Source organism: Meles meles, chromosome 2 (assembly GCF_922984935.1).
Source record: "Meles meles chromosome 2, mMelMel3.1 paternal haplotype, whole genome shotgun sequence".
NCBI lineage: Eukaryota > Metazoa > Chordata > Mammalia > Carnivora > Mustelidae > Meles > Meles meles.
In genome coordinates, this window is record NC_060067.1 from 105014594 (window position 1) to 105302951 (window position 288358).

At 37.2% G+C, this 288358-nt stretch overlaps 1 protein-coding gene across 2 annotated transcripts; it reads right to left on the reverse strand.

Moving 5' to 3' along the window:
* Nucleotides 1-47946: 47946 nt before the first annotated feature.
* TET2 (tet methylcytosine dioxygenase 2) lies at nt 47947-194250 on the reverse strand. 2 transcript variants are annotated; one of them, XM_045991740.1, is made up of 11 exons: nt 193825-194230; nt 153567-153711; nt 98361-101824; nt 96578-96668; nt 95099-95192; nt 94261-94469; nt 64924-65074; nt 62962-63051; nt 57675-57812; nt 54729-55089; nt 47947-52735 (listed from the first exon to the last, which is right to left on the reverse strand). In XM_045991740.1, exons 3-11 carry the CDS (start codon nt 101776-101778, stop codon nt 51261-51263), a joined length of 6027 nt encoding a protein of 2008 aa, XP_045847696.1. In that variant the 5' UTR covers nt 101779-101824; nt 153567-153711; nt 193825-194230; the 3' UTR covers nt 47947-51260. The 2 variants fall into 2 exon arrangements, with proteins under 2 accessions (XP_045847696.1, XP_045847701.1); XM_045991745.1 differs by lacking the exons at nt 47947-52735; nt 54729-55089; nt 57675-57812; ... (1 more) ...; nt 64924-65074; nt 96578-96668 and having other exon boundaries at nt 94264-94469; nt 193825-194250.
* Nucleotides 194251-288358: the final 94108 nt, after the last annotated feature.

Here is a 288358-nt window from a genome sequence, read left to right on the forward strand (position 1 = left end):
GGGTTTTCTATATATAATATGTCATCTGTAAACAGTTTTACTTGTCCTTCCCAAATTGGGTAACTTTTTATTTTTAGTCTTTCTCTTCCTCCTTCCCTTCTACCTCCCCCCCCTTCTCCCACTTATCTCTCCTTTTAAAAAAATTTAATTTATTTATTCATTTTGCCTTATTGCTTTGGCTAGGACTTCTAATACTATGTTGAAGAAAAGTAGTGAGTGGACATCCTCATCTTGTTCATGATCTTAGAAAAAAAGCTTTGAAATTTTCACTGTTAGAGTATGATGTTAGCTGTGAACTTGTCATATATGGCCTCTATTGTGTTGGAGTGTGTTCCTTCTATTCTTGGCTTATTGAGAGTTTTTATCAGGGATGTTGAAATTTGTCAAGTGCTTTTTCTGCATTTGTTGAAATGATCATATAATTTTCATCCTTTGTTTTATTTTTTAATCAAAGTATAATTAACATACAGTATTAGTTTCAGGTGTATAATTTGATGATTGGCAATTCTATATATTACCCTGTGCTCATCACAATGAGTGCATTCTTAATCCCCTTTATCTATTTCATCCATCCCCTCATCTACCTTCTCTTTGGCAACCACCAGTTTGTTCTCTGTATTTAAGGATCTATTTTTCTGTTTCTCTCTCTCTCTTTGGTTTGGTTTCTTAAATTCCACATATGAGTAAAATCATATGCTATTTGCTTTTCTTCATCTGACTTATTTCACTTGGCATTATGCCCCCCAGGTCCATCCATGTTATTACAAATGACAAAATCTCATTCATTTTATGGCTGAATGGTATTCCATTGTATATATTTACCATGTCTTTAACCATCCATCTATGAATGGACACTGGGTTGCTTCCATATCTTGGCTATGGTAAATAATGCTGCAGTAAACAAAGGGGTGCATATATCTTTTCAAATTAGTGTTTTCACTTTCTTTGGGTGAATGTCCAGTAGCAGAATTACTAGATCATATGGTATTGCCATGTTCAACTTTTTAAGGAACCTCCATAATATTTTCCACAGTGGCTGTACCAATTTACATTCCCACCAACACTGCATAAGCATTCCTCTTTTTTTCCCCCCACATCCTCATCAACATTTGTTATTTCTTGTCTTTTTGATTTTAGCCATTGTGACAGGTGTGAGGTGCTTTCTCATTGTGATTTTGATTTCTATTTTCTTGATGATTAAAGATGTTGAGCAGCTTTTCTTATGTCTGTTTGCCATTGTATGTCTTCTTTGGGAAAATATCTATTAAGGTTTTCTGCTCATTTGTAATTGGATTATTTTATTATTTTTGTGGTGTTGAATTGTACAAGTTCCTTATACACTCTGGATACTAAGTCCTTATCAGATACATCATCTGCAAATATCTTCTCCTATTTGGTGGGTTGCCTTTTTATTTTGTTGATGGATTTCTTCACTATGCAAAGCTTTTCATTTAGCTAAACATCGAATAGTTTAATTTTGCTTTTGTTTCCCTTGCTTGAGGAGACACCTAGAAAAATGTTTCTACAGCCAATGGCAAATTGCTGCCTATGTTTTCTTCTAGGAGTTTTATGATTTCAGGTCTCATATTTATGGATTTTCTCTAGTATGCTTAGACTGCTTACTCATTATCTTTTGTGTATCTACCATAAATTTTTGCTTTGTGGTTACCATGAAGCTTACATAAAACAAATTTATATGTCCATTTTAAGTTAATAACAGCCTAAGTTTGAACATATTCTCAACTTCTACATTTTTATTCTCTTCTCCCACCTTTTATGTTTTTGATGTTACCATTACCTCTTTATCTTGTATGTCCATTAATAATTGTTATTCTTACTGCTTTTGTCTTTTAACCTTCATATTAAATTTATAAGCAGTTGACTCACCACCATTAGAGTATTCTAAATTTAACTATATATTTACTTTTATTATAAAGATTTATACTTTCATATATTTTCCTGTTACTAATTAGCATTCTATTGTTTCAGCTTATGGAAGTCTCTTTCATAATTCTTGTAAGACTGGTCTAATGGTGATGAATTTCCTTAGCTTTTGTTTGTCTGGAAAACCGTTTATCCAGTTTTAAAGAACAATTTTCCAGATGGAGTATTCTTGGTTGGCAGTGGTTTTCTTTCAGTATTTTTCCTGCTGAAACAATTTTTCTGCTGAAAAAAATCTGCTGATAGTCTTGTGAGGATTGCCTTGTACATTATAAGTTTTTGGGTTTTTTTTTCTTTTCTTGCTGCTTTTAAGACTCTCTTGTCTTTAACGTTTGACAATTTAATTTTTTGTCTTGGTGTGGGTCTCTGTGGGTTTACCTTATTTAGTACTCTGGACTCTCTGGATCTGGTATCTTTGCCTTCTACAGGTTAGGGAAGTTTTCTTCTTCTGTTTTTAGCTCAAATGAGTTTTCTGCCTCTTTCTTCTTTTGGAGGGGCCTCCATAAAGTACATTTTGGTTGTTTTGATGGTATCCCATGAGTCCCTTAAGATATCTTCAATTATTTTTTCATTATTTTTCCTTTTTGCTCCTCTGATTGTGTAAATTCCACTGCCCAGTCTTTGATTTCACCCATCTTTTCTTCTACTTCATCTAGTCTGTTATAGAACTCCTCCAACATATTTTTCAGTTTAGTTTTTATATTCTTAGATCTTTGATTTTTGTTTGGCACTTTATTATGTTTTCTCTTTGTTGAAATTCTCACTTTATTCATGCACTGTTCTCCTGACTTCCGTGTTCTGTTCATTCTTATGAACATTGTTTTGAACTCCTTTTTAGATAAATCACTTGTCTCCATTTTATTAAGGTCTTTTTCTGTGGTTTTATCTTGTTATTTTATTAGAAGCCTATTCCTCTATTTCTTCATTTTCCTCAAACTCTTTTGGTTTCTATGCATTTCATAAAGCAACTGCCTCTCCTAGCCTTGAAATCATTTTGTGTAGGTGAAACTTACTGTTCAACCCTGCCCTAGCTCTTAGCTGTCTCCCAAATCTTTTGACTGAGCAGGCTTTACTTGTAGTGGCTTCCAGTAGTTGAGGGTGTGCCAAGACCTGTCAGTACCCCAAGGTGGAGGATCTCAGTCAGTGCCTAGATTCACACTGACTGGAAGCCAGATTCCCAGGCAGCACTTTTAAAATATGCAAATAGACCTCTTTCAGAGGAGACTGGGAGATGAGTGTTTCTGTCTGTTCCTTCTGCACTGAGCTCTGGGGGGAATAGTTAAAAACTGTTGTTTGTTTGCTACTTTCTTGTTGAAACTTTGAACTTAAGCCCCACTGGCCATCAAATCCAGGCAATCAAGGGATTCATTTCCTTGATGGCAGTCACAAAAGTCAGGATGTCAGTCATGTGCACAATTTCATTCCCAGGAGATACTGGCACATGGAATAAGGCAGAATGAGAGCATGAAAATGACAACTGCCAGCCTCTGTGGTCTCTGGAGATTATTAAAGTTGCCCCTAAATGTGTCTTCAATTAGATGCGTTCCCCTCAGGCCAAAGCTTATAAGATAAGCAAATAGGCCTCTTTCACAGGATGGCTGGGCCCATTTTCACCTGCTACCTCTGCACTGTGCCCTGCGGAGATAGTGTCAGTGAGTCCACGGGAGCCTTTTAAGGACCGTTTCATAGTCCACTGTAGCCTTGTGGACCTCATGGACTCAAGCCCCACTTACTTTCAGAACTAAATATTTTGGGGGTCCTTCTCTAAGTGTGAAGTCTGAAGTGCTGGGATACCAGATGTAAAGTCTAAACCCTTCACTCCTCATGGAGCATCTGGGAGTTGTGAGTTTCTTTCTGGCCATGTGTTGCTGCATTAGAGGTGAGGTTTTTTGGAAAGTTTGTGTCGCTTCCTCTCCTAACTGTTTTAATGTAGGTGTTTGCTTGCTTATCCAATGTGTAGGAGTCTTTCATTCAGTTTCTGGTTTTCTTCCAGAGGGATTTGTTCTATATGTAGCTGTAGATTCAGTGTGTTCATAGGAGGAGGTAAGTTCAGAAGCCTCCTCTGTCACCATCTTGATCCAGAGTGCCTTAAATTAGCAGTGAACAATGAAAAAATAAAGATCAAGTTATCAAGATATATATAGGATAATATGGAGAAAATTGTAAAATGTAAAGGGCATGAAAGGATTCTTGGGGAAAAAAGTATAACCAGATACAATATGTTCAGAAGTCATATTTTCTTAAAGTAGTATATTTAATGTAATCATAATTAAAGTCTTAGTAGTGTTAGGGGTAGGAAGTGAAACGGAGATGTTTGAAAAGTGAAATCTAAAATATTCTGGACAAGTAAAAGTAAGAGAATAGCTTTATTCTCTGAAAGGGGATTAAACGGGATGAAGATATGGCTAAACTGAATTTTGGTGCAAGAGATTTGGGTCTTGGTAAGTGTAATTAAGTTCAGGAATTATTTATGTAAGTCTTCTGAAATGGGATGTAACTTCAAGTATAAGAGAATTAGGCTTAGTGTGGTAGCCCCAGCATAGAGAGAATAGTGTCACTGGGCACCCTGTAATTAGCATATTGTGATGTGGGTGGAGATAAGCTGTACTGAGATATGAACGTTCACCAAACTGGATGAATAAATCAGGAAGTATGTATGTGTGTGTGTGTTGTGCACTCTTTCTGCTAATCTGTGGCCCACTTGAATTTCTAGAGAGGCATAAATCAATGTGCATGTATTTTGTGAAGTAGAGGACATGACACATAGATGAAAATCCACAAGACAAAACATGCTTAAATTTGATTAAAAAATAAAACACACATTTAAATACTTACAAGTTAGTTTCTTTCAGCCTATCAGAAAAAAGGCCAATATTCCTCATGTACCAAGAACTCTTCCACTTTTATACAAAAAAGTGACACAGTAGAAAACTTAATATTTACCAAAATGATAGAAATGCCCAGTAAACCTATAAAAATCACAAATAAATAAAACAAGATTCTACTCTTCTAAAACTCTTAGCCATTTGAGGCTTGAGGTAGAGAATGCTCTACATTAGCAAGGGTAATGGATGCTGTCATAAATTGTGGTAAAAATGTGTCAAGCGTAGGGAAGCATCTGAGATTCTACACTCCTGGCAAAACCAACCAGTTAGGCCGTCATAGTTCACGAGTACCTGGGTCAGAAACAGAAGACTGTATTACCCACATCAGTGACAACAGCCAGAACAACTACGTCTTTGGTATCAATTTCCCAAGCCTCATTTCCCACAGGAACACTTGGGAATTTATCATAAGAAAATTGTTGGAAAGAGTGTAAACATACATATATATACAATACATGTGTTTTCATTGCAGCAATTTTTACAGTAGCAAGATAAACAATACAATTGTGTAATTGTTTAAATGATAATGCTTCCATACAAGGGAATAGTAGGAAAACCTTAAAATGATCATATAGATCTATATTTATTGATGTGAATTTAAATATCTTTAAAATTTTTATAGGGTATGTTATAGACTGAAATGTGTCTTCCCGAAATTCATATGTTGAAGGCTTCATCCCCTATGTGATTTATTTGCAGATAAGGCCTTTACAGGGGTAATTAAAATTAAGTAAGGTAACTAGGGTTGGTCCCTAATCTCATAGGTCTAGTATCCCTGTAAGAAGAGAAAGAGATGCCAGAGCTTTCTCTTGGCATGCATAGAGGAAAAGCCATGTGAGGGCACAGTGAGAAGTTAGTAGTCTACAAGCCAGAAGGAAGAATCTCACTAGAAGCTGGCCTTGCTCTCCTCTTGGATCTTGGACTTCTAGTAGCCTCCATACTCGTGAGAAAATAAATTTCTCTGTGATATTTTGTTATAGCAGCCTAAACAGACAAATAAAGGGATAAAGTAGCTCACATGAATTGTGAACTTATTTATATATAATTTTATAATGATGTCTTTGCATAAAGAGATGTTTAAAGGATATTCACCCATGATACTCACAGTGGTCATCTTTGGTAGATTTGGGTTGACATTTAACCTTTTTACTGATTCTCTTCTATATTGCTTAACTTTCTATAATAAATATGTTATCTTTAATGTTCTAGGGGAAAAATTTAAAAGCTAACTTCAGCATAACTCCATTTAAAAAAAAATTCTGGCTTGTCACCTCCCAGCCACTTATATGATTTTTACCCTTTCAAGTTAATGATTTCACTGATAAGTCAAGTGCATCCTGAGATGGACAATCTTAGATGTTATGATTAATGGTCCTGATTAAAAAAAATGGTTAGAATGGGGCACCTGGGTGGCTCAGTGGGTTAAAGCCTCTGCCTTCGGCTCAGGTCATGATCCCAGGGTCCTGGGATCGAGCCCCACATCAGGCTTTCTGCTCAGTGGGGAGCCTGCTTCCCCCTCTCTCTTTGCCTGCCTCTCTGCCTACTTGTGATCTCTGTCGGTCAAATAAATAAATAAAATCTTTAAAAAAAAAGAAAAAAAAGAAAAAAGTGATTAGAAGTGTGGGGCTGATTCTACACGGAATTATGTTAGATCTACCTTTGAAGTTAACTTGAGCAGGCTGAAAACTGCCCAGTAATTAGATGGATGAACATCTTTTGCTTCGATCTCTCTGCTCCTCAAAATAATGTTGACCTATTTAAGTGGTTCTTTTATGGTTTTCTCGTATTGATAGCTTTGATTCAGATGTTATTGGTATGGTAAAAATTTAAAAGGCAGAGATCTGGAGTTAATTTTTTAAAATTTTAGTTAGTATTTTTGGCTAGGCATAAAAGCAAGTGCAGGGGGAGCCTGGGTGGCTTAGTTGGTTAAGCATTGCCTTTGGCTCAGGTCATGATCCCAGGGGCCTGGGATGGAGCCCCATGTCAGGCTTCCGCTCAGCTAGGAGCTTGCTTCTTCTCCTCCCTGCTCTTGTTCTCTTTCACTATCTTTGTCTCTCTCTCAAATGAAAAAAGAAAAAAAAAAAAAAAAGCAAATACAGTTTCATCTATCAAGGTAAGGCAACTTCTTTTTTGTTTGTTTCCAAGTTTTAATTTAAATTAAGTTAGTTAACTTATAGTGTAATGTTGGTTTCAGGAGTAGAATTTAGTGATTCATCACTTATATATAATACCCAGTGCTCATCACAAGAGCCCTCCTTAATGCCTTTTACCCATTTAGCCCATCCTCCTGCCACCTCCCCTCCAGCAACCCTCAGTTTTTTCTCTATAGTTAAGAGTCCCTCATGGCTTACCTCCCTTTGTTTTCATCTTATTTTATTTTCCTTCCTTTCCACTACGTTAATCTGTTTTGTTTTGTAAATGCCACATGTGAATGAAATCATGTGGTATTTGTGTTTCTCTGACTGACTTATTTCACTTAGCATAATACCCTCTAGTTCCATTCACATTGTTGCAAATGGCAAGGGTTCACTCTTTTTGATGACTGAGTAATATCCTCTGTGTGTGTGTGTGTACGTACATGTACACATGCCACATCTTTATCCATTCAACAACTGAAGGACACTTTGGCTCTTTTTTTTCAGTATGTAGAAGAGACTTGTTTTCTTTCTTTCTTTTTTTTTTCCCCAGTATGTAGAAGAGTCCTGTTTTTATCAGTTGTATCATTAGGCATTCTGCCTTATTCAGTGGAACTATTTCCATTATAATTGGTTTTGGTCTAATTATAACATCCTGCCTTTTGTATATAATTTTGATGTATTAGCTCCTTATAATTAATCACACTTTAAAAATAATAGTCAAGAGATGTATTTGTGCCTATTATTGAAAGTGAAATTAATGTATAACCCAGATTTCAGTTGGGGCTTCTGGTTCCTGAAGATTTAGGTAAATTTGGTTCAAACCCTCAATCTCAGTTATTTTGTATACAGAATTCACCACAAAATGTCTGTGACTTCTTATACTTCTTCCTTCCTCCCTTCCTTCCTTCCAAGATTTATTTCAGAGAGAGAGTGTGCAGGTGGGTGGGAGGGGCACAAGGATAGGGAGAGAGAGTCTCAAACAGACTCCATGCTGAGTGTGGAGTCCAACACCGGGCTTGATCCCATGATCCCAATCCCGATATCACAAGCTGAAATGAAGAGTAGGACGTTCAACTGAGTGTGCCACCCAGGCACCCCTTCCCATACTTATTTCTAATGGTCACTCCTATTTATCATCCACCCTAGCATATTTTCCCATTATAATCTAGCCTACACCAGCCAGTAGGAGCACCTTCATTTCATTTTATTTTCCATGATAAAATTCAATCAGTTATGATTTTGTGAATTAAGTAGCATTACTGAAAACTTGAAGGGCTGTGAGGAGAGATCACATCACACAATCTTTGATCAGTTTCCTTGCCCACTTGTCAGGCTCTGCCTCCTAAATCCCCATGCCTTTAACAAAGACTTTTCTTATGATATGCAGACCTCTGAAAAGTATAATCTATTCCTATCATTTTTACTCCTTCTTTAATGGGAAACATTCTCTTCAGTTTATTCTGCCTGCCTCTGACACCTGGAATTATGGAAAATTTATACTTTCTATTTTGTAATATTTCACTTTTTCTATTTCACCACAATGATGACATTAAAATGTAATGTTGCTGACACTTATGCCACTCATCAGTGGCTGGGGAGATACTCTCATTCAACAAACAAGTATTAGACAACCTCGAAGGACTGAATACTGTGCTAAGCACTGGGGATACAAAGACATAGTAATGAGAAAAATACTTTTTAAAACCTTTTGCAGTTGAAGAAAATATAAAATTATGGGAAGCTATGGGATGTTTCCATAGAAAATAGGAAGTTTTAGAACTAAGAAGGTGCTTGGTGGTCATCTGTTCGAACTCTTTGTCCTTATCCAGATTAGAAAATTAAGGAATAGATTGCAGAACTTATTGATGGCAGATCTGGGGCTGGTAGCTGTGTCTCCTGTTTCTTGGTCTGGTTATTTTTCCTAGACATCTTATATTATGGGGGATTTTGACCAAGTGAGGATATAGGTGAGATGTGTTGGGGAAACACCAAGGGAAAAAATGTAGTAACTACACAGGGAAAAAAGAGTAAAACAAATAAAACAAACTGGGCCTCATGATGAGAAAAAGTGAGAGAGGATATGCCAAGTGACAAGGCAGCACTGGGTTCATTCAAGTAGGAGTGGTTCATCAGCAAAGTGAGGTGTGTTGAAAAGGGAATGAACTTAGGTGTATGCATTAGTAGGTGGGAAAGAAGAGAGAAATGTAAAAGTGTTTCCCGAAGCTTGCTAATGTTTCATATCATTTACTTGACTGTCTGATGGTACCCAAAATTTCCTCTGATGTCACTTTTTTTATGTGGAGTATCAGAGTAGGAGTTGGCAAATTTTTGAAAAATCAGGCCACCTTTGTGGGATTCTCAAAGGGTTGAAAGATAAACTGAATAATTTTTTTCAAAGTTTTATTTAGGGGTGCCTGGGTGACTCAGTGGGTTAGAGCCTCTGCCTTCAGCTTAGGTCATGATCTCAGGGTTCTGGGATTGAGCCTCACATCAGGCTCTCTGCTCAGCAGGGACCCTGCTTCCCCTTCTCTCTCTGCCTGCCTCTCTGCCTACTTGTGATCTCTCTCTGTCAAATAAATAAATAAAATCTTAAAAAAAGTAAAGTTTTATTTATTTATTTGAGTGATAGAGGTAGAGCATGAGAGAGAGCACAAGCAGGGAGAGTAGTAGAGGGAGAGGGAGGAGGAGCCTCCCAGCTGAGCAGGGAACTTGACGTGGAGCTCAATCCCAGTACCTGGGATCATGACCTGAGCCAAAGGCAGACATTCAACTGACTAAATCACCCAGGTGCCCCAAACTGAATGTTTGAAAAGAAATTCTCTTCTCTTAAAAGATTTATTGGTATCCCTGGTGTAGACCAAATAGTTCCAAATAATAAAATTAAATGTGATGGTGTTAACCAAAGAACCTAGATACAGACACAGATACATGATTTCTGTGGTCCAGAAGCTACACAACACCAGACTGCTTAGAAGCAGTGATAGGGAGAGGATGGAAATACTGCTGAAGACCTGGTTTGTTTCTGAGTACAGCAAAAAGGGGGAGCACCCATCATGCTCAGGAATGATTTTCTTTGACCTCTCTGTTGTACGGCATTTTCATTCTCAATCAGCACACAATTTGACCTTGCATTTGAATTGGTGAACTAGGCCAGTTAGAACCTTTTTAATTTTTTTAAAGTTTACTGTTTATAAGACTAAATATCCACTTAAATTAGGATAGAACATAAACATTTAGGAATAGAAAACCAAGCAGAGCAAGGCCATGCTGGAACTAGACCTGAAAATTCAACAAGTGATGTACTTCCTCTGTAATTTCAGTCTGCACATTCTTTTTATCCCTGTTTCTGAATGTCTCTTTGCAAACTTAAATGGTTTTTATAGACACCTGGCCCAGTGTGGCTTCCTTGGCCCAATTCTACGTGATCATTCTTATAATTCTTCTAGCCATGATCGTACTATTGATGTATTACATGTGTTTCCTAGCTCAAATTTATTTTTTAAAGTATAGCTGACCTACAATATTCTATTAGCTGCAGGTGTACAACACAGGGACTTGACATTTATTTACATTATGAAATTCTCACCACTGTAAGTCTAGTTACCATCAATCAGCATATAAAGTTATTATAATAATGACTATTCACTGTGCTATACTTTGTATTCCTGTGAGTTATTTTACAACTAGAAATTTGTACCTCTTAATCCCCTTCACCTGTTTCACCCATCCACCTACCCTCCCACCATCAGTTTGTCTTTTGTATTTATGAGTCTATTTGTTTTGTTTTGTTCATTTTCTTTTTTTTAGATTCCACGTACAAGTGAAATTTTTTGGTATTTGTCTTTCTTTCTAATTCATTTCACTTCTATAATGCCTCTGGGTCCATCCAATGTTGTCACAAATGACAAGAGTTCATTCCTTTTTTCTGGCTATGTAATATTCCATTGTATACATACTATATTTCTTTATCCATTTATCTACTGATGGATGCTTATGCTGCTTCTATATCTTGGCTTACAGATAATTCTGGAGTGAACATAAGGGAACATATATCTTTTCAAACTAGTGTTTTTATTTACCTTGGATAAATATCTATAGTGGAATTTCTGAATTCCATGGTATTTCTATTTTTAATTTTGTTGAAGAATATCTATACTGTTTTCCATAGTGACTACACCAGTTTATATTCCCATTGACAGTGCATGGGGGTTCTCTTCTCACATCCTCAGTGCATGGAGGTTCTTCTCACATCCTCACCAATACTTCTTATTTCTTGTCTGTTTGATTCTTGCTATTCTGTGAGATAGTATCTCCTTGTGATATTGCAAAACCTTATTATGACAGCTTGATTTGCATTTTCCTGATGATTAGTGATTTTGAGCATCTTTTCACGTATCTGTTATACCATCTATATGTCTTCTTTTGAAAAAAAAGTCTATTCGGGTCTTCCACCCATTTTTAAAAAATTGGATTATTGTTTTTTTAAATTTTTGTTTTTGGTATTGAATTGTATAATTCCATTATATATTTTTGACATTAACCCCTTATGGATGTATCATTTGCAAATATCTTTTCCTATTTGGTAGGTTGCTTTTTCATTTTGTTGATGATTTTCTTCACTGTGTAAAAACTTTTTAATTTGATGTAGTCCCAGTTGTTTGGTTTTGCTTTTATTTCCCTTGCCTGAGGAGACAGATCCATAGAAATATTACTAGGACTGATACCCAAAAAAATACTGCCTCTATTTTCTTCTAGAAGTTCTGTGGCTTCAGAACTAAACATCTAAATCTTTAACCCATTTTGAGTTTCTTTTTTGTGTGTAGTGTAAGAAAGTGGCCTATTGGGGCGCCTGGGTGGCTCAGTGGATTAAGCCGCTGCCTTCGGCTCAGGTCATGATCTCAGGGTCCTGGGATCGAGCCCCGCATCAGGCTCTCTGCTCCGCAGGGAGCCTGCTTCCTCCTCTCTCTCTGCCTGCCTCTCTGCCTACTTGTGATCTCTCTCTGTCAAATAAATAAATAAAATCTTTAAAAAAAAAAAAAAAAGAAAGTGGCCTATTTTCATTCTTTTGCAGCTTGTCCAGTTTTCCCGACACTATTTATTGAAGAAAATCTTTTCCCCATTCTATATTGTTGCCTCCTCTTGATTAATTGCTTCCTTGTAGATTAATAGACCATATAAACCTAGTTTTGAAAAAAAAAAAAAAGCAAACCTAGGTTTGTTTCTGGGCCCTGTATTCTCTTATATTAATGTGTGTCTGTTTTCATCCCAGTGCCGTACTATGTTTTTTTTTTTTTTTAAGATTTTTTATTTAATTATTTGACAGAGAGAGAGAGATCACAAGCAGGCAGACAGGCAAGCAGAGAGAGGGAGGGAAGCAGGCTCCCCACTGAGCAGAGAGCTCGATGCCGGGCTCAATTCCAGGACCCTGAGACCATGACCTGAGCTGAAGGCAGAAGCCTAACCCACTGAGCCACCCAGGCACCCCTGCCATACCGTTTTGATTACTATGATTGGTAGTGTAGTTTGAAATCTGGGAGCATGATACCTTCAACTTTGTTCTTTCCCATGTCTATTGGCTATTTGGGGTCTTTTATGGTTCTGTACAAATTTTTGTGGTTTTTACAAATTTTTATGTTCTAGTTCTGTGAAAAATACCATTGGTATTTTGATAGAGCTTGAACTGAATCTGTATATTGCTTTAGGTAGTGTGGCCATTTTTAATGGCGTATTTCTTCCAGTTCATGAGCATGATATATCTTTCCATTATTTGTATCACCCTCAGTTTCTAACATCAGTTTCTTATAGTTTTTAGAGTACAGCTCTTTCACTTCCTTGGTTAAATTTATTTCTAGGTTTGTTTTTTTTTTTTAAATTAACATATAATGTATTATTAGCCCCAGGGGTACAGGTCTGTGAATTGCCAGGTTTACACACATCACAGCACTCACCATAGCACATACCCTCCCCAATGTCCATAACCCAACCACATTTTCCCTACTCCCCTCCCCCCTATTTCTAGGTTTTTTTTTAAATGCTGTTGTAAATAAGACTGTCAATGTCTCTTTCAGATAGTTCATTATTAGTATGTAGAAATGCAATTGATGTTGAATGAAAGTGGCAAGAGTGGCATCCTTGTCTTGTTCCTGATCTTAGAGGAAAAGCCGAAAGCCTTTCACCATTAAATTGGATGTTCGCTGTGAGTTTTGTCATATATAGCCTTTATTATACTGAGGTATATTCACTTCATACTTTTGTTCACTCTATACCAACTTTGTTGAAAGTTTGCACAATATGGATATTGTTTTTGTCAAATATTTTTTTCTGCATCTATTGAGATGATCATTAGATTTTTATCCTTGATTTTGTTAATTTGATATATCAAATTATTGATTAGTGAATGTTGAACCTTCTTGCATCCCTGAATAAATCCCAGTTGATCATGGTGTATGATACTTTTAATGTGTTTTTTAACTTGGTTGTTAATATTTTGTTGAGAATTTTTCTATCTGTATTCATCCCAGATACTAGGCTGTAATTTTATTTTTGTAGTGTCTTTGTCTAACTTTGGTTCAGGATAATGCTGGCTTCATAGAATGAATTTGGAATGATTTCTTCTTCTTCAGGTTTTTGAAATAGTTTGAAAAGGCTAGGTATTAATCCTTTTTTAAATGTCTGGTAGAATTCAGTGAAGCCATATTATCCTGAATTTTTGTTTGTTGGGAATTTTTTGATTAAAGGTTCAGTTTCATGACCTGTAATCAGTCTATTCAGATTTCCCATTTCCTCCTTATTTAGTCTTAGAAGATTATATGTTTCTAGGAAATTACCCATTTCTTCCAGGTTATGCCATTTGTTGGTTTATATTTGTTTATAGTAATGTTTTATAATGCTTTATATTTCTGTGGTGTCAGTTGTGACTTCTCTTTTCATTTTTGATTTATTTGGTTTATCTCTCTTCTTGATGAGTCTACCTAAAGGTTCATCAATTTTGATTATCTTTTAAAAAAAACCAGCTTTTGGTTTTATTAATGTCTTCTTTTTTTTTTCCTTTTTTAGTCTTTATTTATTTCCATAGTGATTTTATTATTTCCTTCTTTATTAATTTTGGGGTTTATTTATTCTTTTTTTGGGTTTCTTTGGGTATAAAGTTAGATTGTTAGAGATTTTTCTTCTTTTTTTTTGAGATAGGCCTATAGTGCTACAGAACTATATCTCTTCTTCAATTCTGAATGATACCCTCACTGGGTAGAGTATTCTTAGTTGTTTCCTTTCAGCACTTTAAGTATATTGTGCCCTTGCCTTTTGGGCTGCAAAGTTTTTGCTGAAAAAACAGTTGATAGCCTTATGCATATTTCCTTATATATAAGTAGTTGCTTTTCTCTTGCTGCTTTTAAGATTCTCTCATCTTTAAATTTTGACATTTTAATTATTACATGTCTTGGTGTGGACTTTTTTGAGTTCATATTATTTGGGGTTCTCTCTGGACATGGATTTGATTTCTGTTTCCTTTCCCAGGTTAGGGAAGTTTATAGCTATTATTTCTTCAAATAAGTTTTCTTTTCACTTTCTCTCTCTCTCCTCCTGGGACCACCTGTAGTGTGAATATTGGTATCCTTGATGTTGTCCCTTAAACTGTTCTCATTTTTAAAAATTTGCCTTTTCTTTTTGCTATTCAGCTTGGGTGATTTCCACTACCCCTTCAGATTGCTGATCTGTCCTTTTGCATCATCTAATCTGCTACTGATTCCCTATAATGTATTTTTTTTCTAATGTATTTTTTATTTCAATTATTGAATTCTTCCACTCTAAGTGGTTCTTTTTTATATTTTCTGTCTTTTTGGTAAAATGTTCACTGTGTTTATCCATTCTTCTGCCAACTTTGGTGGGCATCTTTGTGACCATTACTTTGAACTCCGAACAGGTCGATTACTTATCTTCATTTCATTTTTTCTTATATTTTGTCTTAGGTTTGGAACATATTCCTCTGTCTTCTCATTTACCAGATTCTCTATTTTTGTAATAAGTAGATCAGCTATATCTCCCAGTCTTGTAGGAGTGGCCTTATGTAGAAGAAAAGTCCATTTCCATCCCCCCAGTCACCAGAGCTAAGCACTCCATAGGTGTCCCCTTGTGGGTGTATGAACTCTCCTATTGTGACTGGACCATGATTACTATAGGAATCATGGCCCAGGAATGCTGGTGGACAGGGCTAACCCTCTGTGTGCCAGCTTTGTGGTGGGAGTGATGGTCCTAGCTGAGGCTTCCTGCTGGGTATGACAGTATGGGAGCTTCTTTGATGGGGCAACCCCTGGAGCAAATAGGTTGGGCAAAAATGTGCCTGCTCATAGCTCAAATTCTTGAGAGAGAATCTGGTTCATTGTGCTCAGCTTATATCTTGGTTTCCTTTTGAAAAGTGTCCACTGTGGGTCAACTCAGCTATGGCTAAAGAGGAAGGAAGGAATGATGAAAGCCCCTTTCTTCAGCAAGGGAATGTGGTTTCCTGTTTTTAGAGAAAGTCCATATGCTTGGTCCTGTGATCTATTTTTTTTTTTTTCCAGGCTCATGGTTTTGAAAAGTGTGATTTATTTGTTCTTCAACTCATTAAGCATTTCTCAATGGTATTTGGTCTGGGATTCAGGTTTTCTTAAGGAGTACTTAGGAAGTTTAGAATTATGATTTGAGATCTCATCAGGAAAGGTGAGAAAAAGTTAAAATTATGGTAAATGTGGGGCTTTGCTTCTTTAGGCTGTAAATGGCAATAGTTACAATGGAGTATAATTTTCTCCATGTTCTTGATTCTTTCACATGGCCTAAGTTTAAAACAAAATCAGGGTAGGTTTTTAAAGAAATATATATTTGATATGGTGGCCCAACACTCCTTCAAAAATAAAAGTCAATTTGAGAGATTCAATAAAATTGGATTGTAGTGGGAAGATTGGGGTAGGGTGGATTTTTTTTTTTCTTTTTCTTGTCCATAGATTTTGATCAGTGGTGAAATCATAGAATTCCATTTGCTCTTTTGTAAAGATCTGAGACCCCAATGCAAAGCATCATTCATATCTCCTAGTAATGTCTGCAGGATTTGGTGGGTCACAATGAAGCATTTTATTGATTACATTATGAGAAATCCATTCAAAACTCACCAAGAACTTTAGTTTCAGGATGCATTCTGTGCATGCAATGGCAGAGGCTGGTTATTTATCATTGTGGCTAAAACTGAGTACCATAGGGTGCTCAATTACAGCCCTGGCAAGAGGATCTTCGGGGAAGTAATTGTGGTTTTTTCATTGCCTTCATGCGGCCTCTGAGTGAGGAGCCTCATGACTCTTTTCCAGTCTGGGGCAGCAAGAGAACTAATATGACTGTAATTTTGACTTCCCCATCCACTAGATCAAATCAATATTCCCCCATCCCTTTAATAGAACCATTTCCCACAGATGTTGAGCAGCTGTCCTTGTCTGAAGATGCTTTGAGAAAGAAAAGCAAGGGCTAGAAACCCTTAATTTCCTGTGTTGATAATAAGCAGACTTGTTTATTGAAAATAAAACTTTCCCCATAGTAAGGAGGAGAGCAAGAAGACATGAGTAGAAGAGTGAGCTAAAGAGGACGGAGGAGTGTAAAGGAGGAGTTTTTCAGAAGCCCTCTTATGAAGGTTATATTCTTAAGGTCTTCTGCATTTGTTCTGCATCCTATAATTGAAAATGGTTAATAAAGTGCTTTGGATCAAGTAAGTTACTTAAAGATAATATAGGACATAGAAATTATGTCTGTTAGGATTGAAGTCACCTTCCAAAAAGAAAAAACAAAAACAAACAAACAAACAAAAAACCAGAGCAGTTTGGGCAGTTTACGACATGTCTTACCTACCATATTTTGACTTACTTTGATAACTTTTTATTTGGCTTCACATGTATAGAAGTACCATGAGTGTATGAAAAAAGGGAACCATGTTATTCTGTCTTTCAAGAAAAGATTTAGTTTTCTCTCGTTTCCCCATAATCTCCCTTAATCTGGAATGAAACCTAGCAAGAAGAGAACAATAGACAATAATGTCAAGGAGTTGGGCCTGGGTGGGGATAGAAGACTCAGAGTCAAGGATGGGCTGCTCAATCCACTCCTAAACTATAGTGGATTGGTAGGTCTGTTCCTTTGCAAATTTGATAGGCAAACTCTAATATTGTCTGTTATTGGATTTTTATAATTTTTTCCAGTTGTAGCTAATCTTTTGAATTTTCATGATGAAAGAGATATCCTCAATGACTAAGTCCTGAATGTTTTTATCCTTCTCAGAAGAATTAGCGATTCTGCGTGGGAATCATTCCTGTAATGCAATCAACACATCTTCTGCATCAAAATAAACCACCATCCAAGTTCCTAACAGTGGCAATAGAGAACAGCTGATGAAAACAGGTGGTATGCACAAGTCAGCTATGAGGAATTATTTGTCTCTGTTGTCAAAAGCAAACCATTCTAGACTCACTTTTCTTTTATTGAAAGATAGCAAAAAATAATGTTTGGGGAAAGGCTGCTATCTTAAAAGTAGGAAAATATTTAAGCCACATTATCTTAGCTGTGTTGGGTTTTGGTGGTGACTGATGGGTACAATTCTGTCAGCTTTGTTTTCTCAAGAAAAATTGTCAATCTAAACTGTGGAAGAAAAAATTGTCAGCTATGTCTGGATGAGCAAAATTATTGGTTGCGTCTCTGGAAGGTGAAAGTTCTGGGGAGTAAGAGAAAATTGTCAGATGCATATTTTCAAGACAGAATTGTTGGTCATGTCAGTTAAATAACAGGTTACTATTATTTTACTGCTGAACTGTGAAATTTACCATTTTTATCCCCTTTGGCATTTGAATTGATGAAGTGAACTCCACCCAAATTGTCATGTGCATCAGTACTTAGTAAGGACAGATAAGCCACACACACGTGCCTTTGTGCTATGGCTGGAAAGATAGATATGTATAGGCAGCCAACCAGATAGTATATGATAAAATGCTGCCTGTATGAATGGAGAAAGAGCCATTCTGGATTCCTTTAATGGATACTTCAATTCAAAATGAAAGGCAGCTAGGTCAGTGGGAGGTGGGACAAAGGCGCAGGGAGTGGGCAGTCATTATGAGAGCACTATATTTAATAACATGGCTGGTGACAGGTTTGTACTAAGTCAATAATTCTTTTCTGAGTCACAGTTGGTTCTGGGGGGGTGTGTGCTGGGGGGGATGAAGAGAGAGAGGCACAGAAACAGAGGCAGAGAGAGAGTGAGGGACGGAGATGGGGAGACAGACTGAAACTGACTATTATTTCTAAGGTGGCTTCCATTCAACTGGCAAGAGGTATTTCTGACAGAGGAAGGTAACCTTAAGATTAAGGAGCAAAGACATGAGAATATCTTGTGTACACCTGTATAACACGTTACATAATAAGACTTGTTTATTTAAGATTTACTTATTTTATTTAGAGAAAGTGAGTGCAAGTAGGGGAGGGGCAGAGGTAGGGGGAGAGAGAGAAGCAGACCTCTGCTGACAGGAAAGTTTAAAGCAGGGCTTGATCCTAGGACCCTGAGATCATGACCTGAGCTGAAATCAAGAGTCTGACTCTTAACCAACTGAACCACCTAGGCGCCCCTAATAAGTGTTACAAGAGTTTTCAAACTCATGTTTGAAAAACTAGCCTGAATGACACTGAAAAAATGAGGTTGATTAAATTTCATTACCGGAAGAATTGTAATTCCCTTCCCAATTACTGAAATGCTAATACTGGGCATGTTTTATTTTTTTAGACCTAAATGGTTGGCTTCAATTCTGAAGGAATCTCTGGGATAGCCCCAGAAATTTGTTGTCTGTTTTATTTTTATTCTGTGGGTTTGTGATAGTGGTTTTGGAAGGCAGGTCCGGTTTTGAGTCTAAATTAAGGAATTTGAAAATGTTGAGTTTTAGGATTCCTAAGGTTTGTTCTTTAGCAAAAGTAATTTGCTTACCTGTTTTATCATATACTCTGGCTCACAACTTTTAATGGCTTCCTGATGCCTGCAGGATAAAGTAAATATGCCCTGGACTAGACCTGAAGACCTTTATAATGTGGTCCCCTTGGTCTTTTCAGTTCTGTTCCAAGTCCTTATGTACACCCTGTAGACAAACTGCTCCAAACATTATATATTTCCTGAACCCCATCCTGTTGTTAATCTAATCCTAACCTTAACTCTCATCCTGACCTTGACTCTTCTTATGGGAGTTCTTTGGGACCTAAAGCAGATATATCTTTAGTAATGTCTAATGCATCTGAAGAGCACTCTTACTCCTTTGTACCTTAGGCAGTTATTGTTACTCTGTACTACTAATTTGGCACTGATTATATACTGTTTTTACTTAAATATTTTTAAGGATTAACTGCGTGTATTATACCTGATGTGAGAGATAGGCACGTCTTGTCTTCCATTCCATCTCTTTGGCTATTGTAGTTCAGCAGGGAATCCGAGAAGAAAATAGGTGGTTCTAAGAGGATGCAGAAAGTGTTATGAAGGGGAAGCCCAGTGCACAATGAGAACAGACAGGAAGAACTCCTTACCTAGACTTAGAGTTCTGAAGGGGAAATCTTCACTGTGGCAGTGGCATTTTGACTGTTACCTGAAGGAAGGGGAAGAGTCAGAGAGGCGCACAGGTGTGAGATCTTAGCTCTTGCAAGGAAATCACGGCAGGGTCCTTTATTGAACTAATAAATAGAGTTAATGTTCTTTATCCCTTTTCCTTTCTCCTTATTCCAAGCAAGTGGACTGACTCCATGTGAGATGAGGATGATGAATGATGAGGGAGATGCATATCCTGAAAGACACTGTGGGCTATCCCAAGGGGTTTAACATCATCCTATAAAGAGCCATTGAAGAGAAAGATACAAGGGGAGAGACAAGGTCAGATTTGCATTTCAGAAACATGACTCTGGCTTTAGTGGAAGACGATTGTCAAGTTGGATAACCATACAGTCTGGTCTGCCTGTTGTAGTGTCCTGTTCATTTTAGCATTTGTCTTAGATTTTTCATTTTTTAAAATAATTAGGAACTCTCTACTTCTAGCTTCTGGCATTGACTCTTCTTCTAATATTTGAAATATATGTCAGGGAACAGAATTCTCATCTTAGCATGTGATTAAGTCTAAAATACACCTCCCTTTCAAGGACAGCACGCAAAGCAGTCATGATAAAAGAGCCAATGGATAACTAGATTCTAAGTCCTTTAGGTCTTCACTAGAGGTGGGAGTAGTATATGAAACTACTTTTCTACTTCTGTCCCAGCCAGTTGTGTCAGCCTGTGATATGCTGGAAACTATAATGCTCAGCAGAAAATGAGGGACAGAAAAGGTGAAATGTACGTGAAACAACGAGCAGAAAACAAATTGGGTGTTCTTGTAGCATATAAAAGGAGAAGTCCCACTATAGTAGTTTTGTTATTTATCGTATGTTATACATCCACAACTATTTGCTTGGTTTTATTATTTGATAACCCTTTATTTACCAATAAAAGCTTTCACCAGCTATGAGTTCAAAAAAATCAAAAGCACATGTTCAGTGAAAAATTAGGTGCTGAGTTATTGTTTCTTGAGAAAGTTGATGTTCATCAACAAAATAATTAAACAAGATAGCATCACTCACCAAATGAAAAGCAGTAGACAGAAATCACTGAGAGCCAATCTATTAAAAAAATTAGTATTTATAATAAAGCTGTGTATGATTACAACAATTTAGTATGTACAGTTGCAGAAAGTATGTTTTCTTACCACTCTGTAAGCATGACTTTTCAATAGATCAAATAATGCTCTGTTTATCTTCAATTCCTAGTCTTCTAGTGCATCTGTGAAAGGTGAAGGATAACCATTGTCTCCATTAGCAGGAGAGAAATTCTCGATCACTGATGCCGGTAAAGTATCAGTATTGTCAAATGTTTCAATTAGAAAATCCATTATTTCCAATAATGGCCCTTTTCCTAAACAAGTATCATACATGGAACCAAAGTAAGCCTTTTGGAAGTTTATTTGATTGTCACCGTGACTGTTATTGCAAGTTTAGTTTAAAGAGAAGTTAAACTTTGAGTAAGAAATTATTTTGTGATGATATAGATTTTGGTGAAGCACAGACATGAAGTTATGAATGTTGCTTTTATACTGAATTAAGAAACTTATGGAGCTGAAATGTACTTGGATTTTGTCCTACACACTTTATAACACCAGAACCATTCTTGGGAGGGGGCATGAGCCAAGCTCCAAGTTCCCAGCACACTTTCCATTGTCTCACCAGGCTTCATTTACAAAAAGAAAAAGAAAAGAAGAAACTTCTAAAGGAATTTCAAGGGCTTCACTTTCTAGAAAGTAACAGCAAGAGCATTAAACCCTAAGCATGGGGCCTTCTGCTCATGGGGCCCTGATTGTATGCATGCCTGTGAAGCTGGCTTGGTATATAATCAACTTACCAGAAAATGAAAGCAGTTGTTGGGTTTATGTGGCTTTGTGCATTCCAGGCCCTTGACTCCATCCTACCTTTTTCAGAGAACCAGGAGTATGATCTCCCTCACTTTGACGGTGAACATAAACATGCATGGTCCCATCTGGGAGAAAGTCCAGTTGAAATGAGAAGGGGTTATTCTAAACTGAAAATGAATGCCCCTCCTCAGTCAAGTCTTTCCAGGCCCCTTACTGAGAAGAAAACTCCTGGCAGCATCAGAGCCTGATGCAGAACCCCACAGGAGGTTGAACCTACACAGTGGAACAGATGCGTGTTCACACCCACATGTCTCTTTTTCCCTTTATTACTTTTTATTTTTTTCCTAGTGGGGAAAATATAAATAAACCAGAAACACACACACACACAAATGTGAATGTGTTTAGTCTAGACTAAGCTTTGTTTTTGGTTCTGGTTTTCCTTTGGGTGGAATGCAGGGCTGGGGAAAGAATATGAAGGCTTCATTTGGCTTAGGAAAAGAAAATTCTGGAATAAGAACTACTTTATTTGTTTTTTAAATTTTTTAAAAGATTTTTGTTTAGGGGCACCTGGGTGGCTCAGTGGGTTAAAGCCTCTGCCTTCGGCTCAGGTCATGATCCCAGCGTCCTGGGATCGAGCCCCACATCGGGCTCTCTGCTCAGTGGAGAGCCTGCTTCCCTTCCTCTCTCTCTCTGCCTGCCTCTCTGCCTACTTGTGATCTCTGTCAAATAAATAAATAAAATCTTTAAAAAAAAAGATTTTTATTTATTTGGCACACACAGAGAGAAATCACAAGTAGGCAGAGAGAGAGAGCTGAGCAGAGAGCCCAATGCGGGACTTGGTCCCAGGACCCTGAGATCATGACCTGAGGTGGAGGGAGAGGCTTAACCCACTGAGCCACCCAGGCGCCCTGGAATAAGAACTACTTTAATATGTAGTGAACTTCACATTATCTTGTTTACTTCTGTTAACCGATGCGCAAGATAGCCATCATTATTCTTATTCTTTGGGCTGAAGACAATAAGGTTCAGAAAAGTTAAATAACGTGTTCAAGGTCAGACATGGTAAAATCAGAGTTTGAATTCATGTCTGTCAGACTGAAAAGCTATGGTCTTTCTTTGGAGATTAGATTCTTGTCCTCATGCAGCAGACTAACCTTTTTCCCCAACAGGGTGTGCTTAACTTCCTGGCTTTCTAGTGGGGAAAGGATGCTATTCCTCCCTTCTCAGTTCCCTCAGTAATCCTGGTAGTGGGGCGCCTGGGTGGCTCAGTGGGTTAAAGTCTCTGCCTTCCGCTCAGGTCATGATCCCAGGGTCCGGGGATCGAGCCCCACATCGGGCTCTCTGCTCCGCAGGGAGCCCTCTTCCTCCTCTCTCTCTGCCTGCCTCTCTGCCTAGTGTGATTTCTCTCTGTCAAATAAATAAAATATTTTAAAAAAAATAATCCTGGTAGCCACACTGGTACACTGAGCCCATGTCTATGAGGGGGGAGAGAAAAAGGGGGGAGGAGTTTTCCTTGCCCAGTTAATTTTCCTCTCTCCAGTGTTCAGATGTAGATGCTGTACCCACTGGATTGTGAAGGCAAGTTCTTTCCTTTCTGGGCTCTCTGAAACTCTGAGGTAGGTGGCAATCTGCCACTTTTGCGTCTCTGACCTTTTGAAAGCACTGGTGTCATGATTAAATGTTTGAAAAGAGCACTAACTTTGAGGAAATGTGCTTTTCATGTCCCCTCCTTCAAACTTACCCTTAGCCCTTGCTCTACCTTCCATTCTTTGACCCCATTTCCAGGACAGGTAGTGCTCTCTTGAGTCATTCTTTCTGTTTCCGGATGGCTCACATTAATAGTGACTCAGAAACGCTCAACAGCTCTCTCTTCTCTGAAAGATTGCATGGTTAGATTCAGTCAGTGGCTTCTGGGTGTCTTTCTGTCCTTCCCTTGTCATTCTGCGCAGCCTTTGGGGTTTTCCCTCTTTAAACATTCTGGTTATGAATGGTTATCATGAGAGCGAGTGACTCACCACTATTTAATATATCAAGGGGTAGGCGAGGTGCTGTGACATCAGCTGCTGGCGTGTCCTTGGAACCAGACACATGCCCACCCACACCCACACTACTTTGCTTTTGTCATTTAGAGCTAGAAGTGCTAAATAGGGCAGGATCCCAGTTGTAACACCACCGTATAATGTTTTCCACTGACGCTTTTCAGAGTCAGGTGCACGACCCAGCTGGAATGGGGGAGTGGAGGCAGGGGATGGACTTGTGTAGGGGATGCGCATCACCACCCTAAGCTGTTTTGGATCTGAGGTCATTTTTGTCCCTTTCACTCATCTTTTCCCACTGACCACCCAGACCACTTTGCCAGGGAACAAAGAAATAGTGGGGCAGTGCATCTTAGCCAGTTCATCATCAGTGGGGTGCCCAGACACAATCCACAGGACTCCATTGACAGTCCTAGATGAGGATAATATATATGTGGTCACCTGGAAATTCTTTTAAAAATTGGACAGCTGGGTCAAAGGCTAACCTCCTGGGCCTCTGACTGGTCAGCCAAAGATCTGCTACCCAGATAAAACAGAATTTCTCACATCAGCCTTACTTGCTGCCAGACTCCACAGACACTTAATAAGTAGCTCTGTGACCTTGAGAAAATTACTTTAATTCTGTATCTCAGTTTTGTCAACTCTAAAGTGCAGATAATAGCATTACCTCCCTTAAAGGGTGGTTAGCAAGGGTTGAGAGAGTTAATCCATGTAAAGTACTTAGATCAAAGTTTGGCGCCTAGTAAAATTCTCTAAGGGTTAGTAATTATTATTATCCTTATTAAGCCTCCAGTTTGGGAACTTCTTAAGCTACAAATGTATAAGTAATATCATAGCCTACCTGGGAGATGAAAGCATAGTTTTTGGAAGGTTCTGTGCCTCAGCCAGAAAGTACCTCGACTGGCTGTAAGAATCTTCCCGATCCATAAGTACCTGATGCCCCATGCATAGGATGCTCTCTGCTTGCACTTACCGTAAAAGGAAGCATGTAGGGACTTGGGACTGAGTCGGATGTATCCTTATTTCCAGCCCTCTTTGTGGTTCTTCATACCGGCTGATGTGTTGGAGATGCTCAGTGGAATCGGCACTGAGGGCTCTGCCCAGGACCCTTTATCATGAAAATGCTACTCTTGCTCATGCAGAACTGGCTGATCAGTGGCAGAGAGGAGGATGGTTTCAGGTACTGCAAACTCTAGAATTCCCAAGTACTATGATGTAAGTGTCCCTGGGAACACAGAGATTTGTTTCAAGTATGGTATTGCCCGCCTCTAGAACAGTGCTTGGCTCATGGGCCATGAATAAATATTTGTTGGAGGTAAAACTAAATGAAAAACATTGGAAGAGCTTTGGGAGGTGATGTGTTTAGAAGAGGCCACAAAGGGACTGACTTAAAGTCTGTGCTTGTAGAGCTACCGTTTTCAACTTAGGTTTTATTTTTTAATTCTTTTTTTTTTTTGGTGATAAAATATGCAGAAAATGAAATTCACTATTTTAAACATTTTTAGGTGTATGATCTAGTGATGTTAAGTACATTCACATCATTATCTACCTTGCAGCTCCAGGAATTTTTCAACTTTACGAACTGAAGTTCTGTACCCATTAAACACTAGTTCTTCATTCTCTCTTACTCCCAGCTCTGGCAACAACTACTCCGTTTTCTGTTTCTATGAAGTGGACTATGCTGGGCACCTCAAACCAGTGAAATCATGCAGTATTTGTCCTTTTGTGTCTGGCTTACTTCGCTTAGCACAATGCCCTTGAGGTTTATTTACATTAGAGCATGCATTAGAATTTCATTTCTTTTTGTGGCTGAATAATATTATGATTGATTGATCTATCTATCTATCTATCTCTCCCACATTTTCCTTATCTGTTTGTCTTAGTAACTTTGGGCTGCTGGGACAGGTTACCATAGACTGGGGTTAAAACAACAAACTTTCTCATGCTTTTTGAATCTGGGGAGTCAGAGATAAAGGTACCAGCAGATCCTAGGTCTTTGGAGGGTCTGCTTCCTAGTATGCAGATGGCTGTTTTCTCCTTGTATCCCCACATGGTGGTGAGTAGAGAGCAGGAGCAAACTCTAGTGTCTCTTCCTATAACTAGTCTCATTCATGAGGGTTCTATCTTCATGACCTAATTACTTCCCAAGGGTCTCACCTAATATAATGGCTTCTGGGTTAGGATTTCAACATATGAATTTAGTTGGGGGGCACAAATATTCAATTTTTAAATACTAGTCCTCCATCTATGGGCATTTGGACTCCTTCCACCTATTGCAAATAATGCTTTTAGGAACATGGATGTGTATATACCTGAGTCCCTGCTTTTAGTTACTTTGGGTGTGTACCCGGAATTGGAGCTCCTAGATCTTATGGTACCTCAATGTTTGATTTTTTTTTTCTTTTGAGGAACCACTGTACTGTTTTCCGTAGTGATTACACCATTTTACAGTCCCACCAGCAATGCTCAAGAGTTCCAGTTTCTTCACATCCTAACTAACCTTGTCACTGCTATCCCATTGGGTGTGAAGTGGTATCTGGTTGTGGTTTGATTTGCATTTCTGTAATGGCTAGTGGTGTTGAGCATGTTTTCATATACTTCTGGGTCATTTGTATATTTTCTTTGTAGAAATATCTGTTCAGGTCCTTTACCCATTTTTAAATTGGGTTGTATATGGTTTTGTTGTAGAGTAAGATAGTTATTTTAAATTCTTTGTGTAGTAAATGTGATGTCTGTATTTTTTAAGGGACACTTTATGCCAGTTTATTTTCTTTTAAAATGGGCATGTTTTCCTCTTTCTTTGTCTACCTTATCATGTTGTTGTTGTTGTTGAAAATTGGGAATTTGGGAAAGGAGCAATCTCTCCCAGTCTGTGTAGACTGGCTTTGTGCTAGAGTAGTAATCTCTTGCCCCATGCATGCACTTGTCTTACTTGTCAGGCAGCTTTCTTGAGGTGCTCCCACTCTTTTTCCCCACTTGAGCTCCAAGTTAAGTGAGATGGAGACCAGATAGATGTTCAGGCAGACCTGAGACAGATCAGAACATTGCATGACCCTCTGACTCTCTGGTTCATGGGAGAGAATTGAAAGCTAACATGCTGCCTTTTCTAGACCAAGAATGTGCCTCACCCAAGAGGTGGTGATTAAGGACAAATAGAAACAGCACAGAATTCCTAACATTTTGAAAGTAGCTTTTTCTTGGTTGGATGTTCCCTTGGTTGCTGGTAGACTTTTGACTTTGACTTTGTCCAGGGCTAAGGTTATTTTGACCAATGTGTGTGTGTGTGTGTGTGTGTGTGTGTGTGTGTGTGTGTGTGTGTATTTAATGTTTTCATGGGACTTAGAGACTCCTGGTCCACCACTATGTTGATATCTCTCATCTTTGGGGGAGTATTGATGGAAATTGATATTTCTTGAGTGACCTCTCCACTAAAGTTACTCATCTTTTTAATTTTTAATTTTTTAAAGTTAGTTTCAGGGATAGAATTTAGTGATTCATCAACTACATATAACATCCAGTGCTCATTACAGCAAGTGTCCTCCTTAATTCCCATCACTCAGTTACCCCATCCTCCCACCAGCAACCCTCAGCTTGTTTCCTATAGTTAAGAGTTTTATGGTTTGCCTCCCTCTCTGTTTTTAACTCATTTTATTTTTCCTTCCTTTCCTCTATGTTCCTCTGTTTTGTTTCTTAAATTCCACATATGGGTGAAATTATATGGTATTTGTCTTTCTCTGACTGACTTATTTTGCTTAGCATAATACTCTCTAGTTCCATCCACATCATTGCAAATGGCAAGATTTCATTCTTTTTTATGACTGAGTAATATTCCATTATGTATTTTATTCCATTATATATACAGAATTATATATCCATAAAATTTATAATTCCATTATGTACAATGTAATATGTAATATAACTCCATTTTATATACACACACATACACACCACATCTTTATCCATCTGTCAGTGGGCACCTGGGCTCTTCCCATATTTTGTCTGTTGTGGACATTGTTGCTATAAACATTGGGATGAATGTGCCCCTTCAAATCACAGTTTGTATCCTTTGGATAATACCTAGTAGTGCAATTCCTAGCTTGTAGGTTAGCTCTATTTTAATTTTTGTGAGGAACCTCCATTCTAGGCATATGGATTGGAAGAACAAATACTGTTAAAATGTCTATGATACCCAAAGCAACCTACAAATTTAAAGCAATCCCTTTCAAAATACCATCAGCATTTTTCATAGAGCTGGAACAAACAATCCTAAAATATGTATGGAACCAGAAAAGACCCCAAATAGCCAAAGTAATGTTGAAAAAGAAAAACAAAGCTGGAAGTATCACAATTCCAGAGTTAAGCTGTATCACATAGCTGCAATGATCAAGACAGTATGGTTCTGGTACAAAGATAGACATAGATTAATGGAACAGAATAGAGAACCCAGAAATGGACCGCCAAATCTATGGTCAGCTAATATTTGACAAAGCAGGAAAGAACATCCAAAGGGAAAAAGACAATCTCTTCAACAAACAGTATTAGGAAAATTGGACAGCCACAGGCAGAAGAACCAAACTAGACCATACACGATACACGAAAACAAACTCAAAATGGATGAAAGACCTAAATGTGAGACAGGAATCCATCAAAATCCTAGAGGAGAACTCAGACAGCAACCTCTTTGAGCTTAGTCACAGCAACTTCTTGCTAGACACATCTCCAAAGGCAAGGGAAACAAAGGGAAAAAGGAACCATCAAAGGACTTCATCAAGATCAAATCTTTTGCACAGCAAAAGAAATAGTCAACAAAACTAAAAGGTGCCCTACAGAATGGGAGAAGATATTTACAAATGTCTTGTTAGTTAAAGGGCTAGGTATCTAAAAATCTATAAAGAACTTACCAAACTCAACACCCAAAAACCCCCAAAAAATCCAGTCAAGAAATGGGCAGAAGACATGAAAAGACACTTCTCCAAAGAAGACATCCAGATGGCCAACAGACACATGGAAAGAAGTGCTCAATGTCACTCAGCATCAGGAAAATACATATCAAAACCACAATGAGATACCACCTCACACTGGTCAGAATGGCTAAAATTAACAACTCCGGAAACAACTGATGTTGGCAAGGATGTGGAGAAAGAGGAACCCACTAAAGTTACTCTTAGGCACCATTCCAGATTTCTGGATTTTGAAACCATGAGGGTAAGTAGAAGCTCTTATGAGAAAGCAGAATAAAGAGGATATGGACAGTCATGTGTGGAGTGTAAAGAAAGCCTTTCTAACCTCTGCTATGAGGATGCAGTTGAGGGCATTATTCACACAATTAGTGTGTGTTCTTTATGAGATCCCAGGGGAGAAGTTTTTCTTTTTCCTGATAGGTTATGAAATATGTAAATATTCCCTGAAAAGTAGGCAAGAAATTTATCATGCTTACTTGCTTTATGAAGAAACTAAACATTAATAGGAATTTTAGCCAGAATTTTCCTTCCTACTCTACTAATCTGTCTCCCCATCCTCTCTGAATATTGAAGATTCCTTTGTAGTTGAAAGCAAGATCTCTGTCTTATTTAATGATGTATCCTATCCATCTAGAATGGTGCTTGGCATTTAGCAAGTGTTTAATAAATATATGTGGAATGAATGAATGAATGGGAGGAGCCAGTTTTCTATAGAAAATGAGAGGAAAAATGAGGACTTTATCTTTTCAAAACTTTGTTTAGTGAGCTTTATCAGGAAGTATAACATACATACAGAAAAGGGTGCCTATGTTAAATATATAGGTTAGTGAGTTCTCACATGAACACATTTGGGTAACCAGCTCCCAGTTGCAGAAACTGTATGCCCTCTGCTTGCTGGTTGCCACCAACCCCTATCTTCTCTCTAAACAGTAACAACTACTCTGATTTTCCTAACCCCAAAGGATTTGTTTTGCCCATTTTTGAACTTCCCATAAATTAAGTAATGTAATCTGTACTCTTTATGTTTGGCCTATTTTTTTCATCATTTCATGAGATTTATCCATGTTGTTGAATGAAATTGTAGTTGAACTGTGTTACTTTTTGAAACTTTAGAAACATTTAATTCAAACATTTAGTTTGAAATCAATGTCAGGTAAAACTCGGATTTATGGAACAGTAGCCTTTAGTAGCCACCATTTATTGAGAACCTAGTAACAGACACTGTGCTGAGAACGGGAATTCATGAATGATCTTACTTAATTACCTCTCTTGACAGGTTTCCTGATGTGTAGGCATCATTCTCTCTTGGTAAAGAAACTTAGGCATGAAGAAGTTTACTAGCTTGCCAGTAAAAAACAGGCTTGTAATTGATGAAGCCCTCATCTAAACCCTGACCCAGCATCAACCATGCCCATGCTTTTATTAACTACTACTCTGATTTGCCTCCCCTTTTAGACTCCTTTAAGACATCACTTTAAATGAATATACATTTAGGTAAAACTAGGTGGAAGAGTGGGCTGGTCCTAATTCGGAGATGGCTGTCTTTTAGTCATCTGCTCAGTGTGATAGGATAGTTTCCCAGGCCTCTTTGTTGTCCTGAATGGTATATATGTTGACCCTTGGGTCCTTTGCCTTCTGGTCACCAAGGCTGGCTCAGGTGCCTTGGGATAAAGTCAGCAAGGACCATCTCTAGCCATGTCTTGTTTCTTTGGGCCGCAATAGTCATGGGTCACAGACCCAGCTAGAGGTCAACTCCATACCAGCTGTTCTCAATTTCTGTGTAAGAGGTGGTGACCTTGGCTTAAATCAGCCCCGGTTGAGAACTGGATTTCTCTCAAGTGAACTGTATCTGTGGAACTTGTCCCCAGAGGCTAACTCTCCCAGCCTGGGATTTACTGTGTTTACTTCCTAGCTGGTCTTAACACACCATTCAGAATGATGCAAGTTTTTTCTCGTTAGATCTTCCTTGGGCCAACATTTGAGTGTCTTTATTTTCACAGCCTTAAATACTCCAGGCTCACTTTGACTGTTGCTTTTGCATTTGTTTGTAGAAATTATCCACGTGCAAGGACAGACTCATCCACTTGGCACCAGGAAAGGCTGTACTCATACGTTACATCCTGTCTCACCATGACCTGTCATTTCGTGAGGCAGCAACACACCCTAACTGTCCATTCTCCTTTAATGTTGGATTTTTTTTTTTTTTTTAAGATCTCTATTTGCTGATTTTGTAGACTTAGCTAGCGTTTAACTCTTGGTTTAGAGTTTTCACTTCCCCAGTCTATGAAGAATGTACATGGCTCTCTTTTAGTCCCTTTCCTTAATTCTTATATTTCAAGCTCCCCCCTTTGTGGGGAGTCTTCCTAGTGCCATCAGCTCCCTTTGGTAGCTCAGCATGTCATCTCTGTGCTGCTTTTGAAGTCCTCTACTCTCTGGGGTTCTGTGATGGTGGCCTTTACTTATTTCGTCTGCTGATCCAAGTCTTTAAAAGGCATCTTTCTCTGGGCTCTCCCTTTTCTGTTCTACTTTATCTGGTCTCAGAGAGTGATGTTTTAAGGTGGTAAGTACAAATGCATACTCCTGAGGCCTCTCTGAATTGTCTGGAAGAGCCAGCTTGCTTTTTATGCTAGGCACCATACTGGACACAATCCCAGGCATAGCCCATGGGATCCTCATGGCCACCTTTGCGAGAGAGAGAATGAGAGAGAGAGAGAGAGAGATGCTATTGCCATTTAATAGAGATGAGGAAATTGTGCCTAAAAGCACAGGGCTGGGAATCAAACTCAGGTTTATTCAAGCTAAAATGTTGTTTGCTTTACCCTAGTGGCTCCAAGTCCTTTTCCTTTTGGTGACTATAAAAGAATACTGTCCAGAAGAGAAGGATGACCACATAATATAGTCTGTGGAGTAGCTTCCTAAAATAGAAGTCCAATCTGGCAGTATTTCTCTGCCCATTCACCACTGTTCTTCGAAGCCCAGCTCAGATCTGCCCTGTTCTGCCCTGCCTTCCCCGGGAATGCTTCCTCTCGGTGCCTTCTCCTTCCTCCGAATAACTCTGAAGCCTTTTCGCTCTTGTACTTGGCACCCTCTTCTTTCACCCTTTCCTGGCCTTCTTTGCACTGTGATCCATCCACATTCCCCATCATCAACCTCGTATGGGGGACAGTTCTTTTGTATATTTTGTTTTGTCTTCCAAACTGCCCTGAACGGTTTATACCCCCCAAATATATTTGTATGAACTGAGTAGACCACATCTCTGGATTATCTTGTAGAGTCTGGCTATTGTTTCAGTTCATATTTTGTCTTTTCTTTTTTTCCCCCTCAAGTCCAAGGACTTTCTCTTGTTTCTCCCCCTCCTTGCTACTCACAAAAGTGCTTGCGTGTTTCCAGGCCACTTGTGTCACCTTCCCAGGCTGCTTTAGTCTCTGGTGGTGGCTCCCTCCTTTAGACTCCATATCATCCCACAGCAGCCTTCCTTGTGCGTGGAGCCTATGCAGCCTTGTATTAATATACTTTCCTAATTTATTTCAGGGGACCGTTCAATATCATTTGAATTCCTTTTATTTGCCAGGCATAGATCGCGTGGGAAGGAGTAAAACAGGGTCCAAGGAGACCCCAGTCCCTGTTCTTGAGGAGCTGAGCAAGCTGTTGTAGTGGTGTGAGAGGGGAGACAGGGCCCTGGGGGAGGAGTTGGAGTATGTTCCCTCCCGTGAAGGGGGCTGCAGTGGGGGAACTAAAATCAGTTCAGTCTGAAGAGCCTGGGTGGCTCAGTCAGTTATGCATCTGCCCTCAGCTCAGGTGATGATTTCAGGGTCCTGGGATCAAGCCCCACACTAGGTGTCTTGGCTCAGCAGGGAATCTGCTTCTCCCTCTCCCTCTGCCCACACCTCCCACCCCGCTTGTGCTTTCTCTCTCTCAAATAAATATCTTTTTTTTTTCATTTTTTTAAATTTATTTTCAGCGTAACAGTGTTCATTGTTTTTGCACCACACCCAGTGCTCCATGCAGTACGTGCCCTCCCTATTACCCACCACCTGGTTCCTCAACCTCCCACTCCCCCCCTCCCCCCGCCCCTTCAAAACCCTCTGGTTGTTTTTCAGAGTCCATAGTCTCTCATGGTTCATCTCCCCTTCCAGTTTCCCTCAACTCCCTCTCCTCTCCATCTCCCCATGTCCTCCATGTTATTTGTTATGCTCCACAAATAAGTGAGACCATATGATACTTGACTCTCTCTGCTTGACTTATTTCGCTCAGCATAATCTCTTCCAGTCCCGTCCATGTTGCTACAAAAGTTGGGTATTCATCCTTTCTGATGGAGGCATAATACTCCATCGTGTATATGTACCACATCTTCCTTATCCATTCGTCTGTTGAAGGGCATCTTGGTTCTTTCCACAGTTTGGCGACCGTGGCCATTGCTGCAATAAACATTGGGGTAAAGATGGCTGTTCTTTTCACTACATCTGTATCTTTGGGGTAAATACCCAGCAGTGCAATTGCAGGGTCATAGGGAAGCTCTATTCTTAATTTCTTGAGGAATCTCCACACTGTTCTCCAAAGTGGCTGCACCAACTTGCATTCCCACCAACAGTGTAAGAGGGTTCCCCTTTCTCCACATCCTCTCCAACACACGTTGTTTCCTGTCTTGCTAATTTTGGCCATTCTAACTGGTGTCAGGTGGTATCTCAATGTAGTTTTAATTTGAATCTCCCTGATGGCTAGTGATGATGAGCATTTTTTCATGTGTCTGATAGCCATTTGTATGTCTTCATTGGAGAAGTGTCTGTTCATATCTTCTGCCCATTTTTTGATATGATTATCTGTTTTGTGTGTGTTGAGTTTGAGAAGTTCTTTATAGATCCTGGATATCAACCTTTTGTCTGTACTGTCATTTGCAAATATCTTCTCCCATTCCGTGGGTTGCCTCTTTGTTCAAATAAATATCTTTTAAAAAATAAAGAGTTCAGTCTGATGAGACCCTGAAGTGGGACTGGAGATGGGGGAGTGGCAAGAGATGTGGCCAGAACCTCCTGGAAGCCCTGGCCAGAAGGTTGAGCTTGAGTCTGAGAACAGTGAGAAGCTCCTGTAAGAATTGGGTCAAAGGTGGGGCTTCTCTCCAAGCCTGTCTCCCCGAACGTGTGGGTGAAGTCTGTGAAGGCAGACCCTCGTGCTGCTTTCTGTCACTGGAGATCACTCAGCACATCCTTGCTTAGCTGATGAAAGTTGATAGGGCTGGTGTTCCTCCACTCAGCTCTATTGCCTGACCCAGAATTGAAGGAGGAGGAAAGTGGGGACAGGCCACACTCGAGTGCTCACTCTGTTCTGGTCATTGGCTGCACACTGTGTAGGTAAATAATTTTATTTAATCTCTACCAATGTGTTATCCTCATTTATCAGATGTGTAAATAAAGCTGATTTGATCAATAATAATATCTAATAATAACTACCAGATAAACTAAGTACTGCAATTGAATTGGCCAAGAAGCCAAACAGTCCCATCACAGTGTACACTTAATGCTTGGTTAAACCTCATTTCATGGGAGGTCTTTATTGAAAAAGCCCCGAATAAAATATTCTCCCTCAAATGTGTGTCTTCCTAAAGTTCACGATGGCATCCTACTAGGAAAAAAAAAAAAAAAGAAACAGAAATAAAGCGCTGCAAAGCTACCCTTACCCAGGTTCTTTGATAACGAACTAGATGGTGTTGTGACTGTGTTGGACATAACGGGCCTGCTAAAAAGAGCAGGTACTTCTTTGAGGTAAGATTGGTAGGCATTTGCCTACTTGTGATTCACAAATTATCTTTTTAGCATTTGGGGCATGAACTGTCAACTACATAAAACTTTGTAACAATTATGAATGAACTTTATATATGAAAGAACTACCAGCACCTCTGTTTGAGAAAAATCCCCACTTCAGTTAGAAATGGGATGTGATTATAATAAAATGGCATTTATCTAAAGCAGCAGTGGAATTTCTCAAGTCAGGGGGTTTTACCTACTACTTTTTTCTGCCTTTAGTTATGGGACCTGCCGCTGTGATCGGTGGGACGAGCCTTACAGGAAATGGAGGGAGGCCTGGGCCACCCCTTACTGCTCTGTGATCTCAGCCAAGTTGCTTTACCTCCCTAGGCCTCAATTTCTTCATCTGTTTCTTAACTTAAAGAAGCCTCTTGCGTGCTCAAGTACACCATGCCAGAGAATTTCCCCTCATGCTTTCTCCAGCATGATCAGGTCCCCATCCCGGTTGGATCACTGTATCTGCGTGTAGAGATTTTTGATGGTATCTCACCTTAGGAAGCATTTTCCTTGCCTCCTTGTGCCCTCCAGATGTCAACTTATTTCTCTTTTCTCATCCTAGTGAAATTTTGACAAAACCACCTGTGCTCACTGACTGAAATTCCCCTTCTCCGCTTCTTGAACTCTCTCCAGTCAGGGCGTAACCTTTGCCTCTCCAGCAAAACCACTCCTGGGGAGCTCAGAGTTGCCCTCATGTGTCTAACACCAGCTGTCCACATTCAGGCCTCCTTTAACACAGTTGATCATGACTCTCTTCTCAAAGCCTTTTCTTCACTTGGTTTCTAGAAAACCTCTCCTCCCCACCCCCACCTGCTTCATTGCTTGCTCTTCCTCGGCGGGTCGTCTTTGTGGTTTCTTTTTCGCCTCTCAGTCCCTGCAAATTGGAATGGCCCAGAGTTCAGGCTCAGTTCTTGGGCATCTATTCTCTATGTATACTCCTCCTTAGGTAATTTCTTCTAGTCTAATGGTGTTAATACCATCTGACACTGAGGATGCCCACGTGTGTATCTCCAGCCACGTTTCTTCCCCGAAATCAGATTTTGTTTCCAATTAACTGGTCAGTCCTCCACTTGGATGTCGAGTAGGCATTTCAAATTCAGCATCTCAGAAACTGAACTCCTAACTCTTCCCACCTCAGTCCCCCCAAGCCTCCTCTTTCTACAGTCTCTTCATTTGAATTTCATGCTTCTCCCTGAGTAGATGGCCGTTTCAATCTTCCACATCCTCGGGACAGCCAGTCATTATGTCTACCACTCTCGTCTCTTACTTGCCTCAGTACCGTGGCCTCCGATCTAGTCTTCTTATTTCCATCTTTGCCTTTATTTTCCAGCTTTAATGAGACAAAACAAAACTTACAACAGTGTGTTGATTTGATATTTGTATATGGAAAAATGATGACCACCATAGCATTAGCTAACACCCCCATCCTGGCATTCTGTTAACATTTCTTTTTGTGGTGAAACACTTAAGATCTACTCTCCTGGCAGCATTCAAGTATATGATAGAGTATTGTTAGCTAAAATCACCATGCTGTACATGAGATCCCCAGACTTGTTAAACTTGTAAAGTGTGTATCCTTCAACCAGTTTCCATGACTCCCTAAGCCCCTGGTAGCCACCACTCTCCTCTTTGTTTCTGAGTCTGACTTTTATAGCGTCCACAGGGAAGTGTTATCATACCGTGTCTTAGGATCTTCCTCTGTCTGACTTACTTCTCTTGGCATGATGCCTTCAAGGTTCATCCAAGTTAGTGGAATGGCAGGATTTCCTTTCTTCTCATGGCAGAATATTAGTCATTACACACACACACACACACACACACACATATATATATATATGATAAAGATTATAAAGATATATTGGGGTGCCTGGGTGGCTCAGTGGGTTAAAGATTATAAAGATATATATCCTCTTCTTTATCAGTTCATCTGTTGATGGACACTTAGGTATTTTCCATAGCTTGGTTATTGTGAGTACTTTTTTTTTTTTTAAACATTTATTTGATAGAGACAGATCACAAGTAGATAGAGAGGCAGGCAGAGAGAGAGAGAGAGGGAAACAGGCTCCCTGCTGAGCAGAAAGCCCCATGCGGGACTTGATCCCAGGACCCCGAGATCAATACCTGAGCCGAAGGCAGCGGCTTAACCCACTGAGCCACCCAGGCGCCCCTGTGAGTACTTTTGTAATGAACATGGGAATGCAAACATCTCTAAGAGATCCTGATTTCAGCTCCTTTGGATATATACCCAGAAGTGGAGTTGCTAGATTGTAAGGTGGTTCTATTTTTAATTTTTTGAGGAAACTCTACATACTGTTTTACACAGTGGCTGCACCAATTTAGTCCTCCCAACAGTACACAAGGCTTCCCTTTTCTCCACGTCCTCACCAACACTCATCATTTCTTGTCTTTTTGATACTAGCCATTCTGACTAATGTGAGGTGGTATCTCATTGTGGTTTTGATTTGCATTTCTCTGATGGTTAGTGATATCAAGCACATTCTCACATACCTGTTGGCTGTTTGTATTTCTTCTTTGGAAAGCTGTTTATTCTTTTTTTTTTTTTTTTTTAAAGATTTATTTATTTGACAGAGAGAAATCACAAGAGAGGCAGGCAGAGAGAGAGGAAGGGAAGCAGGCTCTCCGCTGAGCAGAGAGCCCGATGCGGGACTCGATCCCAGGACCCCGAGATCATGACCTGAGCCGAAGGCAGCGGCTTAACCCACTGAGCCACCCAGGCGCCCCAGAAAGCTGTTTATTCAATTCTTCTGCCCTTTTATGCTGTTGAGTTCTATTAGTTTGTCATATATTTTGTATATTAACCCCTTACCACATACATGACTTACAAGTATTTTCTTCCATTCCATAGATTGCCTTTTCATTTGCAGAAGTTTTTAGTTTGATGTAATCACACTGGTTTGTTTTTGCTTTATTGATTGTGCTTTTGCTGTCTTATCTAGGAAGTCACTGTTAAGACTAATGTCAAGGAACTTTATGTTTTCTGCTAGCAGTATTACAGTTTCAGGTCTTACATTTAAGTCTTTATTTTGAGTTAACTTTTGAGTGGTCTAAGGTAAGCATCCAGTCTGATTTTTCTGTCTGTGATTATCTGCTTTTTGCAACATAATTTATTGAAGAGATTATCTTTTCCCCATTGAGTATTCTTGGTGCCCTTGTCAAATACTAGTTTGCTATATAATATATTTAAGGGTTTATCTCTGGTTCTTGATTCTGTGTCATTGGTCTTTGTGTCTGTGTTTACGGTAGTACCATACTGTTTTGATAACTATAGTTTTGTAAGTATAGCTTGAAATCAGGAAATGTGAAGTCGCTGGCTTTTTCCTCGGGATTGCTTTGGCTGTTCAGAAACTTTTGTGGCACCACACAAATTTTAGGATTGTTTTCCCCATTTCTGTGAAAATGCCATTGGAATTTTGATAATGATTGCATTGACTCTATTGATGGCTTTGGGTAATATGGATATTTTAAAAATTTTTATTTTTAAATTTCTTTTCAGTGTTCCAGAGTTCACTGTGTATGCACCACACCCAGTGCTCCATGCAGTCCGTGCCCTCCTTAACACCCACCACCAGGCTCACCCAAGCCCCCACCCCACTCCCCTCCAAAACCCTCAGTTTGTTTCTCAGAGTCCACAGTCTCTCATGGTTTGTCTCCCCCTGCAATTTCCCCCAACTCAGTTCTCCTCTCCATCTCCCGGTGTCCTCCGCATTATTCCTTATGCTCCGCAAGTAAGTGAAACCATAAGATAATTGACTCTCTCTGCTTGACTTATTTCACTTAGCATAAGTGAAATCCTCCAGTCCCATCCATGTTAATACAAAAGTTGGGTATTCATCCTTTCTGATGGAGGCATAATACTCCATTGCATATATGGACCATATCTTCTTTATCCATTCGTCTATTGAAGGGCATCTTGGTTCTTTCCACAGTTTGGCGACTGTGGCCATTGCTGCTATGAACATTGGGGTACAGATGGTCCTTCTTTTCACTATGTCTGTATCTTTGGGGTAAATACCCAGTAGTGCAATTGCAGGATCATAAGGTAGCTCTATTTTTAATATCTTAAGGAATCTCCACACTGTTTTCCAAAGTGGCTGCACCAACCAGCATTCCCACCAACAGTGTAAGAGGGTTCGTTCCCCTTTCTCCACATCCTCCCCAACACTTGTTGTTGGACATTTTAACAATAGTCTTCTGATATACAAATATACAATATCTTTCCAATTGTTTGTGTCTTCTTCAATTTTTTCATCATAGTCTTGTAGTTTTCATTGTATAGATCTTCAGCTCCTTGGTTAAATTTATTTCTAAGTATTTTATGTTTTTGCTGCTGCTGTTAATGAGGTTTTTTTTTTTTTTTCCAGGTATTTTATTTTTAGTGTATAGAAATGCAGCTGTTTTCTACATGTTGATTTTGTATCCAGCTTGATTGAATTCCTCAATCAGGGCTAGCAGATTTTGGTGGAGTCTTTAGGATTTTCTCTATATAAGATTATATTATCCATAAGCAAAAATAATTTTATATCTTCCTTTTCTATTTGGATGCCTTTTTCAAAAACTTGAGATACAAATGTCATAGAGCATTATATTAGTTTGAGATGTACAACATAATGATCTGATATTTATATATATCACAAATGACCACAACAGTCTAGTTAACATCTGTCACCACACATTAGTTATACATTTTTTTTACCCTTGTGATGAGCATTTTAAGATGCACTCTTAGTAACCTTCAAACATACAATACTGTATTATTACCAAGAGTCACCATGCTGTACACTACATCCCCAGGACTTACTTATTTTATAAATGGAAGTTTTTACCTTTTGTGTACCTGTACTCCTTTCACCCATCCTCCACACCTGCCTCTGGCCATCACCAATCTGTTATCTGTATCTTTTGGTTTTGTTTTTGCTTTTATATTTCATGTATAAATGAGATCATATGATATTTGTCTTCTCTGTCTCACTTATTTCACTTAGCATAATGCGCCAAAGTTTCATCCACGTTGTCATAAATGATGGGATTTTCTTATATGTTCAGGATTGAATAATATTTCATCACACACACACACACAGACACATTTTATCCATTTGTCCATTGATAGACACTTTGGTTGCTTCCATGTTTTGGCTATTGTGGGTTATACTGTAGTGAACATAGGTGTACAGGTATCTTTTATTAGTTAGTAAATACCTGGAATTAGAATTTCTAGATCATATGGTGGTTCTATTTTTAATTTTTTGAGGAATCTCCATATAGTTTTCCATAGTGATTGCACCAAATTGCATTCCTATCAATAGTACAAAAGCATGTCTTTTCTCCACATCTTCATCAACACTTGTTATCTCTTTTTGATGTTTGATACCATTCTAATAGGTATGAAGTGATACCTCATTGTGGTTTGATTTCCATTTCTCTGATGATTAAGGATATTGAGAACTTTTCATGTACCTGTTGTCTGTCTGTATGTCCTTGTTGAAAAAATGTCTATTAAGGTCCTCTGCCCATTTTGTAATCATATTTATTTTTCATAATCAAATCATCTATAATCCTTCATATATTTTTGGATATTAACTCCTTATTAGTTACATGGTTAGCAGTTATTTCCTTCCATTGGCTGCCTTTCATTTTGTTGATGGGTTCCTTTGCTGTGCAGAAGCTTTCTGATTGATGTAGGCCCACTTGTTTATGTTGATTTTGTTGCATCTACCATTGGTGTCAAATCCAAAAAATCGTTTCCAAGACTGATGTCAAGGAAACTACCACCTATATTTTTTTCGTAGAACTTTTATGGCTTCAAGTCTTGTGTTCAAGTTTTTATTCCATTTTTAGTTAAGTTTTGTGTATGGTGTAAGATAGTGGTTCAATATCTTTATTTTGCATGTGGATATCCTGTTTTCTTACTGTTATTTGAAGATACTGTCTTTTCCCCATTGTATATTCTTGGCTTCTTTATCATGAATGAATTGACCATATATGCATGTGTTTATTTTCTGGTCCCTTTATTCTGTTCTATTAATCAATGTGTCTTTTAACGTCAACACCATATTTTTTGATTACTATAGCTTTGCAGTGTAGTTTGAAATTAGGAATATTTTGCCTCCAACTTTCTTATTGCTCAAGGCTTAGCTATTTGGAGTCTTTTGTGGTTCCATACAAGTTTTAAAATTCTTTTCTGTTTTTGTGAAAAATGCCCTTGGAATTTCGATAGGGATAGCATTGAATATGTTGATTGCTTTGGGTGGCATGGATATATTTTTTTTTAATTTATTTATTTTTATTTGTTTATTTACAGCATAACAGTGTTCATTGTTTTGGCATCACACCCAGTGCTCCATGCAGTACGTGCCCTCCCTATTACCCACCACCTGGTTCCTCAACCTCCCAACCCCCCCACCCCCCCACCGCCCCTTCATAACCCTCTAGTTGTTTTTCAGAGTCCATAGTCTCTCATGGTTCATCTCCCCTTCCAGTTTCCCTCAACTCCCTCTCCTTTCCATCTCCCCATGTCCTCCATGTTATTTGTTATGCTCCACAAATAAGTGAGACCATATGATACTTGACTCTCTCTGCTTGACTTATTTCGCTCAGCATAATTTCTTCCAGTCCCGTCCATGTTGCTACAAAAGTTGGGTATTCGTCCTTTCTGATGGAGGCATAATACTCCATTGTGTATATGGACCACATCTTCCTTATCCATTCATCCGTTGAAGGGCATCTTGGTTCTTTCCACAGTTTGGCGACCGTAGCCATTGCTGCAATAAACATTGGGGTACAAATGGCCCTTCTTTTCACTACATCTGTATCTTTGGGGTAAATACCCAGCAGTGCAATTGCAGGGTCATAGGGAAGCTCTATTTTTAATTTCTTCAGGAATCTCCACACTGTTCTCCAAAGTGGCTGCACCAACTTGCATTCCCACCAACAGTGTAAGAGGGTTCCCCTTTCTCCACATCCTCTCCAACACACGTTGTTTCCTGTCTTGCTAATTTTGGCCATTCTAACTGGTGTTAGGTGGTATCTCAATGTTGTTTTAATTTGAATCTCCCTGATGGCTAGTGATGATGAGCATTTTTTCATGTGTCTGATAGCCATTTGTATGTCTTCATTGGAGAAGTGTCTGTTCATATCTTCTGCCCATTTTTTGAAATGATTATCTGTTTTGTGTGTGTTGAGTTTGAGAAGTTCTTTATAGATCCTGGATATCAACCTTTTGTCTGTACTGTCATTTGCAAATATCTTCTCCCATTCCGTGGGTTGCCTCTTTGTTTTGTTGACTGTTTCCTTTGCTGTGCAGAAGCTTTTGATCTTGATGAAGTCCCAAAAGTTCATTTTTGCTTTTGTTTCCTTGGGGGTGGCATGGATATTTTAACAATATTCTTCCAATCCATGAGCACAGAATATCTTTTCATTTTTTTTTTTCATTTCATTTTTATTTCATTTTTTCATTTCATTTCATTTTCATTTCATTCATTTATTTATTTCTTTCATCCTGCCTTATATTTTCAAAGTACAGATCTTTCACCTCCTTGGTTAAACTTACTCCTAGATACTGTATTCTTACTTTTTTAAATTAAGTTTTTTAAATTAAATTTAATTAACATATACTGTATTATTAGTTTCAGAGATAGAATTTAGTGATTCATTCATCAGTTTCATACAATACCCAGTGCTCACTACATCAAGTGCCTTCCTTAATGGCCATCACACAGTTACCCCATCCTCCCACCAGCAGCCATCAGCTTGTTTCCTATAGTTAAGAGTCTCTTATGGTTTGCCTCCCTCTCTGTTTTTGTTTTATTTGTCCTTCCCTTCCTCTATGTTCCTCTGTTTTGTTTCTTAAATTCCACATATGGGTGAAATCATATGGTATGTCTTTCTGTATTTGACTTATTTTGCTTAGCATAATACTCTCTAGTTCCATCCACATCATTGCAAATGGCAAGATTTCACTCTTTTTGATGGCTGAGTATATAAGTATATATATATATATATATATATATATATATATATATATATACCACATCTTTTTTTTTTTTAAGATTTTATTTATTTTTTTGACAGAGAGAGAGAGGGAACACAAGCAGGGGGAGTGGGAGAGGGAAAAGCAGGCTACCTGCTGAGTAGGCATCCTGATGCCGGTCCTGGGATCATGACCTGAGCTGAAGGCAGACGCTTAATGACTGAGCCACCCAGGTGCCGGTATATACCACATCTTCATCCATTCATCTGTTGATGGACATCTAAGCTCTTTCCAGATTTTTACGATTGTTACTAGATACTGTATTCTTTCTGATGCAGTTGTAAATGGAACTGATTTCTTAATTTCTCTTTCTGATAGTTTATTGTTAGTGTATAGAACACAACTGATTTTTCCATATTGATTTTTGTATCCTGAAACTTTACTGAATTTTTAAATCAGTTTTAACATTTATGGTAGTCTTTAGGGTTTTTTTATATCTAATGTGTCATCTGTGATAGTAATAGCTTTCCTTTTTTCTTTTTGATTTGAATGCTTTTTCTTCCCTTGCCTAATTGTCCTGGTTAGAATTTTCAAAATTTCAAAAATTACTATATTGAATGGAAGTGGTGAGAATGGGCATCCTTATCTTCTTCCCGATCTTAGAGGAAAATCTTTGAGGTTTTCATCATTGAGTATGATGATAGCTGTGGGCTTATCTTATATGGCCTTTATTATGTTGAGATACATTCCTTCTTCACTCACTTTATTGTAAAATTTTAATCATAACTGGATCTTGAAATTTGTTGTAAGCTTTTTCTTCATCTATGGAAATGATCATAATTTTTATCATTCATTTTGTTGCTGTGGTATATCACATTGATGATTAGCAGATTTTGAACCACTCTGTTTCCCTCAATAAATCCCACTCTGATCATGGTGTATGATCCTTTTATTGTACTTTTGAATGAGGTTTGCTATTATTTTGTTGAGTGTTTTTAAAAGTTATGTCCATCAGGAATATTGGCCAGTAATTGTCTTGGAGTGTCCTTGTTTATCTTCAGGGCTGTGCTGACCTTGTTAAAATGAATTTGGAGGTGTTCTACCCTCTTTAATTTTTTGTAAATGTTTGAGAAGAACCATTTAATTCTTCTTTAAATGCTTGGTGGAATTCACCAAAGTGAGGCTGTCTGGTGCTAGACTTTTGTTTATTGGGAAGTTTGATTACTGATTCATTATACTTACTCATTACTGGATTGTTCAGATTTTCTCCTTTTTAATACACTAGTCTTAGCCAATTATGTATTTCTAGGAATTTATCCATTCCTTCTAAGTTATCTAGTTTTTTGGTATAAAGTGTTTTTAGTAATATCTCATGGTACTTTGTATTTCTGTGGTATCATTTGTAATTTCTCCTTCTTCACTTGTGATTGGGTCCTCAGCCCTCTTTCTCTTCTTCTGAGTTAGTCTCTAGCTAAAGGTTTGTCAGTTTTGTTTATCTTTTTAAAAAAATCTGCTCTTGGTTTTTATCAATCTCTTTTATTGTTTTTCTGGTCTCTTATTTATTTCTGTCCTGATCTTTGTTATTGCCTTCCATTCTGCTAACTTGGGTTTAATTATTTTCTTCCTTTTTTAGTTCTTTGAGTTGCAATGCTAGGTTGTTTGAGATCTTTCCATTTTCTTAATGTGCATTTAACACTATGAATTTCCCTATTATTACTGCTCTTGCAACATCTCACAGGTTTGATATGTTGTACCTCCATTTTCATTTCTTTCAATGTATTTTTTATTTTCCCTCTTGAATTTTTAGTTTGATCTGTTGGATGTTCAGGAGCATATTGTTGAATTTGTACATATTTGTGAATTTTCCAGCTTTCCTCTTATTACTGATTTCTAGTTTCATACCACTGTGGCTGGAAAAGACATTTGTTATGATTGAATTTCAGTATTCTTAAATTTGTTAAATCTTGTTGATATACTTGGCTGCTGGCTTAAGAAGACATGCCAGGGGTGTCTGGGTGGCTCAGTGGTTTAAGCCGCTGCCTTCGGCTCAGGTCATGATCTCAGGGTCCTGGGATCGAGTCCCACATCGGGCTCTGTGCTCAGCGGGGAGCCTGCTTCCTCCTCTCTCTCTCTCTGCCTACTTGTGATCTCTCTCTGTCAAATAAATAAATAAAATCTTTAAAAAAAATAAAAAAAATAAAGTTAGTGAAATACAATATTTAAAACAGCCATTGTCTCCCTTCCATTTTAACATACTCTGCCTTAAAAATATTTTGCAGTATGCGTATTTGAAACATGGATATTATAACCATTGATTTCATGGAACATAAATAATAGAAATTAAAATACTATAGTTTCCTTAATTTATTTTTTTCTCTGGTTGGTTTTTCTTTTCTTCTCTCTTAACTCTTTTTTTTTTAAGGTTTTAAAAATTTATTTGAGAGAGAGGGAGCATGAACAGGGGGAGGACAGAAGCAGAGGCAGACTCCCTGCTGAGCAAGGAGCCCAACTGGGTCTCAATCCCAGAACCCTGGGATCATGACCCGAGCCCAAGGCAGATGCTAAACTGACTGAGCGTGACTGAGGGACCCAGGTGCCCCTCTTTTCTCTTAACGCTTAAGTTGTTCGGAGGTTTTTTTTTTAGTCTTTATGTATTTGGTGTATTAGAAATTGTGACATCATTTCAACTATAGGAGTTTTTACACAATAACTAGAAGATCGTTAATTTATATGAAAAGCAGTGTGAGGCTTTATGAGATTACCAGATAGGGGATTATTTCCTCATTTTGCCACTCTCTCTAGCTTTGAGGTTCTAGTGATGCTTCATCAAGAAGCTTTATACCGTTACCTAAACCCATTTTGTCAGGTGAGGTAATTTGTGCTCCGGCCCTGAAGGAGAAAGGAGTGAGGCAGCAGGAGTCAGCTAGGTGAGCACTGACATATGCTTAGTGGACTGAATCTTCTAGCAGTAAGCAAAGGAGAGGGAGGGAGATGCAAAAGTTTGTGAGAATAGCTGTTTATTCTAGTTTGTGCTTACAGCTTTACATTCTCATTAATCCTCGTCACATTTCTGCGAGGGATGCATTATTTTACTCATTTTTACAGATGAGGCTTGATGGCATACAACTAGTGAAAATGCAAGGCCGAATCCCAAACCAGGTCCTTTCTACTATGCTGTTACTTGTACTTCACTGTGTTCTTCAGAGCCATATCAAAAGCTACCCATAAGGGAAGGGTTAGGGCACCACAGACATCTTAAGTTTCAAGCAACAATACCCAGATTTCTATTAATGTAACTATTCTGTGTAAGGAATAAAAGCAAGTGCTCAGTGATTATGCCCACAAATTCTTAAATTAGTGGTTTAAATTCTCTGAATTCGTTCTTATGGGGGTAAGGAAGAAATCGAGTGTCTTTATGTAACTATTTTATTCTTACTACCCAAGTAGAAATCTCATTTCAGTTTGAATTAAGAATTGGTTAGAGAGTAAAATGTCAAATTGGGTAGAGAAATTCCTTTTGAAACAGTATAAAAGGAAGTCCCAAAGAAAGCATATTTGTTGAGTGTGTATCTGGGAAAAATAACTGATCCTTTCAGGAGTGTGTTGGACTAGACAAACACAGGATTTGTGAGAAATTTCTGGGTAAGAGAGGGAAATGTAGGCAGGTGGCCGCCAATATATGGAAACAAAAGTATCTTTGTTCTTTGAAACTGAAGAGTGCTGGTAACACTGAAACAATCTCTGATTGCAGCTAATTCTTTTCTAAGCCGCTTTTGTGAACTCTAACAGCTAGAGAGTGTGCTCCCAGAGGAAGGAGGAAGGCAGGGAGAGAGCACCTCGAGCCCTCAGTGGTGAGCCAGTGACTGGTTCGTGAGCAAGTGTCTTCACCCAGCAAGTACTCTCCCCTCGTATTGATTGTGGGAGGAAAAGATGCTTCCCCGGCCTTCCTTTTTTTCTGTATCCTCTACTCCAGATGCCCTCCAGCCCAACAAAACCAATTTAAAATTCTCAGCAGCTTGAGGTGAAGGTCCATGATAAATAAGGCCTTTCCTCAAAGAGTCTAGTTGTCACACAGCTGATGGAGTCCAGAGTCTGAGAGTCAGAAAGGGGTCAAAGCTAAGCTAGAATTACCCCAAACAGGGGAAGGGCAACGACAAACCCACTGAAGAGACTGGGGCCAGGAAGAAGTGCCCCAGTGGGGACATCCTGTGTGCCTGTCTGCCTGCCGGTAGAGGTTCATTCTTGACAGTATTTCCAGAGGAGGCAAGGGGCAGGGAGAGCTTCACGAGTGCTGGCTCATTGTTATGTCCAGCTTTCTCTCCCATTCAAGTTCACCTGCAGGCTCCGAAGCAGCAAGTCTGCCTCCACCTTCATTTTACAGTGTCACCAGCCCCTGCCAGCCCGGGGCGGGATGGCGCCCTAGCAGGAGAAGCTTTTGAGCCATAGATTCTCAAATTTCCCTCACCCTGGGAAATGACTAACAAAATTTGAAATGTGTAAGGTTCTCAAGGTTCATTCAGAGGATAGATGGTAAAATGAAGGTTGACAATATCCCCAGAGAGTTGAAATTATTAAAAAAAAAAAAAAAAATCCAGTCACTAGATTACTGCTTTTTAACAGCGACATTGCTTCTTTTCTTAATATCCTGGCTTTGAGCTGAATGCTGGAGGAATCACCCAAACTCAAAGGTTACATCATAGGGCAGTCATTTCTTGGGCTCAGGAATAACTACTTAAATCAAATCGTGGTGGGGCAGAGGGTGGTTCCTGGCTGGCTTAGTCAGGGAGCATGTGACTCTTGATCTCAGGGTTGTAAATTCCAGCCCCTTGTTGCGGGGAGAGATTCCTTAAAAACAAAATCTTAAAAAAAAAACAACAAAAAAAAACAAAGTTGGCCCAAGTTGAAGAGAGAGAGAAATATGGGGAAAGAATTCCCTTGAGTTCTCTGCCAGTTTAGGAAGGACTGGCGGGGAGTGGGGAGGAATGTGGTGGTGGCTCTGGGTGGGAGGGAAGTGGCAGGGGGCAGGTTTGAAGGCTCCTGTAATTGTAGGAAGACTCATGTAACTGTGATCAGTGTTTAGTATCTCATGTTTCTAAAAAGTGTTTCCCATTGGTGCTGTGTGAGGGCTGACTAAGGGGAGGAGAGGAGGACAATCTAACTTGTGGGTCCCTGAAGCCACGTGGCAGGATGAGGACTGGCCCATTTGTCTGGTGCCTCCTGGGCCACCTCTCCCCACTCCTCTTGCCTAACACCTCCTGCCTTTCAGGCATAGGAAGAGGAATCTTCCTCGAAAAGAGTGGATGCGAAGAGGGAGAGGAGTCTGAGAACTGGGCTGGCCTCAGATCAAAGCCATTGTGAGCTTAGCTCCGTGAATCTGCTGCAACTCGAGCAGGACTCACAGGCCACGCACCAGAAGAGACAACCATTTAAGGTTGGTATAAGTGCTGTTGCTCCAATCCCTAGTACTGGCTACACACACACAAAGTGCGCAAGCTCAAGTGGGCTGGGGGGAAAAAGTTGAATATATATAGGCTATTCCACTAGAGGTAAATTTTGGCTTTAGTTATCCAGATATTATTTTAGGTACAGTTTAACAAATAACCATCTAAAAAGTATCTTTAAAAAGCAATTTCTTTTCATTCCCGTTGGCCTCATTGAAGTAACAATAGTTCAGGCAGTAAACAGAAACTTCAACAAGACAGTACTTAGAGTGCATTAAATAAATATAAATTTTATTAAAAACACTCACATAGCGTTATCAGGAATGATATAATAATAAACGCTTTCAAATAACCTGCATTCATAACATTACAATACTTACAGTATTTATAACCATCCTCAGGTTTTATAGACAAACCAAACATGAAAATGAAATGAAACTAAGTTTTAAAAAAAGCACAGAAAAATGCACACAGAGTTCATTATCTTAGTGTCAAACTGCAAAAATTTCCTACACAAGTTAACCACTAGCTTTAGAAGTGAACTGTACACCACTGTGCGTCAATCAAGATGAAAAATTCATTCAAGTAAAGTTGACACCACTCAGAAGCATTTTCAAGTATGGCTATATAGTTAACCTGATATTCCTATATAAGCAAATTGGAGATCTGCTTCCATTCATTCTAACTGAGGCAGGTTTGATATTTACAATTATAGATCTGATATTTACAATATGCCACTCGATTTCCTCTCCTCCTCCCTCCCTCCCTCCCTCCCTCCCTACCTCTCTCCAAAGCAAACCCCAAACTATACTTCTTGCTCTTCTTGGCCAGCAGTTTGACAAATGACAGTGGGTGACACAGAAACCAAATATTCATAGAGGGATGGCTGACTCAAAACCAACAGATGTGCATGTAGTAGCCAAATATCTGGGGTTACATACATGGTATATGCAAAATATTTAAATCCTGTGGTTTGACATACGCAAAGCAGACTTTTTGAAATGTCTGTAAATTGGTCACAGCCAAAAACTGTGGGGCGATTTTTTAAAAAATTGAAAGTCACGTTATAAAGACTTGGCCAGTAAAACTCAAAGGCCTCATTGAAGAATTTATTTGAAATGTCAGTAAGCACAAATGTACTCAGATCAAAATGTAACTGTACAGTCGATTGCACGCCACACCCTTATGTGTTCTGCCTGTGGCGGGAAGTCACTGTGGCCCTCTACTTTATTGGCTACGGGATCAAAAACTCTGAAGAGTGTCAAGAGACTCTAGCCAACGGCCACTTGCCAAACTCCTGCCTTACAATCTTCCCTTTATCAACTCAGTGCATTCTGTTTTCATGTAATTTTTTTTTTCTGCTTAAAACAGTCAAAAGATTTCCCCAAACTTTTAAAATGCTTTTCTTTACAATAAAAAGAGCCAACAGATTTTTACAAAATTAGTTTTAGTTACATCAGGACATATACAAGTAAAATAGGAGGGATTCAAAATAAAAGGGTTAAATCCCTGAAAAAAGAATATATTTATTAACCTACAACAATTTTACATAAACACAGGTGACATGTTGGCATAAGGAGAACATGAGCTGAAATATCCCTGAATTTTTAGAACAAAAAGGTTGAAGTTCAAGTTATACTTGCTAAGAAATCAAGTATTGAAAAACAGGTATGCTTTTTTAATAATAATAATAACAATAAAAAGACTTGGAAAAAAATGATGGTACATGATGCTCTAAGCTTTCACTCTCAGTTCAATATCCTATTGCCAAACTAGTGTTGAGGTATATGACAAGTAGGAACATCACTCAAACCTTTAATGAATTCTTAGCTCACATTATGCTATATTTGTAGCAGGCTGAGTAGCACCATCATGATGTGAATTCTGCTTCAAATCCATATATATATATATATATAATATACACACATATATATGTATATATTTAAATTTTTTACAGTACTAAAATACTAAAGCATTGCATTAAAAAAGTTTTGTTTACAATTTAATTTACTTACTATACATCTCTTTCACTTCTTCTTTATACAAATTAATGATTTAAAACCACCACAGCAAACCAGCTGCCTGTTTTTTTCTTTTTAATTAACAGATTCACATGGAACTAACCCTGTTTATTCATCTTATGCAGGCATCAGTCTGCTCAATCTTCCTGGAAAAGAGGACACTTAAGCTAGGAAATGACAACATCACAATATATAATTATCAACACAAAAGCAGACTGCCATTCGGTTTGCTGAAGAGCGTACAGATCCATAAAATAACATCAGCTTAAGTGAACTAGCTTTGTTAAATCTGTAGCATGTCATTAATAATTACCTGCAGTTAAGAGAAAATTCCTAAAACTACATATTTGAGCAATGACTTGTCATACAATGTTTTATAAAACTGTTTTACAGTATAGCATGTGAGATGAGCACCAGAAAACACGTGTTGTGGATTAATGTATTCCCTTGAATCCAGTAAGCCCCATTGAGGATTTAACTGGCTGTATTAAAAATGGACACATTGCTCATCAGCAGATGCATGGCTAAAAGCAAAAATATTTTAAAAGCTTTCCTTGTTTCCTTAAAAAAAAAAAATCAACTTTGCATTCTAAAATGAAAGTAAACTTTTTTTTTTTTAAACGTCTCAGTACCTTAGCATTGTTCAAGTTGTCAAAGCTTAGGTAGACAAAGTGCTTCTAAAACACCATTTAAAATATTTATACATATACGTGTGTGCACATATACATATGTGTATACATATATGTACATATATATGTTTATTGTCCTACAAGGACTTCACTGGATGAGCAAAATCCAGAGGCCTTTAAATGTCCACATTAAAAAAAAAAAACAACTTCGTGTAAGAATAGGTAATTATGCTAAAAACTTGAATGAAAAGGTACCCCTATTATTCAAGGGCATTGGAGTACACTGATAGCATCTTGATGATATAAAGGCATTAAATTTTCAGTTGTTAAAGACACCATTTTCTTAGCACCATTTCTTAGAACATCCGAACAAATTCAGTGTTTTGCTCTCTATTCATTTATGCTTCCTGTAGCTATTCTGATAAATAAAAGTTAATATTAAGATTACAGTAAAAACTGCATGTTAAAAAGCCGTTAATTCCAGTATTTCAGTACATTGTATATTCAGCACCAGATGGTAATTTAAAATTCCTGCCACTGTAATACTACAGTACTTGTTTGACTTGTGTTCCATGACTATGCAAACTTGGTATTATTAAAAGTGGTCACAGATGCGTAGAGTTGTAAGGGGGAAAAAAATCACATTTACATATCATCTCGTCCAATAATAGAACCAGTGTTTAAAAATGTAAATTGTGGAACACTTTCTTCCCCACCTTCTTTTTGCATAGAATGCTTTGGTCTTTTTGCCTAGATGCCATCTGCGACCACTTAGGAGTCAGTGGAAATTAAGTGCTATGGTAGGATGACCTCTTCTTTTGCTGGTGAGCTGAGGTTCCTCCCACCACATTTGTCATGAGTCCTGTATCCTTTCCCCACTGCCCCCGTCATGAGAACTATACTACAGACAGGTTGGTTGTGGTCTTTTCAAATGAGGTACCCACCACAAGGGGTGACATCATATGTATCTGTTGTAAGGCCCTGTGACCCGAGTGAAGGCATATGGAGATGTAGTTACTGTGGAGTCTGTGGTCACGGACATGGTCCTTTCGGCAAGGGACTTGATAAAGCGCAGGTAAGTGGGCTCGGAAGGTTCATGTGGCTCAGTGGGCTCCCGTTTCACTTTTTTGCCGTGGGTTTTCTGAGGCACATAGTCCGGGCCATACTTCTCACACTCTTCCTCTTTCTCTCGGGCTTTTTCAGCCATTTTGGCTTCCCAGAGCGCCAAGCCATGTTTTGGCTCATTCATGCTCTTATGCTGGTAAAAGACAAGCGAGATCCTGGTGGGGTGATTCCTATTGGGATTCTTTAAAGGGGTGGTGGCGTGAAGCTCGCGCTTGGCACACTCAATGAGAATTGACCCGTGAGTTGGAGCCACAGCCACTCCCCCAATGTCAGGATCTAGAAAGCTCTGCTCACTGTCTGACCAGACTTCATCATTGTCCTCGGTAGCAGATGGCTGCTTTTCCTGGTTACCAGCCTCCTGTAATTTGTGTAAGCCTTCTTGGACAGAAGCGGTTCTATCATGGCTAAGACCTGGAAGTATCTTAGAGAACCCATTAGCTGTGTGGACAAGCCTGTCATTTTCCTTGTTTTGGAGGTGCAGGGCATGAAGAGAGCTGTTGAACATGCCTGGAGCGGCACCGTAGTTATGGATTATATGAGAAGATGGGGGATGTTCACCATTCTTATAGTCTATGTTTGGATTGCTCAGATTGGGTGGTAATCTAGAGGTGGCTCCCATGAAGTGGCCATCCATCTCATGAGTGGAATAAGAAGGGAATGTCCCTACGTGGTGTACATTTGTTTTAAGGGTACAACTGCTGAAGGCATCTCCCTGCATAGTTTGGTTTCCATAACCTAAGTACTTAGAAGAAAAATTTTGGCTATTTCCGAACCTCGGCTGGTAAAGTGTATGGATGGGCGGTAAATTTAGCTTAGAGAGAGGGTCTTGGTTTGGATACCTGTATAGATCCATGGGCTGAGACTGGGGAGAATAGGAACCCAGATATGGGGAGCAGTTATCCACCGATACATTTCCATTGCACTGATAGGATGGATATTGGTTATTCTGGTTGAGAAGCCCAGTGTAGGGATTCATGGGATTAGAAGAATTCAAATATGAACCTGTAGCTTGGGATGGTGTGGAATAGAGGTTCATAGGGCTGGCACCCCCATAAACATCTGAAGTGTGTGAAGAGCTCGGGTAAGCCTGGATCACTGAATTGGGCCGTCTCATGTACAGGTTGGCAGATCCAGAGGAAGAGTAGGAGTTGACAGGCTCTGACTGAGGGTTATTCGTCACCGGGTGATGCTGGGGCAGGTGCTGGGGTGGCTGCTTCTGTGGCTGTGGAGGTTGCTTTTGCAGCGGTGGGGGCGGAGGCGGGGGCTGCTGGGGCTGCTGCATGACTGGTCCTGAAAGTCGCAAAAGCTCTGTGGACAGGAGAGGAGAAAGCACACACATGTGTCCAGTTACTATTTTACAGAAGCTAGCAAGGATGCTTAAATGGTTCGGAGAACCCCGCTAAGATTATGCAATACCCATTAAACAAGGATAAGAGCGAAGTCAGGGTTCTGGTCATTGTCTGGTGTAATTTTTTGTCTAAAGCATTAGATAAAGCAGCAGATCTCTACACCAGTACAATTTGGTAAGTGAAGAAAAACGTCACAAACATCCACAAGCTGTTTCACTGAGAGCATCATGTTTTCTGGAGCTTCTGTGCACCTGACGAAGCCACACTCTCCCTGAAGTGCCCATCTCCCTCCACCCCACCTCCCTGCCCTTCCTGGGCATAGTCCTCCCTTCCTCAAGGAAGCCTGCTCTGACCTCATCTCCTAGTGCATGGATAATGCCCACTGCAGACATCAGTGAGATAGAAAAATGCATCATAATATATGGTAATTATGCATTTTTAGCCCTCTTCTCCCGCTGCTGCAAAGGAGTTCCTTGAAGGAAGGGCCCAGGTCTTATTTTACTTTATTTCTCCATCGCCTGGTGTGCAATAAAACTTGTTAAATAGTTGGAAGTAGCATAAAATTTGTTACAGAAGACAAATTTCTTCAGCAACGCTATTAGAAAAAGAATGACATTCATTTAAATACCCCAAGCATATCTTATATAATTGGCAAACCCTATCTACAGAGTTGTCAATAAAACTTTAAAGTAATTTTCAGCTTTGTAAGTGAAAATTTTGTCATACATCTGTTTCATGACCTCACTTAAGAATCTGTATGTGAGAAAAGAACAAATAAATGGAGCTGTAATGGCAGTCCTAAGCATTGAAATGATTATTACAGAGACCAGTTAGTTCTGATTATACTTTGCAGCTAACTTAAAGGAGAGATTAAGGAGTGAATAGGATTTACTTCTCTTAGTGTAAGTCAGCCAATCAACAAATTTTTGTTGAGCATCTATAGCATGTTATTCTAAATTACTTAGTTTCTCTAGGTTTTGAGATGAATTGGTAGGGGAATTTGACTTGGTGAAGATGGTTGGCTCTAAACAAACTAGTAGACTAAACTTAAAAAATAAGCCTTTTTCTTTTGTTAGTGGCCAGGCCAATGCCATCTGTAAGATGTGGATATAGACATTACATTGTATGGCTTTTTTTTTTTTTTTTTTTTAAGATTTTATTTATTTACTTGACAGAAAGAGGTCACAAGTAGGCAGAGAGGCAGGCAGAGAGAGAGAGAGGGAAGCAGGCCCCCTGCTGAGCAGAGAGCCCGATGCGGGACTCGATCCCAGGACCCTGAGATCATGACCTGAGCCGAAGGCAGTGGCTTAACCCACTGAGCCACCCAGGCGCCCCCATTGTATGGCTTTTTATAGAAATTAACTGAAGACAAAAGCAAGGGGCTTTGACAATCTTCTCCTGCCCCTCTCCCATGATTCCTACTTTCAAACTTCTTCTTTCAACAAATAGTACTGTTTTAGTTACCTAGGCTGAAACTGTTGAAATCAATCTTAAATTTTTCTTTTGTCTTTGTTCCAGTGTTTGGTCATCCATGAATTGAGAATCATTTTAGGAGCATTTGCTTCCATCATTTTTGCTATATCTTCATTGCTACCACCCAAATTCAAGCTTTTCTCTTGGTTTATTGCATCAATCTCCAAACTCATAGCTCCTCAGTCTCTAATCTGCCCTCCTGTCACTGCTGGGTTAACCCTAATTTCACCATATTACCTGCCTATCATAAAACTGCCATCTATTATAGAACAGAATCCAAACTTCTCCATTAAGCTGGGGTTAAGGGTGCCATATCTCATTACCATCTCCAAGAGCAAAGCCTGGTCCTTGGGACTTCAGAGAAGATTTTGGTACAAAACTAAGACCACGATTGAATATAATCATCTGAAATCACCGATACTCATTTTTAACATAAGTTTCAGATGACACAGATGTACAATGCTTTACATTAAATTTACCTGCCAACTGTTTAGCCTGGCTTGCATTTTCGGTCTGTTTTGTACGAGATGAAGCTGAAGCTGACTTTTCCTTTTCATTCTTATTTGCACTGTTCTCCAGAGAGGAAAGCTTTTCAGCTGCAGCTTTCTTGGCTTCTAGTTTCCTTTGTCGGCATGTCTTGACTGGTTCTGCTAACATCCTGACTTTCCGCCGAAAAGAACTCAGCACCTGAATCGCACCATTTTGTTTCTTCTTCTCTTGAGCTTCCACGCTCCCAAACTCATCCACATCAGAGACTTTGTAGAGGGGCAGAACATGCAGCTGCTCATCCTCAGGTTTTCCTCCAATTTCTCGATTGTCTTCTCTAGTGAGGGTGCATACCTGTAGGGAAATAAGACAGTACTGTCTCAGTTTCAGTCCAAAAGAAGTGTGTGTGTGTGTAACTTTCTCCCTGTCGGTATTTAGATTTGTGATGGTGGTCTCCTGGACCAGATCAGTGACAGGCATATTACCATGAATCATGTCTATCTGTTCTTAAGGGAGGTGGCATTAAAATGGTACAGGGAAAAGACAGTCCACGTTAACTTTTTTTCCCCCTTTTCTTTTTTTGAGTCTATCAGGAACTGTTACCCACGGTGACTTTCTTCTTCACGTATATTTCTGATTCTAAGGGAAGAACCAAAATGAAGCAATCTCCCACCTTTCATACTTGAAACAGAAATGCAAGAGATGTGAAACCTCTTCAAGAAGAGGCTATAAGTTTCTTCCACCAAATGATTTCCTGTTTTGCTAGTTATCAGTCACCTAATCTCATACTTTTGTACACAAAGATATTTCACATCTTCCCCCACACCAGACTTTTAACTCTCCTTCATTGTGCTTAAGAAATTTCCACAAAATACCAAAGGGAAATCTAAATAATGTAAACTTGGGGCCCCTGGGTGGATCAGTTGGTTAAGCAACTGCCTCCAGCTCAGGTCATGATCCTGGAGTCTTGGTATCAAGTCCCACATCAGGCTCCCTGTTTGGTGGGGAGTCTGCTTCTCCCTCGGACCTCTCCCCTCTCATGCTGTCAATCTCTCATTCTCTCTCAAATAAGTAAGTAAAATCTTTAAAAAGATAAATAATGTGAAATTGAAGATGTGGTTGCTATAGGGAATATATAACTCAACACTGTGTCTATCTTCCTCTTCTTCCCATCTCTGTACTCATTAAGACTAACTTACTATTGTTCCTCTCTTGTTTCTCTTCTAAGCTGTTGTACCATACGAGGGGCTGTTCCAAAAAGGGGAAAAGTCTACTTCTCTTGCTTTGCTAATTTAATGGTACTTTTCCTCTTTTGTTAGCCACAATCCTATTGGTGTTGATGAGAGATTATTTGTTGGCTGTAACATACTAGCTTGTAGTAGTTCATGTTTTTGGCTGATGCAGAAAACCGTGTGATCATAGTTATTTAAAGTGCAGGTAAAATAAAATTACTGGAAGATACTCTTCAAAGGAATGTGAACATAACAGACTTACCTTGACAGATAAATTTAACATGAGATGGGACTAAAATGAGGTTTTCACTTTCGGTACATGAGTCTTCCAAATCCACGTCTTTTGAGCACCTATCACCTTTTCTCACATGTTTGTCCCTACTCCATTCTTCTTACCTAGTGTTGCTTTCCTTTCCACCTCGTGAAACCCATGACCTATTAGATGCAAAGTCCCCTTTACACAGAACCCTTATCATCTCTGTCTTCTCTCCATCATCTTGCTAGAGTGAAACATGGCTATGTTTAGACCTACTATGGCTCTGATTATCATTTATTTCTTCCCCAAATCTAGCCTAGCCTTCTAATAGTGAGCACGTGTTCAACACATGATTAATGATGATTTTAGATACTGTGGATGATAAGCCTCATTGTTGGCCCTCCTGGGTCAGAAGTCTGCAAATCAAACTGTCTCACAGTCAGTTTCTGCATGGCCAGTGAACTAAGAGTGTTTTTTGCATTTTTAATGTAAAAAAACCCCAAAATAAAGAATGTGGTCTAAGATATTATGTAAGCCTAAAATATTTACTATCTTTCCTTTAATAATAATAAAAAACCCCTTCTGACCTCTGCTTTAAACCATTAAACCAATACCTTTTTTGCCTCTTAAAAACTTCATACCAGGTTCCGTGAATTACTTCCACTATTGCTTACCACCTCCCTGGGTTCTTCTCTACCCTAGACTATGACTTTGGTCTCTGTATTCTATTTTTCAACTTTAGTCTCATTGGTTGTCTTTCTCAACTACACTAGTATATCCATGTTGATGACTCACTAGGTGGATTAATTTATAATTTCTTCACTTGAACTTTTTCATTCTTTATCTCTACTCTGGTTTCTCTCTCTCCATGCAAGGCCACACCATGGACTCTATCAGTGTTGAACACTGTTCTACCCTCAGCCCATATTCATTTTCTCCACTTACCAAAACCTCCAATTATATAGCCCAATCCACTTCACCCACGATACTATGTAGTTAGAGTGGGCTCTTTTGTACTTTGAATTTTCTACAGTAGTTACTGTGCCGCATATGATGCATGTTTCATTTGCACTTCTCTTTGCAAGGTGGACTGGTGCCTTGGCTTGTACACGGCTTTTTACTATACTATACTATAACTTCCAGATACCTGACACTGAATTTTGAAGGAACTTTGGTAGCTAATGGTAGCTGGCAATGCACAGTCACTGGTTTAGTTAGCATCAACATTTCCATGATTTTCCTGTGCTTGTCAACAGACTTCCAGTAATATGCCAACCCATTATGAGAGTACTAGATATGCCAAGTATGGTCACCTTTGCAACAGCAACTCATTCATGAAAACACTTGTGCAATGACACCTGCAGAGAACATACTACTCCAATCACATGCTACTAACTTCCAGCTTTCCACTATTTCACAGGATGTGCTAACCTGTTCTGTGCCCCACTTACCAATGTGCTGCCATTCTGCATGTTGTGTAAGTCCCTGTGGGCGTGAGCACAGAAGTCCAAACATGCAGTGACCCCTGAGAATGGCCGGCCTTCCTTCAGACCCAGTCGGCACTCTGGTGCTCTGTGTTCATATTCAATCTGAAAAATAAAAGTGTGTGTGTGAATGGGGATGTACTTAGGCATCTGAAATTCTCAGGCATACATTTGACAAAAAAGTATAAGACCTGTGCACTGAAAAGGTCAAAAAGACTCCTTAGTATTTAGGCTATTAAGAACTTTAAAAAAATGTTGCATATTTTATATCCAGAAATACAATGGAATAACACAAAACTCTGATCTTTTGGTATATAATGGTGTGTTGGGAGGTATGTGTGTATATGCCAGTATCACTATCTTGATTACTAGTAAATATGGATCTTTAGTAATCTTAAAATCAGGGAGTAGAAATCATCAAATTCTGATCTTTTTGAAAATTCTCTATTCTAGATCCTTTGCATTTCTCTCTCTGTATTTTAGAATGTCAATTCCTTCAAAACACTTGGCAACGTTTTGACAGATAAGGTACTGAATCCATTGATTGACTTGGGGAAAACTGGTATCTTAAAAATATTTAGTGCTGTGATCCATAAACACAGTATATCTTTCCAGTTTGGGTCTTTTTAAATTTCAGCAATGGTTTGTAGTTTTCACTGCACAGGTCTTGTACATTTTTGTCAAATGTCAAATTTTTATGCCCAAGAATTTCATATACTTGATTTTGCCTTTACTTTTCGGAGTTGTTTTTACTGGGGAGAGATTTCTAGGTTGACAGTTTTTTTTTCTCTTTTAAAGATGTTTCTCCTCCTTTCTTCTTACATTTTTCTCTGATGAGAAGTTTAACTCTAGAAATGAGACTTTACAAAATCAAGGAACAAAGCCAGGGAAGAGCATTTAGAGATCAGAAATGAGGATAATATATTCAGTTGGGGGAGGAGATAAAAATCAAATGGTCGGTTTTGACAGCATCCATAACTTTAACAGGTCTTCCCCTGTACTGTGTGGAAAGATCACAAGGCTATTTTTTTGATCTCTAAACCATATTAAAACATATGGATGAACATTACTAATAGGAGCTACCATGCAATACAGAAAACACCTTATCCATTCACAGCTACTGACTGATTTAATTTAGGTAGATCTTACATCTATTTTTTACTTTTTTTTTAATGTACGAGTATAAGTTTGTATGTATTTAAATTTTTAGTTTCTTTTCCTTTTCAATTTTTTATTTAAATTGTAGTTAACATAGATGGTAAAATTGGTTTCAGGAGTAGAATTTAGTGATTCATCACTTACATATAACATATGTTACACATAACATCCAGTGCTCATCGCAAGTGCCCTCCTTAATACCCATCAACCATTTAGTACCCTGCCCACCCATCTCCTTCCATCAACCCTCAGTTTGTTCTCTGTAGTTAAGAGTCTCTTATGGTTTGCTTCTCTTTTTTTTTCCTTCCCATATGTTTATCCATTTTGTTTTTTAAACTCCACATATGAGTGAAATCATAAGGTATTTGTCTTCCTCTGACTTATTTTGCTTAGTCTAATACACTCCAGCTCCATTCACATCACTGCAAATGGCAAGATTTCATTCTTTTTGATGGCTGAGTAATATCCCATTATGTGCACACATTTATATTTTATGGTAAGAATGCATTGCATTCTTAAAACAAAGTTTTAAGTGTCCAATACTGTTCTGTTTAAGTGTCCAATACTGTTGTCCAATACTGTTTTAAGTGTCCAATACTGTTCTGTTGACTATAGGTACACATGTTGCAAAGCAGATCTCTAGAGCTTATTCATCTTGCTTGAATGAAACTTTGCCCACTTATCAGTACATTTACTCATATACAAAGACTGAAACACACCTAAAGAATCATACCTAATCATCTTGTTATAACTAAAATTTGGGGTACTGTTGTATTTTGGATATTCTAGGTTTAGGTAACGCATAAAATACTCCAAACATAATGTAACTGGGTGGAATATCAATGCTTAGAAAATCACATGTGTATGACACCACCTATGATAAAAATCAAAGGAGTAGAGTGAAAAGAACATTAATGCTTTGTTATTCTGTCCTCTTTCCCCACTAAAGCCATTTGATTAATAGCCCCTATAAAAAAATTTATTCAACAGAAAATGGTCAAACTTGAAATCTAGCAACACAGACTTTACTCATTTTCTTTTTATAGCTTGATACATTGTGTTTCTCACTCAGAATTATTTTACAACAGTACCAAAGCATCCCATATATTTTTCTGTGATACTTACCGAAGTATAAGGTTGTAAAATAACAGTATTAATCCAACTACTATTAACAGCATTTAAAATATTTTTCATAGACAACATATACATTTCTAAAAACCTAAGTCGTGACAATGAAACAACTTTATAAACAGATCATCATTATTTAATTTGCCTCTTTTGCTCCCACTTAAAAAAGAAAGAATTGAGGTTTGAGGAAAGTGTTAAAAGTCCATAATTGAAACAAGAGTAGCTAAATCATTAAATTAGTATTGGTCTCCCCATCTGTTTCTGCTGTGTAAGCTAATCTAATCCCATTAGTCTTTAATGTCATTAAATGACAACTGTTTGCTAAACACACTCTTCCTCATACTTCCCTATACCCACTGCTGCTGTGTACTCCTCTCTGGCTACCTTCCTCACTTCCAGCTTTCCTCCGTCTATCAGTCTCTCTCTTTCCCTTAAATCTTTAACCTCTCTTACTATATTGTGCCTACCCCCAGCATTTACTTTACTGGTTTCTCACCTTCCACTCCTAAAATGTCCATGTGTTCCAGAATGGCATCAGTAGCTCCTTCTCCTCTTTATAATCTCCACTTTGAAAAACTGTATTCACTCCTATGTATTCAGTTTCAACTACTTGCATTTTGACAAGTCTCAAATCTACAGTGCTAGTTTGGATTTTTCTCCTGATTTTCCATCTAATTATTCCAGAATTATGTCAAACATAGTTGTCCAAAATGAAACGTATCATTTCCCCTTTTTGCCCCAAACTTACTTTTCCTCATTGACTCCAAATACTAAATAGAACCATCTGTCCAAGCCAGAAATTTGCTGAATCCTGAAACTCTCCCTTTTGCTTATCCTCAAATCTAACTGGTCACTAAGTTCTGTAAGTTCTACCTCAAATATTTCACACATTTTCTTTATTTTATCACTACTGCCATCTCTTTAATTTAGGACTTTAACATCTCTTGCTCAATGACTACACTAGCTTACTTCTCCAATTTAATCTTATGCTAACGTACATTGTATTTTAATTTGGCTTGTTGAGTGAACTATACTTATTTATTTTATGCTTTTTTGTATTATGTTATGTCACCACATAGTACTTCATTAGTTCTTTTTTTATTGTGTCATGTTAGTCACCATACAATACATCATTTGTTTTTGTTTTTGTTTTTTTTTAACTACAAAGCTGTGATCACCAAGACAGCATGGTACTGGGACAAAAACAAACACATATACAGTGGAGAAAAGACAGTCTCTTCAGTAAATGGTGCTGCAAAAATTGGACAGCTATGTGTAAAAGAATGAAACTCAACCATTCTCACACCATACACAAAGATAAACTCAAAATGGATAAAAGACCTCAACATGAGGCAGGAATCCATCAGAATCCTAGAGAAGAACATAGGCAGTAACCTCTTCGAAATAGGCCACAGCAACTTCTTTCAAGATAATGTCTCCAAAGACAAAGGAGATAAAAGTGAAAATGAACTTTTGGGACTTCATCAAGATCAAAAGCTTCTGCACAGCAAAGGAAACAGTCAAGAAAACAAAGAGACAATCCACAGAATGGGAGAAGATATTTGCAAATGACAGTACAGACAAAGGGCTTGATATCCAAGATCTATAAAGAACTCCTCAAAGTCAACACACACAAAACATAACCATGTCAAAAATGGGCAGAAGACATGAACAGACACTTCTCCAATGAAGACATACAAATGGCTAACAGACACATGAAAAAAATGTTCATCATCACTAGCCATCAGGGAGATTCAAATCAAAACCATACTGAGATACCACCTTACACCAGTTAGAATGGCTAAAATTAACAAGACTGTAAACAACATGTGTTGGAGAGGATGTGGAGAAAGGGGAACCCTCTTACACTGTTGGTGGGAATGCAAGTTGGTGTAGCCACTTTAGAAAACAGTGTGGAGAGTCCTCAAGAAATTAAATATAGAGCTACCCTATGACCCTGCAAATGCACATCATTAGTTTTTGATGCATTGTTCTTTATAAATTAAATCACCCTCCTCTGCCCCCAACACACACTTAAAATGCCCCAATGGTAGCCTTCTGAAGTACAGGATCAAGTTCAAAGATTTTTATATGGTCTCCAAGGCCATTTGTGACCTTAATTCTTAATTCTGTACTTTCAGGGAGAACTTTTCTGTTCCTTCAGAAATGTGCATACCTCTATTTCAGTTAACATATTATTCTATAATTGCTATTTTACATATCTCTGTCTCCTCTAAAGAAGGAATTGCTTAAAGACAGAAACCCTACATTGCTCACCTTTATGTCCACAGTGACTAAATAGTTTATAATATATAACATATACTAAATATGATATCTAGCTTATATCCATTTAATGCTCCTGTTGTTGATGTTATAATGACAGGGAAGACTTCAGTTTTTTTTTTCCCCCTTCATGAGCATTTCTGAACAAATCACCTAGCCTTCCAAATAGGTACAGTCTACAACACACCCATAAAATAGGAAAAAGATGTTTTTGCTTCGTTCATGGAGCCAAGGCCAATTAAAAAGAAGAGAATCCAGCAAAATCTGACATATCTGGACATTTCTATGTACACTTACAAAGCAGTACACTCACAGCTTAATATATATAGACATATATGTGAAAACAGTTAATAGGTGGTTAGAACTGTAGTTTGCACCACATAATTTTAACCACCAAAGTCTGATTACAGAAGAGATATGAAAACAAGATTAGTGGATAGAACAGCTTGTGAGACTTAAAAGCTCATTATCTCTACAGATTAAAAGACCAAAAATATGCTCTTTTGGATGATATAATTCTTATGTACCAGAAACAGAACACTGTGGGTTCTCTAATTGGGAAGAGGAAAAATCAGAAAAATAAAGGAAAATCATGGCTTCAAAAATAATTTTGGAAGTAGGTAGGTCATCAATAATAAGTAAACTGTTCCAGTCATTGTCAATGATTTTCTTTTTATAAACTTACCTGATTATTATATGCATCAGGTGCAAGTTTCTTGTATGTTGGTGCCATAAGAGTGGACAGGTTTTGTAAATGAGACTCCAGTTTCTCTTCCTGTATAAAATTAATAATTGTATGTATTAAATCCTAAATCCTTTCCATATGTAAGAGAGGCTATCAGTTAAATTTTTCTCACTACATCTTAGATCAAAATGACAATACATAGTGTCTTTCTTATTAAATAAAGTTCCTTAACACAACTATGTCTAAGTAAAAAGTATAAACCATACATCATCTATTTTTGTATGTGTTATTAGAATGTCTAGCTCGTTGGTGTTTTTGTATTATCAATTTTGTACTCCCCATGTGGATATTTGGCATTTTATAAATACAAGACTATGCTAGTAGTAGGATAAGGAGAATGAAGCCATATGGTTTTAAAGAGGTCACATTCTCCAGTCAGCTGCCATGGAAGATGAGCTATTGAAAGGATTTGTTTGGTTCATCTATTTTCAATCTTTATATTTTTAAATGTTTATAAAAATAGCATTCAAAACTTGAGAAGATCTTTCCACTGAACTAAAAGTTAGTAGATGCTTCACATATGGATAAAACTCTCAGAACTAGAAATGTGGGAGTTTATATGCAGAACTTTGTAAAGTTTACTTTAAAGGAGAAATGTTCAGTTACACTCCTTCCTTCCTCCCTACAAAAAACAGATTTTCTAGGTAAGATGCTTGTAAAATGGTAGGTGATAATACCTAGTTATTCCATTCATATTTAGAAGTTCTCATTTCACAGTAACATTTTTTTTCCCTCCAAAACCTTAAAGGTTTTCTCCAAAAACCTTAAAGATGTAATTAACTGGAAGAGTTATACTTATTTGTAATTTAGAAAGTGAGGGGTTTCTAAGCCAACCTCTCCTACCTACCTGAGGGAGGATGTTCCTAGCAAATTCCCTTGGATTTGCTTTATGTTAAATCTAGTGAAAGTGATAAACATTTATAAAATGGTAGTAAAAAAGCTCTCCAGTGTGGAAAATTAAAGTGGCTCATCAACTATGTAAAATTGCTATACTTCATTAGGCATATTGTTTGTATTTTTTTCTTATGAAGAGGGATATGTAGCCCATTTACTATAGTTTATTAAAAATACAATCCTGTGAAAAAAATTGTATCATCATTTCAAGAGTTTTTGTACTTTACTAAATTTCCACTTACTATTATAGTCACAAATAATAACACTAGCACATTTTTCATTTAGAGGGACATATCAATAATATATATAGTATAACTGTGTATTTCAATTGCACTTAAAGTTTGAAAAGATAATTACAAGGTTCACAGAGTCACTAAAAATTTGGTCATATCTAAGTGGTAAGCATTCAGGGGATTTTTGATTATTCAATTAACATACACTAGAAGCTATACCCAAAAGTTGTTAAAATTGATATCCATTTGTAAGTTATATTTTGAGAAATATATAATATTAAAATTTTATACTAATATCTAAATATGTTTTAGTTACTTGAATGCATTTGTTATGATAACTTTAATAAATACCATGGTATGACAGTGTGATGAGAAATGGTCTTTATTGAATGGGACAGTGATGAAAATGACTTCTGCAACTCAGGTTTGAGAAAAATGAAAGTTTTAACAATAAAATGTTAACACTTGGTTTTAATACCAAAGTGATGGCTGCTTAAAACTCTGCAGTTAACATAAAAGGTTAAGTACAAAAGGCCATAGGTACGAATAGTTTATGTTCAGATTTTACTACTTTGGTTATCACATAGTTATTATTATGCTAATTTTATCAAATATATAATGTATACCTACAGTTCTGCTAAAATTTTGATGTACCTCTGAGATGAAATTCTCTATGTTAATGAGAATTTGACAGTATGTTACACTGTTTACTTCATCTGTACTCATCAATTCTCCATGAAAACCAAAGAGATTATATATCAAGAAGTAAACAAACCTCTTTTGGGTCATCCCCAAGCAGCTTAAATTTTCTTGGGATCTTGCTTCTGGCAAACTTACATCCATTGTAGTACATGCTCCATGAACAACCAAAAGAAAAGGAGGCACCACAGGTCTCAGGATCCAGCCCTTGACAGGCACAGGTTCTCCTGAGGAATCAAAGGACCAAGTTCATAGATATCGATATTGAACATTTCTCTAGGCTACCAGTCTTGTATTCTGGATGTCTGCATGCAAAAATGAGGGCAAATTAGTTTTTTTTTTTTTTAAAGATTATTTATTTATTTATTTGACAGAGAGAGAGATCACAAGTAGATAGGCAGGCAGAGAGAGAGGGAAACAGGCCCCCACTGAGCAGAGAGCCCGATGCGGGACTCGATCCCAGGACCCGGAGATCATGACCCGAGCCGAAGGCAGCGGCCCAACCCACCGAGCCACCCAGGCGCCCCTGCAAATTAGTTTTAACAGAAGTTTATTTTAAGCTTGCCATAACCACATCAGAAAAGAACTATTTTAACTCATTTTAAAACAAACCAATTTAAACAAACTTTTTTATAGCATAATACATTGAAATTTTACAGCTTACAAATGCTCAGCAAAAAAAAAAACAAACCCCAAAACACAAATAAGTAACACCCAGAGTAAGAAATAAATACATACTATCAACTATAGTCTCCATGTTATATATTAAATCCATAGACCTTATTCATTTTATTTATTAAAGATTTTTATTTATTTATTTGACACAGAGGGACTACAAGCGGGGGAGGGGGAGAGGGAGAGGGAGAAGCAGGCTTCCCACTGAGCAGGGAGCCCAATGCGGGACTCTATCCCAGGACCCTGGGATCATGACCTGAGCTTAAGGGAGAGGCTTAATGACTGAGCCACCCAGGCATCCTCCTTATTCATTTTATTTTATTTTATTTTTTTAAAAACGATTTTATTTATTTATTTGACAGACGGAAACCACAAGTAGGCAGAGAAGCAGGCAGAGAGAGAGAGGAGCAAGCAGGCTCCCTGCTGAGCAGAGAGCCCAATGCAGGGCTTGATCCCAGAACCCTGGGATCATGACCTGAGCTGAAAGCAGAGGCTTTTACCCACTGAGCCACCCAGGCGCCCCCTCCTTATTCATTTTATAATGAAAGATTGTACACTTTTTTAAAAATTTTTTTATTAACATACAATGCATTAACCCCAGGGGTACGGGTCTGTGAATTGCCAGGTTTACACACTTCACAGCACTCACCACAGCACATACAAGATTGTACACTTCTATAAACCTTTCCCGATTTCCCTTACCCCTAACCTCACAACCACCTTATTTTTTAAATTATTTTTTAAAGATTTATTTATTGGAGAGGGAGAGCAAGAGAGAGAGAGCACACAAGTTCGGGGAGGGGCAGGAGGTAGGGAGAGGAAGAGGGAAACAATCCCAAGCAGACTTTATGGTGAGTGTGCAGAGCTCCATGTGGGGTTCAATTTCATGACCCATGAGATCATGACCTGACAGAAACCAAGAGTCAGATGCTCAATGGACTGACCACTCAGGCGCCCTCACAATCCCTTCTCTGCTGTTTCAGAGTTCAACTTTTTTGTTTCTTTTTTTGATTCCACATAAAAGTGGAGTCATGTAGTATTTGTCTTTCTCTGTCTGGCTTATTTCACTTAGGGCAGTGTCCTCCAGGTTCATCCATGTTGTTACAAATGACAAGATTCCACCTCCCTTTCTAGGCTGAATAACAATTCCCCCTCTCCCTCCATAACACATTTTCTTTATCCACTTACCACTGGTGGACACGTAGGTTGTCTTTACACCTTGGTTATTATGAATAATGCTGCAAAGAACGCTGAAGAGCAAAAATCTCTGAAATAATGATTTCATTTCCTTTGGATATATACTCAGAAGTGGGATTGCTGGGTCATATGGAAGTTCTATTACTATCTTTTTGAGGAATCTCTATACTACTTTCCATCGCAGCTGTAACAGTTTATGCTCTAATAGGACTTTTCTCTGCTTTCATGTTAACATTCTTGTCTTTTTGGTAATAGACAACCTAACAGGGTCAGGTGACAGGAGATATCTCAACTGTGGTTTTGATTTATATTTCCTCAATGATTAGTGGTGTTGAACATCTTTTCATGTACCTGTTTGCCATTTGCATGCACTCTCTATAAAAATGTCTACTTAGGCTCTTTACCCGATTTTTTTTTCTATTGAGTTTTATAGATTTCTTGTGTATTTGGGATATTGACCTCTTTTAGATACATTATTTGCAAATATTTTCTCCCATTCAGTAGATTGCCTCTTCATTTTGTTGGTTTCCTCTACTGTTCAGTTTTTGGTTTGATGTAGTCCTACTTATTTGGCTTTTGGTGACTTTGCTTTGGAATGCAAAAAAAAAGATTGTTAAGATCAATTCCAAGAAGTTTACCCCTATGTTTTTTCTGGGAGTTTTAGTTTCAGGTTTTGTGTTCAAAACTTTAGTCAACTTTGAGTTGATTTTTGTGTATCATTTAAGAGAGGTCTGGTTTCATTCTTTTAGGTGTGATCCCTCCTTTTCTCAATACCATTTATTGAAGAAATGATCCTTCCCCCATTGTATAGTTTTGGTTCCATTAAAAAAATTTTTTTTAGGGTGCCTGGGTGGCTCAGTGGGTTAAAGCCTCTGCCTTTGGCTCAGGTCACGATCCCAGGGTCCTGGGATCGAGCCCCACATCAGGCTCTCTGCTCAGCGGAGAGCCTGCTTCCCTCCCTCTCTCTCTGCTTGCCTAATTGTGATCTGTCAAATAAATAAAATCTTCAAAAAAAATTTTTTTTTTACCATATTTGCATACATGTATTTGTTGGTTCTGCATTTTGCTCCATTAATCTGTCTGTGTTGTTGTCAGTACCATATTGTTTTAATTACTATAGCTTTGTGATATAGTTTGAAATTGGGAAATACGATGACTCTAACTTTTTCATTCTCAAGACTGCTTGACTATTTGGGGTCATTTGTGACTCCATATAAATTTAGGATTATTTTTTTCTATTAGCATGAAAAATGCCATTGGAATTTTGATAGGGATTGCACTGAATTTGCAGATTGCTTTGGGTACTGTGGGAATGTTAACAATATTGATTCTTCCAGTCCATGAACGTAGACCATCTTTACATTTATTTGTCTTTCTTTATTTCTTTAATCAGTCTTTTTTTGAGACATCAATCTTTTGTGGTTTTCAGTATACGGATTTTTCATCTCCTTGCTTAAATTTATTCCTAGGTATTTTGTTTCTTTTGTAAATGGGATTATTTCCTTACTTTCTCTGTTAGTTCACTCTTAGTATATAGAAACACAACCAATGATTTTTGTATATGGATGTATCCTGCAACTTTACTGAATTTGTTTATTAGTTCTAACACTTTTTGGAGTCTTTAGAATTTTTTGTATATAAGTTATCTGCAAATAGTGATAGCTCTTCTTTTTTCCTTTCTGATTCAGATCCCCTTTACTTTATTTTCTTGCCCTATTGTTCTATCTAGTATTTCGAAGAACATATTGAATGAAAGTCTTGAGAGTAGGCCTTCTTTGTATTGTTCTTGATCTCAGAGAGCTGTTCATCACTGAGTATGATGTTAGCTGTGGCTTACTCATATATGGCCTTCATTATGTTGAGGTACTTTCCTTCTATACTCAGTTTTTATTATGGAAGGATGTTGAACTTTGTCCTATACATTTTTCTGGACTTCTTGAATGATCATACCATTTTTATGCTTAATTTTGTTCATGTGGAATATTGCATTGATTGGGAATATTGAACTATTCTTACAACCGTGGAGTAAATCCCACTTGATCATAGTACATGATCCTTTTAAAGTACTATTGAACTTGGTTTGCTAATACTATGTTGAAAGTTTGTGCATTTAATTTTTCATCAGGGATATTGGCAAATAATTTTCTTTTTTTGTAGTGTCTGTCTGGTTTTGATATCATTGTAATGCTGGCCTTGTAAAATGAGTGGGAATAATTCCTTTTCTTCAAGTTTTTCGAAAGAGTTTGAGAAGGATTGCTAACCCATCTTCAAATATTTGGTAGAAATAACCACTAAAGCCATCTGATCCCAGGCTTTTCCTTGATGTGAGATTTTTGATTACTGACTCAATCTCCTTACTAGTAATTGGTCTATTCAGATTTTCCATTTCTTCATGATTCAGTCTTGGTAAGTTATATGTGTCTAGGAATTTAGCCACTTCCTCTAGGTTGTTCAACCTGTGGATGTACAATCGTTCATAGTATTTGCTTATAACATTTTGTATTCGTGTGTTATCTGTTGAAATGCCTTCTCTCTCATTTGTAGTTGTATTTCTTTGAGTCCTCCTTTTTTCTTGGTAAAAAGGTTTACTATTTTGTTTATATTTTTAAAAAAGTAGCTTAGTTTCATTCATCTTTTCTATTGTGTTTTTAGTCTCTATTTCATTTATTTCCACTCTGATTCTTGTTATTTCCTTCCTTCTGCTAACCTTGGGCTTTGTTCATTCATTAGGTTCCTTAAGGTGCAAAGTTAGGTTGTTTATTTGAAAATTTTCTTTCTTTCTTTTAATGTTGATATTTATTATTATGAAGTCTTTTAAAACTGCTTTTGCTATAGTCCACAAATTTTGGTATATTTGTTTCAAGATTTTTTTTGTTGTTGTTGTTGTTATTTCTTGAATAAGCTTTCTGCCCCTCTCTCTTTTGTTTCCTTCTAGGACCTTTATATTGTGTATATTGGTCCTCTTAGGGTGTCCCATAAATTCCTTAAGCTAGTTTCACTCTTTTTCATTCACTTGAACCCCTCTAGTAGATTTTGTAGTTTAGTTATTCTTCAGCTCTGTGACTTATGTTTAGTACTTTAAAAATATTTTCTCTTTGTTAAAATTGTTTTGTTTATATATTGCTGTTCTGACATTAGTGAACATCACAATCTTAGTAGTATTTTGAAATTATTTATGTATATTGTGACATGAAGAAGTTATTGTTAATGTCAAAAAAATTTCAATGTAAGGTAAGTGTAAAAGATAAGTGGATATCCTGTAACCTTAGTTACAAGTAGGAAATAACAATATAAACTCATGATTTAATAGCCCCAAATCACTCTTTGTAAAAAATAATTACTGTATCTGCCACTGAAAATGTCATAAAGTTACAATATCTCAGTGGTAATGAATATATCTGGGCACAAAGTGTGACCTCTAAATACCACTTTTCATCAAAAGGAAATACGTTAAAACCCACAGGTTAATAATGATACCAAAAAGAACGAACTGATGAATTGGTCATTTTGGGTAATTACTAAGACACCAAATCCCCATTCTCAAATTTTACAACTAAAGATATGTACCATATGTTTTTCTATTAATTTGCTTACAAACTATGTTTAATGGCAATCAGTTTATAAGAAAAAATTCTTTAAAGAACTCTAGCTAATAAATGCAGAAGGAATGTTATAATTAGAAATTATCATTTTAGAGATGTCAGCAAAAATGGCAGAATAAGGATCTCTGAAATTTCACTCCTCCATGAAAGCACTGAGAATACTGACTGGTAAATACCGTCATATTTAGAACTTTTCAGAAACTTGCAAATTAACAATGATTTGCAGCATTCCAGGGAATATTTATTCAAGAAAAGCAATGGAATTTCAATAAGAATAGTAAGCTTTATAGTGTTTTCATCTGCCCTATTCCCACTGTTCCCAGAACTCCATGACAGCTTTCAAAACCAACGACCCACATTTATAGTAACAATCAGCAACCTGGGGACCACTAGAAGGGAAAGAAGTAGGCTAGATATCCTTAAATGCTCCATTCCCAGGAAAGTATCATTATTTTACCTATTTGATAGTTCTCTACAAGACCCTACTAACAAAGCTGTCTTCATTAACCTGACTTGGAGTCAGGAGGTGTTAACTGTTAACCACTGTGGCTGCCTGAGGTGGCAGATAGCAGGTGGCTATTAAAAAAAAAAAAAAGGCTATTCAAAAGCTTAAAATTAAAAGATGGGAAATAAGATGTCTGTAGGAAGCTTTAAAAAGTTCTGACATGTTCCTGGGAATCCAGAAAGCCATGTACATACTTAAGGCTGTATGCTCACTCACAAAAGACATAAGCTCTAAACTGACTAACTTTGAAGCTCTGCACAAGCAGGGAGTAGCTGACTGTTGAAGGCATGCTCTAATACACATACAGAGCTCCTTTGCCCAAGACTGGGAGACTTACTGATTTTAAATAAGGATCTATGTATACTCATTAGATGACCACTAAGCTTACCAAGCACAGACTTCCACAACTGCTCATGAGAAAAATATAGATTTTATTGAAATAGTTTAGAAGAGTCACTAAACTAACAAACAGTACCAGCAACAATAACAAATCCTGGGTAGGGCAGAGAATCTAGCCTTGTAACTAATATATAATTCTAACAATTATAAAACATACAACAAAACAAAGTATGGTTAATACACAGGAAGAAAGCTTCAGTGAGGAAGTCCAGGTGTCAGACTACTAAACAAAGACTTTGAGTTATGATTTCAAGAATGTTTAAAGAACTGAAGGAAGTCATGCTTAAAGAACTAAAAGTATGAAAACAATGCCTTCTCAAATAGATGAGATAAAAGAAGTAGAAACCATAATAATAAAACAAGTGGCAATTCTGGAACTAACAAGTAAAAATCACAGAAATAAAAAAAACCTCAATTACAAGGATTCAATGGTAGATGTGAGGAAGAGACAGAAAAAGCAGCGGAGAGAGAAGATGAAGTCAATTGAGATCATCTGTTCCAAGAAACAGAAAGAAAAAAGAAGAAAAAAATAACACAATCTCAGAGACCTGTGGGGATAATGTCAAACACACCATCATGTTCATAATGAGCATCCCCAAAGTAAAGGAGGGAGAGTAAGAGAGTATGTAGCCCAAACTCCTCAAATTTGACGAACAACATTCAAGAATCTCAGATAACTCCTAGTAGCATAAAAAGGTGCTCCACATCTAGAGTAATTATAATGGTTGACAGCCAAAGAGAAAGAATCTTGAAAGCAGCAAAGAACTCTTTTCAGTAAGATTAACAGCTGAGGATGCCTAAGACACAATGGAGGCCAGAAGGTATTAGTATGGCATACTTAAATGTTGGAAGAATAAGACTGTCAACTAAGAAATTCTGTATTTAGTAAAACTATACTTTAAGAGTGAATAATAAACGAAGGTATGTCCTGATAAATAATCTGAGAGTGTTTATTGCTATTGGGCCTGCTCTATAAGAAATACTAAAATGAAGTCCTTCAGACTGAGAGAAAAGGATGCTGGACAGTAACTCAAATCCATATGAAAAGATGAACACCAGTAAAAGTAAATACATAGTTAAACAAAAAGACCTTATATGTGTATTGTTTTTAACTCTTTATATCTGATTTAAAGGCAACTGTAGATTGACACTTGAAGGAGGAGTCAAGACGGTGGAGGAGCAGCAGACTGAGATGACATCAGTTCGCAGGAGTTCAGTTAGTTATCAAACCAAACAATTCTGAACACCTACAAATTCAACAGGAGATTGAAGAGAAGGAGAGCAGCAATTCTAGAAACAGAAAATCAACCACTTTCTGAAAGGTAGGATATGGGGAGAAGTGAATCTGAAGCCACGGGACGATAGACTGTGGGGGGAGGGGTTGGCTCCTGGCAAGCGGCAGAGCAGCAGAGCAGAAAATCAGAACTTTTTAAAGTCTGCTCCACTGAGGGACATTGCTCTAGCGGCTCAGCGGGGGTGGAGCTCTCACAGGAACAGTGTGGTCTCAGGTCCTATGGGGTCAAAGAAGGATTGGGGGTGTCTGAGTGTAGCAGAGCTTCCTGGTATTAGAGCGATGAAGCCGGCTACAGAGACGGAGCCGAGGAGTGAGCTCTCAGCTCGGGGTTACCTTAAACTGTGATCTGAGGCACAGTCAGGCCACTGCTCTTTGAGCAGGTACCACACAAGTGGCAGATCCAGGGAGACCCACTGGAAGAGCGGAAGGAATCTGCCGGGTTTGGAGACTCCAAAAGGGGCTGTGTGCCAGAGACAGAAATGTTTGGTCACAGACTGGGTGATCTCAGGATGCGATTGGAGACCAGGGAGACAGGAATGACTGAGCGCTTTTCTCCGATGGCGCAGTAAGGAGTGGGGCCCTGAGCTCTCGGCTCCTACAGGCTGGAGATTGGAAGGGCACCATTTTCATTCCCATCCTCTAGAGCTCTATGGAAAGCGTTCAGGGAACAAAAGCTCTGGAGAGCAAACCTGAGCAGATTACATGGCTTGGCCCCTGGCAAGAGCAGTGCAATTCTGCCTCCGGCAAAGACACCTGAGAATCACTATAACAGGCCCCTCCCCCAGAAGATCAGCAAGAACATCCAGCCAAGACCACGCTCACTGATCAAGAACAGTGGAATTCTTTAGTCTTGCAAATTAATTAAAAAAATTTTTTTCTTAATTTTTTGACTTTTACTCTTTCCTCTTTTTTTAATGTTCTTTTAACTAGTTTATCTTAAAAATACCTTAAAAAATCTTTTTAAACCATCATTATTATAGTCATATTTTATCCTTCATTGTATCTAATTTTATTTTTTGTATACATATAAGGTTTTTTCTTCTAAAAAAGGTTGGGAACAACTTCTTTTAATAGATCAAAATATACCCTAAATCTAGCACAGGGCTTTGTTCTAGTCTACAGCCTGAGCAAATTCCCTCCACTTTCTTTTTCTTTATTTTCCCACCTTTATTTTCCCAACCAACTTATCAGCTCCTTTTTTTTTTTTTTTTTTTTAAATTAGAGAGATAGAGACCACAAGTAGGCAGAGTAGCAGACAGTGGAAGAGGGAGAAGCAGGTTTTCCACTGAGCAGGGAGCCCGATGTGGGGCTCAATCCCAGGACTCTGGGATCGTGACCTGAGCCAAGACAGCCGCTTAACCAACTGAGCCACCCAGGTGCCCCTTATCAGCTCCTTTTTAAGAAATTTTAAAAAATTTTCATCTTTAGGGGCGCCTGGGTGGCTCAGTGGGTTAAGCCACTGCCTTTGGCTCAGGTCATGATCTCAGGGTCCTGGGATCGAGTCCCGCATCGGGCTTTCTGCTCAGCAGGGAGCCTGCTTCCTCCTCTCTCTCTGCCTGCCTCTCTGCCTAATTGTGATTTCTCTCTGTCAAATAAATAAATAAAATCTTTAAAAAAAATTTTCATCTTTACAGTCATATTCCATCCCTTCATCATGTTTACCCGTATTTTTGTGTATATATACGTTTTTCTTTCTTTAAAATTTTGGGAGGTAGTTTCTTCTAAGAGACTAAAATACCCCCAAAATCAAGTGGGTGGCTCTGTTCTATTTACCAGTCTAATATATATATATATATAATTTTAAATTTTTTAAAATAATTCTTGTTTGAACTTCTTTTTACCCTCTTTCTTCTCCCCCCAATTTGGGGTCTCTTCTGATTTGATTAACACACAGGTTTCTGGGGTCTTTGTCACCCTTCCAGTATTTTATTCTCTCGTTCATATATTCTTTTTTTTTTTAAAGATTTTATTTATTTATTTGACACAGAGAGTGAGATCACAAGCAGGCAGAGAGGCAAGCAGAGAGAGAGGGGGAAGCAGGTGACCTGCTGAGCAGAAAGCCTGATGTGGGACTCAATCCCAGGACCCTGAGTTCATGACCTGAGCAGAAGGCAGAGACTTAACCCACTGAACCATGCAAGCGCCCCATCTCTCGTTCCATTTATTCTTATCTGGATAAATTACAAGGTGGAAAAACTCACCACAAAGAAACAACAACAATGACAACAAAACCCAAAAAATAAACAAACAAAAAAACCCAAGAGGCAGTACTAAAGGCTAGGGACCTAATCAATAAGGACATTGGTAATATATCAGATCTAGAGTTTAGAACGACAATTTTCAAGGTGCTAGCTGGGCTCAAAAAAGGCATGGAAGATACCAGAGAAACCCTGTCTGAAGAAATAAAAGGCCTTTGTGGAGAAATAAAAGAACTAAAATCTAACCAAGATGAAATTTAAAAAAGCTATCAATGAGGTGAAGTAAAAAAAGGAGGCTCTTACGGCTAGGATAAATGAGGCAGAAGAGAGAATTAGTGATACATAAGACCAAATGATGAAATAAAGAAGCTGAGCAAAGGAGAAGCAAACAACTATTGGACCATGAGGGGCAAATTCAAGAGATAAATGACACCGTAAGATGAAACAATATTAGACTAATTGGGATTCCAGAAGAAGAAAGAGAGAGGGGGGCAAAAGGTATATTGTAGAGAATTACTGTAGAGAATTTGCCTCATATGGCAAAGGGAACAAGCATCAAAATACAGGAGGCACAGAGAATCCACCTCAAAATCAATGATAGGTCCACACCCTGTCATCTAATAGTTAAACTTACAAGTCTTAGTGACAAAGAGAAAATCCTGAAAGAAGCCCAGGACAGGAAGTCTGCAACATACAATGGTAAAAAAATATTGGTTTGGCAGCAGACTTATCCACAGAGACCTGGCAGGCCAGAAAGAACTGGCATGATATATTCAGAGCAGGAAATGAGAAAACCATGCAGCCAAGAATACTATATTCAGCTAGGTTATCATTGAAAATAGAAGGAGAGATAAAAAGCTCCCAGGACAAACAAAAACTAAAAGAATTTGTAAACGCCAAACGAGCTCTACAGGAAATACTGAAAGGGGTCCTCTAAGCAAAGAGAGAGCCTAAAAGTAGTAGACCAGAAAGGAACAAAGACAATATACAGTAACAGTCACCTTACAGGCAATACAATGGCATTAAATTCATATCTCTCAATACGTACCCTGAATGTAAAAGCGCTAAATGCCCCAATCAAAAGACACAGGGTATCAGAATGGATACAAAAAACCCCAAAAAACCAAAAAAACAACCCCCCCAAAAAACCATCAATATACTGTCTACAAGACTCATTATAGACCCAAAGACACCTCCAGATTTAAAGTAAGGGGGAGGAAAATAATTTACCACGCTAACAGACATCAAAAGAAAGCTGGGGTGGCAATCCCTATATCAGATCAATTAGATTTGAAGCCGAAGACTATAATAAGAGATGAGGAAGGACACTATATCATACTCAAAGGGTCTGTCCAACAAGAAGAGCTAACAATTTTCAATATCTATGACCCTAACATGGGAACAGCCAACTATATAAACCAATTAATAAAAAAATCAGAGAAACACATCAACAATAATACAATAATAATAGAGGACTTTAACACCCCCTCGCTGAAATGGACAGATCATCCAAGCAAAAGATCAACAAGGAAATAAAGGACTTAAATGACACACTGGACCAGATGGACATCACGGATATATTCAGAACATTCCATCCCAAAGCAAAAGAATACACATTCTTCTCTAGTGCACATGGAACCTTCTCCAGAATAGATCACATCCTGGGTCACAAATCAGGTTTCAACCAGTACCAAAAGATTAGGATCATTCCCTGCATATTTTCAGACCACAATGCTATGAAGCTAGAACTCAAGCACAAAGGAAAGTTGGAAAGAACCCAAATACATGGAGGCTAAAGAGCATCCTACTAAAGAATGAATGGGTCAAATAGGAAATTAAAGAAGAATTCAAAAAATTCATGGAAACAAATGATAATGAAAACACAACTGTTCAAAATCTGTGGGACATAGCAAAGGCAGTCCTGAGAGGAAAATATATAGTGATATACAGCAAAGAAAACCTAAGCCCAGCAAGAGAAGAGAAATAATAAAGATCTGAGCAGAAATCAATGAAATGAAAACCAAACCAAACCAAAACAAAACAAAACAAATCCCCAAAAAACAAAAACGAAAAAACAGTAGAACAAATCAATGAAACTAGGAGCTGGTTTTCTGAAAGAATTAATAACTGATAAACCCCTTGCCAGACTTACCAGAAAGAAAAGAGAAAGGACCCAAATAAATAAAATCATGAATGAAAGAGGAGAGATCACAACCAACACCAAAGAAATACAAACAATTATAAGAACGTATTATAAGCAACTATACACCAGCAAATTTGACAATCTGGAAGAAATGGATGCATTCCTAGAGATGTATAAACTACTAAAACTGAATCAGGAAGAAATAGAAAACCTGAACAGACTCATAACCAGTAAGGAGATTGAAACAGTCATCAAAAATCTCCCAACAAACAAGAGCCCAGGGCCAGATGGCTTCCCAGGGGAATTCTACCAAGCATTTAAAGAAGAATTAATTCCAATTCTCCTGAAACTGTTTCAAAAATTAGGAATGGAAGGAAAACGTCCAAACTCATTTTATAAGGTCAGCATTACCTTCATCTCCAAACCAGAAAAAGATCACATCAGAAAACAGAATTACGGACCAATATCCTTATGAACACAGATGCGAAAATTCTCACCAAAATACTAGCCAGTAGGATCCAACAGTACATTAAAAGGATTATTCATCATGACCAAGTGGGATTTATTCATGGGCTGCAAGGTTGGTTCAACATCCACAAATCAATCAATGTGATACAATACATTAATAAAAGAAAGAACAAGAACCATACAATACTCTCAACAGATGCTGGAAAAGCATTTGACACTGTACAGCATCCTTTCTTGATCAAAACTCTTCACAGTGTTGGGATAAAGGGTACATACCTCAATACCATCAAAGCCATCTATGAAAAACCCACAGTGAATATTACTCTCAATGGAGAAAAACTAAGAGCTTTTCCCCTAAGTTCAGGAACATGGCAGGATGTCCACTATCACCACTGCTATTCAACATAGTACCTAGCCTCAGCAATCAGACAACAAAAAAGAAATAAAAGGCATTCAAATCGGCAAAGACGAAGTCAAAGTCTCACTCTTTGCAGATGATATGATACTTTATGTGGAAAACCCAAAAGACTCCACTCCATATCTGCTTGAACTTGTACAGGAATTCAGTAAAGTGTCAGGATATAAAATCAATGCACAGACATCAGTTGCATTTCTATACACCAACAACAAGACAGAAGAAAGAGAAATTAAGGAATCCCATTTGCAATAGCACCCAAAACTGTAAGATACCTAGGAATAAACCTAACCAAAGAAGCAAAGAATTTGTACTCAGAAAACTGGAAAGTACTCATGAAAAAAATGGAGGAAGACACAAAGAAATGGAAAACGTTCCATGCTCATGGATTGGAAGAACAAATATTGTGAAAATGTCTATGCTACCTAAAGCAATCTACATGTTTAATGCAATCTCTATCAAAGTAGTATCAATTTTTTTCAAGGAAATGGTAGAAATAATCCTAAAATTTATATGGAACCAGAAAAGACCTTGAATAGCCAGAGGAATGTTGAAAAAGAAAGCAAGAGTTGGTGGCATCACAATTCCAGACTTCAAGCTCTATTACAAAGCTGTCATCATCAAGACAGTATGGGACTGGCACACAAACAGACATGTAGATCAATGGAACAGAACGGAGAGCTCAGAAATAGACCCTCAACTCTATGGTCATCTAATCTTTGACAAAGCAGAAAGGAATGTTCAATCGAAAAAAGACAGTCTCTTCAACAAATGGTGTTGGGAAAATTGGGACAGCCACATGCAGAAAAATGAAACTGGACCATTTCCTTACACCACATACAAAAATAGACTCCAAATGGATGAAGGACCTCATTGTGAGAAAGGAATCCATCAAAATCCTTGAGGAGAACACAGGCAGCAACCTCTCCGACATCAGCCATAGCAACTTCTTCCTAGAAACATCACCAAAGGCAACAGAAGCAAGGGCAAAAATGAACTATTGGGACTTCATCAAGAACAAAAGCTTTTGAACAGCAAAGGAAGCAGTCAACAAAACCAAAAGACAACTGACAGAATGGGAGAAGATATTTGCAAATGACATATCAGAAAAAGGGCTAGTATCCAAAATCTATAAAGAACTTATCAAACTCCCAAAGAACAAATAATCCAATCAAGAAATGGGCAGAGGACATGAACAGACATTTCTGCAAAGAAGACATCCAGATGGCCAACAGACACATGAAAAAGTGCTCCACATCTCTTGGCATCAGGGAAATACAAATCAAAACCACAATGAGATACTACCTCACACCAGTCAGAATGGTTAAAATTAACAAGTCAGGAAACAACAGATGGTGGCAAGGATGTGGAGAAAGGGGAACCCTCCTACACTGTTGGTGGGAATGCAAGCTGGTGTAGCCACTCTGGAAAACAGCATGGAGGTTCCTCAAAAAGTTGAAAATAAAGCTACCCTATGACCCAGCAATCGCACTACTGGGTATTTACCCTAAAGATACAAAGGAAGTGATCCAAAGAGGCATGTGCACCTGAGTGTTTATAGTAGCAATGTCCACAATAGCCAAACTATGGAAAGAACCTAGATGTCTGTTACCAGATGAATGGATAAAGAAGATGTGGTATATATATACAATGGAATACCATGTAGTCATCAAAAGAAATGAAATCTTGCCTTTTGCAATGATGTGGATGGAACTAGAGGGTATTATGCTGAGCAAAATAAGTCAATCGGAGAAAGACATATCAAATGATCTCCCTGATATGAGAATTTGAGAGGCAACGTGTGGGCTTGGGTGGTAGGGAAGGAAAAAATGAAACAAGATAGGGTTAGGAGGGAGACAAACCATAAGAGACTCTTAATCTCACAGAACAAACGAGGGTTGCTGGGAGGAGGGGGGTAGGGAAAGGGTGGTTGGGTTATGGACATTGGGGAGGGTATGTGCTGTGGTGAGTGCTGTGGAGTGTTTAAGCCTGATGATTCACAGACCTGTACCCCTGGGGCTATTAATACATTATATGTTAATAATAAAAATTTTTTAAAAAGCATAGAAAAGGTAAAAGGTAACTGTAAAGCAGTAATTATAAATCCGTTAATGTACATACAATGCATAAAACTGTATGACAATAAAAGCCCAAAGGAAAAGGAGTGAATGGAACTATATAGTAATAATGTTTCTGTACAGTAGTATAATTAAATTGGTATTACTCTAATTTAGATTGTTATAACTCCAAGAAATATTGTAAGAGTGACAAGGGAGTCAAAATGGTACACTAGAAAACATCTACTGAACACAAAATAATGTCTTAAGGGAAGAATAGTGAAATGAAGTACATACAGAAACCAATAATAAATTGACAGATATAAATTCTACTTCAACAGTAATTACATCTACTGTATATGGTTTAACTAATACAACTAAAAGGCAAAAACTGGAAAATGGATTAAAATTTCAACTATGCATCATCTTTAAGAGACATGACTTAGTTTTAAAGATATAAATAGGCTGAAACTAAGTGGACAGAAAAATATGTATCATGCAAACAGTGATCAGAAGAGAACTGGAATGCCTATACTAATATCAGAGTAGGATTTAAGACAATATTATTACAAGAAACAAGTACATTTTTTTTTAACTAGTGCATTTTTATAAAAGGGTCATTCTTTAAGATGTAACAATTATAAATACATATGAGCCTAAAAATAGAGCACCAAAATACATAAAGTAAAAAATGACAGAAGTAAAGCAGATTATTTAATAATCCACTTTCAATAATGGATATATAACAACTAGAAACAATTAAGGAAGAAAAACACTGGAAATCAACTGAGCTAAACAGTATCTAGAGAACACTCTGCCAAACAACAGAATATATTCTCAAATGTGCATGGAATATTCTCCAGGACAGATTGTTTATTATCATAAACAAGCCTATCTGAATTTAAATGTTTAAAATCAATGGGATGAAATTATAAATGGGGAAGAAGCAAGTTTGGGTAATTAATAAATATGTATATGCAACACACTGCTAAATAGTGGGTGAAATAAAGTTGTAAGGGATGTTAGAAAATATTTTCTGATAAATGAAAATGAAAAGTCAAAATATTAAGACTTTATGTGATGCATCTAAAGCAGGATTAGAAGAAAATTTATAGCTTTACAGACCTATATTTAGAAGGTCCTCAAACCAATAAAATAATCTTCTGTCTTAAAAATCTCGAAAAAGAGAAAACTAAACACAACACAAATGAAGGAAATACTAAAGATTAGAGTGGAAATTAATGAACTAAAGAATAGAAAAACAATAGAGTAAATTAAAGGAATCCAAAGTTCTTTGGAAGGATCCAAGCTTGAGAAAACTACATACACGGAATCAGAGAAAAGAGAAGACCCAAACTGTTAAAATTAGGCATTAAAAAAGAAAACATACCTTAGAAATGACAAGGGAATAAAATAAAAATGATATATCAGCTAAGTAGATAACCTAGAAGAAATGGACAAATGCTTACACACAAACTACTGAAACTGACTCAAAAAGAAATAGAGATTAACAGAACTATAACTAATAAAATGTTGAGTTAATAATCAAACTGCCAGTAAAGATAAGCCCAGAAGTACATGACTTGACTGCCAAATTCCACCAAACATTCAAAGAATTAGTGCTGGGGTGCCTAGTTGGCTCAGTTGGTTAAGTGTCTGCTTTCAGCTCAGGTCATGATCCCAGGTCCTGGGATTGAGCCCCACTTCTTCCTCTCCCCACTGCTCATCCTTTCTCAAATAAATATATAAAGTATTTTTAAAAAAATAAAGAATTAACCCCTATCCATTAAAAATTTTTCCAAAAAAATAGAAGGGAAAATTTTCAATGGATTCTATGAAGGTGGTATGAATCTACCACCAAAAACAAAGAGATCACAAGAATGCAATATACCAATATACTTTATTAACATAAATGCTGGAATCCTCAATAAAATCTAACAAACAGATTTGCACATACAAAAGATCTGTACATTACAGCCAAGGGTGATTTATCTCAGAAATGCAATGTTGGGCCAACATGCAAAAATCTAAGTAATATACTACATAATCATCTCATTAGAAGCAGAAAAAGTATTAGCAAAAATTCCAACATCTTTTCATGACAAAAATATTGCTAGAATAGGGAAAAAGAAAAAAAAAAAAAAACCAAAACACCTCAACCTGATAAAGAGCATCTATAAAATCTACAGGTAGCATCATACTTAATGGTGAAAAACTGAGTTCCTAAAATCGGGAACAAGACAAAAATGTTTGCTTTGTCAACTTTATTCAATAGCTGCTACAAGGTCTAGCAAGGAAAATTAAGCAAGAAAAAGGAAGAAAGGCACCGAGATTCAAAAAGAAGAAATTAAACTATCACTATTGTAGATGACATAGTCTTGTATGTAGTAAATCCAAAGGAATCTACCAAAAGAGGAAAAAAAAAAATAACACTAATAAACTAGTTCAGTAAGTTTGCAGAATACAAGATGAATACATAAAAATCAATTGTTCAATGAAGACTAATGAGGAGCTAAATGAAACATAAGCAATATGCCTTATAAAAAATTCAAAGTAATGGTCATACATATTGGACTTGAAAAAAGGATGTATGAAGTCAGTAAGAACACCAAAGAGAAAGCAAATATAAAAAATCATGTCATGGGGCACCTGGGTGACTCATTGGGTTAAGCCTCTGCCTTTGATTCAGGTCATGATCTCAGGGTCCTGGAATCGAGCCCCACATTGGGCTCTCTGCTCAGCAGGGAGCCTACTTCCCCCCTCTCTCTGCCTGCCTCTCTGCCTACTTGTGATCCCTTTCTCTCTGTCAAATAAATAAAATCTTAAAAAAAAAAAAATAACCAGTCATACCGAATCATACTGAATACTGAAGTATTCAGTAGCTGAAATGAAAAATATCCTAGAGGGAATGCACGGCAGACTAAAGGCTGCAGAAGAACAGATCAGTGATCTGGAAGGCAGGAGATGGAAAGCAAACAAGCTGAATAGCAAAAAGGAGAAAGCATTTTAAAAAGGAGAATAACTTAAGAGACTTTGCAACATCATCAAGCGCGGTAACATTCATGTTGTAGGGAATCCCAGAGGGAGAATAAAGAAGGGGGCAGAAAATGTATTTGAAAAAAATAAGAGCTATAAACGTCCCTAAATCTGGGGAAGGAGACAGAATCCAGGTCAGAAAGCACAGAGAGTGCCTAAAAGGTGAACCCCAAAAGATCTATACTAGGTACATAAAAACTAAAAAGGCAAAAGTAATTATAATAAGAAAGATTTAAAAGTAGCAAGAGAAAAGTTACATACAAAGAAAACCCCATAAGGCTATGAGAGGATATTTTAGCAGAAACTTTGCAGGCAAGAACAGAGTGGCATGATATATTCTAAGTGCTGAAAGGATAAAGCCTACAATCAAGAATATTCTACCTACTCTACCCAGCAAGATTATCACTCAGAATTGAAGAGACAGAGTTTCCCAAACAATAAAGTAGTTCATCACCACTACACCAGCCTTACAAAAGAGGTTAAAGGGAATTCTTTAAGTGGAAAGAAAAGGCCATAATTAGAAGAAAATTATGAAAGGCAAAATTTCACAAGTAAAAGCAAACGTATAGTAAAGGTAGTAAAGGAATCGCTCATAAAGTCAGTGTGGCGGTTAAAACAAAACTAGTAAAATCAACTGTATCTACAAAAATTAGTCAAGTGATAAAAAGATGTAAAATATGACATCATATAATAAAATATGGAAGGGGAACAAGAATTTAGTGTGTGTTTTTTTTAAGATTTTATTTATTTATTTATTTGACAGACAGAGATCACAAGTAGGCAGAGAGGCAGGCAGAGAGAGAGAGAGGAGGAAGCAGGCTCCCCGCTGAGCAGAGAGCCCGATGCGGGGCTCGATCCCAGGACCCTGAGATCATGACCTGAGCCGAAGGCAGAGGCTTTAACCCACTGAGCCAGCCAGGCGCCCCAAGAATTTAGTGTTTTTATGTGTTCAAATTTAAGTGACATCAACCTAATATAGACTGCTATACACACAAGATGTTCTGTATGAACCCAATGGTAACCACAAATGAAAAACCTGTAATAGATATACAAAAAAACAAAGTGAAACTAATCCAAGCATAACATTAAAGAAAGCCATCAAACCACATGGGAAGAAAGCAAAAGAAGAAAAAAGGAACAGAGAAGAACTAGGAAAACACCAGGAAACATTAACAAAGTGGCATTAAGTACATACCTATTAACAATCACTTTAAATGTAAATAGACTAAATGCTCTACTCAAAAGACACAGGGTAACTGAATGGCAAAAAAACAAGACCCACCTACATACTGCCCATGGAAAACTTAGACCTAAAGACACACACAGACTGAAAGTGAAGGGATGGAAAAAGATATTCCATGGAAATGGAAGTGGAAAAAAAGAAAAAAAACCAAAACTGGGGTAGCACTACTTAGGTAGACAAAACAGACTTTAAAGCAAAGACTGTAGCAAGACACAAGGAAGGGCACTACATAATGATAAAGGTCAATCCTTTGACCTATGGGTCAATCCCATAAAAGGTATAACAATTATAAATATCTATGCACCCAACACACAGGAGCACCAAAATATAGGAAGCCAATACTAATACACATAAAGGGAGAAACTGACAGTTATACAGTAATAGTAACTCTACTTGCATAAATGGATAGATCAAGGAAACAGTGGCTTTGAATGACACATTAGACCAGATAGACCTAACAGATATATACAGAACATTTCATCCAAAACTACAGAACAATTCTTTTTTCAAGTGTGGATATTATCCACAGAACATTTTCCAGGATAAATCACATGTGAGGCCAGAAAACAAATCTAAATACATTTAAGAAGGCTGAAATCGTATTAAGCACCTTTTGACCACAACGGTATGAAACGAAATCTACTGTAAGAAAAAATACAAACCTCACAAACAGGTGGAAACTAAATAACATACTATTAAATAACTGATGGTGTGGCACCTGGGTTGCTCAACTGGTTAAATGACTGACTTTCTTGGTTTTGGCTCAGGTCATAATCTTGGGGTTATGAGATCAAGTCTCACACTGTGCTCTACACTCAGTGGGGAGTCTGCTTGAGATTCTCTCTCTCCTTCTGTCCCTCCCCCCACTCATGTGTGCACATGCTATCTCTCTCTCAAATAGATATTAAAAGAAAATCTAATGGATTAACAAGAAAATCAAAGGGAAGATTAAAAAATACATGGAGACAAATGAAAATTAATACACAATAGTCCAAAATCATTGGGACACAGTTAAAGCAGTTCTTAGAGGGACGTTTTGACATTACAAGCTTACCTCAAAAAATAAAAATCTCAATTTACGCTCACACCTAAATGAATTAGAAAAAGAAAAAAGTCCAAAGCTAGTAGAAGGAAGAAATAAGGAGGTTAGAGCTGAAATGGATGAAACAGAGACTAAAGAATAATTGAAAATATCAATGAAACAAGGGGCTGATTCTTTGAAAAGAGAAATTAAATTGATAAACCATTAGCTAGGCTCATGAGTAAAAGGAGAGTGAGGACTCAAAACATAAATGAAGGAGAAATAACTGAAATAAATAAAGAATTATGATAATTTTACAAAAATTATATGCAAATAAACTGGACAACCTTGAAGAAATGGACAAATACCTAGAAATATACAATTCTTCCCAAACTGCATCAGTAAGGAATAGAAAATATGAAGAAACCAATGACTAGTGACAAAACTGAATCAGTAATAAACTCCCATCAAAAATCTAGGACCAGGTGGCTTCATACATGAATTCTAGCAAACATTTAAAAAAGAGTTAATACTTATCCTTCTCAAACTATTCCAAAGAAATAGCAGAGGAAGAAAAGGTTCCAAATTCATTCTATGAGACCTACATTATTCTGATACTAAAACAAAGACAGTATTAAAAAAAAAGAAAAATATAGGTCAATATCTCTGATGATCACAGATGTAAAAATCCTCAACAAAACATTAGCAAACCAATTTCAACAATACATTAAAAGGTTCATTCAGCATGATCAAGGGGGACTTACTCCAGGGATTCAAGGGTAGTTCAATCTTCACAAATCAATAAATGTTATATATCATATTAATAAGAGAGAGAATAAAAGTCATATGATCATCTCAATACATGCAGAAAAATAATTTGACAGACTACAATATCCATTCATGATAACAACTCAACTTAAGTGAGTTAATGGGAATACACCTCAACATAATAAAGGCCATATATATCAAACCCTATTGGGAAAACTGAAGCTTTTTCCCTTCAGATCAGGAACAAGACAAGGACGTTCACTTTCACAACTTTTATTCAACATAGTACTGAAAGTCCTACCCGCAGCAATCAGACAAGGAAAAAAATTAAAAAAAAAAATCCAAGTTTTAAGGAAGAAGTGAAACGGTCACTATTTGCAGATATGATACTATATAGAGAAAATCCTAGAGAATCCACAAAAGCAACTATTAGAACAAATAAATGAACTCGGTAAAGTTATAGGATATAAAATTAATATACAGAAATGTGTTATGTTTCTGTACACTAATAATGAAGTAGCAGAAAGAGAAATTAAGGAGACAATTCCATTTACAATTGCACTAAAAATAATAAAACACTAAGGAATCTATTAACCAAAGAAGTGGAAGACTTATACCCTGGAAATTATAAAATGTTAATGAAAACATTGACAACAACACAAAGAAGGCTCATGAATTGGAAGAATTAATGCTAAAATGTCCATACTACCCAAAGCAATGTAGAGATTCAATGCAATTCCTGTCAAAATACCAATGGCATTTTTCACAGTAGAACACATAATCCTGAAATTTTTATGGAACCACAAAATACCACAAATAACTAAAGTAATCTTGAGAAGAAAGGCAGAGCAATCACAATCCCAGATTTCAAGACATACTACAGATAACCATAATCATTAAAACAGTATGGAACTGGCACAAAAAATAGACACAGAGATCAATGGAATAGGATACAAAACACAGAAATAAAACCATATATACACAGTCAATTAATCTATGAAAAGGAGGCAAGAATATACACTAGGAAAAAGACTTCCTTTTCAATAAATGGACAGCTACAGGCAAAAGAATGAAATGATTTTCTTGCAGCACACAAAAAAATAAACTCAAAATGAACTGAGGACCTAAATGTGAGACTGAAATGATAAAATCCCTAAAAGAAAAAATGAGCAATAATCTTTTGGACATCAGCCTTAGCAATATTTTTCTAGATATGTCTTTTCAGGCAAGGGAAATAAAAACCAAACTATTGGGACTACATTAAACTAAAAAGGTTTGCACAGTAAAGGACACCATCAAGAAAACAAAACAAAAGAACCCCTATGGAATGGGAGAAGATATTTGCAATGACATATACAATAAGGAGTTAATATCCAAAATATATAAAGAACTTATATAACTCAAAACAAAAAAAGTTAAAAATTGGGCAGAGGACCTAAATAGCGATTTTTCCAAAGAAGACATACAGATGACCAACAGACATTTGAAAAGATGCTCAACACTGTAAGTCATCAGGAAAATGCGAATCAGAACCACAATAAGATATCACTTTGCACCAGTCAGGTGGTTAGAATAAAAAACACAAACAAATGGTGCAGATGTGGGGAAAAGGGAGCTCTCATGCACTGTTGGTGGGAATGTAAACTGGTACTATCACTGTGGAGAAAAGTATGAAGTTATGTCAAAAACAGAACTGGAAATATCATATGATCCAGTAATTCCACTACTGGGTACCTGCCCAAATAGCCAAGATATGAAAGCAATAGATGAATAGATGAATGGATGATGAAATGCGGCATATATCTACAATGGAATATTATTCAGCCACAAAAAGAGGAGACTTTGTCATTTGTGACAACATGGAGAAACCTAGATGGTATTATGCTAGGTGAAATGCATCAGACAAAGACAAATACCATATGACTTTATTTATATATAAAATCTAAACACAAATGAGCAAACAAACCCGAAAGAAACAGAATCATAAATACAGAGAAGAAACTGTTGGGGATGGGGAGAAGTGGAAGGATGGGTGAAATTGGTGAAGGGGATTAAGAGATATAAACTTTTAGTTATAAAATAAGTCATGGGGATGAAAAGTATAGCATGGGGAATATAGTCAGTAATACTGTAATAATATTGTATGGTGATAGATGGTAATTACATTTTTCCTGGTGCGTATAGCTTAATATATAGAACTGTGAAATCACTATGTTATATACCTGAAACTAACATAACATTGTATGTCAACTATACCTCAATAAAAAAACCGTAAGAAACAACTGTCTAAGTGTATGCTAACAATGAATAATCCAATAATGGAATCAAAATAATTCCATTTAGTAGCATCAAAAAGAATACTTAGAAATTTAACATAAGTGTGTAGGACTTGCATACTGAAAACTATAAAACATCACTGAAAGAAATTAAAGCCCTAAGTAAATGTAAAGGTATACTTAGTTAACCAATTGGAAGACTTAATATTGTTAAGCTGACAAGCCCCGGCCTTTTGGTCTACTGATTTAACAGAGCCCCTGTCAAATCTCAGATGGGGAAATTGATAAATTAATCTTAAAATTCTCAAGGACATGAAAAGAATTCAGATTAGGAAAAAAAAAATCGTGTAAAACATTGGAAGACTTACATAAATACGGAGTAGTGGTTGCCAGAGGGAAGTGATGGAGAGAATGGGCAAAAGAGGTGAATTCCAATTTCAGAACTTACCTCAAAACTATAGTAATCAACTTTATATAGTATTGCCATAAGGACGACAGATATTTAGGTAGATTAATGGAACAGAGTCTCAAAATAACCCATACATCTTTGTCAATTAATTTTCAACAAGAGTGACAAGCCCATTTAATGGAGAAAATAATCTCTTCAACAAATGGGGCTGAGCCACATGCAATAGAATGGTACTAGACTCTTAAAATCATAAAATTAACTCAGCAGTTATCAAAGAACTGAATGTAAGAGCTAAAACTCTAATACACTGGAAAGAAAACATAGATGTAAATCCTCAAGACCTTGGATTGTGCAACGGTTTCTTAGATAAAAGTACAGGCAATCGGGGCACCTGGGCGGCTCAGTTGGTTGAGCGACTGCCTTTGGCTCAGGTCATGATCCTGCAATCCCGGGATCCTGCAAACCCGCATCGGGCTCCCTGCTCAGCAGGGAGTCTGCTTCTCCCTCTGACCTCTCTCCTCTCATGCTCTCTCTCTCCCAAATAAATAAATAAAATCTTTAGAACAAAACAAAACAAAAAGTACAGGCAATCAAAAAATATATAAATTTGATTTCACCAAAATTGAAAAATTCTGTGCTGCAAGGACATGATCAAGAAAGAGGCAACCTACAGCGTAAGATAAAATATCTAGAAGACAGATATCTGATAAAGTTCAAGAATTTGGAGTCTATAAAAAACTCTTACAACTCAAAAAAACAATGAACTCAACTTTAAAATGAGCAAAGAATCAAGTAGGTATTTTCCAAAGAAGATATCTGAATGGCCAATAGTACAGAAAATAATGGCTAACATCATCAGTCATTAGGGAAAAGCAAATCAAAACCATAAGATACACTTCACACCCACTGGGAGGGCTATAATAAAAAAGATAAACAGACAATAAATAGTTTTGATGAGTATATGGAGACTTTGGAACTCCAATGTACTGCTGGTAGGAATGAAAAGTGGTACAGCTATTCTGGAAAACAGTTTGGCAGTTCCTCGAAAAGTTAAACATAGAATAACCTTATGACTAACAATGTCACTCAAAGAGAACTGAAAACATATGTCCATACAAAAACTTGTACACAGATGTTCACAGGAGTAGCATTCATAATAGCCCTAAAGTAGAAACTATCCAAGTGTCCATTAACTGATGAATGGATAAAGAAAATGTGGTACATATACACAATGGAATATTATTCAGTCACAAAAAGGAATAAAATACTGATTAACATTAGGAGATGGAGAACCTGTAAAACATTATGCTAAGTGAAAGAGGCCAGACAGAAAGGTCAAATATTGTATAATTCCACTAATACAAAAATCCCTGTATAGGCAAATCTATGGAGACAGAAAGTTAATTAGTAGTTGCCATTTTAGGGGAGAGGGGAATGGGAATTGACTGTCTAATAGGTATGGGATTTTCTTTTGGGAGTGAAACAACACTGCACAACTTTGTGAATATACTAAACCACTGATTGTATAAAATTGTGAATTTTACGGTATGTGAACTATATCTCCAAAAAATCCCTGCAGGGGCACCTGGGTGGCTCAGTGGGTTAAGCCTCTGCCTTCGGCTCAGGTCATAATCCCTGGGTCCTGGGATCGAGTCCCGCATTGGGCTCCCTGCTCAGCGGGGAGCCTGCTTCCCTTCCTCTCTCTCTGGCTGCCTCTCTGCCTGTCTGTGATCTCACTCTCTGTCAAATAAATAAATAAAATTAAAAAAAAAAAACCTGCATAATAAGGTAGAACAACTTCAAGATGATTTCCCACATGAAATGGCTACTAAAAGGCATTTTTATTTCTATAGGGCCCTTTCAAATAATATTAGAATTAGCACACAGCAGCCTCATTTAACATGACTCAATTTGGCTCCTGGTTAAATGACAAATCAGTAAAGCAACTGTAATCAAAATATTCATCTATATAACAGGTTTTTACAAACATTCTCAACCTTGGAGTTACCATCTGGACTTCTAATGGAAAAAAACAAACACACTTTAAACTAAAAATTAGTTCACATATTCAACCTTACGTAAGTTTAGAAACACCAGCAAAAACTTGTCAAACCTGACAAATAAATGTATACTTCAAAAATTAAGAAAATTATCAATCTGCAAACTCAAAATAATGGAAACAGGCAATGACCCTCAATGAATATGCTGCACCATTAGGTGAAAGTTTTCTGGGAAAGTTGATGACGGACAGATCAAGCTGACAACTCCTGAACTCACTAAACACTCTTAACACCATTAAGAATGAAACAAAGCAGACATTATAACCCTCATGCTGGATATGAAGAACCAAGATTATTTCATCACCACTTATGAAGCACATCTGTCAATATATACGTATATGTATATACACGTAACTCGTTTAAGTCTCTTAATGTCAGTGTACAAAAGACAGCTGGGATAGAGGAGTAAGGTGAACAAAACGAGTGTGCAATCAACCAAATCCAGAATGCGGGAAATTTTGTAGAGCAAATGATATAGTCTGTTTTAACAATAAATTCATTAAAAAGAGAGGGGGAACTGTTATAAACAAAAAGAGGCTTATGAATTATATAATTATCTTCCAAACTAGGATACTTTTGAGAGTGAAAAGGAAGTTCTATTTTTTTTTAAAGGAAGTTCTATTAATAATTATGCTAGACAATAGGCATGAACCGGGACCACTCAAAAGTCTCAAATACAAGGTATGGGCTTTCATGTTGTCAATATCTTTTTATTTATTACTATTATTATTATTATTATTTTGAAAGAGGATCCAGTTAAGGAATTTGAGCATGAAATGATATTAAAGAATCACTGACATGACACTGTAACTAGGTTTTGTATTTTAAAAAAAGTCCTTATCTGTTAGAGACACAGACTGAAATGCACATAGGTGAGACGGTATCTGTGCTTTGCTTTAAAACACTGGTAGGGGTGGTGGTGGGGGTAGGATGTAGGGGAAATAGTGAAACAATATTGATGAAATGTTGGTATGTACTGAAGCTACATAACAGGTCCATGGGGATTTATTACACTGCACTCTTCCAATTTAAGCATGTTTGAAAAAAAATTTTTTTAAGATTTTATTCATTTATTTGAGAGAGAGAGACAGTGAGAAAGAGCATGAGAGGTGAGAAGGTCAGAGGGAGAAGCAGATTCCCCGCGGAGCTGGGAGCCCGATGTGGGACTCGATCCTGGGACTCCAGGATCATGACCTGAGTCGAAGGCAGTCGCCCAACCAACTGAGCCACCCAGGTGCCCTGCATGTTTGAAAATTTTTATAATATAATGTTAACTTAAAAATTTAACATCACCCAGTATGGCAGAACATGTTTCTGGCTTTGACTTCTTATAATGACAGATACACTCCCATAACTCTCACTTGCCAAAAAAATATTGGTTAGGCTTAGTCATAAAATGGAAATCTCAAAGGGAAATCTTTAAAGAAGAAACAGCTGCTTAGGCTCAAAGGAAACGTAAAAATCTGTTTTTGACTTTCCCACTGAAAGATGCTCTCAGAGTTCTTTTCTGGACTCACAGTGGGTGGTTATGGTGCATGCAGGCACTGGGATTTGTAAGAACTCGGAGATGAGGTTCATACAGCTTTGAATATTAAACTGAGTCAGCAGCCCCAATTTGAGATTATCCTCCGTTCTTGGCAAAGTCATGAGTTTAACTTCTGCCAGACATAAAATTTATTTTATGGGGTATTAGTAACTTCAAAAACTACATCTGAATGAAGTCTTTATTGCTACTGGTAAGTGTATGTTTTAATTGTGTAAGTTTGGTTTTGTTTTGTTTTTGGAGAATTGTTTTAAATATGCATAACCCAAATCTAAAACTTCATATAAATAATTACCCTTACCTTTTGAAATTCCAGACAAAGAGAAGCAAAAGTATGCAGATTGGCTTTTAAAATGTCTTAATATTTGAAGCACGCCTTTTAACGGTTTTGTACTCACCTCCTGTTTAGACCAGTTAAACTAAAATTTTTCTTAGACCCTGGCCCAACCATTATTCATGGATTTTAAATACAAAATAATATAAAAGTTCTTAAAATAGAATTTCTTTTTATATGTCAGATTCCATTTCAGGCAATAGCATTCATAGAAATTATAGAAAAGCCTACAGGGGAAAAATACCAGAGATATAGAATAACTGAAAATTAAATCAGTTATGAAGAATGTGAAATAAAGTTTGCATGAAACCTCAAGAAATTTAAATAAACAACTGTTATTTTCACAAGAAGTTCTTCCATGGTTCAGAAGTTCAAGCCATCAAGTCTAACAGGAAGCCCGCTTAAAACAAACAAACAAACAAACAAGGCAGATACTTAATTCCTGAGAAAAATGCTATCACCAACATCATCTCAAGGTGCCTTAACTTTCATTTTCTTTCTGATTAAAGGAATTTAAATACATCTTTTAAAGATGGAACAATGAAAATTAGGATACACTGAATAGTATTATATACCTAAAGCAGTCCATCGTGAGTTTATGAGTCATGTGTTAGATTTATAGAAGTGGGTTTACAGTGAGTTACACACCATGACACTTTTGGATCATAACTACCACAGGAAGCCAAGTCACACTTTCATATATGAAAAATAAGTTTCCTAGACATATTATTTATAGTTGATTTGTACACACCCCATGACCCAGAGAAAACCCATGTCAACATGAAGTCAGCAAAGCAGTACCAGTCAGAGTAATAGTCAGCAAAGGAACAAATTAGGGTAGTAATGGGCTGTTGCAAAGAGCAGCGCAGTGTTTCCATAAATTCAGTAAACTATATTGTAGTTTGGTGAATGCAGAGGAAAAGAGACTAAAGGAAGAAGTGCAAAATTAAAATTATTTTAGGACTAATTGTGAGTAAAATAACTCCTGTAGGATTTCAGCACAGCACTATGAATCCTTCTGTATTCTAATGTTACACAGGAATAGCATAGCAGAGGAATATTAGTAAGGAAGCTTTCTCCAAGTGAAGAGTTAAATATCCTAAACTGGATGAGGTTAACAAAGAAAAACATAATAACACTTGGATGCACTCAATATGTTTAACTGGATACCCCTGCTCTCCTATTCCACATGTTTATAGTCCTCGAAAACAGTGCATGTCCATAGCCACTAACTTCTTGCTTATATAGTTGCAGTAAAAATGAAAGCGATCTTTATTACTATTGTGTTAATAATAAAGGAAATTGAACTGATGTATGAATCAGTTTGTTTCTACAGAAATTCTGTAAGCCTTCTATTTTGATGTTTGTTACCTTACAATTATGTACCTGTTTCAGATACTGCAACACAGAAATGGTGTCAATACTTACTAGTGTGGTGGCCAGGCACACAAGACTTGTCACTGTAGCAAGTAGACACACAGATATTTTCAAGTTTATGGCATAATCGAGTTCATGATATGGGTACAGACATTCAGACTTTCAGCAAGCTGCTCCTAACGAAATGTCTACACTGCCCGAAGGTACGAAATGGTTAACGAAATCACCTCAAATTACGCACGTCAGCAAATCCAACTTCCTTCTGCATGACTGTGAAACAGGCGTTCGGTCCCCATTTTATAAATAAATGTAAAAATGCAGGTTTGACTCCCTTGGGTCAGACCCATGATCAGGTTTTGCTGTCAGTGAAAAGAGAGGGGAGGCTTCACTTACTCTTCATTCAGGGCACACCGGCGATTGGTGAGAGTGCCGTATTTCCTCAGGGTTTCAGTGAGCTCGGAGTAGAGTTTGTCAGCCAGGGACAATGGGATTCCTTCCCACACCAGGATGAGAATCACAATCACTGCAGCCTCACAGGTGTGGCCAGCTCGCTCCCGCACCAAGCACAGCAGCTTCTCTTCACTGCAGCTTCTGCGAACCACCTGTGCGGGTCCCCATTCCACCCCAACACCCCCACCCCAACCAAAACAAAACAAGGGTCACTTGCGGCAGAGGAGAGCAAGATATATGTATGCATATTTTTCATGTCTGGGTCACAATTAGGGCAACATTTGCCAGCACGTGCAACTTGCCTTTTGCTACCCATCTGTAAAATGGGGTTAGAACCCGGAGAGAGGCAAAACTGCTCAGTGTTTAGCAGACTGTACCAGTACAGGGAGGGGCAATGACCCCTGCATTAAACCTAGAACTATATGGAAGACATGCAGGTCTTTTTCACAAACTTCAAGGTTTTCAAAAATGACAATATAAAGATTAACGGAAGGTATTTAAAGGATTATGGATGACTTCACATTCCAGGAAGAATCATTCTTTTTATCAATTTGAATGGACCTCCTCCTCCCCATTAAATTCTTTCAATTAAATATAGTTTGTATGTGCTTTAAAAGCTAATCTGCCTTTTTCTTAAGAGCTAACACAAAATAAATACAAGCAATATTCATTTCAACTGGCATAAATGACTCTTTGATCTGGTAACCCAATTCTCGGGATTAGATTAATGAATCAAAACTCTCAAGACTGAAGACCAAAGGCCTTGTCAGGTCACACTTACCCATTTAGCAATAGGACATCCCTGAGAACTTTTGCCTTCTTTACCAGTATAGATGACTCTTTCAATCCTAATAGCTTTACCCTTCTGTCCAAACCTTAAAAGAAATCCACAGAAACACACACACATAAAATTAGCAAATGAAACTGAGGCAAACAAAATATTGAACAATTTGTGCATAATTTTATTCTATGACCACACCCTGAGAAATGAATGGTTTATTTTATTTTTAAAAAATAAGTCTAAGCCAAGCAAACTGGATAACAGACTTTAAACTTTGTATTTCTTTGGTATCAAAATATATTGATAACCGTAATGAACTATTTTGAAATTATATGTTGGGTGAAAATAAATGGGAAAGCTTATTTTTAAACAATTTCACAAAGCACAAAACTTTTTTAAGTTTGTTAAATTCAGTTTTCTAAGATAGATACTATTTGATTTTTGTCCTTTACTAAATTTAGCTATTTTAAAACTTGGGGAATCACAACAGATTTTAGTTAGAACTGTTCCTCAAAGAATCTCTACCATTTTTTAAAGATGGCTTGCAAATAACTAGTATTCAGCAATTTTGAAAATACAGGATAGTTCTAGAGATAGATTATATCTTTCCTTATGACCGTTTACTACTTGCTAATAACAAAAGGCATTTAGGGAAATTCATTGCATCTGCCAGGCTACTAGAGGATTATTTAGTGAATTTCTACATACTAATTTAGAAACGGGTAACTTATAAATTGGGCAAGAATGATACAAAGTATGTCCTTGCTGCCCACAATGTCTAACATATTTTAATGATAACACTGTCTACCTCCTAAAGAAAAGGCCCCCTACCATAGTTAACAGCTCACATCTGTGGATACCTATTTGAAAGTCTCTCTCTGCAAAGAGTCTTCTACATGCAAGACTAACTGTGTAGATTCAGGTAAATACTTGCCTACCTGTGATTGACAGTAAAAAAAAGAAATGTAGCTATAAATAGAATCTGTCTCTATTTCTATTCAGCATCTCACACTTACCCTCTGCTCATACTAAGGGACAACTTCCTTAGAGATAACTACTTATTTACAGCTCTAGGTGAATTTAACTCGATGGTTCCTTTCTTACACCACATCTCCCCTCTCTTTCTTCTCTGACACTTTATCATCAAGTGGGAAACTAGAGTGGGGCCTCTCTTTGCAGCCCGTGCCAGCACCCCTGTGCCTGGCAGGCGGGCTGGCTGGTTCTCGTGCGTGCCTGGGTTTTCTGGCATCCATCTCAAAGTGGGCAGCCTGTGCCAGCTCGCAGACTATTAGTCCTGTCAAATATTGTGACTCTCTGGTGAATAGCACAGTGTGGAGTGCTGGCAACCCTAGAATAGCTAAGCCTACTAATAATTACTCAATTTACAATTGTTTACTGCTTTGTATGTGAAAGCTGAAAAAATTCTGACATATACAAAAGGATAAACGTTAATCTGCCCTGTGCCTTTGCGTTAATTACCTTTCTTCCATGATTTCTCTAATAGCTGCCACATTAGGACCTGCTCCTAGATGGGTATAAAAAGGACCTTCATCTTTTTCAATAATTTGCTCTGTTGAGATAATAGAAGATTATTATTTTAGACCTCAATTATACTAAATATAAAGGCTACATCCACAAAGCTTATCCCCCAACTGCACATTAAGGGCCCTAAATGTGACTTTAAACATTTTTTTTCTTTAAAATGAATAAATTGATGGACTAATCTATTAGAAAATGTGCCAAATAATTAAGTATATGTACATGCTGGCTGTTGGATAAAAAATATTAAATTACATTTCAGATACGGAGTAAGAAATTATTTATTTTAAACAAAATAAGTGGAACTAAACAAAACGGCGAGGGAATTAGAATATATTATATGTAATACCGACTACAATCCCGTTTTTTTGAACTGAAAAAAAAAATTATAGCTGACTAGAAGCCTGCCTGCTACTTGGATGTTAAAAGATTAAAAATAAAACTTCCTGTTTTATTGTATCCCCAGGATATTGCTGTTTTTATTGTCAAGGTACCTTTTTCTCCTCTTGTTTCTCCCCAACATTTAATTGTTGTGTTTTGAAAATAAGAATATTAATTCCAGACCCATATTTGTATGTACTTTAAGAAAAATTTATGATGAAAGAAGATACTGGAGAGAGGGTCAGGTAAGAGGAAGAGGTTCTTGTAGACTACTGAGGATGAAAAGTGGGAAGAGAAGTTAGGGTCATTGGAGAAGAGACTGTAGAGGATTAGAACTTACCTAATGTTATCTATGACATGTGTGGTACGGCGCCCCTGAGGCAACCTATTATTAACCACACAAAGGGGCGGTATGACTCCTCCCTCCATTCTTCTATAAAGTGTGGAGTGTCAGTTGTAAGAGGAAGAACATGAGGTGGGTGGACCACTGGCCATATCAGTTTAATATTTGTCTTTTCAAATGTCTTCTACTGTATCCACACTGAGGGACTCAATAAAGTCTTTATATATATTTTATATGTATCATATATATACATATGCATCTATCAGCAAAATGTTTCCCTATCATGTATCTTGAATTTTAACAAAAATGTGTTTGAGAAAAAAGAAAAAAACATATTACATATTTTCTGTCAAAAAGATGACACTTTAAAGAGAAAATAGAATCAAAATGAATATAAATCATACAATATTTCAAGTGTGTAAATGAAGGGCAATGTCATGAGTATTTCGAACTTCAGCGTTACAATTTTCCCCAACTCACCAAAATTGAAGATAATTTCCCCCATCAAGAAATTAATGTTGTAAAACCACTAATACGTTCAACCTTGAATTAATACATATGAAAAAGCTCCCACATTAAGTTGCAGATAGCAGTTATTTTTCTCATTTTAACAGATGTTTTTATTTAGAGATGCCTACGTGTCTCTCCAGGAGATGATATACAATGAGTTAAACAGATTGATTAATCTAAAACAGATACCTTTACATTTTAAAGGGTTTGATTAGAGGAAGATATGAGCATTCACATTGTTTTAATTTTTTTTTTTTTTTTGGAAAAACTGAATGTAAATGAAGTTCTCTCTTGCACAGCACAAGCATCTGTAATTTAAAGACAAGAAGTGTAAGCTTTAGGTTTTTTTATGAGCCTTTACAAATTGCTGCCAGACTCAGGGTTTCTTTCCTTCTTTTTTTTTTTTAAAGAAAGAAAATCCCATATCAGAAGATGAATTTGCTAATTCTGGAAAAACACCATGTGTCTCAGTACATTTCTAGCACTTACCTACACATCTGCATGATGGGAAATCATACTGAGTCTTGACAGGTGTATCCAATAAATTTTTTATAGGAGTATCTAGTAATTTGGAAGGTGACTCTAAAAAATTATTGAGAACAGAGCCAGCTGTTCTTTTGGTTGGTGTCTTTTCTGAAGAAGGAGTTGCTTGCTGTTCTAGAGCTTGGGTGTGGCTATCGAGTTCTGCAGCTGTGGTCTGTCTAGTTAAAACTGTGACTGGCCCTGACATTTCAACTTTTACTTGCTTCTGTGATTTGAGAGTCAGAGCCCGATGGTCAAATAATGATTTGACCTGAAACTGCTTCAGATGTTGCTCCATGGTCTCAAGGATGCTCCTTTGCTGCACATTATCACAACTTGGAGGTGGAATCTCTTGCTTAGTTATCTTTTTCCACGTTTTGCTTTCTGGCTGTGCTGACGTGGAGCGCATACAAGTATGGGGTCTGGATCCTGGTTCAACCTTAATTGGTCTGTGCATCTGACTATGACAAGACTCAGTATGGGGGTGTTGTGTTTGCTGCTGCTCTTGCTTTTGTAAGAGGTGCCACCTTAGAGCAGCATGCTTTTGAAGGTCCTTCTGGGGAGGAGTCTGAATGTGACTTCCTCCCTGGTCAGACGCAGGGAAAGCATTTGCCTGGTTTTGCATCAGGTACCTTTGCTGAGGGAGTTGTGCTGCTTGCTGCCCAGACATATCTTGGTTTCTACTTCTATATCCCTGTAGAACTGAAGCTTGTTGAGGCTTCTGCTCTTGTTCTTGAAAGCACCTATGAAGAATGTCTTGCTTTGGAGTCACATTATTTGGAAAATATTGCCTGTGATGCAAATTTTGGGTCTTGTTTCCTGCAAAGAGTTCAGGATTTATAGTCTGTTCTTTATTTTCTGGAACTAGGTGTGTATTGTTTGAACAAGGAATCTGTAGTTTGCTAGAATTTGATTTCAAGATCTGACCATAGGGGGGATTTCTACTATTCATATTCTGTACTTGCTCCAATCCCATCTGAGTAGTATGAGTCTGGAACTCGCTTGATTTCAAATACTGATTTTTACCATGGAAACATTCTTCCACTTTAATCTGACTAAAGAATGATCCTTCTCTTTGCTGATCATTGTTGCCTTGGGGATGAGAAAAAGTCTGGGGCATTTGTTCTTTATTCTTCATTTGTAATTTTTGCTGCTGCTGCTGCTGGTTTTGAGAGATAAGCGAGTTCTGGGATGGCTGTGTTTGTGTTTGTGCTGCCTGCTTATGAGGCTTGTGTTGTAAAAGGTGTGAGTTTGAGAATGGCTCAGTCTCTGAAGCCTGCTGATTCAAGTGCTGTTTTAACGATGCAGGTAGGAGTTTCTCAGTTTGGGAATCTGGTCTTTGTTCAAAATAAAACCTGTGGGTGCACAATGACTGCACGTGAGCTTTGGATGAAGGGTCTGTCTTGGAGAAGTGCACCTGGAGTGATGGTTTTTGGAACTGGAGCTGCTGGTCCAATGTACCTTGAGACTGCCCTTGATTCATCTCACCTTGGTACCTTTGTGGCCTCTGCTCTGGCTGCATTATTTTCTGGATGTAAGCCTGCCCTTGGAGTCCCCCAGGCAGGCTGGAATTTCCAGTGTATTGTTTGGAGGTCATTTGATTGGCGGGGTTGGACTGATACTGAAGAACTGACCGCAGTGATGCCTCATGACATTTTGGGTGGGATTCTGCTTGATGAAAATGAGGGGGCTTCAGTTCAATCCACCCCGGTTTCAGAGAGGGCTGTGCTGGGAGCACAAGACCTCGTGTTTGTTCCTTGTCTCGACCCTTCGGAATATCTTGCTCTTTGTGTCCCATCAACTGCTGGCAGTGGTCTTGCGGATCCCCACTGCTACCCAGCATTGGTGGGTTATGCATGATGTGTTCTGATATTTGTCTCGCTTTCTCAGAACATGCTGGAACTGTCATCATCCCTGGAGTCTGCATGTCATTCTGGTTAACACAATTATTCTGAGGCCTTTCTGGAAGCATCAGAGAGTGGTTGGATGCATGTGTAGATGGATTAGGACTTGGGGATGGCCGTGCCTCGGGTAGACCCTCTGTTTTTACTTCCCTTAAAAGAGCTGTGTTACTTTGGTTGGGGTAGTGATGGTGTTCTTCCAAAACTCCATCGTTCAGAGTGCTTTTTCCTTCTGAAGGAAGCTGAGAAACCTCTGGAAGAGGAGGGGGAGAAAGACGCAATTGTGATGGTGGTGGTGGTGTGGTAGGGGCAGAAAAGGAATCCTTAGTGAACACTGAGCTTTGCTTGAAGTAAGCACCATTTATTTCATTTTGCTTTAAATACCGTTCAGAGCTGCCACCAGGAGCCTGCAAATTGCTGCTGGAACCTGAACAGAATTCTTCACCAGATACCAGCTCTGTGGTTCCTTGGATGGTACTGTTTTCAGCACGCGACGGGCATCTGTCAAAAACTGATTTTTGTTTTTCTGGTTTCTGAAAGGGACAGGTCCCTATCACTGCACCTGTCTTACTGGCTTTGTCAGCATCACAGGCCTCAGTCACCACTGCAACTGGCTCGGGAGGCAGCTCAGAGTTCGAGGTCTGTGGGACATTGATCTGCCCTGAGGTATGCGATGGGTGAGTGATCTCACAGGACAACTCGTTAGTAGCCTGACTGTTAATGGCATGTATGTGAGATGTGGTTTTCTGCACCGCAACGGAAACACAATCTGGATAATATTGAGACAGTGTTTTTTCCAGGAGTTCACCATGTGTGTTTTCCATGGAAGAGGCAGAAACTGTAGCACCATTAGGCATTAGCACTGCCTTGCTTTTAAGAAGTAATACAATATTCTTGTCATGGTAGTTAGCATTTTTCTCTTCTTGCTCATTCAGAATCTGAAGCTCTGGTTTTTCAGACCTACTGCAGTTATGTGCTGAAAAATTGATGAAATCTTTAACTGCATTTTCTTGGGCTACAGAGCTCACAGATTCTCTCTTATCACTCAAATCGGAGACATTCATTTGACTGCTGCCTTTGCCTGGATTTCTTTCTTGGCTTTCCCCGAAGTTATTTCTTTCTCCATTAGCCTTTTGGTCTTGTCTCAATTTCTTGTTCTGGTGAAGCCCAGAGAGGGAAGGTTCACTAACTGTGCGCTTTATTCCTCCATTTTGTAAGCATCTGGAATACCCTCTACCTTCTTGTATAAAGTCTGGACTCCCGCGACTGTTCTGGCTTCTCTTCATATGGGGTATTCCATAGTAACTTTTGAAAGACTGCCACTTGGTGTCTCCATTTACTTCTGGATAAGGTCGCTCAGTTAATGGGCTTCCATTCTGGAGCTTTAGAACCAGAGGTTCTGTCTGGCATAAGGGAGAAGGAGATGGTGTCAGGAATGGACTTAGTCTGTTGCCCTCAACATGGTTGGTTCTGTCCTGTTCCATCAGGCTTGCTTCGGGGCCATCCACGAGGCTGCCCTCTGAATGAATTCTAAAGAGCAGGGAAACAGAAATTGAAGTTCATTAATACCTATTAGCACTAATAATAAATCTGGAAGAATAATGATGGCATTGATGATACTGAAATTCCCAGACGTAGCAAACTGAGATACTCATTTTTCATGTTTCAGAGTGAAAACCAATAGCTACTCAGGAACTGATTATTCTTATCTTCCAAGCAACTCTCAAATATTAACGGTCATGGAGAAGAAATATGATCAAAATCACCAGCTAATGTGGGAAGTTCATACTGTATTAGTAAATAGAATCAGCTTCCTTCCCAAATAATTCTTTCTGTCAAAATGCTAAGAATAGAGAAGGATTACCTTCTTTCTACCTTCTCTAGTATCTTATACATCCAATCACTTGCTAAGGTCTATCAATTCCATTTCCTATATGTTCCTTGAATTATCCCCACTGATACTTGGTAACCAGACCTACATTATTTTACTTATTTGTTATGGTAGCTTTTTAGAGGGTTTCTTCCCCAGCCCAGCCTGTCCTCTCCCTAGTCCTTCAAGGTTCCTTCAAATTATTACTAAAGGGAATGTTCTTAATGCAAATCTGATGTCATATCCTCCTTAACATGCTTTAATGGCTCATATTTCCTGTATTAGGAGTTCTCAAACTCTTTCACCCACATGCCTGGAAGACAAGAGGTGTTCCCTTAAGTGTTAATATTCTAGCAAATGGAATGGGGTGAGAAGTATTGTTTAAACAAGATGGGACCAGGATCAAACCATAAGAGGGAGACAAACCATAAGAGAGACTCTTAAATCTCAGGAAACAAACTGAGCGTTGCTGGAGGGGAGGGGCATGGGAGGGATGGGATGGCTGGATGATGGACACTGGGGAGGGTATGTGCCATGGTGAGTGCTGTGAATTGTGTAGACTGATGAGACACAGACCTGTACCCCTGAAACAAATAATACATTATAATAGTAATTTAAAAAAAAGAAGTATCACTTATAAAATGTCATTTCTAGGCGATTCCGTGTCTTCCTTCATAGGGGCTGGCTGCCCACTTCTACTGAGAATTCCTACCTGATCCAAATGGTTTTTCATAGGCATATTTCTGTTCTTCCTTCCTTCTATTTCCTCTCACAGCTTATACTCCAAATATAACAACAGCTTATAAATACCCAAACATGGTAAATGGTTTCAGGCCTCCATGCTGTTGTTTTGTCGGGCTAGAATGCCTTCTTAGTCCCCTGATTTGCCTAGTGACTTATATGTGTCTGAAACAGTCTCAGGTTATTACCTCCCTTATGATTCCTTGATTTTCCAAAAACAATCACTCCCATTTCTTATTTTATTTCTATATCTCGTATATGGTTTGCTGCTGAACATATTATACTTGAATTTATTTTGTTTATACTCTCTGGACTGTGAACTTCTTAATACTCTACTGTGTTTTGTAAAGAGTGAGCATCCAATCAGTTTCACAAAACTGATATGAATTTGCTCATCTTATAATCATTTCTTCATTCACTCATTAATTCAAGTATTTTGGAGACCAGTACTGATGGAGATTTCAAAGTCTAAATGATTGGAGTGCAGGGAGAAATGGGCACTAAAAAACATAAATAATCTATAAAGTGAATGCTGCCCCATTCATGGTAAAATCATGTTTTATTTTCCCACAGTTTTTCTCATCACATTTATTTTAAAGATGTAAATAAGAAATCTAGACTATTTTCCTTTTGGGCTATAAAAAACTATTAAAATAGCCATCACTTACTAACCAAGACAAGTGAAAAAGAGGAAGAAATAAGACATAACCATTGGAAAGCCACAATAAAGTTATCATTTACAGATAATAAGATTGTATATTGGTCAACCAAGAGAATCAACTGAAAAACTGTTAAATTTATGATAAAAGTACTTGAATAAGAAAATCAATAGCTTTGATACATAAAAGCAACAACCAGTCAGAAGCTTTCGTGGAATAAAATACTGTAACAGAAAAAATATTCTTAAAACAGTAGGAATAAATTTAACAAGAAACATGGAAGGACTATTTAAATCTTTAAGCCAGTATTGACAGATACACAAAAGCAAAACAAGGAGAAAGATATACTATTCTTGGGTAGTTGTCAGATGAATTTATTAATTTAATATATTCTCAATGAAGATACTGGCAGAATGTTGTGAAGAATTAAAGAACCTGACTCTAAAGTTCATATGGAAAAATAAACAAACTGGATAACCAGGAATAACCTGAAAAAGAATTGTAAAGGGGCCTGGGCAGGGCAGTAACCAAATTAAAAGATACTAAAAAGGAACAAAGGCTACTGTACTTAACACAGCTTGTACTTGGAAATCAGTAAATGAAAGAGTGTTAATAAGACCAATGGAACAGAACAGATGTACAGAAATCAATTCTAACACACAGAAATGTGGCATCCTGATGCCACTGCCAATCAATATGATATTGGAACTGGATAGTCTCCTAAAAAAATGATAAAGTTGGATCTACCCCTAACATCTTATACCAGAATGAATTTTGACAGATTTAGCAGTTAAATATGTAAAACAAAACCCTAAAAAAACTATAACAGTCTGAGAAAGCTTTTTAAAAAAATAATCTAATGACTGGGTAAATTCTTTATGACACAAATTCTAGAAGCCATAAAAAATGAGAAAGTTCAGTAAAATTTATGCATGCAAAAATAAACCCATAAGTGAAATTAAAAATCACATAAACCTTTCTTAATATACAGAACTCTGACAGATCGACAAGGGAAAAACCAATCACTGAATAGAAAAATGAGCAAAGGACATGGACAGTTCACAGAAAATGAATTGCAAGTGGCCCTTAAATGTTTAAAAAGATGTCTAGTACAACTCATAAAAAGAAATGTAAATTAAAACCTCAGCAAGATACAGTGTTTTTTTTTTCTCAAATTGGCAAAGATCAAAAAGTTTGATAATACAAAATATTGGCAAGCACATGGGGAAAGAGACACTCCCTTGTGTGGTTCATGGGAGTGAAAACAAGTACAAATACCATGGAGGACAATTAAGTAATAATCTACAGAGTTTCAAAGAAACTTTCTTTGACCCTTCAGTTTTAAGAAGTTATCTAACAAATATACTCATATATATGTTAAGTGATCTATGAACAATCTCTTGTAATAGTAAATAGTTGGAAACAACCCACATTTTCAGGTGTAAGTATTTCCACATAATGAAATGAAATACAGCAAGCTACAGAACAGTATGTGTAAGAATGCTACAACTGGGGGGCGCCGGGGTGGCTCAGTCAGTTAAACGTCTGACTTTGGCTCAGATCATGGTCTCAGGATCAAGCATGGGGCTTCATACTCAATGCGTTGTCTACTTCTCCCTCTCTCTCCCCTACTCCTCCCTTGCTCATGCTCACTGGCCCTCTCTCTCTTTCAAATGAATAAATAAAATCCTTAAAAAAAATGCTACAATTGTGCATTTACAAAAATAAATATAAAATCAGCTCTGGACGAATATACAACACAACTGTAATAGCATTTTGCATCCAGAAAAAAGACTGAAGAGTCTGAAGAATAGCACTGGGAAAGAAACTATATTTTATTATTATATTTGTAACTTTTAGGCATGTATATTACTTAATTAGTAAATAAAACTTAAACTGCAAAGTCACAATTCCTATTGGACAAAGAAAACAAAAGAGCAAAGTGATTTATTTCTGCTAGACCAACTTCCTACAGATGTTAAGAGTTGGGTTAGATGTGCATAGCCACTAGTTACATATGGCTCTGGGGCCCTTTAAATGTGGTGAGCACAAATGAAGATGTACCATAAGTGTAAATACATGCTGGATTTCAAAGCCTTTAGTGTGGATAAAAACAAAAAACCAAACCAAACCAAAACAAAACAAAACAAAAAAACCCTTGATTTTTAAAAACATTTATTATATGTTGAAAGAATACTATTTTGGATATTTTAAATAAAATATATCATTAAAGTCATTTCATTTACTCCTAAATTTTTACTTGTTTTAGTGTTAAGTAGTGGAAAATTTTAGATTTCATATATGGCTTATGTTGTATTTCTATTGGACAGCTCTGAGCTAGACTAATATTCTTAATCATCAATAATCCTTAATAATAAAAAACTTAAGGTTCTGGAATCATGAATGAAAGTTGATTTGTAGTCTTTAATGTAAGGGGTTTCTACAAAATCAGGTCACTACCACTTTTTAAAAATAAGGAGGACAGAAATAAGCCTAGGTAAATTCTTTAGGGACCAGGCCAATTAGCTTTCCAAATACTGTAATAAAAAAATGCTTTCTTTTGGCAACTGTAAAATCATTTCACACTCATACCAATCAAAATATTTATATATACACACATATGTACATTTATGTTACGTTATATAAAACTTGCAGGCTCCATATACAGTATATATTGTTCAACTTAATTTTCTAGGTATAAAATACTGTAAGCATTTAACACATTATTCTTATTAGGGTCTGTTCCACATAACTTGGACATTCTTTAAAGTGTCAAGAGCAGAATTACAATAGATGGGAGTTTGCAAATCTTTCATGAGCATAATAGTGCCTAAGAACAAATGAAGGTGACTTAAAATGAAATTTATTTCAATATGGAACTTTAAACACAATACCCATCTTTAAATACTAACTTAAACTATTAACAGAACTATTCTGTCTGTGACAGCAATTTCCTTACTGAGTACAACCATTGGATGTGAAAAGCGAAAGGGTTAACTTTTTTAAGGAGAGCAGGAAAATTATGTATTATCTTTTTGTTTTAGGATGAGGATAGGTTTTTTTTTTGAGGATCACTCATTACTGGTTTATGGATCTGATTCAAAAAATTTTAATAAAGTGCCATTGAAGAGGAATATATTCTATATATTCTAATATATTCTATAATTAATATATTCTAAATCACTTTTTGTGTACATACCCCAGAAAATTACATGATCCAGTAATCTACTTGTTAAAAACACACTTTTAATTTTATACCAACACTGGTAATTTTATACTGACACTAGCAAACATTATTTATTTTTAATAAAAGGAAGAAAGAAATAAGACCTGTTTATGTTGCTCATTGTAGAAATATTTAAAAAAGCATCGATGCTATTATCTTTACAGTGTTTCCCAAGCTTCAAGAATACTTTTTGTAGGTATCTATGTGCTGATCAGTTAAATTCGAGTTAATAAGGTTGTTTTCACAAGTTTAGGGAAAAAAACAAAACTTTTTCTGAAGTTAAACTGTTTTTTGAATGAATGTAAATTTTTTCTACAGAGATTTTTGTGTGACATTCCTTTTGCTTTTCAGATACTAGGAGTAGAAATTTTTATTCATTCATATGTGCTCTTATAAGTGATATCAGAAATATTTTGAATTTTCACAGCTGAGTGTTTTGAGATTGATACTAAATATCTTTTACTTTGTTCTATACTAGAGAACACTTAATTACTATAATGTACAGTACCAATCAGGATACTATTCCCTTGGGCAATTGAATATTCAAATGTTTTTTAAAGTAATGCTAGCTCTTGGAGGTTTGTGTATGGTAATTTATGCCAAATAAAACTGTATCTGTAAAAATCAGGAAAGAGAATTTTTATTTTAGGAGTCTCAATTTTTCACTAGGGATATGACTCACTTAAGAGGATACTGTCTGATCAATCAAAATTAAGCAATTTTTTCCCTGAAATTGTTATGAAGTTTATATGCAAGAGTAAAGGCAAAAGAGCTTTGGTAAACCTGGTAAGGATGACTGGTTAGGCTTACCCAGGAAGGTTTATTATCATGGTGCCAACACTTCATGTTGCAGTAATTAGCTACAACTTAAAAATGAATAAATGAGCTTTTAACATATTCCTGAAGAGATGCTCTTATGGTCCTGAAGAGATACTCTTATGGGTCATGGCTGATTTCAGCTCACAAAATTCCTGAAAATTTTACAATCTGCTCTCACAAACTGTTACAAGCTGGTTCTAACACACTACTGGTTAGAGCTACCCAAATATTAACAAATCATATTCCTTTCTTTTCTTTTTTTAAAAAATGAAATGGAATGAAAGTTCTCTAAGATCGAGTACATGCCATATCATTTTGATAGTCTTCAATCCAGAGTCATACTGGACAATAAAACTCTTGTTCACAGAATTAGTGAATTGCATTTTAAACTTTCGGAAGGCTAAGAAATTTTACAGTGACATATCCAAAACAAGTGATAATATATGATGATGATGGTCCTAATAATATATAAAACATTTCAGGGGCGCCTGGGTGGCTCAGTGGATTAAGCCGCTGCCTTCGGCTCAGGTCATGATCTCGGGGTCCTGGGATCGAGCCCCGCATCGGGCTCTCTGCTCTGCAGGGAGACTGCTTCCTCCTCTCTCTCTGCCTGCCTCTCTGCCTACTTGTGATCTCTCTCTCTGTCAAATAAATAAATAAAATCTTTAAAAAAAAAAAAACATTTCAGAGTATAAGAAAGGATCTAGTTCCATTCTCTCACTTTATAGATGTAAGAAATGAGCAATTTGCTTGAGGTTAGGCATCAAAATACTCTCTCCCACAGTCCTACAGACTGGTGGCTCTGTAACATCAAGAAAAATGCATAATTCAGGGAAAATGTTTTATTTTACTAATAAATTCACTTTGCCCACATTTGAGTCTTTAGTTCATTTGTGCATTCAGTCAAGCATTAGTTGAATCCCTGCTCAGGGCAAGTGTTATGGAATAAAGCTAACACAAAGATGTACAGATTCTGCACTGCCCTGGGCTGTGGTAAGGCAGTGTGACTGTTTAAGAGCCAAGGGACTACAGGAGAGAGGAAACACGCTCTTAGTTGTCAAGGTCTGCATACCATCAACCGAAATCTTTCATGAAATTTAGCTTCATTCCCTCTTGCCTAGTAAGAGACAAACAGATGAAATTTAGCTTCATTCCCTCTTGCCTAGTAAGAGACAAACAGATATCTCACTAAGTCAAAGTTAGTTTTAAAAGGTTAATAATCAATGCTCATCAAATATGTCTATCAAAATCACTGAAGCAGAAGGACTAGTGTCTTAAGTAGAATATAACAGTAGTCATGAAGTACAGAGAAGACTATGTAAAAAATCTGGTAGAGTACATTTTTTTAAAAAAACAGTGATATTCAACAAATGATTTATGGAAACTTTTCTAACTACTGAACTCTTAACCTAGGAAAAGACATGGCATATGCTTATCTGCTTCAATAGTTATCTTTGCTCATCAAAATGCAGTAAGTAGCTCATTATTTAAATTGTGCACGTGTGTGTGTGCTCACACACACAGGATTTTTGATTATGTGGTACAGTATGAGGTTTCTTCATCCCTAAAAAGGCAACAATGTGACTTAAATGTTAAGAATACACAAAATATAACACTCAAATTCTAAAACCAGATTTGGAACTTTTAATACAGATTTATTTATTTTTGAGGAAGAGAGAGAGCATGAGCAAGAGGGGCAGAGGGAAAGGGAGAGAGAATCTCACGCAGACTCTGCACTGAACATGGAGCCTGACACAGGGTTTGATCTTATAACCCTGAGATCAATATCTGATCCAAAACCAAGAGTTGGATGCTTAGCCAACTTTACCCCCCAGGTGCCCCTGGCATTTTTTTAAAGACTAAAGAGACGGACTCAGAAATTATTTACTTAAATGACAGATGTCAATAAACCACAACTTAAAATTGTTGTAATTTAGATCCTATTAGTCATATTATTTACGCTTATCCCTTTATTTTGAAGACTTTATTTATTTATTTGACAGAGAGAGATCACAAGTAGGCAGAGAGAGAGAGAGAGAGAGAGAGAGAGGAGGAAGCAGGCTCCCTGCTGAGCAGAGAGCCTGATGTGGGACTCAATCCCAGGACCCTAAGATCATGACCTGAGCTGAAGGCAGAGGCTTACCCCACTGAGCCACCCAGGCGCCCATATCCCTTTATTTTAATAGTCCAATTATTTCCTATAAAGTATGGCTTTCTAAGGAATGAAAAAGAATAGTTCTATCAGCCATAAATGTCACCAATTTTGTTTGAAAGTCTTAAGATCAAATTATAACCAGATAATGTAATACATACAGGAACACACAAAAATATGTTACAGTCACCCTATTGATTTCAGCTAATGTCCCAAAATAATTTTTCATAAGCTATGACAGTGAATGAGTGAGAAAAGAGAGACAGACAGACAGAAAGAGAGAGGAAGGAAGGGAGGGAGGTAGGGAAGGAAAGAAAAATATTGAGACAGAGATTGAGAACTTCTTGTTTTTTTGATTGAGAATTTTAAATAAAAAATGCCAAATATGTCAACCTTCATCCTCTATGTCGGAGGTACACATTTATACTCAGCTGCAAATACTCTCTTTTGACTAGCAGCTAACATTTTGGTTTCCTAAAACCAAAATGTGTTTAGCCACAGCAGTTTTCCTTTGGTGTTTGATTTTGCTCCTTCTCCCGCCTCTCTGACATAATTTATTATGAATTCAAGTCACATCGGCAGCATCTGTGAAACAATTACTGCATCTAGGACTGACTCTGCAGTCTAATCCATCATAATTATGACAGGCCTCTTTGAAGATGCTATGATGCATGACTTAAAAATAGCACATTAGTGTGCAAATGGATCAGCATCTCATTTCACCAATATGCATTTAGGGTTGTAATTTAGCTCAACACCATTTGACTCCTTTTGAATCACTCAAGAATGGTAGCTGTATCTCTCATCACATAAAGCTGTAGATGGTGCTCAAAATTTGTGAAGAGGGCTTTTTGTTTTTGCTTTTATTTTTTGGTTTATTGATTTTGTTGGTGGTGTGTCTTTTACTGTTCCAAGAGAGAAAAACACATCATTTAAATCTCATGTCAGTTTTTTTCTTCAAGGAGACAAGAGTCAAATTATAGATCTGCATAGTTGCCACAGTATAAAGCAGTACAGAAAAAACCTATAGTTTTTTTTTCTATAAAAAACCTTTAACTTCATGTACTAATATCAAAAGTACATAAAGTATTCTGCTATTATCAGATGAGTCCTATTTATTGATATAAGCAAACTATTGGAGGTAAATTCTTAAAAGCAGTACTTGTAAGGATTGTATCTACTGAAGTCCATGTTTCAGCATCAACCTTAGGAGATGACTGGACATGTTTCCAACACCTTCACTGGCAGGTTTTGCAAACCCTATAGGTAATTCTGGTGGTAAGAAATTAATTCGTTCTTGACACAGAAAATGCTGAATAAAGATGAGGTATTTGACTCTACTTGGATAGATGGTACTATCTCCAGATCTATTTTAGAATCTTTCTACCAAAATGGGACATAATTTGTGTCAATTATACATTTATTTCAGGATATGAGGACAATGGGCCTCAGTATTGTCTATTAAAATATCTGTATGCATAGGGCTCTAAAATCCCAACCATAATGTTGGTTTCAATTCCTATCTTCTGCACTTATGAAATTCTATTCAGCTTGACTTTCTTCCTTCACAGACAGTATTAGTATGGTTAAGTACCACTCGGGTAGTAAGCAAAGTGTTTTTTTTTTTTTTTAATATTTTATTTATTTATTTGACAGACAGAGATCACAGGTAGGCAGAGAGGCAGGCAGAGAGAGAGAGAGAGAGAGAGAGAAAGGAAGAGAAGCAGGTTTCCTGCTGAGTGGAGAGTCTGATGCGGAGCTCGATCCCAGGACCCTGGGATCATGACCTGAGCTGAAGGCAGAGGTTTTAACCCACTGAGCCACCCAGGTGCCCCAAGCAATGTGTCTTTCATAGGGCTTTACTAATGAATTAAAAACTGTTCTTTATTAGCTTAATGTTAATTCAATAGTAAAACAAAAATTTGAAGGCAAACAATCCAAATATATATTTCCAAGAGCAAAATTAATGTGTCCACACAATACTATTAAGATTGGAATACAATGCTTCCTATATGCATTAAGTACGGAAAAAAATGAGGTGAATTAGTATTTTCATGGTAAAACTGACTTTTTTATTTTTCATCCCTTAAGAACTTTCAATCTTCATACTAAGAAATCTGTGAAGACACACTTCATATTTTTTGAAAAAGAACCCATGAACACATAAACATATAAAAATCTCAAAGAAAGTTCTCGCCTTTCTGGAAGTGCATCAGTGAGGAGCCATACCCCTATGACAAACATGTGCATTGCTCCTGCAGTGTGCTGCCTGCTCAGAGGAGAGAACTTGTCAAGTTTTTCATAATCCTCAGTGGGGATTATCTAATTCCAATGTTTGAAGTTTTAAAATTTGTTCCTTATCTTAAAATAACAGTGGAGACAAAATTTAATAATGTATAGATTATTTGAGGGAGGAGACTCAGGAGGAATGTCACTGATGATTACAGAAGAGGCTTACAGACAGAAGTCTGCATTTAAGATGTAGAGACAACTACAGTTTAGAAACATATCTGCTTACAGTTTGCCACTCTAGTCAACCTGATTCCCAGTGGGTAAAATGGGCATCATCTTGTCAGTTTCCAAATATCCACATTCTGGGATTGTTTCTCAAATTTAGGCTCAAATTTGGGCTCGTGACCTCTCTCTAACTCTCACCAAATTAATATGTGCTGAGGGAGAAGAAGATCCCCAAACAGAATTCAAAATGTAATTTGTCACAAGCATTATCTGTTTCTCATAAATTATAAAAACTATTCAGATTTTTCAGTTTCAGTCCATTCCTATCGCGGAAATGGCTAATTGTGAGCTGAATGTTCCTACTAGGATACCCTCTAGAGTACGCTTACTCTACTTACTCTAACTTACTAAGTTACACACTATCCAAAGCTTGACACTTTCAATTAAAAACAGACACACTACAGAAACTGTAGTTGTTTGGGCTTGACCTCACATGAGAATCTGTCCAGTGGGCAACTGACCCAGCAGAAGGAGGCTGCAGGGTACACTGTAGGCAAAGCAGAAGTGGGTGAGGTGAAAGAAGAGATGAAAGGAGGGAGCTGTGCAGTAAGAGCCCCCATAGCCCCTCTGAAGAACCCATATGTGTCAAGAGAGAGCCAGTAAGTGAATGCCTGCCCCAAAGAGGGTATCCCACGGCCAGTCAATGTTAGCTATCAAAACAGCAGGACCAAAAAGTCTAGCAGCCTTATTCACTCAATAAGAAGCCCTGGTGCCCTAAGCTTTTTTCATTCTTCCCAGCCCTGCTCAACCTTCCAGTGGCTAGAACTTAAGTAGGTGGCAGGGGGAGTGAGACTCTCCTACTCTCAACTGCAAGTGTTGGAACCTGAGGTCAAGCCTGTGCGGGGGAAGAAGAATACTGAATCAGGCTTGACTTGAGGGGTTTAAGATGAATAGGACTGAGTTTCAAATACTGGAATGAAATTGTTCCAATAACCAAAAGATGCTATAAAAATCATGGAATCTAGTCAAGAAGACACCATAGGGAGAGTAGGTTGGGGAGAGACTATCATAATATATCTCAGGGCCAATTATAGGGGAAAATGCTTTCCTTTTTATACTCTGAGGTATGGCTTTTCCAATAAAATGGTTACATAAATCCAATAAAACCACTTCTAGTAACATATAAGAACTTTATGTAAATTCTGACAGTTTGTAATCATTCAATGTTTTTACACAGTGACAGTGGTACAGTCATAAAACTAACATGTCAATTTATTCATTCCTCCTTTCAACAAATACTTACTGAACACATCCTATGTGCTAGGCACTATTGTAGCCAACAATTGTATTACCCTGAACAAAAGAGACAAACACCCTTGGTGTTACTCTCTTCTTTGATCATCTGTGTTCTGCTAAAAGATCTGATAAATACTTTAGATTGCCCAAAATTACAATGCACACTTTGTTATCCAAATAAAAGGAGAAAGACTATTAAATTTCTTGTTCCTCAAAAAAGTTTCTTACTTCTAGAAGCACAATCTATGGGATCCAGAAGTAGTATCAAACATGGTCTCCTCCAACCTTTTAAATTTTTAAAAGTATTTAAATGGCAAGACAAGACATATACATATGGGAATGGCTATTCAGAATAAGAAAGCTGGTTTCTAGACCTGGATATGGATTTCTGTGCAAGTCACAACCTCTACACATCACAATTTTAAAAAAAGTCTATAATGTAATATGAAGGAAATGAACAAGATTATATCTAAGGTCTTTTGAGTTCTAAAATGCTACAGCCTCTAAAATTGGCAATGACAAATATCTACTGGCGTCTTATTGAAATAAGTCATCACAAAGACTACTTTTGGTCTGGAAGGCATAATTTTCATCTCATTTTACACATAAGTAAACAGAAGGTAAAAGAGTAAAGTAGATTTGCATTGCTGATATGAGGCAGAGGTGAATAAGAAATGCAGACCTGTTTCAACTTCTAAACCAGTGTGAACAGTTCAGGGCAGAGAAGCAGATTCGTCACTCTTTATCAATACTGTCTTGGGAAGTGAAACACTGGATTGGCTGATATGAATACAATCAATAGGCCAGCAAATTCTTCTGTGGGACAGGGATGATCAAGAAGCTGTCGTTGCTAAAGGCTAGATAATAAAATATTCCTTAAGTCTCTCTACCTCCAAGAAACACTGAGTACCCTTAAGGCAAGCACTTTAGATAGTGGATGTAAATCATATTTTGATCACTGGAAATATGAGTTCCTGATTATGAATTGACAAATATATAAATCTGTTTAAACACTAACTTCATGTGAATCTGATGAAAACAAATCCCATTCCTTCAATCCAATCAACTCTCAGGAGAAGATAAAACTGGATTACTGGATTTTCAGATTAAGACACAGATCTTGGGCAATGGTGTCCACCCCAAAGTTAGATCCTCCTGATATCTCTATGAAGTCTCTTTCTAAGGGTACTGCTGATAAACTAAAGATGAGTCTGTATGTACAGCCGGGTGGCACAAATACATATCCTGTTATTGGAATAGAGTCACATCACATGGATTTCATATGTATTTGTAAAAAGGGAGAGCCAGGCTGAGGGAGAACAAGTAGAACAATGAAGTTAAAAGTACATTAAAACTTTCCTTAATGAAAGTCTTGAAAGACTTTAATACGATGATGGGATCTCTAAAAAGGCACGGTGATATGTGCCATTTTGGAATATCTTACAAACCAGCATCCCATGGAATAGCACACAGTGGAAAACCCTAATTCAGATGCATATGATATGCAGATTTAATATGTACATGGATCTTGAGGCTTTGGTGAGAACCTTTGGCCTGGGAGAATATAAATTCACGTCACCACTCATAATTCAGCTATAAAGAGCTCTGAGTCCATCTCCGAGAGCCAAGGACATGCATATATGCCAGTCTTGCTTTCACTTGAAATTAAACATATAAACACTGAACTATTTTCTTCATCTTATTTCTTCCAATTATATTACCATTTGAATTATTCAAACTCTTCCTTCGAAACGGCTCTTGTTTTTAGCTTAAAACCTTTTCTGTACTGGTAGAAATGTTCAAAGTGGTAATAAAGTCTCAAATTGAAATAAGAGTTTTAAAACAGTAACTCATTCTATAATTATTAGCAACATTTTTCCTTGATAATTCTAAGAGTGGCAGCCATTTAATTAATGCCAAAAATGATGTTCATCATATATTCTTATTTTAAGAGATAAATGAGCACTTAGTTTTAAATTTTGTAAAAAGAGCCTTTGTGTTCTCTATGTTCCCACCTGCCACATCAAGAAAACTACTCTTAATTTTCCAATACCAGATCACATCAAAATGGAATGGAAGCATAAGGATTGGCATAAGGTAAATTTTTATATACTAAGTATAAATAATAGAAATAAAAATCAGATTAAAGTTGAGAAAACACAATGATATAAAGGGTACTACTGAATAAAATTGGAAGAGAAAACAGCTTTTTATGAATTTTTTAAAAGATTTTATTTATTTATTTGACACAGAGAGAGAGAGATCACAAGTAGGCAGAGCAGCAGGCAGAGAGAGAGCAGGAAGCAGGCTCCCCGCTGAGCAGAGAGCCCAATGTGGGGCTCGATCCCAGGACCCTGAGATCATGACCCAAGCCGAAGTTAGAGACTTAACCCACTGATCCACCCAGATGCCCCTATGATTATATTTGAATCAGAAATGCTACTATGCTCATATATGAAAGAGAAATAAATTTCTATCAAAGATTTTGTCAGCCTTGAAGTAAATGATTAAACTCCTTTCTTCTAAATCTTTCCAAATACACCATATATTAGATAAAACAGTATTTAGCGCTAATGTTGAATGTAATATAAAATAATCCTGAAGCATAACTTTTTAAAAAGATTTTTATTTATTTATTTGACAGACAGATCACAAGTAGGCAGAGAGGCAGGCAGAGAGAGAGAGGAGGAAGCAGGCTCCCTGCTGAGCAGAGAGCCTGATGTGGGGCTCGATTCCAGGACCCTGGGATCATGACCTGAGCTGAAGGCAGAGGCTTTAACCCACTGAGTCACCCAGTGGGTTATGATGAAGCATAATTTTTAAAATGAATTAAGAGAAACAGGGAAATTTAGCTTTACAGCAGAAATTTTATTCATATTAAACTATCCCATGTAACTCTTTACTTTGCCCAAATACATAAGAAATTGTTAAAAACATTTTTTATCTGAGAAAAATAGACCATTTAAGTTATGTTTTTAAAGTTAAGAGAAAGGTTTGCTCTCAGGGTGTAATCTAAGTGATCATTCCTTTAATATACCATTACAATGATATATCTTCATAAAGTATGTAGGAAAGGAAAAAAAATAATGTTTTTTTAAAAATTTATTTTATTTTTTTGAAAAAAAAGTTAAAAAAAGGATTATAAACTCACTAAATCTAAGCATTAAGAAAAACTAAAAATACTCTTCCATACATTTCTATATTAAAAATGCCATTTGAATTCAAAATAAGACCTAATTACCTGCAAAGTAATCCTTGCAAAGAATTAAAGAGAAATAAACAGATTTGAAACATTCATTTGTTTTAGTCTTTGGCTTTAAAAATATTAATTTCTACTCTACCTGTCCTCTTCCGTCTACCCCAGAAACTTTAACCAAACCCCAAGTCCACTAACTCTAATCTCCACAGTGTGGACATGTTTTACACTGTCTTCCAAACCCACAGTTAGCAATAAAGATCAAAAAATACTCTGAAGCTAAAATAATTTTAATTGAGGGGAAAACAACAGATAGAAGGAAATGGTAGGCAGTCACCTAATAGGAAAATTACTTTATTCACATAGGGAGAAAACAGAACTCTGAATCGTCAGACTTTTCTATTCAAAGGTATTGACTTACAGTTAAAACTCACTACTTAAGCCACTCATTTATAATATTACATAAAAATTCAACAGTGCCTGCTGAAAGAAGTTATGTGTTAGAATCCCAGAACGAAGCTGGCATTCCAGTCCCCTTTCCGTTTCCTATAATTCAAGGCAAATGTTCTCTTTGTGGCAAAATGCAGCATGAAGATATGGTGAAATTACTGCAGCCAAGAAAACAAAACAGAACAACTGGCTGATCTCATCCTCACTGCAGTTAATGCTTTAAGTGGATGCTTAAAATGGCATTGCTGAAGCAATGCTGAGAAAATGTTGTATTCCTTTTTCTTTCTCTATTCAAAATACTTTCAAAACCCCAAATCTTTCCTCAGAATCTGCTCTGACATTTCCAGCTTTGGAAATTGCCACAGAACTACCAATCTTGTAAAGAGTTCAAGTATCTCCTAACTAACTGAAGTTTAAAATAATTGATATTATAATGTGCTGTATAAGAAATCCAGATATTTTGGTAATAAATATAAGTCAAATGGCACAAATTTTAAAAAGCTCTTTCATTAATTTTCCTGAATATATATTTTACAATCTAGCAAGTGATCAGAAGATGCTGTTATAAAGACACAATGAAATAACCCATTCTCTTCAATTTGAATGCTATTTAGTCAAAGAAAGTTGGATTTTATAAAAGGTTTCATGTGGCATTTTCTGTGGAAGTAAGCATTACACCTTTATTACTAAACACGGCAAACATTTAATGGTAGGTTTGACACCTATTTTCAGAACTGTAGTTTAGCTCGTTGTTTATTGAGCCTGTCAGCTGAATACCATGCTAGATGCCATGAAAAACACCATGGTGACTGGCCATAGTGCTCTCTGGGAGCTTACACTTAATTTAAAGGTAGAATATGGAGTTAAAAGAAGCTATGTGCCATAAGGCTCATATAAACATGAACTACAGTAATATCAAAATGAGGATGATTGATAGAAGACCTTAAGAACTGTAAGGATTTCTTCAGTTGCAGTGAGAGAAGACCATTCTATGTAAAGGAAAATGCTTGAGAAAATTTACAGAAGACTTAAAGCGTAGAGATCTTAAAATAACAAGAAATCCATTCAGCTCTGCATAGGTATATATAAAACTTTATGGAGTGAGAAGGGTACAGATGTGATCATAATTAGGATGTCATTTTTAGAAAGGCTATTTTTGATTGTTACAAGCTTTGATGCATAATCACTCAACTTGATTAAAATTGGCTTAAAAAATTTAGTATGCTTCTAGATTTTACTTCTGAATATATTTTAAAAAACTGAGAATCTTCTCAAATTCTATTTCCGTGACCTCAGGAAAACCAAGTAACTATATTATCAAACTTCAGCAAGTTATGTCAATATGCTTAGATACTGATATCTAGTTCTAAAAAGTAGTCACTGTAGGCTATTTCATAATGTGGCTGTACATTTCCATTTCAGAAGAAGGGTGGAAGAGTTTAGTCAAGATTTAAACTCAGACTTGCACAACTGCTCTATGCAGATAAAAAGAAATTAGCTGGGCAGATGCATTTGTAAACTAAAACTTCTATGGAGTCTTCTGGTGCAGGGGAAGTGGGGTGCAGAAAGAATGCCTTTTTTTTCCTTTTTTTAAATAACAGAAAGTTAGAAAATCAAGACTAATAAAATTCAATTTTTAATGTACTTAAGCTGGGGGAAAAATAGCACTAGAAAATATAGACAGCCTTCACAGTTTTAGCTTCTAGAATTTTGGGAATCATAAATTTCGATTTAATGTGCTCAAAGTAACAATTTTATTCTATTTTAAAATATAGTTGTGTAAAAAAAACTCTGGGGGCGCCTGGGTGGCTCAGTGGGTTAAAGCCTCTGCCTTCGGCTCAGGTCATGATCCCGGGGTCCTGGGATCGAGCCCCGCATCGGGATCTCTGCTCCGCGGGGAGCCTGCTTCCTCCTCTCTCTCTGCCTGCCTCTCTGCCTAGTTGTGATTTCTCTCTGTCAAATAAATAAAAAAATATTAAAAAAAAAAAAAACTCTGTAAGTTAGCAGAAGAAGGAAACAATAAGGATTAGAGCAGAAATAAATAAAATAAAATAAAATAACCAAAACCCAATAGAAAATATTAACAAAACTAAGAGTTGGTTATTTGAGAAGGTAGAATTGACAAACTTTTAGTTAGATTAACCAAGAAAAGGAGAGAAGACTCAATTAAATAAAATTATAAAAGGAGGAGTAGATATTACAAATGATACCACAGAAATACAAAGGATCATAGGAGACTACTATGGACAACAGTACACCAACAAACTAGAATATCCTAGAAGAAATGGGTAAATTCCTAGGAACAAGCTACCAAGTATGAATGATGAAGAAATAGAAAATCTGAGCAGACCAATAATGCATAAGGAGACTGAATCAGTAATAAAAAACCTCCCAGAAAGAAAGGCCCAGGACCAAATGGTTTCACTGGTGATTTTTACCAAATATTGAAAAAAAAAAAAGTAACATTAGTAGCCAATACCTCTCAAATGCTTCAAAAAAACTGAAGTGAGAACACTCCCATACTCATTTTACAAGGTTAGCATTATTCTGATATCAAAGTCAGATAATAATACGATAAGAAAAGAAAACTACAGGCCAATCTGCCTGATGCCTGATGCCAATATGCCTTGCTAGTATTTCAAAGAAATACTAGCAAACCAAATTTAGCAGCACATTAAAAGGATCATACACCATGATCAAGTGCAATTAATCCCTGAGATGCACAGATGGTCTGCCATACTCAAATAAAAAAAAAAAAAAAAGATACATCATGTTAACAGAATGAAGGATAAAAATCACATGATCATTTCAATAGATTCAGAAAAAGCATTTGAAAAATTCAGCATCTGTTCATATTAAAAATTCTCAAAAAATGAATATAGAAGGAATATACTATACTTAATAAAGGCCATATAAGACAAGCTCACAGCTAACATCATACTCAATGGTGGAAGGTTGAAAGCTTTTCCTCTAATACCAGAAAGAAGACAAGGGTGATCACTGTCACCAATTTTATTCAACATAGCACTGGAAGTTCTAGCTAGAGCATTCAGGCAAAAAACAAAATCAAAACAAAACGGGCACCTGGGTGGCTCAGTTCTTAAATGCCTGTCTTCCGCTCAGGTCATGATCCCAGGATCCTGAGATAGAGGCCCGTGGGAAGCCTGTTTCTCCTTCTCCCACACCCCCTGCTTGTGTTCCCTCTCTCACTGTGTCTCTCTCTGTCAAATAAATGAATAAAATCTTTAAAAAAAAAAATAAAACAAAAAAATAAAAAGCATCAGAATGGCAAGGAGGAAGTAAAACTGTTTCTATTTGCAGATGACTTGATTTTATATATAGAAAATCCAAAAGACTCCACCAAAAAACTGTTAGGTATAATCAATTCAATAAAGTTGCATATACAAAATTATATGCAAAAATCAGTAGCATTTTGGGGTGCCTGGGTGGCTCAGTGGGTTAAAGCCTCTGCCTTCGGCTCAGGTCATGATTCCAGGGTCCTGGGATCGAGCCCCACATCAGGCTCTCTGCTCAGCAAGGGAGCCTGCTTCCTCCTCTCTCTCTGCCTGCCTTTCTGCTTACTTGTGATCTCTGTCAAATAAATAAATAAAATCTTAAAAAAATCAGTAGCATTTCTATACACTGACAATGAATTTGCTGAAAAATAAAGAAAATGATTCCTTTTACAATAGCATCAAAAACAGTAAAATTCATAGGAATGAATTTAACTAAGGAGATGAAAGGTCTGTACATTGGAAACTACGAAACATTGGGGAAAGAATTAGAAGGCACAAATAAATGGAAAACTATCTGTATTCATGAATTAGAAGAATTCATCTTATTAAAATACCCATACTACCCAAAGCCATCTATAGATTCAGTGCAATCCCTATCTAGATTTCCATGGCATTTTTTTTTTAACAGAAGACAAAAAATCCTAAAATTTGTAAGAAACCACAGAAGACCTCAAATAGTCAAAGCAATCTGAGAAAGAACAAAGCAGGAATCACTGCACTTCTAATTTTAAGCAATATTATAAAGCTACAGTAATCAAAATGATATGGTACTGGTAAAGAACAGGCACAAACATCAGTGGAACAGAACCAAGAACCCAGAAATAGACCAATGCATATATAATCAATATCTGACAAGTGAGCTAAGAATTCTGGAGAAAAGATAGTCTTTTCCATAAATGATGCTGGGAAAACTGGATATTCACATGTTAAAGAGTGGATTTAGACCCCAATCTTATACCACTCACAAAAATTAGCTCCAAATGAATTAGACTTGAACAAAAGACCTGAAACTATAAAACTCCTAGAAGAAAACATAGGAAAAAGCTCCCTGACATGGGTCTTAGCAATGCTTTTTTTGATAAAACCTAAAAAACAAACAACAAATAAAAAATGAACAAGTGGCTGAGGGTTTTGAAGGGTCAGGGGTGGGAGGTTGGGGGAACAGGTGGTGGGTAATAGGGAGGGCACGTTTTGCATGGAGCACTGGGTGTTGTGCAAAAACAACGAATACTGTTACGCTGAAAAAATAAATAAAATGGAAAAAAATGAACAAGTGGGACAACTAAACAAACTAAAAAGCTTCTGAATAGCAAAAGAAATAATCAATGAAATGTGTAAACAACCTACAGATTGGGGAAAAATATCTGCAGGTCATATTTCTGATAGGGATTTAGTATCCAAAATATATAAAGAACTCATAAAACTCAATAGCTAACAACAGTAACAACAGCCCAATTAAAAATGGGCAGAGAGCCTGAATAGACATTTTCCAAAGAAGAGGAACAAAAGTCCAACAGGTATGTTAAAGTGTTCAATATGACGAACCATCAGGAAAACGCAAATCAAAACCACAAAGAAGTACCACCTCACATCTGTTAGAATGGTAATCATCAAAAAGACAAGAGATAACAAATGCCATTGAGGATGTGAGGAAAAAAGAATCTTAGCCCACTGTTGGTGAGACTACAAGTTGGTACTACCACTACAGAAAACAGTATGGCAGTTCCTCAAAAAATAAGAAATAGAACTACCATATCATCCAGCAATTCCTTTTCTGGGTATATACTTGAAGCAAACAAAAACACCATGGTTTTCTTTGGAAAAATGTCTATTCATTTCTTCTGTCCATTTTTTCACTGGATTATTTTTTTTTATGTTGAGTTTGATTAATTCTTTATAGATTTTGGATACCATCTATCAGATATGTCATTTACAAATATCTTCTCCCATTTCCAAGGCTGCCTTTGTTTGGCTGACTGTATCCTTCACTGTGCAGAAAATTATTATCTTGACAAAGTTCCAATCATTCAGTTTTGCTTTTGTTCCCATTGCTTCTGGAGACATACCTAGTAAGAAGTTCTACAGCCAATGTCAAAGAGTTACCACCCCTGTTCTTCTCTAGGATTTTGATGGTTTTCTGTCTCACGTTTAGTAGGTCTTTCATCCATTTTGAATTTATTTTTGTGTAAGATGTAACAAAGTGGCCCAGTTTCATTCTTTTGAAACTAATGTCACACCATATGTTAATTGGAATTTAAATACAAACTTGAAACTACAAAAATAATTAAAAATTAAAAACAAAACCAAAAACATGATGTTGAAGGAATATTTGTGCCCCCATGTTCTTTGTAGCATTATTTATAATAGCCAAGACATGGAAACAACTAAGTGTCCATCAACAGATGGATATCAGAATGGATAAAGAAAATTTGGTATATATCAAATATCAAGTGATCTGTATAGTTTATTTTGCAAAACAGAACAAAAAATGATAAAGAGGAGATATTTCTCATCACAATTAAATTGGATTTGCCAACCATCTGACCAATGGAACTTGCACAGTTCAAATATTTCGGAACTTCTCATATTTTGGGACAGATATAGTGCTCAAATGAGAATACAGGCATACCTTGTTTTACTGCACTTCACTTTACTATGCTTTGCAGTTAATGCATTTTTTACAAATTGTGGTAACCCTGTGTAGAGCAAATCTATCAGCACCATTCTTCCAATGGCATTTACTCACTTTGTGTCACATCTTGGTAATTTCCACAATAGTTTAACTCTTACATTATATTTGTTATGGTGATCTGTGATCAGTAATCTTTGATGTTACTGTTATCATTTTGGGGCATCATGCACCACACCCACATAAGATGGTAAACTTGAACAACAAATCTATGTGTTTTAAAGGTTCCTCTAGAGGAGAAAGCAAAGCACGGAACTCATGGCTTTCTCCCCATGATTCTTTAGTCTTGCGGCTACTTCAATTTTTTTTTTTCTTTTTTCAATTTTTTTTCTTTTTTCTTCTTCTGCTACATTTTTAAAAACTTTTACCCTTTTCTTTTTTAACGTTTTTTGACTAGTTTATCTAAATATATATATTTTTTCTTTCTTTTTTATATTTTTTCTTTATTTGTTTTATTTTTTAAATTTTTTTCTTTTTTTTTTCTGAACCTCTTTTTATCCCCTTTCTCCGCCCCACAATTTGGGGTCTCTTCTCATTTGGTTACAGCACATTTTTCTGGGGTCTTTGCCACCCTTTTAGTATTTTATTTGCTCCATCATATCCTCTTATCTGGACAAAATGACAAGGCGGAAAAAATCACCACAAACAAAAGAACAAGAGACAGTACCGAAGGCTAGGGACCTAATCAACACAGACATTGGTAATATGTCAGATCAAGAGTTCAGAATGACGATTCTGAACATTCTAGCCGGGCTCGAAAAAGGCATGGAAGATATTAGAGAAACCCTCTCTGGAGATATTAAAGCCCTTTCTGGAGAAATTAAAGAACTAAAATCTAACCAAGTTGAAATCAAAAAAGCTATTAATGAGGTGCAATCAAAAATGGAGGCTCTCACTGCTAGGATAAATGAGGCAGAAGAAAGAATTAGTGATATAGAAGACCAAATGACAGAGAATAAAGAAGCCGAACAAAAGAGGGACAAACAGCTACTGGACCATGAGGGGAGAATTCGAGAGATAAGTGACACCATAAGACGAAACAACATTAGAATAATTGGGATTCCAGAAGAAGAAGAAACAGAGAAGGGAGCAGAAGGTCTATTGGAGAGAATTATTGGAGAGAATTTCCCTAATATGGCAAAGGGAACAAGCATCAAAATCCAGGAGATGCAGAGAACCCCCCTCAAAGTCAACAAGAATAGGTCCACACCCCGTCACCTAATAGTAAAATTTACAAGTCTTAGTGACAAAGAGAAAATCCTGAAAGCAGCCCGAGAAAAGAAGTCTGTAACATATAATGGTAAAAATATTAGATTGGCAGCAGACTTATCCACAGAGACCTGGCAGGCCAGGAAGAGCTGGCATGATATATTCAGAGCACTAAACGAGAAAAACATGCAGCCAAGAATACTCTATCCAGCTAGGCTATCATTGAAAATAGAAGGAGAGATCAAAAGCTTCCAGGACAAACAAAAACTTAAAGAATTTGCAAACACCAAACCAGCTCTACAGGAAATATTGAAAGGGGTACACTAAGCAAAGAGAGAGCCTAAAAGTAGTAGATCAGAAAGGTACAGAGACAATATACAGTAACAGTCACCTTACAGACTAATAATGGCACTAAATTCATATCTCTCAATAGTTACCCTGAATGTTAATGGGCTAAATGCCCCAATCAAAAGACACAGGGTATCAGAATGGATAAAAAAACAAAACCCATCAGTATGTTGCCTACAAGAAACTCATTTTAGACACAAAGACACCTCCAGATTTAAAGTGAGGGGGTGGAAAACAATTTACCATGCTAATGGGCATCAGAAGAAAGCTGGGGTGGCAATCCTTACAGATCAATTAGATTTTAAGCCAAAGACTATAATAAGAGATGAGGAAGGACACTATATCCTACTCAAAGGGTCTGTCCAACAAGAAGATCTAACAATTTTAAATATCTATGCCCTTAACGTGGGAGCTGCCAACTATGTCAACCAATTAATAACAAAATCAAAGAAACACATCAATAATAATACAATAATAGTAGGGGACTTTAACACTCCCCTCACTGAAATGGACAGATCATCCAAGCAAAAGATCAACAAGGAAATAAAGGCCTTAAATGACACACTGGACCAGATGGACATCACAGATCTATTCAGAACATTTCATCCCAAAGCAACAGAATACACATTCTTCTCTAGTGCACATGGAACCTTCTCCAGAATAGATCACCTCCTGGGTCACAAATCAGGTCTCAACCGGTATCAAAAGATTGGGATCATTCCCTGCATATTTTCAGACCACAATGCTCTGAAGCTAGAACTCAATCACAAGAGGAAAGCTGGAAAGAACCCAAATACATGGAGACTAAACAGCATCCTTCTAAAGAATGAATGGGTCAACCAGGAAATTAAAGAAGAACTGAAAAAATTCATGGAAACAAATGATAATGAAAACACAACAGTTCAAAATCTATGGGACACAGCAAAGGCGGTCCTGAGAGGAAAATATATAGCGGTACAAGCCTTTCTCAAGAAACAAGAAAGGTCTCAAGTACACAACCTAACCCTACACGCAAAGGAGCTGGAGAAAGAACAAGAAAGAAACCCTAAACCCAGCAGGAGAAGAGAAATCATAAAGATCAGAGCAGAAATCAATGAAACAGAAACCAAAAAAACAATAGAAAAAATCAATGAAACTAGGAGCTGGTTCTTTGAAAGAATCAATAAGATTGATAAACCCCTGGCCAGACTCATCAAAAAGAAAAGAGAAAGGACCCAAATAAATAAAATCATGAATGAAAGAGGAGAGATCACAACTAACACCAAAGAAATACAGACAATTATAAGAACATACTATGAGCAACTCTACGCCAACAAATTTGACAATCTGGAAGAAATGGACGCATTCCTAGAGACATATAAACTACCACAACTGAACCAGGAAGAAATAGAAAACCTGAACAGGCCCATAACCAGTAAGGAGATTGAAACAGTCATCCAAAATCTCCAAACAAACAAAAGCCCAGGGCCAGACGGCTTCCCAGGGGAATTCTACCAAACATTTAAAGAAGAACTCATTCCTATTCTCCTGAAATTGTTCCAAAAAATACAAATGGAAGGAAAACTTCCAAACTCATTCTATGAGGCCAGCATCACCTTGATCCCAAAACCAGACAAGGATCCCACCAAAAAAGAGAACTACAGACCAATATCCTTGATGAACACAGACGCAAAAATTCTCGCCAAAATACTAGCCAATAGGATTCAACAGTACATTAAAAGGATTATTCACCACGATCAAGTGGGATTTATTCCAGGGCTGCAGGGTTGGTTCAACATCCGCAAATCAATGTGATACAACACATTAATAAAAGAAAGAACAAGAACCATATGATACTCTCAATAGATGCTGAAAAAGCATTTGACAAAGTACAGCATCCCTTCCTGATCAAAACTCTTCAAAGTGTAGGGATAGAGGGCACATACCTCAATATTATCAAAGCCATCTATGAAAAACCCACCGCAAATATCATTCTCAATGGAGAAAAACTGAAAGCTTTTCCGCTAAGGTCAGGAACACGGCAGGGATGTCCATTATCACCACTGCTATTCAACATAGTACTAGAAGTCCTAGCCTCAGCAATCAGACAACAAAAAGAAATTAAAGGCATCCAAATTGGTAAAGAAGTCAAACTATCACTCTTCGCAGATGATATGATACTATATGTGGAAAACCCAAAAGACTCCACTCCAAAACTGCTAGAACTTGTACAGGAATTCAGTAACGTGTCAGGATATAAAATCAATGCACAGAAATCAGTTGCATTTCTCTACACCAACAAGAAGACAGAAGAAAGAGAAATTAAGGAGTCAATCCCATTTACAATTGCACCCAAAACTATAAGATACCTAGGAATAAACCTAACCAAAGAGGCTAAGAATCTATACACAGAAAATTATAAAGTACTCATGAAAGAAATTGAGGAAGACACAAAGAAATGGAAAAATGTTCCATGCTCCTGGATTGGAAGAATAAATATTGTGAAAATGTCCATGCTACCTAAAGCAATCTACACATTTAATGCAATCCCTATCAAAATACCATCCATTTTTTTCAAAGAAATGGAACAAATAATCCTCAAATTTATGTGGAACCAGAAAAGACCTCGAATAGCCAAAGGAATATTGAAAAAGAAAGCCAAAGTTGGTGGCATCACAATTCCGGACTTCAAGCTCTATTACAAAGCTGTCATCATCAAGACAACATGGTACTGGCACAAAAACAGACACATAGATCAGTGGAACAGAATAGAGAGCCCAGAAATTGACCCTCAACTCTATGGTCAACTAATCTTCGACAAAGCAGGAAAGAATGTCCAATGGATAAAAGACAGCCTCTTCAATAAATGGTGCTGGGAAAATTGGACAGCCACATGCAGAAAAATGAAATTGGACCACTTCCTTACACCACACACGAAAATAGACTCCAAATGGATGAAGGACCTCAATGTGAGAAAGGAATCCATCAAAATCCTTGAGGAGAATGCAGGCAGCAACCTCTTTGACCTCAGCCGTAGCAACATCTTCCTAGGAACAACGGCAAAGGCAAGGGAAGCAAGGGCAAAAATGAACTATTGGGATTTCATCAAGATCAAAATCTTTTGCACAGCAAAGGAAACAGTTAACAAAACCAAAAGACAACTGACAGAATGGGAGAAGATATTTGCAAATGACATATCAGATAAAGGGCTAGTATCCAAAATCTATAAGGAACTTAGCAAACTCAACACCCAAAGAACAAACAATCCAATCAAGAAATGGGCAGAGGACATGAACAGACATTTCTGCAAAGAAGACATCCAGATGGCCAACAGACACATGAAAAAGTACTCCACGTCACTCGGCATCAGGGAAATACAAATCAAAACCACAATGAGATATCACCTCACACCAGTCAGAATGGCTAAAATTAACAAGTCAGGAAATGACAGATGCTGGCGAGGATGCGGAGAAAGGGGAACCCTCCTCCACTGTTGGTGGGAATGCAAGCTGGTGCAACCACTCTGGAAAACAGCATGGAGGGTCCTCAAAATGTTGAAAATAGAGCTACCCTATGACCCAGCAATTGCACTACTGGGTATTTACCCTAAAGATACAGACGTAGTGATCCGAAGGGGCACGTGTACCTGAATGTTTATAGCAGCAATGTCTACAATAGCCAAACTATGGAAAGAACCTAGATGTCCATCAACAGATGAATGGATAAAGAAGATGTGGTATATATACACAATGGAATACTATGCAGCCATCAAAAGAAATGAAATCTTGCCATTTGCGACGACGTGGATGGAACTAGAGCGTATCATGCTTAGTGAAATAAGTCAATCAGAGAAAGACAACTATCATATGATCTCCCTGATATGAGGACATGGAGAAGCAACATGGGGGGTTAGGGGGATAGGAGAAGAATAAATGAAACAAGATGGGATTGGGAGGGAGACAAACCATAAATGACTCTTAATCTCACAAAACAAACTGGGGGTTGCTGGGGGAAGGTGGGATTGGGAGAGGGGGAGGGGGCTATGGACATTGGGGAGGGGAGGCGAACCATAAGAGACTATGGACTCTGAAAAACAACCTGAGGGTTTTGAAGGGTCAGGGGTGGGAGGTTGGGGGAACAGGTGGTGGGTAATAGGGAGGGCACGTTTTGCATGGAGCACTGGGTGTTGTGCAAAAACAATGAATACTGTTATGCTGAAAAAAATAAATAAAATGGGGAAAAAAAATAAACAAAGGTTCCTCTAACCAGTCATTCCCAGTCTCTCTCCCTCTCCTTTGGCCTCTCCTTGGGACACAACAATATTGAAGTCAGGCCACTTAATAACCCTACAATGGCCTCTAAGTGTTCAGATGAAAGAAAGAGTCATATATCTCTCACTTTAAACTAAAAGCTAAAAATGATTAAGCTTAGTGAGGAAGGTATGTGAAAAGCTGAAACAGGCCTCTTGTATCAAACAGCCAACTTGTGAAGGCAAAGAAAAGGTTCTTAAAGAATATTAAAAGTGCTACTGCAGTGACATGTGAATAAGAAAGTAAAACAGCCTTATTGCTGATATGGAGAAAGTTAGTGAGTGGTCTGGATAGAAGATCGAACCAGCTACAACATTCCCTTAAGCCAAAACCAAATCCAGAGCAAGGCCCTGACTCTCTTCAATATTATGAAGGCTGAGAGAGGTGAGAAAGCTGCAGAAGAGAAGCTGGAAGCTAGCAGAGGTTAGTTCATGAGGTTTAAGGAAAGAAGCCGTCTCTGTAACATCAAAGTGTAAGGTGAAGCAAGAAGGGCTGATGTAGAAGCTGCAGCAAGTTATCCAGAAGATCTAGCTAAGATCATTAATGAAGGTGACTACACTAAACAACAGATTTTTCATGTAGATGAAACAGTCTTCTGTTGGGAGAAGATACCATCTAGGACTTTCATAGCTAGAGAGGAGAAGTCAGTGCCTGATTTCAAAGCTTCAAAGGACAGCCTGACTCTGCTGGTAAGGGCTAATGCAGCTGGTGATTTTAGGTTGAATCCAGTGCTCATTTACTACCCCCGAAATCCCTGGGTTCTTAAGAATTATGCTAAATATCTATCTGCTGTATAAATGAAACAACAAAGCTCAGATGACAACACATCTGTTTATAATATGGTTCACTGACTGTTTTAAATCCACTATTGAGACCTACTGCTCAGAACAAAAAGATTCCTTTCAAAAATATGGCTGCTCACTGAAAATGTACCTGACCCAAGAGCTCTGACAGAGATGTACAATGAGATTCATGTTGTTTTTATGCCTGCTAACACAACATGCATTCTGTAGCCCATGGATCAAGAAGTCATTTTGACTTTCAAATCTTATTCAAGATATACATTTCATAAACTACCATACACAGTGATTCCTCTAATGGATCTGGGCAAAGTAAACTGATATTCTTCTGGAAAGGATTCACCATTGTAGATGGCATTAAGAACATTCATGAGTCATGGGAAGAGGTCAAAATATCATCAAGAACAGGAATCTGGAAGAAGTGATTTCAGCCTTCATGGATGACTTTGAGAGGTTCAAGGTGGTAGTGATTGCTCATGTAGAAAGAGCAAGAGAACCAGAATTAGAAGTGGATTTTGAAGATGTAATTGATTTGTTGCAATCTCATGACCAAACAGACATGTTCCTTCTTACAGATGAGCAAAGAAAGTGGTTTCTTGACATGGAATCTATTCCTTGTGAAGATGCTATGAAGATTTTTTTAAAGATTTATTTATTTGAGAGAGCCAGCGAGCACACATGAGCAGGGGGAGGGGCAAAGGGAGAGGGAGAGAGCATATCCAGCAGGCTCCCTACTGAGCATGGAGCCAGATGCTGGGCTCAATTTCAGTGAGATCATGACCTGACCCAGAATTAAGAGATGCTTAACCGACTGAGCCACCCACGTGTTCCAGTGCTGTGAAATGACAGCAAAGGATTTAGAATATGACACAAACTTAGTTGATAAAGCAGTGGCAGGGTTTTGGAGGACTGACCCCAATTTTGGAAACAAGCTCTACTATGGGTAAAATGCTATCAAAGAGTATTGCATGCTATTGAGAAATTGTTCATGAAAGGAAGAATCAAGCTTGGCAAACCTTATTGTTGTCCTCTTTTATAAAATTGCCACAGCCACCCCAACCTTCAGCAACCACTACCCTGATCAGTCAGCATCCATCAACACTGAGGTAAAGACCCTCATCGGCAAAAAGATGATAATTTGCTGGAAGCTCAGATAATGGTTAGCATTTTTTAGCAAAAAAGTATTTTTAAATTAAGGTGTGTGTATGTGTGTATATATACACACACACACACACATATATATATATAAGATAGCATTATAGCTAAAAAACTGTGTATGTGTATATACATATATATGTATATATGTATATATATGTATATATATGTATATAGCTAAAAAACTGTGTGTGTATGTGTGTATACATATACATACACATACACACACAGTTTTTTAGCTATAATGCTATTGCATACTTAATAGACCACAGTATGGTGTAAACATAACTCTTATATACACTGGGAAACAAAAAAATTCATTTGACTCACTTTATTGCGATACTCACTTTACTGTGGTTGTCTGGAAGTAAACCCCACTGTATCCCCAATGTATGCCTATAGTTCGTTTTATCCTCAACCTCAATTTCCCTTTAAGGCCATAATGGTAATATTCAAAGTTAAGCTTATCTGTTTTACTTCCACCATAGTATTCCATCATTGGCATACTATTATTTGCAGGGTGAATATGATTATCTATAGAAATTCAGTGGCTTAAAGTTGGAGTCAGAGTAGGATTTATAGTCAGACAGATGTGGATTTAAATTCTCATTCTTCTACTTACTCTGCGATCTTGATGGAGGCTTCTAAAGGGGTTACTCTACATACTAAATGAGGTATGTGAAAGACAAACAAGATGACTCTATTCCCCCAAACAGGCAAGCAATTTCTGTACGTAGGCCTTTGGGCTTCTATCCACTCCTTCTTACAAGATTTCCTTACCTAACCTCCAAGATTCAATAAAAATTCTCTTCCTCCATACAGCTTTTCCTGCTCCCTCTCAGCCAGAAGGACTGCTGTCGTCTGAACTCTCTTTTCCTGCAGACCTGCAGTAGGGCATATCACTTTAGTGACACCTTGGTCTTAGTGGTCCTCTATCTCTCATTGCTCTTTCTCAGTCCCACCATGCTTTTCTTCCTCTGCTTACTTAAAGGCTGGTGTCTTCAGGATTCTAGCATAGACCCTCCCCAATATTCGTCTATTCATTCTTATTCAACAGATAGCTATATTCAAAGTATCATTCTGAGTTCAAGGGATGTATGAGTGAACAAGATAGTCTGGGTTCCCTCATTAGTGAAGCTTATTTATTTATAATTTTTAAAAATTTTAAAAAGATTTTATTTATTTGACAGACAGGAATCACAAGTAGGCAGAGAGAGAAAGGGGGAGGCAGGCTCCCTGCCGAGCAGAGAGCCCCATGCGGGCTTGATCCCAGGACCCTGGGATCATGACCTGAGCTGAAGGCAGAGGCTTTAACCCACTGAGCCACCCAGGTCCATGAGTGAAGTTTACTTAGACAAACACTTAAGCCAATAAGACAACTGCAGGTTTGTTAAGTGCTATGAAGGAAATAAATCTGAATGATAGGACAGAGAACTGAAATGGGATTAATTAGACAGAGAAGTTAGCAAAAAGACTCTCTGTGTTGGTGACATCTATCTGAGCTGACTAAAAAAGCCAAAAGTAGGATGTGCTGGGGGGATACTATTCTATACTGATAGGATGTGCTGGGGAGATACTATTCCATCTGAAAGGACAGACAATACAAAGGCACCAAGGCATAATTGAGTTTGGCAATCTGAGGAACAGAGAAACTGGTTTGGTTGGTTCTCAGCAAGATAGGGAGAGTGATTTTAAAATGAGATTAGAGGTATGCAAAAGCCCAGTAGGGGTAAGGGACTTAAATTACTATTTAAATCCAATGGGAAGCCATCAGAACATTATATATAGAATAGTTGCATGCTCTGACTTGAACTTTTAAAAGATCACTCTGGTAGTCTATAAAGAATGAACTGAAGGCATTAAGCATAAATGTTGGGAGACTGCAGTAATCCGAGAAGTGGATGGATGGATTTAGGATACATTTTGGAGACAGAACCTGGAATTACACTGAATGTGAGGGACTAAATAAATGAAAAGGAAGAAACCAACCTAAAGCATAGTTTGGGGTTAGCTACAAGATTGAAGATGGTACCATTTACTGAGATAGAGGTGAATGGGAGTAATAAGACTGATGGGAAAATTCTAAGTTCTGTCTTGAACAACCTGTTTGCAATGCATGGTATCATTCAAGTGGGTATATTAGAGAGACATCTGGGTATAAACATCCAGGGCTAAGTAAGAAGTCTAAGCTGAAGGAACTTCAAACCGTGTCAGACTGTCAGTGCTATTTAAAGCCATAGGACTGGGTGAAATCATTGTGAGTGAGGGTACAGTTAGAGAAGATGGCCTAAGATTGGGGCTAAGAAAACTCTAGAATTTATAGATTGCAAAGATAAAGAAAAGACAGCAACGTGATCTAAGAAATGGCCAGAAGGAGTGAGATCACCATTTTTTAGATGACCCATTTACATCCCATGAGCTCTAGGGGCAGATCAATCCCAGATCTCCACTTTGAGTCCTCTCAGAGTCCCAGTCTGAATTTGCAGTAGTCTCTTAGTCATCTCTGTATCCCAAAGTGAGTTCATTATCTTTCACTCCAAACTTATACCCTCTTGTATGTTGTTCCCTATCCTAGTAGGTAGTAATACTGTCTACCCATTTACTTTCAAAACCTTGGATATTTAGTTCTTTCTTCCCTCATACAAGCATCCCATTAAATATCGTGTATGATTGATTCTACTCTCTGATTGTTTCTGGAACCCATAAATTATCCACATTCTCACTTACTACCATGACTCTTGCTGTCATCATCATTCCTGGCTCACTACAACAGTCCATTAAAAGGACTTCTTGGTTCTTGTCTTGTTCATCTTCTACTTATTCTCTATACTAAAGCCCAGTGCTCAATACCATCACCTCCTTTTCTTCCTACCCTCAGCAGATCCTCTTAGCTTTCTATACCCACTAATATGACCCTAAAGCTGTCAGGATATGCCTCTCTGGGATTTTCTCTCATGCCCATTTGCCCCATATATTTTTCTCATTTCTCATTTTCCCACATTTTCTCTCATGCCCACTGACATATATATATATATAATTTATAGTTCTTTTAACATACCATGTTTTCAATTGCCCCTATGCTTTTATACATGCAGTCCCTCTCACTGTAACAAACTTTCCCTATCTCTCTCCTCTTTACCCTTACCCCTCTGGGCAAATTAACTCTCACATATTCTATCGAGGTCTTATTGTTGTCAATACTTCCTCTAGGAAACCTTGAATGACCTTCCAAGAGAGTGTCAGATGCTCTCCAGAGTGTTCCAAGAACACCTTGTATTTTTCCTCATCGTAGCACTTAACACATCATAGTATATCTATCTATTTCCTATCTGGATCCTCCATCAGACTTAAACTTCTTACAGAGTAAGAGTTAGGTCTTTCAGTTTCATAGTCATAACTGAAATATTTAACTCAGTAGATATTCAATATATAATGAAGGAATGAATGACAGTGTATACATATTCTCTTTCCTGCTGGTTCCTAGCAATCTTAAGATTTACATTTAGCAATCATACATTCAAACATAGAAATTTATTTTAGTGACTAAGCATATTAAAAGCTGGAACATACAACACTTCTATAAATAGAAAAAAAATATTGTCAGGTATAGATAAGGTATTACCTAGAAAAAAATGAAACCTAGTCATTGAATTAGCAGTTGAGAAAAACAAGTTTAAAGTCTCTTCCCATACATGTTTATTTTTAATCCAGGTCCCAACAAATAAAAAAACAAACCCTCAAAAAGCTGCTTAACTACAATAAAAAATGATTCATTTATTTTTTTTAGCACACTAGATAAAAATGCAAGAACTTCAGAGGGGTTTGGAGCCCAAGTTCCCTTGATAACTCCTCTAGCTATCACTAATGTGGGTTGTCCTTTGGCTCAGTTATTTCTAAAATACCTCCAGGCAAATACTATGCTTTATCTACCTTCCCTCCCCATCTGAAAACCTAACACAGGTATGCAGCAGGCACTCAAAAATTGCCTGTTGACTGAATGAAAACAGAATAGCTATGATTATTCCTGATAGGCTCCACCGCAGATGAACAAACCTGAAATGTCAATAAAATGTCTATATCCAAATACTGTGTGCCAACCACATGGGAAAGGTCTTAGCATTTCAATATTCCCAGCTGATTAGAAATAAACACTAAGTTTTCTGTTTCTATTTGAAATACTTATATCATGGATAGCTACAAGTTTAAGATTTCTGAATTTTCCTAAAGACATCTTTTATTCACTGTAGAAGAGTAAAGTCACATATTTAATTTTAATAAGAAACACACAAAAAATATGAGAGAAATCTGCTATCAGATTTCAGTTCTGTTCTCACTGTGACAAACCAAGCTGGCATGTGTACTATTTTAGTCAAAAGAAAGCTGTTAGAGGCACATCATGTTAGCCATGGACCTGAATCAATGGGCACAGAGTATTCAGACCCCTAACCTTGGAAGGCAATTCAACTGACTTTGTGATAGAAGGAACCAAAGTCAGTGGACTGTGTCTAGGATTATCCAGAGCATCTTGGTTATGGTAAGAACAGATAGTTCAAATTTTAAGTTTCTTTCCAGATAAGGTTGAAGACTTGTTTGGATCCAGAAACCTGTTATTACACTTGACTCATCCTAGAAAAATTCAAGCTTCAAACACTGCTAATCAGATGCAAACTTAACTTGGAATTTTTTTTGGTACAAACTTAATCACAGTGGTTGAATAACTCATAGCTGGAATGAATGCTGAAGGTGAATATATAAACAATATTCATGCAGACATTCATCCCAGTGTATTCAATCTTGCTGGAAAGAGACCCCACCCAAACATATACCCCATGCATCAGGCATCTATTTATACTTCTGCTGCGCAAGTTGTAACTTATTAAATACCAAACTTAAGTAAACTGGCATGCATTTTAATTGTCTTCCAGCAGATGTTGAAATTTGATAGCTTTGTTCCTTTATTCCTGTTTCACTCTAAAACACTTATCACTATTTGAATTTGAGATTACATTTGCTGACAGTTCAGTTTTTTGGTGGAAGGAGACTGGTTTTAATTGGTACCAAGTTTCCTGCTGTTTCCTCTTTGTTATGGAAGGTCGCCATGTCAAAAAGAAACTCCACAAAAAACAAAAAACAAAAAAACAAAACAAAAAACAGGAAGACACCAAAGAATAGAATTAATGCTAAATTAATCCCAAACTTTGAGATTAATTGGAAACACTGTCTAATCACCACTGTGTCCAACACACTCCTATTTTACTCTTTTTCATCTTATAAGCTAGTAAATAAAATTGAGCATGTTCAGCAACTTTTATATGATTGGAAAAGCTTCAAGAAATATAAAAGGGTTAAGTAGGGAAATAAATATGCCTTAAGTAGGTCTTTTAACTTGTTGCTGATAAAAAGAAATCAGGTCTTCCTGCATCCTTTATACTTCACTTAATGGTAAGAAAAATGATTAGATGACGAAAATAACTGAAAACACCAGAGTTTCCCAACTGGGGAAACTGATTCTTCAGAGGCTTATCGGTAAAGCAGAGGAATATACTTAGCCTTTCTGCTCAGTCCTGGACCGCAGTTCACAAACTGAACAATCAACTGGCTCAATTTTTGAAATATGTTCTACCAGTCCACCAAAACAAACAGCAGATGAAAATATTCTGATACATCAGAAGAATATGCTTTATTTATTCTACTAGTGCCTAACTGCATAATGAAGGCATCTTTAGCAAAATACCTTTAGCAGAAAAGGTTGTGTTAAGAGGGAAATAGCTGGGCTCTTGTCCCTTCTGCAACCACAGAAGCACACAGTGGCCATCATGACCAATCATTTTAGTTCCTTCTTATGTTCCCTTAATACGGACGGTGAAACTAAAACAGGCCAAGAGAAACTAAACGTGCTCTACATTTGTCTTTAAAACTCCCTCATCCTTCCTCCTTCAGCATACCAGAGGAACTATGCAATATGGGATCTTGTTTAAAATCTGTGGATTATTCTGGATGTACTTCAAATCACCCAGTTTTCTGCACTCCAGTTTTAGCTCCTTACTCCCCTTTTATGTAGTAAAAAGAGTTCTCATGATTAAAGTTTTTGTGTTTGTGTTAAATCAATCTCTTGTGGAATTAGGCTTGTTACCTAAACTAGAAACTCATAAGATAATGAATTTTTGCCATAATTTTCTTATGCATTTGCAGCATTCATTTCTAAGCTCCGAGATCCTGTTGAGAATCATACGAAAGCAACTAGTACCCTTTTCCTAGCAAAATTTATGTAAAATTTCCAGGGAGCTTATAGATTCCTATGAATTCATGCTTAGAATGTTTATGAGTTAAAGAGTTTAGATCTTCAGTTTCATCTGAAGAGTTCAACTTAAATTAGAAACGTTAAAAAAAAAAAGTTTACTCCAAAACCTGTTTCATAAGATTTGGCTTATTTCTGTCCTCGTGAGACTGGTTGATAATTTATTCTTTCTTCTTGAAAGCCTGCTTTCTATTTTGAATTTCCTTGAAAGCAGCATCCAATATTAAATCCATTTGAGGAGCTAATTTTCATCATGTTCATGAACAAAATTAGGCTGGAGGACTTGTAAAGAAGTGGTAACATAAGAACAGACATCCCAGCCCTCTTCCAGTGAATCACTGAAATAATCAAAAAAGGAAAATTGGAAAATATCCCACATCAGCACTAAAATACCAGGAAACAGTGCCAGCTGAAAGAAAGTTTGAGGAATTTATGGATAAATTGCATTTGAATCCATATTAAAGGACAATGCTGAGTCTAATATCATAGTCCCTCTTCCTGAGCCAGTTGTGGAAAATAAACAAAACCCTATCTGACTGCCCAATACCCCTTATAGTAAGGGGAAAGGGTAGGGGGAGAAAGGGGAGGAGGGGGAGGAATGGGAGGGGAGGGAAGGGAAGAAAGGAAGAAGGAGGGAGGAAAGAAGGAGGGAAACCAGACAAAACCAGTTTATGAACTTGGACTACAGCCCACAACAAGTGAGAGAGAAATACAAAGACAGACTGTGGGGTGGGGGGACCTGATCTCTTAAGCAATAGTTTCAACAAATAGAAAAAAGTAATAATGTTCTAAGTGTCCCAGTAAAAGAATGTTTTGAATAGTCTAAGGTACTCTCACATTTTTGTGGTAGTAGGTGAATCAGCCCCCCTTCAAGGATGTATGAGTAAGTAGGGAGAGCAAATCCAGAATGATACCTATGGAAAAAAAAAACAGAACTTCAACTAAAAGAAAAAAATTAACATATTACTGAACAGTAGTAGAAGAGCATGCTTTCAGAAATGATTTGCTTAGTGTTCTAGAAATAAACTGTAGATCTCCTGTGCCTTGTCCTGCCAAGGGAAGTTTTCACAGGTACTTTTTAAAACAGCAGATGGATGACTAAATTGGAGAACAGACTGAAATTAAGAAGTTAAGGAAAATAGAACCAGTTATAATTCTACAGCAAAATATAAAACAGAATCAAAAGAAGAAGAAAAAAATTGAGTTCATGCTGCAAAAAAAGTCCATCAAGTAGAGAAAAAGCTGAACAGGTTTTTGTTTTTCTTTTTCTAAATAACTTTTTATTCAAAGAAGAAATGAAAACTTTATTTTTTAATGAAAACTTCAGAAGAAAGGATTTCTGAGAAATAGGTAATGAATATAATGCATCTTGAAATGCATGAGCAGAGGTTGAATTATAACCACAGCCTTTAAATCTTTTACAACACAAAATAGAAAAAAAATAAATGACATATAAGCATTCTAACCCAATAATTTAGGAAAATAAAACAAAATAAACTTAAGCAAAAGAAAGTAATTAATAATAAGAGAATCAATTAATAACAAAAACATATGTAGTAGGTTCCATGAATAAATCCAAGAGCAGATTTTTAAAAAAATATTTTATTTATTTATTTGCCAGAGAGAGAGAGTGAGCACAAGCAGAGGGAGCAGGCAGAGCCGGCAGAGGGAAAAGCAGACTCCTTGCTGAGCAGGAAACCCAGATGCAGCGCTCCATCCCATGACCCTGGGATCATGACCTGAGCCAAAGGCAGACACTTAACCAACTGAGCTCCCAGGCATCCCCCACTGTATTTCTTTGAAAACAATACAGTGGACAGAAAAATCACTAAGGCAATAAGAAAACACACACACACACACACACACACACACATTAGTGTAGACAGAGGTGCTATAAATACAGATATAGAGAATATTAAACAATAAAATGCTATACACTTTCGATGAACAAATTAGAAAACCTAGATAGACAGAATGGTAGCATAGGGAAATATACACTGCTAAAATAAGCTCAAAAGACGCCTAAATAAATTTATATCTTTGGACCATGATCTTTAAACTTTTCAAATTATTATCTGGCAATTAGTTCCAGAGCTCAAATGTTCTCACAGATCCTCTTCCAATTTTCCAAGAAATATGTAACTCTTTTTTTTTTTTTTTTTAAGATTTTACTTATTTGACAGACAGAGATCACAAGTAGGCAGAGAGGCAGGCAGAGAGAGGAGGAAGCAGGCTCCCTGCTGAGCAGGAAACCCAGATGCAGGGCTCCATCCCAAGACCCTGGGGTCATGACCTGAGCCGAAGGCAGAGGCTTAAACCCACTGAGCCACCCAAGTGCCCCGAAATATGTAACTCTTATGCTAAAGAAGAGATTATACTAAAGATTTTTCTGTAAGTAGATTATTCTGAATAACTGAGGATACTTTTTTCTATCAAATGTATACCTAATATTCCATGGTTTCTGTATTTTTAGGCAATAGTAGCCCATTATTCATTTGAGTATTTATTAAGCGCCTGGTATGTATGAAGGATTCAAGATTCTTGTCTCTGAGGAAGACAGGTTTTTGAAACATCATAAGGAAATAGTGTTATTAGTTTTCTCCTAGATTTTTACAAACATGCTTTGGAGACATAGAAAAGAAAGGGGATAAATTTGCTTCAGGGGTTGGGGAGGACTTCACAGAGGTGTGTATCTCTTACTACAATTAAAACTTACTCAAATCTTGTCTAAGACATTTCCTCAACATCCTCAATCATGCCTCTCTTTTTGGTATTTTCTGGTGCTTGGCAGCATCACTACTGTAATTAAGAGTTCAGCAGATATGTTTCGCAGAGCCAGGCACTCCCTTCTGTGTGATAAAGTGTACCAATAAATATATACAAAGACCTTTCTCTGACACAAGCACATTCAATTCCCAACCGTTTACAGTATTGTTTAGGATTTTAAGCAGTTTGAAACAAGATTATTTTCCAGTAAATCCATAGTTGAAAACCATCTCCTACCATATCCTTTTCCAACTATCTTTTGTTCTAGAAGATGTCTGCATTTACTAAATTTTCATTTTACCTGCTATAGTTAACAGCCACTCCATCTCTTCACAATAAAATCTTTATGGACTAAATGGGTGATGGGTATTTTTTTTTTAAAGATTTATTTATTTATTTGACAGAGATCGAAAGTAGGCAGAGAGGCAGGCAGAGAGAGAGGAGGAAGCAGGCTCCTTGCTGAGCAGAGAGCCTGATGTGGGGCTCGATCCCAGGACCCTGGGATCATGACCTGAGCTGAAGGCAGAGGCTTTAACCCACTGAGCCACCCACGTGCCCCTGGGTGATGGGTATTAAGGAGAGCACTTGTTGTGATGAAAACCGGGTGCTGTATGTTAAGTGATGAATCACTAAATTCTATTCCTAAAACCACTATTACCCTATATATTAACTAACTACAATGTAAATAAAAAATTGATACAAAAAATATTCACGGTGCTAAATAGTAACCACTCTTTTGTTGTAGTAATCCTATTACACCTGAGGGTCTTGAAGGGGGGGGGGGTGGGAGGTTGGGGGAACAAGGTGGTGGGTATTAGGGAGGGCATGTGTTGCATGGAGCACTGGGTGTGGTGCAAAAACAATGAATACTGTTACGCTGAAAAGAAATTAAAAAAAAAGTAATCCTATTACAAAACTATAGAACCTAAAGGATGGTACTTTCCCTTCAATAAAAATTACAAGAACTGAAGGAAAAGAAAAAGAAAAGAAAGGCGAGAGAGAGAGAAACACCCAAGCATCATTATAAAAAGTAAGTAGAAATATGGTTCAAAAGAAGGGCTTAATGTGGCCATGATTTATTGATTAAAGTTATGATGTTCCTAAACTGTCATTCAGAAGAGGACACAAAAGTCCATTGCCTTTAAGGAATATAGAATCTCAGAGAAGAAAAACAATCACTAAGATATTTGAGAACAATGGGTAATTAGAAAAGTGCTTCTTTTAATAATTTCTTTAGTAACAATGTATCAGTTTATGAAAAAGATTAAAAAGAAAAACTATGAATAACAGATTTTTAAGATAGAGGTTGTATGGAGCATTCAGAGGATCTGAGAGGCAGGCCCAGTGCCACCAGCAATTCACCACCCCACTGGAAGCAGTCACCTTACCTCTCAGAAGACTCAGGCTTCTTAAAGGTAAGGATCAGGAAAAACAGAATTAATTTGATTTTCATATTACTTTTAGCATCATCTATTCATTAAGATTAACACGGGTTATTTATCCAGTTTTTGCAATCCTCTGTAGTAATAAAGTTTGAAGAGGGGTGTGTGTGTGTACTCATTTATTTGTCTGGGAACTAGTGCATCGGACACGTATCTTTGTTCACAATGTCAAGGATTGAAGCTGGGGGACAGGTGTTATTTCAGGAAACATGCAGCAATTCTCATGGTCACACAAATCTGAAGGGGAAGAGCTGATAATGTACAAATTTTGGATGAAGGTGTCCTGTTAACAGTACCGTATTTAACTGTATTGGCAGGGATTCAACTCTACCCCTGACTTGGAGGTGACCTTCTGTTGATTTATACTTGGTTTCATGTAATCCATGATTAGTAGTCCTGAAACTCCCTCAGTAAAATTAAATTTTTTGTAAAAGCTCATATGTAAGCTTTTATATCCATTTACTAAAGTGCCTAGTTTAAATGTTATCAACTGATAATTTTATTTACAGAAAGCTATTAAACACTGAAATGGGAACAGAAATTAGGATAGCACCAACGCACATGTTATCTATCACTTTTAAATCCTTTTTTTTTTTTTTTGCCTTACATCTGTTGTACTGCTTATTATGAATGCATGAAAATATACTTACACTTTCCATAAAATTGTTAAACAAGAGAGCAAATAATGTAAGTCTGAATCACTTCAATAGGAAAAGATTTCTTCTCCATTATGTACTTGGGGAAAGTGGGGCCTTTTTTGAAGAAGTGATTTTGTTTTAAAGGGCAATTCATCCAACTTTTTAAAAATAAATCACATGTAATGTTTCCAAAGTATATTCATGATTTGCAAGTACTTAAATAATTCAGTTGAGTAATTGAATTTAAAGGAAATTCTTGTCAATATTCCAGGGTAGAAGGATTCAGCAACAGGTCTTTCAATCACAGTATTATCAAGTATCTCAAGACATAATTATCTCAGGAACATAAAACACAACAAAAGCACCCCAGTGAAGTCAACCTTCTTTCTCATTTTGATTAAGAGTATGACCTAGTTATTTTTTAAAATGTGTGTGTGTGTATGTATTCATATCAGACAAACAAGAAGCAGTGTTTTCAGAAAGGGAGGAAAATGAAAAACACTTAAAAAGTAGAAGGGAGTAAATGAGAATTAAAAAGGTAATTAGACAGTGGTTAAGTGAATATATAAAGAATAGGGAATTAGCAGATTTCTTTTATACATAAATATACCTTTTCCAATGTTGACAAAACAAAACTCTTGAAGGAATTTTTCCAAATAGAAATAATGGATGAACTGAGGCTTAGGGAAACAATTGTGAAGTATAAAGCTTATATACATCAGTTCTAATATCCTCTAAAAACAAATCACAGTTATTTTTTTAAAAGATTTTATTTAATTATTTGACAGAGATCACAAGTACACAGAGAGGCAGGCAGAAAGAGGGGGGAAAGCAGGCTCCCTGCTGAGCAGAGAGCCCAATGTGGGGCTCGATCCAAGCACCCTGAGATCATGACCTGAGCCGAAGGCAGAAGCTTAACCCATTGAGCCACCCAGGTGCCCCCAAATCACAGTTCTTCATATCAGTGCCAGTTGTGCTTGTTGTGTCATTCCAACCCTCATACTCTAATCTGACGTAGACCAAACATTCTCAGGTTTCTATGATTTATTATCATATATATTACCTGCTATTCCTGATAAATTGGTTATATGGAAAATAAGATGAAAAATGCATTCTATGCACAACCAATGGAACATCTCTAAGTAAAGGCAAAAGGAACCACACATTCAGAACTGAGAAATTGCTTGGACATGTTCAAACGTACTTTCTAGTACATCCTTAGGTTCATGATTCATCACGGTGTCCAACTCACTGAACAAATTCCTTAAAATGACTCCAGTAAGGCCTTGCCAATCCCATATCTGCCTGTTGTTTAGGGAAGGAGGACATGGTGGTGTGAGGGGTGGGCAGAGTACATCTCATCCTTCTCCAGCTGCCTCCAGTCTGTGGGAGCCATCTATTATGCTACTAGTTATAAATATAAACCTAACTTTTAATGTTTTTAAAAGTATGGTGTTATATCAAGAAAGTAGATCCTTTTCTCCTATAAAGTAAGATATCTGATGCCTCCATTTTCCAAAGGAGAAAGTGAAGAATAGAGAAGATGGAGGGCATAACAAGTAAGAGTTCTTCTAAATTTTAGGTAAGATTTTAATTAAAAACATATGACTTGTTCTTTTAATGATTATCCAGTTAAAAAAAAGAAATTATATCAACATTTAAATCAGAAATAATGAAGAAGTCATCTTTACAAAATTTACAGAGGAAATGAGAGGAGTGTGTGTGTTTATAAACAATACATGGAATGGAAATAAATTTCATATATTTGCATAGGCTTAAAAGAGAAACTAAAAATAACAAAATGGAATTTAATAAATTAAATCTTAAAATCTTTAACACTGGGGTACCTGGGTAGCTCAGCTGGTTAAGTGTCTGCCTTTGGCTCAGGTCATGATCCCAGGGTTCTGGGATTGAGTCCTGCCACTGGGTCCCTGCTCAGTGGGGGCCTGCTTCTCCCTCTCCCTCTACTTCTCCTCCTGCTTGTGCTCTATCACTCTCTCTATCAAATAAATATATAAAATCTTTAAAATCTTCCACAGTGATTTATACAATCACAGTAGCAAAGTAAAGATGGAAGAGATCTGGTTTATTAGTTCCTTGTATAGAAAAAAAAAAAAGTTTGCTGCTAGTTGAGTGTGAAGAAATGGCATGTACTCATAGGCAAGGAAGCTAGTGTGCCCCAGGACTACAGTGACCAGTGACCAGACAACTAGAGGGGAGCCCTGGATGATCTGAGAGTATCTAAAATAGAAAATACCAGTTTAGTATTTAAGGGACCCCTGTATGAAAAAGGGATTCATCATTCTTTAATAAATGCAGACTGTAGCTCAGCATGACACTATACCAGTAGTAGGACTTCCTAAAAATGTGCTAAATCAGTAGGTTGACTATTATTAGAAAAGCCTAATCAGGTGTTAGACTAGTCCTTTCTAGGAAGGCAATAAAGAAGATTCTTGCATGGCATGAAAGGAAATAATCATTTTCTTTGAGCTTTTAAATATGTAACTTTTCTCTTGAATATTTGTAACAGCATTTTGTAACATTATAAAATTTGCAACTGTAAAATTACAAATTCAGTAAATATTTTGAGTCTCATAAATTTAATAAATTCCTTTATCTCCTGGCCACTTCCTTTCCCCTTCTACCCTTTTAAACTGGCCTTGATAAAGATCTGAAAGTAAGCATTTTATGATAAATCCCAGTTGTATGACCCATGTAATGAAGAGAAGTATCTTCTACATCATTAATAAAAACTACAATTTTTAGGGGCACCTGGGTGGCTCAGTGGGTTAAGCCTCTGCCTTAGGCTCAGGTCATGATCTCAGGGTCCTGGGATCGAGCCCCGCATCAGGCTCTCTGCTCAGAGGGGAGCCTGCTTCCCCCTCTCTCTCTGCCTCGCTGCCTACTTGTGGTCTCTGTCTGTCAAATAAATAAATAAAATCTTAAAAAAAACAAAAAACTACAATTTTTAAAAAACATTTTGATATTAAGTCATCCTCCTTCCTGTAGGATGATGATCTTATCACTCAGTCAGAAACTATTAAATACTTACTATATGCTAGACTTTCATTCAGATATGCTTTACTACCTTGCTACTCCAGGAAATCTTGCTAGTGGAATAAGCATCAAAGTAATCTCAATTTTTAAAATGTCTAAAAAAGTGACCCATCTTTGAAATGAGAAGGGGACAACTAAAGTACAAATTAAACAAAGAAAACTACTACATTATACCTTAAGAAAGTATGAAATTGCACAAGAGACAAGAGAAATAAAAAACTTTTTTTTTTTTTGAAGATTTTTATTATTTGACAGAGAGAGATAAGGTGAGAGGGAACACAAGGAAGGGAAGTGGGAGAGGGAGAAGCAGGTTTCCCTCTGCAAGGAATCAGATGCTGGACTCAATCCCAGGATTCTGGGATCATGACCTGCACAGACGTTTATGGACTAAGCCACTGCAGTGCCTGGAAAGAAAACCTCTTTGAGAACACCTGGTTTTATACTTTCAGTATATATGACAAAAAGTTATCCATTTGTTTTGTTCTAAGTGAAATACACTTAATATATTCAAGTGTTCAATTCTACATTTTAATCGAGAAGTTTACTTCTAGGACTTCTTATAATCTAGAAAAGCTGTGGATTCTAATAAATCACTTTACTATTTGGTTAGGGAACCTGGAGCTCAGAAATATTTCCAAAAATGCTCTCTAGGGATCCTGCATATTGACAGAGCCCTGCAAGGTTGCACATTTCCACCTATGCCCTCTTAATACGACAAAGCACCCAGACAACAATGCCAAACATATGGCTTCCCAATGAGCCTATGTTCTGAAGTACCCTGATCACTTTTCTGCTCCTCCCTGAGACTGAAAAACAGAACAAAACAAAAACTGCTGGAGAAGACCATCTATCAACTAAACTTTCTGGTATTTTCAAACCATTTCCCAAATTCACGTTTTGCTAAACAAGGTCTTGAGTATTATTCATTAATTATTATTAAATAAATTAGATAATTTATTAAATAATTTATTAAATAAATTAGATAATTTATTAAATAATTTATTAAATAAATTATCATTCAGTAGACATTAAATATCATCTACAGCACCCTTCAAATCTCTTCCTGAAGTGAAGCATTTATGTTTATCAATACTACTGGAATTAGAACACTGAATACATCCCTAAAGTCTCCCAAAAGAGCCAACAAAAGCACAAATCCCAGTGGCAAATAAATTTAATTTGGGTAGGATACTGCAGGAACAAAATACTTCAGGTAGCAAATGTTACTTATACAAGTGTTAGTTACAACTGAGTATGTGTGGGGTTCAAGCTCTGAAATAATGTTAACTTTGTATACGATATTGCTATGCTTAGACACCTGAAGTTCCAACTACTCACCTCCCCCCACTTCCATCCCCAAATGGGACTGGTGTTTTATCTATTTTAATAAGGACTAGAGAGGACAAAGAAAAAAAAAATAAAAGATATGAAAAAATCACAAAGTGAATTGAGAGTGGCATTGAATGCCTACTATGTAGCCAGATGCTGTGCAAAATACTAGGAATAAGAAGATGAGACATGGCCTTTGCCTTAGGGATTTGAGTTTGTAGAGAAACAGGCACATGTGAGTACAGTAAGTGTGGGGTTTGAGGAACACGAGTGTCATAAATATGAGGTCTTGCTGATGAGAAACCTGAGCTGGGTCTTTATGGAAAAGGCAGAGGCAAGAAATAGCCAGTACAAAGGCTTAAATGTGTGAAATATGTTAGGTTCAAGACCTATAAAGAGTTAGAAATAATTACCTCATGGAATATGAGGGACAATATGGTGACCTGGAAGTTGAAGAGTAATTAAGAGCCAGATAGGGATATCAAGCATACAGTTTGATCTGTTTTCTGTAGGCCAATGGTTTTCCAAACTGAGGACTTCAGGTATCAAGGGTTCATAGAACTGTTCAGGGCCACATTGGTTAAAGAGGGGTTAGTAGGTGACCCTAAGAGTTGCCACATTGCATCTATTTCTGCACTGACCAGATGAACTCCACTGTAATTGTAAAAATTTTGTGGGGTGGGGAGGGGGAAGCTTCTACTGCTTTAGCAAAGTTTAACAATGTGTATTCATCAAAGCATATTAAGAAGGAGAATACACGGTTAGATTTGCATTTAAGAGTAGCATACTGGGACACTTTCAATTGACTAACAGGAAAAAGAAAATACCAGAGGGAACAATTAAAAAAATAATTCATGGACAAAATGAGAAAATTCTGAAGAGAGGCAATATGGATAAGCTGGATTTGAGGATATGAGTGGAAAAGAGAAGCAGAAGTTCGTGCCCAGTGAGTTCAATAGTCGCAATAAAGTAGGAAGCAAGCTGGCTAGGAGGATTTAAGAAAGCACGTGTGTGTACACACGTGTAAGTATGGAGGAGGATTCAAGATCTTGAGAAGATGGCCAAGGTTTTTTGTTTATTTGTTTGTTTCTTAAAGTCCCTCTAAGACTCCTAGGAAAATTCAAGGACTATACATGCCTTTAGGAATTACAAAAGTGCAATAAACATATACAATGTTAACTAAATGGTCACAGATTATCCAAGAAACCCATTAGTTATTCTCCTAATCTTCTCAACACTAAAAAAGCCAAGATAACATACTACAGTAGTCCCTGCCCCCCCACCCACTTGGTTTTGCTTTCTGCAATTTTGGTCATCTGTGGTCATCCACCATCCAGAAGCAGATGATCCTCTTTCTGACGCATGGTCAGAAGGTTCTATGTCACACTGCCTAGGCCATTCATCTCAGTTCATCATGTAGGCATTTTATATTCTCACATCATTGTTAAAAAAAAGAGAGGAGAGAGAAAAGGTGAGAGAGAGGGCATATGCATGGAACTTTTATTAGAGTATATTGTTATCGTTGTTCTGTTTTTAGTTATTGTTCTTAACCTCCTCCTGTGTCTGTGAGTTAAACTTCATCACAAGTATGCATGTATGGGGGGGAAAAGATTATATATAGGGTACTATCCACAGTTTCAGGCATCCACTGGGCATCTTGGAACATCCCTCCTCCACTCCTTCATAAGGGGAGACTATATTGACTACATTATTTCACATTTTGAGAAAAAGCTCTGGTCAGATTAACACCTGTAAAAATGGGTAAACATTTCTAATGCCTTCATTTGCATTACAACTTTCTTCCAGAATATAAAGTGTTTTCATCAGACTTTCATTTCTGCTTAAAATATCCTGTGAGATCAATGGAGACTACTGATACTTCACTGTTTGATGGGGAAACTGAAACAAGAATGGTGAAAATAGTTTTCATAGTGTGTAATCTATTTTAGCATGGCTTACTTATTCTGAACTCATAGTATAGGTCACAGGTGGATAGGCATTAATGCAAAAAAAAAAAAAAGGTGCTACAATGTTATTTGTGAATTCAAGGATTGCCAAAGTTCTCAGCAGAATCCCATGAGAATGTCAATAGTCTTCTATAACTCAGTCTCTTGGGACATAGAGACAATGATACCAATCTGGGCCTTAAAATATACACAAGATACAGCTTTCATACAGTTCAGCCATGACTTGTAGCACAATGTAGCATATGTAATGGAGAGAGTAAAGAAACATAAAGGTCTATAGCACCATTGTAAATGAAAAAGTAAACATTTTCCTCTTTTAAATACACTTCTGCACACTGCTAAATAATTACATTTTATTAAAAAGAAGAAAACATTTAGTAACAGATGGGTAAGAGGATAATAGTTTGAAGAGCACTGCATCAGATGATCTCTAGGATTTATTTTTGTTTTAAAGTCCTGTGACAAAGGATAAACCAATAGGGTTTGTTAGAATAATGATGATGGAATTTAGTTCATAAGACTGGTCTGCAAGGAAAAGACATTTGGAATCTTCATTTTAAAGTCTACGTGGTGATTTAAATTTGAGGTAAGAAAAGCCATTTTTCTTCTGAAAGACAGAAAAAATACAATACTAGAAATAACTGTTCTGTCTCAAACTATTGATGAAATAGAAGGATGACTTATTCTTTAATCAGGATACATCAACAATGACCATAGGTGGGAGAAAATGACTAAGGCAAGAAGAGTGAAGCTTGTAAATGAGTAAGGTCTGGTTCATGAGAAAGGGTGAGAATGTACATAATAATTAGAAGAATGGCTACAAGAGAGTTGTAAAGGGCAAATCCAAATCTTCTCTTTTCTCCACAAACAAGAAGCAAAATACAAAGCACTAACACTTCTTACAGATGACATGGAGGGGCAGTAGGTCTCAATAAGGACACCTGGGGGTAGAACAGGTTTTGCCAATAGCTAATGACATGACCTTTAGGAAGTCATGTATTAGGTATGAGTACCCTTTAGTCTGCCATAAAATTAGCCAATTGGACAAAGGTGATGTCTAATGGCCCATTTTTGGGCAATACTTTTACGATTCTCTGTTATTCCAACCTGGTGTAAAAATACGACGTTTTGATAGGCATATTCTCTTACAATTTTTGTACTAGGTTAGTGTTTACAGAGTTTTCAATGCACAGTGAAAAATTTCTTAGCAACTCAATTCACCCTGACAAACATTGCATGAACTTTATCCTTAGCAGTCTTAAGGATACCTACCCTGCATTGTCTCACCTCCATCACCATGAATTCAAACTCATGATATGCCCCTACTTCCCTATTCTCTTTAATTCCAACACTTAATTGGTCATTTAAAACCTGAAAACTTTTACTCTTATCTTCTATTTGCAATTAGTGAATAAATCCTCTGAATTTCCCTATCAAATCTTTCTTTTTCAATCTTACCTCTAACATCGTAATCCATGTTCTCAACTTCAATCCTAAATCACTTAAACCACTTCCTCCATCTCCATACTCTCCTAAATTTGTCAAAATAATATTGCTAATGACATGAATGCATCTCTTTAAAGACTAGCCTGCTTCCATTGCTTCTCAGCATTTGTATGCTGGCATGTAATCAACGTCAGCTTGACCTAAGAGCTTTACAAAATTTGGCCTCGCCTGCTTTTCTATCTTCTCTCCCACCACCTGCCATCCCTATGCAACATTTTGCCTAACCTCTCACCCTTTGCCTTGCCCACCTGCCCTCAATGCCAACATCCTTATTTTTCTCCATCTCATGCTGTTTTTCTTCCACTTCTCCACTAGGATAGCATTCCCTGTTTGTTTTGTTGTTGTGGTCATTATTGCTTTTATGGCTGACAGTGTAAAGACTATGGAACCGTAACATATAAAAATTAACTTTAATTAGAACTTTTTCTTTGGAGGTTTTCTTTCAGTGTTATTGAGGTATAATTAACTAATAAAGTTGTAAGATATTTAAAGTGCACAATGTGAGATTTGTTCTCCATAGAAATCATGAAAGGATTCCCCCCATCAAGTTAATGAACATATTCATCACCTCACATTTTTACCATTATTTGTGTGTGTGAGGACACTTCCACTCTCTTGGCAAATTTCAATTACACAATATGGTATTATCAACTATAGACACCATGCCAAACATTTGGTTCTCAGACCCTATGCATCTTTTTTTTCTTTAAAGATTTTATTTAATTATTTGACAGAGAGAGAGATAACAAGTAGGCAGAGAGGCAGGCAGAGAGAGAGAAAGAGAGGAGGAACAGGCTCCCTGCTGAGCAGAGAGCCCGATGTGGGGCTTGACCCCAGGACCCTGAGATCATGACCTGAGCTGAAGGCAGAGGCTTTAACCCACTGAGCCACCCAGGTGCCCAGACCTTCTGCATCTTATAACTGGAAGTCTGTACCCTTCTGCCAACTATCCAATTTCTTCCTAGCCATCAAGATCCAGGCCACCACCTGCCATCTTCCTTTGCATCCCTTGAGAAATCCTTCTCTAACTGTTTTAGTCTAGATGGACCTTGCTATTCCTTGAACTTCCGAAGTTCTTATCTGTATCACTTTCTTTGGTATGTGTGTACATATTTACAGATGGCATATGATTTAGCTGTATAAGATCCTCTGATTCTGTTTGAATCATTCTGTGAAAACCTTTTACACCTCTAGGTCTTTGTGGCATTCGCCTCTACCTATTTTTCACCATATGACTTTATGGTGTATTTGCGTATTTTTTTAGGTTTTTAATCAAAATTAATCTTCTCATGAGGTCTTTCTTGACTATTTTTATTTATTTATTTATTTATTTGGACTACTTTATTTTTAATTACTACCTCACCACGCTTCCAATTTTCTTTTTCTGTCTTAAATTTTTTATGCTTAGCACGTCTTGGTATTTAATGCACTATACATTTTTATTTATTTATCTTCTTTATATCTGTCTGTCACTCTAGATTTTAAGCTAAACAAGTACAGAAACCTTTTTGCCTAGTAATGTTCTCTGGTTCCCAAAGAGTACCTGGTACTTAATAGGCACTCAAGAAATAACCTTTGATTGAATTTATTGTTTAAAAACTCAAAGCAACATTAATAATAGTAAAAATCATAATAATAACAAATTCTAATAAAGATTTAGAATTCAGTTGTGCCAGGCCCTGTACATATTATCCATACATGTACATATATACCCATATATGTATATAATCCCATTATTGTTACTTATGACCTATTTTCCTCCTTGCCAAATAAAACAAGGCTTGAAGAGGTTAAATAATTTCACCATGAACACAAAGATAATATCATTAAAAACATGTCCTAGGTTTATTTATCACTGAAAATATCTCCGAAGTTCAGCTTATCCAACTGTAAAAAGTTAAATACAAAATAACATTCTTTTTTGGACATGAGAGAAGAACTCCTCTGGGAGTTACTTGTGAAATCATTCTCTCGGTCTCTCTCTCACAAATAGTTAATACTCTAATTTCTCCTTTCCTTGTTAGTAATTTCTCTTACATTTTCCCTAGACTTTGCACTTCTTTCCTTACCTACACTTCATCTCTAAGAAGAGAAAAATTCTGACTAATGTTATTGTAAAAATTCCATCTTCAAAATGCATCTCAGTTCTCATATAAAGGTCAAGTACAGAATGAGTAGCCACAGTCCTCACAGCAAGAGGTAAAGCATCCATTACGGGAGGAGGGGAAAAGCAAAGAATGCTTTATTCATAATTACCTAAGATTTTCCAGCATGAGAAGGGAAAGAGGAAGTCTATTTTCAGTGACAATGAATACTCTAAAAATATTAGCATGCAAGGGGAAAATTTTCATTCTGAGAGTTAGTAGCGCTGAGTTCTCTTTCCCTTACAGAGTGACTTAAAATTCCCAGGGTAGAGAGGTAATCTAGGCAGATGTTAGTTGCCTTATGTCTTGAAAACGGCAACATCTAGGAATCATGGGAGTTTAACTGAGGACACACTGGGAAGGATTTCTCAGGAGCAGGTCAGTCCCTAAGAAGTATCAAGTGGCAGAGTGGATACTTATATCCTCTGGCATCTAGAGTGAGGGCGGAGATTACAGCTACATAGACCTTTTAGAAGATCTGTTATGCTGAATGCATAAACAAGATTCAGTGAATCTAAAGCTGAACTACCTGCTAAAAGAGTTACAGAAGGAAAAAAAATAAAAAGACTTCTTCTTTTTTTTAATCCAACCTCCATTTTCTTTCCAACATAATTTCTTTCCTCATAATTATAATTGACTTGAAGTACAGGCAAAAGTATACATAGAATTCATTCTGGTGTCCATCTTGAATATTTTGGAAAACAATATCAGTTATCAGTTCCCCACTTCTGTTCATCTATGTAAATGTTAATGGTCTGATAAATAACCCTTAGGTTGGGACACTCATTAGTCTGTCAGTGAAGAGCATTTAGAACAAACTGATCTTTATTAATGTCAACTGTAGATGAAAAAAGTACTTGGTATCTCCCTGTCAGTACCTCTACTTATATTTTCAGAAAAAATCATGTGAAAAAATTACATAGGGTTTCCTGAAATCTGTCACTGTATACTTTAATTCTCTGATGGTTCTATGGGGCCAAATCATCACGAAAACTGGCTGCCTAGGCTCAGTAGGTGCTCTCACTTTTCTGATCAGCAAATAACCACAAATAATCACTTCTTTTTTCATCTTCAACAAATGAGACAAAGTGGCCACAAGTGAGATAAAAATGGAGAGAAATACTGTGACAAGTGGTTATAGGTATCACATTTCTCCATGCTTATAGTTATATTTGCATGGCTCTGTTCTTTTTTGAAAAATTCAAAGACATTGAGAATCTGATGAAAATCTTCCTTTTCTCAAGAAAACAATGTAGATACACATTCATCCATCCAACCATTCAGTTAGCACAAAACTCGGGGACATTTATAGATCTTAAGATCTAACCTATGTGCCCTAATCATAGATAATTAAGGTATTTGAGAGAGTACAGAGTAATTTAGAGTTGAAAGTTAGAAGAAAAATTGACCATTAAATTAGGAATAAATTTATACTTCTCGGAAACCAAGCACCAACTGTCCCCAACGTCTTACCAGCAGCTCTATCCCTTACTGCTCCTCCTGGATCATGGCCTGTTGGCTGCTGCTGAGCCCATCTCCTGCTTCCAAGTGTGGTAACTCAACAGGAGCAGGGGCAAGTAGACAGTCTTGAGAGGGTTTGATGATGATGTTGGCCAGCCTGGAAAAGACAAGAGTTTAAATATTTCTAAGTTAGCAAAAATGAACAAGACGTACATCTGGTATGAAAACTATTGTGTAAAGTTTAAAAGATTACAGATGCCCATAATTGGATATGTCCAACTACACTACTGACTGTTAAGAAATTCAGGGTTGGGGGACCATTCTCAAAGCAATGACAACTCCCAAATGCACCATAATATAACACTAATATTTGTAGAGAAAATTTTGCAATGCCCAAAGCTTCTCTGCTCAATCAACAATCCTCATAGCTTGACAGTGATTATCAGTTAGTCTTGGGATCCACTGGGTTATATTACTTCATCTGGTGAATCCAGTGGATCTCAGCCTTGGTTGTAATAGTATTACCTGGGTAGGAAGCTGAGGCCTCATGCTCAGAGATTCTGATTTGCTGGGCTAAAAATGAAGCCTTATTCCCCAGGTAATTCTACGGTGCAGCCAGGAATGAGAATCATTAAATTAAGGCCTTGTACTTGTTGAGATGCAGCACTAACTTAACTTATAAACAGCAAAAGTTTACTCAGAATATACTATATCAAGGCAATGTGCTAAGTGCGATGGTAAATGTAGAACATTATAACATGTGGTCCCTGAGCTCAGGGACTTTAATTTAGTTCAAAAGATTGAATACAAATTTTATTCTGATCACCTAACAAGACATACACTTTTTTTTTCAAAGGTTTTATTTTATTTTTTTTCTTTTCAGCGTTAACAGTATTCATTGTTTTTGCACCACACCCAGTGCTCCATGCAATATGTGCCCCCCCAATACCCACCACCTTGTTCCCCCAACCTCCCACCCCCCTCCCCTTCAAGACCCTCAGCTTGTTTTTCAGAGTCCATAGTCTCTCATGGTTCATCTCCCCTTCCAATTTCCCTCAACTCCCTTCTCCTCTCCTTTAAAAAAATTATTACTATTGTTTAATTCCCTTTCTGCTGACCCTTCTTAGTATAGTAATCACTATACATGCAATTAAGATGTGTCCACTTGAAAATGCTTATTAACCACCCAACTGTTTGAACAAAGCAGATAATACATTTGATATGCTAGCAGACTGCAGAGTTTGGTCAGCCTCAGTCATTACTTTCAAAAGTTACGTTAGAATAAGACACAACCATCTCCCATTTCTTATTTGTGTTACTCCTGAAATCTCCTTGGGTCCACAACACATTTCTATGCCTAGACTTTGCTTTGGAAATTTACGCCCATTACACAGCTTTGCCAAATCCAACCTCTCTACACTATGTGATACTTAACGTCCTTAATCCAATTTATCTAAAGCATCCAAAGTTACAAGATTATTTACATAAACATTTAGGATTGCTGAATGTGTACCTGTAGTTCTTTTTTTTTTTATTATGTTCACTTAACCAACATACAGTACATCATTAGCTGTATATTACACCCAGTGCTCATCATCACATGTGCCCTCCTTAATACCCATCACCTGATTACCTGGTTACCCCATCCCCGACCCCCCTCCCTTCTGTAACCCTCAGTTTGGTTCCCAGAGTCTAGAGAGTCTCTCATGGTTTGTCTCCCTCTCTAATTTCTTCCCATTCAGTTTTCCCTCCCTTCCCCTGTGGTCCTCTGTGCTATCCTTTATGTTCCACATATGAGTGAACCCATATGATAATTGTCTTTCTCTGCTTGATATAGTTCACTTAGCATAATCCCTTCCAGTTCCATCCATGACAAGACATATACTTTAAAAATATAACCAAAGTAAGGGTTCGTTAGTCAAAGATGTAGTGAGAATCTTGGGTGCTCAAAATGTAGAGATGACCATGAACTGAAATAAGGGAGAAAGTTGAATGCATGAAGAAAGTCTTCTGAGTCCCAAGGGCAGGATGAAAGTCAGAGAAAGACAGGAACAGGGAGGAAGTATTCTCAAAGACACAGCTGTTAGAATATGTGCAGCAAGTTGAGGAGACTAAAGAGCCCATTCTGACTGATGGATTTCTGAAAAGGAGCATTAGAAGAATTTGGAGAGGCAGATCTGAGCTAGAATGTACAGACTAGCGATAAATGGCTAAAGAAGTTAGGTCATTTTCTGAAATATCTGGAAACAGCATCTGGAATAGTACTGAGAGCTGCTGAAGGTTCATGTTCCAAGGGGTCTTAGTAAATTTACTGGGTTCTTAGTAAATGCCAGACACTGATAATGCTTGATGTATTACGTATGTTATCTCATTTAACACAAACATCTGGTGAGGTAGTTATCGTTATCCCTATTTTATAGAGTAAGAAGGGAGGTCACTTCATTTTCTCAAAGTTCCATAGCTAGAAATAGTAGGTCAAGATCAGACAACATGCTGTTTCTTTAGAAACACAGCATTACCAGAGTTACATACTCACACTTAGGGTTTTTAAAAATTGAGATATAATTCACACACTATAAAAATTAATTATTTTAAAGTATACAATTCCGTGGGTTTCAGCCAAAAGGTTGTGCCATTATTGCAACTATGAAATTCCAGAAAAATTTAATCACTCCAAAAATAAATCCATTACCCAGCAGGAGTCAGTCCTCTTTCATCCCTCTTCCAGCTAACCACCCTTCTGTTTCTATGTATATGCTCATTCTAAATATTTCAAATAAATGAAATTATGCAAAATTTGACTTTTTTGTGTCTGGTTTCTTTCACTTAGCAAAGTGTTTTCAAGGTTCATCTATGTTTTGTTGTGAATCAGTACTTCATTCCTTCTTATGGCCAAGTAATATTCCACTGTGTAGATAGATCATACTTTATTCATGATGGATATCTGGGTTATTTCTATTTTTTAGCTACTATAAATAATGTTCCTATGAACATTCATTTACAAGTCTATAAATAAAGCAACAAAATAGAGCAACAAAAAATTTGGCATCTTAACCATATTTTAAATGTAGAGTTCTATGCATTAAGCAGTCTTATTGTTGTGCAATCATCATCAGCATTACCATCGAGGTGTTTTTTATCTTCCCAAACTGAAACTCTACCACCATCAATCAATAACTCCCCAGTCTCCCCTCTCCTAAGCTCCTGGCAAATACTATTCTATTTTCAGTCTCTATGAATCTGACAGTTCTAGGTATCTCATATAAACAGAATCATATAATATCTGTCCTTTTGTGTATGACTTATTTCACTTAGCCCAATGTCTTCAAGATTTGTCCATGTTGTGGCACATGTCAGAATTTCCTCACTTTTAAAGGGTATTCCATTACACGTACATACCACATTTTGTCTGTCTATTACTCTGTCGATGGACACTTGCATTGCTTCTATCTTTAGGCTCTTGTGAATAATGCGGCTTTGAACATAGGTATCCACTGTAAGTTTTGTGTGTACATATATTTTTAATTCTCTTGGGAGTGCAAATGCTGGGTCATACAATAATTCTGTATTTACCCTTTCAAGGAACTGCTAAACTGTTCTGCAAAGTGAATGGCTGTGCCATTTTACATTCCCATCAGCAATGTATGAGGGTTCCAATTTTTCTTCATCCTCATCAACAGTTGCTATTGCCTGACTTTTTTTTTTTTTTTTTTTTTTTTTTAAAGCCATTCTCACGGGTATGGAGTAGTAAAGATTTAGCTGTTACAACTTATTACATTCAAGATACTGGCTTATTGCAGTAGTTCAGATATAAAGTGAGGAGTCTGAACAAGAGGGCAGCAGAGAAAATAAAATGATCAAGCAGGGAAATATTACTGATTGGGAAAGGAGTGGATATTAGTAGTATTGTAGGTATAGGGAGAAAAAGAAAGAATTGTAGAAGTAAAGCTTTGAGCTTGGCTGCAAAGAAGAATAATGGTATCAATCAGATAATTCTAGAAAGAAATTCGAAGTGACAAAATAAATTGTTGATGTGATGGACTTGAGAATCTATGTAATCCAATTAAATAATTATCAGATGGGAGGTCAGGGCTGGAGACAATAAAATACCTTGTGCTTTTAGAAAGTGTCAAAGAAGCATTGGTAAGCCTAGAAGAGGGCTCTTGCCTGGACATGTTTAGTTTCCTTAAGGCTGGATTTACTTAGGGGCCAAACACTGAAGAATACAGAGCAATAGACTATATATTTGCCTTCCTGTTTGTTTAAAATACTAATGTAAAACTTAAATAGTAAAATAATACATGCTTTACACTCAGAGGTTTATCAGAACTTGAGCTATAAGTCCCTTGAGGTGGTATCAGATTTTTATCTATAGTTTGAGCCATTTGGGACAGCAGTGCCCTTGGTTCAGAATGGTGTGAGCAGGCTTAGTGGTACTGCCCTCTAAGGGCTGGCACAAGATCAAGAGGCCTACAGAAATGAATGTTGCTACAAGCAGTTATCTGGTTGGCTGAAAACCAGCTGGCAAACTCTCAAGGAGAACATGAAGTTCCAGTTTTCTACGTCCCAAATAGCCCCCTTTAAAAAAAAAAAAAAAAAATCCCAACAATTAGAATGTACACCCATAAGAGACCACAAGTCTATTGTTACAACACAGTTCCTTAATGGTCAATGATCCTGGCTTTGTTCAGTTTTGGAAAATTTCCAAAATAGTAACATTCAGAAATCAATGCAGTGACGAATCGCATACTTGGTTACCTGTTTTGAAAGAAAAGTTTAATACTATTTACGATGCTATGGTAAACATTGTCAAAGAAAATGCAAAACACTGTCAGTCAGCTTACACACTGAGTTTTCCCTCTGACCTAATACATTGAGATTATACCAAAAAAATCACCCAGAAGGCACAAGAGAATAAACACAAAAGGTAACTGCTGAAGACAGAGGTTAAAATAAGAGCCATAGAGGAAAAAAAAAAAAGTCTAAGAGGGAAAGCCAATGAATACATTTGAATGTTCTCACTCCCGCACACATATCTACATTTTTAATTGAACGAAATAAACCTCAAGGTCAAAGTTGTAATCTTGCTGAGGATAATGTGGTTCCAAGACAGAGTGCTCTTTGTTTCCTAAATTAAAGTCTATTCTGTTATATTTAATCTACATCAACTACTCACTGCCATTGTTTTTACAAGATAGTATCTATTTTCTATAATATTTTCCAGAATGTAGATGAAAAAAACAATGACAATAAAAATTGTTACAATTTATCGAATGCATGCTTAGTCATTTAATCTTCAAACTATTATCATATCCTCAGCTGTGTCCCTTAGCACACACTTTGTAGGTGGCAAGCTGCTGGAGCTTATGCTCTTACCTACCATGCTTCACAATGTCACCAGCTGGTAAGAGATACAGTAAAGAAAACATTTCATTTTGGTGAAAGGTAAACTATTCTATTTTTCAAACCCTAGAAGTAGATACTTTAATCTCAAAATCAAAATAAAACTTTCCTCTGTAAACCAGTTACTCTACCTATAAACATGCATGATGTATAGAAATGTTTCTTTGGGGCCTAAAATACATTCTCCTTTCAACCACTGATCAAAAGTTATTAATACTTTCATCACAAACTATGTTGATCCTGCTGGATCCAGTCCTTCCTTTCCTTTCTGTGCCTCTTGCCATCCTTTGCCACGTCTCTTCAAAGCTTCCAGCAATAGGTTCTTCCTTCTGTTGTGATGCTGCCTCAGCTGCTTCCCTGCTTGAAATGATCCTCCTCCAGGTCCAAATGCGGTCAGACCCGAGTTCACTGAACAGCAGGTTACTGACCTCAGCAGGATGTGCCCATAAAATGGTTTTCCTCCTCCATCCCCCCTCCCAAAGCCTCCCCCATGCACTTTTTCTGCAAGTAATGATCCCAACTGTATGGTGCCCAAAGGGAAGTGCTATTTCAGAATGTCAGCTTCTTGGCAGCAGTGGCTATCCTGTTAATGCTTTTTAAAAAATCACGACAGCAGTTAAAATTCTAAGAAGAAAACCGAAGGAAGTCCTCATGCATATTTACTCCCTGAACTTCCTAACAGAGACAAAGTGGTGACTCTGAGGAAAAGTTCAGTAAGCATTTATGGAACAAATTCCACTACGCTAAAACAAATATACACCAAAGAAGGTTGTTTCTAATCAACCCTTTTTATAGAACTACAACTGCCAAACACAGTCAAAGTATTAGGCAGCAGTTGGAAATTGTTTGGCACAGCATTTCCACTGCAAAAAGAAATTATTTAAGAATCAAACACAGGAATGTAGAGGGACCGGTATAAAAGAACCCACATTAGAAGAAAACACAGAATAAAAATCAGAAAAAAAACCCACATACAAATTCTTACATCTGAAATGAAAACATTTCTATGACATTCTGATACTTGCTAATACCTGACCTCTTTGGTCAGAGAACAGACTATAATAAACAGATAGAGGTGTGCCCAATATCTTAATTCTAAAAAGCCAGCAGAAGATACGGTTTATTCTTCATCCACTAAAATAGGCAATACAATTTTCTAAAACAGAATTGCCATTCCTAGTGTCTAAGCATTTGGGGCATTCTGTCTAGAAATTCCATGTAGTAAAGAGAGGAAAGAGTAAAGAAAAGAGTGTGTCCTAATTTTAATTGTTCATCTATCACTTCCTTTTTTCTTTACACAAGGGACTTTGGGAATTGGCCATTGTATTTATATGGTTTGCTGCAGGACAATAATTCTACCGGGAGCTAGGTTGTAAGCTGAATCTCAAAAGAAACTTCTCTCCCGTAACTCTCACAAACCCATAAACAAACTAAGGAAGTAGATAGGTGGAAGATAGAACCAAAGTATAGATCCATCTCAGGTTCTAATTCTGACATTACTCCTCCATAACTTCATGATCTTGAGCCAGTCACTTAAGGAAACTGAGGACGTGAGAAATTTAAAGTGTATTATCTCTGTTCCAAATCAGGATTGGGCTTTATGATTCTATGGCTTAGATGCTGCCTAATTTGATAAGGGTGGAACAAATACAAATATAAAAAAAAGGGTTATTGCAAAGTGAATAAGGTGTAAAAAATGAGCAAAATTGTATCAGTAGAATTATCCAACTTAAAAACATTTACAGGACATTAAAACTTTATAATAAATAATTCTTAAATCATAATATTTAACTGTATGCAATAGTCACAATGCTCACTATTGATTCCAAAGAAATTTTTACATGTAGATTCTATTCCAAAATATACAATGTATATTCTATTCCTTTAGATTTGGCAACTTCATGTTATAAAGTAACATAATGCATTTTTCAGAGTAATGAAGCCACTACCATAGTTCATTTAGAGTGAGCTGCTAATTACATCCATTTATAACAGCCACAGACTGAGGATCAATAACTTGGTAGACTGCAAGTGCTTTTTAAAAAACTGTTTCAAATTTACGTTAACCTAGATACTTTTTAAATGAGTCCATTTTCCTTACTCTTTAGGAATATTATTAGGTGTATATTAACCCCATCTTCCTATTTCTTTAGGACAGATGGGAAGTAAAATAATAAATTTTTAAATCATTAATTATGATATAAATTATTCAAAAGCCCAAAGAATATCTTCATGTAAAAATGCTATAGTCTTATGGGCTATATGAGTTAAGGTTTAAAGCCATTACATTAATCTTTTTTTTAAATATTTTATTTATTTATTTGACAGAGAGAGAGTTAACAAGTAAGGCAGAGAAGCAGGCAGAGAGAGGGGGAAGCAGGCTCCCCGCTAAGCAGGGAGTCTGATGTGGGGCTCGATCCCAGGATCCTGAGATATTGACCTGAGCTGAAGGCAGAGGCTTAACCCACTGAGCCACTCAGGTGCCCCTAAAGCCATTACATTAATAACATCAATGCAAACAGCAAAGGATCAATGAGAAAAATTCTAATGCTTGATGAGTTGGCAAGTCGTAGAAAATAAAACTTTATACTATATATAAAATTGCCAAAATTTGATTTGTTACTATTTGTAAAAACCAATATTGCTTCAGTTATAATACTTCTACATTTTGCATTCTAAAAATTTAAACAAGGAAACTTCATTAAATTTTATTTCTAATAAAAAGGCAAAGAAAGGAGAATGAAAAATTCCACAAATTTCCCAAAGGTTCTAATTTTATTCTGTTCCTTAAAGTGTAATATTAAAATGGAATATTACATTGAAAAGATTTCAGAACATATAGGAAAACTCTGAAGTTACGCTTACCAGGACTGTTAAAGCAAGTTATGCATTTCGCAAAACTGAAATGTCAAGAAGATGTAAAATACTCTATCATAAGATATTCTTAAAAACAGTTTAGTAAACATCAAGTTAAGACAAATAAATGATGATTCTCTTGCCATGGACATGAGTAGCAACAAAAATATTTTAACAGTTGGCATGTCAAAACATGGGCCTGGGTGTTGTGCAAAAAGAATGAATACTGTTACACTGAAAAAATAAATAAAATGAAAAAAAAAATGATCAATGATATGACCAAAGGAAAAAAAAAAAAAACAAAAAAAAAAAAACATGGGCCATAGGGATGGAGGAGGATCTAGAGGCCACCTACAGGCCATATATTACTATTTCACTTAAAGATTGTAGGGAGGTTCGGAGAGTCATGCGGAGGGAGCCACAGCATCTCAGAGAAGAATTCTCTGGCTACCTTGGAAATATTTCCGTTACTATCAGCAGAGCTACACCCATGTATACCTGCTGCATATCAGCTCTGGTTGTTGATATAATTCTTAAATACAGATTTAAAAAGCATTAAGCAATTGTTTAAGTCTTTGCAAATCTACTACTTGTGACTGGAGAAAATGTTAACTATTAATTTTGGCAGTAGCTACCAAACAACATCATGAGGGAAGTTCAGGGGAAGGAATAAAAACTTAAAGATGAAAGCTTTTTTATTTTTTAATTTTCAAAATGAAACATAACAATTTAAAAAATACTTAATGACAATGGGGCACCTGAGTGGCTCAGTGGGTTGAGGCCTCTGCCTTTGGTTCAGGTCATGATCCCAGGGTCCTGGGATCGAGCCCCGCATCGGGCTCCCTGCTCACTGGTGAGCCTGCTTCCCCCTCTCACCCTCTGCCTGCCTCTCTGCCTACTTGTGATCTCTGTCTGTCAACTAAATAAATAAAATCTTTAAAAAAAATACTTAATGACATTATTAAATTTTTTTAAAAATGAAAATATGAGGTTACACCTTCAAGTAATGACCAGGATGACAGAATTTAAATATATTTCTCCCTAAATAAATAAGACTGTTAGAATAAAAAGCTTCAATCACACTTAAGACTGGAGAATCATATAAATGGATGAGAAATCCAAATAGATATCTAAATAATACAATTTTGACATGGTAGTTTTTCACCAAAATACTGAGTTCATAGTAAGCTGGATTTTTGTATATTAAATTTCCTGGAGTTGGTATTCAACTATTGCTACTTAGCAGTTGATCTCTTAGGAACAAGCAAAATCATAATAAGGAAGAAATAGCATAATTTAAAAAAAACATTTGGTGAAATGTTACAGAGATGTATGGAGTGGTCTATATAGAACTGCACATTTAGAAAGTGTTTTAAATCATTTTTTATTTGATAGATCTCCTAGATGAAATACATCAATATAAAGAGCAGGAATTTGTTGTTGTTTATTGTCCTCTTTTTGAAAGGGATTAAAATCACCTAGCAACCTCTATGTTGTAGAAACCAAAACAGAATAGTTGGTTGTCTACTACCAGTTCATTTAAAACAGAAGAATGCAAGCAAGTAGAAAAGCACCATGCTACACTATGGTGCTCTGACACATATTTTCATCACACGACAAGGTAAATATCATCAAGAAATGCCCAGGAAAAGCATATTAAGTCTAACTAAATTGAGAGTGTACAAACCTTGACCATACAGTCAAGAGATACACATACACACACACTCCAAAAAATAACAAAAGACTTAACCAAAGAGTATATACATCATAGTTTAGAGAGGGGACTCAAAAATGAAACTTTGTTAAGGGATTTAAAATATTCTAGGTAGAAACATATATGGGCATAATAATTTATAGAAGCAGATTTTATTTTTGAACTTAATTTTATAGAGGCAAACAAGGAATGATTGTTAAAGTAGGACAGGAGGTAGTTAGGGGAATCAACTTTAACATAGAGTAATAAATATGAGGATTTGAATTATAGAGATTTATAAAGGGACAATATCAATTAGAATGTGAAATGCTGTTTGTGATAATGGAACAGAGCAAGGTAAGTGATAGATCATATTAATATTTCAGAAAGGTTTTTAATTTTTTTGAGTGTCATATTCCAGAGTACAGGAAATAAACTCTGTAATAAACATAACTTAGCTCCCTAATAAAACAAAGAAACTACATATTTTAAAAGAAAAGAGCTTAATAATTTTAGGACATGTGTACATATATTTTATAGTTGCAAATATATAAGAGCAGGGAAAAAAAGCAGGTATGTCAGAATTTGTATTTTCCTCTATGTATTAATGACTGAGGTTTTAGACTGTGGGGCAACATTTTTAGATAGTGAAAGAATAAAATCACCATTTTAAAATCACCACTGAGCAAAGTGGAGTTTGGGGAAAAAAAGAGTCACTAACTTTGCCTTTAGAGAAAAATGTCTGGAAAAGCCCTCTGTGCCAAGTTGACACAGGTCCATAAGCCATGGACATCAATACTCAATATCTTGATTCCTCATTGGTTCTGAGTAGAGAAGGTAAATGAAAAATGGAGCATTTAACTCCTTATACTTGGAGATGTTAAAGTGTTATTTCTAAAAAGTGTCAACTATCACCTGACCAGAAAGGCACACCTACTCTAACCCCCAAGAATGAACCAGTAAAGGTAAGGAATGAATAACCATTCACATACGCATGTTATTTCAGTGGCCATTAAAAACCAGATAATGCTAAAAAAACGCTCTCCTTGTGAGAAAGATGAGTAATACTGCAGAACCTAAATAGTGGGATAAATTTACTCAGGTCTCAGTAGGAATGCAGCTGCTTTACACTGCAGACAGTCTTATAGTGGGATGTCAGTCTTCCCTTCAGCACGTGCCAATGGAATGACTTAACACTCCAGGTTTACGCCAGGTCAGTGTACACAGGTCACGTCCAGAGCCATGAATGAAGTCATGCTTTATCAGAAAGCAGGTCAGAGGTGACATAAATCATGGAAGTGTAACAGTTGACTAAAAATAACTTTCTATTACAAGCTGTCATTTCCTAAATGAAGAAGATACACACACACTCTCTCTCTCTCTCTCTTTTTTTTTTTTTTTTAGGTGTGTTTGAGGGGAGATCCTCACATAAAACTGAACAAATCTTTCCTCTTCAACACCGTAAGAAAAGTCATGGAGTCTGTAGGTACATGAATTTGGCTGGTAGCCTTTCATGTACTATAGGCACTGAATGAAGCCTCTTGAATTATGCCTATGAACTGTCTCTGGACATCCTATACCTCCACTTCCACTCACCTTTTCATGAAGGACCAGTGCTAACTGTTCACTGTGAGTAAGTTGACAGGTCAGTTAAGAAGGAAATTAGGTTATTTTTCCTTAACCTTAGGTTGGAAAACAGTGTCAAAAGAGGACTTGAGGGGCACCTGAGTGGCTCAGTGGGTTAAGCCTCTGCCTTTGGCTCAGGTCATGATCTCAGGGTCCTGGGATCAAGCCCTGCATTGGGCTCCCTGCTCAATGGGGAGCCTGCTTCCTGCTCTCTCTCTGCCTGCTTCTCTGCCTACTTGTGATCTCTGTCTGTCAAATAAATAAATAAAATATTTAAAAAAAGAGGACTTGAATTGAAATATTACAACTACCCATAAGAAAGAGAAGACATACTTGTATTGCCTAATTTATTTTCTTTTTATAAATTTAGGGTTTTTTTTTTCAGGTTGCTTTATATGTTTTTAATTAATAAACTTTATTTTTTAGAGCAGATTCAGGTTCACTCTAAAATTTAGACTATTAAAATTTAATAGTCACATACTTCTGTCCATGCACATAGACAATCTCCCCACTATCAACATCTCCCACTGGGGTGGCACGTTTGTTAACATGACACATCCCTATCACCCGAAGTCCACAGTTAACATTAGAGCTTACTCTTGGTGTTGTGCATTTTGTGAGTTTTCACAGATGTATAATGACATGTACCCACCACTGTAGTAGATTACAGAATGATTTCACTACCCTCAAAGTCCTTTATACTCTCTGCCTATTCATCCCTTCTTAACCCCTCATCTGTGAAAAATACTCATCTTTTTTGCTATCTTCATAATTTTGGCTCTTCCAGAATGTCATACAACTGGAATCAAACAGAATGGCTTACTTCACTTAATAATATGCATTTGAGTTTCTTTCATGTTTCTTTACGGCTTGGCAGGTTTTTTTTTTTTTTTTAAGTGCTGAATAATATTCCATTGTCTGATGACTGAAGTATTTATCTGCTCACCTGCTGAAGGGTAGTTCTGGCATTTACAAAGAAGGCTGCTATCAACACCATGTGCAGGTTTCCGTGTAGACATGAATTTCAATTCCTTTGGGTAAATATCAAGGAGGACAACTGCTGACTGTATGGTAAGAGTAAGTATAATTTTGTGAGAAACTGCTCAACTTTCTTCCAAAGTAGCTGTATCATTTTGGATCCCCACCAGCAAGGAATGGTGTCTGTTGCTGTACATCATTACCAGCATTTGGTGGGTCAGGTATATACCACAGTATCATTGTTATTTTAATTTGCAATTCCCTAATGACATATGATGTTAATTATCTATCATATGCTTACTTGCATCTGTATATCTCCTTTGATGAGGTGTCTGTTCAGGTCTTTTGCCCTGAGGCAAAAAAAATGAGGTTGCTCACTTTTTTTTTTTTTTTAAGATTTTATTTATTTGTCAGAGAGACAGAGAGCGAGTGAGAGCGCACAAGAAGGCAGAGTGGCAGGCAGAGGCAGAGAGAGAAGCAGCCTCCCCACCAAGCAAGGAGCCTGATATGGGACTCAATTCCAGGACTCTGAGACCATGACCTGAGCTGAAGGCAGCGGCTTAACCCACTGAGCCACCCAGGCATCCCAGTTGCTCACTTTTTTTGAGAATTTGAAGTGCTCTTTGTGTATTTTGGATAACAGTCCTTTATCAGATGGGCATTTTGCAAAAATTTCTCCTAACCTGTGGCTTGTATTCTCATTCTCTTGACATTGACTTAAGCAGAGGAGAATTTTTTTTCACTTTAAAGAAGTTCAGCTTAAAATTTATTACTTTCATGAATCATGTCATTGGTGGTGTATCTAAAATGTCATTGCCATACCTAAGCTCTTCTAGGTTGAGTTAATTTTTGTGAGAAGTTTAAGGTTTGTGACTAGGTCCATGTTGTTGCTTGTGGATGTCCAGCTGTTTCTGCCCCATTTGTTTAAAGACTGTCTTTGCTCTACTGCATAGCCTTTAGCCTCTGTAAAAGATCAATTGACTATATTTATGTGGATCTATTCATGGAGTCCCTATTCTGTTGAACTGATCTATTTTTCTACCCTTTCACCAGTACCACACTGTATTGATTGATGTCGCTTTATAGTGAGACTTGAAGTTTTGTCAGTTCTCCAACTTCATTCTTCTCCTTCAACACTGTGTTTGAATACTAGGTTTTCTTCTCTCCATATAAACTTCAGAATCCATTTGTTGATATTTGCAAATGCTGGGATTTTGATTGAAATTGTGTTGGATCTATAGATTAAGTTGGGAAGAACTGACATCTTGATAATATTGCATCCTTCTATTCACAAACATGGGCTATCTCTTTTTTTGGCATTTTTTAATTAGAATACTGTAGTTTTCCTCACATAGATCTTACCTATTTTGTTAAATTTGTACCTAAGCATCTAATTTGGGGGGATACTAATGTAAATGGTAATGTGTTTTCAACTTCAAGTTCCACTTACTGATTGTTGATATATAGGAAAAGTGATTGACTTTTTATTTATTTATTTATTTGACGGACAGAGATCACAAGTAGGCAGAGAGACAGGCAAGGATGGGGTGGTGGGGAAGTAGGCTCCCCACTGAGCAGAGAGTCCAATGCAGGGCTCAATCCCAGGACCCTGAGATCATTACCTGAGCCAAAGGCAGAGGGTTAACCCACTGAACCACCCAGGTGCCCCATGACTGAGTTTTGTATATTAATGTTATACTCTGCGACCTTGTTATAATTGCTTATTAGTTGCAGGAGATTTTTTGTTGATTATTTCAGGTTTTCTACATAGACGATCATGTCACTTGGGAATGATGATGGTTTTATTTCTTCTTTTCCAATCTATATACTTTTAATTTCCTCTTCTTGGCTTACTGCATTAGCTAGGACTTCCATTACTATGTTGAAAAGGAGTAGTGAGAGGGGACATCCTTGGCTTGTTCTTGATCTTAGCGGAAAAAATTTGAATTTCTTACCATTAACCATGATGTTAAGTGTAGGCTTTTTTTAGATGCTCTTTATCAGGTTGAGGGAGTTCCCCTCTATTCTTAGTTTGCTGAGGTTTTATCATGGATAGGTGTTAGATTTTGTTAAATGCTTTTTTTTGCATCCATGGATTTGACGATGTGGGTTTTCTTCTTCTAGCTTGTTAGTGTGATAAATTCATTAACTGATTTTTGCATGTTGGACCAGCCTTGCATACTTGAAACAAATCTAACTTGGTCATAGTGTATGATTCTTTTAATCTATTGTGGGATTTGAGTTGCTAATATTTTGTTGAGAATTTTTCCATCTGTGTTCATGAGAGATATTGTTCAATAGCTTTCTTTTAATATTGTCTAGTTTGGGTTATTAGGGTAATGCTGGTCTTAGAATGATTAGGAAATATTCTCTCTGCTTCTGTTCTCTGAAAGACATTATAGAGAATTGGTATAATTTCTTCCTTAAATGTTTGGTAGAATTCACCAGTGAGGGGCACCTGGATAGCTCAGTCATTAAACGTCTCCTTTGACTCAGGTCATGATCCCAGGGTCCTCAGATGGAGCTCTGCATGGGGCTCCCTGCTCAGAGGGAAGCCTGCTTCTCCTCCCACTCCCCCTGCTTGTGTTCCCTCTCTTGCTTTATCTCTGTCAAGTAAATAAATAAAAATCTTAAAAATGATCGATTAATTTCTTTAGTGAATAAAGGCCTATACAGATTTTCTAATTCTTCTTGTGTGAGTTTTGGCAGATTGTGCCCTTTCAAGGAATTGGTTCTTTTTATCTCCAGTTACCAAATTTGTGCACATGGACTTGTTCTTTTATTATCTTTTTAATGTCCATGGGATCTGCAGTGCTGCCCTCTTTCATTTCTAATACTAGTTACTTGTATCTTCTTTTTATCTTAGCTACCTGGCTAGAGGCTCATCGATTTTATTGGATTTTTTTTTAAAGAAACTAGCTTTGGTTTTGTTGGCTTTCTTTACTGCTTATCTATTTTCATTTTCACTGATTTCTGCTCTTATTTTTAGGGTTTTGCTTGTTTGTTTGATTTTTTTTTCTTATTTTAGATTTATTTTGCTCTTTTTCTAGTATCCTAAGATAGAAGCTTGAATTATTGATTTTAGAACTTCTAATATATGCATTCAAAGCTATAAATTTCCCTCTAAGCACTATTTTCATTGCATCACACAAATTTTGACATTTTCATTTAGTTCAAAAATTTTTCAGATTTATAATAACTTTCATTGTGCCTTTAACACTGTGGTTGCAGGTCCTCAGACAGAGAAATCCTCTGATCGCAAGAAATTCACAAAAATTGAGTGAAGTAAGCAGACAATAAAAACAAAAGTAGCACTGAAACTGCATGACAAATCAGTCAAGTAGAGTAGTTCAAAATATTTTTATAGTTGTCTTGTGATTCCTTCCTTTATCCATGTGTTACTTACAAGTATGTTGTTAAATTTCCAAGTATTTGGGATTTTCCAATGATCTTCCTGTTATTGATTTCTGGTTTAATTCCCTTGTGGTCTGAGAGCAGACATTATATAATTTCTATTCTTTTAACCTTGTTAAGGTGTGTTTTATAGCCCAAAATGTAGTCTATGTTAGTTAAATGCTCCATGGAACTTGAATATGTAATCTGCTGTTGTTGGATAAAGTAGTCTATAGATGTCAATTATATTCAGTTGATTGATGGAGCTACTGAGTTCAACTATATTCTTACTGATTTTCTGCCTGCTGGATCAGTCCACTTCTGATAGAGGAGTGTTAAAGTCTTCAATTATAACAGTGAATTCATCTATTTTTCCTTGCAGTTCTATCAGTTTTTGCCTCATGTATTTTGACACTGTTAGATGTATGCATGCTAAGGACTGTAATGTCTTCTTGGAGTACTGACTTCTTTATCATTAAGCCATGCTTTTCTTGTCTAATAACTTTCTTTGCTCCGAAATCTGCTCTGTTTGAAATTAATGTAGCTTTCCCAGCTATCCTTTTGACTAATGTTAACATGGTATATATTTCTCCATTTCCTTACTTAAAAACAAAAAAAGTTTTATTTATTTCAGAGAGATAGAGAGCATGAGAGTGGGGAAGGGCAGAGGGAGAGAGAGAATCCCAAGCAGACTCTATGCTGAGTGTGGAGCCCGACATGAGGCTTGATCTCATGACCCCAGCATCATGATGTGAGCCGAAATCAAGGTCAGATGCCTAACCAACTGAACCATCCAGCCCCCACTCCATCTCTTTACTTTTAATCTACATGTCTTTATATTTAAGGTATCTTTTGGATAATATATAGTTGGGTCTTGTTTTTTGATCCACTCATTATTTTTTTTAACTGGTGAATTAGACCACTGATACTTAAGGTGATTATTGCTACAACTGAATTAATATCTGCCATATTTATTATTTTCCTAATTGTTGACTTTCTTCTTTGTACCTATTTTTGTCTCCCACCTTTTTCTCCTTTTGTATTTTGTTTTTAAAGATTTTATTTATTTGACAGAGAGGGAGAGATCACAAGTGGGCAGAGCAGCAGGCAGAGAGAGAAGGGAAAGTTGGCTCCCCACTGAGCAAAGAGCCCGATGTGGGGCTTGATCCCAGGACGCTGAGATCTTGACCTGAGCCGAAGGCAGAGACTTTAACCCACTGAGCCACCCAGGTGCCCCTCTCCTTTTGTATTTTTAATTGAGCATTTTATATATTTCCTTTTTCCTTCTTTCTTAGCATAGTAGTTATATTTCTTCTTAAATCTTCTTTAGTGGTGCCCTAGAGTTTGCAATATACATTTACGACTAATCCAAGTGCACTTTCAAATAACACTATACCACTTCTTGGGTAGTGTTAGTACCTTATAATAACAAAATATTCCTAATTTCTCCTCTTGTCTCTGTATCATTGCTGTCATTTATTTCATTATACACTTAGTACATTGTTATTATGTTGAGTAAACAATTTTTGTTAGAATTAAAAGAAGAAACATTAAAGATTTTCTTTTACCTTCAGTTTTTTATTCTCCAACATTCTTCCTTTCTTTATGTAGATCCTAGTTTCAATCTATGTCATTCTATTTTTGCCTAAAGAGCTTTTTCAAACATTTCTTGTAAGGAAGGTTACTGTCAACAAATTTCCTCAATTTTTGTTTGTCTGAGAAAGTCTTTATTTCTTCTTCACTTTTGCAGGAAAATTTCACAGGGTATAGAATTCTAAGGTGATTTGTTTGTTTGTTTGTTTTGTTCTCTCAACGCTTTGAATTTCTCCCTCCACTCTCTTCTTGCTTGTAATGGTGTCCCAGCAGAGGTCAAATGTAATCCTTATCTTTTTCCTCTATAGGTAAGGTGTTGTTTTCTTCTAGCTTACTTCAAGCATTTATCTTCAATTTCAGAAGGTGGAATATGGTATGCCTACATGTAGGTTTTGTTTTGCTTTTGTTTTTTGGTATTTATCCTACTTGGTATTTCCTGAACTTTGTGGATCAGTGGTTTGGTGTTTGATGTTAACCTGGGAAAATTTTCACTCATTATTGCTTTAAATATTGTTCTATGCCTTTTTCTCTTCTCCCTCTGATAGTTCCATCATGTCTATATCACATCTTTTGTAATTATCTCACAATTCTTGGATATTATTTTTTCCCTGTTTTCAGTTTTAGAAGTTTCCAGTCATATTCTCAAGATCAGAGAGTCTTTCCTCAATCATATCTAGTCTACAAATTAGTCCATCAAGCTATTTCTGTCATAGTATTTCTGATCTCTAGCATTTCCTTTTCTTTCTTAAAATTCCCATCTCTCTGCTTACATTATCCATCTATTCTTGCATCATGTCTACTTTTTTCATTAAAACCCTTCACACATTAATCACAGCTTTTTAAAAAAATTCCCAGTGTGATAGTTCCAACATTCTAGCCTTATTTAATTCTGGGACTGATCCTAGTTCAGTCTCTTTGAACAGTTTTTGCCTTTTAGTATACCTAGTTAATTTTTTGCTTTAAGCTGGACAAGATGTACTGGGGAAAAGGAACTGCAGTAAAGGGGTCTTTCGTGATGTAGTAGTAAGGTGTGGAGAGATGGGAAGCATTCTATTGTCATATGGTTAGGTTCCACCTCAGTCTTTTGGTCAGCCTGCACTTCACCAGTGCTTCTCGTGACACCTGCTTCTTCCCTAAGTAGGAAAGGATAGCTGGCGGGGTTTGAAGGTACATTATTTCCTTTCCCCTACATAGAAGGTTAGAAGGAACTGAAGTTGGGAATTTCCCTTCCCTCGGCATTTTAGGCTATGGTAAAATAGTTTCTTTTGACAGCAGGCCTTGTGCAGAAGAACAGAATGTTCTGGCATATTTCACAATGGTTCCTCTCTGCACCTACTGAAGTACAAGGGGACTTTCCTCTAATACTTACTGAGGGGACTGGTAGGACACCTGAAGGTAAAACTCATGAAAGTGTGGGGGCTCCCTGTCACTGAGTTCTCCTGGGTTTTTACTCTATGATTTATCCACACTGAAACTCCAGCAATCTGTGTAACAGTTCAGATTTTTCTGCCCTGGCACTGGTTCCTATGGATGTTTCTACTTGTGTGTGTTTCTGCTCCAGTAGTTTGTGGTTCTCTGTATTTGCCAGTCTCTCTACTTTTGGGGGCAGTGGTTTGCCTTGTGACCTCACCTCTCTGACAGAGCTAAGACAAGTTGTTGATTTTTTTCAGTTTGTTCAGCTTTTTATTTGTTGGGATGGTAAGCTCCTTACATGTTAAAGAGGAAACTGGAAACCTTAAGGTTTTTTAATATAATTTTTAAAACTTTTTAACCATATGTAATCCTAGTAATATAGCAAGTCTTCTTTTTCAAATATGTATTAGGAAATACTAGTGACTATAAATTCTGTGTGTGTGGCAAGCCACTTCTCAAAAAGGGTTTTTACAATGTACAAATAATTTTTTTTAGAAAAAAGCAGTGGTAAACTGTCTTTTAAGGCCTATCAAATAAAGTGTAGACTTACCATGGTTATATACCTATATTTATTCTTTTATTTCTTTGATATCCATAAGTTTTTTTTTTCATAAGTTTTAATTCATATATGTACTCTAGTGATAGAATAAATTGAAGTTCTAGGTGAAAATGGATTAGCATATTCAATTCATGGTTGTAATAATATTGTCAATGTGTATGTTGACAGAGAGATCTATGGTCTTTTGAAGTCATTGCTACCTGCTATTAAGAAATGATACTGAGTTGAGCCTGAAAGAATGTGTGGTTTCGGGCACTGACCCTTTGCACAGTTAAAAATCCATGTGTAACTTTTGACTCCTCAAAACTTAACTATTAATAGCCTACTATTGACCAGAAGCCTTACCAATAAACATAAGCAGTCAACACCTACTTTGTATATGTATTATATGCTGTATTCTTACCATAAAGTAAGTTAGAGAAAAAAAAAACTGTTAATCAGAAAATCATAAGAGAAAATACATTTCTATTACCATACTCTATTAAAAAAAAAAATCTGTGTATAAGTGGACCCAAGCAATTCAAACTTGTGTTGTTCAAAGGTCAACTGGACACTATTTTTGTAAGCATGAATAAAATGTCTTATATTTCCATGTGTGCATCTACTGCTAGTCAGTATTTTGTTAAATTGAAGTCCTAAAGAAGACTCAAGATTTCTCACAACCAGCATTAGTCTCTGTTAAATTATAATCCTGTTTATACCGGTTTGTTAAGAGGAATTCTCTTAATGATCGTAGACTGACTTCAAGATGTTTTAATTGTCATGTAATTAATATCGGAGTAAATGGACTTTTGTATTCACTGAGTAATAGAGAAAATAAATCAGCAAATTTCTTTGGATTTCCTAGTCTCATCAACTTTGCATTCTCATACCAAATCTGTCATTTTCAAAACTAGACATTATTTCCTTTACTTGCTAAAATGACTCATTATTATCTCAAAATTTTCGATAAACTTGATTTTTTTCTTAAAAGATTAATCCAGGGGGCATCTGGGTGGCTCAGTGGGTTAAGCCTCTGCCTTCGGCTCAGGTCATGATCTCAGGGTCCTGGGATCAAGTCCCGCATCGGGCTCTCTGCTCAGCAGGGAGCCTGCTTCCCCCCTCTCTCTGCCTACCTCTCTGCCTACTTGTGATCTGTCAACTAAACAAATAAAATAGTTTTTAAAAAAGGATTAATCCAGGAACTTATCACTCTCCTATACTGTACACAGTAAATAGCATTTTTATATGCATTTTCCTTTAAGGATTAAAGATAGGTAAAATTTTTATCCTTCATTTTGGCATGCAGGAGTGAACTTCCTCTTAAAAGCAAAATCTATATTCTTAACAGATCTGAGAAGCAGAATACTTTTTCACATCTATTCTCTGAAGGAATATTTAAGGCTTGGTTAATGGAAATAAGACCAAAGTAACTTTGCTCTCTGCCCTGTCAGAAAAGCATTCTCATTGCATAACAACATAGTAGTAGCACAGCCAACTTAGAAAAAAACTGTTAATTACCCCATCAGTTTCCTTTTTTTTTTCCCTGCCCCTATCAGTTTCATTACCAAAAATATATCATCTACTAGAACACCTCTGATGAATAGTTTTTCCCCCTCGCTGAAAGAATTTTTTTAATTGGACAATTTCACTCTTGACTCCACCATTATTCTCACATTATGAGAGATATTGCTGAAAGGGCAAAGACCATCTGTAAGAAACCCTGAATTCAACCTCAATAGTTTTAAAATGTTTCTCATAAACATACAGGCATTTGAATGTAATACTATTTTTTCCTTGAAAGGAAATAATGTGGCCACTTAAAAATGCAATAAAACACATATTTATTTAATATCTGCAATATGCTTCAACTTGTCATATATAATATATATCTCATATGTGGACTTTTAAATTGAGTGAAATTTCAGAAAATGTTATTTTGTCCAAGTCCTTCATTTGATAAATGAGGAAATAGTAAACTTCCTGCCCAGCATCACATGAAAAGTCAAAGACCTCATTTAAAGTCAACAGCACCTTTTTGCTATACAAAGTATGCACTAATTCCATTTGGCCCCTGAAAAATGCATACAATAGAAATAGGAAAGAGATGATAAGCCCTGGAAGAAGGTTAGAAAACAGACTTCCAAGAAGAGGTAAAGACAAGCATGTGAAAACAAATAATGCAATCTGAAAGAGACTAGTCTATTTTTGCAGGTCTGTTCACAAGTATGAATGTTGCCTTACCTTTTTCAACATCTCAGGTACCACACTGAACTCTTTACTATATAGGAGAATATATAACATTGGCAGTATGAACCAGCATCCTTTATCAAAAAGCAGTTGTAGCTCAAGATCTGTACCCTGCATCAATGTAGAATTTAAAGATTTCAGATGCCTCAGTAAGTTATACTGTTTAAATTTTTTTTTTGACCTCTGCTTTTTCTTCTCATCTTCCTGCCATTTTTAAAAGAACTGGTTTCTGTTTCCTGGTTACATATCATTATGTCAACGAAACATACTAAAACTCATATCAATTCTTCTCTGATTTCAGAAAGTTCTCTATGTTTGGAAGAAAAGTAAAGAAAGAGCTACCCTACCTGTTTGTATCTCATTTCACTAGCATTGAGTAGGGCATTACTCATTATGGGTTTCTTATTCTACTAAATCTTTGGAATGAGAATTCTCTAGAAATATTGGTCTACATTCAACAAATACTGATTTTAGTTTATAATGTTTCAGGCACTGTGCTAGATACTGGAGATAACATTTTGAACAAAACAAGTAGAATGCCCACCATGGAGCTTACAAATCAAACTCAAATTCTGCGGGATTTTGAACTGTTAATAATAAGTTACAATAATAGCAGCAAGAAAAATGCACTCAAAATACTATTATTTTAGCCATATCTAAAATGAATAAAGAAGGTACTTCAAAACCAGTGGAAAAGTTGCATATGAGGAATCATCTATCTATAACTATTTTCACTATGAAATAAATACCAAGTTTACTTGAACCCAGAATTAAGGACCAACAGAATATTATCTCATCATGGTAATAAATACTGAGAGATACTGGAAACTGTGCTATCTCTTCCAGCCCAGAAGGGAGTTGGTAGCCACAGAACTGAATGAAAGGAAGCAAAAGAAGAACAAAGGCAGTGCTCATCTTCAGGAGGCTTGAGTTCCAAAGTCTATTTATAAATCAGTTGTTTAAAACTTAAAGTCATTTTGCAAATCATGCTTATATTTAGAAGCAGTCACAGAAGCCTCTTAAACACACAATATAACTGAAATGCTACTCAATTACAATAACATCAGAAAGTTAGTCGTGGGCGCCTGGGTGGCTCTGTTGGTTGAGCGATTGCCTTCAGCTCAGGTCATGATCCTGGAGTCCAGAAATTGAGCCCAAATTAGGCTCCCTGCTCAGCAGGGGGTCTGCTTTCCCCTCTGACCTTCCCCCTTTCATGCTCCCTCTCTCTCTTCTCTCTTTTTCTCAAATAAATAAAATCTTAAAAAAAAAAAAAAGTGCAGTTGCTAACATGTATATGGTAATGTAGTTATAAACATTTCTTTCTCTGTTTTTTTTTTTTTTACAAAATTTCATTCATTCCTTAGGATTTGAGTACAAAAAAAGGCTTCCTTAAAAAGACGCAATCAGATGATATAAGAATTTTGGGAAATTACAATTTAATTTTTAACATTTAAAAAAGATCAAGTGGATTGGGAAAATACATAGAGAAAACAGATGGAACATATGAGAGGGAGTTTAATACACAAGAAAAATAAATTGAGGAGGTCAGTTAGCATGAGTTCCATAAAGAGAGAAAAAAAAAAATACGGGGGAAGAAATAATAAAAGGTATAATAGAAAAGTTCCTAAAGTGGAAAGAAGACTTTTTTTTTTTTTTTCTAGATTATACAGAATCATTTAGGGCTGAAAAGGATGGATATTAAAAGAGCTATGCCTAGACAGATCTGGACTTTATTTTCCTGTAAGCTTTTAATTTTCTAGGTGGAATTTCAGAACGGACAAGATAAAGATCCTAATTACCACTTAAATAAGAAAAAAAGTTATCTAAAAAAGATGGAATCAAACTTTAATCAGATGTCTCATTAGCAACACTGGATAAAAGTCTCCCAAGTTTTGAGGGGAGATTACTTTGAACCAAGGAGCATATATATAATAAATTATTAATTAACTCTGAGAAAAAATAAAGGTGTTTTGGATATGCAAGGACTCAGTTAGCTTCCTACCCATCATTTCTGGAAAACAAAAACAAGAATAAACTCTTGGGGATGTATGCAAGGAGAAAGGGGGGGAAAAATAGAACCAAATACCAAGCAAGACAAGGGACTGAAATAATACAGCAGCTCTAACCAGGAGAATAATGAAAAGAAACTAATTCAGAAAAAAGGAAGTAGACAGCATAGGGAAAAATGATTTGAAGAAGAAGGTATATTTCATTCACCAAGTGATATAATTAAGAAATTGGAAAAATAATTGTGAGTGATGAAGGCATATAATTCCTCTATCAAGGACACAAAATAAGAAGATGAGAATTTTCAAGAAAAATTTAAGGCTCACAGAAAATTGTTAAGTCCAAATGTGAAAGAAACTAATATATGGCACAATTTTGAGGAGTTAAAGGAATTTAAGAAAATGCAATCTATTTTATCTTGGTGCTTAAAATATTATCTTCAGAACAAACCAAATTTTAATGCTATGGGATCATTTTTTTTTTCCTTCTCTACGTACTCAACCATAGCCTCGGTTTATACTGGAATCTATTTATTATAATCACGACATTATAAATGCTGTGGGTTTTCTTTTCTCAATTAGCACTGAGCTACAAAGCACAGGAGAGACAGTTATAGGTGAAGAACATAATACAAATATTATAAACTTAGCAACAGAGAAGGTAGAGAATACAAAAATTGGCAGAAGGCAAGGGAGAAAAGTAGATGAAATGAGAAATACTAATATTCGTATCCTGCATAATGGGGAGTCAGGAAGCTATGGTTTGATGTTGATAATTTGGAAAATTCAGTATATTACCGTAGGAAAAAATAATAAAGACATACTTCTAATTACATTATTTTAAATTATTTTTGTTGTTATCATGTACCTGTATTTTTTGAAAAGTCATTGTAGAAACAAACCAGTCAAACCTCTCCGTTTTTGTGTTCCTTATTTCTGAGAAATGATAGTTCAGCAGGGAGGGTAATCAAGAGTATTTCCAACCCATGCAGTCTACCTGCAGGCATGTATGTATACTGAGGGCCTGCTATGTACTTGGCTGCATACTAATTATTGTGGGGGATTCAATGAGTATACAAATTATGATCCTAGCTCTCAAGGAAACTTCTATCATGATGAAAGGAGGCAGTTGCTGACACATAAATAGCTGATATATTTTAAACTGTTAAGTAATTGGGAGACACTCCAAAACATCTTTCACATGGGCCCCAAATCCCATGACACCACCATGTACGGAATCTTCATTCTCATGGGAAGTCCCTGGGATTAGCACAACAAGACTATCATGTATCTTTAAGCCAGGTGTGCCAAAGTATCTGTTCTTGTTCCTAAAAACAGGCTATGAAACAGAGTTAGAATAAGTAACATCTACAATCCTTAGTAGGTTTTTTTTTTTTTAAGACTTTTATTTATTTATTTGACAGACAGAGATCACAAGTAGGCAGAGAGAGGAAGGAAAGCAGGCTCCCCGCTGAGCAGAGAGCCCGATGCGGGACTCGATCCCAGGACCCTGGGATCATGACCTGAGCCCAAGGCAGCGGCCTAACCCACTGAGCCACCCAGGTGCCCCTCCTTAGTAGTTTTTAAATCATACATGCTACCATTTTATATTTCTTTGGACAAGTCTGTATCCTTTCAATATACCTGATATAATAAAAGATGATTGTGAACAGAAGAAACTACAGACTCGTAATTTGTATCCTGATTGAAATAATAAAAGGGATGGAAATAATCTTTCCTTCTAGGGGCCTTCTTCAGAGACCATGCTGTTAGACTTGTGCAATCTCTGTGGCCCCCCAACGTTGAGAAAGTCATGCCAACTCTTGTGCCTCGGACCATTCAGGCAATTAAGGAATCATACCTTTGAGCAAAGGGCTGGATGCATCCTGGGAAACTCCCCATGTGACCAGTCTGTGAGTCCTACAATTTCCATCTTATTATGCTTTTTAAAAGATCATGGTATTGACTCTTTCCTATGAGTCTATATACTCTACACAGGCAAGGACAATGGTTTCCTTCTTTCCTAATACATAGATGCTCAACAAACACCTGAGGAATGACCAAATAGTTATTCAATCACTGAAATTTTGCCAAGTAATAGGTTGAATGTTTCATTATATTACCTCATTCATTTATTCCCTCTTGGCAACATGGGAGATAAGAATTATTAGCTATTCCTCTTTCATAGATGGGAAAGCAGATTCAGAGAGGCTAAAATTACTATGTTGAATGAAAACACACACAGTTTATAAGAAGAAAACTTAGGATTCAAAACTAGATCTTCCTGACCCGAAAGGCCAGACTGTTTAATGGCAGCCAGCTGTTTAAGAGTTCATTGTGATCCATTAGAAACAAAAAGGCAGTGTAGATTCCTTTGGGGGGGAAATATGGTGAAAAGCAGTAATAATCAGGAACCGATGGAAAGGAATCTCACCCCAGTGAGAACACCAAGGAGGAAGACTAAAAGAACAGCAGTGATGTTAAATATAATTCCTAATACATGAAGAGGTTTGAAACTCTATGACCTATTTTTTCCTCAATAAAATGGGGATATATGCCACAAACAAAAGAGGTGACATGAGACTAAAACAAGATAATCTCTGTAAAGCGTCCAGCATGGTGCTTAACACAATGTAAGAACTTAGTCAATATTGGCTATTATTGGAATGATAGATATCCTATTATACAATTTGAAGCAAATGTCTTCCCCTTCCTATAGCCATAGGAAATTTTTTTCAATTGTAAATGTAAGATAGGTTGGAGAGCCTCTAAAATCCTTTTCAGTTGACAACAATCTATGATTCTGTGTTTGAAACTGAACTATATTTTGCAAATCTGATGAATGATTTATTGAAATGTTGAAGTAAAGTGGCTGCAATATAGTGTAAGCAATTGGAAACAATTCTAGTTTACACAGCTAGATCTAAAATATAAAAACATATTCAAACGCACACATACATGCACACAGAGTTAAACCCACAGTCCAGAAAAAAACTGTTAAAAGTTCAAAGGAAGGTGGATGAAAAAGTCTTTGACAATTTGTTATAAGTAAGAGAGTCTGAAACAGATCTTTAAAATGTTCATCATTTGTGATAGAGCATTTATTCATTAAAAACTCTTTATAGTCTCCTCATATTTACATGTTTTCCCCTCACCATTTTAGGCACATTTCCATGTTAAACGTAGTTGCTGGTATTTAGTTTAATGAATGCCACCACTTTGTTATTACATATTTTCCAAAGTTATCACCTATCTTTTCTTTTCCTTTATCATGATTCCACCAGAAAAGAAGGGGTTTCCCCCATGTGTTTGCAGATACACGCTCTTAAACAGAGTATAATGTTAAGCAAATTAGTTCTACCCAAACATATTCAGTGATTTTGGAAAGTATTTCTATATGTACTAGGAATGGCACATTTTCGAACATGAAACAAATAATGCGTGAGGAACAATTTTAAAACATGAGAAAATGACAGATCTAACTCCAACAGTTTCCATGCACGTATGCAGAAAGATTACTAGAGATGGTTAAGTTGCCACAATAGCTTCTAAAAGAGGCTGAGTCAGCCTGGTTATGAGAGAGAGTGACACTCTTAAGACCTTCATCACCTTCAGTCCTTGGATACTAAAGCCCTTAGTCACTGGTCCCAGTTAAAAGTTACTATTTTAAGTTCAAAGTAGAAAGCTCCTTTCCAGTGGTAACAACAGTTTAAAATAACAATGTGGCGGGTTGGGGGAAAGCCTCCTTTATGCATCTACCATGCCCCATCACCTCATCCCCCTCTGTCCCAGTCAAGCATTATTTAATCAGTACTTTCTTCTTCTGCATCAATATTTGTGATCCCGGCCGCTAAACAATTAATGAGATACAGACCACTCCTTCTACCCGCATTGTTGCATCACTGGTGTTCAGAATTCTGGAACAGTGTGTGTAAACATTAGAGCCATGTGTGCCTGACCACATGGGAAGGCAACAGGATGGCCTGGAACTCCTATGCAAGAGGGAACACCTGGCACCGATCTTAGCATCACCAAGCCAGCTGTTTCTGGGTGAGCTCCTATTTGATTCCTCAGCGATCTTCTAAAAGGACCATCTAAAAGCAGTTGATACAAACGACCTGGAGGATTTTGTGTAACTTCATGATATCTGGAAAGATGCATGACATTATTTTTTCACTTTATATTCATAAACAGAAACTTTTACTGTGGTTTGTTTAATCAACCATTTCTACCAAGAGGACTTAACTCGTATTGAGTCCAAAATATATGTGAACAGATGCACACATACTCAAACACATTAGTAACTGAAAGGGGATAAACTCAAATTTCATACTGCTTTTTAGCATATATCTTTCACATTCAGTCTACCATTCTGATATTTTATAATACTAAGATAATGGCCACTAAGTTTCTCTTTATGAAGGGAGTCCACCCGCTGAATAAATTAATTTTTATTGCATGCTTGCCACTTTAAGTGAAACTGAAGCCCAATCAAGTGAAAGTTATATTTAAATCCCTTTCTTAGCAGAAATGCATTAATTTATGGCCTTTATCAAATTCTGAGCACTTCCAGCTTATAATCGCATATAATTTAGAGTCCAACAAAGTTAAGAGAAGAAAATATTATTTTTCTAATATAGGATAAGATAATTCTTGTGAAAGCCCATGAATGTTCTGAATTGGCACTGTTCTTAGAAAAGGAGGGGCACCTGGGTGGCTCAGTGGGTTAAAGCCTCTGTCTTCGGTCATGATCCCAGGTCCTGGGATCAAGCCTCACATAGGGCTCTCTGCTCAGCAGGGAGCCTGCTCCCTCCTCTCTCTCTGCAGACTTCTCTGCCTACTTGTGATCTCTGTCAAATAAATAAATAAAATCTTCAAAAAAAAAAAAAAAGGATACTCATGGGGCGCCTGGGTGGCTCAGTGGGTTAAGTGTCTGCCTTCAACTCAGGTCATGATCTCAGGGTCCTGGGATCGAGTCCCGCATCGAGCTCCCTGCTCAGTGGGGAGCCTCCTTCTCCCTCTCCCTGCCACTCTGCCTACTTGTGCACGCTCACACGCTCAGCTCTCTCTCTCTCAAATAAATAAATAATATATATATATATCTCAAAAACAAAAAAAAGAAAGAAAAAGAAAACGATACAGATAAGTAATTTCACACAAACTTTCTTATTTAGGCCAAGGGTGATTAAGATGTTTATCTTTAGGCCAAAAAAATAAAACAAGCAAATGAAAAGAATCTTTTAAAGCCTATAGTCTACTTTCACTGTATCTCAATTCAATGTATTAAAACTGTACAAAATATTTTAAATGATAAACACTAAATAAATTATATCTCTTCAAGTCCAGAAGGAACTTTTTACTCAGCAACAGGGATGAAAAATGCCCATCCTTAGATTTCATTGTGTTGGTTAAATGAGTCACTGTTTTGGCAATTTCTTTCAAATGAGAACAAATTCAGATGTTAAACAGCTAGACTCAATTTCTAAGTCTCATATGTAAATAATAAATTTGGATAGATAATCTCTAAATTATTTCAGATCTTAACTCTCTTATACCAAACTGTACTTAAAAGAAAATAGTTTTTTGATGCTTGGTTTATCTCTTGGAGAAAAGATCCCTTATTTTTTAAAAGTTAAACAAATTCCTTTTGTTTATTGTATTGCATTTCAAAGATTTTAATTTTGCTATTTTTTTAGAAAGATAGTATAATTACAAAAGAAAACATTCTATGAAAGAAGAGTTTAAACACACCAACTTTTATATTAACTAAGAGTTCATTTTTTGCTGATCTAATTTCAATTATTTGTTATGCATCGTTTCTATTTCTGGATAACCAATAGTGATATCCATCTAAAATAATCCTTAAATGCAATACAAAAGGAAAAAAAAAAAAACCAAAAAAACCAAAACCCTCAAAGTTCACTCATATTTTAAAGATTCCAACCAGTCAGCTTACAACTTACGATGAAAAGGACTGGAAAACATATGCCAGATACACTTTAAATTTGTGTGCTTTAACTTTTTTAAAAACTCTACTTTCTTTTTATTGATAAACATCAATGAAAAACTCTTAAAAGTTGTCTGGGAAGGGAAAAGCCATTCCCTAAGTATAGACACTTTTTTTTTTCTTTTAAAATAACCCAAGTCTTGATGTAGAGTTAGAAGTGGAAGAGGGCTGAGGGAAGTGTGATGAAGAACTGAACAGGGAGGGAGAAGAGAAAGGAGAGCGGTCGGTGCAGGAAGGAATAAGGAGAATGATCAATTAATCACTTTCTTGAGTGTTCTGTAGTTTGCGTGTCCAGCCCGGCAAGTCAGATTATGAATTCTCTTGCACTTTTTTTTTTTTTTTAAAGGCATTACTTAATGAGACTGAGTGGCAGGCAAGCACACTTCAATCTCAGTGGCACTGCAGAGTACAAGTAGAACCAAGGTCCAATCTGCCCACATTTACCAAAATCACAAAAAAAAGTTTCGCATAACTGGTTCTGTTTGCTGAAGGAAGAAAAAAAAAGATTAATCCAGTATTAAAGCACTGCCTTTGAGACTGTGGTAGGAAAACTGCATATTGGGCGGATCCTGACCTAGACACCTTGATCTTTGGTTCATGACCCTGTCAGAGCCAGACAAGGGCTCCCTGACTATGAATTAAACTGTTTGATTCCTCCGCCCACAGACACACAAAGCCCGCACTCTCTCAGCTGTTACATAAGAGTCTCTGGAATCCTAGGATGGTGTTTGTAAATAGTGCTGCCCTGCTCATGCACGCACTGTACCCACGTGTCAAATGTTGATGTGACCACGTGTAATCGAAAGGCGAGAAAGCATCAACAAGCTCTGAAGGAAAACTTCCCTTTTCTTTGGCCCTAAAAATGAGTATGTGCCTATCAAGGAACTGACTCTAAGAGGGATTTATTTTCCTTATGTTTCCTTTCCTTACCCTCTCTCCACCACCCCTCCAACAACAACACAAATCAATGGAGGAAGAACAGGAGAAATGACCAATCCTCACTGCATTCCCTTTCTTCTTTAAGCAGCATCTAACCAGAGGACAGATCACAATTAACTACCTTTTCTAATTAAGTTTGGGGCAAGTTTTGAAATCTCAACAATGCATTCTGAATGCACTTTCTACCTCCTCTTATCCCCAAACTTCTCCTTTATCTTTGCTCACTGACTTCAGCGTGAACTGAAATATTATGAGGTAGGGTTACACAACTACTATACTCTAAGTAGACAAGTGGTTTGCAAAGTGACAATTTACATCCAAATAAAATTACAACGTGACTCTATCAGCAAAAAGTATCCAATGGCTATGTTTGAGTAAAGAGAAACACATTTTGTATTTTACCTCTCTCCTTTTCACCCTCATCTACATTCACTGTATCTTTTACAATGGGTTTGTGAACATGAAACAATTAAATCATTTCTTAAAGGGGTTAAACCCTTACAATATTCAAGAAAAATGTCAATATCAAGTTTTTTATACCTAAATATGGAAAGTTTCCTATAACCTTCAGCTTTAAAGCATGACATATTATAGCAATGCAAAAAAAAAAAAAAACAAACAAACAAAAAACCTGCAAAACTGTCAGTAGTAAATTAAACTAGTGATTTGAAAAATACTCTGATTTCAACGAATTCTCAAGATTTTTTTTTAAAGGATTTTAAAATGCTATATTCTATATCTCCGACACACTTGGTAAAAATTTTTTAAATTATATATTAAAATTAGTTGATGTCTATAAAATTTCCTACTTGAAATAAGAATCACATTTGAGAGCAAACAAGTTTTAATTTAAAAATTAAATCAAATTGAATTTAAATTGAAATTTAATTTTTCAAGTTGAAAATTTAGTTCCCAAAGTTAATAACCAAATTGCCTTACCAATTTTGATTTTTGGTAGACGCACAATTAAATTACAGGTATTAAAAAGGTAAGCCATTAGCAAAATGTCTATTAGTTTTGCTTCCTGCAAGTGTGTTTTTCTCCAAGTTATGATGTAGTAGACATTCCAAAAATAAGTACAACTTTGTCTTACCTTCAGCAAAATATGTTATAACTTCACAGGAGAAAAAAACAACAACCATTTGGGTGGCTATCTTGGAATAAAGCTAGATTAAATCTAGAGTACAAAGTTTAAAATATATGCTTTCCTGCTAAAATGTACCTGCTTCTCTTTTTACTGAAACAAACAATTACATGGTTATTTTGATGTTGGAAAATTTGTTCTTCCTTCATGTTTGAAAAGTATTCATATAAGGTATTCTTCCTTTCACCAATTCTCTTTGGTACATTAAAATATAAATGTAAGTGAGTTAATGTTTTAATAAATGGATTCACTTTTTAAGATGCTTATTCTAATTTTATGAATGACCAGACACTTTATTTGCAGAAGTGATTTCTTGTTCTGTTATGATGTATGCAGTAAAACAAACAAAAAGCTAATAATCATCCAAACTAATTAGAGGGTGTATAAAAGTAATCCTTTTAATTCAAAAATCATGAGAAGTTATAAAAGAGCTGAGAGAACTTTATAGCCAATGGCAAATATGAAAATTCTGCAACTTCAAAGTAAGAGACATCAAACAAAAAATGGATAAAGTGCGGAAAGAACAAACAGATTAAAAAATAATTAATAGGAACAAGGCGGTATGGTTGGGATGGAATCTGGGTGTGGTGTCATTGTATTATTTTCAGATTCTGGCAATTTACTTTAGAAGCGGCACAACTAATAATTAAGGTATTTTTTAATGGTTGCCCTTGTTTCTTAAAGTAGACAGGGAAGGAAAACAGGAGGAATAACTCAGAGACAGATTATGTTCTATCTTCTGGGTTTCACTAACGTTATTTAAGCCTTTCTTCTTTTATATTGGAAGACAAAAAAATATACTAATTTGAGGAGAAATACTATAATAAAAACTCATCTTGAGAGTTGGGTGAATAGTTTTCATTACAGAATAATCTGGACATAGAAACTAGTTTAATACTATATCAAAAAAAGAAGCAACTTGAAAAGGCAGGTTTTAGCGATGGCTAATGAGATATGACAATAGTAATTAAAATTCTCATTACTTGCAGCATTCATAGAACAAGCCAAAACAAATCTCAAAATTGTAAAAGTAGGAAATGAAAATTATCAATACTGTGTATGGCATGCCTTAATGGGAAATCTGCTATGTCTGTGCCTGACCATAGACAATTCTGTTCCCAGAAGACAGCAGTCCATCAGCAAAAATTCACAGCCCTATGTTTTACCTCTGAATATAGGCCATCTTCCATAAAAAATCATTTACAAAAAGCAAGGCTAAAAATGTAAACAAAATATCTCATCTCTTGTATTTTTAAATAACTTGAAAATTTAAGATTTTTGGAAGTATATTTAAAAAGCAAAGATGGGGGGTGTCTGGGGTCTGGGTGGCTCAGTCCTTAAGTGTCTGCCTTTGGCCTCAGGTCATGATCCCAGGGTCCTGGAATGGCGTCCCGTGAGCCCCGCATCAGGCTCCCTGCTTCTCCCTCTTCTACTCCCCCTGCTTGTGTTCCCGCTCTTGCTGTGTCTCTCTCTGTCAAATAAATAAATAAAAATCTTAAAAAAATAAATAAAAGGCAAAGATGGAAGAGCACACTGGAACCCAGTGAACAACTTCTGAATATTACGGAGATACTACCATAAAAACTTATTTTGAATTGAGGTAGTTCACAAAGTATTAAGAGAAACAAGAGAGGGTAAAAACAAGGAAGCTATGCATTTTTCTTATACGGAGGACCAGACCTATATTCTCCCTTACTGCTTTCTATAACAAACGCTCCATCAGCCTGACTGGATAAAGATTCTAATGTGAATGTCATAACAAACCTACAGGTAAGTCCTAAAATCATATTCTTAAAAAGTGGAATTTTTGGTCACCATTATAGTTCTTCCTTGAAAAAATAAAGATTACAGCAATTATATGAAGCCAAGGCCATTTCCTTATTGAGTACAATAACATGTATACATTATTATAGCTGAATGCTTGCAGATCATTGAATTTCCCCCGCCCTTGTTATAGTCATAGTTCCAAACTATGGAATCCAATTGGCACCAATTCAACATTCTCATCAGAATAAAGAGGGAGAGAAACATTGCTCAACAAGAAGAATGTCTGGTATCTAGAATTACATTATGTTAGAAATTAAAATAAAACCAACCCCAAGTAATTCATCCTGTGGGTCCAAAGCTAAAAATCCTAATTTCATAGGGACATATCATAAAAAACTCACTGGTGCCATGTTTCTAGGAAGGTATGCATAGCCCCTTACAATTTAATTCAAACAGCACTCTATATTTCTTTGCATGAGACATGAGTTACTTTCCGCATGTCAAATATCTTGTCACTTTTATGCATTTTTTATAACTTTATTTAGGATATAATTCACATATAATTAAAAAAATTCACCTTCTTAAAGTAGAGCTGTTCAAACACTGCTAACTACAGAACATTTTTAGGCTCAAAAAGAGACCCCATATCTATTAACACTCTGTCCCCCTTCTTCTCTCCTCATCCCCCACCAGCCCCCAGCAATAAGTAATCTACTCTCTGCCTCTTTATATTTGCCTATTCTGGGGAGTTCATGTAAATGAAATACTATCATATGTGACCTTTTGTTATTTACTTCTTTCCAAGTTCATCTATGACGCAGCAAGGATCAGTCCTTCATTCCTTTTTGTTGCTGAATAATATTCCATTGTATGGATATAGCATAGTTCATACATTTATAAGTTGATAGACACTGGGGTTGTTCCAATTTTTAGACAATTATGAATAACACTGCTATGAATATTTGGGTACCATTTTTATGTAGACAATTGCGTGCACTGTAAGTCTCCTCTTAGGACTTTCCCTACATTCTCTACATTACAGCTTTACTTTTTTATTTACAGTTATGAGGCAGCAGAGCATAGTGGTTAAAGGACTGGGATCTAGAGACAGACCGCCTAATTCTAATCTTAGCTAAGCCATGTACTGGCTGTATGAACTTGGTTATTCAACCTCATTTTGCTTCAGTTAGCTCACCTGAGATGAGGATAATACCTATCTCTAGAGTCATGAAGAGAATTAAATGACATAAGTTACAATGTAGTAAGCTATTAAAACAGCTTAAAATATTTTGAACCCAAAGGTCATTTTACGCAAAAACACTTTTAAGTAAACAAAAACCTATATTCTGATGCAAATTTTGATAAGGAATGGCAGTACAATCATATGACTGATGAAGGAGAACTGAGTTAAACTTTACTCCTTTCAGAAAAAAAGATTCAAAGATATCTGATAAGGTAATAAAATGGTATGGACCTGAATATATATCACAAATGTACAAGTCAAACTGGGGGTATCCGAGTAAGACTGGTAAACTCTATCCATGTCAGTATCCTGGTTGTGATATTATAATTTTGCCATAAGTTACCAGTGGAAGAAATTGGGCAAAAGGTACATGCCCAGTTATTATTATTTCATACACCTGCATCTGAATCTATAAATATCTTAAAAGAAATTTCAATAAAAAATATGTGATGTCTTTGTAAATTTACTAAAGAGCCTTAAGCTGTACATTTACAGTGGATGGCTTGCAGAAGTTACACGAAAGGAAAAACCACCATCATTAATACCATCATCACCAGTTCCACTGAGACTACATCATACATTTTCTAATTTAATGACAGTATTTTTTTTCCAGTCCTAGGTCACTCAGTACTTTTTCTCAGCTTTTGAGACATAACTGACATTTAACATTATGTAAGTTAAACATTTACAACATAATGATTTGATATATGTATATACTGGGAAGTGACTACCACAATAAGTCAGTTATATCCATCACTTCACATACTTACAAAGCTTGCGTGTGTGTGGTGGGAACTTTGAAGATAAACTCTTGGCAACTTTTAAATATACAACACAGTATTGTTAATGATAGTCACTGGGCTACACATTACATTCCAGAACTTATAACTCATCTTATAACTGGAAGCTAGTACTCCCTTCATTACATATTGACTGAGTAGAACACCACTAGGTTCTACTATGGAATAAATAGATGTAGAAATCAGTGCCTCTCTTCCAAGTGACATAAATTCAATGTAAAAGAAATAGTATTTTTAGTGAAGCAACCAGCTCATTTTATGTCCTAACCTGTCCTCCAAAAACACTTCATCCTAATTTATTCATCTCTTAATTTTAAATCTCAGATTATTTGGAGCTTGATTTCAAGCCAGTCTGAGTAACAACCCTGAGTAAATATAAAATACTGAGTTCCAAATTCTTAAAACTTCAGGTAGGTTGACATTATCACTGAGTTTGTTTTTACAAAAAATATTGAAAATTTACCTACTATCTATTTCTACTTCTTGAATCCTGGCACATTTAACCGCATTTCATGACAAGTGGAGAAAGCATAAATAAAAGCTGATAGAATTTACTATTTTGGAAAGGACAACCAAAATCTATTTTATTGGGAAAAGATCATGCATCTTTCTTAAGTGAGGGATTTTCTGCGATGTACAATCTAGGATCAGAATAATGCTGGAAACAGATACTTCAGACTCTTTTTGGCTGGCAGTCACAATGATTCAAGGGCTCTCACTTTACCCTTTCCTCTTGTGGAACACTTCTTTCCCACTGTATACCAAAGCATATGTATTTTGTACTATACACCAAGGTATACAGATGTACTATATAACCTCCTTAAATAATGTCACAGTTATTCCCTGAGTTTTGGCAGCGCATCAAAATAGAAACTAGAGATCTAGACCAAGTAAATACTGTATATTTGGCAAAATCATTTGTGGTTGTGTTCTTCAGCACAATTTCCAAGATAACCACCAGTTCTACTTGGCAAACCGACTCTCCCACAGTTAAGGCTCCAATTGTAAAGTTGGCTTGTAAAATATTTTCCTGCTACTGGCTTTGGTGCCATTACTATGCTTAAGAACTAGTGTGCAATGGTGGCATAATAGTTGAGGAAAATGTTATTTTGATGAACCAACACTGACAGCTGCTCCAAAGTTTTAACTTGTCTATATGCTTGTTCATAAAACAAAGAAGGCTCCTGCCAGTAATTTGAGATGGCTAGGTAAGATTATTAAATCCTATTAAGCAACAACAACTGAACTTATTGAAGAAGGAATCAGAGTACAAAAAACCAGGTTTAATCTAAGTATTAGATATTCTAACATGTCAAACATCCATAGCTTTTGATGACATTTTATTTAAAGATAATTTCAAAGAATTCATAAGAATTTACCAACTTGGATCTGGGACATAATGGAAAAGAGGGTTTCTGCCAGGTGTGTCTGTGAATTATAAGAAAGGTTTCTTACTGAGATCAGCAAATAAGGAAATACATTTCAGTAGTGACATTGGTTTACAATATTGTGTGTGGGTGGAGCCTTGGAGGAATTGACAGAGAAATTATAACTTTAGCAAGTGAAACCAAAACATTAACTCCAGTTTTTGTTACCTAATACAAGTCCAGTGCCTAAACAGGACTTTGGAAGTTTCTCATAAATAACTCCTTGGCAGGTGCATTTCACTTGTTCTGAAAGTGGTTGGCCTGCCAATGTCTACCTTCATGTGTCACTGCATCAAAATCATACCAATGCCCTTGACTCCTTGCATGGACCGGCATATTGCCAGATATAATTAAAGCCATAGTTAGTAAATCTGTGAATTTAAACAAAACAAGGAACTCTCTTCATTCCAAGTTAACTTCTCTTTAACTATTAGTTCAATAAGAAAGTAAAATAATATTGCAGTTTAAGAAGAAGATCTATCTTGTTATTATCCACTGTCACTTCCATAAAATCCAATTGCTCAAGACTGTTCTATCCCATGAAATTCTGAGAACATCCTGGTGATACTATTAGACATATAATAAATGAAGAATGAACACTGTGTCTGTTATAGTCAACTATTCTATATTAATTCAAGTAATTTCTTTTATAATAAAGGAGAAAGTGGTACTTATGTTGAAATTGGTGAATAATGTGCATCTTCTCCTTATAATCATTTAAGCCCCTAAAATATTAACAGCTTTTTTCAGCATACAAATAGGATGCATAAAATTACAGAGTCTAAATTTGACAGGAAAGAACAAGTCATCATGGTCACAATAAATATTATTAACCAATATAGGTATTCTTATTCACCAATACGAATGGAAAATACTACATCTATTATTAGTTTAATAATTTGAAGAAAGCATAAACCACAAATTTGAAAAGTCCCAAAAAAGCAGTTACATATTAGTCTGTTAGCAAAAGGAACTGTTTATTTTTAACTCTGAATTACTGCAATAATTAATCATAGTTTTCTCAACGAATAGTAAGCATTTATGCTAAACTCCCATTTTCCTTATTATTTTAGGACAAATAAGAACTAACCAAATGAGCTGTTTCTATCCCAGGTCAGTAATACTACTCCCTTGTACTCATGTGAAATAACCATCAGTATCAACAATTAAACTTAATTACTTTTTCAGAGACCAAAATATAAAGAGTTACAAAGTGAACTACTGAGGACAAATGGTTTTAGAAATCTGATTTACGGAGTAATGTCCATTACTGTACTCTTCCTTTTACCCATCTTTTAATCATATACATGCTTTCTAAACTCAAGTTTGACTTTTTAGTCCTTTCCTAACAGTTCTCTGCTTAATAACATTTTAAAAAAAAACCAACATTGTGTTGAAATTTATATTCTTCCTCAAACTTATTATGAGACATGCATACAACCATGTAAAAGAATATAATTCTCCTCCAGCATTTCAGCTTTCCATTAAAATGCAAATATAATGATTTTATTAACCAGGCAACAATACCCACAGTCTTAAACCAAAGCAAAGCAAAGCAAAGCAACATCTTTTCTCTTTACATCCCAACTTCCCCTAAGAAACAATCTTCCTCTCATGTTGGATCATTTGTTGATGAATATTTTTTTTTATTTGGATTTGCCATTATTATCCCTTATTGGAGAGGTGAAAGCACATTATCAGACTTTAGATTTTAAATTCATGGATGTAACTTATTCCCTACACAAGATTTAAAAGATATTTTAGTAAACTTTAAGCAAACAATTGGAAAATAACCCTTCTTTCAATTCCTAAACACTAGATGAAGGAGGGGGGAAATCACTCAATGCAATTAAAAGTATGTCATGAAGGCAATAGCCAGTAAATAACACTTATATTTCATATTCGACCTTCCCAGGAGTCTACCCAGGCCATACTTTATTGTGTCATAGGTAGAAAACTCTCCATAGAAACTCTGTTAGCTTAATAACACTAGACAAGCTGCCCCAGCGAAAAGATATGGCAAGACTGGAGAGTGAGGGAGGGAGGGAGACAGAGAGAGAAAGAGAGAGAGAGAGAGAGAGAGAGAGAGCGAGCGTGTGCGTGTGTGTAGAAGGAGGAAAAAAAGAGACGCGGAGAGAAAGGCAGATAAATAAAAGACGAAAAGCGAGCAACCAAGACGAGAGAAAAATGTGGATGGGACTGTTAGAAATTTGCTCCCTACTTCTCCGTTTCTTTGCTGGGACTGGGTTTCATTTCTTTCGGCGCCCCTGACCTTGCAGTCTTGCAACTCTCAACTCTGCCCCCCTCCTCCCGCCCGCCCGCCCCCTCCCCCCCGGCCTGCGCCTGCCTTTGTGTCTGCCTGTCACTTACCGGGGAACCCAACGAAGCTGATTCGGGAGAAGCACAAAGCCAGGGCACAGATTTGCCCAAATTCTCTTACACCCACTCCCCAGACTGGAAGGCACAGCCCATCGCAGAGCTGATGTACGTTGAGAAAAGTGGGATCTGGTCTTGTTGGGGGGACCAGAGAAACTATTCTCTCTCACTCAGCACCGCTAGCAAAACGCGCGGACTTAAGGGGGGGAAAAAAAGCCAAAACCCCACTTAGTGTACTACAGTGCTACTCCCCGTGACATTCGCTTAGTCCCCCCCCCCCCCCAAAAGCGGACACCGGGCTGGAAAGGGGCGGACGCGAACGCAAACCCAGACCCAGACCCTACACCAGATAAAAGGGTCGAAAACACTCCGTCAGAGTTCTTTCCGGGGTGGGCTCGGTTAAACGAGACTGGTCTGACTTACAAGAAGGAAAGGGGGTCGGGAAGGATTCAAGGGAAAAGTAGTGACCCCCAAAGCTGAACTATTTGAGAAAGGAAAGCAAAGAAAAATCACTTTCCTGAGGATAAAAGGCCGGGAAACCGGCCGGTCGGAGTCACAAAGGTAAGTTTTCTGGGTAAGGAGAGGAGCATTAGCAGGAGAGAGGAGGGAACACAGAACTACAGGTTTAAAGGGGGGGGAATTAAAACTATATTTGTCAGCCATGTTGAAGAGGCTCCAGTAATTTGTGAAGCTTCCCTCTTCCCTCTTGGTATTTGCGGGTGACACTGCAGGGTCTGCTCCCCAGTCCCTGGAAGCCCGAGAGAAAGCAAGGGGGAGAGGAAAGGGAGAGTTTCGCGGCATAAGAGAAGCGCTCTGACCTCGTTCTCGTCCCTCAGCCTTGCAGCAATCCAGCAGTTGCAGTCGGGTCTCCTTTCTAACAAATCCTAAAGGGCAGCCATCTTGCTTCCTTCTGCTTCTCTACGAAAGCAGCCTAGCCTCCGCATCAATATTCATAAGGCAGTTTGACGTCTGTTCTCATCACTCGGCGGGGCCGGCGTCTCGGGGCGGCCTCGCCGAGGGGGCGGACGTGACTCGCATGCGAGCCGGGCCTGGGCGCGCGGCGCTCGCGAGGAGGCGGCGGCGGCCGCCCGAGCTCTCGCTGCAGCCGCTGCTGCTGCCGGCTCTCCTCCTCCGCCCGGCCTCCTCCTTCTCCGCCCGGCCTCCTCCTCCTCCGCCCGGCTCGCCTCCTCCTCCACTGGCCTCCTCCTTCTCCTCCGCCCCGGCCTCCGTCGCCGCCCTGGGGCCCTCAGCCCCGGCTCCCAGGGAATCAGCCCCCCGCCCGGGGCTTCCTGCACAAAGGCCGGCGGCACCTGGGAGCCGTACAACGGGGTGCGCAGTCGAGGCCGGGGCTGCCCTGGCGCTGTGCGGTGGAGCCCGGGGAGCTGTGCGCCGGGATGAGCGCGGGGCGGGGGCGAGCGCAGGGGAGGGTCCAGCCCCCGGGCGCAGCCGCCAGACTCGGGGCACCCTGGAACCCCTCGGACGGGTGGCCAGCCGGATGAAGGCACCGGACAGCCTCGCAGGGGGGGAGATGGTGTGGGTGCCTGGCACAAGGATGGAGACCCTAGCTTAACCTTTTTAAACTTTTTGTTAGTGCAGCACTCCACCACCCACTTGGAGGTATGTGCGCGCCCCTCACCCTACGCGCTGCCACCTCGCACTGGCCTGCACTCCCGCCTCCTTGCAGGTATCTCCGCACACGCCACGCGCGCACCACGTCCGCGCGCGAAGGCCAGCACCTCCACCCCCAGTAGGTAGGTGCATCCTCTCCTGCCTGGCCCCCGCTTTGGCATCTTCTACACCGTCGCTTTAATCTCCCTCTACAGAAGCGCTCCCCAGTTTCGTCAAGGGCATGCCCTTAGTGCTTTAGGGGCCTGTAGTTTTAAAGACTCGACAAATTAGGGAATTGACCGAGTCCTGCTTCACCCCGCCCCGGCCCACCTTCTGTTTACTTTTGCCACGTGGGCTGGGAAGGAGAGAGATTCTTACACATCCAAGATGAATTTCTCACCAGTGAGTGACTCTACTTCTTTCGCGCTCAACTCGGTTGTAAGAAATACACCTGCGCTTTCAAATGCCTACGTTTTCTCCAGTAAGAACCTCTATTTTGAAAAAAATGTCTACCCGTACGCATAATTAAGTAATGAAGTAATCGACCCACAAAGAACTAAATTCCGAGTGACGGACGTTGGGTATTTCCTGACGTTCCGAATTCTATGCCTATGTCCTTCCATTGACAAATTGTGTTTCCTATTGCCGACTAACTTCAATTCTCCTTTTAACGCCCCTTTTCTGATCATAAAATTTTTATTTGAAGATAATAAAGAACAAAGTTCATATGAATCATTACATCAATAGTTGTTGGGATTCGCCCTCTACAAGAAATTTTCACATACTCACATCTTTTAAATAGATATTTCGGGCACTTTTATAGGATCACTGCATTGTGATCACAATACTTTTAAGTCAACGCAAGTTATTTTATGGAGCTTCTTTTCTTTGTGTGTGTGTGTGTGTGTGTGTCTGATTTCTTTAGAGGTGGAACTTTTTCATAATTTTATGAAATTGGAAAAGAGTTAAAGAGGGAACTCTATGTGTCGTATTGTTACTAAGAAGAATGTTTAGAGTGTGTTCTAATGATACATTGTATATTCCATTCTGAGGCAGGGTTCATTCAGGTTTCCAATTTTGCAAGGGCCAAGCAAAATCATTCATTTTTCCTTAAGCATTTCATATGACATTGAATTTCTGTCTTTTCCAATTACACATGATAATGTGTCATTGAGATCTTGGCAATTGTTAGTGGACTTTAAGCTGTTTGGGAGGTCCTTTCTAATTTTTTTTTTTTTTTTTTTTTTGGTCAAGTCCAGAAAGTAAAGTTTTCCAAAGACTACAACATGTATTTATGCAGTACACAGTACAGCAGAATTGTTGAAAGCATGGGCTTTGGAGTTAGATATGATTGCATCCTGACTCCATCCCTTACTAAGTGTGTGGCCTCGAGCATGTGACTTAACTCTGTGTATCAGTTTCCTCATGTGTTAAACACCCTCTGAAACAAAAGTGTTGTTGTGAGGATTCAACAGGGCACTAGGTAAATGTCCAGGTAATTATTACTATTACCAAAAATAAACCATCTACATCCAGAAGGTTCTCTTGATTAACTAGAAATACATAAGTGATTATATGCCTTCTAATATTGAATAATGTGGCAAATATTTTATTCACATGTGTTTGATATAAATTTCTGCATGTTCCCTTAGTTGTTTGTATTACAATTGGGAAAATGATCTTTAAGGTCACCCCCTTCTCATTTCATCTTCTAAACCTCTCCCTCTGTTGTAACAGGTGGTTCTTGTCTATCTGGAATCATTCTTGGCTTGCAGTTGGTTTTGTAATAGGCCCTGAACCTTTTCTTGCCAACTTATTTCTGTGTACCCTCACCCTACCCTTAACTACTGCAACATTTGTGAATTTAAAAGAACATACATTAATTCCTCTTAGCTATTGTGACTTTTCAATAGCAAAAGGAAATAAAATTCTGAAGATCTCCAACTAAAATATGTTAATGAGATTTTATATTGTTGATTTAAAAAATTCTTGCTTGGTTGCTACTTCTGGGAAAGAAAAGATATAGTGCACACAACCAGTTATTTACTGAAAAGTAGTGCATATTTGCATGTGTAATTCGGAACCAGCTTTAATTAACTGTGTGCCTTCTTGAGATTCTTCCTATAGGTGTGGATAATCTATTTTTAAAAGGTAATTTGTTGTTTTAACACCAGTCAATTGTTATCAAATTCCTTACTATTTTTTCTCAAAATAGAAGTAGCACTGCATCCACAGAGAAAAATTCTTGCTTCCTTATGAGAGGAAAAAAAAACTAATAGAACAAGTTCCACAACATGCACTTTGCATTAGAAAATTGACTTGATTGGCCTGGGCACCTGCTGTCTAACTCAGTTGCTCAGTCTCTAAGCCTCTTAGGGTGGAGGCAGCTTCCTGGCTGCTCGGTACATTAAAGAGCTGACAACAGCAGCTGGCTTTACAATGCAAATTTCTTACAGTGTACTAACCAAACCAAACCAAACCAAACCAAACCAAACCAAATCAAAAACAACGACAAAAAGGGTGCATTCTTAATTTCCTCTCTACCTGCAAAATAGGAAATTTTCTTGATATTTTCTTTAACAGAGAGAAATTGTTGTGATACATATTCAATGCTTTGGAAGAATTATAGTGGTTCAACAAAAACATTAAGTCATGGCCTGTTGTTTCCCATCTCCAAAAACATATTTCTGAAATATGACATGATAAAGATTCTCTGCATGCTTGAAAGACAATTGACCTTCAAACAGCACAGCAGTCATTGCTGTGAAGGGACTTTCTTGTTTCTCTTTTTTTTAAAAAATAATTTTTAAAGATTTTATTTATTTACTTGACACAGAGAGAGATCACAAGTAGGCAGAGAGGCAGGCAGAGAGAGAGGAGGAAGCAGACTCCCTGCGGAGCAGAGAGCCCAATGCGGGGCTCCATCCCAGGACCCTGAGATCATGACCCAAGCCGAGAAGGCAGGGGCTTAATCCACTGAACCACCCAGGCGCCCCACTTTCTTGTTTCTCTTGTCTGGTGACATTACTGCATACCCTAGCAAGGTATATGTTTAACACAGGTAGAACACAAATATTAAAAGTTTCTGATAAATGAAACATTTAGATATAACACTAACTTATTGATATAAGTGTTATTATTAACAAAACCCATTATTGTCTAAAGCCAGGGACCATAATATAATAATACATAGATCAAAATATAATAATAAAAAGTCCATTTTATTAACATGATTTATATTTTTTTCTGACCTTTTTTCATATGGCTAATTTCTCTTTCTCTAATTTGGAAATTTCTAAGGAACAGATACAAATGATAAAATCCTAAATTACTCGAGTCAGGTGCTAGCCAATGTGTATACTGATATAACAGGTACAAAACAAAATGTCAGATAAAACTCAAAACTCTAATCCTGTTCCAATTATTGCTAAAGGCATTGAAAAAAGAATAGCAGGATCATTAGTGGGATAAACACCATAGAAATGGTTTCAGAAGTATTGCAAATATATTGTTAATATCAATCTCTTTTCTCCTCATAAATTCTGATTTTACAATCTAATAACTACTTCTTAAAAATTTTCATCCAAATTTGGTAACTCAATATCTCCACTTTTTTGAGAGACTAATCTTTCAACTTTAATGATGAACTTCAATAATGAATAAGTTTTAACTATTGCTAATTACCCCAACAACACCCTTTGTATTTATATATGATTTACAGATTTCAAAGCATTTTTTGTACACTATTGGTTTCTTTGGTAAAGTTGTACTATTATGTTTAATATTAAAATCATATGCCACATTCAAATTGGTGTTGAATTTAATTCCTATCTTATAAATATGAAAAATGAGTTTAAGTGACTTTCTCAAGATCAGACAGCCTGTTCATAGAGGAAGGAACACCTCACAAACTCAGACTTTGTGAATTCAAGTTCAGGCCTTATTCATTACACCAAAAACTAGCCATCTATCTTTTCCTGTTCAACTTCCTCTAAATTGTTCTTACTATTAATAGTACTGACTGATATAGGAATCCTCCCTTCAAAACTCACAATAATTTTCCATTATTTTTTGTTACTTAGGGAAAAAAAATCTCAGCATTTATATTTACTCATTTTTAGTACTCCAAAGGTGACAGCATTGGCTAAATACTGGCCACGCACCAAGCATGTGGATCATTGTTTTACATTTATTATCTCTTAATTTAATGCTTATTAAAACCAAATAAGGTAGGTATCATTTTATTGAGAATGAAGGATTGAGTAATTTGGTTAAGTTTAGGTATTAAAGGGGCTGGAACCAAGGTAAAAGTCTAGGTTCGTCTGGTTCTAAAGCTCATGTCCTTGCAAACTACACTCTACTGTCTCCCCATTTTAGCCCATAGAGATACCGATATTTACACCATAAGTTATTCACATAGCAGTTTTTAGCAATAACATCAGTATTCCCCATCTCTATATATTTAAATCTCACTTGTCTAAAGCTCTACTCGGGCTTTTCTCATCATTTACTCTCTCCTCTGTTTCTTTAGTTTCCATTTCATGTTAGGAAGTTGGCATGCTTGAACTCTTTGGAACAGTGATTACATTTGTGTGAAAAAAGTGATGCCACAGTCTTGTCCACCCCACCCCCCCAACACCACTTGAACATATGTCTTACCTCACTAACAAATTGTTTGGAAAGATAAGTTCTACTATCTGTTTTTAATATTGGTGTGATAAAAAGGAATTGCACACTTGATCTGCTCCTGACTTCCTGGAATGACTTTGAATTCATTCCCGCCAAACAGGAAAGCTGGCAGGTGGAAAGAGCGCCACCTACTGAAATTGTTGCTAAGACATGGGTCTTTGGGGATAAAATATTCAGCATGCGATAGCTAGCGACAAATCTTTCCATTGGGAAAATGAATCAGAATCATCTATGAGGCACTTGAAAAATATGCATAAATAGTTTCCACTCTTCTACTCCCAGAGTCTCTTGGAGATTCTGATTAATGAGGTCTGGTATGGGGATGAGGTACCAGTATTTTTTAAAAAGATTCACGGACAATCAGATGTACAGTTCTGTTTAAAAATCACTGATGTAGCTTAATATGTGAATATTAATAGTTAATAGGCATACAATGTTGTCATTCATAGAGTGTCCCATGACAAAGAGCAAATGGTGTGTATCCCTCTACAGTTTGGTGGAAACCTTATACCCTTGCAAAGACCCAGCAAAGCTGCCTGTGAGGCTCATTCTGTCTTTCAGGTTGATTGAATTTATCTAAGTTCTCCTGTGAGAGGTAAAAGATAAATCTTCTTTGAGGAAAATATAAATAATTAGCAGCCAAAGAATGACTCAGATTATTAGTAGTGAAAAAGAAAGATCAGGGAAAATGTTAAGTGATAGTATTGATACCTTGATACCCTGAGATGTATCAGAAGTTGCCAGAATTCAATTTGTGAAGAATATTTTGGGATTTGCATTCCTATGGCGGTAATTCTATTGGTTGAGTTTCATGAGTTGACTTTTTTTTCCTAAAAAAAAATTAAACCATTTTTTAATCTAGACAATTAGACAAAATGATTCTAATTTCTTTTTTTATCCCCCAAATAATGGGCCTATAATAGTTTATGAATGTATTATATAGCTCCATGCTGTTACTGCAATGCTTCTAGAAAGAAGAGCTATAGAGATTAAACTAATTTTAGGTCCCTGTTAGGGTAGTCCCTTATAGATACTCTGTATGAAAAAGAAAGAAAAATTTAAAAAGGAAGTAGGGTAGACATTATTTGACATCTGATTTTTTTTTCAAATATCCAAAAGTATGTTTCGTTCTTTCTAGAGGTGTGTGAGAAAACCTAATGAGATCTGACCCATGCCAACTCAGAGCCAGTGGGAGCAGGAGAGGCCAAGTAGTTTCCTGGAAAACTCTGCACTACCAACTTCTGTTTAATTTGCTTTCTTATTTTATATCTTAGAGTACAATATTATTACTATTTGGCAGAAAACCTCCTTGATCTGTCAGTAATTAAGTATGCCTCTAAATTGAATACGGGTTGATTTTGAGACAATTATTCTGCAGTCTGTAATGATTTTTATTCTGAAGAAAATGAATTACATCCAGAGACCACAAAATAAGGGTTCCAGAAAGAAGTAGAGGGTGAAAAGAAACACACACACACACACACACACACACACACACACACACAATTAGAACATCAAAAAGAAATTCTAAAGGAAAATTTCATTGAGCGTCCCTAATTTTTATTTCCCTGTAATATTATGATAATGGGCTCTTGTTAGACTGGGTGGGTAGAGGCAAGGAAGTGAGAACTATTGGAGACTATAGGAGAACTATTGGTTGTCAGGTGGGTGCAATCGTAGTGATGATACAGTTACATTTTCATGAAGGAAACTTTCCTGAAATCTCCTAAAATCATAAAACAGCAATAGCAACTTTCTGCTAGGGAAAAAGAACTCAAAGAGCCTCTCTCTAAATTTAAAACCCAGAAAAAGATAAAGTCATAATTTAATGGCCGAGGGCTGCTGTTAAAGGTAAAAGTAGTATAAGCTCACAAAATAGATGCTCCAAAAATTTAGAAAGAGAACCTAGTGAAAGTATAGCTATTGAAAGTGCTAAACTTGGTCTAAGTAAATGACATGGTCTAGGATTGTAGTCCAGATGCTGTTACTGAAATTCTACCAAGAAAACTTTAATATGTTTTATCTCACTTACAATAATCTTGAAAATAGGTGAGAGAGTTATGATCTAACTTATTTTAAAAATATTTTAACACTAAAGAACATGTGTTTAACACGTGATGGGACATGTCTGAGAGATTAAGTAACTTGCCCAGGGTCACACAGCAGGTGATAAGTTCTCAGACTTAATTCTTCTTCACTATGCTTTCCACAAGCCAAAGGGAAGCAAATAAACCAACTTTAATTCCTTCCTGGGGGAGGAAAAGAAGCTTTGGGAACTTGTGACATTGTATCTTAGGATGATACATTTTCATTCCTTGCCTATGCTCACCCACATGGAGGAGAATGCCACATTTAGGAAATATGTGTTTCTTGTATTTTTTTCAAGATTTTATTTATTTGTTTGAGAGAGAGAGAGAGATAGCACAAGCAGGAAGGAGACAGAGGGAGAGGGAGAAACAGATTTCTCACCAAGCAGGGGACTCAATACAGGACTCAATCCCAGGGCCCTGAGATCATGTCCTGAGCTGAAGACAGACGCTTAACCTAAGCCACCCAGGCACCCCATCTTGTATATATTTTTTTTAAACAGGTCATCCATTGTGGTAGGAATTCTCTTCATTCTAAATGTGAGGTGAGAGCTAATCTATTTCCTAAAAACATTTCTAAGGGAGAGAACAAGTTGCTCAAAAGTTATGATAGATAAAATGTTTATCTTTTCCTTGATTTCTCCTTTCTCAGGCCACAGAGAAAGTTGTTTGGAGTATGAACATTAATAAAATAAGCAAACTTGTTGAATAAGAAGATATAGACTTGCCTTTTCATAAAAAGCAAAGAAATATTAATTTCTGAAATTAATGTAAACAATTCCTCTTTTGTTGAGTAGTGCTTTGGGGGTGGGTGTGTTGGTGGTTGATTTAGTTTAAGTCAGAGTTTCAAACTCACAGATTTTCTAATGAAACCAAAACTCAGAATGAAACTTCATGCACACAATCTGGACCGAGTGAACGGTTTTCCTCCAAACCATTTCAAGAAATGACAAGTTTTGTACAGTTCTAACAAATAACAATGCTCTCCAACAGGGCTGCTTGCCAAGCAAAAAACAAAATAAAATAAACTAAAACACCTTATCATATATCCTAGTCTTTATAAAAAAATCTAGTGTAGAACAAATTTATTATAGAATTGTTAATTCTTCATGACAATAATTATTTTATTTGGTAACATATATTTTTACTTTTGAATTTTTAGAGATTTCATGCATGGTAGCATATGAGGGCACTGATTTTTGTAGTAATGCATAAAATTCAAAAGCATGGCTTGGGGTGACAAGAGAAGTAAATTTTTAGTTGGGTCCTTTTGGATTGCTTTGCTCATGAAAGGGTTGTGCTATGAATTGGATGTTGGGAAGAAGCTTACTAAAGGACTGGAGGTGAATGAAAAAATAACCTAGTCAGGACACCTTCTCAGAAATGTTTTTTTTTTTTTTTTAAGTTAGAAATGAAGGATTGTTAATTTCACTTTCCATTGCATAAATGGTTGTTCAAGTCTGAATTTCTAATTTATCATACTTTCTCATGGTGCTTGAGATACTGGTGTGTCATTTGTATCTCAATTTTCTCATTTTTGAGGCAGTTTAATCAGTGCATGACCAAACTGAGTCAAACTGCATCATTATGGGTGTCTGCTCAGGAAATGCTCAAACACAGAGCGATCAGAGGTAGATGGAAATACCATCATAGAATGCCCCTCAAAAGAGTGTTTTAAGAATGACATACCTCTTTTTCCTTGTTCCACATTAGTGGTGGCATTTCCCCTCTTCTGCTTTCTCAGCCTTATTCTGTGCTTGAAATTAAACTTATGTAGTGATGGCCCATGGCATTTTTCTCAATTCAATATACTCTTATTTGTTCTCTCACCCAACAACATAATAGTGAACAAGGTGTGTCCCCTGCCCTCACAGAACTTATAGTCAAGTCAGGAAAGAGACCTATAAATGGGCAATTACAAAACGTTGTATGATGTATGAAGAAAGGCGTGCTAGCTGCAATAGGAAGGGTGCTTAACTCATATTTGAATGGCCAGAGAAAATGTCCCTTGAAAGTAAGATTTAATCTGAGATCTTAAGAATAAATAGGAATTATTAAATCCAAGTAGAAAGTCAAAGAGGAGTATTTGGTCGAGATGAGAAAGAGTCTATGAAGAACCAGGGCATGACAGAGCATGGCATATTTGAAAAAATAAAACACATTCCAGGGGCGCCTGGGTGGCTCAGTGGATTAAGCCACTGCCTTCGGCTCAGGTCATGATCTCAGGGTCCTGGGATCGAGCCCCACATCAGGCTCTCTGCTCCGTGGGGAGCCTGCTTCCTCCTCTCTCTCTGCCTGCCTCTCTGCCTACTTGTGATCTCTCTCAGTCAAATAAATAAATAAAATCTTTAAAAAAAAAACAAAAAACAAACAAACAAAAAAAATCCACATTCCGGATGCCATGTTTAGAAAGTCAAGCACAAGACTATGAACTCTCAGACTGCAGCAGTGTGCAGGGAGCTGATGATCAGGGTTAGTATAAATCACAGTGACGGGTTTTGCTTGTGGCCTAAGTGCCATGCGAAATCAATAATGGGTTTTAAAGGACAAGGAAATTATAAATATGTGGATCATCTGCATAAAGATGGCACCTGGGAAAAATCACTCTGGGCTCTGAGAAGAAAAGTAGAGCTCTAGGAGAGAAACCAAGGAACGCCACCACTGAGTTCTGAGAGAAAGAAAAAGAGCCCCCAAAGGAGGAAGCCAAAGGTGTGTGGTGTTGTGGGAGCCAAACTAAGGACAAGCTCCTTGAAGGAGGTCTGTCCTCTCAGCAGTGCCACCTATCATTGAGCTGTCACCAGAGACAAGTGAAGAGAAGTGTGCCTTGGATATGACAGTGGTGCATTCATTGCAGTCTTTGGCAAAGTGCCATCCAGTTGAAGATTAGGGGTAACAGAAGCCGGATTGCCTGAGCCTGGAGGATAAACAGGAAGTGAGGATGAAGGGATAGGGAGTGGAAATGTCTATTTAAAGGTTAGCTCAAAAGACGAGGAAGGAGAGCAAAGTAAGAACAGGGCATACAGGATTGAGGAAATAATTTTTTAAGATGGGAAAGACTTGAGCGTGTTTACTGATGGGGGAGGTCAAATTGAGGTTGGTGGTTAAGGACGCAGAAAAGAGCAAAAGACTTACCGTATAAGGTCTCTAAAAGGCAAGGTCTTTAAAAAAATTATTCTGCAGATAAACTGAGGTGGAGGATAGGCTTATCTGTTCAATGTGAAGTTTTCTTTACATTTCTTAAGGTTCAGGTAGGGTGTATTCCATAGTTACTGACAGAGGTTTAAAGAGTTCATTTCATGGTGCCCTGCCTGATTTCTCCCTCTCAAGTGGGTCCTGAAGATTTTCTTCATGACTTTTTATCATTGCTTTGGACAGAGGGAGGAATGGGGCCCATGAAATGTACCGTGAATTAAATGCTGGTGTTTTGGGCAAGGCTGGGGTGGTGTCTGTTGTATAATATAAGATTCTAGAAGTTAGAGCTTCCTTTAAAACAAAAGGGTGTGTTGTGAAACACTATAGGTATTACATAAATAAAGCTGACCTATGGTGAAAGAGAATCTCCTCGGGGTGATGTGCAGGGATGGCTGTGATTTCTAATCCATGCTTTCCACTAGAGTGTCAGCTCTGTGATCCAAGAATAATCATAAGAATACATACCAAATAATGATTGTCTGCTGAGTGCTGGGTACAAAATATATATTGTTTTTATATTCTTATAAGAATCCCGCAAGGTAGGTATCGTTTTTAGTTTATAGATAAGGAAAAGTTCGGAGAAAATAAACAAATTTCTACAATCAGAGAGCTAGTAAATGGCTCAACTAACATTAGAGCCCAGGCTTGTCTGTTTCAGGGTGTGAGCCTTTTGCACTGAATAGCACAAGGTGTCCTGCAGAAATATCTAATTAGAATGATTTTTGTTCTGAATTTTTTCTTTCATAGTCATGTGTTGTTATGCAACTAAAATATTTTCTCTGTTAGAAAATAGTGAACAACTAACATATGGAAAAAATGGTATTGGTGGACAAAGGAAAAAGAGTTGGAGGAAAATGGATCCAGAAATAAAGAGATTAATGGGAAAAAAAATCATTATCTCAAGCATCGCGTATTCCTTCAGCTTGCTCATTTGTTGACACACTTCATTTTTTTATTCAATGAATATTTTTTTAAAAACGTAAAGTTTTAAAAATTTTATTAGGGAGAGTGGGAGTGTATGTGCACATATGTTAGCAGGGAGGGGTAGGGTATAGGGAGAGGGAGAAGCTGACTTCCTGCTGGCAGAGATCCTGACATGGGGCTGGATCCTAGCACCCTGAGATCATGACCTGAGTGGAAGGCAGATGCTCAACTGACTGAGCCACCCAGGCACCCCTATTATTTTTTAATTTACAGAGATATTTTGTCCTCATAGAGCTAAAAATAATTGCACAATTAAATTCTTACTTGCAATTATGACAAGCACTACAAAGGAGAAGTTTGGAAGCTGTGGGGGAAGATGAAAGGAAGGGAAAAACTTAGTTAAGCTTTCCTTGTCAACTTAAGCTTCCCTTGAGGAAGTGATAATTAAGCTGACTTTTGAAAAATAAGTAGAAATGAATCAATCAAATGAGGCTTGGAGAGAGGAGTCTTGTTTCAGGCAGAGGAAATTGTGCATGGGAGTGTCCAAAAGAAGAAAGATACATGACATAAGGCCCATGTGGCTGGAGCCCATTAAATAGGAGAATGTAGTTAGGTGAGAGTGGTAAGGTATGCAGGGACCCAACACACAAGGCCTTGTGGGTCATGTTCAGTATTATTTCTTATAATTATCTATTGTTTTTACCTGCTCAGGATTTCCCTTTCTCCTCCTCTGTCAGGCAATGAATGACTGTATGGTCTACACTTGGGCGACCAATATTTAAACCATGAACCTCAGGGAGAGCTAGTCTACCCTGAGCTTCAAGGATGAGCACTTGTTAAACCAGCCATGGCCAAGAATAACCCTCTTGTCTCCCTACAGAACCTTCTAAGAGAGGGAAACATACACTGCAAGCCAGGTCAGTCAGGAACAATAGGGCTAACAGAACCTTTTGTAGGTGTTATGGTGAAAAGTATTCTTTTTCTGTGGGGATTGCTGTCTCTGTGGGATCTCAACCTAAAACAATGGGAACCGGAGGGAAAAATTCAATTCTCTCAAAGGAAATGTCTCTCCTACAGTGTAGCAATACAGAAGAAAGCTGAGCTGAGAGATGAAGAGATGAGTCCAGTTGACATAAATGTACAGATCTACTCCGTAACTTTTTACTTTTGTGAAACAGTAAATTTCTCTTAAGAGGCAATCCTGTTTGAAATATGTTTCAGTCACTCAGCTCCGGAACATTCTTGATTCATTTTTTAAAACATGGTACAAGAATTGAAGTGTGGTAGGTAACAGACTCTACAATGTGGAATTAGCTGAATCTAAGTGGAAAGATACAATGACGACCCCTCTTTCTTTAGCGGAGAAATGAACACAGGAATTGCTTTACTTGATATCTATGGTATCTTGGGACTCAGAGCCTGGGCCTATGAGACTGGAGGTTGGAAGACTTGTGTGAGGAAAACGCCGCAGGGAAGTATTGTTCCTTCACAAGAGGTTTAGTGAGGTCCTCCATAAAAGGGACAAACTGCACTTAAAAGCTGGCTTGCCTGGAAGAAGTTAATACAACCAGAGAATCCCTTTAGTCCTTATCCTGAAATCCAAAACAGCCAAGAGTCAAAAGCATTTTAACTGTGGTTTGAAAAGTCAGGTCCTCTCCTCCAATCTAAATTTAGTGCTCATGAAGTTGGAGAGCGTAGAATGAAATTAGAAAATAAGATTGAAAACAGAAGCCCTTCCCACTCCTGTTGACAGAACATCAAGGTCAATAGAAGACAGAAAGAACCTGATTGGAATCTTATCAAGAACTAGGCCTCAATACTAACTCTGACTTGTATCACTAACTCGCTGAATTTACTGGAAACAAATAGATTGTAGAGTTTACTAAGATTTTAAGGAACTTGGGTTACCAGAGAAACTCAACCACCCGTAAACTCAGGGCTGTGATTGCTCAACTCCCAAGGCAATACTTAGTGGGGATCTTAAAGCCACATTAACAGAAATAGCATTATTAGCCAGTTATGATGATCAGTAAGTGAATATTCCCCAGTGCCTTTCTCAGGTGTGGCCATATAGGACAGATTACGGGGAAATCATCCCAAAAGAGAGATCCAAAAGCAGAAGGAAGGGATCCCCAAGAAACTCACTTTGAATTGAAGAAAAGTTATCCCTCTACTCCAGTCCAACAGGATAGTACATGTGTAGATAGTATATTGCATACTGCCTCTCCTCCCATTTCCCCTTTTGTTCAAATAGAGGTTTTTATAGTAGTTATTTTGTTTCCTCCTCATAAATGTATATTATGTTTGTTGGAGATGGTTAAATGTATCATTTTACAGTAGGTTTCTGAACCATGAGGGAAGTGCATTAAGGAGAGTTTGGACTCAGCCTGGATGTAGTAACTGGATAAAACTTTGAGTGGTGCTGGTACATATGTTTTTGATTCCATCTGGTATTACCTAATGTAGGCTTGGGGAATATAAAAAAATTAGGTATAAGAAAAATATATGTGGATGTGATGTAGCCTGAGGTGAACTGTAATAGCTATCTGTGTATCCAGAATCCATTTCTCATAGGTTCACTACCTGATTTTCTCAAGGCAACTACTCTTCCCTTCCCACCCACCCCACTCTCATTACATGTGCCTCGGTGAATCTAAGTTCACTTTCAGCCTTAGAAGCTCAACATGGACCTGGCCAATCAGACATTAGAACCCTCTGACTTCAGTGATTGCTTTTGGACATCTGAACCACAAGTTCATATGGAGCCTAGTTAAATCAAAACCAATGAGACATTTTATTTCTGTTGAGATTGCTGCAAATAGAGACCACAGTCTTGGAGCTTCTAGCACCTATCATAAATGAAAAACCTATCTGAAACAGAGCTAAAATAGACAAAATGAGAACAGAATGATAGTAAGACTCAGTTCTGGTGATATCATTTGAGCTGCTTCATCTAGCTGAACCCAATCTCTCCTTGAAATTCTTTACTATGTGAGTTAATCTCCTACCTTTCCACATTTGGGGGGGGGGAGCAGTCTATTTTATGTAGGTTTATTTTCTTCTCAACTGAAAGAGTCTTTAATTCAAGAGCAATGGGTTGTCATGAAATGAATTTTATCAGGAGAAGGATGTGATCAGGCTTGAGATTTTTGAAGACTAAGGTTTGATTGAGCAACTCTTCTTGAAAGAACACCACTAAAGCCTTTCCCATGTCATTCCCCAAAAGTGATAAAGAATAAAAATCAGTCAGCTTGCTGGTTGTACCTACATAGGTACCCAATGTTTGTAGCAAGACCAAATGTAACTGTGGTTCAGGGGTCATTCCTGGGGACAAGGTAGATGAATATTGAACACACATCATTTTGTTTACTCTTCTTTAGGGTCTGCTGTTTAATTTTACTTTACTTTGTGTAGAATTCTATCCATGAATACTTCTATACATTTACCAAGCCAGTTAGCACTTCACAGATGAAATGACTAAATTTCTGGTTCATCTGCTGGTTGTGAATTAAAAATTTGAGAGGACAGTGGTAGGGCTCCTTTTTCTTTTCTGTGAAAAGATAGAAGAGAATAGGCTCATTAAATGCTATAATTACCTATAGAAAAATAATTATTTGTTAGCATTTATTATATCCCATGTGAATATATTCATTAAGAAGAAATATTGGGAATTTTCTAATGAAGTTAGCAGAATCTGGCTGTCTTCTGGCATATCATATAAACTAACCTGTTTTTAAAAAATCTTTTAGTTTTTGCCAATAGGTAAAATGAAAGTATATACCTTGTCCATCACATTTTTAAAGGGATTTCATCTCCTCACCTCACTATGGGCCAGATTGTAAACATGATGGTATGAGACAGTGTTGAAGTCAACACTTTAGAGGAGGCAGGGGAACAATTTAAAACAAACTTGGATTCCCAAGTGACCTCCTGGATTGGAGCCACCTCCATACTCTGGATCACATATGAGAAATAAATAAACTCTATTTTATCTAAAGCATGGTATTTTGGGGGCTCTTTATTATATCAGTTTAGCATATACCCTAATTATATTTACATCCATCAAATACAATGGATTATTATTTCCAAATGAGCAATGGTGTATGGTGTGTGTGTGTGTGTGTGTGTGTGTATACCAGATTAGATGATCAAAAACTCAACAAAACCCAATTTGTCCTTTTTTTCTTTTAATATGGAGGGATCAACCTCCTGGGTAATGGCTGTCAGACTTTAGAATACATAAGAATTTCCTGGGAAGTTTATTTAAAAAGATAATTTCTGATACGACTCCCAGAGATTCTCATCTACTCAGGCTGGAGTGTGGTCTAGGAGTCTACATTTTTAAACCAGCATTACAGATAACTATATACAAGTGGTCTGAGAAACTTTATGTATGGATTTGTTGACACCTTCCATAGAGAATTACATGTACTTTATGAAAAATATGGATATGTAACAGAATAACAAAGGATGTTTCTAATTTTTTAGCAGAAATATTTTGAATTTGATTAATCAGTTTATAAGTAATGATTTTCTAAAGTTACTTTTAAAAAATCAGTTTGAATTTAATTCTGAGATATGCACAGAACTTGAAATACTTAATCCTGTATGTTCTAAACATGATTGAAACATGTTAAAATTATAAATATAAAATGAAAAATTGAATAATGGGAAGTAACTGAGAATCTGAAATTTATACCTAAAAGATACAAAACAAGAGCTAGAATTTTTGCTGCAATATTCAGTTCTGTATGTAGTAAATAAAGGTTCTAAATTTTAAGCAAATGTAAATTTAAGTATGGAATGACAAACTTAGTATTTGCTTCTTAGGTATTTCCATAACTTTCCGAAGCAGCAAGAGTTAAGAAAACAGATAAGAAAAAGGAAAGGAAATACTAAACTTAATCTCCTGTCGCTTCAAATCCTCAAGTCTAAAAAAAGATTTTTTTTTTAGGTTTTATTTATTTATCTAACAGAGAGAGAGATCACAAGTGGGCAGAGAGGCAGGTGGGGTGGGGGGGAGGTGTGGGGAAGCAGGCTCCCTGCTGAGCAGAGAGCCCAATGCAGGGATTGATCCCAGGACCCTGAGATCATGACCTGAGCTGATGGCAGAGGCTTAACCCACTGAGCCACCCAGGCGACTCTAAAAAAGACTTAAGAGAAAATTGTATCTGATAATGCTTTGGAAGAAAACAAAAGCCAATCTGGGGAAAATTTTAAAAATAAAAATAAAAAAAGCAAGCCCCCAAATGACACTTTTATTAAACTCTTTCCCTCATTTAAGAAAAAATTATATGTCTTCTACCTCTAATATGTATTTGCTGGGAGGAAAAAATGGTTTATTTTTCAGCTGAGAACCTATTCCACTTCCTCAGAATGCAAGGAAAACATAAAAAGAGGAAAATTATGACCTAATGCAAATTTTTCTTCAAGGTAGCTGTGTTCACTTCCCGGTGGGAAGCAGTTGACACAGGGAGGCCTGTGCAGCAGTAGAGACGAGTGTTTCTCTTCCAGGCAAGTGGCTCTAAATGCCTTTCTCACTCAAAGGAGGAAACAAGTGGGACTTCACATCTCTGAAACTTAAAAGGAAAGAGGTGAAACTTTCACACATTGATTTTTTTTTTTTTTTTTTTTTTTGGTGGGTTTTTTCGAATGGTTAAGGAGTTTCCCTGCAATGGACTTTTAAAAATGCTCTCTTTGGGTGTTTTCATTCCAGTGGAAAGAATGCCCTTTACACTCTGATGTTAACATTATTAGTGAGTATAAACCTTTCTTTCCAAGAGACTCAAGAATTACTTTGTGTAAACAGATTTCTAGAACCTGAAGTCTTATTTGGTATAAATATAAATTTAAAAAGGAGCTACCAATCAACAGTATCAAATTTCTTGACAACCTGTTATATATGTGGACTTGGGTAAATTAGCATTATCTACTTTGCAATTATTATACTATTATCTACTTTGTAATTGTCTACTTTGCAATCACAAAGCAAAAATCGAAAATTGAGTATTTACGCAAAGATACTCTCAGTATCATACTACTATGAGGATTAGCTGTGTAACATAATGTCAGTAGTTTATTAAGTGTCTGATGGAAGATTTTTAGGAAAAATAATTTTGAGAAAAGCAAGCCAGGTTTTGTTAGTGAATTTTTGTATCATTTTTGAATAAATGCTATTGATGTAATTTTTTACTTGAAAATTAAGTAGCATAAAACAAGTGAAGGGGTTTAAGAGGTACAAACTTCTAGTTATAAAATAAATAGTCGTGGAGATAAAAAGTACAGCACTGGGCTTACAGCCAACTAAAAATAAAAAGAAATAAGTAGCATTTTTCCCTCACTCAATGTTGCCACCACATTACTGTTCTCTAGTTGTGAAATATGACTTCATTATCATTAGAAAACTCTGGAAAGCTCTGATGATATAATACCTTTGGCTTCCCACTGTAGTCCTCCTGTGGCAAGATGCTAACCTTTACATATATTTTGGTTTGTTACTTACCTTCCAACCCAAAATGCTTCTGAGCTACAATATTTCCTTCGATATTCTTCTTTGCTATGATTGTCAACATTTTACTGAGGAAAAATGACCTAAAAACCTAGATCATTGAATTTTGTGGGTGACATTTTGCTTACTGATTGACTAAGAGATTTTCACACCAACAATATTGACAATATTTTGGGTAACTCATTAGACCCATTCTCAGAAGAAAATAGGAAAAGAAATACACTCCTTGAGACTATTTTTTACTCAACAATTTCGTATCTTAACATGTTAAACTGTTTCCCTTTGAGCAGAAGCAGAAGAGGGTAAGCGTGGAGACTAAGTTACTGTTTGACAGAATTTGTTATTCAAAACCAGGCTTCTGTGGCCAATTCTAAGTGGCCGAGGTTTGGGGTAACCCTTTTGTGGTTTTACAAGTGATTGTCCTTAAAATTTGAGTTTCTTAAGATGAATCCGCATATGCATCAGTGAAGACCACAGCTTAAGAGCAACCTTCCCACTCCTCTTCTATTTTAACCAATACATAAATGTGAGTTTAGCCACAAGAAATTGGCTGTACCCATAATGTCATGGTCCTCAGGAGATCTGCCAACTATTTCAAAACATAGAGGGCATTGGTTGGTATCAGTGAGACAACTGGTATTTAACTTTGAACACTGATTTTGTAAGTGCTTTTGTTTCTACTATACCTCATGGAATCTCATTTAAATATGTTTTCCAGAAGTGTGATTACTACCATACTGATCTCTGAAAAAAGACAGGTACTTTACTTTTTAGAGGAGAAAATATTCTCATCACATCAGGTTAAGGTCAATTTATGAACCCCCAATACTTTCCATTTCAGCATAGATTTTTTCCGTCTGTCCTGTGGACAGCTACCTTAGGTAGAAAAAACATCTACAAAAACAAATATTTCATTTAAAAGGCCTGAATTTCCCTAGAGAAAGATAAATTTTCTTTGTTTCATAAAAATTCAAAATTATGATCACAGTATATCACAAAGGAGACATTCATTTCCAAGGTCCAAAGTGTTTTCAGAAATTATCCCCAAACAGCTTACATAAGGATTATAATTCATAATTGGATAATCTTCTTTTCTTCCATAAACGAGTAAAGTAAGCTTTCTTATAAAAAAAAGTGCCAAAGATTTTTTTAAAATCAAATCTATTTATTATTAACTACTTAGAAAGATAATTATGTATGATTCCCTTCCTAAAGTGGTTTAACAGCCCTTCTCAATCAACATAAACCTTAGAAATCAATAATAAAGCTAACAAAGTCAATATCTATATTATATAATGGAACTTTTAATTTTGTTTCTTACATTCTTTTTGAAAAAAGGTATTTTGATCCATAAAATGTAAGACCTGTCAGGACTTCCAGAATTTTTATTCATGTTAGAATATTGTGTACAAAAGTCCCAAAACCTAGGAAAATACTGGCATTTAAAGTGTTTAGATTGTAGCAACTTTTAAAAACCTAGCAACTTTTTCATATTTTTTAAAGTTGAACAGAAGGTAAACCTCTTGTTAGGCACTCTTATAATTACATCAAACAATGTTTAATTAAAAATTTAAATTTTTAATTAATTCTCATTAATTCTTTGCTTATTAGTTTATGTTTTAGGTATACCACCCTATTATTTGATAAGTATGAATTCAGAATTGATCATTCCTGAAGTAATAATCAAGAAATAAAGCCTTTAGCTCCTTTAGAGAAATCCCAGTAAAGGAACTGTGACCCAGTGAGGGTCCCAGTTGGAAACAGAGGGCATACTCAAATATGCCTTTTGAGAAGGGCCTTTGAGAAGGTTTTAATAAAGAGACATTAAAGTGGTTTAGAGAAGACTTATGGAAATCACAAAAGAGAACACTATTACAACCCTGAAGCTTGAAGGGGCAAGATGAAGGAATGATGATCAGAACCCAAAAGGGGAGCAATGTATTAAGTAAGCCACCTTTAAAGGAGCTATGACCTTGGGTAGAGGACAAAAACAATCAGAGATGACCTCACAGGGAAGGAGTCAGGGATCTGATCCCTTTGGGCTAAACTGCACTGCTTTCATGGTAGCCTGGTTGCAGATGGCTACTGAGCACTTGAAGTGTAGTTATAAGTGTAAAACATGCACTAAATTTTGAAACTTTAGTATTAAAAAGAATGTAAAATGTCACATTAATAATTTTACATTAATTAAAAATAGGAAGGGTAATATTTTAGACATATATTCAATGTATATATTATTAAATATTAACTTATGTTATTAAATATGTATTTATTATGTAACAGATAAATAATATGATTTTTAATACTAATTTCATCTGCTTTTAATTTTTAAAATGTACTACTAGTAAATATAAATACTTAGAAAATTATTAAAGTTATTAATATATTTATGTAGTATCATATCATTTCATATCATATTATATCATATAACATATATAGCATAGCATTTTTCTTGGAGAGCACTGGATAAACTCACCATAAGTAAGGGGATATAGGATTCCATTGTTAGAGTTAATTAGAGGTCAACTTCCTATAGCAGAATGTAGGATGATGGAAAATGTACCTAGAGGGGACAACAAAAATATCTGACTTAGGCTGTTAATAGAGAAAATTATCATAAAAAGATTGCCTTAAGTAAGAGGTTATATTTCTTGACGATTTCTATAGATGGTCTGTGGAATAATTTGTTAGCACATTTGTTTGGACATTCCACATCAATGAAGACTAACATTTTTTAAAAAGCAGCATTGGAAGTGAACCAAGTACACAGCTGACTCCTTTAGAATTCTAACTTTTATGCATTTTCCATGCTGTTTAATCTTAAATATAAATCCAAATTCACATTATGGAAACATCTTAGGTCTTTAAAAGATAGCTACAGCTGGGCACCTGGGTGGGTGGGTGGGTTGGGTGTGGGACTCTTGATTTCAACTCAGGTCATCATCTCAGGGTGGTGAGATGAAGCCACACCTCAGGCTCTGCCCTGCCCATGGAGCCTGCTCAGAATTCTCAGTCCCTCTGCCCCTCTGCTGCACATATGATCTCTCATTCTCTAGAAAAAATAGAAATAAAAATAAAAAAGTTAAAAGACAGTTACAGCAATCTTGACAAGTAGAAGATATAACAACAACAACAACAAAACTTTTTAGGTTGGTGTTTTGATTAAAAACATTTGATAAAAATTTAATAAAATATTTGAAAAGTTTTAGATAAAAAAGATTTGATAAAGAAGTCTTGTTCAAAAACCTTTAGTTAATCTTAGGCATTTATCTATTTGTTCAACAAATATTACATTGAGCACTTTTTACATTCACCCATTGAACTTATAGTTAATATTAGAAGAAAGATATTTAGCAAGTAATCAAGCCCATAAATAATATTAACTTTAGAGTTTTATATATTGTGAAGGAAGAATAATAGGTTCATATATAAATAATGACTGGTGTGCTTTTTAGATTTTTTTAAAAATTAGAATGGCAGATGAGTTTTCTATTGCTGTGCAACAAATTACCATAAACATAGCCATTCAAACATCAACTGTTAATTATCTTACAACTCTGCAGGTCGGAAATCTGGCACAGTGTGACTCCATTCTGCTCAGGGTCTCAGAAGGCTGAAATCAAGGTGTTGACTAGGATTTGTTCCCATCCAAAAGCTCTGTGGAAAAATACACTCTCAAACTCTGTGCTGTTATTAGCAGAATTCAGGTCTTTGCAGTTGTAAGACTCTGGTTCCTTGTTTCTCTGCAAGCCCTCAGCTGGGGCTAGGCTTGCCTTCCACATTCTTTGACTTCCTCCATCTTCACGTCAGCATCAGCATGTGAAATCCTTCTCATGCTTCGAATCTCTGATTTCTGCTAACAGCCAGGGAAATTGTCTATTTTTTTTTAAATATTTTATTTATTTGACAGAGAGAAATCACAACTAGGCAGAGAGGCAGGCAGAGAGAGAGGAGGAAGCAGGCTCCCTGCCGAGCAGAGAGCCCGATGCGGGGCTCAATCCCAGGACTCTGAGATCATGACCTGAGCCGAAGTCAGAGGCTTTAACCCACTGAGCCACCCAAGCGCCCCCAAAATTGTCTATTTTTTAAAGGCTCATGTGGTTAAGTCAGATCTATCCTGTTAATCTTCCCAATTTAAAGTCAACAGATTTGGGACCTTGATTTCATCGCCAGGAGCCAGATTCAAGTTTGAGTAACTGGGAGAAGGCATGCATATACGCCAGGGCCAGGAACCTTGAGGGGCCATCTTAGAATTCTGCCAAACACACAGAAAGGAAAAATCCTCTCTGAGTTTTCATTTGAACTAAGACCTGGATGATGTGAAAACAAAACAAAACAAAACAAACACAACAACAACAACATCAAATAGTCATAAGAACATCTGAGGGTCTGTATCTGGGCTATCTACTCTGTTCCATTGGTCTATGTGTCTGTTTTTGTGCCAGTACCATGCTGTCTTGGTGATCACAGCTTTGTAAGAAAGCTTGAAATTAGGCAAAGTGATGCCCCCAGCATTCCCTGGTGATTCCAGGTCTTTTCTGGTTCCATACAAATTTTAGGATTGTTCCAGCACTTTGAAAAAATGCCAATGGTGTTTTGATCAGGATGGCATTGGAAGTAGGGATTGCTCTTGACAGCATAGACATTTTAACAATGTTTATTCTTCCAATCCATGAGCATGGGATATCTTTCCATTTTTTTGTGTCTTCTTTAATTTCTTTCAGGAGTGTTCTGTAGTTCCTCAAGTATAGATATTTTACTTCTCTGGTTAGATTTATTCCAAAGTATCTTAGGTTTTCGGTGCTATTGCAAACAGAATCAATTCTCTAATTTCCCTTTCTACAGTTTCATTGTTAGTGTAAAAGAAAGCAACTAATTTCTGTGCATTGATTTTGTATCCTGCCACATTACTGAGTTGCTGTATGAGTTCTAGTGATTTGGGGGTGGAGTCTTTTGGTATTGTATGGTGACTAACATAATAAATAAATAAATAAATAAATAAATAAATAAATAAATAAATATCTGAGGGCGGGGGAAGTGGACATTATGGCCAGAGAGAATAGCAAGAGTCAAAATCCTGAGCCAAGGCAGAGATTTACAAATTCAAGGAGTAAAAAGAGGCTAGTAGGACAAGCCTGGTGTGAAGTATAAAGAGATGAGGTCAGAAAAGTAAGCAGACTCAAGATCAAGGGAAGGAATTTAGAATTTATTCTAATTGCAATAAGAAGTTATTGAGGGGTTTAAGTGAGATAGGGACATTTTGAAATGACTAAAGGAGATCTCTTCTTTCTGTAGTGCCCTTACAAAAATGCATATTTGGCAAACTCTGGTATATGAATTCTTTCCTGGTGTCCCCAAACTTTTTCCTGGTGATCTACCATACAGAAGTCAGATTCTTGGGCTCTTTTTTGTAATGAGTACAAGATGTACATTTGAAATATTTTTCATTGAATTTGTTTTTATAGTTTTGAGTGCTATGATACCCTACTGTTATAGTTTTATAAAGTATTTATAAAAATAAACAATTATATAGAGAGCATTAAAATTAAAGTCTTAAATTTCCTGATTATATAGTCTTTGATTGAAAATAAGAAGTTCTGTCCAATTGGGGAGGGTATGTGCTATGGTAGTGCTGTGAATTGTGTAAAACTGATGATTCACAGACCTGTACCCCTGAAACAAATCATACATTATGTATTAATAAAATTTAAAAAAAATTAAAAAGAAGTTCTGTCCAGGGGCACTTGGGTGGCTTAGTCAGTTAAGCATCTGCCTTCAGCTCACGTCATGATCTCAGTGTCCTGGGATTGAATCCCCCATTGAGCTCCCTGCTTAGCAGGGAGCCTGTTTCTCCCTCTCCCTCTGCCAGCTTCTCCCCCTGCTTCTGCTCTCTCTCTGCGTTAAATAAATAAATAAAATCTTTTTTTAAAAAGTTCAGTCTAATTAATACTGAAAAGACTTTTTAAAAATCTTTTATACAAATTGGAGGAAATGAATGAGATTTTCTCTTGCATGAGAAATGAATACACTTTGTCCAGATTGTGAAATTCATTGATATGAGAGGCTACTTTATTTGATTTTTGCCACTTAGGTAATTTCCATGTTTCTTTCTGCACCCAATGTTCGGGATCATCTGCATACCCTACCAAAAGACCTGATATTTGACATGATGTGTATTTCAAATTGTCCGTTCCTCAAGAAATTATAAAGGGAATACAATTTCCAAAACTCTGGAAGTCTCTGGATGCTTATGGACCATCAAGTTCTAGAAGTAAATAATGACTGTCTACATGTATCTATTATGCGGATGCTGATTTTAAATATTGGAGTCCACCAAAGAAGTTTATGTAGTAGACAATCTTGTTAGGGCCTTTTACTTTTTATACTTCTCAAAATTTCTACCCTCTTCCTCTTTGTCTAGGTTCCACCCTTTGTTGCCTTTCCTCATGTATCTTTTTTTTTTTTTAATGTCAGAATTCTGTGCACTTCTTTTTTTTTAAGATTTTATTTATTTATTTGACAGATAGAGATCACAAGTAGGCAGAGAGGCAGGCAGAGAGAGAGGGGGAAGCAGGCTCCCTGCAGAGCAGAGAGCCTGATGTGGGGCTTGATCCCAGGACCCTGAGATCATGACCTGAGCTGAAGGCAGAGGCTTTAATCCACTGAGCCACCCAGGCGCCCCTCTCATGTATCTTCTTGACCCATCTTCTGCTTTCCTTGCTGTCACACAGGCTTAATCACCATATTATGCCTTTATATAATCTTTCAAGTGATCCGACGTATCTGGAAAAATCTCATCTATAAGTCTACTGTTAAGCCAAAGGCCTGCTCTGGACAAGAATAGGAAAAATTGTCCTTCATGTGTCTTTAATCTTTCTTTGAAGTCTTCCTTGACTTCTTTTTAGCACCTCTGCTCTATCAAGTATCCATTGATCTCAGGACTTCTCTTCCAATGTTAAACCCCTACAGATAGATTAGATTGGAAACCTCTCATGTGTATTAAAGTTAAAGCAATTGATGAGTAGTTTTATGTGTGCAGGGAGTGTCTGCATTTTAATATGGAGTAACTGATTAATTCAAAGGTCTGAGGATTTAATCTTGAACTGTTCAGAACAATCAGGTTAGGTGCCAACCATGGTCAATGTTCCTGTGAACTGCCCTGCTCAGGAAAGCAGCACCAGGCTCTTTATGCATTCTTTGTGCAGAGTCAGACACTAATATGACCAAAGTAGGTTCCTGGCCAATGAAGGCCCACCCATAAAAATGCCAATAACCTATAAGACTGATTGGTACAAAAGTTTCTACCCAAGAACCAAACCAATTAACCTATTTCCTTCCAAAGTTTTGTCTGTGGATTTGAGGTAAAATTTCCCAGTAAGAGTACAAGAGCAGAATGCGCTGGCTGGCCAGTCAGGAAAAACAAAGATGTCATAGGAGAAAGACCATAAAGCATAAAGAAAATAATAGAATCCCCTTTAAATGTATGGAAAGACTCTTACTAAGTTCATAGAACAATAAAATTATAAAAGTAAAAAATGTGAAAGAGGTCTTTATGGAAGATTTCTTTAAAAATTTGTGAAATGTCCCCCATTACACTGACATGGGTGGAACTAGAGGGGATTATGCTAAGTGAAATAAGTCAGGCAGAGAAAGACAATTATCATATGGTTTCACTCATATGAGGAATATAAGGAATGGCATGGAGGACCATAGGGGAAGGGAGAGAAAACTGAAGAGGGAGAAATCAGAGAGGGACACTAACTATGAGAGACTATGGACTCCAGGAAACAATCTGAGGATTTCAGAGGGGAGGCGGGTGCAGGGATGGGTTGGCTGGGTGATGGGTATTAAGGAAGGCACATGTTGTGATGAGCACTGGGTGTTATATGAAACTAATGAATCATTGAATGCTACATCAAAAACTAATGATGTACTATACAGTGGTTAACATAATAAAACACTAAATAAATAAATAAATAAATTTGTACAGAAGGGGAAAAAATGGACATCTGGTCTGATAGTATGAAGTATAATAGAAGTGACTATGTATCGAAGAGGGAGATATTATAGGGATTAGATATTTATTTTACCGTTCCCCATTAATTGAGTGAGAGTAGATGTCACACATACGAGTAAATTCTTTCCTGATCTATCTGAAATAACAAGGACTTTGACGATACATGCTGTTTTTACATTTCATGGGCTAAAAGTGTATTTAGAATGCATATAACATATGTTTTGGGCCAGGGCAGAGTAGGGGATGGAGTGCAGTAGAGGCATAGGCAATGGCCAAACTAGAAGTGACTAGGGTGAAAAAGATAGCCCTGTTAATTTGTTAGGAAATAAAACCCAAGGCACTTGAAGACATGAGAAAACTTATATTAGGGTTAGAAGACTTCTATCTTGGCCTTTTCTTTTCTTTTTTAAGTATAATTCTAAGACAGGTTAGAAACTTACTCAAAGTTTCATAATTACTTGGATACAGCTGTACTGGATATGCAAGTAATATTTTGGACCTTCCAAACATCACCTCTGGTTCTGTCACCATTCAAGAGATCACTCCCTTTGTGTTTCATTCTAAGGTAGGCTTTTGATGTTAATTTCAAAAGGACTTCACGCTTTTTTTTTTCCCGGTATTAGTACTTTTTTAAAAATTAATTAATTTTTTTTTCAGCGTAACAGTATTCATTGTTTTTGCACAACACCCAGTGCTCCATGCAATACGTGCCCTCCCTATTACCCACCACTTTCACTTGCTTTAAGTCAGGTTTTCTCAGACTTGAATGTGAAGATTCTGATTTTCTAGTTCTCACAAGCTGCCAGGTTGATGATATTGGTCTGTGGGCCACGTTTTGAGTAGCAAAGAATTAGGTTACTGGGATCTCAAAATTTATCCTAAAATACCAGTGGAAATCACCAGGAAATTAATATTAGGTATAAAAGTCAAATGAATTCTCTTTGCCTAGGCTATATATTGGTTGAAGAAATATTTATCAAGATCTTCTAGGAGGAGAAAAGGTGAAATATTTTACTGTCATTTCTATTATTATAATAAAACTATTACTGCATTTACTTAGAAGTCACTTTTCATATGCTCAAGCAGAGTTGTTTTCAAATGCACTTTGGACATATTTATATTGAGAGACCTTTTCCAAGAATAGACTCTTTCACTCTATCAGTATATTGTTCAAGTTTCTCAAATTTAGAAATACTTCTGGAGAACACTTTCAGTGAAATGTGCCTCCAAAATAAAATATTTCACCAATTAAACAAGTGGCAAAACATGTTTACTTTTGGTCCACAGGGGAAATCCAGCTTGTAGCATATGGTATTTGAACTTGTTAAACGTGCACAGAATGCTTTGTGTGACCCTTATGCTAGGATTGCTGATTTGCTTCCAGAGCTGCCCCATGTGGTCTTTTGCAACATAACCCAGGTCAGGTTGACGTGCTAAATAACTAACATTGCCAAGTGCCAACCAGAGAGCTAGCTGAATTATTCGGTACTGTCTTTTCTCATTGCAAAGGCAACAACTGCAGCATTTATTAATTCAATGCTATACTTTATAATTAACATGGGAGCTACATCAAATGTCTAATTGTATACCTGACAGCAAGAGGGTGAACTTTGCTGAGCCTGGAAACTCTCTCAACAGATTCTTAGGAGGTTCAGCTTTCCAACTACCAGTTAGTGGCTTTGAGAGTAAAAAAAAATAGTAGTCATGCTGTTGCAATGGTGATTGCCCCAGCCTCTTCTTTCAGTTAATGAAGTGTTGAAAGTTCAAGACCTGTTATTGGTGGAACTAACAAGATCCCAAAGAATACTACTTGCTGGGAAAGCCCTTAGGATTTAAACCTTATTCACAATCGTGCTATCAGAACTGTATTTCATGTACATTTGCTAGTTCATAATGTACCCGTTCATGGATATCTGTTGATTACAAGAATATAAGCTACTTGTGAGCAAAGATAATGCCACCTGTTTCTCCACTGTGCTGATATACAGCCCTGTTCATTATAAGTCCTCCACATTGCTTGGTGAATAATAACAGGATGCAATCTGCATTCAGATCTTTTTTATCTATCTATCTATCTATTTATTTATTTTTTATTAGCATCAAATTTTCTCTGCTTGTTCCAAAAAGGTTTTCTTTGTCCGCTTCTAGCTTTCCTGATAATGGCTGGATTAGGTATTGTACTAGCCCCTCAATGCAGTTTGGATAAGTTCCATTATTTCTTTTCTAGAAAAAGAATTGACTTTTCTAGAAAAACAAAAAAGTGCAGATTATCTAGAGAGTCTGAATATCTTCCTGGATAATCCAAACCCTGAGGGTTGGTTTGGGAAATATAGTAGGAGGTACTAAGAAGTGAAGTCCTTCCTGCATTGGTTTCAGAAGGACCAAAATTTACTCTTCCGTTGCTCCTCAAGCACATATATTCTGTGGGAGTCAAGAAATAATGTATCTGGATATAAGTTTGCAAGGCTTTTCCTGAAAAATCTCCCATGCCCTTATTGTTATATTACTTAATATAATATCTTGTATGTGATATAACTAGGGCAGTAAAGATGCCATAAAGGAATATTGTCCATAAATATTCCGGCTATAATGGAAATTATTCTAATTATAGAACAAAGTCCTACAGTATTAAAGATGTGCCTTATTCTGACCACCCCTAGACCCGAGTACTTGCTATATAAAAATGGCAGATTGAAGAGAGCCAACTAACAGCAATACCTGATGTTCACCTAGAATCACTCCATGGGAGGCATTATGCTAAGAACTTTATATGCATCAACTTATTTGATATTCATGATAACCCTATAAGGTATATATAATATTTGTGCTACTTTAGAGATGAGGAAATGGAGGTACAGAGAGATAGTAAGAATTTTACCCAGGGGGTGCCTGGGCAGCTCAGTTGGTTGAGCATCTGCCTTCAGCTCAGGTCATGATCTCAGGGTCTTGCTCAGTGGGAAGCCTGTTTCTCCCTATCTACACCCCCCCCCCCACTCCCCATATATGCACACACTCTCTTGTTATCTCTCTCTCTGTCTCAAATAAATGAAATCTTTAAAAAAAAGAAATATACCCAAGGATACTCATCTAGTAGGGAGAAAGGAATTCAAACCCAGATTTACCTAATTCTAGAGCCCTCATTGTGATCCCTAGTATATGGTTTCTCTTCTAAACCAAGTTTCCCCTAAATGACAAATAGAAATAGAACTGTTGCCAGTTCTAAAATCACACTATAAAGGTGAGAATCTAAAGTAAATGCTTTCACCAAATTGGCATAAAAAGTTTTTTTAATTTTGTAAATATTGTTTTCATGTCTTGAAAAGATGGTTTTATAGCAGACCAGCCTGAGGAGTAGTGGGGATTTCACATAAATTTCACACAATCTGTAGCAGAAGTGAAGAGGAAATTTTTATTTATTGATACCCCAAAAGATACATTTAATATGGTATACTTGGCTACAAACATGCCATATCCTATTGAGAGAGCAATTAACATAAATCTACTCTCATAACAATAACAATGGAGATTTTAGAAGAATTAACTCCTATTCCCATCCTGACTTTAGTTTAACAGATTAACTTTTCCTTGTGCTTCATGACTTTACATGGTTGAATCGTAACAGATGCAATATTTAACTCTATATACTTTACTTAGCACTGGATATTATCATTTTCTTTTCTTCTTGTACAGTCTTACTATTTGCAAAGTGTTTTGTGTATTTAGTATTGATATGCATAATGTAAACATTTCATTACTGAGCATATTTCTTCCCCCTTCTTTTCTTCTAAGCATCTGAAATGACTATCTTATTATATATAGCTCACTTTTCCTTCCTTCCTTCTTTCCTACCTTCCTTCCTTCCTCTCATCTCTTTACCCCTCCCCCTCCTTCCCCTCCCCTCCACTCCTCTCTTTTCTTCTCTCCTCTCCTGTCTCCCTTACTCCTTCTCTTTTTCTGTCTTGTTAAGATAAATTGTGAAAAGTGATCAAATAAAAAGAAATTCTTGAAAATTTGCCAATTTGCCAAAATGTACCAATTTTTGCTGAAATTAGTAATGTACATTCCATTTCTTTTCATTTATTACCAGAATCGTTCATTATAATTTTAAATGGTAGAATGCTTTTTTATTAGCAAAAACTCCACCTTTTGGGGAGAGTTCCTTTTAAAACTTTTCATCTTTTGCATTTTTAGAAAAGTTAATCTTTTGATTATTAAAAAATGCTCAATATAGTTCTCTTTCTAGAGATAGACTACCAAAATCAGAGAATTCTCCACCATCCATATCTTCCCAAGATATATGAGGCATATGGAAATCTTCATCAAATTCTCTCTTCCATTTTTCCACTGGAACATTGCACTGCTACCTTAGTCTAGGAAAATAAATTTTCTTGGGCTTCCTATTTTTTTTTTCACCACAAGCTGAATTTGCATTTAGAGGTTCCCATTTTCTTTCTCTTGATGTTACCCAATAGATACCACAAAGTAACTGGCACTAGAGAATTCCTGTGGCTGTAATTACAAGAAGAAGCTAACCTCCAAAGAACCTCGTGTTTTTATGTGAAGAGCTAATCAGCAACTAGTACTGATTTGGATTCACACATTCTCCCTTTGATGAGGAGGGTGATGGACAAGAGTGGATGGCTGAAAACTCACTTTTTGGAAACAGTATCACAACTTTTTTACTCAGAGTTTATTGTGAATAATGTCTTTTTTTAATTTTGAGAAACTTTTTTAATTTTGAAAAATATTAAAACTGCAGTTGAATTACAAGAGTAAAACAATGAACATTTGTAGATTCTTAATCTACATTCACTAATTGTCAATATTTTGCTCCTTTTTAAAATACTTTATATTACATTTTTCTCCCGAGTCAGTTGAGAGTAAAATGCATGATATCACGTTACTTACCCCTCAATACTTTAGCATATATATCCCAATAATGAGACTTTCTTCTACTCAACCACAATATTATTATCATTCTCAGAAAATGTACCATTGACACAATGTCTATATATACCCCATATCCAAATTTCTCCCATTGTCCCAATGTCTTTACATCTTAAAAAAAAAAATTGGGATTCTATCAAAGATCATCTATTTTCTTTAGTCTACTTTAATCTAGAACAGTTTCTCAGTCTTTATTTTTAAAAAATCTTTCATGACATTGACATTTTGGAAGGTTCTCAGACATCCTCACTGTCTTTGAAATATGGAAGATGTCTTTTTGATTGTCATAGCAATCTACTTTTTTTTCAATCTACTTTTGAAATCATTTCACTCTATGTGTTCCTTTTATGTCCCCCCCTGCCCCCGCCATCTCCATGTCTCTCCCCTTTATTTAGAAAGCCCATTTCTTCTTTTTCAACAGTTTTGGGGATTTTTTTTGGGGGGGGTTTACATTTATTTTTTTCCTAACCAACTTTCCTCCTTCCCTATAGGCAGTCATCTGTTTCCTTGAGATAACACTATTTTTGTCATTGGTTTGGTATTACTCATCTTTATGCCTCTTAAGCACCTCCCTTTACGACTATGTGCTCCCTGCAGAGACAAACTCTGTTTTACAAATATTTTCGAAAGTGTAATTTAAATTCTCCTTTAAGGCTGACACTTGCTTTCTGTCAATTTCCCAGCTCTTTCTCCTTTATGTAGATCTTAACTGAAGTCCTCATTTTCTGAGTTGCCCTAATCTAGAAGTTTACTTTTATTAAAATTATTTATTAAAATTTATTAATTTATAGTATTGTATATTTGAATCCTTGGTAGAGAATTGGTTTTTGGCACATTTCTGGTTCAACATTCATGAGACTTCTGTCTATTTTGGTTAACACAAACCTTGAATTTAAAGTTTAAAAGAAGCAAAATAAGCTTATACTTCCGCAAACCTACGTGTTAAAAAATGGTTATTATAAAATGGCATTCCGGTTATTTCAAGATAATCTGATCAAATGCATCTTAGTAGAAAGAATGAAAGATCTGGAGGGACCTTAGAGATAATGAATTTATAGCCCTCAGTTTTCAGAAGAGGAAACACAAGCCCAAATCACTTAAGGTTATAATTGGTTGGTTGCAGAGACAGCCACTGTATCCCAATTCTCAGTTCAAAATGATTTCTTTTGCTCTCATGGTGCTTCAGTTTAATACTATCTTAAAAATAATATTCAGATATATAACAGAAATCATTGCAAAGCACTTGGAAAAGTATGATAACAAAATGTCAAGAAGACCAGTCACAGCTTCATTAACTGTATTTTCTGATTGCTTTAAAAATATTAGAGGGGTGCCTGGGTGGCTTAGTGGGTTAAAGCCAATGCCTTCGGCTCAGGTCATGATCCTGGGGTCCTGGGATCAAGTCCCGCATCGGGCTGTCTGCTTAGCCGGGAGCCTGCTTCCCTTCCTCTCTCTCTGCCTGTCTCTCTGCCTACTTGTGATCTCTGTCTGTCAAATAAATAAATAAAATCTTTAAAAAAAATATTAGAGATGGAGGCAAACCAAGAAAAAATGTTAACCATAGAGAACAAATTGGTGGTTACCAGAAGGTAGGTGGGTAAGGGATGGATTTTATGAGATGGGGATTAAAGAGTGTGCCCTTGTGATGAGCACGGGTAATGTATGGAAGTGTTGAATCAGTATATTGTACACATGAAACTAATATTAACTGTGTGTTAACTAATTGGAATTTAAATAAACCCCCCAAAAATATATATAGTCTTGCTTTGATGGTTATGGCTACAGACCCAACATTTATTGAATCATTGCTTTGTATCAGATACTGTTCTAGATATTTGACATCCATTTGTTGATGTGTTTACAATATCCCCCAAAGTTGGCATATAATTTTCCACCTTGTTTATGAATGCAAAAATGGAGGCACAGAAAGCTGGAGTAACTTGTTGTAAGGTTATTTATTGATTGTGTCAGAATGGGCTGCAAACTCATTCAGAATGTTTCCAGGGTTATGCACATAATCATTATGATATATTGCTTCTCTTGGTCGTAAGAGCTTCAAACACAAATGCAATTCATTCTCTTTCACAGAAGTAGAAACTGAGGCATAAATATGTTGGAATGATTTATTGATTTTTACCTAGTCAATGAGATGCCAATAGCTATCCAAAACTACCTTTGACTTAAGTTAGAATTTTCCCAATATCACAAAAGTGCTGCATTCTCCATTCTAAGAAGATTGCTGGTGAGACTTCCAACAAGAATTTTATTTACAGTTACATTGATTTATCACAGTATTTCTTCTTGCCAATATGATTTCGCAAGATGGCTATCTGTAGTTTATGTTCTATCATCTCTGATAATGGAACTGTTTCTTCTCCAATCCAGAACTAATCCATTTGTATCTGCTGGAGACCAGATATTTATAACTAACAAATGCTTCCTTTTAAATATAAAAAAAATCACTAAACTTACTCTGCATTTATGATTAATAATTTTCCTTCAACTGTTACCTACAAAAGATTTTTTTTTAGTGTTAGTAAGACTAGAAATAAAAATGGCCAGTAACTAAGTGGATAATTGATAACTGACTTTCTGGCAAAGAGAATGACACATGAACTAAATTGTCAATTGGAGTTGACCTAACAGTGGGTAAATTTTGAGCTGATGACCTAAGTCCTGAATGTTTTAGACATCTCTGGAAAGATGAGCTGTAGGATATTGTACTTGATAAATAATGTATGACACAACAGTGACCCTCTATTAAATGTAAGGCTAGTAGGAAATAATACTTAAAAAGTTGGAAGACTTGGGCTGAATTTCATGAGGTTATGCTTCTGTCTGCCCCTTCTCAGTGTTAGCTAATAATACTTCAAATTGAGAATAGGAATAAGACTTCTTGAGACTGGCTCGGACTGAAGACTTAAGGCTTACCTTGAGCTAGGTTTGGCACCAACACATAGTTTCTCCAGACCATCTGGAGAATGGGAATTGTCACTAACAACTTGGAATGACTACTTATACAAGAATTACTAGCGCCCCCCAAGAACTACCCCCCTCCAAATCGCTGGCATCTCCAAAAAAAATACCTCCTACTTTTGGGGGCTTTGGTGGTGCAGTATACAAAGCAGGTAATTACAGTTAGGCTAGCATGTAAGTCAGCCAAGGCTTTATCTGAATAGCACATCTTGCTTAAAAAAATGAAGTGTAAAATTCTAACTCAGGAAGAATACATGGTGGAGTAAGTTTCCAGGGAGAAGACTTGGATAGAGAAAGGAGGAGACAATAAGAGGAAAGGGGAATACCAAATATAATCTTTTTTGGTCTTCTAGATGCTACATAAGATTCCAGAATCTTATCCCTAACGTCTGTCATGACACAAATTCTATAGGGAAACTTATGTATGAAGTAGACATGTAAGCCAATGCCACAGTTTTGTTGAGAGAGTTTATTGTTGAAGAGCCTCAAAATGTGAATTTGTGGTTTGTGACAAAGGCAGGGGATGCACCCTAACACAAGCACTAAGCAGTTCACTAAATTCGAATAAACTACAGTTTCAAGCTGTCAGGAATTTTTTCTCAAGGGAAAGGTGCTACAGGAGAAAGCAGTAAAAACCTCTGTTAGGAAAAGATAGGCCAAGGGCAATGGTTTAAGTTTAAAGGTTGACATGTGCTATAATATGGGTCTTATCAGTGGAGCCCCTGGACCACTGGGGAAAACGGCTACTGCATTAAAGTCTTTATATTTTCGTTTTAGAAAGCAAAATTAGGATTGAGATAGAAAAAAAAATGAATGAAAATTCTAAGTGGGAAGTAGTTTTATATAAAATAGCATTAACTTTAAAAAATTATAAAAAAAACTCCATAAAATTATGTTGATATGTGTAAGCTAGAGATTTGGATAGCATGTATTCTCTGCCATACACCTTGATGATTCTTACTTTTAAGCGAGACACAAATACATATGTTTGTTGTCATGGGAACCATCGTCCTGGGATACCATGAAAACTACTTTTCCTCTTCTCCCTACCTTTGGGGTTCACAGTGGTGTAGGACTCAAATAACTTGAAATATAGTACTCAGCACCTGGATGGTCTAGATTTTCAACCACATGATTAAGTGGAATTTCTCAGATTCACCTGAGAGCCTGAACTATGGATTTAGTGTGGAAAAATGTTCTAACTACAATCAACTGATTTACGAATGCATTTTGGAATACATTATTTTGTATTCTGAGTGTTTGTAAAACTCTTCTCTGTGCATTTATGAGAGACATGTAATATGTTGTTCTGTATCAGGTATAGATATTTTGGGGACTGCAGATGCTATGACCATTTGGGCCTGTGGAAAGCTGTTTATTTAAAATATTTAAAGCACAAAGCTTGCTCTCCTTCACTCTTGGCTAATGCCAAAGGAATTATATATCTCACTCCTGGCATTTAACTTGATATCTCCTTTTGGATCAGTGAGATAATTTTCATATTTATGGATTTGCTAAAAGCAAATTTTCAAACTACTTATACTTTAATGAGGAGATTTATTACTTTAATTTTTAAAAATTTCCCAGAGTAAGTTACAAAGTTTCTCTTAGTCATTCTGGTCTCCCCAGACACTTCTTCACTTGCAACTACCATGCAGACCTACTAGAGCCAGCACCAGTTTCCCTCCTGTAATCCTAGGAATGGGAATCAATGCTCTGTTGGCACCCCGATGGTAAGGTGGCACAGCATTTATTCCCTGGCATTGGTGACCTGAATCAATTTCCTTGTGTACTTCAATTTTTTTAAAGATTTTTTTTTCAAGTTTATGTCTCTGTCCTTTCTTTTTATCACTTAGCTAATTAGAATCAGGTAGTATATTGTTTTCCCAATGGCCAACAGATGAAGAGAAGGAAGTGGAGTCAGCCTCTCGCTAGATTTCAGGCATCATCAAGAAGTCCATATTCAACATCAACTATTGTTACCTTGTTTGGTGTCTGAAGTAGGAGCAAGGATTAAGAAACACAGATTACATATATCACCCCATAGAAAAGGGGCTTAAGACAGAAAATAAGTCCTTGTTCCTTATATTCTGTGGGAAGCTTTTAAAAATTTCTAAAGAAGGAAACTAGTACCATTTCCCTGATAATATGCATTCACCTACTAGGGCAAATCAAAGAAAGATGTACCATTTTCAGTACTCAGGAAATAAATTCCAGCTTGCACTTGAAATATGCTTCCTGGACAACTACACATGGTAGACAGATGGCTATTGTCATGAGAACCATCTCCCTAAGCTACAATAAAACCTGCTTTCTCTCTAATTTCCCATCCTCAGAGTTCTCAGCCACTTAAAACTCAAATATACCTGTGACTTAAAACTCAGCTCTTTCCCATCTTACATATTCTTTTGCAATATAATCTTGCTATTCATCCACCAAGACGTAGAGTCTGTTTTTCTTTCCCCCGAATCTTGACTGGCTTATGACAATTTTGTCCAACAATTAGTAGACTTTTAGCTACATCATGGGTTAATTAGAATTTCTTTTATTTCCAGAACCTAACCACAGATATTGTGAAGATATATATGCCAAGCTCCAAGCAGTTGTATCCACATATTTGGCCACAGGAATTGAACCTGGTTTGGTAGATCCAGGGCAAGTGATGGTTCACACACTTGCTAATATTTTTGATTCAAGAACATTTGGAATAGATAATTTATTATTTTACTTAGGGCTTGGTTTCTGAAGCAAAAACTAGCAGAAACAAAAGGAATAGAAAGATAAAGGTAGAGGCTAGAGTAAGAAGAGACTATGGCAAGTACACAAACATGGCCATTTATGAAGTCATAGAGCAAAAATATGTTATGAGATCTTAGAATGTTCCACTCAAAAGAGAAGTTAGATCAAACTCCAATAAATAAGAAAAGGAAGAGGAATAAGAGGAACTATACTGAAAAGGACAAACCATAGAGATGTGTCCTCAGGAAATGACTAATTAAACTAGAAGTCCTCTGACCAGGGCCATCTGGTCTTAAAAGAAATTCAGTGGATGGAAGGAAACACTCAAAAACTGAGTGTTCTCATTGTGTATCAATTGGATTATACCTGAAAAAATACAATGCCAATCTATGTTTAGTAGTCATTTCTACACTTTTTAAAAAAGGTTTTATTTATTTACTTAAGAAAGAGAGGGAGAATGGGGGGCGCAGAGGGAGAGAAAATGAGAGAGAGAGATGCAGTCTCCCTCCTGAGCAGGAAGCCTGACCCCAGGCTCTATCCCAGGACCCTGAGATCACAACCTGAGCCGAAAGCAGATACTTAACCAACTGAGACACCTAGACACTCCACATTTCTGCATTCTTTATGGAGTTTCGTAGCATAGACTTGGAAATAGGACAAAAAAACTTCTTTATCTGGCTATTAAAGACTCAGCAATCTTACTACAAGTCAACTAATGATCTTCCTTACATTTATTAAATATCATTGTACTGTGTATTATATAAGTGGTAAAATTAGACATGGGTCTTGAAATTCAGAAATTTAAAATTTGAGTCAGAATATTAAAGCTATCTTGGACTGTTGGAGATATGTAATAAGCCAACACACACACACACACACACACACACACACACACACACACACACACACACAGAGAGAGAGAGAGTCCTGAAATACAGGCTTAAAAAAGGGATTGCATTTTCTACCAAGAGAATATTAGATGAAACTAATGTAAATCTTGATCCTAATAGCTTAAAATTTTAGTAGCTCTTATTAAAAGAAAAGGTTAGTTATCCAACAAAAGAACAGTGACAGCATGAAACCCTAGAGAAAAATGTGGTAAAATGGGAAGAGTGACAGGAATAAAGGTGACAATTTGTTCATTTTCTCACTCATTCATTCATTCAGAAATGTTTGAGTGCTGCAGTAGATTGTCTTATTTCATTCTCAGAGATAGCTGCAACAATATTTCCCATCTTACATGCTCTTTTGCAATAATCTTGCTACTCATCTACTGAGACATGGAGTCCGTTTCTCTTCCTTTTGAATCTTGGCTGGCCTGTGGTAAATTCATCCAACAGTATTGGTGGAAGTGATGCTTTGTAACTTCTGAGGCTGGGCTTTAAAAGATCTTAGCTCTTGCCTTTGTTGTTTGGAACCCGACTACCGTGAAGAAGCTGTGAAGAAGCCCAAGTAGCCCCGTGAAGAGTCCATGTGAAGGAAAACCAAGTGCACTGGCTAACAACCCCAGCAGAGCTCCTGCATGTCAACTGATAGTCATGTGAGTGAAGCCATTTTGTATCTTTCAGTTGCCCTAGTACCCCAGGTAACACTACATGGAGCAGAAGAACTATCCAATAAAACCACAGAATCAAGAGACATTGTAATTTTTTTTTTCACTTTAAGTCACTAAGTTTAGGGAAGTTTTGTTAGGCAGCAATATAGATTTTATAATCCTCAGCCAACACTTATGCTGGTCTAAGTTGCTTGCCTAGTAAGGTTGAGGGGGTTTGGGTCTTTGGTTACTTTGCCCTTATGAAGCTGTAATTGCACTAATTACCAGTTAGCTCTTGTCCCCAGGCAAGGAAGCATAATACACTATGGTTAATGCTCCAAGCTGTAGACATTGTCCACTTTATCTCTATTCTGTGGCAGCTCTAGCTCCACAAGAGAATCACATTTGAATGTTCCCATCAGTAGAGGATCTTTTGTATTTGCCAGTTGGTCCATTAGCATGAGGAACTATAGCTTCAGGTTCAACAGAATACTTATATGATGTTTGCTGATGAAAGAATTCCCTGATATTGCCACCCCTTTCAGAGTTAGAAACTCTAATCCAACAGAGACTAAGACTGCAGGGAAAGAGCATAAATTTTGCAAGTGTGTTATTGGCAGTGATGGTAAAGAGCCAATCCTAAACTTACCTCTTCGTATTAGTAATCTGTTGCATAGGAACCTCTATGTACCCCTACTTCAGACCACTTCTCCTCCAAAAAATGTGGCCAACTAAATATATTGACCAAAGCCCTGCCAAACAGCATTTTCTCTCATTATTGTCTCTTAGGAAAAATCATGAATGGAGCTGCAGTGTAGTGGCAGAATTTTCTGTCTCACATCAACTTATTGAGCTGTGTATAGGACAAAGATTTTTTTCCTCTGTGAGGAGGAAGATTCAGGACAAAATTATATGTTGAGGGAAAGTAACTGGTCCAATAGATTAGTAGTGATAGGAGGATCCTGGCCATACATTCATATAATTAACTTGTATCCTCTAGATCTGTTGAAGCCTGAATTGCAGTATATTATTTCCATTATATGATTGATTAGAGCTGCACAATCAACATCTGGCTTGTGTACTGGTATCCTTTCTACATAAATATGAATTGCTTTAATCCTCATTAATTGATAGGGATTGAAAAGAATCTGTTTACCAGCTTAATAGCTACATACCCAAGTTACCATTTGATTAACAAGGAGTATTGATCAGTTCCAGTAAAGATACAACATTTCACACAGACACAAAACTGTGGCTTTCATTTACCAATTTCATGGTAATCAATCACCGTTTAGAGTGATGTTAACTAGACAGCAATATAAGGACAATGATACTTGTATCCTTTATGTCTTGATTGAAACACTAACATTGTATTTTCATATGGATTGCAGTATTGCTTCCAATATACTATCTTGACTGGGTAGTGTTGCTTCAAATTCTTATCCTTGGCCTTTCATTTAATAATGGCTCATATTGGATAATTCGGGGAATCACATTATTTTCTTAATAAAGCAATATCCTACAAAACATGGTTAGGGTGAGTTTTCTTTCACAGTTCCCTGAGCCTTCCAAATTCTTCTCCAATACACTGCCAAGGCAGTTACAGTATCTCCATGTTTATTACTATAGGCCAAAGTTGTGACTAAGCTTCATGGAGGCCTCCCAGCTCTGGCATAGGTCTGCATCCAGGTGTTCTTGCTGAGACATTAAATCCTGAGTCATGGACATGTATAGTTCAATGTGAATAAATCTACTGTATCCAGGTTTATGTACTGCCTCCCCATCTTAATCCTTAAAAACCACTCCCACACAGATACTTCTAATTCCTGACAATACATATAAACCAGCACTACATTTTCTGTTAAAAAAAAAAAAAAGCAGGGGTGCCTGGGTGGCTCAGTGGGTTAAAGCCTCTGCCTTCAGCTTAGGTCATGATCCCAGGATCCTGGAATCGAGCCCCGCATCTGGTTCTCTACTCAGCAGGGAGCCTGCTTCCTCCTCTATCTCTGCCTGCTTCTCTGCCTACTTGTAATCTCTGTCTGTCAAATAAATAAATAAAATCTTTTTTTAAAAAAAGCTATTTCCTTCTAGAGCAAGAACTATATTTCCCTGCTAAATAAATACTGAGTCATACCCTCATAATTTGTTTGTAATCTATAAGGGGAGACAATCATGGGTTTTGAGAAGGCAACATCATCTTACTAGGCATTTGCAAGATCTTCAGGTAAAGGAGACTCTTCTCCTCTAGGGAGGAGGAGGAAGCTGCCAATTTGGAGGATTCAGGAGGACCTGGAGTTTCAATCTTAAATGAACTAACCCAATGTCCCCATATTAAGTCTCAGGATTCTACTGGCTATGTCTTCAGTTTAAGAGGCCTCTCCATACTACACATTCTGTCTTTCCATAAGGTTTAGACATTTGGCCTTTCAGCATAGACCGCCCTCTGATTATAGGAGTTGAACACTTTTTTTTTTGAAACTTTCTAGGGAAGCTTTCTGATCTTCACAGTATGCATTGAGTTGACAGCTAACGACAACCTGGTATTCTATTTCTAGTCCATATTCTATATTTTCAAAGTTTCTAAGACATTTAAGAAAAGACATTCAACTCCCTAACCATAATTACTATTTCTTCATATCATTTAGTGCAATCCTTTTCCTTTCTCCTATACTTCATCACATCTATTATGAGTGAGAATCATAGTAATTGAATGCTACAGCATGCTAAGTCTCATCACTATCCTGTTTACCACCAGTAATTGGGTTATTAGTATCACCTAGAGACAATCCAGCTATAGAATCTCATTTTGAAAGTGTGCTTTCTGAAAGACAGGACTTTGGAGCATTTAACTACTGACTCCTTCATCATCCTTGGTTTAAGTGGGCAAGCCAGCTCCTATGGCATTATAGAAGATGCTGGGGGCAAAACATGGGAAGACACACAACAGCAGGCCCTTGAGGTGGGAGTGTGGCAGCAGGAGCTGAGTTGGAATTGTCCTTAATAACCACAGCTGGCAAGAAGTGAGATAGGCAGGTGAAAACATAAGGACTTAGGAAGAAAGTCTAAGCTAGAGATACAGATGTGAAAATTATGTAGAAGTGATACTGAAAACACAAGAAGGAATGAGATCATCAAAGAGGTGGAGAACACAAAGATCTCCTATTTTTAAGAGAATGGGAGAAGAGAATTCAGAGAAGACAGAATTGATCAGACATAGAAGAGAACAAGGAGAGCATAGTATCATAGAACACCAAAGAAGAGAAATTTCTTAAAGGAGAAGGTGGTCATCATCTTCAAACGCCATAGAGAAATCCAGTAAAATAAGTAGTAAGAAACATTCACTGTATTTATTAATAAGTCAGTCATTTTGACCACTGTCTTTGTAAGTTTCAGTAAGGTAGTAAGGAGAAAAGGTAGATTACAATGGGTTGATAAATCAGATGGAGAGCGTAGAGACACTGGATATGGAAATGATCTTAAGGTGATTCCCTGAGAGGCAAACTAGAGAAACAATATTCAAGATTAACAGGAAAGAGAGAGAATTGTGGGTGGCTGTTCAGTTCCAAAGCTGTAAATTACGCAGCCCAAAGATTTCTTGTCTTTCTTGAGCTAGTTCATTTGACTAAGTCTTTATGGAGGGGTTGGTTCTTCAATCAGTTAATAAAAGTCTCAGCTGCTTTATGAAATGCCATCCTTTTCTCTATCCCACTACCACTTCCTCTTACACAAGGAGAGACTTGGGTTACAATTTGGTTGTGTTCTGCTTAAACAGCAGAATTTGAGGGAGGGCCTGGGTTGTCTAGAGCGTGGAAACAGGAGGAAAAAGTGATTAAAATAAACACAAAGCTTGTTTACATATGCACAGGAAACTTCCCACGACATATTAAAATGGAAACAAAGAGATCAAATTGAAGAAAGGGATGCAAATGATGAATTTCTCTTAATCCATGGAGGCCAATTTTCTTAACAGTAAAAAGCCCTGAAATAGAAAATTAGCCAAATGCACTACTGTTTTCCCTGGCTGCCAGCTTTCCAGCATCCGGTCACATTGTTGCACTGATTTTTCCCCTTATTATAGGCAGGCAGAAGCTTGAAATCCCTGCTAAAGCAGAAGGCATCCGTGCAGATGCATATCATAGGCAATTGCAGTGTGACTCACATGGTGAGGCTGGGAATCTTGGGAGTTGAACTGAGGACAAAATGGGAGGGATTTTCCTTTCCTAGGCTGGTCTCCAAGAACTCACTCTTTACACGCCCCATTTTTAATGTAAGCTTACTGCCCGGTTAGATTGCTTCGTGAAGAAAGATTATGAGGCCTATAGGGAAAGTGAGTGCTTGCTGCTTTCTTTCTTTCTTAACTCACTTTCTTGACTGGCTTTACTTTCTCTTTACTGTTGTTTTTTTTCTGAAGTTCCCCCACTCTGTATGGGAATGTATGAAAAATGTGGTGGCTAAAATTGGTGATGATGATATTACTTCTTAGTATTTATACAGCAATTATTATTGGAGAGTCTAAAGAACTGTGTAGATCTAAATCCTTGGAATGCTTATTAGGAGATGGTGATGGTAGGAACTGTTATTAGGTTGAAGAGTGATATCTGATGACAGGAAGAACTGAATAGGCAATTATTAACCCACTGTAATCTGCCTTTTGTCCTTACTACCTTACTGAAATTTATGAAGACAGTGGGCAAAATGACTGACTTATTAAAAAATACAGTGAATGCTTCTTACTTCTTATTTTACTGGATTTGCTCCCCTTCTCTCTTTCCTTTCTTTCTTTCCTACCCCTCCTCTTCATTCTTTATGCCCTGATAGCCTGCTTGCCTCATAGGGTTATTATGAGATTAAATAACACATAGGAAACTATTTTAAAGTTCACAAAGTCCTATGGAACTGTTTTATGATTAGAATGATCACTCTAGTGCTATTTTGGAAGGACAATCAAAGATGATATCACTGATGGAAACATAGCAATCGATGCATAAATATTTCTTTTACCTTGCACTTAAAACTGAAGTAGAAGTAGTAGAGGACTTGTGATACTGTTTCTTAAGTAATTGATTGATAATAGTAGTCATACTTCTATCCCAGTTCTACCTATATCAGCCTTTGAGGGGTTGATATAACTATAACTCTCTTCATCCCAACATCTATCTCTATATATTCTCTATCATGTCTATCTCATTTAAACCTATCGGTATCTATCTATATCTGTATATCTGTATCTGCCATAGTTGTTTAGGATTATTAGTCAAAATCACATGGGTCCTCAAACTGTTTACTGATTTATTGATGCCACAACCATTGTGGTGTCTGACTGTAACCTTCCTTCTTGGTGTTATCTTCTTCCCTTACAATTTTTAGCATACTCACAAAAAGATCTGCCTATGTCCTGTTTCTGTCAGGATGGGCTGGTATATTTCCTTGAAGCTCAGAACTGTTAGAATATCTTGAAGATTTCCTCAGTCTTTGAGACCACAATAGCTACTTTTCATATGTTTCTGAACATTAAGTGAGCAAGCCGTCAGGGCCTCAGCATATGATACAACATACTTATAGCATATTAGATACTCTCAGATATTAGATATAAAACTGATCTATTTGATACCTAGTAGAGCTTCTGGAAGATGCTGGAATTACCCACGTGAACAATCTGGGCTATCTGTGGTAGGCTTATATCTCAAGACTGTGTGGAAGTTTGGCACATACTTGTCAGGTGAACATTCTGTCTGCCTATTGCTCTTAGATCAAACTGCTTGCTTCTTGCTTCAGGAACATTAGTGAGTTGGCTAAATTTTTAAATGGGAAGGAAACATGAAAATGAAGTAGAATCTTTTTCTGTTAAGTTCTCTTTGACCCCTCGAGGTAGTTCATCTTCCCTAGGCTGAGATTTTTTTTTAAAAGATCCCATTTTTTTCTCTTCTACCCCTCACAATAGCCTAATACCATTTCAAAAGTATCACATTTTAAGTGCTCATCTTAGTTGAAGAGCTTGTGGAATGTATAGCCTTCTTTGTGAACCAAGCACTACAAGGAGCCATTGGTGTGATAATAGGAACAATTATCTACAGACCGAAACAGAAAAGGTCATCTGCACCATCTCTGGAGTTTGGCAGTTTTGTTATTGTGTAATAATAACAAGATTACCTCCTTCCAACTACACCCTTCTACCACAGAACAAATGTATCTACAGGTGCTTCTAGAAGTCAAAAACATAACAAAGAATTTGTTAACTGAGGGCATCACTTTGGATTACTCCCTAGTATGTGTGCTTCTGGTTCTGTGATTTAACTGCTATTGAATTTTCTCAGTGCAATCAGGGTCTTCTTTGGGATGGAGCCTTTAAGAACCCCTTTGGGACAGAGGAGTTGCTTCTTGTTTGATGTTAGAGGGGAACGAGAAAAAAAGAATTTCTCCCTCTCTTCCAATTTGGGCAGGACCATGACAATTCCCATGGAATACCATCACCCTCCCCCACTCCCCCATCAACTCAAGGTTGTATTGTTTAATCACTTCATGCTCAATCTTGTATAGATTATAATGTCCTCTTGAAAAAACTGACAAATGGCATTTAAAGTTACAAATGCTAGGCAATTTTATTAAGCTGGAACCTAACCATGACACTCTTGGGTATATAGCAGAATTTTGTTCAAGGGTTTTAGTTTCATTGCAGAAGTGATGTTGCATGAAGATTATCAACCTTTAAATAATACTCCACTCATGATTTAATTTTAGTTCAAGACCAGTGGGTGTTCAAAATGAAGCATAGAGCTCAAGTCTTTATTTCTAGGAGAGTGGCTGCAGATGCTAATTTAAATTTATGGAGGAAAACAATGGCCCATGGCAAACCAAGTAGAGCATCTGGGAAGCCATTGGTATTCTGGGAGGATACTTCCTAATTAAGCTGTACACCTCCCTCTCCTACTCTCAAGACCCAGCAGTTGTTGTTTATGACAGATAACTTACCATTTTTATTATTTTCATTTTCTTCCTTCAAGTTTTTGGATTTGTATTTCTGCCAGGAAAATTTGAAAATTATCTAATCCACTGGACAGCTCTCCCCTTAAGGAAAGCATAAGCTTGAATTAAAGATTAACTTCTGCTTTGGAGCCCTAGAAGGGTAGATATTTTATCCTTTTGTGGAGATATGACAGAAGAAGCTTGTCATAATTTTCTTTTTGTACACTGGCATAGATTACTCTCAGGGATACACTGAGAATTATTAGGGAATGAAGGAGGAGTGGCAGACACAGGCATTGTGTTATCATTTCAAATTACCAAGGGAATGCTATTAATAAAGAGGAAATTCAGCTTTTACAGAACTCACACTACCTGAGTTGTCATTCTTTTTTTTTAATAATTTATTTATTTATTTTTTCAGCATAACAGTATTCATTGTTTATGCACAACACCCAGTGCTCCATGCAATACGTGCCCTCCCTATTACCCACCACCTGGTTCCCCCAAACTCCCAACCCCTGCCCCTTCAAAATCCTTGGGTTGTTTTTCAGAGTCCATAGTCTCTTATAGTTCGCCTCCCCTTCCAATTTTTTTTTTTTTAATAAACATATAATGTATTTTTATCCTCAGGGGTACAGGTCTGTGAATCACCAGGTTTACACACTTCACAGCACTCACCATAGCACATACCCTCCCCAATGTCCTTAACCCCCCCTCACAAACCCCCTCCCCCCAGCAACCCCCAGTTTGTTTTGTGAGATTAAGAGTCATTTATGGTTTGTCTCCCTCCCAATCCCATCTTGTTTCATTTATACTTTTCCTATCCCCCTAACCCCCCATGTTGCTTCTCCATGTCCTCATATCAAGGAGATCATATGATAGTTGTCTTTCTCTGATTGACTTATTTCACTAAGCATGATACCCTCTAGTTCCATCCACATCGTCGCAAATGGCAAGATTTCATTTCTTTTGATGGCTGCATAGTATTCCATTGTATATATATACCACTCTTCTTTATCCATTCATCTGTTGATGGACATCTAGGTTCTTTCCATAGTTTGGCTATTGTAGACATTGCTGCTATAAACATTCGGGTACACGTGCCCCTTCGGATTACTACGTTTGTATCTTTAGGGTAAATACCCAGTAGTGCGATTGCTGGGTCATAGGGTAGTTCTATTTTTAATATTTTGAGGAACCTCCATGCTGTTTTTCAGAGTGGTTGCACCAGCTTGCATTCCCACAAAGAGTGTAGGAGGGTTCCCCTTTCTCCGCATCCTCGCCAGCATCTGTAATTTCCTGACTTGTTAATTTTAGCCATTCTGACTGGTGTGAGGTGATATCTCATTGTGGTTTTGATTTGTATTTCCCTGATGCCAAGTGATGTGGAGCACTTTTTCATGTGTCTGTTGGCCATCTGGATGTCTTTTTTGCAGAAATGTCTGTTCATGTCCTCTGCCCATTTTTGATTGGGTTATTTCTTCTTTGGGTGTTGAGTTTGCTAAGTTCCTTATAAATTTGGATACTAGCCTTTTATCTGATATGTCGTTTGCAAATATCTTCTCCCATTCTGTCAGTTGTCTTTTGGTTTTGTTAACTGTTTCCTTTGCTGTGCAAAAGCTTTTGATCTTGATGAAATCCCAATAGTTCATTTTTGCCCTTCCTTCCCTTGCCTTTGCCGATGTTCCTAAGAAGATGTTGCTGCAGCTGAGGTCGAAGAGGTTGCTGCCTGCGTTCTCCTCAAGGATTTTGATGGATTCCTTTCTCACATTGAGGTCCTTCATCCATTTGGAGTCTATTTTCGTGTGTGGTGTAAGGAAGTGGTCCAATTTCATTTTTCTGCATGTGGCTGTCCAATTTTCCCAGCACCATTTATTGAAGAGGCTGTCTTTTATCCATTGGACATTCTTTCCTGCTTTGTCGAATATTAGTTGACCATAGAGTTGAGGGTCTATTTCTGGGCTCTCTGATCTGTTCCATTGATCTATGTGTCTGTTTTTGTGCCAGTACCATGCTGTCTTGATGATGACAGCTTTGTAATAGAGTTTGAAGTCCGGAATTGTGATGCCACCAACTTTGGCTTTCTTTTTCAATATTCCTTTGGCTATTCGAGGTCTTTTCTGGTTCCCTATAAATTTTAGGATTATTTGTTCCATTTCTTTGAAAACAATGGATGGTATTTTGATTGGGATCGCATTAAATGTGTAGATTGCTTTAGGTAGTATAGACATTTTCACAATATTTATTCTTCCAATCCAGGAGCATGGAATATTTTTCCATTTCTTTGTGTCTTCCTCAATTTCTTTCATGAGTACTTTATAGTTTTCTGCATATAGATTCTTAGCCTCTTTGGTTAGGTTTATTCCTAGGTATCTTATAGTTTTGGGATCAATTGTAAATGGGATGGACTCCTTAATTTCTCTTTCTTCTGTCTTGTTGTTGGTGTACAGAAATGCAACTGATTTCTGTGCATAGATTTTATATCCTGACACTTTACTGAATTCCTGTACAAGTTCTAGCAGTTTTGGAGTGGAGTCTTTTGGGTTTTCCACATATAGTATCATAATATCTGTGAAGAGTGATAGTTTGACTTCTTCTTTGCTGATTTGGATACATTTAATTTCTTTTTGTTGTCTGATTGCTGAGGCTAGGACTTCTAGTACTATGTTGAATAGCAGTGGTGATAATGGGCATCCCTGCCGTGTTCCTGACCTTAGCGGAAAAGCTTTCAGTTTTTCTCCATTGAGAATGATATTCGCTGTGGGTTTTTCATAGATGGCTTTGATAATATTGAGGTATGTGCCCTCTACCCCTACACTTTCAAGAGTTTTGATCAGGAAGGGATGCTGTACTTTGTCAAATGCTTTTTCAGCATCTATTGAGAGTATCATATGGTTCTTGTTCTTTCTTTTATTAATGTGTTCTATCACATTGATTGATTTGCGGATGTTGAACCAACCCTGCAGCCCTGAAATAAATCCCACTTGGTCGTGGTGAATAATCCTTTTAATGTACTGTTGAATCCTATTGGCTAGTATTTTGGTGAGAATTTTTGCATCTGTGTTCATCAAGGATATTGGTCTGTAGTTCTCTTTTCTGGTAGGATCCTTGTCTGGTTTTGGGATCAAGGTGATGCTGGCCTCATAAAATGAGTTTGGAAGTTTTCCTTCCATTTCTATTTTTTGGAAGAGTTTCAGGAGAATAGGAATTAGTTCTTCTTTAAATGTTTGGTAGAATTCCCCTGGGAAGCCATCTGGCCCTGGGCTTTTGTTTGGAGATTTTTGATGACTGTTTCAATCTCCTTACTGGTTATGGGCCTGTTCAAGTTTTCTATTTCTTCCTGGTTCAGTTGTGGTAGTTTATATGTCTCTAGGAATGCATCCATTTCTTCCAGATTGTCAAATTTGTTGGCGTAGAGTTGCTCATAGTATGTTCTTATAATTGTCTGTATTTCTTTGGTGTTAGTTGTGATCTCTCCTCTTTCATTCATGATTTTATTTATTTGGGTCCTTTCTCTTTTCTTTTTGATGAGTCTGGCCAGGGGTTTATCAATCTTATTGATTCTTTCAAAGAACCAGCTCCTAGTTTCATTGATTTTTTCTATTGTTTTTTTTGGTTCTATTTCATTGATTTCTGCTCTGATCTTTATGATTTCTCTTCTCCTGCTGGGTTTAGGGTTTCTTTCTTGTTCTTTCTCCAGCTCCTTTACGTGTAGGGTTAGGTTGTGTACTTGAGACCTTTCTTGTTTCTTGAGAAAGGCTTGTACCGCTATATATTTTCCTCTCAGGACTGCCTTTGCTGTGTCCCACAGATTTTGAACCGTTGTGTTTTCATTATCATTTGTTTCCATGGATTTTTTCAATTCTTCTTTAATTTCCTGGTTGACCCATTCATTCTTTAGAAGGATGCTGTTTAGTCTCCATGGATTTGGGTTCTTTCCAGCTTTCCTCTTGTGATTGAGTTCTAGCTTCAGAGCATTGTGGTCTGAAAATATGCAGGGAATGATCCTAATCTTTTGATACCGGTTGAGACCTGATTTGTGACCCAGGATGTGATCTATTCTGGAGAAGGTTCCATGTGCACTAGAGAAGAATGTGTATTCTGTTGCTTTGGGATGAAATGTTCTGAATATATCCGTGATGTCCATCTGGTCCAGTGTGTCATTTAAGGCCTTTATTTCCTTGTTGATCTTTTGCTTGGATGATCTGTCCATTTCAGTGAGGGGAGTGTTAAAGTCCCCTACTATTATTGTATTATTATTGATGTGTTTCTTTGATTTTGTTATTAATTGGTTGACATAGTTGGCAGCTCCCACGTTAAGGGCATAGATATTTAAAATTGTTAGATCTTCTTGTTGGACAGACCCTTTGAGTATGATATAGTGTCCTTCCTCCTCTCTTATTATAGTCTTTGGCTTAAAATCGAATTGATCTGACATAAGGATTGCCACCCCAGCTTTCTTCTGATGCCCATTAGCATGGTAAATTGTTTTCCACCCCTCATTTTAAATCTGGAGGTGTCTTTGCATCTAAAATGAGTTTCTTGTAGGCAACATATTGATGGGTTTTGTTTTTTTATCCATTCTGATACTCTGTGTCTTTTGATTGGGGCATTTAGCCCATTAACATTCAGGGTAACTATTGAGAGACATGAATTTAGTGCCATTATTAGCCTGTAAGGTGACTGTTACTGCATATTGTCTTGGTACCTTTCTGATCTACTACTTTTAGGCTCTCTCTTTGCTTAGAGGACCCTTTTCAATATTTCAGATTTTTTGAGGAACTCCCATACTGCTTTTCCATAGTGGCTACTCTAGTTTGCATTCCTACCAACAAAGAAATTTCCTTTTCCTCCACATCCTTAACAACACTTGTCATTTCTTGGTTTTTTTTTTTTTTTTTTTTTTTGATACTAGCCATTCTGACTATTGTGAAGTGATATATTATTGTGGTCTTGATTTTCATTTCTCTAATGAGTAGCAAGGCTGAGCATCTTTCCATGTGTCTATTTATCATCTGTATTTTTATTTGGAAAAATGTCTATTCAGTTCCTCTGACCAATTTTTAATCAGGTTGTTTGTTTTATTGGTGCTGAGTTGTATGAGTTCTTTATGTATTTTGGGTATTAACACCTTATCAGGTATGTCATTTGCAAATATCATCTCCCATTCAGTAGGTTGCCTTTTTATATGATTGATTTTTTTTTTCACGGTGCGAAAGGGTTTAGTTTAATGTAGTCCTAATTGTTTACTTTTGCTTTTGTTTCTCTTTACTGAGAAGACAGATCCAGAAAAATATTGCTTATATTGATTTTTAAGAGCTAACTGCCTATGTTTTTTTCTAGGGGTTTTATGATTGCTACCCCTACTAAAATTGCAATAATATTTTTTATAGAACTAGAGCAAACAATTCTAAAATTTTTATGGAACCACAAAAGACCTGAATGCCAAAGCAATCTTGAGAAAGAAGAACAAACCTAGAAATATCACAATCCCAGATTTCAAATTACACTGCAAAGCTGTAGTAATCAAAACAGTAAGTTACGGGGCGCCTGGGTGGCTCAGTGGGTTAGGCCACTGCCATCGGCTCGGGTCATGATCTCAGGGTCCTGGGATCGAGTCCCACATCAGGCTCTCTGCTCGACGGCGAGCCTGCTTCCCTCTCTCTCTCTGCCTGCTCTCTGCCTACTTGTGATCTCTCTCTTTCAAATAAATAAATAAAATCTTAAAAAAAAACAAAAACAAAAACAAAAAAAAACAGTAAGTTACCAGCACAAGAAAAGAGACCCAAAATTAATGGAACAGGATTGAGAGTCCAGAAGTAAATTCACACTTACATTATCAATTAATTTATGACAAAAGGGGCAGGGCTATCCCGGGGGAAAAGGACAACCTTCTATAAATGGTGCTATGAAAACTGGGGCAGCTAACTGCAAAAGAATGAAACTGGAAAATGGACCATTTTCCCACACCACATACAAAACAAAAACAAATGCAAACAGACAAACACCTCAAAGTGGATTAAAGACCAAAGTGTAAGATCTGAAACCACATAGTGTAAGAGTTGGCTTCCAGGGATGTCTGTATCATCTTCAGGATTTTGTTCACAAACACTGAAAGGATAGGTTGTAATTTTTACATTGTTTAAATGAAATTTTCTCTTCTGAGTAATCCCCTATGAATAAGTGTTTTCTATTTCTTTTTCCACAACTTTTTCTTCTTTTTCTATTTGAATAATTTTAACTCTCAATTTACAAAAAAAAAAATTAGAATCAAATCTTATTATACTTATACTCATCTGATATTTCCTGGATATCATTATAAATTAAAAACTTAGAATTCAAGCTTTTATATTTAAAAATTGAATCATCATTTTGGCCCTTAATAGTTTCTAGACTTATAATTTTGGACCAGTCCCAAATCAAGGCTAATAAGAAATATCTCACAAGGAGGAGAGAAGATGGAGGAGTAGGGGACCCTATTTCAAGTGGTCCCCTGAATTGAGCTGGATATCTACCAGACCATCCTGAATACCCATGAAATCAGCCTGAGATGTAAGAAAATATATCTTGATCTCTACAAACAGAACATCTTTGGTAGTTGGTCTTGAGGTAAGAAGATGGGAGCCATGATTCTGCAGGCAGATATCAGAAGGTAAACAGAAGGGGGAGAGAGCCTCCAGGATCTTGCATCGGAGTGCAAAAGCCTCCTGCTGGGGACTGGGCGCAGACTTGCATACCAATAGTGGCACGGAAAGGACTTTAGGGCAGCCACTCAGACTGAAACCTGGAGCTTTGGGGGCATGCATATGAACTGCGGGCAGCTTGCAGTTTTAGAAGCACAAAGGGCAGAAATGTGTCTGGACATGGAAGCAAGGACTGGGAGTTTCTACTGTGGGGCACACAACCCATATGCTGCAGTTTTTAGCAGTATAGACAGAAATGGAGACAGTGTGGCCTGGAGAGCTCAGTGAAGAACAGACTGTGATCTCTCTGTTCTGAGACAGAGGTTTGGATGTGGTTCCTTCTGCTCTCTCAGAAGAGATGGGGAAAGCTTTCAGGAAAAACCACCAGAAAACAAAAGCCCCCCAAAACTGGTTTTCACTGAACCATACCACCCCCCCAGGGAGGAGGGCAACTCAGCCCAAACAGGGTTGTATGAGTAACAGTGTGGCAGGCCCCTTCCCCAGAAGACAGGTTGGAAGAACAATAGGCTGACAACCCTAGGTCCCCATGAAACAGGTGCATCTTGTTTGGGTTGTGGTCAATAATTTGGATTCTGTACATTCTCTCAACCACCCCTCAACAGAATGACTAAGAGGAGGAACACCCAACAAAGAAAAGATTAAGAGACTGTGGCCTCTGGCACAGAACTAATGGATATGGATATAACCAATATGTCAGAAATTGACTTCAGAGTAACAATTACCAAGGTGATATCTAGGCTTGAGAAAACTATTAATGACAATATAGAATCTCTAAGGGCAGAAATGAGATCTAATCAGGCTGAACTTAAAAATGTTATGAATAAAATGCACTCTAAACTGGACTGCCAGTTTACTGCAGTTACTCTGACTGCCAGGGTAAATAAGGCAGAACAAATTAGTGAGACAGAGGATAAGATGACAGAAAAGAAGGAAATCAAGGTGGCATAGGAAAAACAAATAAAAAACCAAAGAATCAAATTGAGAGAGATTATTGACTCAATGAAACATTCCAATATCAGAATTATTGGGATCCACGAGGGCGTGGAGAGAAAGAGAGGCCTAGAATATATATTTGAGCACATTGTAATTGAGGACTTCCTTAATCTGGGGAAGGAAGCAAGCATTCATGTCCAAGAGGCAGAGAGACAGATATCGCAACATATAATAGTACAATTTGCAAATCTTAATCTAAGGAAACAATCTTGAAAGTGGCCAGGGGGAAGAGATTTCTTACATAGAGAAGGAGGAACATCAGAATAAGATCATCCTGCTTAAGAATGTTTGGGCCAACCAGGAAATCAATGAAAAACTTAAACAATTCATGGAAACCAATGAGAATGAAAACACATCAATCCAAAACCTATGGGATATTGCAAAGGCAGCCCTAAGGGGGGAAATACATAGCCATCCAAGCCTCACTCAAAAAAATAGAAAAATCCTGAATACACAAATTAACTTTACACCTTAAAGAACTGAAGAAAGAACAACAAATAAAGTCTAAGCCACACACAAGAAGAGAAATAATTAAGATTAGAGCAAAGATCAACGAATTAGAAGCCAGAAATACTCTAGAGCAGATCAATGAAACTAGAAGCTGATTCTTTGAAAGAATTAATAAGATCGATAAACCACTGGCCAGATTTATCCAAAAGAAAAGAGAAAGGACCCAAATGAATAAAATTATGAATGAAAGGTAAGAGATCACAACTAACACCAAGGAAATCAAAACAATTATTAGAAATTATTAACAACCATATGCCAATAAATTAAGCAACCTGGAAGAAATGGATGCCTTCCTGGAAACCTATAAACTACCAAGACTAAAACAGGAAGAAACTGACAACCTGAATAGACCAATAATCAGTAACGAGATTGAAACAGTGAACAAAAACCTCCCCCCAAACAAGAGTCCAGAGCCTGATGGATTCCCTGGGGAATTGTACCAAACATTCAAAGAAGAAATGATACCTATTCTCCTGAAGCTCTTTCAAAAAATAAAAACAGAAGGAAAACTTCCAAAGCCATTCTATGAGGCCAGCATAACCTTGATCCCCAAACCAGGCAAAGACCTCATCAAGAAGGACAATTACAGACCAATATCCCTGATGGATATGGATGTAAAAATTCTCAACAAGATCCTAGCTAATAGGATCCACCAGTATATGAAAATGATTATCCATTACGACCAGGTGGGATTTATTCCTGGAATGCAAGGTTGGTTCAACATTCACAAATCAATCAATGTGATAGAGAACATAAATAAGGGGAGAGACAAGAAACACATGGTCCTCTCAATTCATGCAGAAAAAGCATTTGACAAAATACAGCATCCTTTCCTGATTAAAATGGTCAGAGTATAGGGATAGAAGGAGCATTCCTCAATTTCATAAAAACCATCTATGAAAAGCCCACAGTGAATATCATTCTTAATGGGGAATAGCTGAGAGACTTTCCCTTAAGATCAGGAACACGACAAGGATGCCCACCCTTGCCACTATTTTTTAACATAGTACTGGAAGTCCTAGCAACAGAAATCAGACAACTAAAAGAAATAAAAGGGGTACCTGGGTGGCTCCGTGGGTTAAAGCCTCTGCCTTCGGCTCAGGTCATGATCTCAGGGTCTTGGGATCGAGCCTTGCATCAGGCTCTAGGCTCACTGGGGAGCCTGCTTCCTCCTCTCTCTCTCTGCCTGCCTCTCTGCCTACCTGATCTCTCTCTGTCAAAAAAAAAAAAAAAAAAAAAGAAAGAAAGAAAAGAAAGAAAAGGTATTCAAATTGGCAAAGAAGTCAAACTCTCTCTTTTTGAAGATGACATGATACTTTATATGGAAAACTCAAAAGATCTCACCCCCAAATTACTAGAACTCATACGCAATACAGTAATGTGGCAGGATACAAAATCAATGCACAGAAATCAGTTGCTTTCATATACATTAACAATGCAATGGTAGAAAGAGAAATTAGAGAATCAATTTCATTTACAATAGCACCAAAAACCTTAAGATAACTTGGAACAAACCTAACCAAAGAGGTAAAGTATCTATGCTCTAGAAACTACAGAACACTAATGAAAGAAATTGAAGAAAACACTAAAAGATGTGAAAATATTCTATGCTCATAGATCGGAAGAATAAACATTGCTAAAATGTCTATGATGCCCAGAGCAATCTATATTTTCAATGCCATCACAATCAAAATATCAATGGCATTTTTCAAAGTGCTGGAACAAACAATCCTAAAAATTGTATGGAATTAGAAAAGACCCTGAATTACCAAGGAAATGTTGAAAAAGAAAAACAAAGCTGGGGACATCACATTGCCTGATTTCAAGCTATATTTCAAAGCTGTGATCACCAAGACAGCATGATACTGGTACAAAAACAGACAGATAGATCAATGAAACAGAATAGAGAGCCCAGATATGGACCCTCAACTCTATTATCAACTAATCTTCAACAAAGAAGGAAAAAATATACAATGGAAAAAAAGACAAACTTTCAATAAATGGTGCTGGGAAAATTGGACAGCTATATACAGAAGAATGAAACTCAGCCACTTTATTAAACCATACACAAAAATAAACTCTAAATGGATGAAAGATGTCAATGTGAGATAGGAATCTATCAAAATCCTAAAGAAGAAAATACTTGGCAACCTTTTCAACATCAACTACAACAACTTATTTCAAGACATGTCTCCAAAGGCAGGGGAAACAAAAGAAAAAATGAACTTTTGGGACTTCCTCAAGATCAAAAGCTTCTGCACACCAAAGGAAACAGTCAACAAAACAAGAGGCAACCCACAGAATGGGAGAAGATATTTGCAAATGACACTACAGATGAAGGACTGGTATCCAAGAACTTGTCAAACTGAACACCCAAAAAACAAATAAACAACTCAAAAAATGAACAAAAGCCATGAACAGACACTTCTCCAGAGAAGACAAATGGCTAACAGACATGTGAGAAAATGTTCAACATCATTAACCATCAGGGAAATGCAAACAAAACCACATTGAGATACCACCTTACACCAGTTAGAATGACAAAAATTGACAAGACAAAAAAACAACAAGTGTTGGAGAGGTTGTGGGGAAAGGGAAACCCTCTTACACTGTTGGTGGGAATGCAAGTTGGTACAGCTACTTTGGGAAACAGTGTGGAGGTCCCTTAAAAAGTTAAAAATAAAGCTACCCTATGACCCAGTAGTAATTGCACTACTGGGTATTTACCCCAAAGATACAGATGTAGTGAAAAGAAGGGCCATATGCACTCCAGTGTTCATAGCAGCAATGTCCACAATAGCTAAGCTATGGAAAGAGCTGAGATGCCCTTCAGCAGATGAATGGATCAAGAAGATATGATCTATATATACAATGAAATATTACTCAGCCTTCAGAGAGAATGAATACCCAACATTTGCATCAACATGGATGGAAATGGAGGAGATTATGCTGAGTGAAATAAGTCAAACCGAGAAAGACAATTATCATATGGTTTCACTTATTTGTGGAATATAAGGAATAACGTGGAGGACATTAGGAAAAGGAAGGGAAAATGAAGTGGGGGAAATCAGAGGGAGAGACAAACTATGAGAGACTATGGACTCTGGGAATCAAACTGAGGGTTTTAGAGGGGAGGCGGGGATAGATTAAACGTTTATGGATACTAAGGAGGGCATGTATTGCATGGAGCATTGGGTTTTATACACAAACAATGAATCTTGGAACACTGAAAAAAAGTGAATTAAAAAAAAAACTACTAATGACATACTATATGGTGACTAACATAATTAAAAAATTATAAAAAACTCAAAGGATAACTGTGAGGTGTGTGAAAGGATGTTATAAAATGTACGTATTTAAATATATGGCATGCTCTTATTGTCTCAACCATCAATATTGTGGCTAATTCCATATCCTCTTGTGCAAGGAGGCAGTGGGTAGATGAATGGTATGGATTTTTAGTGTCATAATTTGAATAAAAGAACAGATCATTTAAGATTAAGACAGTTTGGAGAGGAGCTAGAATGAGTGGAAATAGTTTGTATAGATATAAAAGAATGCAGAGGGTGTCCTAGGTAGAAGTATATAAACAAAAGTAATGAAAGTAGAAATAAAGGGCGCCTGGGTGGTGCAGCCAGTTGAGCATCCAACCCTTGGTTTCAGCTCAGGTCATGACCTTAGTGTCCTGAGATCAAGCCCTGCTGAGTGTGGAGCCTGCTTAAAAGACTCTCTCTCTCTCCCCTCATCTCCTCCCACTTTCAAATAAATAAATAAATAAATATTTTTAAAAAAGTATAAATAAAATCAGTAGTATTCTGGGGGAGCAATCATTTAACACACATTCCTGGTTGCTATATGCCGGACATTGTGCTTTGTTTGTTCCAGAGCACAAGAATAAGCACAAGACTTAATTCCTATTTTTCTAGAGCGTAAGACAGAATTCCTACATTACTAGACTCTGAAATCCTGTTAGAGAAAATACACTAGATTGGAGAAGGTGGTTTGAGAAAAGGGCAATTAAATTTTATTGGGTAAATTGAGGTAATTTGGTGGAAGGATGTAGAGTTTGTTGTTATCAGATATGTAACTAGAAATCACTATTGAATTGTTAGTAGGTGACTGAATTAAAATGGCATTTTGCAATGATCAGTTTAAATGAAAATTTAAATTGATTGCATATGAAGAAGTAAAAGGAATTAGAGATTTAGAAAAGATGTTGACAAGTTTTCTGAATTTTTTGTATTTTCTCAAAAGCCAGATAGTAAATCTTTTAACTTTGCAGGTCACATGATCTCTGTGGCAACCATTCCATTCTGTAGTAGCAGGAAAGCAGCAGCCAGAGACTGTACAGAAGTAAATGAGACTGACTGTGTTTCAGTAAAACTGGCGGTGGTGGGTTTGGCCCACTGGCTGTAGTTATTTGACCTCGAGTTTGGAGTGTTGAGACAAAGACAAGAGTCATTGTCCAGAGGAGAGGATGATAACTTAAGTTTTGGATATGCTAGGTTTAGGTGATCAAAGGGAAATCTAGGTGGAAATATGGAAATTTAGTATTGGATTTAGGGTGAGAGATTAAGTTTGGATTCACATTTTAGTTATTCATTATGGATGAGAAAGAAAGAAATAGATGTGCATTTCTGGTCAAATGAGGAATAAGGTAACCAGGAGCAATCTACTGCAAAGAACAGATTAAAGAGGTGATGAAGGAGATGAGAAGACTGGTAGAGAACTCTGCAGAGATTGGCAGCAGCATGTGGCTAGGGTCCTAAACCATGGGTAGGATGGAAGTCGTGTTTCTGGAGCTCAGGACTGAGTGAGGAGTATTGTTACAATAATCGCTTCTGGTGAACACTTCTTGTGTCCAGGCTGATTGCAATGGTATATTGCTATTCTGTTCAACCAAGAAGCAAAGTCTGTTTTTCTATCCCTTTGGCTGGGGCTGTGCCTTGTGACTTGCTTTCACCAATGGAATGTGGTAGTTGTGACATTGTATGAATTCTGGAAACTCTAGGCCTTAATAGGTCTTGTAGTTCCATTCTTGCCCTCTTGAAACCTTCAGACAACAATGCTGTGAAGAAGCCCAATTTAGTTACCTGAAACATGACAAGTCACACAGAGGAGAACCCAGATAACCATCAAAACCCATTGTCAGTTGTGTAAATGAAGCCATTTTGAACCATCCAGCTTCAGTCAAGACATCAGAGATTGTATCCAAGGCAGAGAGAGGGAGGAAGAACACTACCCTGGCTGGTCTTGTCCTTCATGCTATCATTCTCAGTGACTCCTTATTCCCTTCAGTGCCCGTACTTGGTCTAACTAAATGATACAAGCTGATAGGGGACCCAGGAAATGCAGCCCACAACATGAAGTAGAGCTGGGAAATAAGCCCAGGATCGGCACAGAGATGAAGCAAAGTAAAGCAAATATGAAGTGGGAGAGGGAGAAAAGCAGAGGGGTTAGTTCTATTGTGTCCATGGAAGAGAGAGAGGAACTCATAAAGAAGTGGAGATGGACCAGCCAGACAAGTTGGAGAAGCAATAATGTGATGTTGGCCAGAAGTAGGAAATGAGAAAATTATAAGGAAGAAGGAGAAGTCTGATAAATTCTGGAAAATAATGCAGAGACTTCAAAGAGGGTGACTGGCAAAAGAGACAAATTTATTTGCTGATGTGCAATAATTAGTGACCCATGAGTAGCCTGTAAATGTTCATTTTTCCTTCCCACCCTGTGATTTGAAAATCCTCAAAGGTTTGTGAAAGTGTCATAGGGGAGTCATCATTAAAAGTAGTAATGACATCTATTTTGGTTTCTGGCATGTTTGAAAAATTCTTTATTTACTTTGTAAATTTATAAAAGATTTCCAAATGTATTACACCTCTATTAAAAATATAGATGCATGAACAATTAAGTTGATATCTAATTACTGTTTTAAAAAATCTCTAAATGATGTAATTGTTTTTTTCTTTCAGAACTGAATGCTTTGAGGGTCTTGCAGGGTGAATTGAGAGGCTATGCACACCAATCATTAGATATAAAAGGACTAAATTTGTGCTCAGGTCACCCAGTTCGATACCCGTAGCTGTTGTGTTGATTTTGATTACTATAGAGTTAAGTATTCTTTTTATTCTTAAGTATATTTTAAATTTAATTTATACCCATGATGGGACTTTTGATAAAGACAAAAACCAAAATGAACACTGAAGTTAAATATAAGTTAATTAAGGGTGTAAAAATGACAGTAATTCTCTAATTCGCTCCAAGATGTCCTGCACAAGATTCAATCAATTTAACCACAATTTTTATATAGCACGCTGAAATCTCTAGCACTTCCAAAACCACTATAAAAAGAAAAAAATGTGCAGAAAGACAAATATATCTGATTTAACTTTTTTACTTATTGCAAATCAAGATAACCCATATCTACATGTTAAAGAAGTGTTGCCTTAGATATTTTTCTTGTTATTGAAAAATGAAAGATACTGTATCATTCCATTTATATGAAATTGTGAAAAATCAAATCTAAACTATAATAATAGAAAGCAGATCAGTGGCTTTCTAGGACTAGAAGTAGGTGTGGATAAAGGGAAAGGAGCAGAACGGAACTTTTGGGGATGAAGGAAATGTTCTGTATCTTGGTTGTGGAAATAGTTATTCTGCCAAAACCAATGAACTGTACATTTACAATGGATGCATGATATTGAATAAATTAGATCACAACATAGCAGATTAAAAAAAATATAAATTTCTTGAAAATAACTCAACTTATTGTTTTAAATATTCAATTAGAAAATTCCAAATAGAAGGTCACAAAAGCAGATTTTTGTCTATAAAGGCCAGGACTGGGCTAGGGCAAGTGAGGCATTCAGGACACAAAATTGAAGGAGATACTCACTGCCAGATTTCTTCAGCGGTCAACCCTGCGCTTGCCCATCCTTAAATTTTCCCTCAAATTTTGTGTACTGGGTGCCTTGCTTACCTCACTGTTTTTGAGGACTTAATAGAAATAGAAATTTTATTACATCTTTTAATATACATTTTGTACCTGAACCAAGGGGTGCCTCGGTCACTCAGTTGGTTAAGCATCTGTTTTCTGCTCAGGTCATGATCTCAGGGTCCTGGGTTGGAGCCCCACCTCGGGCTCCCTGCTCAGTGGGGAGCCTGCTTCTCCCTCTCTCTCTGCCATTCCCCCCAGCCTGTGCTCTTTGGCTCTATTTCTCTGTCAAACAAATAAATAAAATATATTTTTTTAAAGTTTGGTACCTGAACCAGATGTTATAAAATATGCTGCCATTACATTTTATTTGTCTCCAAAGAAAAATTAAAAAAAAAATCCTGGTGTGATTTGTTGGGCTTCTTCAGTGTAAGGACTTCTGCATTTCACTCTGGAAAAGTCTCAACCATTATTTCCTGGAATAATGCACCTCTCCTTCATTTTCTCCTTCTGGAACACTGACTGGATATGTTAGAGCTGCTCTATTCTTCATGTTCTGTCACCTCTTGTTCAAAATCTCTATACCTTTGTCTCATTGTACTGCATTCTGGATAAAACTCGAGATCTCCTTCAGTCATTATTCTGTGACTTATCCTGTCCACTGAGTTTCTAATTTTAATCATTATTTGTTTATTTCTCCAAGCTCTATTTGTTTATCAAAACTGCTCCGTAGTTTTGACATCCTCTTGTATTTCTTTAAAAAAACTTCCACACATTCTTTACATTTTAAATGCTCATTAAATATCACCAAAATGGCAGAAATTCAGTTTTACTTATTGATGTGCCTGATCCCAAGCACCAAAAATAGTTTGGCACAAAGTAGGAAATCTATAAGTATTTGTTTTAAATTAATTATTTGCCATCTTTGCCGGTTAGATGTTGTTCATTGTTTCTGCTGAGTCTTGCTAATGACAGCTTAATTCCTTAGATGTTTTATGATTTTTTTTTTTTTTTTCTGAGCTCATGTTTCTTGGAATTTTATTTGGGAAAACTTTGTGTCCTGGATTTAAGGTGCTTTCCTTTGGAAAGTTTCTGTATTTGCTCTTTCCAGATGCCTTGAAGGCACTTACTATCACAGGCCACTAAACTAAATGTTCAGTTTGAGATTTTTATGGTTTACACAGGTAGAGTACATGAGTCCCCAGTCTACATGAAGACTAGCTTATGATTAAGTATTTTCACATGAGAACTTTTGTTTCCTTCATGCAGGGTAAAGGCAGGATTTCTTACCATTTCTCCTGAAGGAGGAAATGGAGGCTTAAGAGGAGTAAGGTCACATAGCTGAAAAGGACTTAGGATGACTACATATATTTTGCAGGACTTTGGAGCCCATGCTATCTCTTTATACAAATATCTTCAAATGACTTACGTTGTTGTATGAACCGGACTTAAATCTGCTCTTGTGTGGGTAAACAGGTTAGATCATGAGGGAAGCCAGTTGCATCTAGCTGCTAGAGTGGAATCAGAAATGGGATTGGGATAGAAGTCTGTGGAAGATTGTTGGTTCTTTGTGGCCAATGCCTCTGTCAGTTCACCATAGTCAGATGGTAGCCTGGTTTTGCCGTTTGTCCACAGAGCAGGCAGTCAGTTAGGGAGCTGGGCATAGATCAGGGAGACCAGAGCAAACTGGAAACTTTTTTGTCTGTCCCTCTCTGCCTTGAGAAACCATGATCTTCTGAGCATAATGGGTGCTGCTTTATTTCACCTCCCAAATCTCCTGGGCCCAGCAGCAGCCGGGCATTATGAAGGGAAGGGGATTCTGGGAAATGTAGTTCCAGCTTATCTAAGTGGACATAGCATACAACCACCAAGGGAGGGGAAAAGATTGGTGACCTACATAGGCTAGTCACTTCTTTCTCCGGCCTCTGGCTAGAGGAACCTTAGTGCTCGCAGACTTTTCATAGTGGCCACCAGCTGCCCTAGCTTCTCACCACACAACTTATCACCCTGAGAGCAAGCGTGGGAAGCTGCATATCTCTTGCATCTAGTGTTAAAAGTGTATTTATTTTCTTGGGGTTTTGGTTTCAGAAACAAAAATATGCAATAGTTTTCTAGCCATAATTCCTGCAACTTTTTTACTATTTAAAAATCTCGAGTTTCTGTAACAATGGAAAGCTATGAATTTTGAAGCAGAGATATGGTAATGAATGCTTGACATTGCTGACTTCACGTAAGGCTATAAAACATTGGGTGGGAGGCCTGGGTGGCTCAGTTGGTTAATCAGGGGCTTCCCCTCAGGTCATGATTCCCAGGTCTTAGGATCCGAGCCCCACATCCAGCTCCCTGCTCAGCAGAGAGCCTGCTTCTCTCTCTCCCTCTGCCTACCGCTCTGCTTACTTGTGCTCTCTCTATGTCTCTGTCAAGTAAATAAATAAAATCTTTGAAAAAAAAATTAAAACATGTGGGCAGCTGATCCATTGAGGGGGAAACATGACCTTGGCAAGTTAATGTGACCCTTGTCTTCTATGGGCAAAGATCATTTGAAACCCTGCAAGGTCTTTGAAAAATAGGATCCTCTATCAGCCTACACTTTGCTTTTGAAAAAGGCTCCAAGAAAGATGTGACTTTAATTTAAAGGCTGCAGAGTTTCTTTCACAGAATGTGTACTAATGTGTCTAAAGTCTACTTCAGTCAGAATAGATTTCACTTTTTTTGTATGGAATTATAGGGTCCATAGGTCTCTTTTCCTATAGTTCAGAGAATAAGAACATAGTCTGAGCTCTACCATCTACCAATTTTCAGCACTTCTGGGCAAGTTTCATTATTTTCAATAATAATAATAATAATAATAATAGTCATATTATATTTAATAATATTAGGATTGTTATATATCTGTTATGCTTATTACCATAATCATTCCTCTTCTGTTTTCCTTCTTGATGGTCTTAAAATGTTTTATCATTTACAAAGCTTTCACAAACATGTCCCCATTTCCTGCTTACAAGAGCCCTGGAAGGGAACATTTCACTATTTCCACTTTATAGATGGGGAAACGGAAGCTCAGAGACATGAAATGATTTGCCTGGGCTTTTACCGTCAAGGTCAGAGCTGGGCTCAACTCATTCTATTGTTCTACTCCCTCCTATATTTTTTTTTTTTTATCATTCTTTCTATTTTTAACAAGGCTGATTATTCTTATTTCTAACATTTGGTCCCTTATACAATGTGAGCCTTTTTTTTTGCAGTAGCAATTATGGACAAATCACCAATTTACTCAATATTACCTGCTTAAAGCGTGAACACATGTGACAGTAGCTCCCTGGACAAACTGATGAATTTGTACCATTTTCTCATCCTCCCTTAAAAGTGATGTTTTGGGATCAATCTTCCAGGTAAATTACATGTTCTCAAGGAATTGATTAAATATGGGAACATTTTGACTCCTTAAAATGGCCAGCCCATGGAGATGGGTAGGGGATATTTCCTTTTGCCCACACAGAACAGAATAAAAAATGATTCGTCATGCACTGATAATTACAGTACAAAAGAAATGTGACTATTTTTAAAGCACCATTTTTCTTTCTAAGACGTAAAGCTTTCCAACCTCTTATATAAAAATCCATTCACCTGATATTAAAAGCTCCGTTCCCTGCACCAAACCTCAATCTCTGACCTGAAACATAATGGCAAGGTCCAAGAAAATGATGCAGCCGCTGCCACAGTCGAAGCCTTTGTTGTTTGCACTTATCCTCGCACGCAGACATCTCTGAATAGAGAGGCAGGTGCTGTTTGATAAAAAAAAAAAAAAGAAAGAAAGAAAAAGGAAAAAACCTCATCCCCACAGTAAATGTGAACTGCAGTCAGAGCACACTTACATTTTTTTATTTTCTGAAGCAAATGCTAGATGAGTTTGGAATCTTGCACCAGCCTCCTGCAGTTGAGCACCCTCCTCCCTTCCACGTTGGCCAATTCCAATATTTTAAAGCTGTGTTTAGTTGTTAATTCATACAAGTTGTTCAGATGCAGGCATCCCAGTAGATGACAAGACAATGACAAAGAGAAAAATCATTGTGTATTTCAACTGAAACCCTGGATGTAGAATTAAAGACTATGCTTGTGTATTCCCATTTCTTACAATTTAGGAAGGTTCTTTGGAGTTGCTCTTTGCAGACACAGCAAATTCATTGACAGGATTAAAAAAATTTGGAGCTGGATTTTAGATGAAAGTGTACTGTCTGCATATCAATGCCAGCTACAAATCAGCACAAACAATTGTTCCGTCATTAGCAGAAGCCTGTGAACAGGAGCAGTCCTAATATTAAGCCTTCTGGCGCTCTCTTTGGATTTGTTGGACTTGATTGCATCCCGTTACATTTACAATCTGTTTTCCGTTATCGGCACATAGACTGACAGACTTTTAAATTCACATTTAGAAAATTTGAGAGCAGTTCTCAAAAACAAACACTCCCTGAAAGAGTAATGTATCAGCAGCATCGACTTACACTGCCAATAAATAATATTTAGCCACTGGAAACAAATAACCTGATCCAATTAAAGAGGAATCCCAGAAGTTGAGAGACCTAGATACTGCTAAGGGTTTTCTTGGTTTTACTTTGTGCATATGGAGTTAGCTTTCGAAACTACAATTCTTTTTAATAACTAGGCCATTGTATGTGCTCCTGCCTCTACTCACATAAATAAAGTAGACAAGAATTAATATTTTCCAGGGCTTTGGTCCTCTGAGATGAAAGGTGCTGTGGAAAAGCAAAGACCTATTAAAATTATGGGTTCCAAATGTTGTTATCATTCAGCTCAGACACATGAAGCAGCTAGTTGCATGCATAGTGAAAGTAATAATGAGTATAAATTCCTATTTAATGAGTGTTTATCATGTGCTGGCCATGTGCTAAGTGCTTTACATTTGCTCTTCCTTTTCATTCTCACGGCAACACTATTATTATCTCTGTTTTACACACAAGGAAACTGTGGTTAGAGAGGCTTAGCAACTTGTCCAAGGTCACACAGCTCCGTGTCACAGATAGGATTCCGACTCAGACTGCTCTGCTTCTTAAGTCTGTGCTCTTCACCACGAGGGGAACTCAGAAAGCCACTGCCAAGGCCCCATTTTCTGAAGTTGCCTTTATAATCTGTTCCTCACATCCCATGTGATCTTTACTTTTATGCTTCTGACTGATCATCTCTCCACATAGTGGAGAAACTCAGGGGATGAATTCCAGGGATGGGAACTTTGTTGATTTCTGTGACCCACATACCTCTTTTAGCCAAGAAGAAAGCTAAATGACTTTGCGTTCTCAACAAATAGAAGAATTTTAAGGCTTTTGAGAAGGCCCTTCCATTAGGATGTAGGTCCCACAGAGAGACCCATAAAAAGAGGATGTGTTTTTCTAATATTCTAATGTGTTATATCGGAGTAGTGGTAGGAATATCTTTTTTTTTTTGATATTGGAAATAAAATTACTTAAGCTAAAAATTTTCCGTCATTCTTACATAGGGTCTATTTTGCAGATAAATTATTTTAATGACATATACAAGGCTCTGGAGTCTATTATTGTCATTTCTGATAATTAACTGAGTTACTATAGGCAAATTATTTAACTTCTATAAGCCTCAATTTTCACTTAGAAAGTGGATAATAATTCCTATTCCAGAGTGCTGTTGTAAGGATGAAATAAGAAAATAATCTGTGAAGTGACTAAAGTAGTCCCTGGCATAAATCCGCACTTAATATATGTTATAAGACAAAAAGATGTTTTTCTTCTTTCTGATTAAGCAATAGGAGAAGTACATTTTATTTAATAATAATGATTATAAAACAGAATACCTTTTAAGGTCATATCTATAAGAGATAAGTGCATCCTGTTTTCTTTCTGGTGTTGTTTAAAATAAAAAGTTCTTACAATGCTTTTAATAAGGCATAGGGGTTGTGAAGGCAGAGAGGCGGCCTCCGAGTCTACCTGTCTTACACGTGGAATCAGGCACACTGTATTTCTTGAAAAGACATTCAGGGGTTCTGCTTATTATTCTTCTTTTTATTTGTTGCTAGTTTTTTTTTTTCAATGAACATAAAAATTGAATTGTTAACTACCCTCACTGTATGGATTCTGAGCTAGGCCTTTCCATGTACATCTACCATCAGTTCTTCTAACACCTTCGTGAGCAAAAGATACAGATCTGGGAAAGTTACAGACTTAGAGATCATCTGAGCCAGGATTACAAACTTTCTATTTCTCTTTTTATAGGTGTCATTTCCTCACTGTGGTCTGAAGCCTCTCCTGGCCCCCTCTATCATTCACAGGAGTTGCTCCCAGTCAACATCTTGCATGTGTAACCCTGTCTTAGTGTCTGCTTCTGACTTGACCTGAATTGATATGTTTGACACCAAAAGTGTTCTGATAAATCAGGTGGTAAGATGGGTTTGGGGCTTGGCTCACTCACTGCCCAGAAGGCAAGAGGTCCTCATTTATAGGGCCCACACAGTCCCTGGTACAAAATGACAGCCAACTTGCTGAACATTTCACCACCGGTGACTTGCAGAAATATCTCAATGGAGAACACCCTTGCAAGTGTGATGATTCCCCATTTGAGAGATACGGGGATGGGTGTGCAAGGACAGCAGAATTGACTAGCAATTACTAAGCTGTATACTGATGCACTGCAGTAGGATAATAAGAAACTGAGAGCCATTGACACACAAATGCTAAGAATGAGAGCCAGGGATCCTGCTTGTTATCTTTTTTTTTTTACTTCAAAATTTTTTTTTCTTTTTTTTTTTTAATATTTATTTTTATTTGTTTATTTACAGCATAACAGTGTTCATTGTTTTGGCATCACACCCAGTGCTCCATGCAGTACGTGCCCTCCCTATTACCCACCACCTGGTTCCTCAACCTCCCACCCCCCCCCCACCCCCCTGCTTGTTATCTTAAAAAGAGGCCCTTATCTCCTGCCATGGAGTAGGGAAGAGCTGGAGAGCAGAATCAGAATTTAATATAGTTCTAGAAGCTCCAGAGATATTTGGACTCTCATCCAAGGCCTGTCTCTTCCAGACTCTGACTGGGAAAACCTGGGATCTTGAAATATGGGATAGAGTCATCTAGATAGATATTGCTAGAGGCCTTTGTCTCTGTAAACCTCCCTGGATGTTTAAAATTTACGAAGATACTCCACTCCTCTATAGCTAAGAGTTGGCAATCCCTGAGTATGGGAGGTAAAGTTTTGGGAACTGCACTTATGTGAAGTGTGCAGATATCCAGTGGCCAGGAACATGGTGCAATACGTCCTCCTATGGCAAAGTCAAGTTGCTGCATCTTACATCACCACAGCAAGAAAAGAAACATTGTACCGGTAAGGTCTCCTCAGGTTTTAGAGGCAATACCTGCTCTAGCTGGGAATGCTTAAGTCCATAGACTTGGTTACATAGAGGGCTGCCTGCTTTGAGTGGGCACCTGTGCTAGAATGGGTCTGCAGTAGTTTTAGCCTGCAGCAGGGTATAGGTACTTGGACTATTTGAACCATCAGACTCTATGGTGTTGGAAGTGTCAGTGTTGGGAAAAGGTATGGTTTGGAGTTTATGGCAATCTCTAGGAGAAGAAACTCAAGGCAGGCCTTTGGGCAAGCAATGTCATGCCATCTTCAGCAAGATCATGCCATCTGTAATGGAAAATGACATGCTTTTTGAAAAATATCTCCTGTAGTGGTATTGGGTCCTACTGGAGGTGGAACTCTTGACCATGGGAAGTCAGTTGAGCTGCCCATGATGAGCTAATTTCTTTTGGACTAGCCAAGCTGTAATTATGGATGGGCCCAGCCATAATCTATCATTAGAGTTATATATCCAGGAATGTCACAAGTAATAAGAGTACAAGTAAGCTGCATGAGTAGGTAGCCCAGACCCCCATGTCACTTGACAGTCACACCAGTGATACTCCCTTAGCTGATACCTTTGCTTATGGTGGGGTAGGGGCAGGTACTCTACAGTCAACTGAAGAAGAGTAGAAACACCTGAGCTTGGATTATAGATGAGTTGACTCACTGTGTGAAAAATGGAAACATTGTATTATAAGGATATTTAGCAGAGCTACAACTTATGGATAAACATTTGACTGTAGACAGTTTTTAACTTAAATATATGTTAAATATTTTAAATGTATCAATTTTTTCTTTTCTAAAGTTTTTTCTTAAAGAATTTCTTAAAAATTCAGGAAACTTATAAATTATTTGGGTTATAATTATATTCTCATATGTTTCTGACCACCTAATTTATGATAATAAATTTTTTAGTCTTTAACTTAAACATTTCCATCTGCCCAACAACTGGAGTCCATCTGGAAGACTGTATTTTTATCAAATTGTATGGGTAACTCAAACCAGGATCACTCATCTGAAGAGAAAATGGTTGTTATTTCATAGGTTTCACACATGAGCACATTGATCTATAGCTGTGAAATGAATAATAGTGTTATTTGACTATGCAGTTAAATTTAAGTCTTGGAAATTATATAGTTGAATATTTTGCATTATTACTGCTATTTGCTCTGGATTTCTCTTTGGGAGGGCCTTTATACTTAGTTTTTCTTCACTTTTCATTTATCTATTAAACAATAAAAAAGACTGTTTTGTTAGTGCAGGGTTGGTAACAGCTCTGGAATGCTCCATGGATGTGACAGAATTATGACAAGTTAACACCTCTGAAGGTAGACTTATAAGTTTAAAGTCAGCCTAGTGCTTTTCCAATTAGTAACCAACCCTGTCCCCAAATGGAATCATTGCACAATATGGAATAGAAGATAATTGGATAATTCCAGAATGTGCTTTTATTTTATCTCCACCAGCACAGTGATGTGAAAGAAGCTCGGGTATTTGGGTCACCTACATCTGGCTTGGCGTGACCTGCAGAAGTCACTTAATTTGTTTGTGCCTCAGTTTCCTTATCAGTAAGATGGAGAGGTTAGATTTCCTTCCAGCTTTGATTTTCAATTCCTTCCAGCTTTGATTTTCCTTCCAGCTTTGATTTTCAATTACTAGAATTTGATTTTTGACTGATCACAGTGAATAACCAACTGCCAACTGCCCCAAAGTATCCCTCTCAAAATAGTCTATTAAAGTGATGTTTGAAGGTTAAACAGATTAATGTATGCATTGTGACTTAATCTTCTAACTAATAATCAGTTGTGCTAAGTCCTCACGTTTCTTTATTCTCCCTCCAACAACATGACATTAAAATGTCTCATTACAGTATTATAAATTATTTTCTGGCAGAGTTAGACCTTGAGAAATATTGATCATACTTAAAAAGAAACCAGTTATCCGAATAGATGGCACATGACATCGTTTATATAATGTATTTCATACAGAAATTCTCAAAAGATGGATGAACAGGATTTACCATGTGTGTTATCCAGTCTCTGCCCTTTCCCTGTTCTATTGCCAACAGTGTTCCTGTCTCAAAGATTATCCCAGTGGTTTTTACATCTGTTTACATTTCTAAATTTTTTAAAGTAGTAAATTTCATAAACTCATTACATACTAGCGAAGCACTAATTACAGAATTTGTCTAAAAAGTCCTCCTTTGTTTCATTCTGATATTTGCGTATGTTCATATCAACTGACTTGAGGGTATTTTTTTATTCTTTACACTGCTGATAAATAACCTTTGTTTTGAGAATTCATCATGGAAGAATGGTATCACAGGAGGACTGATGCGTGGCAACCTTGAGGAATTACAAGAGAATCTTGGTTAATGTGCAAAGGCTTATCGGCAATAAGGTAATATGCTATGACCTTCATAACCTTAATGTTCACAATAGAACTTGTCCTAGAGTGAGCACTTAATGGCTATTGCTAATAAATGAAGGTATTAAATGAGCACATCAACCTTTGTTTCTTTTAAGCTCAATGCAGATAGTGACTATCAGGCAAAAAATATATTATTTCAGCTATTTCCTAGCCAACAAATGTCATCATACTCCTCTCCTAATTTTCGAGATTTTATCATGCCTAGCAACGATATTGTGGATTAAGATCTACAATCTGTTTTGGTGATTATCAGGTCCTGGAAATATGGTAGTTAGAGCATTCTGGATGCTCACTCTTCCTGTTGGAGTTATACTGATACTATCATTTCATTTTTGTTTGTTTGTTTCTCATAACAGCATTCCCATCTTGGCAATTAAACAGAAAGCTTCGCTTGTTCTGGTTGTTTCACAGTTGATTCCATCCTTTGACTTCCTGTTTTCACAATTTGCCAGCCAATCAAAGATATCTGTGGTTTTAAAGCATGTGTCAACTGAACAGATATCAAGAATAAAATGCACATATACATCCCAAAAGACTTGTGTCAAAATCAGTAAGATTGCACAAGGCAGGAACCTCGGATAGTATTGTAACAGAAGAAAATTGTCAGAAATTAGTTTGTTCTGTCTAGTATCTGAGCTTTAATAAACTGTGTCTTATCTCCTTTGGCCACTGGACAGCTTCTAATTGGTAGGGGTCCAAGGTAAGGCAAACAAATGCACGGAACCTGTCTGCCCAGCTTTATACATCAGCAAGATAGCCCTATCGTACATCAACGGACAGGCTTCAAGTTGACAACAGGAAAAATGTGACTCAGCTTATACAAAAGAGGAAGTCCTAGCGTTGGCTTCAAACAATGGGCCTGTCATTTTACTGCTTTGCCTGTCTGTGTTACTGTCTTACTTTTTTGAAGATATGCAGGGGCAGAGGACTCTGTATTCTTCTCTGGGTCTTGGACAGGGACACTGAATTTAGTATCAAAAAATTATTATTTAAGGGTGAGAGTGGAGCATAGGAAACAACATGGAGCTTGTGGCCAGGCCAGTAAAATAACTCCTTAAATTCCAGGAATACTTCATCTGGGTATGGAAACAGGAGAGGCCCAGCAACAAAACAGAAGCAGCATAAAATCCTTCTGAGAATGATAATTCTCCTGAATGAATAAAGAAAAGAGAGCAGTCTGGGAAGGATAGGCTTATTTTCTCCTCCTCTTTCCCCCTGCCTGCAATTCCCGCTGCAGAAGAGAAATCCCTTTTCAAGTCAGGAACCAACTCATCAATGCAAAGACATTCTTTATGATGCCAAATGTTGTACCTGTGGTCAACATATTTTACTGTTTGAATTTGGGGATAGTCTTTACTGAAGACCTATAAGGCTGAAGAAAACTTTTATTTCCCTGACAACTGAGCTCCATCTTACATAAATCATGCCACCAACACAAAATGGGGAGACCTCGCTGTAGAGTCAACAGTGGAGATGGTACGCTCTTGGAATAAACCACTCCAAGAAATCTTTGGTCTCTGACAACCTGACCACCATTACCCTCTGTGCTTATAGGTTGTCCTCAGTCCCTGACTCAGGGCTTCACCTCATTACACTGTTTCCAGTTCTTTCTAATTGACTTTTTTGAAGCTTCCATCCTCTTTCTTTCTTGTGGTGAAGTGAAAATATGGTAAATGTGGGTGATTAAGCCCTTTCAGTCAAACACAGACTTATTAACAGGAATCATAAGGAGTGGCTGAATGTTGCTAGGGTTTCAGAGTTTTATGGGAAAGACAATGACAGTAGTTAATCATTGGTAAGACCATGAATTAATTTTTAAGTTTCACTCCTTTAGAACCCATTGAAAAAATGTTTATTATTTTTGACTGAATTATTTCTAGAGTATGAGAAACATATTGTTTTTCTGTGACTTGAGGTGATTATGTTCTTTAGTAATATGTCAACAAGTTATTAAGGATGGCTTCTCACTAGTGATAGAATCGTCTCTTCCTTATCTTTTTGTCTTTTATACATAGACAGAAACTGAAACCTCTTAATCTTAACCTAACAAACATATTTAATTGAATGAATAAATTTTCAACTCTGTTTGGATTAGTTATGTTGAAAATCTCCAAAGAACAGAGAAATATAATGAGATAATACTAGTGGAGAGCAAGGATTAGGACAACAAAACTAGAATTCCTTTTTCTAGGCCAGAAATTATAGTTTTGATTGTTCTCCTTTGGTTGCCACAGAAATATACAATGAATGAGAAAAGCCAGTTAAAAGAAGTCTTTAGAGGCAGCAAAGAAGCTCTGAGTTTACAATGCCAGAATTAGATTACTTAAACTCATTACAGGGAAGAACATTATGGGAATAGCAAACTTTTTAACTTCATACCGCCCACAAGATTTCCAGAACCTTCCCTGATCTCAGAGTAGAGCTCCCTCCCTTTCCCAACCCCACCTCATTCTTGAGTCCTGTGCTTCTCCTTTCTCTGTTCCTGTTCTCAGTCTCCCATGTCACACAACAGTAACAAAATGACTAAAACCTTACTCACTGAATATACTGTGTGGGCCAAAAGCAAGTGTTTTGGTCATTTGGCAAACTTACCACATCTTCTGAGTCTCAAGGCAGCACTGGCTCAAAGTTCTCTATGCAGCTGGAAAAAGAAAGTATGATACATTTTTTTCTCAAATATCTACTTGGCTAACTCTACCTCCTTCAAGTCTGGTCAAATCTTACGTTCTCAATGAGGCACACTCTGACTAGTCCATTGAGTGTTTTAAACTGTCTAACCCCCAACCCTATATCTTGGCACTACTGATATTTCTTACTTACTTTTTCTCTTTTCTCTTATCATCTAACATACTAACATGTCTTTTATATTTATTTTCTTTTTCTTCCTCCCACTTTAAAGTTAGCTCCAAAAGGTCAAGGATCTTTGTTTACTAATGTACCCCAAGCCCAAGTATTGTATATAGCACACAATAGATGCTCCACAAAAATTTATAGAATCAATGAATAATAATCCACTGCCCTCCTTTAGCTAAGTTTTTGAGTGGGGCAGCTAAAATCTCAATGGCATGTCATAGGATTTTGTATAGGAATTGTAACCAAAGTCCCATAATACATTCATCTAGGATGATAGGTCACAAGTGAAATATAAGGGGGAAGACTAGTTAACTTCAGTTTACTAAGATATTTTCAATACCTATTCGTCCAAGAACTTTACTGGACACTGGAGAGAGAGCAATAAATAAGCTATTACTTCTGTTCTCAAAGAGTTTACCATCTGTTAGTGAGACAGAGACAAAGGCACAGAATACAGTGTGATCAGTTCTAAAACAGCATTATAAGCCAAGAACAATGGAATGAGAAGTTCCACTGAACATAGAACATTTCCATAGAATAGTTCTTTGTTCTGGGAAAGGTAGCCACAGTGGATCATCAGAGAGGTCTGAATTGGTGAAGGCATAAAGAGACCTTCTGTGTGTTGTTAGATTCTCTTCCTTCATTGGAATGGTGTCCTCATGAGGGCCTTTTCCTGCCTCTGGCATTGCAAATTGAGCCAACCAGTGGAGCTGGAAGAGGCTTACCTACTGAGTTTCTTGACTTCCAGTTCTCTGGTTAGGTAAAGTATAAGCCTCCTTTATTTTTCTCTATCAGTTACTGCAGGTTTGGGGTTTCACAAAGCCTGTTTCTGCCCAACATGCTCAGAAGGGTTCTGAATACATTGGTCTCCCTGTGACAGCTTCTTATGTACTTCATCTTTCTTTGTATCATTCCAGAAAAAACAGTCCATTTTGCTTTTTCTTGGTATTGCTTTACTCTTTGTTATCTGTACCTTGACTTTTCTGAATGAGAAGCAGATGACAGATGACTCATCAGTACAATCATTATGACTTTCTTTGCTGCTCATAATTTCAGATTCCTGGCCTATCTGTTTCTTCCCACTTCTGCTTCAGATGAGTCATATGACTTCAGGTGGAGGATTAGAACCACTGTGTTCTCTGCCCTAACCAGTTCTGAGTATCCACTTTAAGGCTAGTGAGTGTTTAGAAGTTTTGCTACCAAATAGACTCTCCCTAATGAAAATAATGGGGAGAAGTTCTGTGTTTGTGATATCTTACTTTAATTGATTGACAAAGGATGGTTGTACTGATCATTATTCTAAATACTTAAAAAACTTCATGAGTCAAGATAAAATACATGTTATATATCTAGCCCTATTTATTGTGTTCTCTGTGGCTTTGGAAAGTGAGAAACAAATGAGTTACATCCCTTCTTTGTGAAGCTTTTACTTGTTTCTTAAGATAGAGGCTGGGAAACACAAGGGAAAGTACCTAACCATTTGTCTAAACATCTCACTAGCACCAGTGTGCTAGTAAGTTCCTCTATATCAAATTCATTTTTTGCATACCTAGCTCCTAACACAGGGCTGCACATACAATATGGTATCTAACAGATGTTGTGAACTGGTGAATAAAAGAAAGCATGGATTGTCCCACTTAGTCATCTAAGGTGAGGAGCAAGATGGAAACTGGCAATTCAATTTCTCTGTCTAGAAGAAAGAAAAATTATGCCAGTCAATTATCTACTAATGAGAAATGTTGTAGGATCAATTGAACAGCTGAGACTTTGTATGTGTGTGTGTGTGTGTGTGTGCGTGTGCGCAACATGGTGGTTTTATTAAAGCATGGGGAAAGAACCCGTGGGCAGAATGGGCTGCTGCACCAGTGACTTGAGGAGTGAGGATTATATACTCGGGAGTTGGTGGAAGTAAATAAGGAAAAAAGAAGCTTCAAAAGAACTTTCATATATTAAAGAGGACTGGCCTACAAGATACCTACAAATATCAGAGGCCTTGCCAATTGTCAAGTTAAGGTTGTTTTTCCCTTTAGCAAGTTATTAACATTAAGATAGTTGGGAGATTCCTGGAAGAATGTCGCCTATGTCCCACCCAAGAGTGGGGGGTGGGGGGAGGTTAGAGGGTATCAGCTGATGCTTTGTCTTCAGCTAGCCTTCTGTTCCCTCATCATTTTCCTCCTGAACAATTTTGACCCTTAAATCTTTAAGGTTGTTGAAGGTAGAAGATCTCATCTCCTGTAACATTTTCCTGCTGAATAAGGGCATAGAGATGTCTCTACCTGTGGGTCAGTATTGGTCAGTTGGTGGAACATATAGGGGAGTTACAAAAAGGGAGGCAGCTGAATCCAATGCTGACATTAAGGAATTATCTCTACAGGTAAGTAAGGATCATCTGTTGATGTGAAGTTATTGTAAGGATGGAGTCTCAGCACCAAGCGAAAAGATTGAAAAAGGCAATACATTAAAATCAGTATGGCTCTAAGAATGAGCAGTCCAATAAAGTGACCCCTAATAGCTGACCATAACCTTCCTCTAAGCCAGGAACTTAACCAATCATTAATGGAAAAAGATCATTTAAAGTGCCAATTTGAGTATTCATGTCTGTTAGAATGCAGAAATATTTTTGTGGTAATCTGGAATGTATACACAGTATTGTTTTTATGATAGCACAAGTTTTGTAAAACATCTTCACACATATGTATTACTTTAGTATTTAATAGAGAAATGCTATTTTGAGGTTTATTTAGGGCTTTGACCATTTACTTAAGAGTTTCCATGTGCAAACAACATCTTCCAGTCTCAAAGAGGGAATAAAGATGGATGCTAGGTGGCCATACCAATGAGATATAGAACATGTCCACCATTTTAAATTTGGAAACTTGTCTGGGTTGGTAATTGTTTTAATGATGTGTCCATGGATTCAGGCAAAACCCAGAGTACAGTGGCCTATCCAGCCTGGGGGAAGCCACGAACTCATGTTAGTGCGGCATAACAGTTGGATCCTAGGCAAGAGCCAGTCATCTAATACTGGTCCTCTTTGAAGTACAGTCGGGATATCAAGGTCTATTTGGTTTTGGAGGGTTATCCTTTGAATTTGTATAATAGTTTCAGGCCCATATTTGATTGGGGATTTGATAATAATCCCCTTTTCTTTAAATTGCTCCATGGGCATATAGGACTAGGAAGGCATATTTGGAGTCAGTATAAACATCAATTTTTAAGGCTTTTGCTAACTGCAAAGCACAGGTGGGTGCTATTAACTCAGCTTCTGGGGCAGATATATTTGCTGACAGGGATTTGGGCTCAACAGTCTGTTAGACTGTCTATAGCATGCCCAGTGTTTCTTTCCCCTCTTTCATGAAATTACTGCCATTGGTAAACCAACCATCTTTTGCAATTTTAATAGGGGCATCTTAAATCTGGTCAGCTAGAATAAACAAGATTAATAACCCCTGAACAGTTATGTTTTATACTATAGAGATACGATGGTCAGGTACAGGCATAAGGTAGCTGGGTTTAAAGTTTGACAGTTTTTTTTGTATATTTCAGGCATATATATAAGCATCGTCTGGTGTTTACTAAGTTGGCTTCCCATAATCTGTTCGTGGCTTTTGGTCTCTAAGACTCTCTGGACCTGACGTGAAGTCACTACAGTCAAGGACTATCCCACAGTGCGCTTTGAGGCTCCTACCTATACGACTGTTGTATGCTTAGCTAAAGCCTTTGTTTGCAATTGTACATCAAGAGGGGACTTCTAGGATAAATATGACTATGAGGGAAGAAACAATTAAGAAGCCCATTTTGTTTGAGGTCCAGCCTTAACAATGTCCTAATAAGGAATCACTGGCAAGTGGGAAAAAACTTGTCAAGAGATAAGGGCATCCCCAAGTACATCATCCAATCCAATTGTAAGGAAAATGGGGCCATCCATTATCTCCACAAGTCCATAGTTTCCCCTATGGAGTGGGCTATGCTCTGGCTTTTAGGGAATGATTTCATTATCCCAGCCCCATAGAATTGGTCAAGGGGTTTTAAAAAGATTTATTTATATATTTGATGTGGGGAGGGGCAGAATGCGAGAGAGAGAGAGAGAGAGAATCTCAAGCAGACTTCCCACTGAGCATGGAGCCCAATGCAGGGCTTGACCCTACAACCCTGAGATCATGACCTGAGCTGCAACCAAGAGTTGGACACTCAACTGGCTAACCCATGCAGGTGACTCTGAACAACTGAAATTTTTAAGTTCAACAAAATGTGTAAATATTACATTTTTCCAATTTTTCAAGAAGGGAAAATTGCCAAGGAATGCATTAAGTAAGTACTATCTACAAAGTACAGTATGAGGGCCTCTAACTCAGATTCTCTTGGATGCCTCCCATGACATAGCCTTCCTTTGTGTCTGGCCAGTGATCTCCATCAATAGCACTTGCCTTCAAACTCAAGGACTAAATATCTTTAAGAGAGCACTCATCAATGTGAGTGAAGATAAAGTGAGTGTTAGGATTTTCTTAAGCCTTCTCCTTTTATAGGTCTTTTTCACCTTGGCTTGTGTATGGGTATAAATCTAAGGCCAGAATTTCCCAAACTATATTCTGATTCCTGTACCACATATACTCCAACCTCAACAGACATTGTTTATCTTCATATCCTGTTTAATTTTTCTTCATGGTGCTATTACTACCTGACGTCACATGTTATTTTAGTCTTTACTTTCTGCCTTCTTCACAAAAAAGTAAAAACTACTGAAGGAGAGGGACTGGTTCATGACTTTCTAGACATGGAAAATAGTGTTTGGCATATATAGAAATTCTATAAACATCTGAATAAATGAAGGAATGTCATGATGTGAAAAAAGACTTATGTGGACAAATTCATTTTGACAATGTTGGTTAGACAAAGACATGGGATTCTTAGTTTCCTTCAGCTGAAGGGTGAGTCTGCTCTAGTACTCCATTATATCTAGGTGTAGAAGAGCTACCAAATTATGTTTTGTTTACCGTTTACTTAATGAATGCTTAAGTGCCAGGGACTATGAAAAATACCTTTATAACCATTCATTCATTAAATATTTATTGAGCACCTACTAAGTGCTCAGTACTTTTTAAGCACATGGACTAGATCAGTGAACAACACCAGCACAATGACTGTCCTCATACACATTCAATTCTTGTGACATTAAAGATACAAAATAGATATTATTCATCTTTTTTGACAGGATAAAGCCAAGACACAGAGAAATTTTTAAACTTGCTTTGGACCCAATATTTAATGAGTGATAAAGCTAGAGTTGGCACGCATGTGGCTCTTTCTGAAGGCCTACACTATTCTGTACAGAGTATGCATACCTATTTGACCTTTCCCAACAGTGAAAACTTGGCTATTTATGTATTCTGAAAATCTTTGGAGAATTGCCTATATGGACTGAAATTATTATTCATAAAATAGGAACTCTCTCTTATGGAGAATTTTTATAGATAAGTTTCTTATTTACTGTTCTTATTTTATTTTTTTTAAAAAAGACTTTATTTATTTATTTGAGAGAGAGAGATAGTGCAATCAGGGAGGAGGGGCAGAGGGAGAGGGGGAAGCAGGTTCTCTGCTGAGTGCAGAGCCAGAATGGAGGCCTGTTGGAGGGCCTGATGTGGGGCTTAATCTGAGGGCCTTGAGATCATGACCTGAGCTGAAGGCAGAGGCTCAACCAACTGAGCTACCTGAGCGCCCTATTTTTATCATTTCAAATGGACCTACTCCACTTTCAAAATCAAAAAAGTGAGATAGGGAAACATTCCTGGGAGGAAGCTGGCTTTAGTTTGCAATACTCATCCCCACTGGTTTTTTTTTTTTTTTTTGGATGCTTGAGCCATCTGTTTCTGATTCTTGTTTTCCCTGATGCTCAAGCTACATCATGGCTTCTGAAATCCCTGATGAATGGCATGGTTGTACTTCTCTGCTTGACTCTTATGATGTCTGATGTCCCTCAGGATGTAATCTTGGTTTTTGCCTTTCAACTCTGCATATCACAGGTGAAGGTAAGAAGCTCAACCTGTGCCTCTTCTTTCAGTCATGACTGAATAGCATTAGACTGATATTTAAATGTTTCAGCTGGAAAAATAAATAAATAAATAAATAAATATTTCAGCTATTCACTTAGTCCATAAGTCAAATTCTTTGCACTTGAGTTCCCTTTGGTTCTCCTAGACACACAGAATAAATTGTTTTTTAATCTGGCATTTATTTTTACTTGACTCATTTTTAAAGTCTTCTTCATTTTTTTCTGTTCATTTATAACTCTATTAGCTTGGAGACACCATTCATTTTGTAAGCAGTGCTTTAAACACATTTCATCTATCAGGATTAATTTTGCTGAATGCACCACCAAATAAATACATTAAAAACAACTGTAACACTTCATTAATCAAAATGTCAACTTCTGCAGATGTAAAATGTCCCCCACTTTTAAAATTCTCTTCCTTTGCCTGTGAGTGCTTGTCTGTTTGACTAAAATATAAAAAAAAAGTGGTAAAAAATGCTGTCATTCTATTAGAATATGCAAGCAGGATTTGAAGGTGCAATCCATTATAATTAAGGCTAATTAATTATTATATGGTCAAATGAGCAACAAATGCACATGCAAAATCTAAAAAGTTAATTATTTGAAAATTGGTTAATCAATTGTGCATTCAAATGCACATTTGTTTTAACATGCAGACAGTTTGCTCTTTTACAAGGAATTAGTCTAGATAAGAAACCATTAAAGTAAAACATTTTCAAAATATCTCTGCTCTATGGGGAAAGAAAATACATTAAGATCAAATGCATCAGATTCTTGAAAATCAAAACTGCTTTTTCTAATCAACAATCTTCTAAAGAAAGACAAAATATGGGACGCCTGGGTGGCTCAGTTGGTTGGACCACTGCCTTCAGCTCAGGTCATGATCCCGGAGTGCCGGGATCGAGTCTCGCATCGGACTCCCAGCTCCACAGAGAGTCTGCTTCTCTCTCTGACCTTCTTGTCGCTCATGCTCTCTCTCACTGTCTCTCTCAAATAAATAAAATATTAAAAAAAAGAAAGACAAAATATTAGTGTGAAATTAATTTACAATGGAAAAAAGAAATCAGTCCAAATTACCTACTTTGTAGGAGCCACTCAACCTGAACGTAATTAAAAGGAAGTCTCCACCATGTTAACTGGCCTGCCACTTGCACAAAGTGCCTCCAAAGGCCAGTATCCAGATGGAATTGTTCTATTTAAAAAAACAAAACAAAACTAGAGGGGCACCTGGGTGGCTCAGTGGGTTAAGCCTCTGCCTTCAGCTCAGGTCATGATCTCAGTGTCCTGGGATTGAGCCCCTCATTGGGCTCTCTGCTCAGTGGGGAGCCTGCTTCCCCCTTTCTCTCTGCCTGCCTCTCTGCCTACTTGCGATCTCTCTCTCTCTGTCAAATAAATAAATAAAATCTTAAACAAAAAACAAAAACAAAACTAGAGTCATGTAAGTATGTACAAGTCCCTAGTCAGCTAAGTGATTTCAAGCAAGTTCTTTTCATTCTAAAATTTCACAACCTGCATAACTGAAAAAAAGTGAGGGCAGCTCAAGAGACTGTCACAGTGACAGCAAGAGCAAAACCCCTAACAAACTACAAGAAAGACATGAGAAGAATGTTTGCTGGAAGAACCCATAGTACATGTGATCTGATCTTTTGTACACTCCTCTGGGAGTCAAATCTACTGAAAGCAGAGGAGATGTTTTATTGACTTCTGAATATTAGAAAAAAGATTCTGTTGTTCCTTAAAGATGATTTTCAGAAATCCTCTGTGGGAGAAGCAGGAGAAAAGTCACTAAATTGGGTAGTAGACAATCAGTGAAGTTTTGTGGCTCAGAATTAGGACTTCATTTAAGGTAAAATTTTTAAAAAGATTAATCTGTTTAGGAGATTGGAGAAAAGAGATATTTGTGAGAGAATTGCTTGAAGTTATTTGTTAATTGAGGTACAGATATCTGAATTTTGAAGAAGGAAAAAAAGTGAAGCAATAGGTATTAGAGACATTTCAAAGATCGAATCAACATGACAGGAACAGTTAGAAATGCCTCAAGTATTTCATGCTGTAGGACTAGAAAAGTGGTGGCACCATTGGAAGAAGTAGGGATATTGGAATACATAGTATATTTGAACAAAGATGGTAAGTTTAGTGTTAGAAACTTTGAGCTTGAAATGACAACAATGCAATAAATACAGATACAGAAATCATCACGACTACTTTCATTGATTTGGGGAATCATCTAAATCAAATGCATCTGCCCAGAGAAAAGGGTTGAGGAGTAAAGGAGGTTTAAATATGAACTCTCAGGAGATTAGAGTGAAAGGAAGAGAGAAATAAGGTGAAAAGAAACCAGAGAAAAAGGCAGGAAAAAGACCAAAACCTAGGAGAACAACTAGAATGGTGTAGAATAGCAGAGATAGTAGTCTATAATAAATCAACAGAATAGTCAGGGGTGAGACAGAACAGGTTTTCTACATGAGAATAGTTAATTCGAATTTAAAAAATAGAGAGATCAATAATATTAAGTTATAAAAGAAGGTCAATAGATTAGGGTTTAGGGTAAATGTCAAAGATGTGTCACTAAGCAGAAGGAGTTACGGAGAACATAAGTAATGAGATAATCAATTAGTTTGTTAGTAAACAATGAACTTTGACTTACTGAGCACAGAGTATATTCAAGTGCTAGGCTAGGGGATATGAGATAGGAGTCATACTCTCAAAAAGCTGACATTCTGGTTTGGGAGAGTGGAAGAATAACTTAATGAATCAAGTGATCACACTGAGAAGAAAGATGCACTCTGTAATAGTTATTAACAACTGATACGTGGAAAGAGAGCAAGCCCTGTGAGCAGAGGTTGATGGCAAAGGCTTAAAAAAAGGTAGGCCCAAGCTTGGACTTAAGGACATGAGGATTTACATAAAGAGATGAAAGGAGAAGAGAAGGCATTCTAGGCAGGAAACTCTAGATGCTGAAGAGAGCGTTAGGTGTTTTGACAGACATAATCTAATGCCTCCCCAGTGATCATTCTCCAACACCTTATTTTCTGCTCACAGAATCCCCATTTATTCAGGTAGCAATGGAAAACTCCTGAGTTCCAGTGGAGCAACCTCTTATCCTAGCTTCAGGTAATGTGATTGGTCTACGTTAGAGATGATATTCTCAGGAGCTTTTGCCATGTTTTTTTTTTTAAAGATTTTATTTATTTATTTGACAGACAGAGATCACAAGTAGGCAGAGAGGCAGGCAGAGAGAGAGAGGAGGAAGCAGACTCCCTGCTGAGCAGAGAGCCCGATGCGGGGCTCAATCCTAGGGCCCTGAGATCATGACCTGAGCCGAAGGCAAAGGCTTTAACCCACTGAGCCACCAGGCGCCCCTTTGCCATGGTTTTTGATTGGTTTGAGGTAATTATGTATTTCAGTTCTGCCAATGAAATTATTATTTCTTAATAAAAATTTCTTAAATAAAAAACTTCATTGGGGGGCGCCTGGGTGGCTCAGTGGTTTAAGCCTCTGCCTTCAGCTCAGGTCATGATCCCGGGGTCCTGGGATCGAGCCCCGCATCGGGCTCTCTGCTCGGCGGGAAGCCTGCTTCCTCCTCTCTCTCTGCCTACCTCTCTGCCTAGTTCTGATTTCTCTCTGTCAAATAAATAAAATATTTAAAAAAAAAAAAAAAACTTCATTGGCCCACACTTTTCTCCTTTTGATTTTTCCTTTTATTTTGCATGTAAAATGGACTAATTCCTCAAGGAGTAGCTAAATCATCTTTGTCCTCATTATTGGTGCGGAGCAGGTGCTGACTTGGAATGCCTGCTTCTAGGCTTCTTGTTTCATGAGAAAAAAGCAACTATTTATAGCATTTCTTTGGTCATTTTTGTTATTGTTGTTACTCAAAGCCTTAGATTATGAGCAGTTCTAACAACAGGATACCAACAAGTTGAGTGGGAAAAGGCCAGAAGAGATTTCTGGAGCAATGGCAGACTAGGCCTCTAAACGTTCTGTGAACAAAATGCTGTGTAAAATATAGAAAAATGCTCTTTAATTGCTTTCATTAATGGCAAGAAATATGGAAAATGCAGGCCAGAATTTGTGGTGTACCTAGGTACCAAGAGAAGAGCATAGATAGCACTGGAAACAGATTTTGTTTGTTTCTTGAGGACATTAACTACACCATGAGAACTTGAACAATGGTTTTGGTGAGATTGTGAAATTTAAGGAAGGGGAAAAAACATTCTGGAAGGCATATAAAGTGAGTCTAATAAGAAATCCCTCACAGAAAGCTGGGATCACAAAGAACTTTACACTCATATGTGTATTAACTAGAAATAAATCTGCCTCCTTTTTCTCTTCAGGAAACTATCAGGAAAACTGCCAGTCTCAAAACTTGGTATTTAGTAGAAAAAACTAAAAATTATCCTTTGATATTTGCAAACACAATTCAATTTTGTGACCCAAATATATGCTTCCTGGAGAGCCAAAAATCCCCAGATCCCTGAAGGGAACAAAGACAATTTTTTTCTAGAATAACCTTCCTTCATGCCAGGCAATAACATGTTTGACAGATAAAGTTCTAAGGCATAAGAGCAGCATATAATTAAAAAAAATCATTAAATACAAACACATAAACTACACTATGTGAAAAAGGAAACAGAAGCAAATTTTCAAACTTCATATTTTGGAATTACAGGACATAGAATATAAAAGTGTATGAATATATTTTAATAAGTAAAATAAAATGAACAAATTCAAAAAAGCATAAAACAGAACTAGAATAAAAAACTATGATTGTTAAAATGAAAAGCTCAATGGATTAGTTGAATAACAGATTATACACATCTAATAAAAGAATTAGTATATTAGAAAAAAGAACACTGAAGAGATAACCTTAGTAGCCCAAAGAGATAGAGAGATAGAAAATATCAAAGATAGATCAAAGTATAGGGAAAATGAACAGAAAATGTAGAATACATATACGTATTTTCCCTATACTTTGACTTATCTTTGATATATAATATTTTTGATATATAATATATTTTGATACATAATGGATGAATAAAGAGAAAGACTGAGGCATTAGGTATTATGGCTTAGAACTTTCCAGAAATAATGAAAGATACCAATATCATTAAACAAATCCAACAAATTCCAAGAAAATTTTAAATTCACACCTTGGTGTATCATAGTACAATTGAAGAACATCAAAATCATCCAGAGAATTATATGCCTTTTGAAAACAATTTTTGTACACTATTGGACAATGGTAGAAAAGGAGCACATGACCATGTATTGTAACTGCCCATCAAAAGCTGGGGTCTGTCAGAATCTTTGAGATGAACAATTGAGTGGGCCAAGCAACAATCCAATAATATGTTGTAAAATAAAAGTAATACATCTAGAATCAGGGATAAACAAAGGGCAAAAGTAAGCTGACTCTCATTTCATCTGCTATTAGTGCATCAGCAACCACGTGGTTCATAATTTCACTTATAATTTAGTTATAATAAGATGACTGAGGGGGCGCCTGGGTGGCTCAGTGGGTTAAGCCGCTGCCTTCGGCTCAGGTCATGATCTCAGGGTCCTGGGATCGAGTCCCGCATCGGGCTCTCTGCTCAGCAGGGAGCCTGCTTCCCTCCCTCTCTCTCTCTACCTGCCTATCTACTTGTGATCTCTCTCAAATAAATAAATAAAATCTTAAAAAAAAAAAAAGATTCTCTCTCCCTGCCCCCCACCTCAGCTCCACACACACACACCCTTCTTAAAAAAAAAAAAAAAAAAAAAAAAAAAGATGACTGAGGAAAACAAAGCCCAAGCTTGGTGTATGAATGTCAGCTTAGTATGTTGATGCCCACGATGGACTGCAAATTCACTACAACCATACTGAGTGCCTTTTAAAGACAATGGTGAGAGAAACCACCACTCCTTCCTACCAAGAGACAGAGCTTTGGGTGGTATCTGGTCATATATTTTCGATAAAGGAGTATAAAGGCCATTGCACAGTAGCTTGTAAGGAGTAACATTGGGTGGCTAGAGACCAAAAAGTATGTGGTAGAAGCATATGGATGGATATATAGGAATGCACACAAAGTTTAAAACATTCACATTATTTAATTATTAATTAATTATTAATCTCTGTCAGAGTAACTATCACAGAATAGTCACTCAAAACAAAAGTAGCTCAAATAACTTGGCTTATTAATGTTAACAAAGTGTGAACAACTACTTCACTGCTAGAACAATAGGCATGAGAACAAAGCCACCATTCTGAGAGGGATGGAGGTTCTGTGGGGGAATTCCCCCTTTTTAAGACAATTCTTTCTAATATCACCACCAAATGTTCAACCTGTAGCAACATATACCAACACTGACCTCTAATATGGATATACCTTGAAGAGACCAGCTGATCACATGGTGTCTTGAGGTGGGCACCATGTAGCGTCTCACAAGAGGGCAAAGATTTGGTCTGCCTAGCTCTGGGCTGGTTTGCCACTGTATTTTTAGTGGCAACTCTGTTGGGGCCTTTCACCCACTCCTCATCAAGTTACTGCGTGTTTCTTCTGGGAATGTTCATCTGCCATGGGTTAGGGTATAGGCCTGTGGGAAAGGAAGATTGACTTTCCGGTCCCTGCCATGTCCACATTTTTCATTATGCATGAAGCCCTGCAAATTATGAAGCTGCCCTGCCCATAAAACTGACAGGAGCAGGTTCCCTCACACCACTGAGAGGCGGTAAAGGAAGATTACTGTGGATTCATTAGTAAAACTCTGATCTCAGTGCTTGATAAAGAATAACATGTTATCTGTTATTACTGTTATGGTTAATTAAAAGAAGAAAACAAAAAAGAAGAAACAAGGCTAATTGCTTTGCAGGAATAGGCTTTGAAGATGGAGGAAGGGAGTGGAGGCACAAGGCAAGGAATACACAAGACCTCTTGAGGTTGGGAGTGCCTTCAGCTGATGGCTTAGAAATGGGACCCCAGACCTATAACTATAAGAAACTGAATTCTGCTGATATACTGTATAAACACAGAAATGGATTCTCCCTGGGAGCATCTGGAAAGAGTTGCCACCCTGCTGACCCTTTGATTTCCACTTTATGGGATATGGAACACAGAAGCCAGCCAAGCCCACCTAGACTTTTGACCTACAGAACTCAGATAAAAAGTTTGTGTTCTTTTATGCTGGTAAGTTTGTAGTAATTTGTTACAACAGTGAAAAAAATTAATATACTTGCTATCTACAATTTCCAAATAAAAATTTGAGCTGAGAAGAGTTGTGTAATAAACAAAGGTAATAAAAATCTCATTTCATTTTCTTTAAAGCTGGATTCAAAATCATTAAATGTACCTTAAATAATTTCTGTTCATTGTTGTAGTTCATGGTGACAACATGATAATACTTGGTAACTCTCATGGGCATTTGTAATTTTTTGGTGACTGCTTAGTGTATAATTTTCCTTCCTCTTGTGGGGGATTCTCCATTAGATTGTTAAGATGTGAAGTCTACTTCTCTATGCTCTCCCTATCACCACTGCTTATAAGTCAAGGTATAGGTTCATGAAGTAGGCTCTGGATGCTTCTACTTAGAATTTTGAATGTGGAGGAAGTGAAACAAAGTATTAGAAATAATTTGAAAGTATTAAAAGAGTCCAGTGGTGGTAGCAGCACACACATGTCTGATAGGGATGGAGGCACCCGTGGTACCAAGGTCTCTAGACTTTCTTTCGGTATGGCTTTAGTTTTGGCTCTGCTGCCCTGAAGCAACTGGTTGATACTTATCTTCTGAGCCTATCTGTAATCCAACCAATATTTTTTTATCAATGAATCTCTTTTCTGATCAATTTAGCCATAGTAGCCTACGAACAAGAACTCTCACTGATACAAGTGCCTTCTAAATGCCAGGTACCATTTTAGATGTGAAGGTTGTAGACAGAAAAAGGTGTGGTTTCTGAATGCTGAAAAGTACACTCTAGTGAGAAGCTGGATATACTAAGCAAAAGTTTGACAAGAGCATGTATACATGTATAATAATATGCATAAGAACTATAATGGAGGCATTTGTAAGGAGTGGGAGACAAGAGAAATAGACAAATGTGTGCCTGTGCTTGTCTTAGGAATCAGGCTCTTTCACAGAGTCAGGACTCCAGAGCTGAGAAGACAGCTGGCAGTGGGAAGCAGACAAGAAAAGGAGTGGGAAAGTGGTTCTAGGTAGAGGGTATAGAATCAACCACAAGGGGATTATATCATGGAATATTAAGAGGTAAGATACACGTTGGGAAAATAGCAGGAGGGAAGTCTAAATATATAGGTGGATGTCACACGAAGGGATTGAGAATTTGAAGAAGAGATTAGATTATTAGAAAGATCTTTCTGGAAAGGAGAGAGTGGATGAGAATAAACTACAAGGCAAAGAAGCCAGTTAACATTGTGGTGTTTCTCTTAGTATATTTAGTATTTTAAGTGGCTATAGTAACCTCTCTTCCTACAACTCCTATGTTCCTTTTGCAAACTCACAAGTACAACATCTTAATAGCAGACCTGACTCTTTTGACTTCCAAATATTAAGAACCAACAGGTAAACCTTTGTTAGCTTTCATGGGATGAGGTTCATTTGTCATATTATTCCCTTCTATCTCAACTTTTCATGTTATTGGAAAGCATTAAAAAATTACCTAATTAGTAAGAATGTTAAAATAGAACTTTAAAGTATCTCTTGACCAGTTGAAGAGTATCTTTACTGTGCATGTTGCCATTACATTGCTAAATAAATGAATGAAAGCAGAAGTGAGGTTAGGATAACAATTAGACAGATGCAGATGACTGAAGAGGTAAAACGTGCATGGGGACAGGAGTTATAGATAATGAGATAGGGTTGGTAGAACTGAGAGCAACAGGATGTCTCAAAAAATTTAATAGAAGATAATGATCAAAGCGAAGAGGTCCCTGTGTGCAGAAGGCAACCTACACAGGCCTGTGTTCTGCAGTAAAAGATTCGTTTTCCCCTCCAGTGACCAGGTTCCTTGCCTGTCCCAGTGTAGACTATAGCCAGGAGGAGGATGAGGACCAAGTGTGCTCAAGACCTTTTCTTGCTAAAGCCCATATGAGAAACCATAGTATACATCATGCTTTAGTTCCCGGATCAACCCTCAAGTTCTGTTTTAACAAATATTGTGGCTGAAACATTATGGAAAGAGGAACTAAGGCTGGTGGTGATGTGAGAAGGGACAGGAATGGTAGGAAGGGAAAGAGAAGGGAGGGGGAAGCAGCAAACAAAGAGGGAACGAGGGAAAGTTTGTAAAGCAGTGAAAGAAGATAGATCAGTGCCAAAGAAAATAATAAATTGAACTAATTCCAACTGTTGACTGGTTTAAAAGAGACATGTGGTCAGCCAGGGATCTAAACACTCTTTATAGCAATTGTTCTAATTCTAATCATTGCGGGATATTTGTTGAATTAAAATCATTTAAATATGGGGCACCTGAGTGGCTCAGTTGGTTAAGCATCTGCCTTCAGCTCAGCTCATGATCCCAGGGTTCTGGGATTAAGAGCCCCACATAGGGCTCCTTGCTCAGTGGGAAGCCTGCTTCTCCTTCTGCCTGCTGCTTTCCCTGCTTATTCTCTCTCTCTGTCTTTCTCTTTCTATCAAATAAACAAATAAAATCTTAAAAAAATCATTTAAATAAACATTTGTATTACAGGGGAGAGGAGGAGGGAGAAAAGGTAGGGCTGCCAAGAATAAAAAGGAGCCACCGCAAAGAGAGATGATGACAATGTTAAAACATTATTGCTCTAAAATAAGGAAGCAAATCACCTGTAACAGATAAGGTGAAACCAGGAAGTTTGGAAGACAAATATGAGGCCTTAGAGAAGCTGCACTGCCTGTGTTAGCTAAGACATTTAAGACACCACAGAGGAAGTGCAAAAATTAAACTCTTCTCTTTAGCAAGCATAGCTATAGTGATGCCTGATGCCTGTGCTGGGATTTCAGTCCTTTTGGATACGGTAGACCTGAGACATGTAATTATTTTGGCATTGTTTACTTTTGTATCTTATGAGATTTAAAAAACTGGGGCACCTGGGTGGCTCAGTGGGTTAAAGCCTCTGCTTTCGGCTCAGGTCATGATCCCAGGGTCCTGGGATCCAGCCCCACATCGGGCTCTCTGCTCCGTGGAGAGCCTGCTTCCTCCTCTCTCTCTCCCTGCCTCTCTGCCTAGTTGTGATTTCTCTCTGTTGAATAAATAAAATATAAAAAAAAATTTTTTAAACTAATATTTAACTATAACTTTGTTTAGTAAGAGCAGAGCTGGCCATGGCTTCAAAACATATATGGGTCTGTTTCTGAAAAGATACATAGTAAGCTATTTACAGCCCCAGCCTGTGGGAGTGGGGTTGACATCACATATTTTGTACTTTATTCTAAAGTTAATTTTTAAAAGTTAACGTGTTAAGCAATTTTTCTCTTTCTTCATTATCCTGCCCTTCCATACGTGAAGGTTTTCTTAAATTGCAAAATGGATACATGCCTGTTGTAAGATACTATGGTGATTTACTTAATCAGTTCCTACTGACACATTTTTACATTGTTTCTAATTTTTTTTGCAATGACAAATGCCTTAAGGTGACCATGTTCATATGTTTCATGTTTCTGTATTACCATAAGATAGTTTCACAGAAGTGAATTGCTGTGTTAAAGTGATGATGTGCTTTAATTTTGAGAAATATTGTTAAAGAACTTGCTGAAATATAGTGATTAATACTTCCACAAATTTGTATGATTGTGCTGATTTCCCCTTACATTCACCAATACTGGATGTAATTTTTATTCTTCATCTTGGCCTGTCTTGTAAGTAAAATTAATTTCTTCTTGTTTAAGTTGGACTTATTGGTAAGGTTGGGAACAGTTTCATATGCTTAGTGGTTATTTTTTTTTAAAAATCAATTTGTAATAACTTTCTCTCTAAAGTGATAATTACCCTCTACCACACATGCTGAAAATATTTGCTTCCACTTTGTGGTATCTTTTACCTTTGTTTACATAAAAATATTATTTTCATATAAAAATTCTATGGTTTTGGGGCGCCTGGGTGGCTCAGTGGATTAAGCTGCTGCCTTCGGCTCGGGTCATGATCTCAGGGTCCTGAGATCAAGCCCCACATCAGGCTCTCTGCTCAGCGGGGAGCCTGCTTCCCCCCTCTCTCTCTGCCTGCCTCTCTGCCTGCTTGTGATCTCTCTCTCTGTCAAATAAATAAATAAAATCTTTTAAAAAAATTCTATGGTTTTATGAAGTCAAATGTGTCAATCCTTTTTTTAGGGCCTCCAGTTTTATATCATGATTAGAAAGAATTATAGAAATATTCACATTGACATCACTGCCACTTTATTGGTGAAGAGTGGGGACTCAAAAACTGGTTTCAAAATCCATAGGACTATTTTACAGAGCTAGGTAATCAAGTTGACAGAAAATATTAGCCACCTTAAAATTATTAAAAAACACCTCTTCTGGAGAAAATATTTACTGACTTTCTTTGACATGAAGTTTTGGTCTAATATAGCAACTGTAGAGGAAAAAAAAGGCATTTTATATTAAAATAGAACTTAATCTCAAGTAGGAGCTAAAATTATATTTTAAAATGTCATTTTATTTGAACCCAGGGGTTGGCTCTGTGATTCTTTGGAGTCTACATTGTAGCCACACACCTCTTGGATAACTTGTATGGGTGTATTTGAATAAAAACAATGTGATTTTCTTCAGTGGAGAATTAGCTAATTAAGTTGCTATCAGTTCTCAGTCATTGACAGAGAAGAGCCAATAATTGATTCAGGAAGGGAGGGAGAATATTATATAAGCTGGCACTGATTTTTAAAAAAAATTTTATTTTATTGAATCTGTCTCCTGATGATTAACACAGAAATTCTCCAGCAATTATGAACTCTTTTATAAATGTGTCATAATTTACAGCTTGCCAGGAGCAGCTTCAATGCAAACATGTGTGTAATTTAGTCACCTGGCTTATTTCCATTACATCAACACTCTCAGTCCAGACTCTCTTATACATGTGATAGGCTCCATGCTGAGAATATGTGCTCCTTTCCCAGAAAAAGTGACCTATCATGTAGAGAATACCATAAAGAATTCCATAGGATAGGTTTCATACTTCATTTTATTATTATTATTATTTTTAAACAGATTTTTATTTATTTGACAGAGAGATCACAAGTAGGCAGAGAGGCAGGCAGAGAGAGAGAGAGAGAGAGAGGAGGAAGCAGACTCCCTGCAGAGCAGAGAGCCCGATGTGGGACTCGATCCCAGGACCCTGAGATCATGACCTGAGCTGAAGGCAGAGGCTTAACCCACTGAGCCACCCAGGTGCCCTCATACTTCATTTTTATCACTGATTTCAGATTCTTACCCTCTCTACCGTTTTTTCTCTTCATCTTTATTTTTTAAACTATTAGAGTTATGCACAAACAACTCAGTTTATAAATTTGAATTTTAGTTCCTTTCTATTTATATTTCTTCTTCTCTAATAGAGACACTAATGATCTGTGAAATGACCAAAATATGAGCATTAATGGGTAAAGAAGAAAAAAATAATTCAGAGACCATATAAACCAAAAATCCCTCTCTGAACAGTAAGCACTTGGACATGGAACCATATTAAAATTTCCCAGTCCTGTAAAAGACATGTAATTTGGCTTCAATGTAGTGCTTTTTTTTTTATTTTTTTTTATTTTTTCAGCATAACAGTATTCATTGTTTTTGCACAACACCCAGTGCTCCATGCAAAACGTGCCCTCCCTATTACCCACCACCTCTTCCCCCAACCTTCCACCCCTGACCCTTCAAAACCCTCAGGTTGTTTTTCAGAGTCCATAGTCTCTTATGGTTCGCCTCCCCTTCCATTTTTTTTTTTTTATAAACATATAATGTATTTTTATCCCCAGGGGTACAGGTCTGTGAATCGCCAGGTTTACACACTTCACATGTAGTGCTTATTTTTATTAGTAGTAACATTTACATGATTGTTATAGGGCTTATTTCTTTTCTATTGTGCATGGTAATGTTGGGCTGAGGAAAAGCAGATAGACATATTAATAGCATTGGGCCTATAAGGTGGTGGGTTACATTTCCAGGAATATAATCTGCTAAAAATATATTGCACGTCTTTCAATACACTCCACCTTGCCAGGCTTCCTGGCATGGATTTTGGGATAGGGTATGGAATGATGGGGAGAAAAGCTTATGATCAATAGATGAAGCTACAAAAATACTGGATCACAAAGGGCCTTCCAGAAAGCCATAATAATGGAGTCAAAGGGACTGAACTGGGACCAATGCTCAGTTGCCATTATTCATCAACATTTGCCAATCACCTATGATGCCTAGAGGACCAGCAGTAAATATGAGATTACTGTACCTCCTACCCAGTTTATAGTCTGGTGTAGAGCTGGGAACCTAGGAGGTGGTAACAGGAGTAGAGGCAAATATGGTTGGTCACAAGGACAGAATGAAGCATGATAAGAATTGGGAAAATATGCTTCAGGTTCAAGGCCCTCTTAAGTGTCAATGTTTCCTTTATACTGCCCTAACATGGACTTATGAAGCTGAGGACACACAGTCAATGGCTGAAAGACAGAGATAATAGCTAAGGCATAGTCCTGGAGTATAGGTTCTTAAATTCAGGATGTACTACATGAAATACGCATGAACCACCGTATTACAAGACAGTATGTGACCCATGCCATTGGATAGGGAGGAGATAACAGAAAATTTACTCTCACTACACTGGCTATATCCCATTGTATTCAATACCCACTGTTCCTTTTTTGATAAAGTTGCCTTGCCCTCAACTGCCAAATCAGAGAAGCAATAAAAGGCTGTTTGTTGTTGTGGCCAGTGTTTGGACTTAGAGTGTATCCCAGAAACAAATCACTTAGCCTATAGCCTGGTAGATATTATACGATGCAGTCTGACCTAAAAATATAAATTTACCTCTTGGTTCATTTTTTCAATGGAATTGAGTTTAGAGCCACTAAGAGAACAAAGTGATTAGCATGGAGAAGTAAAATGAAGTCACAATTCAGAGCATTGAGAGGGGACTGTGCAGTTCATGAAATAAACAAAAGTAGGGGAATCAGTTTAATAGAGAAACTGAGGGCTGCCACACATGTTGGGGTGCAGGGAGTTCCTTGGGTACCCATCCTACATCTGATTTTGAAAGATGAATGACTAGTGCAGGATGGTAAGAATGGATTTGGAAAAACAGTGAACACCTTAATTTATTCAGGAAAGAATAGAAATTTAAAGCAGTAAATATAATCAACTATTTTAAGGAGTTTTGATGTGAGGGGAGAGAAATGGTACAGTGAGGAGAGGGAAAAGTGGAGTCAGGAGAGGAAGTTTTTTTAAGATGAGGAAAGAAGCATATTTTGATGTTGGTAGTGAGGATTCCATAGAGAGGGAAACAATTATGTGGGAGAAAAGAGATGGAGTCCTGGAGTTGTGATTTCTTTGAATAAGTGAAAGGGGTTTCTAGAGCTGGTTGATAAATGAAGTTGATCCTTTGTTCCAGAAATAAGACAGACAATGTGTGCCAGTTGTGTCAAATTCGATGGCTGTGGCAATGAGAACTTGTGGTTGCTTTTATTTTCTCATTGAAACTGCAAACAGGGCGAGCAACTTGAGAGTAAAGAAAGGATAGCAGGTGTAGGGAATTTGAAGAGAGAGAGCAAGTATGAAATGGGTGAGAGAAGGAAGGCTCTGCAGATATATTGTGGCAGCACAGCATGCAGCATCCTTGTGATGGTTGAGGACTATGAATTTAAAGTGAAATCAGTCAAGGTCAGCTGCATCATGGGTCTGGAGTCAATATAAACTCAGGTTACTATTATTGAGATTGGTCAAGAGGGGCCGACAGAAAGAGCTAGATATAGGGAAATAGGGGGCATTAAAAGGAATGGTTACTGTTAATTGACAATGGAATTTAACCTCATCAGAGGCCATGAGGGAGTAAAAGAAATACAAAGGTGATGGGTGGGGGGCCCTGGTTGTAGGAATGAGTGGTTAAGGTAAGTGAGAGGATAAGATCCCTGGAAGATAGGAGGTCAATGACCAGTTTTCACATTCTATTAAAATTACCTGTGTATGTGTCTGTTTCTCCCACTATATTAGAGTTTCTCAACCTTTGCATTATTAACATTTTGGACTTGATGATTTTTGGAGGCTTGAGGGGAACTGTTCTGTTTATATTATAGGATGTTTAGCAATGTACCGGGCTTCTACTCACTTGATGCCAGTAGCACTGTCCCAGTGGTAATAATCAAAAATGTC

Coding starts and splice junctions, on each gene's coding strand:
- TET2 (XM_045991740.1), bottom strand. CDS start 101,778: ATGGAACAGGACAGAACCAACCATGTTGAGGGCAACAGACTAAGTCCA. Junction 94,470..95,098: donor GATGTCCTATTGCTAAATGG/GTAAGTGTGACC, acceptor GGACCCGCACAG/GTGGTTCGCAGAAGCTGCAG. Junction 55,090..57,674: donor TGCAGAATGGCAGCACATTG/GTAAGTGGGGCA, acceptor ATTTCCCTACAG/GTATGCACCCTCACTAGAGA.